This window comes from Ciconia boyciana, chromosome 1, assembly GCF_034638445.1.
Source record: "Ciconia boyciana chromosome 1, ASM3463844v1, whole genome shotgun sequence".
NCBI classification, from domain to species: Eukaryota; Metazoa; Chordata; class Aves; order Ciconiiformes; family Ciconiidae; genus Ciconia; species Ciconia boyciana.
In genome coordinates, this window is record NC_132934.1 from 48818246 (window position 1) to 49052042 (window position 233797).

At 37.8% G+C, this 233797-nt stretch overlaps 5 protein-coding genes and 1 long non-coding RNA gene across 18 annotated transcripts; 3 read left to right on the forward strand and 3 right to left on the reverse strand.

Annotated features, from left to right (window-relative positions):
- Positions 1–8301: 8301 nt before the first annotated feature.
- Positions 8302–17448, reverse strand: LOC140649284 (uncharacterized protein C12orf50 homolog). Its single transcript, XM_072856697.1, has 10 exons — positions 17264–17448; positions 14741–14905; positions 12965–13042; positions 12762–12875; positions 11896–11970; positions 10987–11106; positions 10597–10800; positions 9696–9785; positions 9517–9608; positions 8302–8544 (listed from the first exon to the last, which is right to left on the reverse strand). The coding sequence occupies exons 1-10, from the start codon at positions 17427–17429 to the stop codon at positions 8479–8481; spliced, it is 1170 nt and encodes a 389-aa protein (XP_072712798.1). The 5' UTR covers positions 17430–17448; the 3' UTR covers positions 8302–8478.
- A 4465-nt stretch (positions 17449–21913) lies between these two features.
- RLIG1 (RNA 5'-phosphate and 3'-OH ligase 1) lies at positions 21914–31931 on the forward strand. 2 transcript variants are annotated; one of them, XM_072864797.1, is made up of 7 exons: positions 21914–22037; positions 24110–24227; positions 24855–24950; positions 28364–28480; positions 28863–29057; positions 30194–30363; positions 30951–31931. In XM_072864797.1, exons 1-7 carry the CDS (start codon positions 21984–21986, stop codon positions 31137–31139), a joined length of 939 nt encoding a protein of 312 aa, XP_072720898.1. In that variant the 5' UTR covers positions 21914–21983; the 3' UTR covers positions 31140–31931. The 2 variants fall into 2 exon arrangements, with proteins under 2 accessions (XP_072720898.1, XP_072720888.1); XM_072864787.1 differs by having other exon boundaries at positions 21917–22073.
- CEP290 (centrosomal protein 290) lies at positions 31912–89216 on the reverse strand. 8 transcript variants are annotated; one of them, XM_072864733.1, is made up of 55 exons: positions 88908–89215; positions 86708–86764; positions 85974–86094; positions 85756–85833; positions 84918–84987; positions 84660–84706; positions 84141–84284; positions 83879–83932; positions 82775–82927; positions 82220–82402; positions 81767–81856; positions 81569–81691; positions 79613–79736; positions 78901–79073; positions 78207–78369; positions 77432–77532; positions 77252–77339; positions 76661–76773; positions 73892–73984; positions 73505–73589; positions 71966–72108; positions 71217–71381; positions 70087–70236; positions 68935–69050; positions 66232–66334; positions 63153–63383; positions 62419–62592; positions 60726–60837; positions 59678–59883; positions 57420–57571; positions 56325–56436; positions 55091–55546; positions 53816–53980; positions 53463–53570; positions 53241–53375; positions 52306–52572; positions 51074–51181; positions 50291–50490; positions 49400–49613; positions 49114–49200; positions 48751–48972; positions 48058–48174; positions 46494–46639; positions 45441–45596; positions 44685–44808; positions 42292–42426; positions 41933–42019; positions 40150–40314; positions 39685–39807; positions 39197–39360; positions 36028–36214; positions 34271–34344; positions 34018–34118; positions 33022–33128; positions 31912–32726 (listed from the first exon to the last, which is right to left on the reverse strand). In XM_072864733.1, exons 3-55 carry the CDS (start codon positions 86073–86075, stop codon positions 32538–32540), a joined length of 7485 nt encoding a protein of 2494 aa, XP_072720834.1. In that variant the 5' UTR covers positions 86076–86094; positions 86708–86764; positions 88908–89215; the 3' UTR covers positions 31912–32537. The 8 variants fall into 8 exon arrangements, 7 of the variants coding, with proteins under 7 accessions (XP_072720834.1, XP_072720824.1, XP_072720816.1 ...); XM_072864723.1 differs by having other exon boundaries at positions 36028–36169; positions 49063–49200; positions 88908–89214; XM_072864715.1 differs by having other exon boundaries at positions 49063–49200; positions 88908–89214.
- LOC140649053 (uncharacterized) lies at positions 43015–44140 on the reverse strand. The gene has a single exon (XM_072855715.1). It carries the CDS (start codon positions 44138–44140, stop codon positions 43466–43468), a length of 675 nt encoding a protein of 224 aa, XP_072711816.1. The 3' UTR covers positions 43015–43465.
- Positions 89217–89320: 104 nt separating the features above from the next.
- Positions 89321–125150, forward strand: TMTC3 (transmembrane O-mannosyltransferase targeting cadherins 3). Of its 4 annotated transcripts, none has more exons than XM_072864819.1 (16): positions 89321–89412; positions 97051–97156; positions 98002–98116; positions 98671–98907; positions 100557–100775; positions 105443–105542; positions 106244–106359; positions 107853–108025; positions 108874–109126; positions 114810–114958; positions 117336–117456; positions 118067–118178; positions 118921–119024; positions 120209–120378; positions 121179–121405; positions 122950–125150. In XM_072864819.1, the coding sequence occupies exons 4-16, from the start codon at positions 98719–98721 to the stop codon at positions 123762–123764; spliced, it is 2748 nt and encodes a 915-aa protein (XP_072720920.1). In that variant the 5' UTR covers positions 89321–89412; positions 97051–97156; positions 98002–98116; positions 98671–98718; the 3' UTR covers positions 123765–125150. The 4 variants fall into 4 exon arrangements, with proteins under 4 accessions (XP_072720920.1, XP_072720938.1, XP_072720912.1 ...); XM_072864837.1 differs by having other exon boundaries at positions 98006–98116; XM_072864811.1 differs by having other exon boundaries at positions 98691–98907; positions 122950–125148.
- A 6306-nt stretch (positions 125151–131456) lies between these two features.
- On the forward strand, positions 131457–220802 carry LOC140660987 (uncharacterized). Of its 2 annotated transcripts, XR_012045576.1 has the most exons (5): positions 131457–131534; positions 132696–132784; positions 133163–133210; positions 149730–149793; positions 220776–220802. It is a non-coding gene; the product is annotated as an uncharacterized lncRNA (long non-coding RNA). The 2 variants fall into 2 exon arrangements; XR_012045573.1 differs by lacking the exons at positions 149730–149793; positions 220776–220802 and adding an exon at positions 139697–139811.
- The last annotated feature ends 12995 nt before the right edge of the window (positions 220803–233797 follow it).

Below are 233797 nucleotides of genomic sequence, written 5' to 3' on the forward strand. Positions count from 1 at the left end.
GGGAGCGCCGGGTGGCCGGGGCGGCCCGGGGCCGGGCGGGAGGCGCCGGGGCCGGGGGGAGTCGCTGGGCCGCGGGTAGCGGCGCCGCACGGCGGGGCGGAGCGGAACAGAGCCGGGGGAGAGGCAGCAGCAGCGCCCGTGTCAGACCCGGCCGGCGCGGCCCGGCGGCGGGGAGGGGGACAGCCGAGTGGCGAGAGGTTTGGCTGGAGATGTTGGGCGAAATGCAGGGCAGAGGTTTGCCTGGGGCTCCCCCCTTAAATGCGGGCAAGAAAGGTGGTTTGGGAGCCGTTTGAGCTCTGTGCCGCTCTTGTCCTGCCCAGTGCACGCGGGTGTTCACCCTGATGTCGTGTTGGCTTTTTCTGAGTGTAGGGAACAGTCCTGGCGAGGAATGAGGCCACTCCAAGATGACCGCACGGGGAGCTTGTGTAAAACCATGCTGCCGCCCCCTCCTGTGAGCCTTGTGGGGAAGAAATGAGCTTGTCTCTCTGTTTTGTGTTTTTTTGGGCTTGGGTTTGTTGGGGGTTTTTTTGTGGTCAAAGGAATATCAGGCTTCTGACAGAAGAATTGATTGGAGGCTGTGAGACGTGGCATACTTACCAAGGTGAAAGTAATGGAGCCCAATCAAAGTTATTTCTTCCCGAGATGGAGAGGCAGTGTCAGGACAGCTTGAGGTGGCACTCACCTGTCTAGCTCTAGACCTCCAACTTGTGTTTCCCGATTGTAGCGGCAGCACCTACTGCTGCCTGTGGGCTGCATAGTGAACTGGAATCCATCTGGGTGAGTTTCTCCCGTTGGTGTTTGACTTCTGGATGGAAGAGCTGAAACGACTGCCGAAATGTCAGTAACTTAATTGTTCAACTCTCAGTACCAACACCATCTTGATAATGGTCATGTAGGGGTACCTCACTGCATCGTTGTTCCTGCATACGGAAAAAGCGACAGAGGATTAGTTCTGGCACAGGTATGTGCTATTTGTTTTGTTTTTCAAAGCGCAGGCCAGGATAATACAGGGGGTTATGAGTGCTAGGGGAGAAGGGGGGTGGTGGTGGGAAGGCCAACGGGAAGGCCACTACCCTGAAAATTTTCTTTTTCATGTAGTCTTCATAAAATCTTCATATCTGCTGTATATTATGGTTACAGATATGATTACAAAAATAGAAAACAGCCGTGTAATGTAACAAAAGCATGTAGAAGGTTCTCATTTTATGAATTCCAAGTTCTATTTTGAGATTGTTGCAAAACAAGGGCTTGCGTTGCGTTTTGGTAGCAGAAAGAGCCAGTGACCAGCTTACAAGTCACAACTGGCTATAGGGGGAGAGGAGGGAGGGTGATGACTCTAGAGAAAAATAGTTGAATCCAAACAGAACTGATGACATGTTTGCAGTGAAACTGTTCCAGAAGTCCTAGCTATAGAAGTCCTCCTAGAAACGTGGACTAGTTGTGGCTGGATATTTGTTTCAGACTGCCGGACCACTTCTTTCTTTGCCCTTTGTAAGCGGAAGAGTGTTTAGTTGACAGCACTGGTCCTAAGTATTGAACAGCAGGCTGCTCTTGCCGCCTTGCCTTCCGCTGGTCTGTGTGTTGCACTACCACGGTGCTATTGACTTTCAGCTCCACACAGCAGAGAGACCAGCTGCAAGGAGCAAGAATCCACATGAGCACAAGGCAGTAACATAGCCACGATGAGGGTTGAAAATGCCTGTCTTCTTTTCAGCCATTTAAAGTTTTGGCGGCTGCAACTCTAACTGGACAGGCGTTAGAGGCAGATATATACAGTGCAGTGCCTACTGCAAAGGTGGACGGACACTGCTGTTGTGTAACCGTTATCCCACAAGTGTGAGGTGGTTTACCCGGTGTGCGAGACGCCAATGTACACACAGGGCAGAGGTCTTTTATTTCGTGTCTGCGCAGAGATGGGTGCTAGGTGGTCATTCCACAAGGCTAGCACAACCTTTGGTCACGCAGGTACGATTTGTGTATGGTCTAGTTATACATATGCATAAGTAATTCCACAAAGCAGTTTTCTATTGGTCTACCTTTCTCTTATTTCAGCTTAAAGCTGGAGTGCTACTTGAATATTCTGCGCCTGCTGAAAGGTGAGGGGTCTCTGCTTGGGCCGGGGTCTCCAGCTCAAGGGGTGGGACTTTTAGTATCCTAATGAGGATAGTTCGCCTGAGGTGCTCACGCGATGGATTCTTCATCGTTATGGATTCTTCCATAACGTTCCAATCACGTTATGGATTCTTCCAAAGGATTGGATCAGTTTTAAGACTAGATTTCTGTTAAAAAAGTAAATGCTAGGTTAATCAATGTCACAGATACAATTTTCATTGTAACCATGCTAAATTAATAACACTTTCCGAGAGTGTCCTAGGGGTAACTTCAGTAGTAGTTTTCTCAAAGAAAAACCTTGATACAATTCATCGACAGTCCCTGGTTAGTGGGAGTTTCAGTTCTGCAGTTGGCATAGAGGTCCCCTTGTCCTGGTCTGGTGCCGCCTTTACTCTAGTATAATGAATCCAGGAGTCGATCCCATTCACCTTTACCGCTGCATAAGTTTTTAATAGCACTGTATAAGGTCCTTTCCACTTTTCTTTCAAGGGCTCATCTTTCCAAGTTCGCACGTAGACCGTGTGCCCTGGTTGGAATGGGTGTACTGGCGTGTCCCAGGAAATGGGAGTCTTCTGGTTTAGGTACCTATGCAGGGAGGATAGATTCTGCGAGAGAGAGATCAACTACTCTTAATTACAGCCTGTCCCTTTATACGCATTTGGTCTTGCTCCGGGGTTAAATGATTGATTCGATGTGGTTTCCCATACAGGATCTCAAATGGACTAACACCTTCCCTAACTCTGGGTGTAATTCGTGCTCTCATTAATGCTATGGGTAGAATATCTACCCCTTTTTATTTGAGTTTCCTGACACACTTTAGAAATCTGTCTTTTTAGAGTTTGATTCATTCTGTCTACTTTGCCGCTGGCCTGTGGCCTCCAAGGGGTATGCAAATCCCATTTAATGTCTAGAAATCTAGAAACTCCCTGCACTATTTCTGCAATACAGTGGGGTATGTTATCGGAGGATATACCTTCTGGAACACCAAGTCTGGGGATAGTTTCTTTCAGTAAAATTTTAATCCCTTGTTAGTGCAACTAGCCTTGTTAGTGCAACTAGGGAAAGCTTCGGGCCAACCAGAAAAGGTGCCTGCCATTACCAATAAATATTTATATAGATTACACCTTGGCAATTCCGTAAAACCTATTTGCCAGTATTCCCCGGGAGTTATTCCTCGTTTTACGACTCCTCCCGTCATTTTCTTTGCAATTTGGGGGTTATTGGCGCAACAGATAGCGCACTTTTTAACTATTATATCTGCTAGGCTTTGCATTCTTGGCCCAATGACGTGTCTTTTGGCAATAAGCACTAGCGCATCTGCTCCCGAGTGTGCTTCTTGGTGCAGTTTCTCGAGTAGAATTTCCATCATCTTTCAGCAAGTAATAATTGCTTCAGTGGTGTCACCCACCAACCCTGATCATTTCTGGAACAATCTAATTGCTCTGCCAATTGATTTCCTTCTCAGTATATTGTGGGGCGATAATTCCAAATGGGGTACTGGAATTAAAGCTCCTTCAAATTTTGATTTCTGTAATGCTGCTTCTTTTGCTAACTGGTCTGCTTTTCGATTTCCCTTTGTGATTTCACTGTTTGCCTTCCGATGCGCTTTACAATGCATTGTAGCAACCTCCTTCGGTTGAAGGACTGCCTGTAAGGGCTTCATTATGTCTGTCCCATATTTGATCAGAGTCCCGTGTGAACTTAAAGGTCCTCTTTCTTTCCAAATTGCCCCATGTGCATGCACTGCTCCGAATGCATACTTAGAGTCTGTGTAAATATTGCCTTTTTTTTCCCTGACTAAGCTCTAAAGCTCGTGTTAGTGCAACCAGTTCTGCCTTTTGAGCAGATGTATTACTAGGCAAAGATTTAGCTTCTAGGGCCTGAGTACGTGTTACCACTGCATATCCAGCTTTCCGTCTTCCTTCCAACACAGAGCTGCTCCCATCAGTAAATAACTCCAGTTCTGCATTCGGTAGGGGATTGTCTCGCAGATCAGGCCTACTAGAATACACTTGTTCGATGGTGGTTAAGCAGTCATGATGCAATTCACCGGATTCGGAAATCGGGAGCAGGGTAGCAGGAGTTAGAGCAGAGGTCAGGGAGATGACAACATCCTCTTGTTCCAGCAGCACAGCTTGATATTTAGCTAACCTGCCTGGGGAGATGCAAGGATGCCCTTTATTCTCAAGGAGAGAAGACACAGCATGAGGTGCAAACACAGTAATCGGTTGTCCTAATGTCAGTTTCTGAGACTCTTCCATCAAAGTTGCAGTAGCCGCTACTGCCCTCAAACAAGCGGGCCAACCTTTACCGACCTCCTCTAATTGCTTTGAAAAGTATCCCACCGGTCTTTTCCAGCTCCCCAATTTTTGTGTCAAAACTCCTAATACCACTTGCTGTCGTTCATGTACATATAATTGGAAGGGTTTCCTCAAATTTGGGAGTCACAAAGCAGGAGCCTCCATGAGTTTCCTTCTAATTTCATCAAAACTTCTCCTACGTTCAGGTGACCCTACGAGAACCCCCTCAGGTCCCTTCACAGCAGCATACAGTGGTTTGGCAACTAGCCCAAAATTGGGAATCCATAAGCCACACTATCCGGCCATTCCCAGGAATCCTCTTAATTGCTTCTTTGATGTAGGTAGCGCAATTCTACAAATCACCTCTTTTCTCTCAGTACTTAATTCTCTCTGTCCTTTGGTGAGTTCAACCCCCATATATTGGAGCTTTTTGTTTCCCAATCTGAGCCTTTTTCTTAGAAACCCGATAGCCTGCCAAGCCCAGAAGGTTGAGCAACCTGATGGTGGGTTCCAGACATGCCTCATAACTGTCAGAACCACTTAGCAGATCATCAACATCCTGCAACCATGTTACAGCATCATGATCATTTTGCCATCCTTCCAATTCTCTGGCTAGTATGTTACCACACAAGGTAGGGCTGTTCTTGAATCCTTGGGGAAGGACAGTCCAGCAGGGTTGTGTCCTTTGTCCTGTAGTTGGATTCTCCCATTCAGCGGGGAAGATGGTCTGGCTCTGCTCATCCACAGGTATACAGAAGAAGGTGTCCTTTAAATCTAACACTGTGAAGGGAGTATTCCTGTTCGCGATTGTCGTAAGGAGGGTGTATGGATTTGGAACCGCAGGGTGGACATCTACTGTCCTTGCATTAATTTCTCCTAAGTCCTGTACCAGTCTATATTCAGAAGAATGGGGCTTCTTTACAGGTGGGATGGGAGTATTAAATTCCAATGGACAGTCCCGTAACAATCCGTGTTCTAAAAAGAAGCTTATTATAGGTTCTAATCCTTTTGGGGCCTCCAGCTTAATGGGGTATTGTTTCTTTCTTACCGGTTGAGCTCCTGGTTTCAGTTCAGTCTTTACCGGGGTCGCATTCTTTGCTCGTCCGGGCATCTTTGATGCCCACACCAGAGGTATGACCGCATTCAGTACTTCCTCTGGAATATTCCTTTCTCCATCAGGATCTTTCTCGGTTAGCAAACATCTCTGGGCTTTCCGGGCAGGAATAGGCAACTGAACAGAGTCTTCAGAAGAATTTAGTTGTGCATTCAGTTTACAGAGTAAATCCCATCCAAGCAGTGGTAGGGGGCATTCTGGCATATAAGGGAATTCATGAGTTAATGTCGTATTTCCAAGTGAACATTGCATAGGTTGTCAAAACGGCCTTAAAATTGTTTTCCCTGTTGCACCAACAATGCTTATTTTAGTTCTACTTAAGGGTCCCCTACAACTAGTTACAGCAGAATGTGTGGCTGCACTATCAGTTAAAAAATCTATTCTTTCATTCCCCAGCTTGACTGGAACAGCTGGGGAAACTTTATACACCTGCTGTGGGATTGACAATAACTCAGATTGTCATGCCATCCGCACTGTCTACCTTTTGTAATTTCTTTCTTATATCTGCTGTCGCTTGACCAATAAACAGCATGTTAAATAACTTTGAATTGCTGTCATCTTCCGAATCCGCATCTGTCCATTTTCGAGCTACTTCACGCAATCTCTCATAGAAGGCTGATGGGGTTTCCTTCTCCCCCTGCCTTACTTCATCTAGTTTAGAGAAAGTCTTAGGCTTTTGCACTCCATGTTGAATCCCATACAAAATGAACTTTTGATATTCCTTTACCCTCTGTAATCCCTCACTTGTGTTTGGATCCCACTCCGGATCCTCTTTTGGGAGGTACATGTTGGTATTAGACACACCCTCCGCCGCCTCCCCCGTTGTTGGATCAGCCCCTCTGTAGCCTTCTCTAAAATCGTTCTCCTCTCCTCAGTGGTAAACAAATATTCGAGGAGAGCCTGTACGTCTCCCCAGTTGGGATTATGAGTCTTCATTACGGTTCTAACAGTACTATACATTCCTTCTGGATTGTTTCGACTCAATACAAGAAGATTGTTCCTTTTTCTCTTTTAGCGCATATATTCCAATCTGATGCTTAGAATGCATTAAGCCACATTTCTTCCTAATATTCCAGTCATTTCTTAATGCAGACAACATATCCACATAAGGTATTTCATCCCATTTTTCAGTTCTCCGACAAAACAACATTAATTGCAACATAGTGTCATGTTTCAAGGATCCATTCTCAGCCCATTTTTTACCATCTTCCAATTGGTATTGTGGCCACCATTGATTACCTTATCGTTTTAGCTTCTTTTTAGTCATGGGATCCCCCCGCAATTTATTCCAATTCTTCAGGATGCACCGTAGAGGAGAGCAAAGGGGTGCCTCCTGGGAAGCAGCAGCGCCCATGTCGCTCCCGAAAAAACCCAGCGTTTCATACACAAACCAAAACAAGGGACGTCTCCCTTCATTACTCAGCACAGAACAGCATGTAGAAACAAACAACATTATGCTACGGCTGCATATTGTTCCTGATGCGTTTATGCAGAGCCCAGAACAGAAGAAATGCTGCCTGCTTCCTGAGAGATCTTGCCCCTATCCCACTCTTCTCATATCCCCCCCGCCCAAATATACCTCATTTCAGTAGCATTGCACCGTTGCGTCGCTTACCACCCGACTGCAGGAGAGGAGCTGAAGGAGTCCCCCATCAACAGGTCGGTGCGCGCTGGAGTCCACGCAGGTCTCTTCTTCTCCCCGTAGGATGCGGCAAGACAAATCGGGCAAGGCTGACAGCGCAGTCCCATCTGGGTCACCAAAACTGCTATCCCACAAGTGTGAGGTGGTTTACCTGGTGTGCGAGACACCATTATACACACAGGGCAGAGGCATTTTCTTTCATGTCTGCGCAGAGATGGGTGCTAGGTGGTCATTCCACAAAGCTAGCACAAAGTTCGGTCGTGCAGGTACAATGTTTATATGTTCTAGTTATACATATGCATAATTAATTACACAAAGCAGTTTTCTATTGGTTTACATTTCTCTTATTTCAACTGAGAGCTGGAGTGCTACTTGAATATTCTGCGCCTGCTCAAAGGTGAGGGGTCTCTGCTTGGGCCGGGGTCTCAGGCTCAAGGGGTGTGATTTTTAGTATTCTAATGAGGATAGTTCATGAAAGGGTGCTTCTTATCACACTTCCGCTTGCAGTTTCAGATTGTCCAAAATCATCTTAATTAGCTTACATCTTTCTCCAGGATGTGCTTTACTCCCAGGGACAGTCATGCTTGATTAGACGTTCCACATTCCAGCATGAATCCCTCTTAGCAACTTCACGTAAGTCCCAGCCTTCCACCAGCTCCTGATTGACTACACTAGGGCTTGTTACCTGGGAGAAGAGACCGACCCCCACCTGGCTACCACCTCCTTGCAGGTAGTTGTAGAGAGCGGTAAGGTCTCCCCTCAGCCTCCTGTTCTCCAGGCTAAACAAGCCCCGTCCCCTCAGCCGCGGCACGGCACGGCACGGCACGGCACGGCACGGCACAGCCTGCGCCTGCTCAGGCTAGCTGTGTTGTGGATCACTCCCTCCTCCGTGCACAGGGCGCTGCCGGTGATGGAGTCGGGGTAGGAATCGGAGAGAGGAAGATGCTTTGTTGATTTGAGGTGCAGAGTTTTCTGCAAATAACTTGGAAGCTGAACGATGAGTTCAAACAAGGCATACTTTGGTGCTTGTCAATTCAAGGCAGTCAAAGCTCAGGGGAATTTCTTTTAACTAATCACAGTCCTGTTACAAGCAAGGCAAATAGTGTAGGTCAAACAAAATGCATCTTTATTTTTCTTAGCTACATTTATGAATATACAAACATTCTTCTTAAACACAAATTTCCATTTTTGTCAGTTTCTAAGTGTTACAGTGTACTTCCTACGTCTTCTTTTTGGAATTTGCATTGTTGTCATCTTTGGATCTCTAGCTGATAATTTCCTTACTTCAAGTTAGAATTGACGCACTCACTTCATCTCTTTCTCCTGTCCACATATCGTTCTCCTTTTTGATTCACTTCCATGTCTTCTTGGCTCTGCTGTCAAAATAGATGTACAGAACATTTTGGGCATCGTTTATTAGAGTCAAACTATATGCTCTTTCAGAAACATTTTAGGAAGTAAACTTTCCTCACTTCTAGAAGCAACAGAAATAAAAACTGTCATCCTAATCTAATTCACCCATGTTCCAAAAGGTACCCTTCAAGTCTTTTTCCTCTAAAACCTTCCCAAGCAGATGTTTGAGAACCATGTGGTACTTGCACAAAGAAACCAAATATGGTAGCAAGCCTGGTGAGGGGTTACAGAAGGTGGTTTTTGGTGCTTTGCATCTGTGTGGTACCTCTACAGAATTACATCTCAGAGTGGAATCAAAACGGCCTCGTGCTGAGTATGGAACTGCCCTGCTACGTCCGTGGGGGACACAGAGATGGGAGAGAAGCAGGAAATGTCACAACGAAGCAGAGAGTGCAGACCAAGGGTTTGGCCATTCATCCGAGGGACACGAGATAGAGGTTCTAATCTCTGCTTTCAAGGCAGCTGTAAAATGTATGAATGGTCCTTAGGGCATCTGGTGAATGTTTTGGAGCCTGCGTCCCCTTATGAAGTTGGACCTCGGCTGAGCATCGTTCCGCTATTGCAGACGCTTCACAAGCAATCAAAGAGAGAGACAAATAGATCACACTCATACAGCCTCTACTGCGCTTTGTCCAGTGCTACAAGCCAAAACCCACTTCTTGTAGCTCCTCGCTTTAAAGGCAGCTTCCTATTTTGCTTTCGTATCAGGAAGATTGTGGAAAATTAGAAATCACGGGTTAGTTCTACAGGCAAAATTACATGTCTGCAAACAAACGAAACTATGCTCCGCTCTTTCGGACTACTCAGCATTGCTTAGAATCTTGCGGGGTTTGGTTGGGGAAGTTTTAAGAGCAATCGTACATTTTCTAGGTGGGGAGAGACATGTCGCTTCTGCTCAAAAGACTGAACTGTCACAATTTCTATCAAGCAGTTACCTGACTGGTTGTTTTAAACTTGGAGAAGGTTTTTGCACGTGGATATCTGTTCCTCCAAGTTGGTGCGTTGTAAGATCCTGAAGTGTATTTGTCTATAGAAAAACATACACATTAATTCCAGTTAGTAATTGCACAAGACCCCTACAATTTTCAGTTTATTCCCAACATGTAAGTATTACCATAGTTTTCCATTTGGGTCCCAAATCTTCTCTTTGTGTCAAGCTGATTCTTTTGTCTGGAGCATTTCCCACCACGTGGCTCAGGTACTGCTGCAAAGAAAGGTAGCAAAAATGGTAATGGCTGTTCTTATGACAAGAATGCTGATCACCTTTTACTGAAATGCTCTATCCTTTTTGAACCTGGAAATTTGGTAAAATGTATTCTTCACATTAAGAATGTTCTCCCTGTAATCTCCATAGCCGTCTGCCCACATTGAATCAAAGCAAACGTTCAAAGAAAACAGAAAAAACCCACAACTACTCGTCCCCGAGAAGAAGCAGTGATGTTGGGATTCACTTCACTTAACTTTCTTCAACTGAAAGTAGGGGTTACTCTGTCTGAAGGAGGTTCCTTTTATTGGAAATTAAGACAGGGAGGCACCTCAAGATGGAGATTCAGCCCAGCTTAAGAGCAATGACTGAAACGGGCAAGATGACATCACTTTCTTAACTTATGAGTATTTAAATTTTTTACCAATAAATTATTAAATATTTCAAAAGAATGAGTCACATACAAGATGCTGTAAAAAGTGGGGATCGGTATATTTGTGCACATCAGCACATCATTGCATTCATGCCTCTTTGTTGGCAGAGAAATTAATTCCTGCTATGGAGGTGGCTCAATTAGTGTTGATGAATATTCTGTCTGACTAATTGTAGAGCTTCAGAAAGCTTTACATTTCTGTCTGTGGATACTGCTGCAATCTACGTGTGAAAATTATGCTGGGTCAAACGTACTCTTGCCCGTATTTAGGCCTAAATAACTTAATATTCACCTGCAGGGACAAAATCGAAAGCAGCACAATACAGACAGGCATATTTGCGGCATTTTAAGAGTCCTCCATTTTAAGCTGGAGCCCACCTGCAGATCCATTGAGCTTTGGTTCTTGAGTGGCGGTGACAGTACGGTAGACGACGTACGCTGATCTTCGAGGTTCTGAAGAACTGAAATAAGTCTTTCTTCCACTTTCTCTCACATAAGGAATGGAGGAAGCCGTTTCATCATCCTTACTTTGACCCCTTTGTTGGTAACCTTGTTTTACTTTGGGGTCTGAAGTGTGAATTCCTAAAAGTGAAAAAACAAGAAAAAATGTTGTGCTGTTACTCAAAATTTGACATAGTGCAGGAGACTGGAGGCTGGAAGACAAGATTAAAAACATGTTCTTTATGGATAGCCCAATCCAAATATATTCGGGTATTTTATTTATCGCTTGATGTTCAGCAACGCGAAGCTGATGCTAAAGTATATTACCTCCATTTCCAAAGGATCTACGATCTGGTCTGGGAATACTCTCTGTAGGTGCTCTCCTTTCCGAACTCCCTCCTTCTCCTTTTGCATTATTAATTTTTGTAGGAATTGTATTACCATCACCTGGAAAGGCAACAGAAAGAAAGTTGTAGCTGCTTGTGTGTAAGCACAGGGAATGGCACTGCCATTCTCTTCCTCCTACCTGATGAGCTAGTGATTAGTTTAGTGCAATTTCCTTTACCCTCTCCTTTTATGTTCTTCTTTCTCTGTTGTTAGTTTTTTGGATCCTGTCCTGTGTAACTGAGGTATGCCTCTCATGCTCTCTAAGAAAATACCATCATATGCAGGTTAAGGAAGACTATGGCCCCAAAGTAAAGAACCAGCTACAAATTACCTGCTTGTTCTTTAGCTGCTCACTTTTCATGACTGAAGTTTATGACTCCTACCTGACTGAATTTATGGTATTTTCAAGATGCATGTCTTCATAGTACCAAAAGCCTCAGAGAACTCAGTAGAAGAAATGCTTTGGGGAAACATCTCTATCCTTTTCTCTGAATTTATCTAATTCTAATTCAAGACATATATTAAAAGCTCTGTTCATATATTTGTTACTGATTTCCTTGTCTATAGTCTAAATACATCTAAAACATTTTAAATGTAGAAATGAGACGAAAATAATTTTGCCAAATGCAACTGAACAATTGAGGCTGGCATAAGCGTTGGTCAAAAAAGCATGACTTCACATGTCTGTAGTATTGGCAATGGAGACAATTTTTCCATTCCCATTTTTTTATTAGCACCTCATCCTACTCAAATCTGTTTTACCTAAAACAGTATCATCAAGAATTTATTCCTGAAATTTACACAAAACAAACAAGAATATTCTTTTTTATTAAAAGTAGCAGGTCATACTTCTGCCCAGCAATTTTTCATGACTCATCTCCTGATTCCTCTGGTGCGTTGTTACTGTAAGAACATAACTCTCGCCTACAATGCAATTATATATTAATTACTCAGTATAAAATCTACTACAGATTTTTTTTGGTCATGCCACTTGGTCAAGAATGAAGGAGACACATAATAAGGGAGGTAAATACTTATGAATTTGTATTCCTTTGACCTTAATTATGTTGGATAAAGACCAGTATTCAAAAAACGGAACTCTCTTCTTCTTACCTTTTATAAGAGACTTAGAGGTGGTATTTACTTCATCTAAATTTAGTTATACGAAAGTGTGATGTATCGTGACATTTCGTCACCTAGACACCCAAGACAGCCAGCAGAGAGCATGGAGCACCTCCGGGAAAGGGACTTGTCTCACCTTTCTTTGGCACTATCTTATGATGCAGTAAATAGCCCCCTGAGAGTGCCTGGCTCTCTCCATTTGCAACAGAGAGCCTAGGTGAGAAATTTAAACTACATTCCTAAGCTGAGGATGGTTAAAATTAGAGTACATAAATCTTGATGGTGAAGACAAATGATATGAAAGACCTATGTTGTGTATCTCAGGAAAGTACACGTAGGGTTAATAGCCCATTTCTACCTTTTCCATCTACAGTCGACGCAGGTAGTCACCACGTGTGTGACACTACATATATATCTCTATCTACCTCTGGGGAAAAATTACTGAAGTATTTTTATGCTCTTTCTCATATGCTCTCTTTTATTGTCACTAAATTAAACAAGCGGGGAGGAGGGGCACACTATGTAATAGTTTCTCCCTGTAACAGTAATTTTAAAAGCGGTAAGCATTGTCCAAGAAGATGACAAGTACTTGCCTTTCTGCAAGTCTCGCTCGGTAGCTTCCAAGGGTAATAGCTCATTGTTCCGAGGTGAAGGCACAGTTTTTGTCGACTGGTGTTCGTGAGGGTACTGAATCCCGTAATACTCTCCTAAACATACCCCAAGAAGGAAAAATAACCCGAGTTTACTATATTGGCAGCATTGCTGTTTAGGAAAGAGTGACTCATTACATATTTACCAGATTTATAGCATATTTCCTTTATTGCTCTTTCCTCTTCAATTTCTGCATCAGTCTTAGGCACCCAATCAGAAACGTCTGTAGGAAATAATTTTCAAAAGATTACTAGCTATCTATACAACCACCTTCAACAATTCTTAATAATCAAATATCATGGTGGGTTTCATTTTGGTCACGGGCTTTTTTTTTTCTGAGTGCAACCTCTGCTTCTGGACAGAAAAATGATTCCGTAATATGAGGTATTTCCAAGTGCAATGGAATTGCAGTTCCAACACATGTTAAGAAGCTACCGTGTGTTGATTTAAAACAACTCAAAAAGATCTTCAGTACTCATTTTCAAAATAATCTTTCACACTCAAGAGGAAATCTTGTGATTAAACACGTCTCCAGGGAGTGCTTGTCACAAAACCTCTGCCCACAGTTACTCTCCCGTAATGCCTGCTGGCAGAGCTGGTGATGTGAGTGCTTCTCATCAGTCTCAGTTAAGGCTACTAAGATCAGCAAAGCCCTACTTTTTAGACTGTTTAAATTCATGTGGCTTACTCAGACGGAAACCGAGTTAGGAAGCACTAACAGGCAGCCCTGCCAGACAACCTGAAGGGCAGGGGGAAGGTGAAAAGCAGCTTGGGGCTGCCTGAGAACGAGCACAGTAATTTGCGGAGTGCACGCGTGAGAGTAGGTTGTTCTCTCACTTTCACTCTCTGGGAATGTGCAATTCAGTCCTTCCCTATGAAGCTCTCATCTCTAAGTGAAATACAGTCAGCCGTTTAACTGAGGAGGAATTAGGCATAGCAGGAGTGGAAGGGTTAACAAGATTGAAGTACTGAGAGTTTGGGTTATGCCTGAGGGAAGGAGGCTGTGTGTCAGGAGTAGGAGCAGATAGCATTGGAGAGAGATAAGGCGAGCGGGTGATTTTTTGTTGTGAAGAAAGGAACTGCAAAGTTGCAAAAAGATAGCCAATTGTATTAGCTGAAGGAACGCATGAAGGACGCGTGAACAAGACATATAAACCAATAAGAGTTCTCTCAGTAGCGCATGTACAAACAATTAGAAAGTATATAAGCCATGTAATAGTTCAATAAAGGGTCTTCGATTTACCCCTCGATCGGAGTCCATGCATCAATCCGCTACATTTAACTACATTTAAAAAGCTAATATAGATATATATCTATATATAAAAATAGATACACATACACATTCATTTAAACTAGTGAAGAGTTTTGTATGGATTCTCTTTGCCGATTAAGGATTACTTTCTGTCATAAAATGAGACTGCCTACAGAGTTTAGGAAATCAGTCAAACAAGTGATTTAAGTCAAAGTCACACAACTGTCTTTTGTAACCAAACCTGTGACTTCGCCTTCAGTGATGAGTGTGTACAGCCCCTGTTCAAAAGTGTGTTTCCCAGAAAAGAACTACCTCCTAAACTTGTAATTTCATCCCCAAATTCTGAGATACTTGGAAGAGTATTTGATGGCCATCTGAAGCGTGGATCACATTTCCAACTCTATTTTGTGAAAAAGAGGTATGTGAATTATACCACAATTGAAATATACAGCTAGGCACTTCAGAGGACTTAGAACGTGTTGCCTCGCTCACATCTGGTAAGTACCAGTTCCAAGATTTTGGGGATTAGCTGGAAACTATGTCAAAAACCTGACAACAACTCTTCTCTAAACATGTAAGGGTTATTATCATAAATCAACTGTGAAGTACATTGTGAGGGTCAAAAAAACCCATTCTACTTCCTCATCAAAGAAAGAAAAAACTGTTTACAGTTCTCTTCCTCTTCATCGTCCTCTTCATCGTCCTCTTCATCGTTGAGGTTTATAATCAGTGGAGGGTGAATTGGTAGTAGAATATTCTCTTGCTTTCTGAGTGATTCTTGACGACGGGCTGGCTGCAGAATCCCTTCTTGGACACCCTGTTGCAATGGGGCATCTGCAGAAGAGAACATTACATTTATTTTATTGGGAGGGAACTAGAAGGTCAAATCCAGGTGCAGAGCAGCCGGTAGAGTTCTGAAATGATGATCAGACTGAAGGAATCATTCCATAGACAGATTGTGCCTTTTAGGCAAAATCTTCTGCGGAGGTTGGCAAAAGAGCATCTTCCAACTACAGAAAGTATGAAATAACAGGTAGATACTTACAACACAGGGAAACGTGTGCTTAGTAATAGCTGTGCTGAAGGGAGTCAATGAGTTTGGGACCCCACTGGTGAAAATAGTTTAAACATGCTGAAGAAGAGGCAGGCCTGTATCGCTCCCCATGGCATCAATTTTGAAGGATTTAGCAGTGCTAAGCACAGGATTACCCATTCTGAGCTTGTGGGCATTTTTTTTCTATCAACATTTTCTGAATCACAACTCTCTTTATGAAGCACAAAATGTAGATTTTGAGAAAGAATATGAAGTTCATGAAAATAATTGACACTTAATCAGAAGATCAGGAAAGCTATTCTTTTCCTTAGCAGTTTATATCTACCCATCATCTTTGCAGCAAAACTATTTCACTAGTGGGATAGCATTTTCTGAGAGCCAGGAAATGCAATGGGCTGAAAAGAAAAGTGATGAAAAATGGTGAGCCTATTGGTATTGTTCAAGCTGACCAAGCTGCAACTATAGATACAATCAGGATTCTGTGCATTATATGAAAAATATCGATGCTGGATATGTTTTCCAGTTTTAAAGGAGTAAGATCAAGCATGGGCATTTTCTTTTATGCCAGTTGTTGTTATTCTAGTGCATCTCTTGCTTGCCTATGACAGCACGTCTGTCATATTAAACCCAGTTTAAATAACACTCCTGTGGATCCGATTTGTTGTCTCTCATGCAAGAGAAAGTAAGCTACAGCACTTGAACTTGATAGAGCCTTTTTCAGTGTCCAGAACAGGGTATTATGAGCTCCGGGGAGTGTAAGCCAAATTAAACTTAAATTACTTGAACAAGATTTCTAAGTATTGACATGAATAAATGCAGTTTTAATGTTTGCAATGTTGCTGTGGAGCACACGGCCTTTCAATTGATCCATGCTGCAGTGAAAAGAAAAAGGGTTGGGTCCATTTTCTCCTTCTGATCGTTGGACGCTGCTCTTAAACAGGATGCCCTTGTCCATAGTGCCTCTTGGGCATCGTCTCTGACTCGCACCACACCCAACAGCGTGCCGACGTGGTGTTTACGACAGCACTAGCTGTCCCGGGCCGTTGCTGTGGATGTGGGAACTGCACTAAAAGCAGTATGGACACTCCTAGAAACAGCGCTCAAGTTCTTGCCTTGGTCCTCTGGGGTTAGTTAGGCTCAACACGCCCAGATATGACAGGCTGCCTTTTCCTAGGGGAATTCCAGGAACACAAGGTGTTTGCTTCTGACTAGAGCTCTTTCTGGCCTTCTCTGACGACACCTGTCCACAGCTCTGGAGATAAGGCCCAGGAACACCTAGAGTTTAGTCCACTTGCTCACGCATCTATGACAAGTCATGCTGACTTGCTCTCACTCCTGCTTCCCCCCCATTTCTGACATCTGTCTTGCTTCCCTGCCCTGGACTCTTACCCTGTTCCGGGTTCCAGCTGTCTACCAGGCCCCCTGGTAGACAAGAGCTCCCCTTAGAAAGGACTGAGGAAAAAAACCCAAATTGTAACGGTGGGTTTTTCCAGAAGTACTCTGATTTGCAGCTATTGTACTGCCTTACGCACTATTACTGGACTTCAGTGGCCTGCATCCAATGTTCAAGCCTGACAAATGTATTCAGAACGATGAACTGGAAATACATCTGCACACACAGCCCTGTAATCTCATGTTATCTGCACAAGGGCTGTCTCATCCATGTAACATGCTGTGCTCTGTCAACAGGTATTGCTACTACTGGCCCTGCCAACCTCCTTCCCCCACCACACACGCTACTCCTCATTTCTCTTAAATGATTGCCTGCCTACTAAGCGTTTTCACTCCTAGAGAGACTGAATCGAGCAAATACCCAAGTAAAGCAACATTTTTACTCCACGGATCTTAGCAACCTAAATTGCCATTTGTGACCGCATCTTTCACGTCACTGATACTTAGGAAGATCCGTAACAGGACAGCTAAAAATATTCACGTGGCAACCCTGTGCAAATGCCAATACAATTCCTTGCTTTGCCTTGAGCTTGCCGGGACAGCAGATCATACCTGACTGATTTGCCACGGTACATTTCTTCACCTTAATATATATCACGTAAGCACCGGAAGGAAGCACTGGAAGGACATTTTTGTGTATTTACTTACTCTAATGAAGAAATTGTTGAGAAAATATTTTTACTCACTGTTACTAGGTGGCAAAAACAGTCCATTTATATTACGAGGTTTGCTATGATGGAAGGCACAAGTGATCCTCAAACAGCCTGAGGGTTGTGTTTCCCAGAAACAGGAGATGTTGCAGTACTTTTTCTGCAGGAGAAAACAGTTTTCAGATACTGGAAGTATAACCATAAAAATGGAGTAAATGCATTAGTACATGGTGCACTGCTGTGACTAGTACATGTGACTCGGATTTTGGGGACCACGCTCTGCTATTTTAGAGCAGTGACAGTTATCTTTAAAGTTATCTGAAGCTCCGGACACCTCTAAAGTGATCTCGAGTCAGGTGAATGGAGCTTTCATGGTGCCAAACTGTTCCTGGATAAGAATAGGAGTAAAGCAGTCTACTTACTGTACTGCAGGCTCTTCATGAGATGCTGGGAAGAAAAAACATCTATTAGTCACTTAATTGACAGGGGCCTGAGTTTCCTTTCCTGCGCAATGGGATAATCGGGTCAATCTCAAATGAAATCTGCTGCACAAGCGCACATCTTGCACTAGTGCTCTCTTACTATTAAAGGACATGGGCCTATGGGAAAATAAGGAGTGAGAAACAGATCCCAGAAAGATTCCCAACAAAAACTGGAAAACTAAAAATTTGGGAATCGATGTTCTGAGACTACTGTCGTTACACTGCTCACACCATCTCCCCGCTGTTTTTATAGACGACAAACAAAAGCCTAATGGGACAAAAAGAAGAGCTACCTGGATTTGTTGAAATATTTGTGTAATTATTGCTGCTTCACTCATACATATTATCACAGCGCTGCTCTCCCTCTATTGATCAATACGTCGCCAGCTAAAAAGTCTGCACGATATTGCAGAGAGAGCACTTTCACAACGACAGTCACTTTGTTAGTCACACTTGAAATCATTTTTCTGTACCTCTGCCTTATTAAAGTTTACGGATTTTAGCATCCTCTCGGATTATGCAATTCACTTATCCTTATAACCGGAGGTATCTTCCTCACGCTCATGACAAACTCCTGCTTCCAAAGAGGCAAGTGCTCATGACCATTACCCTGAACACAGAAACTCAGGTTTATGTCCGGGATATGAACTACATGCCAGCTGAGAGCTGTAAATGCCAGGCTGCCGGTTATTTCTTAACAAGTTTCTGTGTAATTGTTTAAAGGCAAACAAAGTCAGGCTTGAAACTATTGGAATATTGGAAGGTAACTTTCACCCAGGTCCAGACATTGACACCTGGGTCTAGGAGCAGCATCTCCAAAACACGCCACTTTCGGACTGTCGTCAGTACAACTGGGCCATCCACTGAGACACGCTGGGGTCTGGAGCCAAAGCCCATCTCCCAGGCATTAACGCCTAAATCCCCGATGCTGGAACGCATGCAGCAACGACGAGCCCTACACCCACCCCTGGATTTTCACCCGGTGGAATATAAAGATTTCTTTCAAAGACCAACTCATTCTGAAGGACTTGGTTTTAAATAACTGATTGTGCAGAAATTCAGGTACTCGCTGGAAGCAGAAATTATAAACATGGCCGATTTATTCGGAATCAATATAATGTTGATTCAATAAGGAAGTGATGAGTGGTCTTTATGCACAGCTTTCAACTTGGCTGTTCCTTGAGTACCTGAGCCCAGTTCACAGGAGAAATTCTCCATTGTTTAGATGACCATTAGCTCTTCTCACCACTTCTGAAAATCAGATAGTTGCTCTCCAGATGCGGCCATGACCCAGACAGAGCGACAGATCAACTGCTAACTTTACATAATAAACCTCCCTTTCAACAGGGATATCTCAAGAAAATCAAGGATACCAACCACGCTCAAATCTACAGCATTTACCTGTGCGTAGGGGGAAGAACAGTGGAAATAGCGGTCACTCCCAGCTGCAGCCATTGTCACCTCTTGTGCTTCTCCTCCACTCTCTTAATACCGGCAGAACATTCATGAAAACGGTAAAGCTGTCAACAGTCAGGCAAACCCTAATCTTATCCTGAAACCAGTAGTGTTCTTTCAAAAACGGAACCTTCACCACCTTAGCTCTGCTGCTTTTTCGAAACAAAACTCCAACAGACAGCAAAATCCACTTGAACGAAGGCAGTGGTACCTTCTCCGGGCTGCTTGAACTGACGAAGGCAGTTGCCAGCCGGTATAGAATGTTACAGTTGCCACATTCCACAGTTGCCAATGGCTCCTCCAGCTCATGACATTAGCATGATGGCGCTATGTGACCTGTCCAGCTTGAACATCTTCCTTTGTCTCCATTGCTTCAGAGGAAAGTATGGAAAATCGGACCGTTTCAAAGAGTCTCCCATTGCGGTGTTTCTTGAACGTCAAATGGAACAAACCCATTGGGCAGGGCTTAAATAATACCCAGCTTCTTGCCGTAGGAGCTGTGGTCTTAGAAAGCAATCTTTGATACCACAAAGACAAACCTTATTCTTGACTCTTTTTAACCAAAAGCCTTGTGCCCAAGGTTTTTCTTACTGCGCCTCTTTCTTTGGATGGGCAAACTTGCTGCTTCCCGTTAGTACACTGTTAGCTGTTAACTGCTTACATTGTTGGGGTTCATTGCTTTTTCTTGCTTCCATGATGTCCACTGCCACAGCTGAAGCAGAACGAACAGCCTACACTGGTGTCCCTAATTAACACCTCTGTTCTCAGGCAGGTCCCAGGCTGCCTCTGAACAAAAAATGTCTAGGGGGCACATGAAGTTTCAGTCCTGGAAAATGGTAGGCCATGCTGTGATCCCCAGGACATGGGGTCAAATGTACAGCACTGAGTGACATCAGTGACTTGGAGATGAACACTTCAGAGCACGGTTAGATCAGAACCCGGGAACTGAGGAGTAAAACATGATGGGAAGTGCAGAAAGGGAAAGGAGCCGCGACCTCAAAGGAGAAGGATGCCATCGCTTGAAGAGTAATGAGGCTCCAGATGGAGCCAAAGAGAAGGGAGGTAGATACAAGGCAGAATTCAAGAACAAGGACTAGTGGATTGTAGGACCACCAGAAGTGCATGTGGCTGGTGGTTCCCTGGCAAAAAAAACCCCAAAAAACAAAAAACAAACCACCACCACTGGACTGGAGGGACTAATCACCAAAGCACAGCTGTACTGTACGCTGTTGGTCTGCCAGTGGGATGGGTGGCAGATGTGTAAATGAAAAGCAGGTGCCAGTGACTCCACGGGCACAAACGCTACAAGGCTGGCTCAGCGGTGGATGCACCCAAGCCAGGGGAGAAGTACGAAGTCACTTCAGGAAAAATTCAGGAAAGCAGAGGAGGGCCAGGAATAACAAACTGTCAGCGGGCAGGAGCAGCCAGAGGAAGAAACTGTTAACACCGCCAAGAGCTCTCCAAACAGGGGCTCTTTGTAGCCATATAGCCGTGCCTAAAGGAGGCACAGAAGAAGGTACGGTCAGAAGAATGAATTCTGTGTTGGGTTTGCGTGGCAAGGTTTGGATAGCAGGGGGGCTACAGGGGTGGCTTCTGTCAGAAGCTGCTGGAAGCTTCCCCCATGTTGGACAGAGCCAATGCCAGCCGGCTCCAAGACGGAGCAGGCTCCTGGTGGGACCTGTGGAGCCATGGGGAGAGGAGGCCACGCTGGAGCAGCTTTGCTGGCAGGACTTGTGACCCCCCATGCTGGAGCAGTCTGTTCCTGAAGGACTGTACCCCATGGAAAGGACCTACACTGGAGCAGTCTGTTCCTGAAGGACTGCTGCCCCTGGGAAGGACCCACGTTGGAGAAGTTGGTGGAGGACTGTCTCCTGTGGGAGGGACCCCACGCTGGAGCAGGGGAAGAGCGTGAGGAGGAAGGAGCTGCAGAGACAACGTGTGATGAACTGACCGCAACCCCCATTCCCCGTCCCCCTGCGCCTCTCGGGGCAGGAGGGAGAGGAAAACCAGGAGTGAAGTTGAGCCCGGGAAGAAGGGAGGGCTGGGGCAAAGGTGTTTTAAGATTTAGGTTTTATTTCTCGTTAATCTACTCAGATTTGATTGGTAATAAATTAAATCACTTCCCCGAGCCGAGTCTGTTTTGCCCGTGACGGTAATGGGTGAGGGATCTCTCCCTGTCCCTCTCTCGACGCACGAGCCTTTCGCTGTATTTCCTCTCCCTGTCCAGCTGAGGAGGGGAGTGACAGAGCGGCCTTGGCGGGCACCTGGCGTCCAGCCAGGCTCAACCCACCACACATGCCAAGGTTGTATGGCGAGGCAGAGAGGCTGGCGAACAACAGGAGGCAGCTGTCCCGACGGAGGCGAACCCAGAGCCGGCGAGGTGCCCACACCCCGGGGACAGGGCACCCATGCCCCAGGCCCGGGCGTGCGGCCCCCTGGCAAGCAGAAGAGACAGCCCGAGGAAAGGCTGCCCGCCCAGGGGAACGGCACCGCCAACGGCTACCGGCCGCGCGACCGGGCCCCCCCGCGGCCGCCTCAGCGCGGCGCCGAGCACGGCTGGGGCGGGGCGGCCCTGCCACGGCGGGAGCCGCCGCTGTGGACAGCGGAGCTGCCCCAGGCCCGCGGCCGGGCTGGGCGGCGGAGAGCGGCGGAGCCCCCGCCTCGCTGAGGGCCGCTGGAGAGAGGCGGCCGCGCCCCGCCCCGCCGTCCCCGGCGCACGGGTCCGTCGCGGGGCTCCTGGCGGGCGGGCGCGCGCGGGGCGGCGCAGGCGCAGTTGCGCCTGCGCCCTCGGCTGGCGGCGGGAGCGGACAGCCGGAGCCATGAGGCGGCGGGGCGCGGTGCAGCGGAAGGTGCCGTGTCTGTTCGTGACCGAGGTGAAGGAGGAGCCGTCGGCCAAGCGGGAGCGCCAGGTGGCCGGGGCGGCCCGGGGCCGGGCGGGAGGCGGCGGGGTCGCAGTCCCCGCGGCGGGGCCGGGCCCAGGCCCGGGCCTGGGCACAGGCCCAGGCCCAGGTGGAGTCGCTGGGCCGCGGGTAGCGGCGCCGCACGGCGGGGCGGAGCGGAACAGAGCCGGGGGAGAGGCAGCAGCAGCGCCCGTGTCAGACCCGGCCGGCGCGGCCCGGCGGCGGGGAGGGGGACAGCCGAGTGGCGAGAGGTTTGGCTGGAGATGTTGGGCGAAATGCAGGGCAGAGGTTTGCCTGGGGCTCCCCCCTTAAATGCGGGCAAGAAAGGTGGTTTGGGAGCCGTTTGAGCTCTGTGCCGCTCTTGTCCTGCCCAGTGCACGCGGGTGTTCACCCTGATGTCGTGTTGGCTTTTTCTGAGTGTAGGGAACAGTCCTGGCGAGGAATGAGGCCACTCCAAGATGACCGCACGGGGAGCTTGTGTAAAACCATGCTGCCGCCCCCTCCTGTGAGCCTTGTGGGGAAGAAATGAGCTTGTGTCTCTGTTGTCTTCCCCCCGCCCCCCCCTCTTCAAAGGAATATCAGGCTGACAGAAGAATTGATTGGAGGCTGTGAGACGTGGCATACTTACCAAGGTGAAAGTAATGGAGCCCAATCAAAGTTATTTCTTCCCGAGATGGAAGAGGCAGTGTCAGGACAGCTTGAGGTGGCACTCACCTGTCTAGCTCTAGACCTCCAACTTGTGTTTCCCGATTGTAGCGGCAGCACCTACTGCTGCCTGTGGGCTGCATAGTGAACTGGAATCCATCTGGGTGAGTTTCTCCCGTTGGTGTTTGACTTCTGGATGGAAGAGCTGAAACGACTGCCGAAATGTCAGTAACTTAATTGTTCAACTCTCAGTACCAACACCATCTTGATAATGGTCATGTAGGGGTATCTCACTGCATCGTTGTTCCTTCATACGGAAAAAGGCGACAGGGGATTAGATCTGGAATTGATGTGCGCTATTTTTTTTTGTTTTTCAGAGCGCAGGCCAGGATAATACAAGGGGTTATGAGTGCTAGGGAAGAAGGGAGGTGGTGGTGGGAAGGCCCACGGATATGTTTTTCCACTACCCTGAAAATTTTCTTTTTCATGTAGTCTTCATAAAATCTTCATATCTGCTGTATATTATGGTTACAGATATGATTACAAAAATAGAAAACAGCCGTGTAATGTAACAAAAGCATGTAGAAGGTTCTCATTTTATGAATTCCAAGTTCTATTTTGAGATTGTTGCAAGACAAGGACTTGCCTTGTGTTTTGGTAGCAGAAAGAGCCAGTGACCAGCTTACAAGTCACAACTGGCTATAGGGGGAGAGGAGGGAGGGTGATGACTCTAGAGAAAAATAGTTGAATCCAAACAGAACTGATGACATGTTTGCAGTGAAACTGTTCCAGAAGTCCTAGCTATAGAAGTCCTCCTAGAAACGTGGACTAGTTGTGGCTGGATATTTGTTTCAGACTGCCGGACCACTTCTTTCTTTGCCCTTTGTAAGCGGAAGAGTGTTTAGTTGACAGCACTGGTCCTAAGTATTGAACAGCAGGCTGCTCTTGCCGCCTTGCCTTCCGCTGGTCTGTGTGTTGCACTACCACGGTGCTATTGACTTTCAGCTCCACGCGGCAAGCTCGGAGCAGCTAGTCCTGATGGAATTTTATTGGCTTCGTAAGAGGGGAAGGCACGTCTTGACATTGTGCAGCGTTGGACTGGAACCCTTCTAGTTTATCTGCAGTATGTAAAGTGGAAGGCAAAGTCATCTCTAAATACTACTCAAGAATGGAAAAGAGGGAGAGAGTTTGCAACTAGATTGCCTTTGTTCTTTTGTCTTGGAGCATTTTGCAAACTGTTGTGTCTTGAAGAAACAAGGGTGTATTTCAATAGTATTAGAAATCGGCAATACAATGTGTAATAGTGGCCTTAGAGAGGCCAGCTGCAAGGAGCAAGAATCCGCATGAGAGGGCAGTACCATAGCCATGATGAGGGTTTAAAATGCCTGTCTTCTTTTCAGCCATTTAAAGTTTTGGCAACTGAAACTATAACTGGAAAGGCGTTAGAGGCAGATATATACAATGCAATTCCTACTGAAAAGGTGGACGGAACCTGCTGTTATGTAACTACCTATAAAGGTAATAAGGAGGATCCCTATACAGATTTCTCATGCAGACTAGAAGCCTTGTTTTACTTAGTTTTCACTTTTGTTGTGTGATTTATTGGATTACAGCTGCTGTGAATTCAACTCGTATTATATATCTTGACCACAAAGTAATAGTTACCATAAACATAGTAGGTGTTTATAAAGTTTTTATAGATTTTACTCTTTAAAATTCATGAAGTATGGTTTAGTTAAATATGCCAAGCAATTAAGTATTCCAGTTTTAAAATTTCTTGTGAGTAAGTCTTCCTTGCACACTAGAATTTATATAATGAAGACTGTTTCATTTCCTTGGCAAGGATTAAAAGAAGTATGGAGGTTGGGAGGAAATGAGAAGGCTGTGGTTCATGGCATCAGTGGGGTTCTTGCCTTTACCTGAAATTGTAAGGCAACTTTGTATTAAACAAGGCAAGATTTTACAAATAGATTTTTCGATTCATATACAGCAGTTCATTTCTGAATTTAAATAGTGTCTTTGGATATAAAATGTCTGTAGTGGCAAATGAGAATTCGTATCTTGCCTTTTATGTAGTTGATTTCAGTACTCTGCATGGTGTGGTTACGTCAGTAACTGCTGGTTTTATTCCTCTGGAAACTCTAGGGCAACCCTATCTATGGGCCAGGCTGGATCGAAAACCCAACAAACAAGCTGAAAAAAGGTTTAGACGATTCTTGTATTCATTGGAGGATTGCAAAGGTTAGTGAAGATTCTTTCCTTCTTTTTGGCAATCCAAGCTGTTATCCAGTTGGAAAAACATGTCTAGTCTAACACAGGAAACGTCACTGATCCTGCTCAAATTTTTTTCATGTCACCCTTAACTTTACTTCGAGAGACCTTAAACTAGAATTGATGGGGGAAGGGGATACCAAGAAGATTGTGGTAGGTAAGCCAAGGGTTGGCATGGCATTGCCTGAGGGTGGCAAAGCTAGTGGAACATTTACACTGCTCCTGGGCGCACCGAGGGCTCAGGAGCGTATCTGAAATGCATGTACACCAGTGTATGCAGTATGAGAAACAGACAGGATGAACTGGAACTGTTGGTCAGCTCCCAGAGCTATGATACCATTGGTACGAGTGAGACTTGGTGGAATGAGTCCCACGATTGGAGTGGTGGGATGGAGGGCTACAGGCTGTTCAGGAGGGATAGGCAGGGCGTGTGAGGTGGAGGTGTTGCACTATATGTTAGGGAGAGCTTTGATTGTACAGCCTTACAGTTTTATTGATTGTACAGCTTTACAGTTAGTGATGATGTGGTTGAGGATTAGGGGAATGGAAAACAAAGGAGATGTTGTAGTGGGTGTGTACTACAGATTGCCCAGCCAGGATGTAAGGACTGATGAGTTTTTCTATAGGCAATTAGGAGAAATTTCTGGATGGGTAGCCCTTGTCCTTATGGGAGATTTCAACTTCCCAGACATTGACTGGGAATATCATACTGCTGTGATGAGCAGGTCTTGGAAATTCTTGGAAGTTTGTAGGAGATAACTTCTTGTCACAGGTACTCAGTGAGCCAACTAGGAAGAATGCCCTCCTAGACTTGCTGTTCTAGGAGGAACTCGGGGGGGATGTGATGGTAGGTGGTTGTCTTGGCCACAGTCATCATGAAATGCTTGAGTTTAAGATTTTCAGTGTAATGAGAGAAAAAAGGGCAGCAGACTTGCTACCCTGGACTTCAGGAAAGCAAACTTCAAGCTATTCAGGGAGCTATTTAGCAGAGTACCCTGTCTGGTTTTGAGGGCTTTGGAGCCTACGAGTGCTGGCCAGTCTATAAGAACCACTCTTTAGAAGCACAGGAGCAGGCAATTCCACTGTGTTGTAAGTCAAGCAAGCAGGGCAGAAGACCAGCTTTGCTGAACAGGGAACTCCTCGTAGAGCTCAAGAAGAAAAACAAATTGCATGATCTCTGGAAGTGAGGTCAGGCTTTGCAGGAAGATTACAGAGCTGTGGTTTGTATATGCATGGAGAAGACACAAAAGGCCAAAGCTCAATGAGAGCTGAAACTGGCCAGTGTTGTTTCAGATAACAAGAAGGGCTTTTTTAAGTACATTAATAGCAAGAGGAGCTCTAAAGGAAACATTGGACCAGTACTTGTTGAAGATGGTGATCTTACTAATAGGGATGAAGAAAAAGCAGAGGCATTTGATGTATTTTTTGCCTCAGTCTTCAGTAATACTGACAGACCTTGGTCTGCCTAGTCCCCTGAGTTGGAGGACCACGAGCGTGGGAACAGTGACTTCCCATTTGTGGACAGTAAAATTGTAAGGGACCAGCTGTATTAGCTGAATGTTCACAAGTCCACGGGGCCTGATGGGATTCATCCCGGGGTACTGAAGGAGCTAGCGGATATTATGGCAGGACCCCTGTCGATCACCTACCAAAGGTCTTGGGAGTCGGGAGAGGTCCCCGCTGACTGGAAGCTAGCCAGTGTTATTCCAATCTACAAAAAGGGCATGAGGGAAGACCCAGGGAACTGCAGACCTGTTAGTCTAACCTCAGTTCCTGGAAAAATTATGGAGAAGATTATACGGGGTACTACTGAAAGGCATTTCAAGAATAATGCAGTAATCCGGCACAGTCAACATGGGTTCACAAAGGGAAAGTCCTGTTTAACTAATTTGATATCCTTCTACGACAAGGTCACCTGCCTAGTGGATGAAGGGAAGGCAGTGGATGTAGGTTTTCTAGATTTTAGTAAGGCTTTTGATACTGTGCCTCACAGCATCCTTCTGGACAAGTTGTCCAGCTGTGGGATGAGCGGGTTTACGGTGTGCTGTGTGAAGATCGGGCTGAACGGCAGAGCCCAAAGGGTTGTAGTGTATTGGGCTACATCTGGCTGGCAACCGGTCACCAGCAGTGTTCCTCAGGGTTCAATTCTTGGGCTAGTCCTGTTCAGTATATTTATCAATGATCTGGATGCAGGAGTTGAATGCACCATTAGTAAGTTTGCTGATGATACTGAACTGGGAGGTGCTGTTGAGTCTCTTGAGGAACAATAGGCTTTGCAGAGGGATCTAGATAGACTGGGCATTGGGCTATGATTAATGGGATGAAATTTAACAAGTCCGAATGGTGGATTCTGTACTTAGGATGACGTAATGCCAGGCACGAGTAGAAATTGGGAGAGGAGTGGCTGGAGAGCAGCCCTGCAGAAAGGGATCTGGGGGTGGTGGTTGACAGCAGGCTCTATATGAGTCAGCAGTGTGCCCTGGCAGCCAGGAGGGCAAACCACATCCTGGGGTACATCACACACAGCATAACCAGCCGCTCAAAAGAGGTGATTATCCCGCTGTACTCAGCGTTGGTGCGGCCTTACCTTGAGTGCTGCGTGCAGTTCTGGGCCTCACAATTTAAGAAGGGTGTGAAGGTCCTTGAATGCGTCCAGACGAGGGCAACAAAGCTGGTGAAAGGGCTGGAAGGAATGTCCTCTGAGGAGCGGCTAAGGACTTTGGACATGTCTAGTTTGGAGAGAAGGAAGCCAAGAGGTGACCTCATTGCTCTCTACAGCTTCCTGAGGAGGGGAAGTGGAGAGGGAGGTGCTGATCTCTTCTCCCTGGTATCCAGTGACGGGACGTGTGGGAACGGTTTAAAGCTGCACCAGGGGAGGTTCAGACTTGACATTAGGAAGCATTTCTTTACCGACAGGGTGGTGAAACACTGGAACAGGCTTCCTGGAGAGGTTGTCGATGCCCCAAGCCTGTCAGTGTTTAAGAGGCATTTGGACAATGCCCTTAATAACACGCTTTAACTTTTGGTCAGCCCTGAAGTGATCAGACAGTTGAACTAGATGATCACTGTAGGTCCCTTCCAACTGAAATCATCTATTCTATTCTACTTCTCTTGCTCTAGTTTAAATATAATGTTGGCTATTTGGGTGGCTATTTTTTAATCTTAGTTTTGAACTTTTAAACTACTTAAAGGCTACTATGTTTCTTTAAACCCTCCTAATTATGGAATGCTTGAGTGTGCCAGATGTTGGTGCTTGTACAAAGTAACCGGGACTACTGTCTGTAAAACGTTTAGCTCAATGGTATTTTAATACTTGCATTGAAAGACGATCAAAACATAAAATTGGCTAACCGTTTGCCAAAATCTCACATTTGTATGTCTAGAATTTGTTTGGAATGTTGAAGAGGATTTCAAGCCTGTTCCAGATACCTGGATTCCAGCAAAGGACATAGAGTTCTCTAATGGCAATCCTTTGCCCGATGAAAACGGACATATGCCAGGTACCTATGATGCAGCACAGGTAAAATGGTGGTGGTGGTGAGATCCATTTCTGAAGTGAATTAGAATTAATTCCAGAGTTGAAAGTAGTAGTTAACATATTCAGAAAACAATTGGAATGGCATTCATTCACTATCCAGAAAGGCTTTGTTCTTCTGACACATTGGAAATAATTGCAGTTTGCTGTACAGACTTCGAGGGCTTCAGCTAAAGGCATAGTTGTCATGTTTGCATTCCTCTGACATTTCTCTGTGATATGACGTAGTTTTTCTTGTTACTCTTTCTGTTTGTCGTTAACCGTGTTTTTTTAATGCATGTACAGTTCTAGAACGCATATGATAACTTCAGATATTTACTTTGATAAAATGCAATGCTTTCTCATAGGTTGGGTGCCTGTGGAGAAAAATAGTAAGCAGTATTGCTGGCACTCATCTGTTGTAAATTATGAGGCTGAAATAGCGCTGGTATTGAAACACCATGCTGACCCAGGGCTTCTGGAAATCAGTCCGGTGCCATTATCAGAAATTTTAGAACAAACATTGGAGCTTATTGGGACTAATATTAATGCAAATCCATATGGTAAGTCTGTGTGGTCTGCTCTTAAATACATAGTTTTAACTCAAAAATATCACTAAATAAAAAAGTATTTTCTTTGTGTAAGTTTTAAAAAAAGTTCTAAGGTAGCACTGTAACCTTTTTAGAAAGGAGAGAAAGGGCTAGCTCAAAGAATACTCATCTCAGAAAGCTGAGTTGTCATGAGACTATTTATGTCTATTAAACCTCTTTCCACCTGCATGTTTTTTAGGAGTTACTATAAAAATGCTTTGCTTTAGTCTTTCAAAAAATAATCTGACTGGAAAAGTTTTTTAAAATATTAGTATTAAAATATTTTTAAAAGATTTATTGGTGCCTTTTCTTGACTTTTTTTTACTTGCTCTTCTGATGCTGTTTGGCCCATTAAAGCAGAAAATTTTATTCAGCTACTTTTTTTTTTTTTTTTTTTTTTGAGTCCCTAGAGTTAGTCATAAGCTGCAATTTTTAAATTACAAAATATTATGAATATTTTTTTAAGGAAATTTAATTTAAGCTACATTTTGATTGTGGCTTCTCCCTTTAAAAGCCTTTTAACAAAAAACCAATTAGGTATGAGCACAAGTGAGTTCTAACTTCTGAGCTTTGCTGTTAGGATAACTTGCAAGGATGGACAGGAAAAATAGTAGTACCTGGTCTGAGAATGTAAAGGAACAAAAAATTCTAAATCTGTAGTCTTAGATGAAGATTTATGTTGAACAGTCAGTGAAGAGGCAATGCATTTTTTAACAGCCTGGCTTAAGTATTAATGCATATTCATAAGAAAATATGCCAGATTTTCAGGAACAAAGATATTTGTGCTATTGATCATGATCTGAAGCATGAAGAATTTAGCTAGTAGCTTTGTGGTTACTGAGGAGGTGACCACAAGGGCAAAGCAGATAACTGTATAAATCTCTGTGTCATGTTTATTTTATTTATATAAAAAGTTACATGAGGAAGAGACAGCTAGATTTGATACTTAAAAGTATATTTAACTGTTCTCTTAAAGGCAGGACAATGTTGTACTATCTAATAGAAATCTACCTTTATAGAATGCTTTTAAGATAGCCATAATAACAAAAGTGAGGAAAATCTTAAGTAACATGTAACTAGCAGGAAGATTTTTGTTTCTTTTAACATAGGATTAGGAAGCAAGAAGCAGCCTTTACATCTTCTTGTACCACACGGAGCATTTGAAATAAAGAATCCACCTAGTTTGAAACAAAATGACATACTGTCTTGGTTTGAAGGCTGCAGTGAGGGTAAAGTTGAAGGAATTGTGTGGCACTGCCATGATGGGTGTTTAATCAAGGTAAATATATAGATGGACATGTGGAAAGCACTATGATAATTCATAATATGTGAAGTATTGTGAGGTATTAACTTTTTGTCTTGTTTTCCAAATTCTTTAGTAGTAAATGTTCTCCTAGCAAATCAGGTGACAGTAGAATTAGTCAAGCCAGTGAATCAGGACAATTACAACTTACTAAACTTTTTCATTATCTACATTATGCTAATAACTTAAAGTAATTGAGAACATAATATTTTCTTGCCTCTCTGAATAGGAATCACTCAACATTTTAAAGCTTAATTCTTTTATTTAAAAAAATATTTTCTTGTAATGTTGACATAGAACAAGTATTGTTAATAAGAACGTGATTTTTTTTTTAATTAGCAAGTTTATATTATTTCTGAAGCTGTGGAGGACACTTTAGTTCTGGTTTGCCTTTTGTGCTTCATTGTTACTCATGTTATACAGATAACTGATTACTGGTTATAAGTGCCCTAATGCAGAGGATCCTAGAATTAAAGCACGCACACACACCTACACCCCCCAACTTGGGAACTTGGGCTAGTGTATCAAAATCTCTAAACTGATCTTATTTCTTTTTATTTTAGCTCCATCGCCATCATCTTGGTCTACGCTGGCCACTTGCAGAGACATATCTGAATTCTCAGCCTGTTGTAATTGCTTTTAATAGAACTAAATATGACTGTGACTTTGAACCAAAGAGTTTGTTTGACCAGTTTTCAAACTTGGATGGTCAAAGATTTGACAGACTCAAAGATATCAAGTTTGATGCTTGAAATGATTTTTCTCTTTGAAGTTAATTGTTGTATGTGCTGCATCCCTCTTGTGTCTACCACAACTCTTTACAAATAATCTTTTAGCTTAGGCAGCAGCCTAGGTACTGTACCATTTTAAGTTTTTCCTAAATGACTAATTTTATATAACGAGAGATCTGACATCCAGAGCAGAGATCTAGCTTTCAGCATGTTTATTTTCAGTTCTGAAAAATCCTTAACTTTTGAACCCATTTCTGGAACTGTTATAATTAAGTGTAAGTAGTATGTTGTCTAACACTGGCTGGTCCGAATAGCTTAGCTAATGAATGCAATCCACTGTAAAAGTTCCATAGGTTGCACTTCTATAAATACAATTATTATGACACTGTTATATGTAGGATTCAGATTTAGGATCTAGTTGTTTCTTAACAGTAAAGGACATATTTCAGGTGGGACCAGAATTAGTCCTGGAATTTGATAATTTTTTTTAGAGTTGTAACAATTTCTTTTTGGGGAAAACTTTTCACTGTATTATTTAACTGGTAAGCTGCAGCATTATGCTATTACTTGAAAACCTAATTAAACTGTATCCTGCAGGTACTTCCACTATTCTGGGACAAAAGGAGTAAATAATAGAAAGTATAATAGTTCTATTTTGGAGATCCTTGGTAATTAGACAGAGACATGACTTGGCTTAATAATACTCATTTTCAGACTGCATCTCAATTAGGAAACTTCATCAAGGGCATATTAAGTAAGATGGCATATAAATAATAAAGGTCAGACTGCATGATCGTTTGAGTTGGCTTTATTTTATCTGTGCTATAAAAGTATACATCCAGCTATCTAAAATATACAAAATGAAAAATCATTTATCTACAAAAATACCATTAGTTTGGCTGAAATACTGTAACTTTATTTTCAATTCTTTGTTCTTGGATTTTCTAAAGTTGAGGTAAAAATAACCAGGGATGTAAGAACAGACATCCTGCACACTGACCCTGAGTCCATAGTTAAGAAGTATGATAGCATGAGACAGCAAGAACAAATTGCATATTCTTATCGATCTGGAACTTAGCATACTTAGCGCATTTTAAGAGTTTCTCAACTTTTAGGATAAGTCCAAGGTTTCAGCTTCACCTGGCACCTGTGTATTACCCAAATTACTGTTCTGAATTAAAATATAATATTGCAAAGGAGTTGGGAGAGGTAAAACTCACTTTTATTGTGACTGGTGTATATAAATACTGACCATAATCTGTTGACTAATCCAATTCTGTACTCTTAGGTACGTGCCAGACTATTGTAACTTTAATAGACTTGTATGATTCCAAGACAAAAACAGACAAATAAATCAGTATTATGTAACTGCCCCGGAATTTATTTTCTCTATCAGTACTGCGGATACTAAACACTAGCCTAATCAGCAGAAACGTTGCCTGGACTATCCACTTGAATGCCAAACTCTTCAGAAAGCTGCTTTAATCTCTCTTCTAAGATAATATTTTTTTTTACTTCTTCATTGTAGTTATATTTCAGATCCTCAATTTCTTCAAAAAAGGAAGGGTCAAAGTTTTCTAGTTCTGTTCTCAGCTTTTTTGTTTCTTCCTATTAAAAAGAATGAAGGAGTACCATCTTTATCCAGAACTTAGGAAATACACATCAGCAACAGCTTTTTTTGCCTTTTTCTTAAGGGGCTAAATGATGAGAGAATAAGCATGTTCTCTAGAGACAAAAAAATCTACCCATGAACAGCACATTCACTAACAACAAAATAGGCTTCATAAACATAATGTTTAGAAACTGACTTTGTCATTAAATATTAGCTCAGATATTAAACAGCTCTTTCTAGCTAACCATAAGTTTGCTTATTATCTTGCCTAGGATTATCCTTGCAACTTACCTTTAATTGCTGTTTTTCCAGCTCTGAGGCTTTCAGCTGTGTCTGGAGGTCAGCTACTTCTGTCATTAACTTGTCATTTTTATCCTTCTCTATAATTTCATTATGTCCTGCAAAAATAATGATAATTTGTTATGAAATGTAAGGTAATGAAAATCAAGGACATGAATAATCTGACATGAAAAATGAGTGACATGAGTTACAGTAATTTTACACCTCCTGAAAGCAGAAACAGTTAAAGTGTGTAAACCCAACTGGGATCAACAACCACCAAAAATTCAAGTCATCTGGGCTTTCCTTTAGTTCTTGTACAAATTAGGTGGTGGAGTCTAGTTCCTGTGATTGAATGCAATACTCCAACAGCCAGTCTGTTAGCATACTTCTGAGAAATACGACATGTACAGTTTCTCTGAATTAAATGCAGGAAACTTGGAACTAATGTAGTATAAGGATCTTGTTAATTATATTAATAATGTCAAGCGAGTTAATTTTTCTTTTTTTCCCCAGTCATATGGCAATGTGCTGCTCTATAGTGCTCTGTTTTTCCCATGGGACTGATGTCTGCTAAGTCTTAAATCATTCACAGAGCTGGTATCTGGAAACAGATGTTCTCTGGCAGCTTGGAACCAAAGGCAAAAGTGGTAGGCAAGAGGGTTTCAATGAATGAGAGACATCTTACAAGCAGTCTTTTGAGGTTTATATAGCAGATGGTGGCATGAACTACACATCTTCTTGGAAAGGGAAGTCTTACAAAGGTTACAGCCTCTTGTTCAAGATAACTAATTATAGAGATTTTTACTAACACTTCTCTATAAAAAAACTTGTGTAAGTACTCAAAAATCCAAGACCTTAGTCTGCTCCGGTTTATGCTACTCTGCCATTAATATAATTCAAATAATTCTGTAGATTTATTATCTTTTTGCACACACATATTAAGTAAAAATATTTTTAGGCCCAAAATACAGGAAGATCTTTATTTTAGGTATTGAAAATGATTACCGGCTGCAGGACCTTCACTTGTATATGTGTGTATGTGCTTATAATCCTCCACGTGGCGAGCTAGTTCTGCTTTTTCTTTCTCTAATCGATTATTAGTTAATCTGGAATATAAAACAATTTTAGAATCATTTAAAAAAAAAAAAATTTTAGAATATAAAAGATGTAACTAAAAATCTCAATGGCCATTTCCTGATCATTCTTATTTCACGTATATTGGCTGAGTTATTTATTTAGTTACTTAAAAGTATGTTACCTTAAAAGCTGAAGCTCCTTGATGAGGCTTTGCTCTGTCCTTGCACCTTCAGGAAAGTGTTTGAGAAGCTCAATCTTGAAAGAAAAATTAAGAAAGTTTTACTCTTGAGAACAGTATCCAAGGATAATGCAGTTCAGATGGAGTTCTCTTTGATACAGGACTAAAAAATGAATGAAAATAATACTAAGGATGTAATCAAGTACTAGGTTATCAGAGAGAAAAAACCCCAAGCGTTCATCTACTGACAGCTTCCACAAAGCTAATTATCTACAGCCTTTTTGAAGTTAGTATAGATCATTGCTACATATTTCATGAAGGGTGAAGAAAAAAGTATTCAAAAGTTAGATTTACAAAGAAAGTTAGACACATAGCTACATTAGCATAATTTATACATATGCTTAAGGAAGTGATATGCCTAAATCATTTAAGTGCTTTAGAAATACTACTGATGTGCTTATTTATTTGCATACCTAGGTGTCCAAGTTCCTTTTTAAACATGATAGGAAAAGCCTGTGATTTTGCAATGAAAACTCAAATTAGTGTATATTGGCTAGAAATGAGCTGCAGTCCTATTAGAATAGGTCCCTGACAAGAGAGGGAGTTAGCCTCTAGAAGTGCCTTTCAGTAGAAGATGTGGGAGCAAAAAATTTGTGCTTTAGAAAGACTATATACAGTTTTTTAATGTAGTGACAATTTATGAACTCCTATAAGGCTACTGTTAGTGATAGGCTTTTCTTCTATTACTACCTAAAATGGAAAGGATTTGGTTTTTTTCAGAATCAATCTCTGTTTCTTTGAAATGTAGTTAACCTTGACCGCATCCCTTCATCAGTATTTGAGACACGAAAGAAACTGGACAGCGTGTTACTCCAGAGTAATATCACATAATGGAAGAATTTTATCTGTGTTAATTTTGGTGCTGGTATACGCTTCATGTTAATAATGCTGACTTTAGAAAAGGGAAAAGAAGCAAAAATTAACAAAATAATTGTTTTATAGGACTCGAGTCCAAGTTCTATTTATTGAACACACTTGCTTACATAATATATACGACTTCCTATATGAAAGTTGTGTATTCGATACCTTACTCTGAGAATGGCCAGTACAAGGTGTCTGGGGAAGAAAACCATGCACGTATTAATAAATAAGAAGATGGAAGCTAGTCTAAGTGGACAGTGCTAGGGCTACATCTCTGGAGTACTTGAAGGTCAAAATTTTATACATCTTTTCAAAGATACCCGAGTTTCAAATTCATCAACTCTTCCATGTGTGAAATAATATTTGTAAGACTTATTAGGTACTGCATGTAAGAGGCCATATTGGAAATAGGCATGAAGATCCCCTTTAGGATGGCAAAGTCAATCCCCCAAAAAAGACCTGGAAGGAAGAGGGAATTCCCTGCAGCAAACTCACTCTGCGGAACAAACTAGAAAGATTTTAACACCATTTGAAGCATGTGTACCTACAGGCTTTCATGTGATCAATGAAATGGTAACACAAAACCCTACAGAAGAACACAGTAGAAAAAAATTAATTTTCTCCTAAGGCTGCAAGTCAAGAGTATATATTGATAATATGTGGTAAACATAATTAATTAGCTAAAATATGTAGATGTACAATTACGGTAGCTAGGGCTGAAAAAACCTATAAAAGCATGGATTAGAGAAAAAACGTACTCTGCCAATATAGACATTAGACAGAAATTAATTAATATTAAGCAATCTAGTCTCATAGTAATCAGGCTAAATTTTACTCACTTGTTCTTTTAGATCTCGTAAGTTTTTATCAGCATTGTGTTCACGTTCTGTTGCTTCCTGAAGCAGCCGTTTAAGGTCAGTAATGCTTTGGGTTTTTTTAGCAATATCCATTTCCATTTCCTTCATCTTAGTTTCGTGCATCCTGGTAGTATTTTTATTTAGAAAAACATAAGAGCAAAAGCCAATACTTTTGCAGAAATAGAGATTAAAATATCTTTAGGAGATTAAATGCCATAAAAATACACCCTAAAATATGTTTGGTCTTGAAATAATCACTGGTCTTATAAATAAGTGAGCTGAAAGAAGCATAATGAAACATCCATTTTTAATCTTAGAATAAAGGCTTTTCCAAATGTTACACCTTTGTGGATCTTACTTTGTGTCTAGACTTTATTAAAGAGGGACTGGAATCTTTTTATGGTATTGCACATAAACCCCAAACTACCTCCTGCTAAAAACATGCACATCTGTTACTGATGCAGCATACACATTGGTCAGGTCTTACTTAAGTGTCATACCTTTGACAGTATTTTTCTTATGATTTAATAATTTATGGAAAATAATTTAACGTACTGAGAAAAAGTGCTAATACAGATACAGAAGATGAAGACTCCACAGGCAAAAATATTCTGCAAGAAATTATGTTTACCCTGGAGTAACAGCAGTCTGAGGATTCCATTTTGCTTTGAGCCATACGAGGCTACAAAAAGGTTTTTGTAGAATCATTGAAATGCTGGTTGGTTGGTAGGTATCCCTCGAGGTCATGTAGTCCAATCTCCCATCTGAAGTGGGTTTTCAGATAGCAATACAACCTCCAACATCTTGCTACCTGCTGAAGAGCCTTCCGAAGGATCATTTGGATGACACCTTTGTCTGCCCTATCGAATACTTTCTATTACCACATACATGCTTTGGAAGACGTGCTGGTGAGGTGGACTGCATGTTAAAGTGCCCCAGTGAGCTCCTCTAGGTTAGTAATATCTTATTGTTGTTTGCTTACTTTAAAATCATGTTAAATGCAAATAGAAGGTTTTATTCACACCAGCTGAAATAGGCAAGTACAATATAAGCACAACCATATATTTCATATCTATCCATCTATACACAACTACCTATCTATATCAACTAAATAGAACTAAGTAGAAATGTTTTTCAAAGAAGTGAAGAGCTAAAAGAAAAACTATATTGGAACTACTGAGCTGATATGCTAGCTGTTAAGGGCCTACTATCTTCCCTGCATGTTCCTGTCCTCCTCTTGTGGCTGGCAGCCAGTTTTGCCCTCCTTCCTTCCGCTAAATATGGCTGTCATCTGACCTTGCATAAAGACATTTTACCTCACTACGTAGTTAGGGGGAAGGTTAAAAAAAAGGAACGGCTTTCTGAAGTCTCAGTGAAGTGAAATGGCTCAGCAATACGTCAGAGAAGCACCAGAACTCCCTCAAGGGATCCTGTGGGAGTGCAAGACTGGGAAGTGAGTAAAATCTTGGACATCAGCAGATAGACTGTTCAACAGTGATCTGACCTAAGATGGAATCAGACAAGTCTCTCTCCTGTCCAGCTGATTTTCTGCCCTAATAAGGTTGCTGTCAGAGGTTGTTTTTGTAGATACCTTCCACCGCTGTTTACAACTATTAAAGTGTACTTTTGCAACACATCATCTTATTTCATCCTGTGGTCATCCAGGAGTCCAGGACTAAGTACTTCTTCCCAAAAATTTGCTCTCTTCCATCCTTATGCAGGACACAGGCTGTTTATTTCTCTTAATAGCATAAGCATTGTTTCATTTTCTTGTCCTTTTCTGAGATATGACAGTACAAGAGATGACACCCAATTAAAAACTCTTGCCTCAAGAGGGGTAAAAGTCTCCTTCCACGTCCATTTTGATGAATCACAGGCATGTTTCATGTGAATGTATCTTATATCAAACTTCATATTCTATATCAATCTGTTCATTATTAAACATGCTAATGTGACATGTAACTAGCATCTTGGTGCGTAGCTCATTATTGGAAATGGGTGTAATAGTAATGCTTTTTGGACTGGCAATGGTTTTGGAGTGACTGTTTGCCAAAATCCTTTCTGTAAGCAAACCACAAACTACAGAACTAAACAGCTTGCTTCTAGCAAAGAAATGAATGCAATTAAAGTTGTTCAGACTGTAGAGTTAAGATCTCCAGCCTGTATAAGTAGGTTGTCATAGAAAAAGCATCTGAACTAATTGTGGGAGTAGAGATAAATTAAAAATGTATGCCTAAGTTGCAAAGCAGAAATTGGTGTAAAACTGTTTTCTTCAGTCTGTTTCACATTGAGTGATGCAAGTGATACCTGAATTTTAAAACAACTGATAGGTAACTTTCAGATAACTTACTGGTAAACAGTTGTAGACATTTACTATTATTACCAAACCAAAAATCATTTTTGATGCTGATTTCAAAGTCTGAGTTTTATCTAAAAATCTAGGAAATGGAGATTCCCACACTTCATTTTACATATTGGAAAAGATAATCCAGTGCTAGTCTCTGAGTTTCTCTCCCTTCTTCTACAGATAACAGAATCAACTGGCCGACTGCAGATAGCTTTCAGGGCCTTCAGAACACACATGAAGGATCTTTAGCTATGCCTACATGTCCCAAGGAGTATAGAAATCCCAGTGGGCTTTCTAACACAACCTCTGCACATTCACATGGTTAAATGTAGATTCAAATGCAGCCAAGCTGGAAAACGCAGGTTGCTGGCTTCCAGTTTTTGTTTCAGATTGTCATCCATGTGGTAAGGTACTGAAATACTTTCTATGTTCACCAAAATGCTGACATTATTCCACAAAGCACAAATACAAAACATTTAAGCAGCAAGGAACGCTTCCTTTACCAGAACTATCCAGAAGTCTACTGCTGATCTGAAGAAGGGAAATAAGTGACTGGCGTCCGTATAGAAGCAGCTAACAAGGCCAGTACTTAAAGACACTAGATCTCTTCTGGATTTGTATCAGACACTTGTATACTGATTCTACATACTAATATAGAATGAGAAAATAAAATACGGATAATATAAAACTATCTTCAAAGGAGGAAAGAAAAATCATGAAAATGAAAGTCTAATTTGTTTGCTAATATTTGAAGAGGAATTAAACACTTGTGTTTATCTTCCTTACTTCATTCTCAATTCCTACCTTGTTACAACAACGGACTTCCAGCTTTTGCTGTCAGCTCTGTCAAACTGGCTCTCAGCCAAATTTAGCCTTTTAACGGTTTCCTCCAGCTGCACAGTTAACTTCTCATTTAGTATCTCCAAGTTATTCTTTGCGATTCGTAGCTTCTCTCCACTGTCAGCTTCCTATTGCTCAATAAAAACAAAGGTTTATGGAATACTTAACCTCACATGAAGCACAGGATTATCTAAAATGATGGTGAGATAGGGTCAGTGCTGATTTAGAGGAAAACAGTACATCCAAGATCACTAGCACTACAACTTCCAAATTCTGTCTTGGGCTGCTCCTTGGATGTCTCCTCTCCACATACAATTAAAAATTCTGTCATAGTAATATCAGTGCTTAGAAAAGTGTCCATTCCGTATCAACCATTTAACAACAACAACAAAAAGATACTTGCCACAACCAGCAACTAATAGAAATAAAGGGATGCATTACAATGATCATACCTTTTTCAGTTCTTTACGCAGCCTCTCGTTTTCAGTAATGACTTTTTCCATTCCTTTGGTTTTAGATTCATAACGCACACTCAGCTGGCCCCCCAGATGAAGCTTCATTTTTTCCATTTCAGACTAAATATCAAACAGTTTGTTAAAACACATATACATTGCTTAGTAGAAAATTTCAGATTTCCATTTTTAAAGCACAGCATAGTTACAGCTACCTAGCAGAGTGAACATAATATTTCATCACATATTTAAATATATCCTTAAGGTACAGAGTACCTTTACACAAATCATGCAGTATGTTATGCTAAAATGAAGTTTTGCTTTTGTTTTCTACACATTTCATATTTGGTATTTTTAAAACACTTTTGTGCCAATCAATGTCAACAACAGGCTTGCTGCTCCATTTTCCTACTAACTTGCATATAAACTGCTATCTAAATATAGTTATTGGAGATAAATCAGTACCTTAAGCCTCTCATTTTCCTGTTCAAGACTAAGTAATTTCTCATTAGAAACCACAGCTGGAGCTTTTTTCAGATCTTCATTTTCTCTTTGGACTCTCTCTACAACCTTTTTCATCAAACCAATTGTTTTTTCCAGTTCTGGGACTGTCTTTCCACTTCTACCAGCCTGTAGAGAGGGAAGAAAAAAAAAGTGAAAGGAAATAAACTGTTCATCTTAACATTCTGAGATACTCCAAATCTTACTTTATCGCTTATTTTCCCATTGCAATTTATATTTATAAAACAGATGTTATATTTTGGTGTGACTTGAACCCTAAAGTTTCTTGCACACTGAGCTCCCCAAAATGATATATTCAACCCCGAAGTCAACATATCAGCTCCTTAATTTTCTGTGTTACCCAAGAAAGCTGCAGTTAGTCTCAAAATCTGCTGTACTTTATGAACTAAACTGAAACATTAGGAAAATAAATCAAAGTACTACTATTTTTTTTTTTTTTTTTAGCTTTTCTTGTAGAGCAATTCCCTGATCCAACAGACCATGCAACTGCTTGAATGCTAATACTGTCGGGGGAAGCGGAGAAGGATGGCTGGGAGGCTTGAGGGAGGAAAAGAGGGCCCTTTTTTAGCAACCATACTTCTGCTGGATTAAAGTGACAGAAGAACTACATCTTAAAGCATGAGTAAATCTTCTCCCTTTCCCAAGGCATATATTCTCCTTGCAGAGTGATAAATAAATAAATAAATATGTGGAAAAAAGCTTGTAATTTTTCCATTTTTCTTCTTTCACTACATTCATTTATGAGGCAGAAAAGATGTTAAAGGGTGTTCAAATGCATTTATTTATTTTCTCATCATCTTTGTAGCGATTATTGCTGTTTTCCTCAGCAATAATAATTTAAAGATGCTGCTGTTTCTAGTTCTGGGCCCATGAAGTACCTCCTTTTCTTTCTACAGAGGTAAGGAGCATAGTACAGTGGAAAATGGGGAAGATTTTTCTCCCTGGAGCCCTACATAAACCTATATAGCAACCAAGTTTTGGAAGTAAAAACGACTTATTCTTTCTTCTTTAAAATAACTGGAGGGATTAGGAGGTTTGTGTTGGTACACAGCAGAGTTAAAGAAAAACCTCCGTCAGATCTTGGTGCCTGAAAAGTGAGAAAGATTCAGAATTTGCTGCCTCCTCAGAACCTTTGCATGAAACAGTTTTATAAACTGAATTTCCTTATCCAAAAACTACCACTGCATAAGAGAGAGGCAGATATATAAGCAGTCCGTGCAACGTACAAGTAAAAGAATCGGAAATATGCAATCTTTTCCAGGTACCCAGAAGCAGAACCCATTCTCCTTGTATACTGAAAGAGCTACGAAGGCACTTAAGAGCTTTATTAAATCAGCTTCCTTTATAAAAGGTCACACAAATAGTTTGACAAGTCAGTGGCAGGAGAGATACTGGGCACTGCTGAAGCCTTTTTTTCCTGTAACTTCTGAAATATTGCTCTATTATAGTATCTGACAGTAGCTAGGGTAAAATTGAACTGCGTCATGTTGCATAGTACAACAAACAAAAAACTTCACTAACAGTAACTTACACTTTCTAACATCTGCATCAAATCAAAATCCTATCTGTTAAATCATAAAACTGTAACTGTATTATGCATTTACAAAAATACATGAACGTAATTTTCATTTTTCATATAATTCATAATTTAGCTTTAATAAAATATTGCTTTTTTCATATTTTGGTTTCATTTAATTATGATGAAAAATGCTATTACAATACTCACCCCTCTAATGCTGCCCAGCTTTCGTTCAACATCTGCTTTCTCTTTTTTGAGAAGTTCACACATTTCTTTTAAGTCACCTACTTGGTCCTAAAAACCCAAAGTAATAAGCAACTTATTTAGATTTCAAATTGAGGTGAACAGTAACAACATTACAGATGGTTTACTTTGAAAAATGTAAAGAGAAAGCACCTTCCCATCACAAGGACATTTTTCATCATTTCTACCAGCCATTCAACCTTCTCATCTTCCATAAAAACATGAAAAAACTTACAGTATGTACAGAAAAGATATCCATTTATTTTTAAGCAATCCCCTAACCTGTGTCAGGGTAAAGGGGACTAAAGGTAAAAAGATGTTACCTTTAGTCTTGGCAAATCTTTATTGGCCTGCTCTAGCTGGAATCTTAGCTCAACGTTTTCAGATGACAATCTTAAATTTTCCTTTAAAACCTCTTGTTCTTTTCGATATTGATCATCTGATCCTATTCCTGATGTCTTGAGAAAACGGAGGGGAAAAAAGTCATTATTAAGTGGTAATGCACTATTCATTGTATCAGTTGTAGCTGATAAAGAGCAACAGAGAATTAGTATTTTTCACAGAAATAAAATGGATGACAATTGTATCACCAGTTTTGATCTAATCTGCTCTGACTTTAACTCCTTCTCTTACATTTTCTAAACTTGCTTAACCTTTAAGGGAAGTTTACAAATAACTATAAACCAGTAAAAATTTTGTCAAACAAAATTAGCTCTCAAACTATTGGGTAGAAATAAATCTCAAAGTCTAAAAGACAAAAAAGCTACTGAGTGTAGTAAGCTATGACAATGTACTCGGGAACAGCATCTAATTTTAAGGACATATTCTGATATATTTATTAAATAGTACATATGGTATAAGGAATTCCACTGAAGTCAGAGCAAGTCAGGAAGAGTAGTATATACCTTTAGTTCTTAGTCTGTTAGTTCCTACAATCTTAAGTCTTTATCCATGCAGGCTAGTAATTTCTATTACATAAAGAGTGCTTTGCATGCCTTATATTGCCAATTCCAATAATAAGTAAATGATAAATTATTATGCCTGATTAATAAAGAGTAAAACCTTTTGATGATACACTAATCAGCAGTTTTTACTTATGTAATTATGGAATTAACCATATGATCCATTAATTCATCACTAACAATGATAGGAATAAAGTATTTGCTTCAATAAAGCATATTTTTTCTTAGTGTAAGTAATAATACATCGTAAGTCTCTTAAAGAATGAAGGTCATCAACTAACTGCATGTACCATTGTGATTATTTGTAAACTTTCTGGATGAAAATTTTAGAATTGACAGTAGCTTACTTGTGAGCTGACATGCATGCCTATCATGAAAGTATAAGGTTTGCTTTATGGACCACTTCAATGACTACTATGGTGATTACTTCAATATCCCTGCAGACTATGCATAGGAAACCACTGCATTATCAAGGTCAAACTATTCTATTTCTACATCATTTATACAGAAGAAATGCTAGAGGACTGCTACAGTATCAAACCTCGGGCATTTCACAAAATTCTGGGGTTGTTTCAACCCCCTCTGTACCACTTCGGGAAGTTTCAGGTTTATCCTCTGCAGTGTGTTGATTCATTTCGTTATTGACATTTATTTTTTCTGCTTCATAGTCATTAGCTTGATTAGAAGGTTCCCCTGAATTAGACTGATTGCAGCTCATTCTGTCAGTATAAGGCTCTTCTACACTTTCTTCTTCATCAACATTTGATTGCTTGAGTATTTCTTGCCTCCTCTCCTCTTCTTCAAATTCCTCATTAAATTTTCCATTTTCAGTTTGGGTTATATTTTCTTTGTTTTCACTGCAGTTCTCTTCATCAGCTTCAGCTAGATTTTTGTTTTTCAATCCTTCCCTAGAAATATCTGTGTCCTTGCATTTCTCACTATCTTCAGGATGCTGTTCAGGAGACACTTCTGTGCTTGCATCCACAGTAGCCTCATGGCCTTCATTATGCATTATGCATGTTTGCATGTCTGCTTCCTCATCTATTTCATTGCCATCAGTAATGCTATGATTAGTCTGATGTTTGATTTCATCCCTATTTGAAATAGATTTCTTTTGAAGGGAATTCAAATACTTTTGTTTACTGATACTGATAGGAACAGACTTGGTCAGATCAGTTTGGTCACATGTACTCTGATTCAAGTTGAACATAGAATGAAGCATGAAAGAAAAGCAGAAGACAGTAAAACAAAACAGGAAATAAAGAAACCCAGAATGTACTGTTATATCAATTTCTTGAAAGAGAAGATAACCCAATAATGCAATATTTGCAATATAATTAACCTTGTAAAAATCAAAACACAACAAAACCACCTAATGTAACTGAAATGCAGCTCAGTATTTCCCCAAACTCTGTGTATCCCAAATTTTCAATCAATATGGAATAGAAAAGTAGTCTTCTAGTTGCAGACTCACATATTTAAAAATACATATCCCTTATTTCTCCACATATGCTAGGATGCTGAATATTTCAGCTTCTACCTGTAGAACACAGGAACTGTAAGTTTTGGGTTTTTGGGGTTTGTTTTGTTGTGTTTTTTAAAAACACTAAAAGCTGAGTATTTAATATGCTGTTCTAGAATACTATCATTTGAAATAAAACCAGCTAAATGACACAGAATACCAAATACATAACAAATATTTTTGTTCAGTAGGTGTGATTCCTCTAGGTAATATGGTTACATTATTAACTTACCGAGGGTCTAGAATATGTCTCTCTCGAACATTGCCTCTGCAATGCATGAAGCTTTTCCTGGAGATACTGATTTTTGAAATGTAATTCTTCTATAACAGAATCTCGTGGGATTGCTTGCTGTGTTCTACATCAAAAAATGAATCAAGCCAAAACAAAAAAATGGCTATTAATGCAGACAAACATCCCTTAAGGTAAAAAACCCCAGGAACTTCTGGATTAGTAGACTGGATTTTCTAGTATTACTGGGGTAGTTATTCTAAATCAATGTTAGCCATATACCATATACCATATACACTATTTCAACCAATCCCCGTGAATCGAAAGTACTTACTTTGGCAAAAGGAATCTGCTCTTTTGAGATGTGTACAGCTTCTATTACTCAGGTACACTATCCACTGTGATAGTGGATACACTGATTAAGAATACACTGCCTAACTGCAACTTAGCAGTTCCAGTCACTTTCACCAACTCTAAACTGTAATTATAATTTTACACAATAGAAGCCAGATGTTTTTCATATTATTTAGCTTTTTAGAATAATGAACCAATGCTGCATATTCTCTGCACATGCACAATTGCTCCCAAGTAGCTTTAAGTTTGCTCGTCACAGACTCAAAGAAGAATTTTTGAAATTCCCATCTGTTTTTTTCCTTATTGAATCAGTTGGTCTAACAGACACTACCTATCTCTTTCCACTGATTTTTTTTCTCATTTACGTTTTTTAGTTTTTATAGATTATTTTAAAATGCCTCTCACCTCATGTGAGCAACTTCATTTTCTAAATCTAGATTCCGTTTTCTTAGTTCTTCCAGTTCTTTTTCAGTCTCTGAGGCTCTTACTCCAACAACACGGTCAACAGTGACACCAGTAGTTTTCAGTTTCTTCTGTAGAGCAATTTTCTCTTTTTCAGTCCTGCAACATCCAGTAAATTTGCATTTAACATTTATTTGCTAACTTGCTTTCTTTAGGAGAAAATATTTTCTGTCTTAAAGAATCCACATTTGCAATTTATTTGCTCACTGAACCACACCCCCTTTTCTGTTTAATGAGGTTACTTTATAGACAATACAGCTTTACAAAAAAAAAAACAACCAACCAAAACCCAAAAACTAAACCTGGAAAAAACAATGAACATTAAGTCAGTATCAAGCATGTCATAAACCACTTGCTGGTCTTGCCTGTGTTTTATGTGAAACTCATGCATGACTTGCTAAGAATAAATGCCATTTTGAAGCAGTTTCAAACCACAATCTAACAACAGCTACAATTGCCATCACAGTTTCTTTTCTCTTCTGCATCTTTTATCAGTAAAACCCTGCCATTACTGTACTGAAGTAAACGTAGCATTTGCAGCGTGTTTGCGCATGTGGTTTTTTTTAAAGGCTTCCATGTCATAATCCTAGAACCATGAGTACTGTAGTAGCACTACATATAACAGTAGCAAAGTATTCAAGCCTAGCAATCTGACTAAATAACACAGCGGTGAGAAACAGCCTGTCTTCATAAAGCTGTTATTTGTTTCATGGGAATAACAGAATGCTGTATACAAGAAGCATAATAAAAGACTTAAATTAGTTTTATTCAGAGAGTCTCTTGTAATAAAGGTTGTTGGCTTCTACAAGGGAAAGGATACTACAGCAGTAGCCTGCTGCTTGAAAATTAGCTAATCCTTTTAATCTCAATAGCAATGTCAAATTCTAGACATCAATCTTATAAACATAACAAACTGTTATAATTATTATGTGGCAAACATATTTGGATTTCCCTTATGTCATCATTTTGTAGCTGAATCTATTAAAACCAACTCACTTGGTATAAATTTCCTTCAATGTATTCAGCTGTTTGGCTAAAGCATCTGCTTCTTTTTCCTTTTCCCTTAGTTTGTTCCGCAGTCCTTCCATTCTGATTTGCCATTTTTTACCTTCTTCCCATCTAATTATTTCCTCCTTGGAGATCTGTGAAGCACATAAACAAATTATGTGCTTATTTTTGAATTTTTTTCTTAAAGCAAAATAAGCAAACACGTTAGAAAACCCAGAATGATACATTCTTCAACTGTCAATTTAAAACATGAAGCCATAGCAGGCATATACTATTTACCTTATTTACCATAAGGTAAATAGCAGGCCCAGCTGGATACCTTAAGTATGCTGTAGTGACTGGTGCATAAAGCTGATGCAGTTTAATGCTATTACCAAGTTCTTCCTTAGCTTTTAATATTCATTTTACAAAAAAGGAGTGACACATTTTATGAAATTAGACGTGCTAGTGCAATGTATCCTTTTACTTTGAATTACACATTAGTAAAGACAGATTAAAGAAAAAGAAGTGTTTTTCTATGCCAATTTACAGCAGATCTGTCTTCTGTAGCTCACCAGGAGTTTATATGTCCCTGCTGCACAGCTGTATGATTGGTCATTTTAGTTTATTTTTTCCTATGAGAAATGGAATCTCTACTTAAAGTTACAATTCAGTAACTATAAATTATACAACAGTTAAAACCTGTACCTATGTGATCACAAATGGCTACTGAAAAATCAGTCAATATTCCTGTAAGCAATTTTTTTTTTTTTTTTAAATTGGACTTTTCCCTTCTCCAGTTAGCCCCTGTACCTTCTTTTCTGTCTTCATTCTAAACAGTTACTGCTACTAAGGGACAGACAGAAAGCAAAATCTTGGAAAAAGGAAAAAACATGCCAAGTTTTGAGAAAAATATTTCTAGACACTAAGCAACAGGTATTTAAAAAGCCTCAAATTAGTTGGAAGCATAAGTGCAGGCCTGGAATAATATTTAATATCATAAATAGTCTGAATGTCATCATACAAGCATGCTATAATATTCCAGTATACTTTATGATTACTATGACAAACCACTAGTTAGTTACTGAAGTAGTAAAATAACAAGCAAAACACCAAACAAAACAACTGGTAAAATGAACACATCTCCAATCGCTCAGAAACTCTTGTATGTGGAGATCACTATTGTGAAGAATAATCACGATACATCATCCCTTTTAGGATTCACACTTTTGCTCCTAAGTACTTCATGTTTTTATCATTGCATTGATGTCACAAATGCACATTTGACAGCACTTACCAAATCAATTTCATTGCTACCTATAAAAACTTAGTTTTCCAAGATTTGTAACGGATCTTTAATTCTACAAGAAGGGCAGGAAAACATTAATATACCAGTACTAAGCAACAAGAGCAGTGACAAAGAGGGAAACAGGAAGAAGTTACAGTAATGAAACTGCTTTTCTTATCAAGTTTGTTTGGTTGGTTGGTTTGTTTTAGATGCAATAGGGAGAGTTGAAATGCCTAGACCTAGGCTGATGATGCTTTTCAAAGCCATGATCTGAATATCACATACCTTGTCTTCTCTTACACCTTTTTTTTCTGTTTCTTCACACTTCCTCTCAAGTTCACTTTCCAACTTCTTAATTTTTTTCTGAAGTGCATCTATCAGGTTTTGTTCATCAGCTTTGCTCTGAAAAATTACAAACTTTTACAAACTTAAAGTTTAATGACTGCTACCTGAGTATTTTTGTCCACTCAAAAAATAAGAACTTGAATTCCAATTGGCAGAATTAGTTTACAACCTAAATGATCTTTTTAAAATTATCTTTAAATTATTGAAGTATTGGAATGTAACTTTGCATTCTAAACTGAATAATCAGCAGCAAGTAGCTGAATTAGAAAAAAATATTAGACAATTCTACTGCAAATCCTTTACTTTTCTTCTGAAATTGGAAATAAGGACAGCCAGGAAGATCACAAAATTCCATTTTTCAAAGAAGCTTTGAAAGTGGTAATTCAATTCCTCAGACTCTTTCAAACATATTTCAAGGAGCAAGTATTTTTCATCCTCTTGCTTTTATTTGAGGCATGCCTCCAACAGCAGAAGCTAATAGCTCACATGTAACCCAGCTGATGAGCAAACAAATTTTTAAATCAAGTATAAGTCTCAATGCCTGCCAAAAGTACTTAATCTTTCCCCCCAAAACCAGCACATCTATGCAGAAACTTGACCAAGATGGAACATATTTTTAAAAATCACTTCTACCTGAATGCTATTGCTTAGCCTCCTAATCCGTTTCTTCAGCTCTTCGTTTTCTTTTTCCATTTCATTTTTTTCTCTCAACATTTTAGCAAATGCTTTTTGTTTCCTCTGAAGTTCTTGGTTCAACTCATCCTTTTCATCAGACAAAGAACTTTCCCTGGTTTTACTTATTTTAAGGTTATCTGTAAGTTTTGTAATCTGATCATTTAATTCCTCTATCTGTGTCTAGAAGAAAACAAAGAAAACAGCAACCCCCCAAAATCAGGATTATCAACAATACAACAAGGCAATACAATGATATTACCTAGTACTCACTGTAAGCCCCTTTGTTTGTCTGTCGACAATCTCCTGGACATTCATACATGCCTCTTTTTGTGATGCAGCAGAAATAATCTGCTGTTCAGCATTAGCAGTCATTTCTGCTCGTAGTTCCAGAAGTGCTTTACTCAAAGCCTGAAAATAATAAATTCAAGTTCTTTTAAGTGAAGAAGCTGCTAATATGAACATTATAAAACAAGAAAAGGCAATTATATTTTACTATGTTATAGTATGCAATTATAGTCTACCTCCTGCTGTACTATACATAGAATTCTTAAGCATTAAGCAACATTAAGTATTTATGTGACACAGGGATTAAGTTTTGTTGACTAACTTTCTGCTGCTTCTCTTTTATGGCTAACTGGCTCTTCAGCTGTTCCACCAGGTTTTTCAGCGTTGCTGTGGGTGCTCTATTATTTGCTTCTTTTTGGACCTCTAGTTCAGCTTTCACATTTGCTAATTCCTTCTCCATCTGAGATAACATGTTCCTCAATTCATTTGCTTCATCTTTTAGTTGTTCCACATCAACTGTGTGCTTTTCCTGAAGCCTAATAAAAAAAAAAGCATTAATAGGGTACACTGCAATAATTAAGTTAGCAAACTCCAAATAAATAACAAGGGGCATGATGTTATATTTTTTGTTAAAGCAAATGACACATAGATTTGGAAACAGCAAAAAAAGACCGACTCAACAAAGGCGGCCTCCATTTAATAAGAAAATTACTCAAGAAGATCAGCAAAATGAGATTAGAGCATTGTTCATTCTAATTCCTGGCCCTAACAGGTAAAGAAAGCATCATACTTTTCTCCTTTTAAACAGGGGTTAAATTTTTGTGAGTTTAAACTTGTTACGCAGCAAGCCCAAATGGATGCATCGGGGGGAAAAAAATCCCAAAACACAAACCAGCAAGTATCACAGTAGCTTAAAGACAACTCTCATTCTAAGACTCCTTGAATACTTTCTTTTTCACTGAATGGCACAAAGCTAACAACTGAAAGGCATTTTTCCAAGCCACAGTTTTTCAGCATTATCTGCGATAAAGGGCTACAGAATAAAAATAATTTACAATTACCAACCATAGTAACTCTTTTGAGTTAGTTTTTTCAGCCACATCTTAAATTCAGCAAAAACATGTTCAATTTGATAGACCAGTCCTGTAGCAACAATACATAATTGCCTTGATTCAATCCAATTGTGACTTATGTTAACAGTCTAAAAACTTACTGGGCTCTGATAGTCTCAAACTCTTTGATTTTCATTAAAGTAATTTGTTTTTGTTTCTCCAAATCAGATGATGTTTTCTTTAATTTTCCAACAAGTGAAGCAAGAGAATTATCCTGTTCTGCTACAGTTTGCTCCATTTCAGCTAAGCGGAGAAAATGTTTGTTGTTGGAAAGTGATAAAGAAGTCTTTTCCACTAACTCCTGTAAAACAGAACAAATACATGTGATAAACATTTTAAGCTTTAAATCAAAGCATTAGTGATGCATTTTAAACTCAATCCTGAATACAACCAAGCATTAATATCTAACATGTTTATTTACTGAGATGTGATTCTTAGTCCACAGAGAAAGCAGTCACACTGCTTTGAAAAGAGCTCTGTGCATCTAATGATCTACAGAATAACCAGTTAAATACAGGTTTTGCCTTATTATAAACTGTCAAGCAAAAATTTGTATTGAAATGGGTTAGTTTAACATAACCACAGATCAAATGAAAAGAAGAGAAAACAAAATATACCTTTTTCTCCTAGAAGTCTCCATAAATAAGGATGATATGAAAAATGCTCATATGTACCGAGGTGGTAACTTTGTTTTTTTACACTTGAATTCTAATGCATCTCTTGCGAATTCTCTCAAGAATAACACAATAATTCTGTATCAACCACCCATTTATTTTTCCTGTCATCATTTATTACTTACTTTTGACTGCAAAACTGTCCTTTTGAGCAACAATTTTTAAAATTTGGGAACAACTTCACTAATCCCACAAATACACATAACTCACCAAAGCAGTCTGTTTGAATTTATTAAGGGAATTGTCAGTATGCAAATTTAACTTCTGGTGTAGAACTCTAAGGTCTTCTTCATGCTTCTTTGCTATTTCCTCTTGATCCTGTTAGTTCAAAATAAAAATATAACTCTACTCATGCACACTATTCCAGAAAGTCATGAAACTACAGTACCTTCATGTTGATTGCTCACTCATTGATCAGTATTGCTCCCCAAATTTTCCTCTAATTCTGGCAGTTTTAAAAATTCTTTTCTTCCTGCTATAATCAATTATTTTTTTTTCCTTTTTAACAATATTGGGAAAAAATCCACTATTGCAGTTTTAAGCTATGTACCAAGTAGTATGGTGCAACAGGACAGGAGCTGAAGAGCAAAACAGTTGGTGTTAGTCCTCACCAACTCTATCAATATGGACAGTGATATCCATACTACGTACTTTTCAGGTCTATTTACATTGGACTACAGTGGGATCCCATGGATTGAATGTCTGCTAGCAGACAGAGCACAGTAGGCTCATTTTTAGACTGCATCTTCTGGTTTAGTTCCAAACCAAAAAACTTGATTTCTCCCAGAAGAAGTAGCTACACGTGTTAACCCAAGCACACTAAGTGAAGAAGATAGGAAGTCTGCTTTAGAAGTGTGCTCTTGATCCAAACACACTAAAACTGATGCATGTTTAGTCTTGAAGTACCTCTTAGACATAAGGTTTATGCTTTAAAATATGCTTTAATGGTATAAAGAATAAAGAATATAAAGTATGCTTAAATAATATAAAGTATGCTTAGGTACACTGTTTATGCTTTAAAATATGCTTTAATTTAAAATATACTTTAAGCATATTTTCCATAAATGCATGTCTTTCCTGTACCTTCCAAATTCACTACCAGATGCCGTCCAGAGATCATTGTTGCAAGTACTGGAAAATCCCATATAAATATACAATATACTGAGACCACTTCTCACAGCAGAATTTTAATTTTCTTCCTGTCACACTAATTTAATTTCTAGACAGACATCATATACATAACCTCTTGACTGAGCAAGCCTCCTATTTTAAGAAGTTAAAAAATTCTATACGAACTTTCTACATAAAAATTTACTAATTGTCTCTGTTCTGTTGCCTCTGAGGTCAGAAACTTTTTAAGATTTCGCTAGCAATGAAATAAACAAAGAATCAACTAAAACAACTTAAAAATGGAAGAAATTTTGTGCAAAAAACTTAACTACCTCTCTTGCTTTAGCAAGCAAACGTTGGTATTTTTTTAACACTTCCTCCTTTTGATTTAATCGTGCTTGCATATTTGCAATGGTTTGATGAGCAATTTTTATGGCATGACGGTACTCTGGGTCATCTTCTTGTTTGCCTAATTCAGCCATTATTTTCTCTCTTTCTGATGTTGCAGGTAATTGAAGTCTTAGTTCATTTATAACTTTGTCTCTTGATAAAACATTTTGTTCAGCTTTCCACAGAGCAGTTTCCTTTTCTTTTAATTTCTACAACGAAAGGCAATTGTTGCATTTCCAGCATTCAAACACTGCAAAAAAAATATCTTACTTTTTAAAAAATGTACCAGAAAGATTTGTCTAAATGCACTTATAAACACAAAATGTTTTGCACTCAGTTCTGGCTGTATGGGATTACTATTAGGTGAAAAAAGTCTCAGAATATCATTACTGTGTCTTTATGTATTATTTGCTTGGCACAAGACACTTAGGCAACTCATTTTGTGCTACCAAATTAAGAAGCTGGTGTTTTTCATATTTCTTAAGAACCACAAAGTATCTTCTGTAAAAGAATTTCAATTTAGCAACCCAAGATAAAAGGATTTTGCTATGCTACTTGTTAAGTTTAATGTAACACTTGCTAAATTTAACTAGCTATAGTCAACTGAATTTTGTACAGCAAAAGCATCTTACCCTACTAAATGAATGTTCTAAAATATTCAAAAATTTTCCCCAATAATTTGTTCCAATGGAAAAAATATTTCATTTTAGTCATGGTGTGATTATATTATTTACATTTTCTCTGTGGTATATAACTCTAAGGGATTGAACACATTTAAGTGACATTATAAAAGGATATTTATTATATATAAAAAAAATTAAAGGGCATAGAAATACAAACTTTGTCCCGTTATATGATAATTTATACATTTAATTACCTCCTCCAGTAATTTGCAGGTTGCCCTAGTTTCCAGGATTGTTCGAATATGCTCCCGAATCTTTCTCAAAGCCAACTCAAGTTGTTTTGGGAGTGGCAAACTAGGGTCTGGAACTGATCCTGTAGCCTCTTCTAACTGCACAGAAAGATTCATATTCATGTAATCTGACCGCTCTGAAAACCGTGCTTATGAGTCTATTTTTAGTTAATTCAGTGCATGTACCTTTAGAGCTGTACTAAGTATTTCATTTTGTTGATGATCATACAGGTCTAATTGGCGCTGCAGTTCTACTTCCCTCTGGTCCCAAGCCATTTGCCTTTCTTCATGAAACTGTAACAAATGTTTGATAAGGGTATTTTATTTATTGAAGGCAATAGGAATTTTATAACCAACTTAAAGAGAAAAAAAAAAGAGATACCAAAATGTAAAATACTCAAATGTGCTACTAAAAAGAATTAGGGAACCAAGATACAAACATCTATGTTAAAATCTTACTACAAAGAATCTTCCTTTTTAAAATCAGGTAGTGAAATAAGGAATAGGCTGTTTTTCTAATAGCATGCAGAAATACATACCTTGTTCTGCTGTACAATTTCTTCTTCCAGATTATTGATTGTACGTTCATATTCAGAAATTATATTACGCAAATACTTCACCTCTTCCTTTTGCTTGACTAACTCTCGATTGAGTTTAAGTTCCTGCAGATGGAGCTCCTCCATCTTCATATGCCATTCAATTACCTAATAATGAATGATACACTATTATATTTACCAAACCCACAGGCCAACTAGATGAAGCTACACTCTTTGACTTTAAGGCAGTGTGGCACTTATCCAACCAACAGGAAGAAAGAGGTTCTGCCTTTTTAAGCTTCTTCACTTCTCTTGAGTGAGGAGGCATGGCAAGAGTATGAAACTGCAAGAGGAATGACTGAAAAGTGCAACAGACAATTGGAGTGGCAACAGGTTTCCCCTACACTGACAGAAATGCATTGCAAATAATTTTCAGATGACCTAACTAAGCTATACCCTATGCATCTGTCCAGGCTGAACAAAAAAAGTATGCAAGAAGTTTGGTTGACTTTTCTAAAAAGCAAAGATTTTAAAAACTATTAAAAACTGCATGTATTCAAAAATGCACACGTATTAAGAATAACAGATATATTTATGTCAAAATGCTCTAGAAAAATATTTGAAAACTGGCTTAAAACTAAAACATGCCAAGAGCCCTACAACCATTGCTTACATGCAGACATCTTTAGTCATGACAGATATAACCATACTATATAATACACAGTGATCTGGAAGAGAAGTGAGAAAGCCTTACGCAAATTTCAAGGCAACATTGTTTACAATAGCAAAATATGATTAAGTAGAATTATATGAGTATAATAACATTTCTGACCACGCTGCCTAAATTATTGCCCCTGGATTTATTTAAAAAGACATGCATTTGTAGTGAAGATTTCAATGCAAGCTCATGGAACAGAACTTCAGAATGCCACTCAGTGTTTAATTTAATTTCATTCATAATTTAATTCAATTCATAATTTAATTCAATTTAATATAACTGAATTCATAGTTAGCCTCTACTTCCTATGACACTTAATTGGGCACAAAAGAAAATTAGTAAATGTGACTGCGCTGACTTTTACAGGGCAAATAACTAATGATGTATTACTTTTTTAAAATAGGAAAACAAAAAATGATAGCTGTCATATTCTAACAAAGTGTAGTTTGAAATTATTAAGTTCTATATTAAAACAGATATTTAGGGAACAAGCTGAACTGAAATGTAATTTAAATGCAGATCAGATGAACAAAGCTATTCAAAGTTGTAAAATAGCAAACCTTTTGAGCTCCTCTTGCATCCTTCAATGCACTTATTAATTCTTCTAAACTTTTCAGTTTTAAGTCCATCTCTAATGCTCTGTTTTCTGCATTTCGACGCTCCTGCTGGGCATGCTGAACTTCTTCCAGAATCTTCAGTTTGTCATTCTGTAGCTGAATCATTGTTTTAGAGAATTTTTCTTGCTGTGCTAAAGGCAGAGCACCACTAAACTGTCGCCGCAAAGACTGAACTGTCTGTTGTAGATGTTTGGCTCTGTTTCTTCCTTCCAGTCGGGCAAAATATAAGGCTTGCTCTCTCTCATCAAGCTTCTGCTCTAAACGTAGATTATGGATCTCCATCTTCTGTAGTTTCAATTTAAGCGTTTCCAATTTGCCTATAGCAACAGATTCACTACCTTGAAGGGCTATGATATGTTGATGCAGTTTTGCAATAACTGCTTTTTCATCTGACTGTGCCTAAGAACAAAATATATAGAACAAATATATTTTTCATTTTGAATATGTATTAACATATTACACTGCATTAGCAGTGTATATGTAAATATAAACAAGCTATTATTTTTTTGTATTTTATATATTGCATGTATTTTATTCCATAGATAAGAGCAAGAATTAGCCTCTAAAATCAGCTTTTTATTTTTCCACTATTGTTTCTACAGCCACATTTTAAAGTACACCTTTTCAGATACTGATCTTAAAAATTGTATCTTTCCAAAACACCAGGAAATGAGGAAGAAATGTATACCTAAACTTAGATAATATGGTAACGTAAAAGCTGACAAAAGTGTTGTATTTAGGGATTCAAACCATTCTAGAACATGAAAACAAATTCCAAGAAATTGTTTCAGCTAATAACAAAGCAATATAAGTCTACTGCAAATCTTCAAGATGTACAAGTAATTGCTTGTCTTGTAAAAAACGATCAAACTTTCCTGATATTATATTTCAATATTGACCGTGACCTATTAATCATACAGGAATAAATATTACCTAAATAACATGGAAAAAAGCTCAGGATCTGTAATAGCTGTACAGCTAGAAATGGAAAAAATGGAGAAGGGAATAATAAATGTAATATAGAACTCTTGAAAGGGTATGGCCACTACAAAGACCAGCTTGCTAAGATCCTTCTGAAATGCTCTTGCAGTTTCTTAATTCACTGTAAAATTACTTCATTTCTTCTCACTCCAGGGAAAAAATCCAAATTGCAGTGTTAATAAAGGTTGAATTTTACCTGATAGTCTAAAATTTGCATTCTAAGAGATTCCACTTCTTTATCTCTGTATTGCTGGCGTGCCTCCAGAGCTTCAACTTGCATTTTTGCTACATCAGACAGTTCTCTTAACCTTGCAGGAAAAACAAGGGTATTGTGTCACTTGAAACCACTGAATAACCTATTAAGTTTTTCTACATAGAAAATGCTAAGAAAATATGTTTAGTATGGTTCCTCATATCAAAATATTTGAAGACTTTCTTCTTTTCAGCATACTCTTCTCTACCACTCAGAGTCCTTGTTATGAAAATTCTTCTGTATTGCCTCTCAACTTTTTCACAGGACATTTTCCTGTAAGTTATACAGAAGTTTGGTAGCAGTAACCTACTCCAGGAAAACAATGCCATTGTTTTTACCTGAACTAAGCATCTCTGTCCGCTATTTCTCTTCCACTTCAGGACATAAATGATCAAAAAGTTTCATTCTCAAATCCCTTCTCTGCTTCCCCAACTCTAATCATTCATTTTCAGTGTAAAAAATCACTGCAAATATCCCCACAGACTTTGCTGTTTTAGGAATATAACAGGATTACATTATTTACTCAAAGACAAATGTCCATATCAACGTATCTAAAAAGGTCAGTTTTTCAATTTATGCATACAAAGTTAATATCTTTTAAGTAAATGGCACCCCGCCCAAATGCAGTTTCATCTTTGAGATATCTATGACTCTTTGAAAGTAAAAATTGCTTTCCAATTTCTTTTATGAGATTTTCATACATTTAAGGGAGGTTGTGGCACAGAAACAAAATAAACCTTAATTAATTAGTTTAAAAGTACTATTAATAAGTATCTAAGTGCATACTTACCCATGTCTATCCAGGCCAGCACTTAATTCCTTGTTCAAATCAAAATGAAGCACATTACTTTCTTTATAGTAATGAATTAAATTAAGCATTTTCAATTCCAAATTTGGCATATATAAATGCCAAAAAATGAGGCACTCTAAATTATCTGTTAGTAATACGTGAGTAGTGTATTACATAAGCCTATATAGCCTAAATTTTTGCATGCTTCCGAACATACTGCATTCAAAATTTGTTACTTCAACACTTACTTTGATACTTCAATCTTGAGCTCCATCTCACGCTTCTCTAGGTCCATGATTTGTCGTCTATCTGCATCACTTACTGCCTTACTTACACTCTTTGACAGTTCATCTCTTAATTCCTGTTCCACTTTCTGTGCCTCAAGGTTGATTTTGGTGAGCTTAAAAAAAATACAAAACCAGAAACAAACAAAATGGCATCCTAAGCACACAACTGCTCCCAACCCTGCCAAGAAAAAGCAGTGCCAAAAATATCTTTTCTTTTTTAGTCATTACAAAACACTCTTCAGCTGTGTTAAAAAACCAATTCCTATCCTCTCTGCTTAAACGTATTTTTGTTTGCAGCATTGCATACACATAGGAACAGATACACAGGTCGGCACAGAACAGGATTCTAAAGTAAACACAATTTTTATTAGTGAATTTTCTTAAAACCATTACCGCAATAACTTGCTCTTAAACTAAACAAACAAACAAAAAAGACTGTAAACACTTTTGGAAATAAGAAGTCTTACTTATATATTTATATACTGTCTAGTATATTGGGATTGGTAACACAAATACAGGTTATAAGTGCCAAGATTCACGACCGTGTAGTTCTTTTGTTCTTTTTAAAAAGAATTTTCATAATTAAGTGATATACTTCCAAGCAGCCTGATTTTTCAAGTTGATTATTAAATACCGAGTAACCAATGTTTCAATTCAAACTAAAGAGCATTAAGAAAGGAAAGATATCTGAAAAGCATTAGGCAACATAGAGAAGCCTCAGGAATTAATTTAGTAAATACAGTTGTGGCAGATTAATCTGATACCACTCCTTAATGAAATAACTGATTTCCTAAACAAACAACAAAAGTGTGGTGTATCTTATTATCTGCACTTCACATATTTGAGGCACTACTATCTGGAAAACTAACAGTTGTGTTGAAGTAAACTTATGAGTTTAGAAGGAGATGTCTAGTAGACTTCTAGTTATCAGTTCTTAAACTGATATCACTAACAACTTTCATTAATTACCTTAGCAAAATCTTGTTTTATCTCTCTCTCTCTAAAAAAAAAGCAGTGATGCCAGATTAGGAGGCACTGACGACAGGATTAAATGCAACAGAAAACATATGTCCTGGAGCTACAGAAATGAGGAAAAAAGGGATGCACAGAGGAACTAATAAGAAAAAAATGTGGCATTAGGAGTTCATCGACTCAAAACGAAGGAAGACCAGAAGACCTAAATATATCACAAGACAGAAAATAATATATGCAAAAGAGAAAAATGCAAGTGTGATCCTAGGGTGCATCACCTGAGGTATTTCTTAATGAAATAAATTAAATCATGCCTTCAGAAAAGGCATTAACAATACTGCTGCTGAAAAGCTTTATACACTTTCAGTTACTCCATGTCCCAAATTAATTCAAATCAAAGCAGTGTAACAAACACTACTAAAACTATCAGAGAAATGGGGAGTCCAGATAACAGCAATCTAAAATAGCTAAAGTCTAGCAAAGCACAAGGATGGGGAAATGAATACAATCTATCAACATTCCTGTCAATGTAACTATTGTTTTTCTTCCCTTGTGTTTAAATTATAGGCCAATACTGGCATGAGAACAAATGTGTACAACGGCCTATAAATAAATTTAAACTGGAAATTATAATAAAGTCTCCTACTATTAAATAATGAATTTATGGAACAAACTTCAAATATGAATAGTGGGAACAAAAAAATCTAACAAGATTAAGACTGATATGACAGGAATACTAAGGATCATCAGCTTCAATGGCACATGACTTCTATTCCTGTATTATAGATAATGTTTGGCATGTGACAGAGGAACATAGCCAGTCTGTAACAGAATCATGACACTATCATTTGCAAAAGAGATGCAAAGGTCCAAGATTTTTTGAATCACTGGTAATTAAGAGAAAATTAGCAGAAAAGGGATCATATGAATTAGACACAAGAAATAGCAGGTCAAGAACAGACCTTTTTCTAGCAGTCTGCTGAAAAACCAGCAAACTATCTGTCAAGATGCTCATCATGCGTTTTACAGAGATTAACTAATGTTTGAAATAAACAACTGATAAATTAATTAGTTATATTTTTTACAAATGTCCTGTGCATGCAAAATTGCAGCTCTTAAAGGCAGCTATATTTTGCACCATAAGCTTATTTGCCAGTCGTGATACAAAATAGATTAATCCTTTTTGAAAAGGTGAAAAATATGCTTTTAAGATGTCAGATGATGTTGTTAAACCTCAACAGATTTACCTCAGCAAATTTTGTTTCCAATTCAAAATTACGTTCTTCTATTTGCTTTACAGTGTTCCTTAAATGTTCATACATGCGTTGTGAGTGTTCTGCTCTCTGTCTTTCATTTAGTTCCTTCATTTCCAACATTGTGATTTTCTTAGAAATGGACAAAATCTCACTGTTGGTTATTGCTTTTGTGGCCTTGTCCATGGCATTGTCATCCCCTACATTAAAAAATATTTAAATTAGGGAATACACAAGCTGATTCAACTATGAAAATTATTTGCACCGTGAAGCAGGACATGAGTTTTGCTTTATCTCTGTCAGATAAACTTTATCAAAACATCTGTATTATTTTTTTAAACTGCAGGCATAGTTATCTTGCCTGATTACGTGTTTCAAAGGTATCTAATTTGAATAAAAGATTATTATCAATTATAAATGGATATATCTGCAACCATGGTTATTAAGACTGATAACTATTTTCAATGTAGCCTTTCACTTTATCCTTAATTCAGCTGGTAAATCTTCAGGAAATTTAATTTAAAATCTGTAAAAGAAATATATGTGGATGAGTTATTCTTGAATAATGGGAATGTAAACTGTACACAAAGAAGCCCCAACTAACAAGAAAAAATACTTTGTTACAGAGCATGAAACCAGGAAAAAGAAGTAACTTTCCTGACAACCTATGAAGTACTTTGACTGACAATCAAGTTAGAACATATTGCACCTTATTAAAAAAAAAAAAAATTAGGTGATGCTGCTTTACAAGTTCCAGCTTTTAAACCCTTGACCCAGTAACCCAAGAAAAGTCAATGTGGAACAGTTTCCAGAGGAAGATACCAAACTTGGTTTTGGTCAAATAGGTAAGTAAAATGAAACAAACAAACAAACAAATTCACCAAAAAAAATTGAGACTGTTAATGAAAGATACAAAATAGTTTTGACTTTTTTCTTTTGTTGTTGTTTTAAGGTACATCAATTTTAAAACATTTTAAAATATTACTTTTACACAGGACATACCGCTTGATTTTTAATGTTACAATATAACTTTCATACTTGCCCAGTTTAGTCATCTGTTCCCAAGCCTGTTCTACAGTGTGAAGTTTCTCTTTTGTGATCTCCAGTTCCTTATTCAATAAATTTATCTGTGTTTTCAAGGATTCATTCTCACGCTGTATGACAAAAAAGTTGCAACATAACAGCAAACTATTTAACTGTAGCAGACTGATGTTTAGTGTCTATAAAATCTTTTAAATTAACAGATTTTACCTATGCACGACCCATAATCTACATATATGGCAACAGAAAAGCGTAAGTTACCTCCTAAGTGTAAAAATGCTAGTCTTTGCTCTCTCTATGTTGTATCTTACTGTCAAGTAGTATTACCGTGAATATTTATCATCAGTGACTGTGATTCCTACAGTGTCTAGAATTAGATGAAGATATCTATGTTTGTCATACTAAACACTCCATTAACATTGGGAAAGAAAGAAGTACTTCTGGAGGATATTTCTTCCTGCACAGGATATTTAATCTTGCACATAAATACATATTTGAGACAGATCATATGCTTCTTTTAGCTCTTTTAGGCATCTAATATGATGCCAAACATTAGTTTTGTAAATGTTCCTTCACTCCTCCAAACAGAAACACAAAGTTCCACATTAACCAGTAAAACAAATCGAATACTTCCTATTAATTTTCAATTTCTTGTTTTCTAAACAGATTTTTAGTTTGCTCTTGATAAATGATTCTCTACCTCTGTGAAATTGCTGAAATAGGCAATGCAAGTTTTCATACACACAAAACCTCATAAAATAGAGAAGGAATCATTCATTCTTCAGCTAACACAAATGCACTGACCTGTTCCCAAGCAGACAAGTTTAATAGTTCAGTGAGTTTACCCACCACATGTATTTAACCCTTGTCGACCACAGAAACCCAACAGACAAGAACATGACATGAGTTTTAACTACCAGTTAAACTGCTACTTTCTTGGACTATTATTTCTGACATGAATGAAAAGCGGGAGGTAGTAACGTATCTTTTAAGTCAGCTTCACAGTTCTTGAAAAGAAGCTCTCTTCTACTTGAGAATAAAAGTTCAAAGGAATAGTTACATATTTGCAGTCCCTACGACATTTTGCAAACACATTGTGAACAATCTTTGGTTATTTACTTTTTTTATGGAAGTAAAATTCCAAAGTTTTACTGCCTTTTGGAACTGAACATTTCATTCTTGTAAGTCAGGAATTAGTAACAGCACTTACTTTGAGAGAAAGCTTTGAAAGTGTTTACACTCATTCTACTTTCCTTATGACCTCCAAAACTGAAGATGATAGCAAATATTCCTTCTGCCAGCCTTGTTTTGGTAATCAAAGAACTAAAAAAAACTTTGTAAGGGAACATACCCAGAGCTTAATTTAAAAAGCAAACAAAGAAAAAAACCAAACAACCAAAACCACCATAACAACTAAACAAAATGCTTTTATATATGCCCACTGAAATAAAATCTGGGACTTTGTGTATGTTTCTTAATCCACCGAAAAATACCAGGTAAGCAAATTAAAATTTGATAGCAACAGTAAGACTGGCTCCAACATCTCATACCCACTATGGAACTGTTATAACCAGCAGTTCTAGCATTGGGACTTCCGTTCTATCTTTCTGTTAAGTGAGAAGAAAAAACAATGCAGAACAAATGTATAAAGAGGATTTTTTTCTCTTAGGGATCAAACATAACGCAAATATTACCTCCATGTGTTCCATGTTTGTTGTCCGTTGGACGAGCAAGTTATCTTTTTGTAACATATCTCTGTATTTAGCAGTTAACGCATTATACTGCTTATTAGCCAGTTCTAGCTCAGACAATGGCACACTACCATCCAACACTTTTTGCAGAGCTGCAATCTTAAAGCTAGCCATTTCCTATGAAAATAAACAACACAATGGGTTACTAAGGTCTGGTAGATCTTTAAATAGAAAAAATAAAATTACTCCATGGAAAAAGAATACCACTTAATACAATGCTTTAGAACATGACACTAATTTATTTTACTAAATTACTGTCCACCTTTATAAATTGTCTGCAATAAACATTGACAAAATTTCTCTGGTATTCCAACTCACTGGGTAATTTTATCAATAGTTGCCTCTCAATCATAAGGCACTGTCAAAAACATATTTTATAAAGATGAGTTAATACAGGCCCTAGCAACCTGAAAGGCCAAAAAGTAAGATTTGGTTTCATATTACACTTTCAATAAAAAGAACTTGTTGAAGTAACTTCAGAAGGGTAAAACTGGCAGGTTTCATATTATGATGCTTATTTAAATACAAATAATGTTTTGACAAAATTTATAACAGCATTTAACAACCATTTAGGTAATGCATTCAAGAAACTAGTACTGCCTCCATTTAAAAAAAAAGTGCATTTATTCCCAAATTGTAAAAATAAAAATGGGTACTATTACTACTATAAACTATACCTTGAATCGTTGCAAGTTTCCAATCTTCCCTACAACTGCAGTCTCCATATGTGTTATTTCACCCTTTAGTTTCTCATTTTCTTTTCTAAGGTGCCGTTCCGTTTCAAGTAAAGTGGTATACTGCCTTGTTAGTGACCTTTCATTAACGCGTAAAACGGTTATTTTTCTATTATTTTCTGCAAGTACTTTTTTTGTTTCATCAGGATCCAGCTGAAGTGCACTGAGTAAATTCTGTAAAATAATTTTTTTAACAAGAGCTTTGTACAGAACTATGGTAAAACTCAACTATGCAGACAAGCTTTCTTGTACATTTTTTAATCTAGGTGTAAAAATTCTGTTAATCTGTCTGAAATAATTTCTTTTTGCTAATAAAACATATACACACACTCAACACATGCGTAAGCATACAATATTCTATTATAGGAAAAGAAAAAAATTAGATCTTCAAAATCATTAGTTTCTGAGGAACAGAAGCTGAATACATCTGACTCACTAACTAGAATTTTACTTAATGCTGACATTTTCAAAAGTTAGAACAAAAATAATTATTTGCATACATTGTCATCAGTCTTACCTTCTTTTACTAGAATTAAAACAAATGTGTTGGAACAATTTTCTAAACCAAACAGAATTCCTGTGGTTCCTAACAAACACTAATAATGTCCTACATTGAGGACCAAACCAGTATTTATAAAGAAACCACAGGACCCTTCCTATGGAAACATTGTGTGTTTGTGTATGTGTGCACACACATGTGTTTGCATGCCTGTATAAATCCCATGGGGAGAGGGGCGGACAAGGAAGAGAGGGGACTACAGCAACTCAGGGCACAGAAGGCATGTGAGCTTTAGCTTTGCTGTTGCACACATCAGCTTACTAAGGGGACAGGGAGTAGAAACTGGAGCTGTAAAATCCCAGATTCCTATGAGCCTAATGAAGAAGATTGAGCAGGTAGCTAGAAAAAACTCCTGAGTCCCGGAAGCCTGAAGCCATGGAAAAAATCTAGTTCTGTGACAACTGGCAAAGATTTGTCTTTTCTGATCAAGAAGCCTGTTTTCCTTAAGATTTTAAGAGCAAGCAACACATTTTAATTGATCATTCACAGTGAATTAATTTCAGAGAAATGTTTAATCTGAAAATGTTCACCTAATTCTAATTAAAATTACATATTAACAAAAAAATAATACTAAATAATAGTACATATTTCTTATCTTTGGATAGGATGTGTTTCTGGAAACAAAAGCTATTGGGAAACAGTAATCTCTTAAAAGATCTCAGCAATACTTTAATAGCACCGCTAACGTCATAAAACTCCATTATGTTTTAAAGACATTTAAATAAACAAATCCCAGAAATATCTTAATCCTGCTACAATCTACTCCTGTGACTCTGGAAATGCAGAATAAGATACTGAACAAATTAAGTAAGATGGTGCTCCCCGCCCACCTCGGTTTTTTAAACATACAGTACAAACATCTGCAAAACAATTTCAATTTCACTTTTCTGGAAATATATTTAGACTTAATTGCCTCAGGATACAATTATTTTGCAAATCAATTACAGTTACAAAGATGATTACAAGTAGGACCACATACCACTACGGTCACCCCTCAGCAGAAGAAAAGGGTTAGAACTCAGCTGTCTAAACTTGGGCATCTACCGTCATTTACAACACCTTGTGATATCCTTGCACTGTGTCTGCTTCTCTAAAAGGACATGTGTGTCCCATATGTCTTCTGTGGTATTTCGCAGCTTTTGGTATCTGCCCAAAGACACCCGAAGCCATCTAAAATTGCACTATGTCTGTGATTAGGAACCTGCATCAATTCCAGGAACTTTTAAATATCACTTTCTTAAAAAGTTATTTTTCACTTTTCTTAATAGAATATTGAATTCAGTCTTGGTGGAAGTAAATCGAAATAGAAAGATGAATTCTGTTTCCTGTTTTTGTGAAATACATATACATTAACATGTGAAATACATAACACATAACGTGAAATACATTTACATTAACAGGTAATATAGGTAGATAAATAAGATGTAATTCAAAGTAATAACCTTAATTCTTAGTATAAATTAATGTGTTTTCCATGAGGGTGCCTGCACTGCTCCTCCTCCCAATCAAACAGCCTAGATAACAACTGCTGTTAAGAAAGCAGTGTGAGTGTAAATAGTGTGTGTGAACAGAATACCTGAGACTGTCTGAAGACGGCATGTGCTCAAAACTGATAATGTTAAAGAGAAAGATGACCATCAGCCAGATTGAATAGTAACCACAAAGTTAGAGACTTAAAATAAAGTAGTCAGCTTGAAAATTAGTATAAAAGCAGCGTGAAAACTTCTAACAGCGGGGGCAGAGAGACTTATAATGCAGTAAACATAACCTAGTTCAGCTTCAGAAGTTTCCCCCACTGTCCCTGCATCCTCTGGGCAGATGTGAGCGCTTCCTCCCTGCTGGACACCATGAGCCTCCGCACTCCAGCTAATGGACTGGCGGTACCAAGTTCAACAAGTAGGGACCCACATCTCGAGTGTGTGTATGTGACCTCCTGGGGTGATTTCTCACCAGCGCATGGATTAGCAGACGGCAGGGAGGCACACGGGTACACATAACACCAGAGCACCCCCCCAGGTACACAGCACCCCGGAGCACACACAAGAGGTTGTGTGTACACAGTGAACTTGCACTCTCAGGAAAGGGGGAGTGTGCTGGTAGCCTGAAGGGGCCAGGGAGTGAATATAACTGTGTGAATGTGGATGTGAGGGATGAGAAATATTTGGGATTAATTCCTGAATGGTGCTTAGAGATTTTTAGGTCTATAGTAACATTTACATGTGTCTTAATATTGTGATTTACCTTTTGTATTGTTGATACGGATTCTGAATGTATAGTTCACTGATTGCTAGTTATTTACATTCCACTAATAAATCAATACATCACTTCCCTTCTCATTTGATTTGAATTGAGCAGTTTTTCCCTGCAACATTTTCCCCATCTAACAAATTGCAGTATTGTATTAAAACCTCTGTTCTATGTATTAAAACCTTTTTGAAAAATGAAAGCAACAAAATTACTTACGGAATATGCCTTTATTTTTGTAGCATCCTGTTCTTTTTGCTCTTCTAGCTTTTTCTTTTCATCTTTCATATCTTCTGATTCTTTCTGCCACCTTTCTTTTTGACTAAAACAGTAATTAAATATTTTCATTTAGAAGGATGAAAGACTTGATGATTTTTAAAACTGTAACTAAAACAGCAACCCTGAAATATTGCAAACCAAGATACTTATTTTTAGCAGTAATGTAATTTGAAAAAGACATTATAAATTGTAGATGAATTACTGAAAAACTACCCCCTCTGTTTAGGCTGCAGCTGGTTTAATGATGAAAATGATTCTTAAGTTAAAGTGTCTTATCTCTTCTTCACATGTGTACGACAGTGCACAGATAGAGATGCCGTACTCCCCCAAAATATACACACATGGGGTTTAATCTGCTTTAAATTACACACTTGTTATTTCAAATTAATTACTTTCTTGCACATGTCTTTGTAAAAATAGGCAAAGTTTAAAACTTTGCAAATAAAAACATTTCCACTTTAAGTACTTCTCTGGAAACTCCAGGTCTCCATTTTAGAAGGGAGACAAAAATCATATAACTGGCACTTACCATGCTGTGAGCCTGGGAATGGGCCTTTTCTTTTTGAAGCAGACTAGGCCCAGAAGATTTCAGCAGGTATTCACAATTTTGCCCAGTAATTTGGCTGATAAGATTTACAGCTAGATAAAATGGTTTGGCAAATAATCAATGACTCTTTCCATAACTGTTTCCTTTGCAAGAAGCACTTGCACATTCATTAGCTAAGAGAGACAACTTGCAAGGGGAACAAGGCTTCTGCAGTTCTTGAGAGACAGTATACCTAAGTTGATTTTGAAGTATTTTTAATTAATCATACAGAATGGTACAGTATCATAAGGAGAAGATTACTCGCTCATCCTCTGAGAATTCCCCACAGCATAGTAGCTGGCTTTTTCTTTAAAAGATGTTGGTTCAAGTTTCCTTCATAAAGTGGACAGAATTAAACTTAGGTTTCCCATATCCAAATTCTGCATTAGAGGTCAGACTTCTAAACAAAAGGGCAGGCAATGGCTGTAATATTAGCGCAATTTTTTCAATGGTTTTGCAAATCTTTCCTTCTATTACATTCATTTTATTTCAGATGCATAAAGGACATAATTTCCCACCCTAGGTTTTCTATTTCGGTGAAAAACAAACAAAAACTTAAAAAGATTCAGCTTTGCTTTGGCCCAAACTACTCTCCTCTATCCACTTTTATTTATTTATTTGGAAACAAAAAAGACGATGAACTGTTTATACATGTCTAATAAGGAAGCTCCTATAGACTGCATAGGATAGTTTAGGCTTGTTTAAACAAATAATCAAGGGTATTTCAGAAGTAGTATCGTCTCTTCAAAGATCTCTTAGTTTCTTCCATAATGGAAGAAAATGGAGGAAAAGGAAAGAAAATGCTCTGAAAGTGAGTCTTCATGGGATGCCAAGTCAAATAATCTCCTCCCCTAACTTCAATCTGTAACATGTTTGGAGAAGGAGCCTTGAATCATCATCTTATCCCTGTCATTGGAGATCTCTAATCTAGTAGTAAATGAGGCAGTATATTATAGCCTTTAATATTTCCAAAAAGCTATAGCTTTAATGCCTCAAACAGAGATAATGTTATTGTCATGGTTTACCCCAGCCGGCAACTAAGCACCACGCAGCCGCTCGCCCACTCCAAATGTCCCCCCCTTCCTTCTTCTTCCCCAGCTTTATATACTGAGCATGTCGTCATATGGTATGGAATAGCCCTTTGGTCAGTTTGGATCAACTATCCTGGCTGCCTCCCCTCCCAGCTTCTTCTGCACCTGGCAGAGCACGGGAAGCTGAAAAGTCCTTGACCAGTGCAGCAACAACTAAAACATCAGTGTGTTATCAACACTGTTCTCAGCACAAATCCAAAACATAGCCCCACACCAGCCACTATAAAGAAAATTAACTCTATCTCAGCTGAAACCAGGACAGTTATCTGGGAAGTCTTAACTGATTCAAAGAATAAACAGAAGGTCCTAAAAGATAAAACATCCTTATTCTAAAGGCTGTCCAGTGACTGTTCATTCCAATCCAAAGATAGAGAGGACACAACTAACAGTCTGTTAATGGAAGAACCCAAATCACGATACTCATCCCTATGCTCCGAACACATTAAAATCCTTTTTTTTTGACCGTAAGAATAATTTTATAGAAATCAGATTCAACGAAGCATATAAAGGAACTAAAAGTCTGAAAGAAAACCAACTACGAAGTCCTGACGATCTGAAATTTTGAAACAGAGATCTCTGACTGTGTTTGGACAACAGCTTTCTTTTTTTTTTCCCTCAGAAAAACTGTTAGGACCCATACTTGAAAGCAAAAGAAAATGAGGCTGAAGAGTCCTCGAACCTCTATAATACCAGGTTCGAATAAAATACAAGATATCGGATACAGAAAGCACAATGCAATCCTCATTATAAAGTATGCAATATGAAAAGAGTCCAGCAGAAAATGTTTTTGTAAGAGTTTTCTGCACCTTTACAGGACTAAAGAAAATATACGGAGTCCACATCCGAGAGCAGCAGCATTTATGACATTAACCAAAGAACTACTTCAACACAGCAGCAAATCTTCTATTCAAAATTATTAAACATTTAGACAGTTGAACTTTTGTAATTCAGAAAAGAGAACAATACCTTTGATATTCTTTATACAGCAAGCCTTGCTGATGACGAATTACTGCAAATTTTCGCTTGTAGTCCTCTACTGCATCTTCTAATTGTTTAAGTAACTGTTCTTTGTTTTCCAGTTCCTAATGATTATTTTCCAAATAGAAATATTGAAGTGATTAATATAGATTTTAAACATGAAAGGACTAATCAAAATGCCCATTGTCCCTTGTGTTTTTCATGATAGATGCTTCTGTCATGAATTGTGTGAACTGCAGACATGAAATGTGTATTTTCTTTAGAAGCAACAGATGAAAAAAGTACAACAAACTTTGCATTCATATTAATAGGTGTGAAATAGTGCATAATTGCACTGTGGATTGCAGCCCTCAAAGTTCAAAACACCATGACATGTTGCTAGCCCACAAAGAATACTAATTGAACGTCTAACTGGAAAGCGATGTTTTCTTCTCATGTTCCCAAATACTCCTCTACTTTATAGTCACATACAGTTGAAAAATATTCTCTAATCAACAAAAGAAAAGTGACTAAAGACAGAATTAAATAATTTAATAATAATAAAAAGGCAAGTTCTTTTTACTACAGTTCTCAAAGAGTCAATTCTTCTTTACCATATGCTTGTCTGCTATGCTTCCCATGGGAATCACTGGCTTTGGTTTCAATGTATTTATGCCTCTTTTTACAAACGTTTTTGACAAATAATATTGACAAATATTTTTGACAAAAAATGGAATGAAAATTCATATGGTAAATAAATAGAGACCTTTGCTGTACAGAAAAAAACTGTTCAGAGTAGGATTTGCACATGCAGACTCAGGTGTGGAATCCAGACAGCAGTAAGAGAGAATTTCTCACAGAAAGAGTGCAACTGCAGAAGTAGAAGGAAGAGTGGGCAAATATTTAGATCAAAATTCAGATTAAAAAAAAATTTCTGAATTATTGTAAAAAATTGAATTAAGTATTACCTTCCAGGTTTACAACACAGCAAAATACTTACAGTTTTAAAAAAACTGAATAACCCAAACAGTTTACTGGATGTCAGGACTTCAAAAAATTTTTGGAGAGTTCTTCCATGTCCATACATGGCATGGTACTAGATTTTGGAGGAATTAGCTATATGTTACAAATATTCTTAATATCAAGGAGTAAATGAGTTACCTGTATAAGATGTATTAAACATTCATTCAGAGAATTAATCATATTAACACTTGAAGGAACAATTCCTTCTGGAAGATTCACTGTTTGGAAGACAATATTGGCACCTTCTGACTGACGTAATAAGCAAATTTCATTTTTCAGTTGTGCAATCTAAAGAATAGAAACAAAAACATAAAGAAGTAGCTCTTGCTATTCAATTAAAAAAAAAAAAATCACTGATGAAAAATATATTGTTTTCCTGTGCTACATCAGTTGTTATTAACAACCTAATTCACTTCCACTTATATTCTAAAGCATTCAAACAGTCTTTAAAGTAACCTTTTAAAAATGCTGTGATTCCATAAATCATTAAATGCATAATATCTTAAGCCAATTTTATCAAATGACTCCAGTAATCAGGGCAGCTTCACATACCTAAGGATTCACACAGTTTTATTCCAAATTGTTTAAAACACAGTGCATTTCTATCTCTCTTAAAAAGATGAAGTTTTGGACAGAATTATTGCAGTGGTTATTTGATGGTTTATCCTAAACAAATCTTTGCCTTTTCATTTACCTTCTTAAAAGCTCTGTGGTTCTCTACTCTAACAGTACATAAAACACTAGTCTAGAATATTAGTTACTGGCAAATCTTTTTGCATCACCAAAGCTGTTCTGAAAGGCAAATTTAAATTTGGCTTCTTGTAAGGTAAAATCCCATTCCTCATTCCTGCCCTGGAAGAAGCATTCCACAGAATCAACTGTACAACTTAAAACAAGATACAGGATTTTAGAGAACGATTCATCATTTTAGAACACTTAATCTCTGTTACTTATTTATAAATATCAAATGCAAGACTAGTAGCTTTCTGAAGAAATAAATCTGTGAGCTTTTTCGGGCACAGCTCTCCCCAAAAGATAGGCATGCTTGGTGTTTAACATGATAGGATATTCCAAGGATAAAATAACATTAAGAAGAGTAAGATTTGAACTTAAAATGAACTTAAAATGGTAGATCCAATACATAAATGTAATCGAGATTTGTATAATTACACTGTTCGCATAAGCTAAATTCAGTATCTTATAGACTGTGTGATTTTGTTCTAAATTATCAGAGCAGCCACTTTTCAAGTACAAAATAAATTGTATACCTTTTCATTTGCATTTGCCAGCTGATTAGAGAAATTCATTGCCTCCTTCTGAGTCTGTTTCAGTTCCTGTCTTAATTCTTCATTTCGACCTGTAAGCTGGTCAACCTGAGCTTTCAAGTGCGCACTAGCATCAAAGATTCCCTCTGAATTCTTTGACTCCATTGCCTAATGCAGTAAACATTTAATTAACAAAACAGAGAAAAAGTGCAGAAAAGCTTTGTTTTTTCATAATAAACTGGAGCCCGCAAGCTTAGACTACATGAAATTAGCAAAAAGCATGAAATTCTAACTTTTAAAAATCTACTTATCAGTTTTCTGATGGTATATTTGCCATAGACTGTGATTTAAATGGTTAAATTTTCCTGTAAAAACACTGATTTTTTTGGTAAGATGTTTGAATAAAGCTTTTTCTTAGACATTTCCTGCAGGTCCCAGACAGATAAAAGATGTGCAAATGAACTTTTACCTAAGCTTTATGACTGGGACAATAAACTTGCCAAAGACAGTTTTATACTATCCATCTGAAGATTTTTTTTTTTTTCATTTTTATTGGCAATCTCTTGTTGCTGTATATTTTTAATTTGCATTTTTAGAGAGGTAGCACATTATGTACTGCTACTTGTAACTAAGGAAGTATATGTATAAGGAAGCTACTATTTAATTATACAATAACCTAATAATTGAGGAGGAAAAAAAAAAAAGCCTGTAAATCCTATAAAGCTAAGTAATACTTTAGAAAGCAAGCTTACATTAACTAAACGATCCAGACTAGGGATTATTAAGGCTGTTTCTCCTCCCTTCACACTAGGATCCTTCTGCATTTCCTTGACAGCTTGCAATATTTCTTTCATTCCTTGTTCAAGTTGCTTATTCTCTTCTGATAATTCTTTTACTGTAATAAAAACTGTTAATGTGTCTAAAAGCACTGAAAAAAGGAGTTTAGGTTTCCTAGGACATTTCATCATAATACTTGTTGATTTGATATATAAAAACAATGTTAATATTATACACAGACATAATCAATTAGGAAGTTAAAAGTAGAGCTGCTAGGGACATCTGGAGAGTGTATTTTGCTGGAGAAATACCAGCAAAACAATAATGAAATGCTTCATGGGAGCACATTTGACTTTATTGAACCTTCCAGTCTTCTATGTTTCCTGCCACTTTTTTCACTTCTTTAGTAGCCTGTCTGACTGGCTTTCACAAATCCAGAAACATGGCTATCTTGGAAATGTTTGGGTGTAACAATGTAGTATATAGGAATTGCCTGAATTCCTGCTGCAGACTGGGAAAAAAGAACATTTAAATTATCTGGCTGTAATAAGGACTCGCAAGACATACAGTTTTCCTGCCACCCTTAGTTTCTCCGTGGAATTCCAGAGTTTCCAGCACACAGCAAGAAGTCTGGAAACTTTAAAAAAAACAACAAACCTGTCAGGACATTCTCTGCATCTTAACAATATGACTAACTGTCCTGAAGACCCAGGAGTGAACTGCAAAACTGGGAGCAGTTTGAGCAGTTTCGCCAAGTCTATTTTGAAAAATAAAAAAGAATTTTTAGAATTCACATTCTCTGGGAAAAAAATAAGATTCCTGTCTAGAGAAATTAGCATTATTTTTATTTCAGAGTTTGCAAGCAGTGCCCTTCAGCTACCATACATATATACGTAAGCAACAAGTGGGTTTAATTTCCCAACACTTCCTTGGAGCCAGAAAAGCACTATAATTACACAAGTAAATTGTATAATTGTTATACTTCGGATCACTCACAGACTTAAAGCCCTTATTAGGTCTGATTCAGGAAGGAAAAACATGAGAGATCCTATTTAATGTATTTAGTATGAATAAACTATGTTTCATGCACTATCATTAATTTAAGTTTTAAAATTAGCAACACTATATATGTATTTATACACACACACACACAAAGATATACACTAATATAAACACAAAATTTTAAAAAAAGTCATTAATGAGAATTCAAAGAAATTCCAATTCGATAAATGCCATTTACATTCATTGTTTTGTAATTATTGTGTTCACACCTAGACCAATTCACAACCATAATTTCCACAGTTCAGAAGTATATCAGAATGATTGTATAATAACATCCTATGTACACAGCAAATTCAATCATTGTGGAAGATACTAAAGTAAACTGCATTTAAAGCAGAAACTGTAAAGTCAGATATTTGTGGTCACAATCACAGAAACAGAACAACTAAATAAGCAAACTATCTGCAGGTACCTGATAATATTTCCTAGTTTTAAAACAGGTTGCAACTTACATTTAGATTGAAATTTGGCTATTAAAGTCCTGTTCTTCTCCAAATCTCTCTCTCTCATACTTAATTCATTTGCAAGATACTCATTCTAAAGAAAAGAACAAAGGAGACTCAAAAATGGTAATTTAGGAATTTTAGTATTAGGATTTTCCTGAAGATTCTGTGGTTAAATGAGAATAAATGCTTGAAAATATTGCTAATCCATATATATTCAACAGTGAAATTACATACTATGTAAACCAAAAAGAGGCATTATATAGAAGGCAACAATCAAAGAAATAGCCTCTTCTTCACAGCAACAAAATTATCAGGAAAAAATTATTCAAACCACAAATAAACTTTATATAAATATTTATCCTGATTTGTTTTTTTAAAAAAAACTTGTACTACCTGCACTGCCTGGCTTCTGCATCTTTCAAGATTTAATTCTGTATAACTATTTAGCATAGTCTTGATCAACAAATCTCCGGATATCTGCTCATTCTAAAAAAACCCCAACAGTAAGTTATTAGTATAGCATTCTATCTCCATTTATATACAAAAAATTATATTTTCAAGACTTATCTTCCAAAATATAAAAAACCCACTTCTACTGAAAATGCAATTAGTAGGCATTATTCATTCCACAGCTTGGCTAACACAGTATTTTACGAGAAATCACAACAGCAAAGCATACTCCTGCAGAATGGAAAAATTGTTGTATAATTGAAAAAAGCCTGATGCATACAGACTTATACTTTCCATTGATCAATTATGTAGCTCAACAGGCTCAACAGAAATGCCATCAGTTCCAAAACATTTCAGTTACAGATAGGAAAGACCTATTTTCTTATCTTATACATTGTAACCATGATGTTTCCTCATCACATTCTTAGATGGTTTGTCCCCATCAAAAAATACACAGATTCTAGTTTTAGCAATCTAACGTTCTAGTCCCAGCCTTTTTTCAAATTTGGAGTATGCCTTCATGAAAATTTCCCATATGAATCTCCTGCCTGAAATGCAACGGCAACAGAGATGGATTCACTGGAAGAATTACACAAGGTGTATCCCATATAACACTGTCTAGGGAAACGTGTTCTTGGGTCATGCAGCAGTTGGAGCAACAGTCTGGTACAGACCAAAAGTCTGTGAGACTCAGGGATTGGCTTGATCCATGCCCCAAATGTATCTCTAGCAACCAAAGCAATGTCCTCCACTATACAGAAAACTAACACAGCATTTCAAGGTACCAATTTAGGAAGCTACCAGTGAATAATTTTTTTGTATGATTGATCATGCGAATAAAAGAAACCACAGCAAGCATCCTGAAATCAACTTCTTCTTTCACTGAGTATAAAAAGTTTTTAAAAACCCCTTTGAGAACCTAAAAGATTTTATCATTAGAGATCATTTTAATAAACAATGGAATTTTTCATTGGAAATCTTTTTTTCTGAAAACAGGTACACATTATCTTTGTCAGTTGGCAGGGAAATGGATAAAAGGCTAGAAGAATCAACTCAGGAACTTCTTAGATGTTTCCCAGAAGTAAAGGCCTTTTTCATTCCAAAAGTCTAACTTTACACCACCTGTTCACTCTGGAGGTAGGAGACGTCCTCTAGTCAAATAACATCTGCGCCTTTTAACAGAAATCTCATCTTCTATCTTTCATACCAAAGGACCGATTCAGTCCCTCCTTCATTCAACTAACACTTGTAAATTACCATTTGTATTTCTCTGTATTTATTTAAAACAATTTTTAAAAATAATTCTCAAACTATGTTCTTTAAAATACAGTTGCAACAATTGGTTTATATGAGATGCAAGGCTGTACGCACTAATGAGAAAAGTGATGAATACTTTGTTTACACAGACGTGTGTAAGGTCTTAGAATAAAAACTGTTCTCTATTCATACCCATCTATGTGCATGTGCACGGGTGTTGTGCAAACTTTTTCCACTGACAGAATGAAAATACAGGCCTACATTTTTCAGTCCTGTGTCAACAAATAAAGTGCAAATTAATGACTTGGCACTTCTTTTTATTAGAAGAAAAAATGCCCAGTTCTATTAGAACTATCCTATAGCTTTAATTAATAAAGATGGAAGTAAACTAACACATCTTTATCATTTGAATTTATCTTCTCAATAACTGCAACAGATATAAACATACACATGCTATAAAGGTGTCTCACCTGTGATCTAAGAAGGGCTAATTCTCTCTTCAATTGTTCTACGAGACTTTCAACAGGATCTACCTGACCTAAGTGTTCCGATTGTCCATTTTCAAGTCCACTTTCTGAAGTTTTTACTTGTAACAATTCTGTTAGGCATTTATTTCCTTCTCTGTCTTCTTGAAAGGTAGTTAAATCAGAAAACTTTACTTGCGAATAGTCTTGCTTATGCTTCAATGTCATTATTCGTGTTTTGTGTGTTACTGGCTTTTCAAGAGCTGATGCGCAAGAAATCAGAGACATTTTGCTGAGAGAGAGTCCTGGGCAAAAATCTTCCTGACCTGTTTGGTCTGAATTAGAAGTTATGGACACTTGATTCTGAAAAGATGGTTTGTTTCTGTAATTTCGGTTATTTACCTCTGAGGTCTGACACACTTGCTGATAGGCAGAAAATGAACCTGAGTAGTCAGATTTTAAGTCTTTCAACATCTCTCTACTGTCTGTACAATCTGTTATCCCTGATGTCTGTGTAAATTGTAGCTCTGGTGATACGAAAAGCTCTTTTATACTAAGAGTTTCAGAATTACAGTTGTCATTAACTAGTTGCCACTCTGTCACATGTTTTGAACCTAAATGAACTGAAGAATTATTTCTATTTTTTTCCAAGTGATCTAAATTCTCAAGTATGCTGGAAGTTCTTCTAGGTAGATTTCCCACAGTCTTACTGTTTTCAGCTATGTATTTCTCTGACTTCAAAAGTCTAACTGGTGCTTCTCTATCTGCAAGTGTGTTTCTCCCTTCCATGTTACACGAGCTAGCCTATACTCACAAAAAATAGAATATTCATTAGTCTTCCAGAAGAATTCAAATTATTAATTTTTTGATTTTTTAAAAGCAGTTAATAAAAGCACCTAGAGAAATATTTGAACAGATTTTTACAAAACAACATCATTTTTATTTTGAAAGAAATACAATAAATGTTTATGAACTTGCTTTATGAACCTACCTTTGCTTTTACTTCAGCAATATCATGCCTGGTCAAGAAATCCAACTTCCTCTTATTCATTCCCTTCTCTTCAGTAAAGCTATCAGTTATCTGCACATCACCAGCATCCAATCCTAATTGCAAGTAAATACAAGTAATAAATTATTATGAATTTTTAATTGGTCTCCAAGCAAGGGAACATATGCCATTTAGTATATCTGAGTTCTAGTTTTCTACCTGCAAAGTAACGAGCTGTAAACCTCTCCATTTGAGCATATTATGCTTCCCTGGCTGGCACAGAATTAAAATTTTAAGATTTTTGAAACACATACATTATATAGATTTACTGGAAATCATGGTGAGATCATGCTGCACCTAAGAACTGCAAGCCAATGACACAACTCTCAATGCTGCATTACTAGCCATCACAAGTCAAAAAGCTACTGGGCTGTAAGACTATGGAAATACAAAACCACCCACCTCTTCCTACAGATTCAATGAAATGTGTTTAGCCTCGTAATTTAAACAAATGGGTAAATATAACATAGCAATACTAATAAGTATAGACAGCATGTTTTTGAAAGGACAGTTTATAATAAAAAAAATTCCTACCTATTGTTGCAACTCTTCTTCCTTTCTCCTGAGCCAACTTACGAACCTGTTTTTTCAGTTCAATTCTTTCCTCTTCTAGTCTTTCAATCTGCATATTATTATTCACAGATCAGTATTTCATTTTGTTCAAATACATTTTTATAATGAAGCTCTTACACAAAAATAGCATTTATCACTTGCCTCTTGCAAAAGAATCTGGTTTTCAGCTCTATGTTGCTGCTGCCTCAGTGCTTTGCTGTTTCTCAATTCATTTAAATCAATCATTGTCTTTGGCTCAAGACCTAAAACACAGTATATGCTTTATAATTATTCATTAAGGAGGAACATTAATGTTAGTAATCATTAGAATGCAGTTAATTTAAATCAGAACATGACTATTCAAGTAGAATTAAAAAAATAATATGTTGATAGTTGAATATATATAAGTATTTCTATATATGTACATACATCTTACGCTCCATTTAATAACCCCAGAAGAAAGCATAATTTTACTTCAGTTACTCAAAACCCAAAATGCAATAAAATGCCACCTAAAATTAACTATATTTATGTTTAGATTCTTCTATGTAAAACTAAGCCTGTCCAAAGTTTTCTCTGTGTTTTTCAATCTAGCATTACAACTTCAGTATGTTAGGGTTTCCAAATACCATATTATGAAATTAATTAAGCAGTGTACAGTCAAAGAGGAATCAAAGCCAAAAAAGCACTACAAAACCTATTCTCCTACTTGATTCAGTCAAAGCAACCAGTAAGCCAAGTTTAGTCATGCACATTCAAGTTTAGCCATGTACATTCATGCAGTTTGTCCTAACTAACTAAAACTACTTGCAAATAGTAGCAGAATATACAAAATGATTTCCAACTAGTTACTTGGTATCGTAAAAGATTTCCATGATATAATGTGATTTCAATTCTTACACAACAAATAATTGAAAATGTAATGGATTTAGCATACCTAAGCGCTCTCTGAGTTCTTCATTTTCATCAAGAAAATCATTTATTTTAAGTTCAAGTTTATTGACTTCCTTAATTAACGTTTCAATCTCATGATCTCGTATTTTGATTTGCTTTTTAAAATCTTTTATTTCAGCAACAGCTTCTTCCAAACCATATATTCCCTGTAAAAACCCAAATGGAAAGTAAAAACAAAATAACCAACAGAAGATATAAGAAAATAAGTTATGAATCTGTCTTTCATCATTACAGAGATAAGAAAAGACGTTTTTCAACCTGTATCACTCTTCTGCACTATGCTTAGTGAAAAAAGTTACTGAATATAAAGCAGATCCTATAAATCTGTCTTTTTACTACAGAGGAGTCTCTGCGTATTTCAAAATTGAGTCCTCTTACTACATGATCCTTCGAAGAATCCTATCTTAAGTGTTCAATTACTGTTCAATGGACTTCAGAAGCCCATATGAATATGTTAAAACTGACAACTTGTAAAAATTGTTAAGTGTGCCTAACAAATTGCATGCAGTCAGTAACCACTAAATGTTGTTATGAAAGAAAAGAAAAAAAACCAAAACAACAGCGCCAGAAGTCATTCATTTAATTTCTAATTAGAACACAGTCAATAAAAAATGGAAGGACAAAATGATCTCCTAAAATATGATGAAATACCCTGTCCACTCTGACAAATTGTTTACCAGTTCATAGTCTCTCATCCGTTTTAGAGCCTCAACAAGCTCTTTGTCCTTTTCTCTAGCATCTGCTTCTGCTAATTCTGCTGATTTCTCAGCCTCCTTAGTTCTCTCTTCTAGCATTTTTAACTTTGCTTGCATATCCCCAATACGATTCTGATGAGCAAGAGACGAGTGACCTGGAAAGAAAAACCTTGATCTGTTTACAATTCGACTAGGAATTCTTGCTATCAGCCATTAAGCAAGAAAGAAACATTTCAGATTATGTTATAAAGGAGATCTTCATTTTCTGCTCTTTTTAATTAAGTAATTACAAAAGACTACATATAAGAGCTTTTTTTTTTTACTAATTGTTCATTCAAACAATATTTATAAGAAGTAAGTGCACATAAGGGATATCAGAATTTATTTTGAATTGCATGCTACTACTCATTTGCAATTCCTGATAGAGCTGAGACCTTATATGTTATGCTCTAACCCTTACAGACCAGGTATACTTTTATTAGGCACCGTATTACCCATAAAGCCCACTGAAGTACTGTGAATAAATTTAAACTCTTCACAAATGTTTAATAAATGGAAATGAACAAAAAAATTAGAGACTAATATTACTCAAATACTACAAATATTTTTCTGTATTTGTAGAGAATAAAGAATGCACAATTTGTGGTTTCTTATTTTCCATTCTGTAGATATTAAAATAAAATGGTCATGTTACCTTTATCTTTTTGGAGATCATTTTTAAATTCCTCAATAACAAATGCATTTTGTTCCATTTCTTTGGTATACTGTTCGACTTGCTCAGTAAGCAATCTTATCTGAGCATCTCGCTCTTGCACACCCTACACACACAAAAAAATAAACTCCATTAAAGAATTTTTCTTTACTGACAGGCAAGCTACCAATATAGAACACCACACAGTAAATGAAGAAATTAAAAGTAGCTAATACAAAACAATTTATAGAACATCAAATATACTGTACTTACAACATAGAGTTCAGATATCTAGAAGTTGGGTATATAAAGGCAAAGCAGGAAAAATAAAAGGAAGAGTAAAAATAAAGCATACAAACACACAAAAAATAAAAGCACTATTTTAGTATATAAATTTTAAATGGAACAGTTCTCTAAGAATTAGCCAATATATGATGAAAAGTTTGAGACGATACAGGTTTCTTACAGCTTCCTCATAAACAATTGCCCGTGGGAACCGCGAGATACAAGCTCAAGGTTGGAAGGACTAACAATCCATTATACATGACACCTGTATTGCAGACTGCCTTTCAGCAAGTCATCCAACTTTTAAAAATTCCTATCACACCTTGTTTTGCATGCATATACATCCACAAGTACACACAGAGTGTGAAAGTGATTTCTATTATACTATTTCTGTACTTATACATGAACTTTAGAAATATCACAGAGAGATTAATGTTATTTTTTCTGTGATGAATGAAAAAAGAGGAAAAAGAGAAAAAAAAGAGACTTGGAAAAAAGTTACAGAAAGTAATTATAATGTAAAAATCTCAAGAGTTGCTGACGTTACTTTATACCAGTGTTATGAAAAACAAAAGCTCAGGCTTTCTTAGAGGACAAATATAACCACATTTCAAATGTAAAGGTAAAGTTGTAAGGAGCTAAACATAACCCTTTAGAATGTAAACATACACTGAACCATAACAAGCTCAGTCCATTTTGAGTTAAAACACAGTGCAGTAACTTGATTTAATTTTTAAGTGTCTGCTTTAAAAAGATGCTTATTTCCACAAAACTGTTCAAAATGTCATACTAATGGTCATCCAAAAAAGCAACCTCTACAGCCATCTAGTCAGCTAAAACCAGACTCTACAACTGCTTACCAAAGTTACTGTCAGCTGCCTTCCTCTTCTAATCATCAGAGGCTGATTTGTACTTAAGGTTTTTTTTCTCCTGAGAAGCTATCTGTTCCTACTTTTGGAAGACTGCATAAATATATCTCACCATACTGCTCAGTCTACAAGGGCCCAACATGTAACACAAATGTCGTGACACATTTATTTAAAAAACTTGAAGCAAGGCAGGAAATCATCCTGGTATCATACAGTATGCTTTCTATAATGTATATTTCAGTGTTCCTAATGGGCCGTGTTATTTATTTATTCTTTTTATGTTTTTCAAGAAAGTGGGGAAATTAAAAGTCATAAAGAACTATGTAATTTTGCATGAATATGAGAGATACTTAAATTCAGCCAGCTCTATCATGGGCTGAACCACAGACTTAATAGTATGGCAACAGGTGAGACAAAGGAACACAGAAAATTAAACACTAGGTAAGACTCTTCCTTGACTAACAAATTTAGAGGACAAAAACTAAGCTATAATTTAAAAACATTAAATTACGGATGCTTAGATGTTAAATCAATCACTCTACTAATAGTTAGAAAAGATAAAGATGAAAGTAACAGAACCAACTACCAAGAGCTCAATTCATACATACAGCAAGAGAAGTTTCCTTTGTGCATTGTCTATTAAGCTAACTTTGTAGTGGAATGAATCAACCTGTCTCATAATTCTCAAGTATAAGTAACACATATCCTGGTATTGCAAATTATGAAAGACTAAATAATTATTTGGTCACTAGCATATTTAGTGAATGGTAATCTCTATGTGTGTAATTTCTCACATAGACTGTACCTGCTGAAGGGCCATTATACTGTTTCTGTCTACATCAAGTTGGGCCATTTTCATTTTCTCTTTCAAGTTAAACAACATTTGCTGATACTCTAGGAGTTCATCATCTTTTGAAGCCAAGATTTGCTGAAAAGAAGATAAAATACCATCAGAACACTTGAAATAATTCCTAAAAATAATTTTTAAAGTATTAAAAAGTACCTTCCATTCTTCAACTTTTGCATTTACAGCTGCCATGAGTGGATCGTCTTCCTCATTCTTTGCCTTCAGCTGGTCTGAAAGCTCCTGAACCTAGAAATGCCATTTGGATGAACATCGTATCACAAAAATGTTTTGCTTAACCAATGTATATGTACAAACACATTACATCAAGCACATATAATTTAACAGATTAGCACTACAGCAGCAAGGGAAGGCCATGACTCTTAAGAACAGAGTATGACTAACATTTTGTACAAAAAAATCTTGTGACCTGCAGTCAAGTTTTAAAATTTGCACCAAATTTAAAGATCACGCTACTTTTAGAGAGTGTTATTTCAGTAGAGCGCGTGTTTTTAACTGGGTATGTTGAGTGTTTTTTAATTTAAGCTAAAATATGAAAATACAGTATAAACTTAAAAAAAATTACATTCAATAATATAAGTCAGTTCTTACTTGAAATTTGTACTGTTCTTTCTCTTTTCTTAACTGATCCATAACAATATCAGATTGTTGCACAATTCGTTTCATTTTGTTATATTCATTAGTCATCTTCTCCATTTCCTTCACTGATTCCTCAAGATTCTTCCTCATTTCTTGGTTTTGAATGTCTAACTTCTCATTAGCTTCAGTCAAATTCTGTAAAATTAAAGAAAAAGCTGCTTTTAAAAAGTGCACATCTTAATACCTGAATAAGCACTCAAGTGATAGCTACCTTAAATGTAAGACTTGAAAGTCTTACATGAAATTAGCACAGGAGACAGTATTTCACTGCTAGGTCATCAATTTCAATAAATCCTAACAGCAAATAAAGAGACACATCTCCCATTGCCAGTAACTTCATTACCTCTGCCAGATTCACAGATGCAGAGTATATGCATCACAGAACCCAACTGCATTACAAATTCCCTTACTCTACATGACTTGATCTGTAAATTGACATAGCTTTGTGCAAAACACTTATTGTCAGTAACAGTCTAATAAATACTCAGTAGCGTGCATAGATTTTACCTGAATTTCATCCAGATACTGGACAAGCTCAAAGTTCTTTTTGGACAACTGTGATCTGTAATCAGAATCCTCTCCTCTTCGTAATAGAATTGATTCTTTTTGAGAATCTATTTGCCTCTGATAGTCAACTACATCCTGACGCAATTGTTCGTTCTGCACAGAAAACAATCCAAACTTAAATCTATTTTGAAGAGTTGAAGACAAGTTGTTGCTTTTCTAGCAAGCTAACACAAAGAGCTAAGACAGTCAAAACCCATCCAAATTCCTACAGTCTGCTTTTAAAGAACTTAGAAGCCTCACCTTTCTCTTTATGCGTTTTTTCTTCAGATTAAAAAGGAGAGAACAAGACCAAGAGAACAAAGCATGAAAAACATTAGAAATTATCTTTGCTTTAGGAAGAAATAGGAATCAACATAGAAACAAAATAAAATAGTTTTCTGTATACCTGTGCATGCATGTACACACACACACAAGTAAAAGGGCATTTCGAGGAATAATTCTCAAGGTTTCCTCCCAGGACATTAATTTAACTTTTGCTGTCTGTTTTATTCTCTCAGAGGCCAAGATTACAGGTATTAAATGCTATAAAGCATGCATTTTTTTCTAAAAACAGCTAGAAAAAATGTTTCAAGAGAATGATTAAAAAAAAAAATTATAGTAATAATGTTAACCCTATCTTTGCATTTATTGTTATATTAACTATTGACTTTTTATAATTTTATTTTAACCGGTCAGACAATCTTAGCAAAAGCAGCAAGCATAAACTGAATCCTGTCTAATATCTACTAAATCTTTTTGTCAATAGTATTTAAGAAAAATACTAAAAATTCAAAACACAAAATCCAGACAAAATTAATGCACAGGAGGACTATGTAAATTCAAATGTAGACACCTCCTGACCTCAATTAACTAAGTTTCTTTGGAGCAGATGTACTATATATTTGCTAAATGTGATTAAAATTCCATGTTCTCTTTGTACCAGTAACCAGGAAATGTTCTAAACCAGAATTAAACATCATGCTGCACCAAAGATTATAAATACAGAAAGCTAATAATATCTTTATACATAAAAATACAATGAATCAGCAATAATTCTTTACTAACCTCTCTCCTTAATTTGATGTTTTCATTTTCGGCATCTTCATTTCGAAGAGCAAGCTAGAATGAGACGGAAAACCTTTATATGTATCACTAACACCACAAACTACGAAAACAAAGAATTCCAGAAACAAAACAGAAAATGAATGCATAGTGGTCCTATTTAATCAGTTTTTTTTTTAATTTCAGAGGCTCTTTTCAGAACACTGACTTTTCAAAAGATGTGTCAGAACACCTTTTAGAGATTTCAAGCTGAAGTCCTTCTTACCTGTTCATTCACTTTCTTCTCTTTTTCCATTTCTTTTTCTATATCTGTTAACTGTCTCTCTTTTTGTTCTAATTGTTTTTCCAGTTGGCGGATCTCATCACGCAAAAAACGAGTATCACGACCACCAGCAGATCTTTGTGCCATCTTAAGAGCATTAAAATAATGTTATAAATACAGTACAGTTCTTCAAAATAGAAAGAACTAAAAAACCAAAGCAGATGCTAAGACTAACATGCCTAATGTTCAGGAAAAGCAACAGGAAGGGCTCACTAGCTTCTTTCAATAAAACCCAGAAAGCTCTAAAAATAAATGGGATTTATTCCAAGTATAAAAAAATTCATTGTACATACAGCTCTTAGCAAACCTGAGGCTGGTGAATATTCAAAAGCCAATAAAAAGTATTAGCTAAAATGTAGGGCTATTACATCCCTTTACTAGATTAAATGCAAGTCTAAAAAACCTCATTAAAGAAAAACCATCAAACAGCACTCTATAAACTAACAAAATTTTAAAACATACCTCTAATTCATTCTGAAGTTTCATCACCTTTGTTTTAAATTGATTTTCTGTTAAAATAGAACAGATATAGTGAATTACCCAACAAGGTAAAATGTACATAAACCAACAATGGTTAACCTTGGTCTTTAAATATTTGGCTTCACTGAAGCACTTTACTTCACAGCAGCTGGTATTTTATTCCATTCCCTAAACTTGAAAGAAACCCTAAAAAATACATTTAACAAACCACTTAGGAACATCATAAAAAGGCTTGCTTACCACATTTGGCTTGCTCTTCCCCAGCTTTTTCAACTTCTTCTAGTGCCAGCTCTACCTCTTGAGCTTTCATCTGGGAAAAAATTATAGTAAACAAAGAGGAAATATTTACTACTAACGTAAATGAAAAGATTGTTCCATAGACCTCATGTTTAAAATGATGAAAATATTTACAAAAGAACATTGATTTTCTCTCTTTAAACAAATGAAACCACTCCCATTTTTCCCCATGCTCACAATGAAGAAGTTCAGGTTGTTGAAATATCTTCTTTAGGAATTTATTCTACAGGGCTACCTAAACATTCAAAAGCATACTGCTGAGAATTAAAAACAGTAAAAAAGCTTCTCTAAAACATGTGCTAACCTACGTTGCTGTTACTTCTTGCTTTCAGTACATCTATGAGTAAATACAAGAAAGTATGATAGATTTATAGGATCAGTTTTAGGCAGTGTTTCTTCATCCATGGTGACATTTTTATTTACTCTAAAACATCAACCTACCACAAAAACGTCTATTAAAGTTAAAGTCATTACCAGTAACTTACAACTTCTAACCAATTTTTGAGATATTTGTTTGTATTTTCCATCTATAAAACTAAGGTTCCTTAACTATCTAACTATGTTAGTCCTATTCACTTTAATTCCTACATGCCATAATCCCAACAGCAACAAGCTGATACTTTGGTGCAAGCACACATTTAGCATATAAATGCTCTCAGGAGTAACCAGTGTTCAGTGCAGGAAAAGAAAAAAAAGAAAAAGAGAGTAATGATGCTTTCATTTAAACAAAAAATAAACAAATGTATCTGCAGAATTGTAGAAAGTGAGGATTAATACAAACCTTCATTAGTGACTGAGTAATTTTAAAAAGGTGTATCAGGTGTTCCGGAGTTTCAGTTATTAAGTCTTTCCCATCAACCTATGGAAAGAGACAAGAGTGTCTTTATACAAATATCAATGAAATCCACAAAATAAATAATTTATGTATGTGAAGGATCAGAGACAGTTTAGGGAAGAATTCATAACAAAACTCTTATGTTCTGTTTTCCCCTTGAGTACCTTGGACATGGTCTCCAGCAACCTGTCCGCTAGTTCCTCTTGACGAGGCAGAGCATCTGGATCAACTTTCATAAGCTTCTTCCAATCTAAAATGGGTGCCATATTGAATTTATAATTTTTCCTGGAACAAAAATCAAAATAACAATTATCAGACATTATCTCAAATGATTTGTCAAATGATTTAAAGGAGGCTGGCCACTGAACCACACAAGATGATTCTAATAACTTTATCGATTTTGTAACATTGATTAGCATTGCATTCACATTTTGCTCTGCAAACAAGGACACTACAGTAAAACCTTTTTTTTTTTTAAGTTAAAAATTACATCATGCATACTCAATGAATTTGTGACACTAACAGTGACGATCAGGACACACATGAAACCTCTATTTTAACTTTAATATCCTTCTTTTCGTCCCCACCTCTCAATGCAGCATTTTTATGTTAAGGAACAAACACAACTGGATGCCATTTGAACCAGCCCTTGTAGGATAAACATCTCCTTACAGTCACAAAATCATTATTTCTAATATTTAAAACACAACCAACACCTGCTTTAGTTTGATACCATGAGCATCCATTTCTTGACATTCATTTCTAAGATATTAAACTCTTGTATTAAATATCCTTTCCTTTTGACTAGAATACTTGAATTGATAAAGGACAGTAAACAACCTGGAAACTGACAAAAAAACCATCAGAAAGTGGTGCAAAGTTTTGTTCTACTGCTTACCTACTGGTTGCTGTGGGCCACAGTGACTTCTCATATAGCTGAAAGTCAATGCAGTATCTGAAAAAGCCAGAAGGGATTGGAAGTCTTGGATTATTCTATTCTCTGGAGCTGTCTCTAGCCTTTATAGTCAATATTTCAAAAATTAGATTCTGCCAAGTTTAAAATGGAACATTTTTTTAATCTACTTATTGCCCTAAATTATGTATATGACATAAATGGTTAAGAAAATTAAGAAAGAAATAAAACTAACTAGAATATTAAAATAATTATTATTCAAAAAACTAATGACACAGCAGGGATATATAATTTATAGAAAAAAATTAAGCTCAATCAATAACTGTAACAATGCTCTGTGCTGAGCATATTTTGAGATCTGTTCTATCGTGCACCCTGTTCATCATTCAGCAGTTTAAAGACTCAACAACTGAAACTTCCTTCCTTAATGAAAGGCTGAACTGGTATTACTTTCCCAAAAAATATGCCTAAGCAGTCTGAAAGAAGAGCTGTAAGACTTTGAAATCCAGCTGTATCCTTAAGGGAAGATAAAAATCAACCTTTCCTCATCTTTTCTGAATACATGAACTACTTGAGCGCTCCCCTATATTTACCATTTTTTCAGTGTTTGCTAAATATTTTAGAAAACATGCATTCCATATAATCCATGACTTTGTAAGGATGACATGATATATACATTTTTGCTTTTCTGCTTTGTCGTGGACGGCAAAGGAAAAATAAGGAAATCACATGCAGGTGCACACTGATCTTGGCACTCCTTCAGTTAATTGAATACTACTTGATTTAATTAACATACTTCTTTAAGGGTGTTTTTTTAAAGTATATTAATTTTTTCTTAAACAATGAGATGTAGGAATTATGGGTATGAAATGCCCAACAATCAAAACTATTCTGAAAGCAAATACACAACCTTACTACTGTTAATCTTTTCCTACCTTCCATCTTTCAAATCTCTTTTTCTCTTAACTTACAAAATAACATCTTAAGAAAGTATCAGTCCTAAAATTTTACCCGAAAGGAGAGATATCTGTACATAAACAAAATAATCCAACCTGGGAGGAGACCAGCTATAGTAAGGTGTGGGGGGCACAACCTAAGCATACAGTATGTTCCACAGTATGTACATACTTAAGGACAATAAGAGAGAACTTATTTAATTGAAAAGTTTTCCATCATAAAGTTTAGCTGATCCCTTGCCCTCAACTAGACCCTGTGCTTTTAGTTGAAAGATGATCTGTGTGGTGAGACACGGAGATCACGGTTCTACAAAAAGCGTGAAACAGACGTGCATTTGACACCAGTTATCACAAGATTTTCTTGACTTACTCAAGGAATCAAACATATATAAAATGGCCAGATGTTACAAAGTTCAGCAAGGGCAGATAGAAAAGGAGGTCTGGTGGGCATGTTTAAATACTGTCAGAATAACAATAATGTCCTGTGCTGCCTACAGGAAACCATGTAAAGAGGCAGCTAAGCTACCATGCAGATACCTTATCATCACAGTGAAATTAAGCACCAGTAGGAATGACTGTTCTTTTTCCATAAAGGTCTGTACAATGTGTAGCGCAGCCACGTATACTTGAGCAAGACTGAATACCAAGAAGTAGCATAGTCATGCGGGAAATGTGTTTTGCTAACTCCATATTATTTTACCAGGACTAACCCAGCTTAACCTACTTCTGATTTTCAAATCACATTACCCAGCTTGCTCTCATCTACTGGCTCTACAGGCACTAGATCTTAAATGAAAAGGCACAACCACAATGGGATCTTGTGCCGGGTTCCCATTTTCTTCCAATTTGTACATCCCAACACCGGGAATGATGCAGTGACAGACCACGATCCCTCCAGGATGCTGCCGAGAGACAATTTTGCCTCCATTTCATCTGACTCCGCTGAATTAACAAATCGCCTTATCTGCGTCCACCTTCATCGCGGGGCACAGCTGAGGCATCAGTCGAGAGCAGACCCAGCGGGTCTGGCACCGCGCCGCGACGATGCCTGCCCCGGGACGCTTCTGCCTGGGACCCGCGGCCCCGCTCCGCCCCCGGCCCCACTGCCCGCGGCGCTCCCGGGGGAGCGCGGGCCGCCCGGCCGGTGGCAGCGCAGAGCGCAGCGATCTTGGCCTCCTTCCTCCGAGCAGCGCCGCGCCCGCCGCGCACCCCCCGCCCCTTGACCTCACCGCTCCCCGAGGACGGCGGTGGCGGCAGAGGCCGCTGCTAGGCGACGCCATCAACTCTCCCGCCGGCTCCGCTCCCGGGGACCCGGATACCCGTGGGCGCGGGGAAGGTCAACGCTCCCGCGGCGCGACAGGCCCCGCGGTGCCAGCCGGGCACTCCCAATCCCGAGGTTCTGCACGGCCACACAGCGGGCAGACGGGCGGGGCAGGGCGCGATCCCGCTCGGGCGAACCGTTTCACCAGGGCAACGGCGCTGGGCCGCACCCCCACGCCGCCGGCGGCGGACTGCGTGTCCCAGCGTGCCGCGCGGCTCCTCCGGGACCACAGCTCCCGGCATGCCTCGGGGTCTGCCGGCCCGGGGGGCGGTTTCCCGACAGCCTTTGCTGGCCGGAGGGGAGGGGGGGTGGGGGGTGCTGTGCGCGTGCGCAGTGTGTGGCGGCGGCGGCGGCGGAGTGAGCTGCGGGAGGCGGCGCCGGCGCCGGTGAGGCCGCATCCTTCGCGGCCTCAGGTAGGGCGGGCAGCGGCGGGCTGGGGGCTGTTCCCCCACAGACGGGATTTGGGGGGCGGGAGGGCTGGGTCCGGCATAGCTGCTGCCCGCGGCAGTTTCTCTGCGGCGGCAGTTTCTCTGCGGCGGCGGGTGGTACTCTCTCCCCCGGCCCTGCCTGCCGGGCCTCATCCGTGAGCCCTCTGCGCCTGCTGAGCGCCGGCCAGCGGTGCGGCCTCGGTCCCTGGCGACGCTTCCGCGCCGCTTGAGCGGGGCATGGGCCCGCGCCCTGGCTCGGCCCGCTCCCTTCCTGGTGGCGGCCGCTTGCCCGGCCCCCTCCGCCCCCCACCCTGGCCTCACGTTTCCTGCCTCGCCGCAGGGCTGCGGGCAACATGCTCTTTCCCGCATGACCGGCTGACTGGAGGGCTGCAACACTGCCCAGATACGCATGTGCTTTATGTGTAAGCATGTAATAGTCGGGGCCCAGAAGATAGCTTGCAGAGCAGTAGAAGAAAAGATCACATCTATAAACTACTCGGATCCCTTGAGTGCTGGTGGGCAGCGAGGAAGTCTGAGCGTTGGTAGTAATCTGATGGCCCAAAAAGTTTGGGATCCTGTGTCTTAGCTAAATGCGTGTGGGCACATCTTTTCAAGTAAAAAAGGAAAACCAGCAACCACTTGAGGCGTGTGTATATCTGTATTCATTCGACAGCTGTGGAGAGCTGAAGATGATTTGTTTTTTATTTCTTAATGGAAAGAGAAAGGTGATCCTAATGGCATCTTTGGACTCTTGCCTTTTTCTGGATTATTCATTGTTTTCTTTCTCTTTGCTATCTCTTGATTAGTGTTGATACTTAACAAAGGCTGACAAGATGCAAGATGCTTGCATTCCTTATAGTTATGTGACTTGGTCCAGTCATGGCATAACTCTTAATTCTTGATTGAAAGTAAAGGCTTTTATACCTCAGAGATTGGTTAATTACAGCTCTATATTGGGTAAGAAAAGCAAACTTTTTATTTAGGGAAGGAAAAGAGACTGGATTATATTTCATGAGTGGGAAATGTTACTAAAAGTAAAATTCATTATAGTTAAATGTAAAACAATGATTTCTTAGCAGGTGGTACTTTTATAGGTGGAGCAGGTGATCCACAGAGCAGAATGCTGCCTCGCTACAAGATAAGCTTTCAGGAAATGGATCCTCCTGTGATACAGAAAATAAAATAATCCATTGATATTAGGATGCTTCTGAATAGGAACTCTTTTTATTTTTTTATTTATTTATTTTTTAATCCTCTTCATCAGGTTAACAAGCTGTTAAGGCCAGTATAGGTATTTAATGTGCTTCAGCATTTTTTGAGTGTTGTTCTGTTACAGAATCAACAGAAAATATGCCATTACATATACTGGTAGTGAAACCACATCTAGGTTATAATAGTGTAGTGCAGCCAGTGAAGAAGATTGATGCAGAACTAAAGGGGATTTTGAGGTGTACATGAAAACTTCCAAAACTGAAAAAAGAGTGAAAAGAATGGAAGTATTAACCCCACACAGAATGAGTAAAGGTTTAAAATACAGAATGGCTTAGAGCAAGTGAATTAGTTTTTCTTTTGTTCTGTGTCACATCTAATTGCGTGACAAACTTTGTATAAGTGGATCTTCTTTTGGTGGGAATACACACTTGTAGTTCTGGAGCCAAAGAGCATTTCAGCTCCATAGTACACAGCTTGACCTACCCTGATAGAAGAGTTAGGCATCCATGTTAAACCACAGTTTTAATAACAGTATGCCATTTCAAAGACCTAATACAAAAACTGCAATATGAAAGATCTAATGGAATGTTATTAAAAATACCGCAAGAAGTCATATACAGACCAAGCATACTAAATAAGGACATGCATAGCAGAGTCTAAAGGCTGTCTTTTCAGCTTATGCCACCCACATAGCTTTTTTTTGTTTATTCTTTGGAGTTAACAAACATGCAGTTTCTGCTCTTGTATTTCTAGAACACCGAGTGTTGATCTGTTTGATCAGCATTATTTTAGAGACACTGTTTTTGCATCAGTGTCCTACAAGGACAAAAAAAAAAACCAACCCCAACAAAAAAACCCCTAGAGGTTTGACTTTGAAGTGTGAGATTCTGTTAATTATTTTAAGGTATAGCATACCTTAAAATACAAACCATACCTATGTGGTTTGTATTTCAAATGACTGTTGCACCAGTTGCATTGAACAAATTGAAGCTAAACTGCTAGCTAAACCATTATCTTAATCTTGTCCATTTTTAAATGGTTTTATGTTTGAGCCTTGTTTGTACCAGAGTACCCTAAAATGTCCCGAGTGTTAGTTCGGCTGCTTGGTTGCCAGCAAGCTCTTCACAGTCTTCCCCCTGGGAAATCTTTCTTCTGGCCTGCAACACGTGTTCCAACTCCATGTCAGAGCTGCCATTCCTCATAGTTGATCCTTCAGAACTGTATGAAGAGAAGGCTGGGGAGTGAAGAGTGGTTCAGATTAGTCCCATTCCTCTTGATTCTGTAGTATTTGCAGAGGAAGGTTGCCACATTAAAACATTTCTTGTTATATTTGTTCTGCTCTAGGATCTCAGCAAGATGAAAGGGGAACCCAGGCATGTTTTGCATTCTTCCTCCTCCTGTCTTCCCAAATACTGCTTGCCTTCTATATGAGATTCAAGCCAAATAATTTAAATCTCGGCTGTGCATCTGAGTTGTTTCATACTGGAGTTGTACCTTGGAGTGACATTTTTAAGAGAAGACAAATTTAAAGGCTATGTTGGAAAGGGACAACAGAAACAAAACTATGGTATCTTTCTGTCATTAAACACTCCTATCAAGTTAGCAGAAAGAATATTCAAGTGAGCCAAAAATAAAAATACAGAAAGGGTGGCAAGTAGGCAAGATAAATTAGGACATTAGCAGAGAGCCTCAGAAGCTGAACTAAAATGCCATTTTTAAGTTACTATACTACTGAGTTTGGTAACCCATTGTGTATATCTCTGCTGATATTCATCAATTCAGCCACCAGCTCTTAGATGAACTTGTTGCTGACCTGTTTGAAAATAAAAATAAATTTAGGAGTGTTTTTAACAGGTCTTTGTTTTGTTCCACCTTTGATAATTTGATGGTTTTCTGTGTGAACTGAGAATGTTTTAAACAATTCAGGACCTCAGTGGTTATCAAAGTACGTCTCCAGAGTAAATGAGATGCATGGCTATTTTTTGGCAGCTCCTTTGTGTATGTCTATCCCTTCCCTGGCTTTAGAACTCCAAACAGGAGAGGGGGAAGCCCACATTTTATGATTAGGTATGTGCATAAATGCTCATTAGTTTGTTTTCAAAGCTTTTCAAGAACCTGCCTGATCCATGTGCAAATTGCCTGTTTTTTGTTTCCAGCAACCTGGAAATATAACACAAAATTAAGTTCCTTGAGATTTACATAGTAATTATGCTTCATATTGCACATGCAAAACGCTATTTGTCAAAGTGACTCTGTGGAGTTGCAGTCTCTGCTGCCTCACTGATGCTTACATTGTCATCTCCAGAGAACAGTTGCAGTTTGATTATGGTTGAAAATGTTAACATCTTGGTATGACTGAAAAGCATCAGGTGTATTTTTAATATCTATGAATGTTTAATAAAGTGTGAATTAAAATATTCTCCAAATATGAGATTTAAAAAAATCAGTCTTTAGATTGTAGTAACTAATGTTCTGTAACAGACAGTGAATAAGATGAATTTTAAAAAAAGTTTTCTGACAGCTTGAACTGACTTTCAAAATACTGACTGTATCAAAAGCTGCAAATATCAATAATATGTCAATTATGCTGAGTATTTTCAGGAGTAGTAAGAACTTTCATACAAAAGCTGGAACAGATTGAAACTTTGCAACTGGGACATCTGTTTGAGATGAATTTTAATGATCATGTTTTTTCCTGTCAGTTTCTGTGGAAATCCTGAGCAGGATTAGTTTTGGATGGATTATATGGATTGTACAAGCTTTTTCCCATACAGAAGTGCCATGGTTTTCAAATTCTCTATTACTGCCATTACCCATGTCTTCTGTTCTAAAGAAGAAAAAAGTGACTTGCGTAGAACATTTTCTTTGAAGCAGGCTTCATTGGAACAAGAGGTTATTATCAGAGGCCTTCAGGGTATAAAAGAGGCAAGTGCCATTACCCAGTAGAAGAAAAATTTTAAATGTATGTTTAAGTTACTACAAGTTAGGTAGTAAGATGTGTCTAATCAACACAAATATATTTGCTTCTGCAAGGGTCTGTTGATGTAAGGTGGCAGATAGCATGTTTGTTAGGTGATCCTAACTATGGAGTGCTAAATAGCCATTGCATATTTAGGGATTGCAGCTGTATTCCTTCCTAAATACATACTTCCTAATTTTTCCTAAATTCATGTGGGCAGAAAATGGCTTCCACACTCCCAAATCTCCCAACCGAGGATACTCTTAGAGGATCATTATGCATTTTTTATTTGTGTTGAATTTTTTTGTGCAAACTACTGTTATTTTGCAGTATGCAGTGCTGAACTGTCTGTAGTGTCATGGATTTGGTAGTGATTGTAGATAAATATTTTGTTTTCCTACTTTTTGAAAAGTTTTGGGGTTGGTGGTTTGGGTTTTTTTGTTTTGTTGTTTTTGTTATGTCTTACTCTTGTCTGTAATTCTTGAAGAAGACTGGATGAATTCATAGAGAGTTCTCAGCAAGTTTGAAGAGGAAGACTACATACCTTACAAGCCAAACCTGCTTGAGAGTTCTGGTTCTTGTCTGTCCTTTCCACTTAATGTCTCTGTACGCGCATGAAAACAGTACAGTGCAAAACGCAGATTTCTGTGCCAAACATCTTGAGAAAATTAGACTAACAATCAGGTGTTTTGCACAGCTTGGGTATTCCATTTTTCACAATCGGCTCTCATGATCATGCAGTTTCTGTATTGTAAGGCTTATCTTGGTGCTTATTGTTTTCATCTGTATATTCTTCATGACATGTTCAGATATTGTTGCAAATTAAAACATCCAACAGAGATCTTGGTAATAAAGTATGTGTCTGTCCTGATTTCATCCATTCAAATGGGGGCGCTGTGGCTGTTCCATAGGCCACGAACTGGCAGTCATACAGCCCAAAGGGTGATTAAGGTATCTGATGGGCAGTCTTACAAGCTGTGAAAGTAGCGGGTAGGTGAGATGAAAAAAAATAACTTGAGGGACAGTCGATCTGTTTACATGTGTTGGAGCAGTCAGTGATGTGGTTCTCCATCACAGCAAGCCTGTATTAACAAACAAGTTGTTAGGCAGTGTGTTTTACAGGTATTTATCAATACACCCATCACTGGGAGTGGTGAAGTACTAGCACTTTCAAGACCATACTTGGGTTGATAGCAAATTTCAACATGTCTGTTGGGCAAGAAGGGGAATGTATCCACTCACCATGACTCACTTGCGGAGCCCAGTCATACCAAGGCTTCAGCAGGCTTTTGTACATGAGGTTCTTGGTCTTGCATACTATGCAAGAGCATACTTGCTATGAGGTTCTTGGTCTTGCATACTCCTTGTGTGGCTTCTTACTTTCCAACATCAAACTGATAAAAGATTAGTTGGTGTGAAAAGAGTGTTGGCTGCTAAATATCAATTGCTGTTTTCCACTGAGATTAATGGCAGACATACTTTTGCCTGGCTTACAGAGTACAGATGAGCTTTTATAAGCCTCCCTCTGTTTTAGTCTGGCGTTCTCAATGCATTGATGATCATTCCAGGTTTGAAGCTTGGATTTTGGTGGTGGACCCAGCTGTAGTAGCAGATAGGAAGTAGTAGTTCTGATGGTGAGCCTTCCTCAAAATCTGCCTTGTTGTACTAACATAAAGGACTGCAAAAACATCTTTTCCATATTTATGCTTTAATTCAGCAAGAACATTAAACTACCCTGTAATCAGACCAGGTGGAAAATGTAATTTTCCTAAATTTATGTATCTTTACAGTATATTTCAGGAAAATAAGACCTTAGAATGCCAGAATGCAAGTCAGAAGTAGTAAAGTATCTGTGGTACAGTTTTGTGTGATCTACAGATTGTACGTGGCCTTGAATTTCCTGTTTTTCTCTTTGTGCTTGCCCTGGAAGCAGATTGCTGGAAAATGGGGGCTCTTGCGGATTTCCATTATACCCATCTGTTGCCAAGGCCTACTAGTGCTTTTGCACACAACAAAAATTCGAGAGGGATATGGTATGATGCATTTGAGGTTACCAAGCTTGGCACAGTTCAGGCAGCATGTTGTGTGACTTGCTGCTAAAACCAGAACAATGCATTTTGTTGCATATGTTCATTCCTTACAGTAAATTTAGTAAACTGTTCAGAATTGCCTGGAGTGTCTGTGGCTCAAATATTTGTCTGGAAAGACCAAATTATAGCCATGTATTTGCATATATTTGTGATCATATCTGTGATTGAAATGTGCATGTAAAGGAGAGGGCAAATTGCAAATTAAAAAATTGTGATGTTAAAGGTGGATTTTTTTCTGGAGTTCTCAAACAGGTTTCTCTGATGGTGGGCTAGCCACTTAAACCTGACTTTGGATGTAGCTAAAATCTTAACTTCTTTATACCCAAGAGTTCCCTTTCATTCAAATGAAAACAATATTTTTGCTACAGTTGACAGAGCTACATTTACCTACATGCCAGGAAACAGCATGGTCAGTAGTGGTGTGAAATTAGAGTTCTGGGTGGAAGAAATACTAGAAATTCAGAGCAAAAAGAAAGGCTTGTGAAAGCATCAGAATTGCCTAGGAATAAAGGATAAGTAAAGTAGCTGTCTTGACATATATTCTGTGTAGGGAAAAGTAAAAGCCTACAAAAAATAGTTGAGGAGCTAGCAATTAAGGCTGGTTAAGCTTTTCCTTTTGATAGGAGACTATATTTAGGAATCTAACCCTTTTTTTCCTAGTTGGGTAGCAGTAGCTGTTTGTGAAATAGGATTGTTAAAGAATTACCTCAGAGTTACTCTTCGATACGCAAAGTAGTATCTGCAAGGGCTTGCTGCTTCAACCAATACAGGAAACTTATACTGTTAATAAAGAAGTCTCAAGTCACCAAAAACCTACTCATGTTGCAATGCTTTTTCTTAAAGGGCAAGTTTAAATAAACCTTATGGTTGGTTCTGCATGGCAATATTATCTTGTCCCATTAATTTTGGGAACACTATTTAAAAAATGTAGGCTTGTATGTTAGAAAATCATTACATGTTTGTTGTAGGTCCTTTTTAGATGTCACTGCTTTTCAGTAGAACTAGTGAACTTCAAGAAGTAGGAAGTGCACTGTTCAGAAGCTGTTGCAAACAAGGAATTTCAAACTCTGTTTCTAGCAGTGTGAGAAACAGCTGTTTCTTCTCCTCCACATTCGGGGGGGGGAACTAAAAAACTTTGGTGAGTTGAAGTTCAAAAGTGGACCTTTTCATGTATTCCTGTAGTACGCTTTGTTTTCTTTTTTTAAATAAGATTTCTGTGGCTGCGAAGAAGACCAGAAATATGTTCAGACTTAATCTTGGCTTAGTGTTTTAAAGTACTCTGATCCAGCCTGGCAAAAAGATCTAGCAGCATCTTTTAGCATTTAACATTGTTTGGGTTTTTTTTCTTTTTTTATTACAAAGGTGGTGGCAGCAGCTTTGAAAAAAGGTTCTTTCTTGGTTGAAGTAACACCAATAGTCAGTGCTCCAAGTACTATGAAAGAAAAAAAACAACTTTCACTGCCATTATGTGAGTAACACTGAATGGATTGGTTTGATTCCTTTTAAATGGTCTTTGTCCTGGTTTTTAGTTTAACTGCACCTACATCTTGTTGCACATGTATTCCTTCCTGTACCACTGCTCCTTTACCACTAGTTGTGATAGGTGATTGTTGTGCTCCTAGACCCAGGCTGCAAATCACAACTGAGATTGCTTATCTGGATGAGATATCGCTATGGCCTGTTTTTAGAGGATAGTATACTTAAATCTGAACACAATTAAAAATCCCCAACAAACCAAAACAAAACAAAAAAAATCACCAGCATTTCAGAGCTTAGGACAATAAAACAGATTATAGCTTCCAAATAACTCATCAGCTTTAATGTGTGAACCCTGATAGTCATAAGGCTGGTATTTTTATGTATTTATGGATCCACATTATCCGGCTAATATTAGCTGTTCTGTGTCCTTACAGATGTTACCTCTCTCTAGTTTTGGGGAAAATGCTATATATTTTTGTTCAGTCATCTCTCCTGTTTTCTCAAAACTAAGTCAGTGTTCAATTGTCTGTAGCTTTTCAATATCTTTGGTCCCAACAATTGGCAGTAATCCATGCTGTGTCAAACAGTGGTCGAAAAGAATGCCTTTGACCTGTAGTTACCTTCTTATTCTTCCAAGGCAGAACAGTGTTTTCAAACAATCCAATACATAGTAATTTCACCTTTTGATCAGGTCACCCATATATTATTTTTTAAATAATCATAAAACTGCTGTTTAATAATTTCTAGGGTTTAGGAAGTTTATGCAAGTTGAGAGAAAATAATGTAAGATAACATTCATTTGTAGTGTCTTTTTTGCATGCTATTTTTCTTTAGACAGGACTCTTATGAACATTCAGTGACATTGGAACAATTGGCAAAGTTGAGAAAAAAATGACCTTTTCATGAACTTCTATGAAGAATGCAAATGAGCAAAGTGTGAGCTTCAATGGTAAATTTAACTTTTTATTATTACTGATGTCTGTCTTTACCTGTTCTTGAACACCGATATTTATGAAGTTCTTCAAGTTTCCTGTTTGTTCTTCAGAATGTTTGAAATTTGTTTTTTTAATTGCTTTTGAAATATTTTGAGAAACACCTTTAAACCTAAAAAACACGAATAATTAACACACTGTCTGCCTTTTTAATAACTTAGTATTCTCTGTCAGTATGTTAAATTACTCAGGGTTCTAGAGAACTTAATTTTCATAGTTCTTCAGTTTGCAGCATTCACTTGACTGCATAGCTGTCTGCTAATAACTACATCACAATTTATCATCAATCTTTTTTTTTTTTTAGTAAAACATGAAAGGTAGCAGTGTATCTAGCTCATGTGAGGGCTTTTTAGGGGTGAGACTTTTTAATGAGAGTATTTCATGAGACTTGAGGAAACCTTCCTATCTTACTGATTTTTAGATATGTAGCGTCATTAACTTCTAAAATATTGCATGTCTTAATTTGACTTTATTTATCAAGTTTAGTTTTTAATCAGTAAAACTACTCCAGTTTCTGTCCATATATTTCAGCTTTTGTCCATGAAAACTCTTAGAGAAGATGGCTGATGTAAGCCTGAAGGAAGCAGCACTAATAGTTGGTGTGGTGGCAGCCTGCTATTGGAACAGTCTCTTTTGTGGCTTTGTTTTTGATGATGTCTCAGCGATTTTGGACAATAAAGATTTGCATCCTTCTACTCCGCTAAAAAATCTGTTTCAGAATGACTTCTGGGGTACTCCAATGTCTGAGGTAAGCTGTTTGTGAAACACTTTGAGGCATTTAGGAAATGGAAAAAAACCTTGCAGAGAGTTTTTACACTGTTTTTCCCTAATGTGGTTTTAAGAGAATAGTTTGTTTCTGATGCTATTTGGTGGTGCTAGTGTTTTGTACTATAAGATCAGGAACAGATGTTGCTTATATTCTTTCCCTTTGTTCAGTAAAAGAACTTGTAAGAAAATGAAGCATCATATATCACACTTCAAGATGCTGTGTTACCTAATTCCAATATTGAAATCTGACAACTCTGACCATTTTCCCTTCTCCTCCTTCAAAAGCTAGGCATTGACATACAAGGGTATTTATTTCTAATTGCAGTCTGGAAGGAAAGATAACACTCTTAAACAACAAAGCTAGGAGTTAGAGAATGGGTATTGAATCCATTAAATTTATTTGAGTAAGTATGTTTATGTGAATTCAAGAGTTTTTGGTTTATAGCTCGTGTAGAGTAGCTATGTTTTTATCTGAAAAGCTGCATTGGCATTAAAGTTGTTGATAAACATTGTTAAATAGCAGCGGCTAAAAGATTTACATACGCTTTATAAAGTTACACATGGTTGCCATTGCTGGGCAAATGAATAAAAATTCTCTGACAGTCATAGATTTTTTGTATATTAAGGCATTCCACCTTCTAAATCTTCTCTTTTCTTATGTCCATAACATACAGGGTTAGTTCCTTGTGAGATACTAATTGCTAGCTCTACAAATAGACTTTGATACATAATTTTCATATAACCCGGTTATATGAAAGCTTCCAGATTCTCTTTCGGATGTCATCTAGTCTTGTAGTCATTGAGAGTAAGTGGGTTCCTAAACTCCTCTCACTAAAATTTTAAGTAGTATTTTTCAATATGTTTTTACTCAAAAAAAACCCTAACCATGTGGAGCGGGATAAAGCCGTCTCATTCAGTGTTGATTTTGCACTTAAAGCCAACTGAAAGTCAGGTTAATTTTAAGTAAATGAAGTCAGATTAATTTGATCGTTCATGGCTTTTAAAATATTTTTTGCTGTCTTGTGTTTTTGTCTGTCTGTATGTGCAGTTTGGTTCCCTGTCCCCGCCCCCCCAATTTTTTCTTACATTTTCTTCCTTTGTTTTACGGACATATTCAGCAAAATATCAACAGGCCATGGGTTGACAAATGCATTTTGGAACAGGAAGATGGTGTTAAGTGTAGTTTTTTAAAAGAGTTTGTGGGTGGAGTAGCTGGCAACATGGATGTATTGACTGGTAGATGTACTGAAAATATGTAGATAATACATTTAGCTGAGCGTACCAAATTTTTATTCTAGAAAATACTGATGTAAAACATGAAATGGAAGAGTAATCAAAATACTTGAATAATACATTAAAACTATGTGGAAGTAGTTTTAGTAGGAAAAATAGTCAGAATTAACTTCTCTGTTTAACGTTTTAATTTTAAATTGAGTTTTCATTTAATTCACTATATCTATTTTTTTTTGTTTTGTTTTAGTATTACCGATTTTCAGGTCTTTATTGTGAAGGTAGATGCCTGAGAATAGAGGGGGAATCATGTATGCATATATTTTTAGACAGATATTTTGGAGTAAAAGTCCCTTTATAAGTTGGTGGTGACTGATTGATTTATTCTTTTTCTTTTAGGAGAGGAGTCATAAATCTTACCGTCCCCTTACAGTTCTTACATTTCGCTTAAACTACTTGTTCAGCGAGTTAAATGCAGTTTCTTACCACTTCCTAAATCTGGTCTTTCACGTGGTGGTTTGCGTAGTCTTCCTCAAGGTCTGTAAGCTTTTTCTGGACAACAGGAGCAGCGTAGTTGCGTCCTTGCTCTTTGCAGTGCACCCAATACATACTGAAGCGGTAGGTATAGCTGTGATGTGCTTAATTTGTTCAAGCTGTATTAATTAACCTTACTCTTTTTTTTTTTGTATCTGTTTATATATTGTAACTCCAGCAAGTGTATGGTTTTACTAGTACTTACTCTGCCTTTCGCAATGAGTGGTGGAGGTGACAAATTTTAATGCTCAGAGTTGTTTGGTATTCCATGCAGCTACCGAAAAACAGTTAAAGAAACATAATTTAGTTATTAAATAACTTAGGTCTTTGCTATGAACATTGGCTTTTATGATGATGGCTACTTTAGCTTACTGTTGCGGTTTAACCCCAGCCAGCAACTAAGTACCACACAGCCGCTTGCTCACTCCCCCCGGTGGGATGGGGGAGAGAATCGGAAGAGTAAAAGTGAGAAAACTCGTGGGCTGAGATAAAGACAGTTTAATAGGTAAAGCAAAAGCTGCGCACACAAGCAAAGCAAAACAAGGAATTCATTCACTACTTCCCATTGGCAGGCAGGTGTTCAGCCATCTCCAGGAAAGCAGGGATCCATCACGCGGAACAGTTACTTGGGAAGACAAACACCAACACTCTGAACGTCCCCCCCCTTCCTTCTTCTTCCCCCAGCTTTATATTCTGAGCATGATGTCATATGCTATGGGATATCCCTTTGGGCAGCTGAGGTCAGCTGTCCCAGCTGTGTCCCCTCCCAACTTCTTGTGCACCTCCAGCCTACTTGCTGGTGGGATGGTGCGAGAAGCAGAAAAGGCCTTGACTCTGTGTAAGCACTGCTCAGCAGTAACAAAAACATCTACCCCAGCCGAAACCAGCACACTTACGTAGATATTTGTGTTCTGTGATGATTCATTCAGTATCATACTTTGCAAATACTATGAATACCTCTTAATTGATTTCCAGAATTACTAAGCACTCTCCTCTAGCTAATCACCAAGGCTGTTCTGTCCACTTTCTTTTATGTCAATATATCTATATCAGCAGGGCTTTTTCTAGGATTGTGGTTGCTATGCTACATCCAGCTTAGGGCCATTCTGTTTGAACCTTCCATTTTTTAATGTATCCGATATGAGAAAGAGGAAGTACATTTCTTGCCTTTCGTATTTACCTTCCTTTGATTCTGAAGGAGTTTTTCACTGCTATGAGAAGCATTATTTACACAAGCTGTCTGATCATATACTTTTTAATGGTCAACCAGGCTTCCAATATTGTGGAGTAAATAGAGTCTTGTGATTGCCATTCCTTAGATTTGTTTCTGTCAGAAACACTGATAAAGCAGATCTGTGGAATTCTCTGCTGTTATTTTTGCACCACTTAGACTGGCTTTTCTAGATTCCAGTTCACACATGTTGCAAAGCCCATTCTCAGTCTCTTTTTTTCTTATAGTATTAGCTGATTTTCAGAAAATTGAAAAATGTTTAAGCCTTTTGCTGCTTTGGAGGTGTTATCCCACTTTTTTTTTGGTTTGTTTTTTAATGTGGTTTTTTGAGGGGGAGTGGGGATGTCTTTTGATACTAAGGAAATGAGAAGGATTTGCTCTTACCTTATGTTGTTATTTTTTTGGTCCTGATTGTTTGGGTAAAGAGATCGCATCTCTCTTGTTCTAAAGACACAAATCCCTGTCAGGAGCAATTGAGTAGCCTACATCTGTGTCTTTTGAGCAAATCTTTATAGGAATTAAATTCGTGGGGTTTATAATTGGCTGCTATTTGAGCTACTAATATGTCCTTGCTAGAAGTTAGTGATACATTTAAAAATGCAAAAGTTAAACACCTAAAAATTTTTGCTTGCTTCTGTGCTTGAAAGCACAAACCCCCGTGAAATCTTGGGTAAAAAATGGGTTAAAAAAATAATTTGTTGATTTCATTTGGTTTTCTGTTTCTTTGAAAATGCATGCTTTAAATTTCAAAGTCTGGCTTTGCCTCTTAGTAGTAAATGTGATAGTATCTTTACAGGAACATTAGCAAGTTGCTAGTGACTTACATTAGTGGTTCATGGCTTAGATAATCCTATGTAATTTCAAAGCCTGTGTAACTTTCATTCCAAATATGATGATTCTTTATCATGCTTGAACTGTTAGATGTTGTATGAGATAATAGTAACACAGTTGCTTTTAGTATTATGCAACAGAGTTAGCAAAAAGTATTGTACAAATCCTACAAAACATTGTGTAATGAAAACTTATTGTGTAAGGCAATGTATTCCAAAGTTACGAAGTAGTTATGAAGCAATTTGGTAATAAGTGTGTAATCCCTGATATTAGCCACATGAGGGCACTTTAAGACTATGTGATTGGTAGATCTTGGTGCTATACTTAAAACACTGAAGAGACTCTGAGATTTAAGTGCAATTGTAGTTGAATTCCCCTGCTGTTGTACTTAGGTACTCAGTGAAGAATAATTGATGAGGTTTTCTTCCTCCTCCCTGCACCTTTTTCAATTTAAGTTTTCTGCTTTTGAAAAATAGTGCATTTTATCCTTTCAAGTGTTTGCACGGAGAATTCTGCCTAACATGCAACCAAGAAAGGATTCTTAGAGTTGGCAGTTGAGACTTGTGCACATGTATAAAAGGCAAAATAACTGGAATTTTCCATACATGGAAAAGAGGAGGTAATAATGAGCTGTATTTTAGAACTGGGGACTTGGGTGCCAACTAATTTATTCAGACTTTAGTGAAAACACCAAAACAGATCTCATTCATAGTTTTTATATCATTTGATGGTACCTTTTGTATCTTTTATAATTGAAATGTATCTAATTTAATTTCTTCAAATTAGGCTCCTACTTATTACTCCCCTGCACAAGAGTTTGAAAGAGCAGATGCAATACATAAACATTTCAAATCTTTACCTATCTTATGATAAATGGATTTTTTCTGGAGAAGTTAGCAGAGCAGGATAAATAGAAAAGAATTTTCGGCTTGACTTCAGAGACAAGCTGGGCTCTTGCGGTGGTAATATATCATTTTCTGAGGAAGAATTTTTGAGGAAATGGGTTGAATAACAGCATCATAGTTTCATTTGTCCTTGTCTTTAGAATTCCAGTTCAGTCTTTGTAGCTACTTTGTTACTGTTCTGGCCAGAGGCATGTTGATCACCTTTACAGCTACAGGATGTCAACTAACCTTGTGAATGCTGGAATCTTCTGTCATAAGTCACCTTTGCATCCAGAAATAGTATCTCTCTTTTGTTGGCAGGGGACTGTGAGGGCACACCAGCACACTTGCTTTACTAATGATCTCTTTCAACTGATCTACAGACAAAGTTCTCTTCAATTTCTGTCTTAATGCTGGACAATTTTGAGATCCAGACCAGGAATCCTTGAAACATCTTAAGACATTTTGGAAACAAACACCTGTATACTATCCAAAATGTTAGCACAAGCTCTGATGTCCTATCAGTTGTGAAACATGCTTTATCTGTGCATGATTTACGGAGTTCTGTGGTAAACGTGTGCTACTCCCAATGAATGCACCAGAGCATGATTTCAAATTCAGATCTGAATACTTTTCTTTCCACTGTGACCTCGGATATTGAGTTACTTTCTCTTTTTATGCTGTGCTGGATCAATTGTGCTTGACCAAGAATGTACCAAGCAATAAAAACTTCTAGCTGGGTCCGGATGGCTGAAAGTCAGTTTTCAGCGTAATTGGAATTAAATGGTGAGCTATGAGGTTTTCTTAGCTAAATTACCATCTACCTTGGGATAGCATGTCATTTTTCAACCAGCTTACTTGCAAAAATTTGAACGTAATCAGAGGCGTTACAGAAGACGACAAATGAGGAAGAAAAGCGGTCTGAAATGGTACTGTGGTCAGCACAGTGGCTACTGCAGTAACCATTAACATAGTGGCCTGTCTTCCATCTCTGGTTGTCGGTTGCACTTTAGCGTTTTTTGAAAACAGCTCCTGAAATGGAAATTAATCCGTATTTCATTGGGGATTCTGAAACAACCTTCTACCCTATGGATTTTAGCACTTCTCCAAATTTTCATAAAATCCATTCCTCTCTGTCTCATTACCAAAGGGGGCACTACCTGCAATTTTAATATTGCCAACCAAATTGTCATTCAGTAAATGGCCAGACCTGTAGTAAAGCCTGAGTGATTCTTTAATTCCATTGCACAGAGCTTGCCATCAATTTATTTGTAACTCTTGAGTGCTTACCCAAGAGCTGCCATAGCACGAGCCAAGGGAATGCTTCTTTCAGATTCAGATCTGTTCAGTCAGTCAGAAAAGGTATGAACAAAAATAACAATCATAGTTTCTGTATGCCACTGTCTGCAGGATGTATATGTACAACAGTCCTTGTCAGGCTTCACTTAAAGCTCCTATTGATGAAAGCTAGTTTCTTCCAAGTATTATGAAGAAAGCAGTTGTTATCCTGCCCAAATTCTGCCTCAAATGCTATCTGTAGCTGGTGTTACTAGAGGTAAAAGAAAGTACAGCATTTCTCAGTTGTCTTGTTAATGGTGATACTTAGGGGCACATCAGCCACCTGTATCATCCTGTTCTTGAATTCAGTAGTGATTGAACTGAAAGCAGCCTTACTCTTCTTAGCCTTTTTTGCTTGGTTTACAGATCTTGTTTATGCATATCCTGATAGTATATGTCATGCAGTATTCTAGTAGTAGAATAGTCACTAGAAGAATAATCTTGTTTTTTCTTCTTTTTTGTTTCAGGTAACTGGAGTTGTGGGCAGAGCAGAGCTTTTATCGTCTATCTTTTTTCTAGCTGCTTTTTTGTCATATACAAAATCTAAAGGGCCAGATAATACCATAGGTAAATGATTGGCAAATATATATGTAACTTAATTTCTGTATCACTGATAATAGAGCTCTTAAAATGGTAATATGGGTGTATTGGTTATTCAGCAAGTGTGTACAAAAAACCCTTCAGCTCCAAGATACCCATGTAATAGTACTTTCCATTATAAATTGCCCCCTTTTTTTTTCTTCAAGACTTAAGCACTTTTTCAGTTGTTTTGTAACACCTAGAGTAGGGGACTCTTCCACTGACTTCTATTAATGCAAGTAAGTGGAAGTATGCTGAGATGCCTCAGATAGTCACAAGTAAGCTGCAGAGTTTCAGAGGAGATGTAGGAGGCTTGCCTCTTTTCCAAAGTCAGGTTGACCTTGTGAAAATTCATGACTCCCTATAAAACATTCAGTTTGAAAAAATGTTCCGGTGAATTAGGAAAGATTAGGTTTTTTTGTTTTCCTATCATAGATTAGTCTTTTGCCTTTCATTTAGTTCTTTCAATTTAAGGGAGGCAATTTTAAAACTTGTACATGTATATTATTTCCTGTAGAGTAAAACTGCTAATCTTCCCTTTAATAACAAATGGCATACTGAATAAGTGTATAGAACTTGGCATGTTCAAACATGAAGAGCCAAAGTCTTCACTTTTTAGGCTAATTTACTTTATAAGTGTTTGGTTTTGTTGTAAGATGGGACGTTTTCAATAATGTCTTTATTTGCAGTGTGGACTCCAATTGCAGTGACTGTGTTTCTAGTAGCTGTTGCAACACTGTGTAAAGAACAAGGAATAACAGTGGTGGGGATATGCTGTGTGTATGAAGTATTTATTGCTCAAGGGGTAAGCTGTTGAAAAATAAATTGGATTTCTTCTCAGGAATTCTGTAATGAGACATTGAGTACTTTGAAGGGTCATATTTCAGCACTGATTTTTATCAGTTCAGGCTAACTCTATAGTTCTGTTACATTTTTCAGATTTTTTTGGACTTAACTAATGTTTAACATACGTGGTTCATGGTGAGGGAATCCAGTGACTTCTAAGTTGTCCTTTACATGCCATACAGAGATGTTACCAAATATACTCAATTAAGAATTGACGTGTCTTAATGGAAACCTAAGGTTTTAGTTGACTGAGGTTTGCAAAGACTAGCATGTAACAGTCTTGAATAAAGTCTGAGGTGCATAAAGATGGGGATTATTTGTTTTTAATTCCTGTAGTAAAAATAGAGAACATACTATATATAAATGCATTTCATCACATTCTAATGAATAACCAGATGTTTGGAGTAGTCTTATTTGGATCAGTAATATTCTTGGGAAATTTGTTGTTCTAAGAATACCTTTAAATTTAATTTCTAATCTGATGAGTTTCAAAAGATTGTCTGTCTTGGGGATACATATTCAAGGCCAAAATACCAAAATAGCATTTTTTTTGTGCTTACAGAAATACGTGTGTTTCTAACTATTGCCTTTGCAAGTCTAGTAAATAAGCATATAATTTACAAACTGGATTTCTGTGGAAATCACCAGTATGTGACCGTACCTTTCAATCCACTCTTCCTTTCTTATAGTAACTTTTGATCTGATCCTCAATTTCATAAAAGTTTAACAAGTTTGTGTAAGTTAACTGAGTAGAAAAGATAAAATCCAAACCAAGGCTTCATCTGAGGGCACAAGTGTGGCATGAACTAAGAGTTTGACCAGTTCTTAAAAACCTGTCAATATCTGTAGTTCAGCCAACCAGTATGTGCGAAGCAATAAATTGTCTTCAGTACAAGACATGAAGACATAGGGAAACAGGTACACAGGGAAGAAATTAGGGTATGTAATGGGGAACTGTGCAGTGTCATAATGTTCATGAGGCAGGGAGAGACGGGTTACTGCAGTAGAGGCATAAAATAGAAATCCAGGGCTAATAAGGAAGTGAATAGTATTTCTACTGTTCCTAAGGAATTTTGTTTATAGGAGAAGTTTTCAGAGGGGCTGATAATTCTAAAAATAGTGATTTCTCTTCTTCAAAAGTTATTTCATGGTCATACTTGATTTATTGAAGTCTCTGAAGATGGTACAATTTTTTTATCTGTCAGTGCAAAATACAGAACTACAGGCATACAACTTCAGCTATGATAGTGTTAACAAGAATACTTTAGTTATTTTTATTAGAATAGCGGACTTCTTTTTGGGGGTTGTCATGAAAGCTCTAAGAAGGTGACTTAAGTAACTTTTGGGAGGAGGCATTTAGAGAAAATAAAGAAAAAAAAAGATTAGGTAGCTCATATTTATCTAAGGGATTAATGAGTACACTGTGTGATTATAGACTTTTTTCCTTTGCAGTACACCTTGCCAGTGTTGTTGGACACAGCTGTACAGATTCTTCGAGGGAAGGGCAGTATTCCCTTCTCTATGCTCCAAACACTGTTGAAGCTCATAGTCCTAATGTTCAGTACACTGCTGCTGGTAGTTGTCAGAGTCCAGGTTATCCAGTCTCAACTTCCAGTGTTTACAAGGTAATAGTAAAATGTCTTTTATTTACAGACACTGATAAATAAGATGTGACTTAATGAGGTGTGAATTAAATGGCCAAAACCACATCAACTTAAGTGTTTATAAGCAATGACTGTACGATATTACATTTTTTGTGAAATTGATAAATGGTATATTTCAGTACCTGTTGACAAGAATGTCCAAAATATAGAGGTATCTTAGCAGGCATTAATTTTTAAAAACTTAATGGTTGTTAGTTTGTCTTAGTAATTTAGATATTAAATGTTTTATTACTAAAGTATTTTTTTATTGGCTATATGTTTGAACCTTGGCTGAATACTCCAAACCTTTTAATAAGTTTTTCCTCTTCTACACACAAAATATTTTTTTGGTTTTAGGTATGTACTAGGCAGAAAGCATGGTTGACTTCAGATACAGTGCTTGAAGATAAGTGTATATGAATAAGGTTAGAACTAAAAAACTGTAATTTATCTTAAAAGTGTATGAGCAATGTAGAAATAGAAGAATCTAATATTTTCTCTGAAAAATAAGGCAAAGTATTAGAAACATGAACAAGGACCTCTGAACCCAACTTTGGGTGTAAATCATTCTGTTTCTTCAAACTTAGGTTGATTATATCCCAAACCAGTTTCTTAAACTTGGAGGAGGCTCTATCCTGTGCTAAGATGAATCATCGTGCATGATTCCCAAGTTACACACCTGACTAATGCAGGAAGATTAGGATATTGTACATGTCTGTAATTGGTCATTCTAGCTATGAATCTAAAGTTTGCTGGTTTCTGAGCACAAAGTGGATCAAGACCGTATCTTTTTTCATTAAAAGCTTATTTTCTCCTTTCTTTTGCTTTAGGTTTGATAACCCAGCTGCTGTTAGTCCATCCCCAGCAAGACAGCTGACTTTCAACTATCTCCTCCCTGTAAATGCTTGGCTTCTTCTCAACCCCTCAGAATTATGCTGTGACTGGACAATGGGAACTATTCCTCTCGTGGAGTCTGTGTTAGATGTTAGAAATGTTGCCACCCTTACCTTCTTTTGCTTTCTGGGATCTTTGATTGTCTTCAGTCTCCGATATCCTGGGGATTCCTCCAAGACTGTATTGATGGTATGAATGATGCATTGTTTTTGTCCTTTTTTTAAGAGTGTAAGTGGCTGAGGTTGTTTGGTCATGTCTAATCTGCTGCGACCTGGAGATATTGCATGCATCTCCTTTTGGGCTAAAATGAGGAGCTAAACATGAGAAAAGAGGAAAATTGTGGTAGCAACAAGACTGTTAAATTGCAGTTAAGTGTGTGAGTCTGTTAGGGATGATGTGGAGAAGAATAGACAAGAGATGAGAATAAATGTGCCCCTTGTTATGTATTTGCAAACTGTATTGCGGCCTTTCTTAGGTATTCAGAACTCAACTAGCAAATGGGGGTTTTCAGTAGAACTTAAATATATTTTAAGGATCGGAATGCATTTCCATCCTGCAAACTGTCTACCTTATTTAAATGTCAGTAGTCATGCTGTGTATTTAGCAAGTGACTTGATTTTCTTTCTCATAGGTATAAAAGAAAAGCACATATTTTGGCATTTAGGAATATAAGTTTTCTTCTTTTGTTATTGTTCTTTTAACAAATGCACTCTTCTGTAGTCTTTTCCATATTCTAAGGAAAAACTAATTTTGTCAACCTGTAAGATCAGTTCCTGTTTTCCAGTATTATATGACCTTAAAACTGAAATGGATTAACAGGAAAGAATGTTTTGGAGGAAATGGAAAGGAGCAAATAAGCTAGTATTGTCTTCATCCAAACCCAGTCATATTTTCGATTGCTTCCATTGCAATTTTTCACAAGATTAATGATTACCTGATACCATGTTTTTTATTAAATCAGTGGTGTGATTATGTGAACAACAAACCTGCATGCATAGATCTTAGTCTGCTTCAGAAATAATGTACTTTTTAATATGTAACTCAGCCAACAAAAGTTTCAGATGGGTGGGAATATTTATGCACAATTTAAGACTAAGGATTTCTTTGCTAATCAGCTGACAAACTTTGATTCACTTCAAAGAGACCTAACGTTATAGTTCTGACTCATATGGTTTTTCTTGTCTTGTCACTGGAGTGAGGCAGTCTGTTTCACTAGAAAATCTGTGAAAATGATTTGTAGTATTGCTGATGAAGCCTCTTGTTCTGAATTTGGAAACTGTGTATGAAGAAAAGAAACTTAGATAGCTTATTGATATAATAAATGTGCACGGTGACATACCCAGAAAAGATGTTATAGTTTTACAGCACTTAAAAAACGTAAAGGAGTAGTTTAATCTTCCTTCTTACATAAGCTGAAACAATTTTTCTCCAGTGCACTGATAGCAGTAGAAGTGTGTGTGAGGAGTGGTTCACTTTTTTTCATAGGACAGCTCTTGAACTTTAAGGCTCTTTATTTCTGTTTACTCCCTACCGAGTAAAGCTCCGAAGAGGAAAGGGTTAATGGAATTATCAGCATACATTGTTGTAAGTCAGCTAGTTTTTGTTTGAGGGTGGTTTTTTTATATTTGTTTTTATTATTCCAAGTGGTTTTTATTGGAAGGGTCTTCTGAGATCATTCACTCCAGCATGCAAGCCTCAATGTCACTTAACACAGTATAATCCTTATTTAATTAAAATTGTTTTCCTTTAATGTATACCTTTGTTGTGTATATAACCTTCAGTATGATGCTGATTTTTTTCAAACTTAATATCTAAGTGCCTGGAAGCTAATTTCTTAGGAAATGAGAATGCAATATTTTATATTAAAAATTATGTACTATAACGTGCAACAACTCTGTAGGCCAAAGCCTATTTCTGCCTTCCAGTAAGCCATTAATGTCTTGATGTAGACTGGATAGTCTGCCAAGGGAGAGAGGGGGAGAGGACAATTTCTTTCTGATGGCTTCTCAATCTGACTTACTAGAGAAATCATAGTACCATCTTTAAAGTGAAGAAAGTGAATCTTTATTTAGTGATACCAATTTACACCAATTACAAAAAAAAGTTTTAAAAAACTTTTTTCCACACTTGGTTCTCAGTTCTGCCTCTCAAAGCCTGAATTTGTGCTGGTCAAAATAAACTACTACCCTGGCAGGTATGAATTCTATTTGCTACCTGTCACATGGTATTAGTATAGTGGTGGCTTCATCACAGTTGGTACCGTGATTGACTGCACTGTTTGATGTTTCACACTCATTAGAATGTCACTCTAAAGGAATAATAAAGGGCTTTGTAAAGAGCTTCTGCCATTATAAATATCTAGCATGTTTTGGCTCTTCCACTAGCTCAATGAGACCCTAAGGTGTCATGCTGAAGCCTGATCTGAACGAAAAGTCTCAAGTTGCTTTTGTTTATGAGATCAGAAAAGGTACAACTGTAGACCTGCTGCAGAATTGAAGATGTTTATTTGGACTTTGAAAAAAAAAAAAAAGGCAAAAGAGAGGGATCCAAAAAGCAAAAGAGAAGGGAGGTTGCAAGTATGTCTGAACATGTCTTTCTGTATTTGCTGATGTGGATATGGATTTGGTGCTGTACTGCTTGAGGGACAAGACAGAAGAAGGGATTCCTTCTCCCACTGCCTCAAGTGCTAGTGGACATTCAACAGTTCTCCCCAAGTACAGTCTCACAGGGTGAACTCATTACTGGGAGATGCAACAGTTGAAGGACTCATTTTCAGTCAGTTTTCATCTGTTTGATACCAGTCATCTTCAGGAAAAATAACTCCGGTAAGTATGTACGTTGTGTTTCATTTTGTCTTATTTTAATTTTTGCCATAGGTTCTAAAATTGTCTTTTCAGAATAACAGAACTAGGATAGGACAAAACAGATAAATTGCACTTTTTTTTTTTTTTAACCAACTGACAATACTAAACTAACACAAAATGGGCCTGCATATCATAAATTGGAACACATGCTTTGGCAGGTTGATGTCATTATGCTGCTTGAAGTAATCAATTATTCTTACATTAGTAAAGGACATGCCCTGGAAACAATGTATGAGCAGTTAAATTCTCTTATATTTTCTGTTTACTTTATCCCTGTGAACAGTCAGATAACTTGACTGTCACACTAAGTGACCTTTATAAATAGGTTACACTATACATACTGAAAATGTTGAGTACTAAGAATAGTACTGATCTAGAATTACTCTGGGGGCTTTTCAGTAGGTTTCAGAATCAAGCTGTGATCATGGCCCTTGTTTGTTCATGGAATTTCTTGGGTGTAGACATTCCTTTGTTGGCTGGTGAAATTTAATAAAACCTTTTTAGTATCTTTTGATATTTGCTAAGTGTCAAAAACAGGGGAGCTTTACCTCACTTCTGATAAGATAGCACTCCATGCTACTCAGCCACAAACTTTGGTGGCTTGTTACTATGCAAATGTCAGGAACAGGTATCCTTATGCTTCTCGGAGTAGTTTTTAACACTTTTGTCATGCCAAGACATCAGTACCTCTAAATTTACCATTATTTATTTCTCTACTCCCTATGCTCACACCTCACTCAGGCTTTGAAACGTTTCCTTGTGAACTTTTGACTGTTTACTTAGCAGTTCAGATACTCTTCATAGCTTATGGTCATATTTTAGAGTTTTGTCATAGGCTTTTTTCTTCCTGCATACTTTAATGGTTTCTGTCTTTTTTGTTTGTTTGTTTTTGTTTTTCAGTTGCCTTGACCAAGATATTTTTTGAACGGAGCCTCTGCATCTGATGAAAGACTATGATAAAAAGAAAGAATAAATGAACAGAAGAGAATGCATTTTTATCTGCACTAGGGCTTTGAGTCTGTTGTCCAAGAAACTGTATTTGAAGAGCAGTGTACTAAGGAGAGGCAAAAGGATCTAAAGAGAAGTTCGACAAAACATTGTGTAACATTTGTTGTCAGAGGAGTTGCACAGAGCAGAACATGCAAAACCCTTTTTATTAGATGCCTAGATCATAAGTGCTCAGTGGAGACAAAGCACTTGCTATACCAGCTGCAGAATCCTTTCCACTCAAACCTGTTGGAAAGAATTGGCTTTCACTATACATTTGTTGACCTTAAGGGGCTGTGGGACCGATGTCCTTACTGTATTAAAAAAACAAAACTAAACTAAACAACCTGCATTTTTTGAGCAATAATGTAAAACAGTTTTTTAAAATCTTAAGAGGTGACTTCTTCAAATTGGTTTATCAGAACATTTCATAAATAAGTCGTTTAAGCCTATGTACAAGCCTTACATACATTTTAAAGCTAAATACAGTTTATTCACATTGCAGTAAAAACAATTGCAAAACAGCACATTGTTTGCTAAAGCACACTTTGTGCTTTTGTACATTTGCTTTTGTACTCACAAATGCGTTTGGCTGCTCAAAACAGAATGAAATACAGAATGATACCCACACTTCCCATAATCCACCCCCAAAAGTGTGAAGGCATTTGCTATAACTAAATTAGAAACTGATACAGAGGACTCGCTTGGGGACAATGTGGTGAATCCTGCATTTCAAAGTGGATTACAAAAATCTGTAATAGAGTTCTGTGTTGAGGCTTTTACAGATTGGTAGGTGCTCTATAAGGAGCACATACTATAAAAGGAGAAAGGGAGAGGAATGTGAAATGGCATTAAATTAAATTTTGTCCCTAAGTAATCAACTTATTCTCTATATTGCGCTTGTGATTTCTTCAAAGTTCATTTATGTATTTATTTTCATGTAGCTTAATGAATGGCTGTGGATCAGCTGAGCTGTGTTAATGATCCATGTGCATATCCTTGGCCCTTGAAATATGAGCTAAAACCTTACTTGAAGTTTTAAATTAGTGTTGCATTTTTATATGGGAAATCCTAGATTGACTTTCAAACTGGATGTGTTAACTATTTAAGCATGGAAAAGGCAATTAAAGTTATGCTTAAATCTAGACAAAAGGTGACAGCCAGTTGTATTGAAAATGTCTATAAAATTCCTCTTTCTTTTTTCAAAGAAACATTCCATATCTGTAGGGATTTTGGTTTTTGTAACTTGAAGGCCAGATATTTTGAAATAATTATTTGAGTCTTTTCTGGTAGCACAGATTGTAAAGCTGCTATTTAACAGTCACCCAGGACTTAAAGCAAATGGTCATGTCCACTTCCTTTGCAGCAGATGGATTTCTCTGTTTTTTAGTAAACACACCTTTTGTTAAGATACCTGTCACCAGCCTAAGAGCTGCAATTTTGCAGTTCTTAAGTTCATTGTCATTTCAGATATTTCAGGGTGCCCTTAGTGCACTGTCTAAACACTGATGTTTATTCAGTGGTTGATTACGATTTTTATGTTATTTCTGCACATTTTTTACAGAAACTAAAAATTGACTTTATTGTATTGTAACAATAACTACTTTATGCATCATATAAGCTGGTACAAATTTTTAATTGTTGTAAAAGATAATGTCCAAGGTTCTCAGACTGTCATGTTTTTGTATGTGGAACTCTTATTAAAACATTGTTTTCAATTTGATCCTTTGATCCTAGTGTTTTGTCATACAGCTGCTCTCTTCTGTAGTATAGAAAAGCAAATACACTTGTAGGCCTTTAAGTAAGGAATAGTGTCATTTGCAGGTTAAAACTTGCCGTGTTCAGAGTGGTCTCAATGTAAAACAGATCTTTATGTTTAAAAGAAAAACAAAACTCCAAAGATCTGCTATGTATGTCTGTTTTTCTGGGATTTTTTTTGTAATTGCTTTGTAATCTGTTGCTTGGGTACAGTTTGTCACTGCCTAATCTTGATTACTAATTAATTTGCATTTCTTTTCTAGGCGCTCTGCTTAATAGTGCTACCATTTATTCCTGCATCAAACCTCTTTTTTCCTGTTGGATTCGTAGTAGCAGAACGAGTGTTGTATGTTCCTAGCATGGGATTCTGCATTTTAGTAGCACATGGATGGAAGAAATTATCAAATAAAAGGTAAGGTAGTGTTACTTATGACTGGTTTAACTCATCTCTCTTAATTTCATAAAAGATGACCATATTTATAATTGCAAGCTTTCCCAGTAGAGCTTTTACCAGTATGAATTTATGATGGTATAGCTCTTATTCTGTTTCAGGTTCTTAATGAACACAGAGTAATGACCAAGAAACTGTTTGGCAGTCATGTGAACAAATGACAACAAGGAAGTTCTTAGGAGACTAGTGGATTATTCTGAGGGTGTTATAACGCTTATTTGAAATATATATACATATATATACACACACACACACATATGTATACACATGTATTTTATATATTTTTTATTTTTTTAATATATAAGAATACATATATATAAAAGAAGCCTCAGACTGCACCAAACATTTTTAGAATGTGGTGTAACTTACATTACACATTGCTACAAAATGGACTTTACCTATGAGCCTAGTAGTATAACACATCTCTCTTCTGTAAAGAAACACAAATATTTTCTGTTTAAATCATAGACATTTTAAAAGATTAGGCAAAAAACTGTCTTGGCCAGATCTGATTTGTACTTTATTTAAAGGTGATTACTGACTGACATTTATATAATGCACGTGTATCAGTCTGCAGCATATTAAAATATCTTTTGCTGATTAAATTTGCAGACATGCCATGCTAAGAATGGACATCACAAGCTATTCAGTGTTTGTTAAACTAAAGAATTTTTTGGATAACAATTTCTCCTTAGGAAATTCTGCTCTAAAAGCATGTTTTGCACGCACCTTTGTTTTTTTTGTGCTATCTTCTACACTGATCTGCACATACCTCTCTCTGGATGCTTTACTCTTGTTACACCAATGGCATCCTAATGCTAGTTCAGACAAATGGAAAGGCAGCAATTCCCAGTCTATGTGGTCTGCTATCATTAGAGGTGAGGCCTTGCAGTATAACTTATGCTAACTGGTGCTGCCAAAGCTGACAGCACTGGGTAATGAGAAAGTAGTGATACCTTGTGGGAGTGAGGAGAAAGTATTATCACAAATCCCACTACGAGACAGTAAAAATAGAAGTGATGTGAAAGAAAGCAAGGAACCAGGAGAGGATGGCTGGGGAGAAAAATTAGGCAGCAGTGTTGTTTACTACAAAAATATTGGGAATCAGCACTCTAAAAAGTCTTATGGGCGAGAGAAAGCTGCTTGCTTTAGAAATATGTGGAAAGAAAAACATTTCTCATAAGGCTGGTGGGGGTACAGATTACTGTATATGCCAGTTCTCACTGGTTGCTTTGCTGATGTTTTAGAATTTCTCTCAATTCTGCTGTTCTACTTTTTATTTTTTAATATTTTTTTAAAACCAAGCACACTAGTCTTAAGTCTGCACAGCATTTTGTGTATCTTAAAAACAGAGGGAGAAAAAACCCTTTCAGTTTTTAGCAAACCCCTGTGAAGTACATAGCAGTGTGAACAGCTGTTGCATAAGCGTAAGAAATAGCTGGCAATGGTGACAGCTGTATGTCTGCTCAGGAATGAGATTTTTAAAAACAAAATTATATTCATAATTCTAGGAAAGCTACTGGGTGTTTAATGTTTTTTTTCATCATTAAATGAGAATTCAGAGACCAAATGACCAGCATGTTAAAGTGTATGTTTTATATCTGTTGTGGTTAAAGTCAGTCATGTTTAAATTCCAGAAAAATAAACTGCACGATATCTAGAAAATTATTGTTCCTGACAAGCTTGTCGCAGAGTGACTTCTGCCCCAGTTTGCAGCTTTGAAAATAAAAATGCTACAAAGACACTAAACCTTTCTCCTATTTAGATATTACAGTAGCACTAGGATTTTATTTGCTTATGGAAGATTGAGTAGTCTCCACAGCAGACCTCTCTATTAAGATATGTTCTACAGTGTGGGAAAGACTGGTGATGGGTGCAGTAAAGAATTTGTGTGGAATTGTCTAATATGAAACAAAAGGATGGGGTGACATTTTAGTTGCTTTTTTGATTTTTAACATTTTGTACAGTGTTTTGAAGAACCTCACTGTTTGATATCATGACCATGTTCATTGCCTTAAATTACAGATAAGCTCTAACAGAAGTATAATTTTCATATATTTTTTGTTTATATTATGTGGATTGCATTTGTTCTTATTAAGTGAATTACGTAGTGATAACAAAAAAATCAGGTAAATAACAAAATTAACTTGAAATTGGACATTATTTCCTTTCAGATTTTGGAGCGTGCCATTTGGTGATGAGGCAAATAAATTGGAATATACCATTTACAAATATGGTCCTCAGTTTATTTGCCTCCTAGCATATGAGATACTTATTCTAGTATAAATTAGAATTGTTTGTGTGCTTATAACAAATCTTTGTTTGTTTTATTTAATAGTGTGCTAAGAAAAATTTCTTGGGTTTGTTTGGCTGCAGTACTATTCACTCATGCCTTAAAAACACTGCACAGAAACTGGGATTGGGAGTCAGAGTACACGTTGTTTATGTCAGCTTTAAAGGTACTGTATTCTATTTGAAAACGTTAATGGAAAGTTTGTGTTGCTGTTCTCAAAAAGCTGCAGTAGAGCATGATAAAAATGAAGACAAATCATGCTTGTTTTGCCACTTTTATTTGTACATTGACAATATTAACATCTAATTAGTTGCTTTTGGGAATGCTTTAAAAGCAGTGTGATGCACACATGGGAATTCATGTGCAAGAAATGGATGATAATTTTTTCTTGTGTTAAAGCAGTTGAATATATTCTTTTATCTGGATGAAGGCGTGATATATTTCAGTACAAAAATCTACAAAAAGTTTGATGCACAGAGTAATTTCTTCATTCTGCATATGGCGTAAGATTGTACAACATCCCATAACAATTACAGTGAATTTTAAAACGTTTGGTATTTCTAGGGGCAAATAACTAAAATAAATGGATGTTGAGCAACAAGTTGAATGTAAGAATTCTCTATGCAGTGTTTTGTTATTCTTTACATATAGCAGCTTGATGAAATCTGTCATTTGCTGTGCATTTTTACATCTTTAAGACATAGTTAAAAGAAAATAAGTTGTTCCGTAATTTCAGCTTAATACCTCATGCATTGGTATCTTTTTTCTGGTTTTAGGTAAATAAGAACAATGCCAAACTATGGAACAATGTGGGGCATGCGTTAGAAAATGAAAAGAATTTTGAAAGAGCTCTGCAATTCTTCATACAAGCCACACAAGTGCAACCAGGTAAAAGCTTTGACTAGTTGCCATTGAATGGCGTCTCCGCACTCCTAGTATTTCAGTATGCTTAGCTTATTTAACAAAATCTTCAGAATGATCTGTTTTTCTCCAATTGAACATCAAACAGTGCCATAGATGAAGTTAATTGATCCATAGTCTTTGGAAATAAACTCAAAAAAAGTCCTCCAGAAAAGTTTCTATCTATAAAAAGATGCAAGGACTTTCAATTTAAAGCTATTATTTGGATGACATTCTTTCTGAATTAACTTAAACAGTAATTTCTTATGAAACATAATTATTATTTAATTTTCTTATTCAAAACTAAGGAGGTGTATAAAAAAATTTAAAAACCTAGATAGTATCACATTTACTCTAAGTGCACATTTACTCTGTTTTACATATTGTTGCAAAAGAAGTTCTAGGTAGTACTAGACAAACTTTCCTTTTTCCTTTTAGAAGCCTAATAAATAACCTTCAAGTTATGTGCCTTTACCATAGCCAGAGATTAAAGATTGATACGTGGAAGTATGACCTCAAATTTTTTTACCATTTCCCAAGTAACTTTATAACCTGTCTTTGGTTCATGGTTAAATTAAAGATGAAAAAAATACAGAATTGCTTTTTTTTGTTGTTGTTGTTGGTCTTTATGCAGTACCTGTACTTTACACTACTCTGAAGGCATACGTATTTATTTTCATGATACTCAGTGCATGGAAGTACCTGAAATTTCATTCTTTTCTTTATTAAGATGATATTGGTGCCCACATGAACGTAGGAAGAACTTACAAAAACTTAAACAAAACTAAAGAAGCCGAAGAATCATATATGATTGCTAAATCATTGATGCCACAGGTAATTAGTAACTTTATCTACCACCACAGGAGGGAACTCTTTCAGACCTATATTCATGATAGGTTTTTCATGTTTTTCCTGAAGCTCTGTGTTGCAGTGTACTTTTAAAGTTGTTAGGGTTTTTTTTAAAACCTGTCTATTAAAAGAGTAGGTTGTATACAATCATGGCTGTTAAAACATGTTAACTTGGAACTTCTTTGTTAAAACTACTTTAAGTTACTTTTTATACTGCTGTGGATTTTTTTTTTTTCTGAAATTGAGGATATAAAAGAAAGCAGCAGTTAAAAATGTACACCTACAGTCACAGTGGGTTTATTTTCACTTACAGCTAATACATTGATGATGACTGAGTTTCTGAGCCCTCAAGAGAAGGCTTAAATGCAGCATTGGAGGTGGGAAGAAGGTAGCCCCAGCAGCAACAAAAAAATCTTTGCCTGAGCATACTTTTAAAAACATGTGCTTTGTTATCTTTACCATTTGTTAAGTTAAATTTACACCTAGCAAATATTACTTATTCTAGTTCTTTAGGAGAAGAAGAGAGGAATATTTTGGAGAACCTATGAAGGTAACAAAAGCTGTGGGTAAACTGAGACTGACAACAAAAATCATCAGTCTCTTGAGTAGAAGTATGGCATTAAAAAGTTTGTATTGTGAAGCAGCATGAAGATTCTAGGCAGATATACAGTACAGCAGTTGCAATGTCATAGCATTTTCATCTTTCATGACTACTTTTTATCTGCTGTATCAGTGGCTGGTAAAATCTTATTTACACTTACCTTAGGCTGGAGAGTTAAAAAAAGAAATTAAAATGTCTGATAGAATGTCAGTTTAGGCTTTAGGAAATATTCTTTGTCTGAATGGGGAAAATTTTGCAAGGTCTGGTTGGTTTCTAATGGCTATCTGCATAAGCCCAATCAGATAGTAGCAGAGCTTAGTTAACTGATGTCTTAAATATGATCTTAGTCATCTATGTCTTCATAGATTTAAAGAAGAAAAGATACTCCATTTATATTTTGGTATGATTTTCTGGGAAAGAAGAATTGCTATTTGTAGTCATTAAGAGCCCGCACACTAATATCCAGTGATACCCTAAAACAAATGTATCAGAGTGAAGAGGAGATCTATACTGATTGTCTTTCATATTTTTACTCATCTGTGTCTGGTACATATATTCTTTTTGACAGATTATTCCAGGTAAAAAGTATGCAGCAAGAGTTGCTCCTAACCATCTGAATGTTTATATCAATCTTGCAAACTTAATTCGAGCAAATGAATCTCGCCTTGAAGAAGCGGATCAATTATATCGACAAGCAATTAGTATGAGGCCAGATTTCAAGCAGGCTTACATCAGCAGGTATCTCTTCTAATTTTAGAGATACGTATTCTTGAATAAACATTTATGTGTTTGCAGTGCTATGAACAGTATTTAGTTCATACAGTTGAATTAGCTGCTGGAATTAATTCATTTCCAAATGAGAAGATGAAGATTTGGGGCAATAATCAATTATTCATTATAAGCTCTGTTCTTTTAAATTCCTGCTTCAAAGGGTGTGTTTCCACATAGGCTGTGTATTCAAACATCATATAGCAAGATGCTTCCATTAGATTTCTTTATGAATTTCAAATTTCTGATCTCCTAGTTTAGTTTTGAACTAAAAAGCTTTTGGCTAGTCTGAATCATGGAGTTTTCTTTATCCTTCTTTGTTAAAGGTCATCCAGAAAATGCAAGACATAACTAAAAAGCACATAAATGTCAGCTAGATAGATAAGAGTAATGTGGCTGTGGGTATTGAGGCTTCTGTTCACTATTTTGTTAGTTGTGATTCCCATTGGGACTTAGGGAGGTGCAAAGTTGCCTAAACTATAGCTGTTGCAGTGTAATTACAGAGCTAATATCGGGAACCCTTGATCACTTCTTTTTTGTTTTTTGTCCTGCATATACGTTTGTTGTATACAGACTTTTGAGAGCTGAAAGCTTTGGGAATGGTATGTAAAGAAGGTTCTGTATTGTTTTGTGTTTAAAACAAACAAACAAAACCAAAAAATGCTGTTATCTCACATCTACTGTCTATAGGAAGGCAAACTTTTAAAAAAGCTGATTATTTTCATATTAGTATGAATAAAAGTTGAAGGTTAAATCTGATTCTTCAACAGGGGAGAATTACTTTTAAAAATGAACAAACCTCTGAAAGCTAAGGAAGCTTACCTTAGAGCTCTAGAACTAGACAGAACCAATGCAGATCTGTGGTACAACTTGGCAATTGTTTACATTGAACTGAAAGATCCAACAGAAGCCCTGAAGAATTTCAACCGAGCGCTAGAACTCAACCCAACACATAAACTGGCATTATTCAACTCAGCACTGCTAATGCAGGAATCTGGTATGTTGTTAGTTGACCCTTATATAAATACTGTATATATGCATTTATAGGATCCATACCATTTAATTTTTTTCAGTGAACTGTTTTATTTTTGGAAAACAGATGTTTGTAGCATCATTGAAGAAGAAACTGTTTATTGTAATAGTCAGCTTTGTAATTAATTGGTAGTGTATGGAATTTGTGCAAAGTGTACATATACCTTGGCTGATCAGCATCTTTAATACAATATATTTTACAATATAACATCTTACGCGTATAAAGAAGTGTTACACAAACATCTTCAAAATTTTGCCTATATAATTTTTAAAAAATTGTATTTAGTAAAATACGTGTAATATCCATGTTTTGCATTTATATTGATTGATTTCATTCTTCATTGACTAAAAAATATAGCTGACTTCTGTGGACTTTAAATCTAGCCCTAGGAAATGTGAATGTTTTCATAGGTTCCTCTGTAATACTGCTAATTAGGATGAATTAAGCCGGATTTTCATGAGTTTATTTTTTTCATATTTAGCTGTATGGGTAAGCATAAGCCTTTTGTGAATTCAGGCTGTTGCAAAAAGTATTTGGCAAGTGACTAGTAAGGTTTGTTTCCCTTTTGTTGGGATGGTAAACTACCCCTAAGAAAGAGATAATACAGAGTTGATTGGAGCTGATACAAATGGATTATTCTCCATCTCTTTTCACATAGTAAGTTAGGTAATACAAGAAATGCCTTGTTTCTTGTCTGTAGAAGCACAAGGGGCTTCAAACAAGCAGAAGCATTAGGTGTCTAGTATTCAGTTATTCATACTGGAAGGTGCAGCACTGTTTCAGGAGGTGAAAGAAGGCAACGAAAATCAGCTCCCTGCTCCCCCATCCTTCAGTAAGTCTGTGCCTGGAATTCTTTACTAAAATACGTTCACTGAAGTATTCAGAAAAATAGCACAGACTACAAGCTCGTCTAGCTACTCGTGGTGTTGTCAGATGAGATTATTTTACTGTATCTTTTTCAAACTTGGATGCAAATTAAAATATGGGAGTTCTAGATTATACTGTTTTGGTGTTAAAAGATATTTTAGCCTGGCTATATCTGAAGTCACCCTATGTGATCTTTGTCTTTAAACACTTTCAATCTATTTTTAACAAAATGAGATCTTCCACTCCAAGTTTGCCTTTGTAAGAGCTGGTTTGTCAGAACTGACATCTTCTCTGCATTCCACTTGCTCAACCATATGTGAAAATAACTTCTCTTAAACTTGTAGAGACATGTTTTGTATCTGTTATACCACACCTAAATATAATTCAACAGATAATAGAATAATGATGCTGACTTTGGCTACAAGTCAACTGTAAGTAGTTTCATTCTGTAAGGAAGGTAGATGTCATTTGCTTTTGCTGTTACACAGCAATGATAAAAAGTAGCATTTTAAACCCTTTCCCTTTGGACAGTTGTGTTAAAAATGTTACATTTTAATTTGTATAAAAATTAGCATTTTACAGGCCTGGTCTAAAAATCCTTCAGAATAAATCTGGAATTAAATGCATTTTCTGTCATTTAGGTGATGCTCGGCTTAGACCTGAAGCTAAACAAAGACTGTTACATTATGTGAAAGAAGAACCACAGGATGCAAATGGGTACTTCAATTTGGGTATGCTGGCAATGGATGACAAAAAAGATATGGAAGCAGAGGCATGGATGAAGAAAGCCATAAGGTTACAGCCAAACTTCCGAAGTGCTTTGTTCAATTTAGCACTGCTTTATTCTCAGACAGGAAAAGAATTGATGGCTTTGCCCGTCCTGGAAGACCTACTGCGATACTACCCTGATCATACCAAAGGTCTGATTTTGAAAGGAGATATCCTTATGAACCAAAAGAAGGATATTGTTGGAGCAAAAATGTGTTTTGAAAAAATTTTGGAACTGGATCCCAACAATGTACAAGGAAAACATAATCTTTGTGTGGTTTACTTCGAAGAACGAGACTTAATAAAAGCGGAAAAATGTTTGGTTGAAACACTAGCACTGGCACCTCATGAAGAGTATATTCAGCGTCATCTAAACATAGTTAGAAGTAAAATTGCATCACTCAGTGCTACTGAACAGTCATCACTTCCAGCAGATGGGACTGCAGTGGCAGAAGAAAAAAAAAGTTCATTTCAAAATTTGAAAGAAGTAAAAAATGAGCAGAAAAGCACCCAAACAACAGTTGATAACAATAAAGAGCACTCAGAAAATAAGAAACGAACAGAGAAAAACAATATGGACAAAGAGACTCCCAAAAAATCTACAAAAGAAATCAAAGACATTGAGAAAAAGAGAGTTGCTGCTTTGAAAAGACTAGAAGAGATTGAACGTATATTAAATGGTGAATAGTCTTTATCATGTCACCAATAGAATAAGGGGAGAATACTATTTTTAATTATTGATTAATATGTGTTCCAACTGGAAAGCAGTTTCAGTGCTTTGAAAATAGAAATAATGTTGGCTGCGTATCACTTAGCAAGCAGCAGAAGGCATTACAATGCTTTATGTGAGAAAGCATGATGTGGGGGATGGGTGGGAATCGAAGGATAAAGGGTTGAGAATAATCTTAATCTTAAATGCAGAATCCTAATAGTGAGAAAATAGCACTCAAAAATCATTGGCAGTCAGGGTTATTCAGTAACGCTACTTTCAAAGAACCAGTGAAAGAACTAAATGGAGAATTAATGGGATAAGCCAGACAGTGCTGCTTTCCCCCATATAAATCTGTATTACCATTATCTACATTTCAGTTTACACATCATCAGTTTGAATCTTTCTAGACCTCTGCTATACATGAAAAAGAGTTTTTCTTGCATTATTTGTTTCCAGAACTTAACAAAAAATCATCAAAATGCCACTGGTTGTAGTATAGGAGGATGCAACAACACACTAAAATTTTCAGTTGTGTTCTAAATATGGAATGATACAATAACCTTTTAATTGTTCTTTACTTACAATGCTAATGGTTTGTACTGTTTTACCTGATAGAAATCTTATGGTGCTTTCAAGGTCTTTAGACTATGCTTTTACTTTTAAAGGAAATATGTGGGGTTTTTTCAACTGTCAATCATCTGGTTGTTTTTAAAAATGATATAAAAAAAGGTGGTTTTCTCACTTTTTCCCCAGTTCTTTGAATGCTGATAAATGCACTTTTGGTACAGTAACCAGTATGCTATGCAGTAGTCCTTGTTGACTTTCTATCGATGGCTGTGGATTGACTCCTTGGTGTAGTAAATTATTCCTTGTTTATAGCAAACTGGCTTTACTATTTCTGTCATTGGAACAGTATTTCTATTCTCATGACTTTTTATAACACTAATACAAGCAATGATTGCCGAAGGCAGTGTGATAATAATTAAGCCACTGAATTTAGCAATGTTTAACGCAACAAAATGTAGATAGTATCCTTCCAAATACTATGTTCTGTTGTTTTGATACTTTGTCATGGGTGTGTGGGTTTTATTAAATATTTATTTTGACTACCAAAATATTCCCATTTACACTTTTCCACTAATGCATCATTTTAATTTCTTAGATTAAATGAAAATCTTTGCCATTTCAGTGTTGCTTTTATCCTTGTGCAATGCATATATTTTTGTTTAAATATACTACCACTTACCTAAACCCAGTTTTCCTTAGTTATGAGAAAGAAAAGAAGTGTAAGATCTGGGTTCAGTAATAATTTAATTAATCATTAAATCTAACTCTTACTCTTCATGTTTTGTCTTATTTCATGATGTAGACGTATTCTTTAGCAACTCTACTGTTTAAACGTAATCCTTTCCGTAACTGCTGAACTTTCTGCCTGAGTATCCAGCTGTAAGATGTAATATTTATCTCTGTGGGAGGGGATCTTAAATGGTTGAAGGCCTTGCACGGACCTTTTCTTTATTATATATTATTTGTAATGTTACCACAACAATTGCTTGCATGGTAATAACTAGGGGGAAAAAAAAGTGGGTTCTTAAAAACATGATTTAAAAGCTGCAGACAGGAAGAGGTACATGGTGTGTAGCCTTTCTTCATACAAAAGTTTTAAGTCCTGCCTGTAGTGCAGTGTAGTGAAGTGCTCCCAGGAATCTATTGACCACACCTTGAAAATTGCTGTTTTATCTTGTCTGTGAATAACTCGGTTACTTGTAGCTAAAATAGCTAGTGTGTTGACCTTTATAGAAACGCTAACTTGCATATTAAGTCTTCCCTCCAAACGTTTGTTTTATGAAAGAATTAGTCATTGTTCTGGGTGATACAAAGGAACATTCATTTGAAAATGGAAGGAACTAAGTAGTAAGAAAAGGTACTTTCTCTCTGGTGGAGCAGGCCAGGATTCTCCTCTTTTATATCAAGAGCTCCCAGAATCGCATTGCCACACTGCTTTCATTTGGTCTGTAAATTGAAGAGGGCAGGAAAGGCAGATTCTTGATTTCTGCAGTTGAGCCTCTGTCATGCTGCTCTCATCTTGACCAGCCAAGTCGCTGCTCTTTAGGGACTAGCAAGAATTGTTAGATTTATTGATGCTAAGTGGTGCCATCAGGTTTAACTAACTAAAATCATCAGACTAATGTGAACTGAAGGATGCTGGAGGTAGGTCTTTCAGTCTTTTAGCAGGTACTATGCCCCCTTTGTCTTTTTTAAAGAAATTTTAGTAAAAACAAGTATTTTGACTAATGTCAGTGTGCTGAGTTGTATTTAGCCTCTTAGGATGCGCCAACCATTTTAAAATTAAACTGTAATGAGAAAAACGATTCAGTAAATTGAAGTGGCATAACTTCTGAAAAACAATCAAAATAGCATTTGCTCATAGGAAAACTGTCAAAGAGAGAATAATTTTGGCTTTGTCTGCTTGCAAATAGAACAGAATAATCAACAGGAGTTTTTCCCTTTCAATTCAACCTATCTTTTCTCCTCTCCCTGCCATCCTCATGTGCAAGAACACCATAAATGTCATCCCTTTTCAGAACTCCCAGTTTCACTAATATGCAAGAACTGGGAATTTCCAAGCATGGGACAGGCATGCTAAAATAATTTGTAGCCCTGTTCTTGTACAATGCAGTTGCTGTGGTTGCTGAAGAAACCTGAAGAGGTGTCTTATATCATCTTTGCATACATACATAAATTGTTCAAACTTATATGTACAGCTGCAATAAGCATATTAAGTATTATACACATTTGTGCATATAATTTCAGTGCAAAATCCTGCATTTGTCAGATTAATTTTTGGATCTTTTGCAGGTGAGTGTATGCATAAAGAGTTAGAGGTGAATACATGTAAACATAAGGATTAATTGGATATGCATGCATATAGTTGAGACAACTGGATGCTTATGGGTAGTGCAGTTGCAGAAGGATGGCGAGTGCAATTGTAAGTTAATCTTTGAGTATAGAATTTTTTTTTTCTTTTGCACATGAAACATCCTAGGACTTCATTTTCTAAGTATTGCAAGTATTCTTTATTTTCTAAGTATTATTCTTTGCATTACAGTTAAAAACATTATAGTTCAGATCTGATTTCTTTTAGTCTATTGTTTTTTATCAGCTCTGTCATAGAAATAGGTATTGTGAAGAATGGGAAACACTTTCCTACAAATGGACATGTACAAAGTGTTGGAGATTGGAGTCACAAAGGATTAAGTGAGACAAATTCTTTTCAATGTGCAGTGCAGTTTGCACCTGGAATAGTGGAAGAGAGAAAGTTAAGCTAGGAGTAAACATACAGGAAGATTGCTGTGGGTGGAGGGTTTCACATAAAAGAAAGCAAGAAAACATGCAACACGTGTGCTGCCAGAGCCTTTAACTGAAGGAAGTAGGAGATTTCTGCTCAGTTGTGGAGACTTACTGAACTGCACCTTATTTTGGAACATAACAGCAATTTCAGTATATTTAAAAGGAAAACTACATGCTGAATGGTAAGTGCATCTTGGCTTCAACCTGTGAAATAATGCCTGTGTAGCTGTAAAACCTACAGGGACTTCTCATCCAGCTCCTCATTCCCCACTGGGTCTCTGGTGTGAAGCAGACAGGCTCAGAAGATCGTCCTACTCTGAAGGAGACAGTTCTGTGCCCATGGGATGCAAAAGATGCACATGTTCTTTGTTTTCCGGGAGGTATGACAGTATGGGTACTGAGTTTCCCCTAAACAGATTTAAATTGCCATCAACAGTATGTTTTATTACTTGGCCTTCATTCGCCACACCTAGCTGTACCATAGGCCTGTGGGATAGGCAACCTCATGTTTAATGGGACTTCAGAGCAAAGCACTGACCTGCAAGAAATGTTGATTTTTCTGGTAGAGGAGTAAGCACTCTGCTTTTGCCCAAAGCAAAAGCTGCTGAAACATTTTGGCACTGTGCATGTAGGTTGTCCAGCACAACATCTCAGGAGCTTTCCCTTTCTCACAGCTGTCAGGCGTTGCAACACAAAGGGGCAGAGAGAGCAGCTCTTCAGGCGCAGTAGTTCAGCAATATGCCCCCTCATTGTCAGATGAGTTTATTGCAAGATCAGGCTGCGCCTTGTAGCAGCAAAGCTGCTCACATACCTGCTTTCAGGATATGGAGCTTTGGGCTGAACATGCAGGCATTTATTCCTTCCTGAAGTTTCCTTCGGAAAGACTCAATGAAGATCAAAACAACTGGGAAGTTAGCAGCCCGCCCCAGGCTCTTGCAAACTTTGCATCCCACAAAAGCACCAGGAAGAGTCCCAGTTTGGGTGAGTGTATGTGGCTGGGCTTTTCCTTGCAGAGGCTCTATAATCCACCTCTGCCTGGCAAAATGTCTGGAACTGCAGCAGAACCTGCTACTCCTGTAAAGCCGTGCTTCAGCCACTGCCATGTATGCCACGCATAACAAAATTATGCTTCTCTGACTTTCAGCCTAGGAATCCTGCTTTGCTTAGAAAGCTTGAGAATGGAAAGGCTGGAAGACACCTCGCCTTCCACTTGTCCTTCACCTCACTTCCTCTCTGTACAAAACTGTAATGCTCTTCGTACAGTGTTTCAACTGATCAAGAAGAATCTGTTCCCCAGACCTCCAACATAGCTTACAAAAAGGTAAGACATTCCTGCCTGGAATCAAAATAACGTAGCTTACTATGTTACATACATTACTATGCTATGTATTTTTTTTTTTTTAATAATCCTAGATAGATATGTTATTTTTATAGCATTCAGTGAGCGGTAGTGCAGCTAGTATTCTTTGTAAGCTTAAAAACTGCTTTCTGCAGTCTAATATTTAGTGCCTGTCTACAAACCAGTTGTCCTGCATGCAGCGTATATGTCTCTTTTGCAAAGAGCCAGAAGAAATTTTGTTTACACACATCAGTCTCTCTCAAACTAAAAGCAATGATGCGAAAGAAAAAATCAAACCCAAAACAAAACACCCCAAAACCAAACGAAACCATCACAGAACCTTCTGCATAATTATCCTGGGTTGGGAACAACATAATAAGCTGTATAAATTTCTTGGGCCAGGAAACAGTTCCAGGAAAACATGTTTAACCTTCCCTGGCACAGTGTCATACTTTCAAAGATTGCTAGAAAGAGAATTGGACTTTATAGATACCATATACTCTGAACTAAGGAATTCTGTTTAAAACAAAATGTTAATATAATGTTAACAGACTCCATCATAACACAAACTGTTAGCTGCTACATCTTTACCAGTATAAGAAATATACTATCAAAAAAAAGTGAGTAAAAAGTCCCTGTTCAGCTGGTGTCTTCATCAGTGCTTACAGAACTGTAAATGTCTTTTGTTAAAAGTCCATGCAGAGGCACAAACATTCTTTACAGCAGGTTTAGAGGTTACATGCTTGCTTGGGTGAGCTTGGCCTTTTTCAGATGTGGACAGAAACAGAAGAAAAATAAATGCTTGGGTTTGTGGGGCTTTGCATGCCGGACTACACCTTGGCAGTATGAAAAAATGCATACGTACTTGCCAAAATTTTAGTTACTGGTAGGTCAACATAGCAGACAAATCGGTGCATTTGATACAGTTTTGGGGCGTGATATGGCTTGCAAGCTTTATATGAGTTATGAATTCTCTGTGTCTTTTCTACACTGCAACTGTTATGAATGTGAAGTCTGAAAGATTCCAGGTAGAATAGAAGTGAGCATTAAAAGAAAGCAAGTTGTTCAGATTTCCTACACCATTCAGCATATATGTTTGTTCCTTACGTGTAATTATCAGGGTATTGTCTTTTTAAATACACATAGCAAGGTATTTTTAATTATATATGTATTCATCCATGCACAATGAGAGTAGGTGGAGGAGGAAAATACAACAATTACAGGATGTCTTACCAAAAGTAGAAGTTGTAAATCTTGATTTTTAAAATACCATCTTGAACATGCACTCACCTTTATTTAATTTGCAATTGTTAACGCTTTTGTTGTACGTGATCGTCATTAGAGCGTGATGCTGTAGTGCTAACTCCCCAGGGCTGAGAGCTCAAACAAGATTCAGACAACTGGTGCTTACAGAATGGAGGATTAGTTGTTACCTCTCCTCAGGCTTAAGCTGAATAATTGCTTATTTGTTTGGGCACACTGCTCGTTCCATCTACAGGAATATCAGACATTATGGATGACTATCTCAGTTTGCAAGATATAATAATTTCTCTGCAAATGTGTGCCTTCTTATTAGCAGACAAAGACAGCATGATGATATTGGGCACACGTGAAAGCTGTAGATGGTACAAGTGAGGGAAGTCAAATTATAAGAAATGTTAATTGTTATTGAAATTCAGATAAAAGGTATGTAATAACTGCTGTGCTGTGAAGTTATGCAAAAATATGTTAAGTCTTACTCAGTTAAAAAAACAAAGACAACAATTGATAAAAGAAGTTTAAAAGGAGCTTCTGAACACCCTTTCTACCCTCTTGAACAAGTTTTAAGCAGGTCTGGAATGCTGGGTTTTCTTCAGCTCTGTACATAAACTTTTATCACTTTTCCAGTATAAATAGCTACAAACAAACAAACAGAGACAATGAAAGGTATGTGAAAGCTTAAAACTTGTGAAATTCAAATACTGTGCAGAAACATAAAAGAAGCTGAATGGGTAGTATTTCTTTAGATGTCTCTATATGAGTGGGTTTGCATGAAGTTAAAGTATGAGCTGTATTGATGAGTATCATTTGGATGAGTCGTACTATATTTCTGCCCCTTACCTGGGTGAATATAGTCAAGGTTTTAGTGCAAATATTTAGGTTTAAATTTACCTTTCCAGGGATATCCCTTCAGCTGTTTTTTACAGATATTGCAAAAGAACTAATTTGCTAGAATATTCATGAAAAGCAAAAATAAGAAGCATAATTAAGTTTTGGGAGTAATTTCCTTCTGATTAATATACATGAAAAAGTATATATTTGAACAAAAATATATACATTGCACAAGGATAAAAGCAACACTGAAATTACAAAGACTAAGAAATTAAAATTATGCATAAGGATTTTCCAATTATTTGCACTGGTTTATCTTGTGATAAAAATAACAAAAGGAACCCTCTTTCCATTGACTTCCTTTACCTTTTGATTATCTTACTGTCTATAAGACCTTTTCCCCGAAAGAACAGCTTTTTTTTTTTTTTAAGTTATGAGTACAAAATTGGCAGATGATCCTTCAGCTTACAAACACAAAACATATTGTGACTGTAGAAAAAGAAAAAACATAAAACAGAAAGCAACTGAAATGCAAGAAGACATCTAAGGTTTTTTTTGTTTTAAAAATTAATAACAAAATTATAAACATGCTTATCTTAGACTGTCTGGTGTCTGGGTGTCCTAAGAGCCTTCTGGCTGATGAGGAAATACAGCAAACTTTAACTCATCAATTAGTGACCATCTCAACTTCAGAGTTTAAAAACCATTTCACATGGTTGTTTTTGCTAGTATACTGTTCCTTCTTCAGCTCTAGATAAAATGGTATAAAGGGATTGAAGGTGAGACTGAATTTCAGTAGCACAGTCTCTGTATTTCTGGAATACTGTAATGTATTTCTGGGTTCTCTTTCCTTTGTTCTCTTGTGTTCTTTTGTTTCTGTGGCAGAAGTGCTTTCTCACACTGCCAGTGTTCCAGAACAGAAGGCTGTAAAGAGGGAAAAGAAAAAGCAGAGGAGCTAACTAAAGGTTTTTAAGTCTTTATGTATATATTACTAATAAGCATCTTCAGTGTTCTGCTTTTTGCTTCTGATTTAAATATATATTTATAACATATATATGTATATAAATCACATATGTAAGTCTTTGCTAAAAAACTGGAATACAATTATTTCAACATTTGCTAGGAAGAGTGCTTATTTCACTTTATCATTGAAAAGTGTTATTGCTATTTGGAACAGCAATGCAGAAAAATACCTACAGGCAGTGATGACCAAGTTACTGCTTCAAGTTATTACTTAGTATGGAGCAGTTGCATAAATCATGCAAATGACAAGCTAAGTGCAGAGACTTACATAAATGAATCTATAGAGTTGTATAATATGTAGAGCATAACACCATGTAACTGAATTTTGCTGTTACATCTAGTGATTGGGTTTATTTACTACTTGGGATCTGGCAGGGTTTTGAGAAGGTAGTAGTTGCTGCTTCCAGGGGCAGCAACTGTTCAGACTTGTTCATCTGCTGTCCATTATCACTTCAGAGGTGAAGGCTGTTATCTTTGTACTTGGCCTCTTCGTAAGTACCTTGTTAAAAGGAGGAGCAGAGGGGTAGAGTCAACAAGCTAAACTAGAACAAGATTTCAAGCAGATCATTATTATATCAAAACCAGCTGATCTACGGATAAGGATGAAATTAGCTAGCATTGTTCTATGTTTCTGTCCTGCATTTAGCTATTTGCAGATAGTCTTCCTTGTAGTCCTAGTAGCAACTTTGGTACAGTTTAGGCCAACAATATAAATCTTAAGCAGCAATCCAACCCATGTTCTCCATGTGACAGGATAAATTGCAATGCTCTGAATAACACCACTGGAAGATGTGCCCTCTGACCTGAGAAGCTTATAATTGTGGAAGTATGTGATGATCTAAACTAGGAAATAAATAAAAATGGCCTTTCCATTATATATTGGGGACTAGCAATAAAGCATCTAGGGTCTTACAAAGCTTCTTAATTCTACTGAAATATGACAATCTTCATGATATTGCTTGTTAACACCCCTCCAGGCCTGTAGTTTTCTTCTTAAGAATTTATTGCTTTTCTGAGACTGCACAATTAGAGGAAAAAATAGTAATTTGCTTTTAAATGTTACTGTCAAATCCCATACTCACACATTTTTAATTTTCATTCAGGGTGATTATACGTACATCATGAAGAGCGTGTATGTAGAATTGCACTGAACAGTGAAAGTGCTGTGAAGGCCACGTTTGGAATATTGCAGGTACAGCATGACTGGAAAGGGTTATGAGGGGGAAAAAAAAATCATCCAAGATTTTTGAATGTAAAGATACAACTAGTGTGTTAAGACACGTTTACTCCACAGATGACTGGGTGCTTGAGTACACACTAGAGAAATATCACTTCCAACTTGCTTTTCACTTCTTTTTCTAAGCGTTTGCTTTCAGAAACTGAAAGTGGGTTACATAGACTATGGTCTAATTTGGTGTGGTTGCTTTTAGAAGGAATTCTGCTGTGTACCCAAGGTGGTTGGGGGCTGTAGCGTATGATGTGTGAAGTGAGGCTGAAGAAGCTGATTTTGTTTTGCCTAAAGAAGACAAGACTATAGGGGTTTCTTACTGCAATCTTCAAATTTCTGTAGGTATTTGCACAGAAGCTGGAGCCAGATTCTGGTGACACACGGCGAAAGGTAATGGACACAAGTTGCAGCAGGGGAAATTGTAATTAAATGCAAGAAAATAATTATTCTCAGCGTTCCCATTTGCAGATGATCATGCTATTCAGAGGCACATCACCCCTTCGGCATATTGCCTGCTTCAGACTCTTCAGGAGTCATGTCCATGTGAGAACAGGACTGTACTGGCCAACCACTTCAGCAGAGCTGTAGCGAGTCATTTTGCTGTGCCAGGTACCGTCTGGGCTAACTCCAGGCATACAGAGTAGAATTCAAACCAGTACAGAGAAGGATAACAGCAACTAAATTGGTGCAAAGGCATCGCAAAGATCATGCATTACTTATGCAAGGGTTTTCCAGGGTAGAAGAAATCCAGGGAAGAATCATGCAATTTAAAGTAAAAGTGAACAGGAAATGACTTTTCTTTATTTTTTTAATACCAGGCTCGGGGACTTAAATGAATGAAGACTTTGTTGGTAAAAAGAATGTCTTCACAGAATATGGAATTAAATTTTATAGTTCATTGCAAGATGTTGTGGTTGCTGAGGTATAAAAGATACCAAGAACCAAACAGCTACATTGATGAAAGTGAAGATCTGTGAAATACCATTAGACACAAGGAAATAGATGCAAATTATGGTTTAGAAAGATCCTTGTCTGCAAAATCCCAAAACCTGGTAGGATATATACCAAGGGAGAAAAAGACCTTATACTTGCCCTATTCCTAAGCTTGTTCCTAAACTCTTCCCCTAGGCATTTGGCAGTAGACACAGTCAGAGACCCTGTAGCAAGCTAAATGGACTTTTGGTCTGACCTATGCCATAAGAAATACTATTCTTAACTTCAAAATCATTAGAGAAAAAAGTAGAAAAGTTCTGATTGGAGTAACATAGAATAAACAGTTATATATTGTAACCCCAGTTTTGGATATATAAATATAGATGAAGATCTTGTCTGTAATGTTTTTGGACAGGTAAATGTTATAGGATCTTCAGCTTTGCAGATACAGACTAGAGAACAAAAGCTAAGAATATGGTAAGGCCTGGATATTGTGTGCGTGCTGGCCAGCAAATTGTTAGTTAGGCTGTGAAACCTATCAAAAGGTCAACCTGGAAAAGGTGACATTAATTAAAATTAGTTTTGATAAGTAGTGGGGTATGTGAGAGGATCTGGCTATAAAAGAATAGCTTTGTGTAGAAAAAAGGTACAAACTGATTTATTTTAAATAGAAAAAATAAGTAGGCATGTTATTCAAATCTGGTTTTGCAAAGGGCAGATTTTTATACACAGATGTACTAAGACAATTAAAAGGATAAATTAAATATAGAGAAAGGTGGAAATAAAATACCATTAAGTTCTCTATATAGACTGAGGCGCTATTTTATAGTTGGTTTAACAGATGAAGAAAACACTTGATACCATCTTTCTGAAATTCAGCTCTGGAGAAACTAATAGTTAAACTACAGATGATAAGAGTTAATGGAGTTACTAGGGGGATAAAAGCTACCCAAAAGGGAAGGAGCAATAGGCAGCCCTGCAATATCCAGTAGCACAGTAGTTACTAGCAATGTTCGTAAAAGAACTTGGCACTGAAATTCTTTAATGTTGTTGTTAATGGTCCTGGTAGAAATACAGTAAAAATGTGGATTGTATCTGTTGACCACATAAATCTTTAAGCAAGCATTGTCAGTACAGGGTAGGGTATTGTATAAAAATCATTTGTTAGGACTGGATTAGTAGAAATGGGATGAAATTCAATAATAGATAATATAAAGTGATGCACCCTGGTACCGGTATCAAACTTCTGTTGAAAGCTGGAATTTTGCAAAGAAATAAGGTGGAAATGCACTTGGTTGTTCTACGTAACAGCAGGATTATAAATTGCTGCAGTAGTTTAGCCAGAAAATGAGGTGACTGTGTTGGAAAGGTAACTGCAGTAGAAATAGAGACGTTTCTACTACAAGATACTGGTGATGCTGATCTGGAATACTCAGTTTTGATTACCAGTGTTCAAGATCAATAAATTCAAACTAAAACAAATACACAAAATCTCTGCTGGGTGACTAAGGAAAGCAGGGGGCTTACCTTCTGCAAAGAGCTAGAGCTTGTTATCTGAGGCTAAACAAGTCAAAAGGGCATGTGGTTATCAAGATATTCAGTAGGAGGATGAAAACTGGAGGAAAAATTACCATTTAGGCTAAAAGCCAATGTTTGTACAAGAACAAAAAGGGAGTAAACAATTATAAATAAACTTGGGCTGGAAATGAGGCAAAAGTCCCATACTACTGGAACAATTTATTTTGGGACTAGTTTTCAAGGAGAAGGGGGTGTGTGGGGGAGTTATTTTAAGCTAAGGCCATGAACGTTTTTGAAAGTGAATGCATTAAATGCTACCTGTAATAATAAAGAAGTAGACTTTGTAATCCAGGAGGTTCATTCTAATTTTGTGCTTCCTTAAAGCACTCTGAGTTAAGAAATGATAGGAATTTCCACCCCATCTTCTGTTTATTTTACAGTGTATGTTTAAACTGGAGGTACTCTTGTGAAAGTAGCAATGCTTATTGCAAACTGATGTGTGTTGCATATGAAATCTTTCTGCACACAACAATGCAAAATTAGATTGTATTGAAATTTCCTGGGTTTAGTGGTTATAATCTTACTGAAATGCTAATGCAACAGTGAAAATAAGTTGTCTAAACTTGCGCATTTATTTTCTTCCTGAATTATTTTGCCATCTTACTCCTTTGAATTAAGAAAGTCCCCCTATAGGTTAAATGAAGGAACAGTGAAACTTTTAAAGAGCCAGCTCAATGATGGTAAGACAAATCCTTTGATGTACAAAGTATCACATAGTCGCAGGTGTTGAGTTACTGGTGCAGTTCATGGAGGAGTATATGAAGCAACTGAAAGTTTGCAATAGAATTCAATTTTTATGAAGATGCAAATATTGCTTTTTGTCCTGGTTTCAGTTTTATATTTGTTGGAGATGGTAGCGAAAGCCTTATAAAACATTGGAGTGAACCAGTATTGTGGGTAATATGAAGTTAGAAAAGAATATGCAGATCTCTCCCTTTCGTGTTTCCATGCCCTCTAGTTTGTAGGCCAAGATGACAGTTTGCTACAACCATATGTATAATAAACTCTATTTATTATACATTATAACAACAGTCAAATGAAAAACTGGTTATAAATAAAAAAAAATGGAAAGTGCATTATTTTGTACTGGATTATATTATTTTCTTTAATATGATTTATAGTTCTGACTTTATGTGAAAAATAAATCATTGTCACAGGGTTGTCTCCTAGAAACATTTTAACCATTTGAGGTAATAAGGAAATACAGAACAAAAGTAGAACCTACTTTATTCTCTTATTTAGGAAATATGGAAAAATTGGTTGCAGAAACAATTTATTAAATTTAAAGCAAAAGAAAAATTATTTCAGATTCATCTTTTATGTGTTAAAAAAGAAAAAAGACAGGTGCAGGCAGCCCTGACCACTTCCACCTCTGCTCTGAGATGGCTGAATATGATAACAGGATAACTCACTGCAGGGTTGTACCTAATTTAAGACATAATTCTTTCTGAGCAGCAGAGGTTTAATCCAAAATCTCGGAGAGTGTCCTAATCCTCATCCCTCAGTGCTTTCCCAGTGTTGAAACACCTCTTTTCCAGAGCTTACTTCCCACTGGCTACAGATAGACACCTTGTGCCTCTACCCACTGCGCTGGTAGCCCAACCCTCGCCTTCTGTTTTCGAAAGCAAGGATACAGGCAGTTTGTCATCCATCCCTATTCAACAAACTGTTAAGAGTAGATAGAGCTCTATCTCAGATTTACCTTAAACAAAGCCAGTTTACCAGATGGTTAATTTACAAATCAAAGCAGAATGAAAGCTTTTTCTATTTGCTACGATATTACAGCTTTTCCCACTTTTTTCCTCCCGCTCCCAGCTTAAAGAGCATGAGATTTTTTTCTCTCGCTTGCAGTCTTTCTGGAAAGACTTGATTGCCTTCAAAACTTTTGCTTCCTAGAAGATGTCTAGTTTCACCTATTTCTGAACTGTATGTGCTAGACCTGTAAGGTTTTTAAATGCCTGGCTGCCGTGTGAGGGATGCAAGGCTGAAATGCAGGTCCTCAGTAACCCTGCTGAGCTGTCATCTCATGCTGAGGCTTTCCTCTGGTACACAGGACTTGCTTCCACAGCACCCTAAGCTTTTGCTTGTTGAGATCTCATGGGGCTTAAGTTTCTGTCACTACATGCACGTGCTGTCCCAAGTCATTAAGGCACCAAAGTGCTCAGTTCTCAGCCTTCAGGAGACGGGCACACTTGAGCTTGTGTTCCTATGGAGGCTTACTCCTTTTCTCATTCCTAAAATGCATTGGGAGGATCCAGCCTTGCACAAAACATAAATCGAGAAAATGAGATTTAATCTTTTTTTGGTGTTTTGTTTTGGGTTTTTTTGCCTAACAATCTGTTATTACAGGTTTGCTTTGTGTGCAGAAGTTTTGGGTCTAAAGCTAGCCTCTTGATTTGAGACTGGCCTCAGACTGCACAGGGGCTACATTTTAAGGCATGCTTCTCATACTCTCCTTGAGAATATTCTGTTGAGAACAATAGGGATTTAGTTTAGATCTTCATTAGGACCCAAGCTGTTAGAATTCCCCTGACACGGGACCTATTCACATTACATCTAAGAACTTGCATTGTCTTTCATGCTGCTTTATCTCATCTGTATTGAAAATGATGGTTTTGTTGTTTTTGTTTAATTGTCTCCTGTGTTCACAGAGATCTTGTTTGTGTGGAACATTCTTTTTTTCTGGCTGGACTGATTTATTTTGTAAAGAAAAAAAAATCATTTTTTAAACAATCTAACAGATGACCATAAGGATTTTGCTTTTAAATATCTCAGAGTTCTGAGCTACAACAGTTAAGTGCTTAATTATTCAGTTTTGAACTCAGACCCCAGATATGTCTCATATGAGGAAAGGAACTTGATTAGATTTATCCCAAGTGTGGGACAGATGAGGCTAGATGTGGAAAAAATGTTTTCCTCCTCCTCTTGTCACTAGTATTCTAGAGCAGGTTTTTTGTTTGTTTGTGGGTTTTTTTTGTTCTGTAATATGAATCTAGTGAAGAAAGCTGTTTTGTTTTAATTTTATTTTAGGGAAAAATGTCTGTTCAAATAAATGCTTATAAGTTATCTCTTAATGTAGAAGACATGCACACTCAAACAATTAATCCAGGAAAAGATTATCAGATTTATGAAAAATATCTTACATTCTTCTATAATTATAGAAAAAAAGTATGAAATAATTGGCTACGGGCAGCCGTAGTCATGGAAAATATTTTATTAAGATCTTAGCAGCAATGTAACTTAAAGGTGATACAACGTGCAATGATGATGATGGGGCAAATAAGTAACAGGCAAAAGCAACTCTCATAAATCTGTTGAGTCATTTTCGCTCCCAAAATATTGTTGGAGTGAAATTCAAAATTAACATGATGAAAATACCCATGGAGGGAGGGTAAGGAGGAGGGGAAATTATACATATATACACATGTATATTATATATGTATATGCACACATATTATATATTAATATATAATATTGTCTAGTAGATATTATATATATGTTATATAATGTATATGGGTATAAAAGTTTTCTGGCTGTCTTACCACATTGTTATTCATACATTTTAATGATTTTATTAGGAGAGTCTGTGCCTCTGTGTGTTATTTTTTCATAGCACTATTAAATTATCTTTTTCTCCCTTTTCTGCATTCTTTTCTTTTAAGGCAAAAAGCACATTGGACCAGATCCTGTAGCAGGAGGTTTTTGAAATTTTCAGAAAGATTTCTCATAACCACATGGATAAGCTAGTATATGATTAAAGTAGAAAATTAAGTGTGAGTAAAGTTACAGATTTTTTTGCAATGTACTAGCTGCACGCCAATAATTGCTTGTGCCCATGTTTTCATTTGACAGTAAATGAAAGGAATCTAACACTGTGCTGAGGGCGGCAGTTTCCAATCAAATAATGCATTGCAGATTCATAACCTGCCTCTTTCTCACAATGAGAAAATGAGAGCCATGTAACCTGTCCTAAGTTTTGTTACAGTATTTCTCAACCTGCCATGTTACTCAAATTAGTAATAAAATAAACTACAAAAAATATAATTGTAATATTTGAGTAGAGTAAGTATTGTGCAAGAGGTGACTTTGATTAAGAAGACTTTAAGTGGATTTTTGTACAGCTGATGTAGATTTTTCATTGTATTCCCTATTCAAATAGCATTTCCAAAAAAGATTTCTTAAGCCATAGTCACAGCTATTCTCACAGATACTAGGTAAACAAATTGAAAACATTCGAAACGGAAATTGTGTTTCTACTTACACGTTGGTGGCCCTTTTCTTCCTCTTGAGTAATTACAATTGGAAATAATAATATCCAAATAGAAGCACTCCTTTAACGATAGGAATTTTCACATATATTTTCAGGTAACTTGTGTAAGCATATCACACAGAAAGATAAGTGAAATCAGATGAGGAAGCAAACTGTGGAATCTGGAGCAAGAGGACTTGAAAGGAGAGTAGGTCCTGGGGTTAAATCTCTTTCATAACTCTCACATGCGTATAAACTGTTCTGCTGTTATATCACAGTGTTTGTTTGGATTTTTTAATCACTAATGAGTTATACACATGAAAACGCATTATTCCCAGAGAAGCTCATGTGAGTTTATAACAATCTGACTATGCAAATGCTTGTAAGTTAGAGTCAGCAATGAATTCATTTAACATTGAAATAAAATCCTGCTTGAAGATTAAATTTGGCATAAGATTTTAAAAATATTTGTATTTTTAATATATATGGAAGATAAAGCGATGGAGGGAATATAATTTTGACAAGCCTAATCACAAATTCTGTACACCTGAGCTTCAGTGGGTGTGATCTTTGACAGCAAAATATATGATAATTTGTACATTTTTGTAATATTTGTAAAACCTTTAATACTATTATACATGTTTTTTTGTGTATGTAGAGGTATATCTCAGAAATGAATCCTTCTAGTAGACTGAGAATCTGAGGAATACTTTCCAAAGAGACCTGAAAGAGAACTCCTGAAAATATGTTGATTCATAATTTGTTACAGTTAGCCTGTTTAATAGTTAATGCTGCTAATACTATATATTTCAGAACAGTATGCAAAAAGTTAAACTCTTCAGAGTATCTTTATAATCTCTATGTTTATTTGACCTTACTGGAGATTCAACTTTTATTCTGCATTTGTAGGGGTCAGCACTTCTGATTGTATACCAGACCACTTTTATAGTAAGTCTATAACATCTCAGGTTGTTAGAATAAATACTAGACTTCTTTTGGATTATCAGAAGCAAACACTGAAGATGTGGCCTTTGTTTTTCTTCCTGACTGCCCTTTTACAAGACCAAAATAAACATTCTTAGCTTTTAAGGTCAAATATGTTAAAAAGTTAGTATGAAATACTGCACTCCATGAAAATTTTTGGTGGAATCTTTTCCAGTAGACTTATCCTTGATATGCTGACTAGTGAACTAAATGAAGCCCAAATTATCTTTTTATGCTGAGCAAAACTGAATTCCATGTACATATTGTCTATGTTACTTGTATTGAAGACTTTAATACTTATACAAAAATTGCAGTAGTTATGACTTTTGCCTTCAATGAATTTTAGGAGATAGAATTTTTCTACTCACAGTGGACTTAGAAATCTCTGCTTTCTCTCTATTGGTGTCAGTAACCATGGATCAAAGGTTAGCTTGTGACACTTCTAAGCCTTCAAATATTTTGGCTACATCCATGTTTTGTTTTTTTTTTCTTTCATTTCCCCATATTCCATAATTATTTTATGTTAAGTTTAGAAAAGGGTATGTATTCTTGTCTACTTATAGACAAGACCTCTGATATACTCATAGTATCTTACTGCCTGCTAGTATTGCTTTAAACAATCTGACAAACAATAGTTATGTCCTTTATCCTTTCCTTTTCAGGACAAGCGACACAGTCAAGAAGCTTGCTATGGAAGTACTGCTCTTCATTTTTCATGTCAAACAACATGGCATTTAGAAAAAAAAAAAGGAAAACAAAAATAATTTTGATATATAAGTGAGTCATGTCTTCAGATCAGCTCTTACCTCCTAGAGGAATTTACCCCAGAATTCAGGTCAGCTGACCTGAAAGTATATTCCCTTATTTGAGTAGACTGAGAACCCTATGAAAATTCCCTTGTGCCACAGGAGCAGAGTTACTTGTCCTGGATGTTAGGCAGTGTTAGGTGTTCTGCCCCTATAGACTATAGAAAAAGAATGATGAACCCCTGAATGTTGCTGACTTTTTTTTAATGGGAAGCTGGCATGGGAGGTAGATGGTAGATCTGATCTGTGTTGAACCTGTGAAGCAATGTGCTGGTGAGATGTGTCTAAGCAATGAAATTTTCTAGTGTAACTGTATCAGACAGGTGTCATTTGAGAAGTGATCAAAGCCTGCAGTCCACCTGAATGAGGCTAAATTAGGTGACTAAACATTACTGCCAGTGAGTCTGAGATTTAGACAACAACAGTTGTCTAAATTTCTCTTTAAGAAAGGTCTTTTTGCTCAACCTTCTGTACAAAGAAAGGACATACACCTGCATGTGCAGCTGCCATGCTTGTAACCTGTGCAGTCATGCCATGAGGTATCGAACAGTTGGACATGTTCAGGCACGAGTCCCTTCATGCATCCAAGGGGGCATGCTCAAGTCTGAGCTTGCATGTGCATTTTACCATCTTTATGTGCCTGTCTGATTTGTAAGAATGGGACTGCACTGTTAACTAAAACATATTAAAATGGCAATGGGAACCTTTCAAAATTATCTCCTTTGCTAACTATGTTGCTGCTTTACTGCAAGTTGGTCCAGTTTTAGGCCGATGTTTTTCATTTCTTCACTAACCTTATCAGGTCAGCACATTTTCTTTCTTGCTGGTAGTGATGTAGGCGTATATCACAGAGAACAGGAGCTATGCATGTCCTCTAAAGGCAGATTGTAAAATATTCTGTTTGGAACCCAAGGCACTGACGTTCTTACTGGACAACTGCTGTCATACAAGTGGTAGATGATGCACTTAGGGAAATCAATGAATAAAAATAAGTTATCTCAATTATAACAAATATTCCCATCGTACAAGACAAAATTGTATATCGATTGTTTAAAAATGACTCCCCTGCTTCAGAAAATTGATGTTTAAAATGAGAGTTAATTATATCAAAGAACATAAGAAAATTATTTATGATATTCCTAAGAGGCACATTTGGAGTGATTTGACAGTAGAATGGGTAATAAGTATTCTTAAGTAAAGCATTGTTGAAAAAGCCATTTTAGAGAGCTTTGTTGTGTTTTGTTCAAATGAACTTTTGATGATTCAGTTAATTTTGGGGGATGTCAACACAGAAGTCTCACTGGGATAGGGAAAATCTGCCAGGATTTTTGGTGGATGCGCAGCAGGTTCAGAAAAGCTGCATTGCTGGAAGCAGTGTGGCCACTAATCTTGTAATGACCTGGTAACTGACCTGTAAATAACCTTGTAAATGATCTTGTTAATGTGATTTTGGGAGATTTGCTAATTCTCTTAGCAGTGAAGTAGCCAAGAACATACAGTGAGGAGAGTCAGGGCCAAAATCTTCCAATTTACTGGAAAGTACTTTCAAAAAGTAAACAAATTATGTCAAAGCAGAATCCTCATTTTCAGTCAGATGGGGTTTTATATCTTTATGAGAAACACCATGTGCAACTATTTTTTACCTTCACTGAAAGATAGCATTTAGTCATAAATCTGAATTCTAGAGGTGCTTTAACTGAAACATAGTTTAAAGGCACACTTGTTAGGTTCTCAGTGCTATTCAGTAAAACACCATTACAGTATTTCAAATATCTTGGTAATTTCAACCCCATCTTCTGCTTGCAGATGAAAATACTTGTTGTCTTTGTAACAGGTTCAGTAATTTGGGTTACATTCTTCTTCTAAAGCCTGTTAGCCCTGAAGAAACCCAAAAGTGGAAAGTTGGAGTCTCAAAGTTACACTGATTTGGGCCATTGACAAGATTTACTTAATCAATTTTAAGTATGCCATGAAAATATATATGCATTAAAATACAGTGATGCATTATCATGCAAATCTTAAAAAAAAAAAAAAAGAGAGCCAGTGGTGTAACTGGTAAGAGTTAAGAAATATTTGGTAAAAATTTCCATTTCAGCAACTAGGGTTAAATGGATAAACAAGTTCCTATCTGTGAATATAGGTAACAGACTGATGCATCACTTCTCTTCTTGTTCTGTTCTGTGCTTATGCTGTTTTGATTTTAGTAGTCACATGAAATCATGGCTCAGTTTCTTCTGAGGTAAACCCCTGATATCCTGCAATACTTTCAAAGTAGCAAGTCAGAGAGAAAGATAGTGGCATTTACCAGTATTTAATTATCCCTTTCTTCCTTCTCTGAAAATCAATGTTATTATGTTTATTTACAAGTATTTAAATGTAAGCCTTTGTGTAATACAAGCCTGATACGTCTTTTATGTGAAAATTAGTGTTTTATGTGCAAATATAGCAAGGTACTAAGGTACTATAATTGATTACCTAAAAAAACCAACCAAACAAACAAACCCCAAACCAAAACAAAAAAAAAATCCAAATCAAAGAAAGACTGAAAGACTTCCTGATTTTTTACATTTAAAAATATATTTATTATTTGGTCCAAACAAAGTTTTAATTACTATCACAGCCTAACAGAATTAAAAGAATACCCCAGAAAAACAGCTGAATGAAACAAAAAATAGCTAAAACATTAACATTAAGGAAGATTTATTAATTCCCATTGCAAAAAAGCAAATCAGTATTTTCTGCAGTAGAGGATTTTGTATTTAAAAAATGAAGTTAAGATTACAGTAAAGCTAATTCCCATTACAGTCTTGAAAACAGAAAAATAGTGGAGGGTATTATCTATGTATAACTAAGTCCCAGAAGGACCTTCCATCTTTGATAAGACCATGGAAAAAGAATAACAAATCTCTGGTTTTGCTTTCTGATTTCTAATTACTGTACTGCACAATCTTAGCTCATGCACTTTCAGCACTGAAATCAGTTTTCATTAGCAAGCTATAAGCAATAGCAAAACAACTGAAAGGAAGAAAGAAGCCACGATACAGTACCAAAAATCAGCCTTTAGTTTAATGGAGCATCTGGAACATACTAACTTTACGGAGTCTTACTTATTAGTGATACGGAGTTCAACTAATAGCTGTTAAGGGTGTATAACTTTAATTTTTCTATTAATTTTTAAATGAGACTGAAGTTACCTTTTAATGCTACAAGCTTTTAAATTGCTGCACTTAGGCAAGACCTGGTTTAGCTTATGAGAAATAAACTTTGGTCTTCTCTTATTTGCAGATTGGATTAATTCTTGTTCTGATGTCCTGAAACAGTAATCTTTGTTGGAAGATCTCTGTGAACTGGACATTCGTAAAGTGTCATAGAAGTAATAACTAAGACTTTGGGGGGTTTTTTGTGTGCGTTCAAATTTATTTGGATTTTTTTAGACTTTTTTTCTTTTTTTTTAATAGTAAAGTAGCTATTTCTAAGAGATGTGTGTAGCATACTTGTCTTTGTGTTGCACCCCTGAAAGCTGTGTAGGTGAGGAGTGAATGCTCCCTGCCCTGCTCCCAGTAGTCCCAACTTCCAAACTATTTTCCAGAAATATTTTTAGCAGACCAGCTGGCACTGCTTTTTTTGGCACGGCCTGCCTTTTTTTTTTTCTCTTTTTTTAATTTAGGCTATATTTTTGTACTAATTTGGGGGACAAAATTACCTGGTGCTTACCATCAAAATGCCTCTTTCTATGCCACTGTCTGATAACTGGTAACAGACCCTGAGAGCAGGGTGTAGCCATACATAGTGCATATAGATGTCATTTGTAAGAAAGAACCTGGCTCATACTGCACTTTTACAGGAAACACTCATTGCATGACAGGATTTGTTTTGATTCAGTTCCCAACAGATGTGAAATTCCAAGTTTTGCAGATGAGGGTCTTTTCTTTTTTGATAAATATTTATCTTCTGAGTCACTACCTACTAGGTATATCTGCTGTCTGAGTAGAAATTCAGAAATGATAGAGCATTAGTTTTATTTTTCAAAAGGTTTTGCTGTATGAATTTGAAAAATATCCACTTCTTTGCCTGTTTTCATCCTATTTCAACTTTTGGGTAGAGAAACCTTTTATTTTAAGTAACTATAATTTCATTACATTTTTTGTAAATGGATCCAAATCTTACTTAAGCAAATACACCACTTTGTTTTCAGATGTTGCTTTTTCTACGGATTCTGCATGTGGTATCCTTCACTTAGTTCTGCCTCTGTCTTAAATGTTCTGTTCTGATTTTTCTTCCAGAAGTACTTTTAAAAGTTTTTGAACTCTTACTTATTATAATGTATTTGGTTGTTGGGCATTGAAGAAGTTAAGTATATGAAACACCAAAAGTCATCCATCTGGATTTCTACTCTGTTCTCTGTATTCTGGACAGTTTTAAAACTTTTGCATCAGGTGTAAAGTCTATTGATTATTGTTGACTCAAGCTAATAATTTCCACTTAAAATAGACAGTGAATTTGGTAGACTTTTGAGATAAGGTGAACTTCCTGCACAGATCATTAAATCAGTGTACTGGATATTGATATTAAATGGAATCAGAACATAGTATTTACATTTATTATAAAGCATTTCCTAATGTTCTGCTAACAGAATCTGTGCACTGATTGAAATATTGATCAGAAGATTTAACTGAAAAGCAACCCTGAAATTAATACCGGTAGCAGTAACTGTGCATTTCATCTGCTTAGTTTTTGTGGAAGGTACATATGTCAAGTCTGTCTTACTGATCTAAAAAGTGCAGAGAGAGTTTAGGCAACTTTCTCAATGCCATCCACTGTATACCTAGTCTTGCTAGGAATCTAAATTGCCTGATTTTTCCTGGCATTGTTCCATCATGCTTTTAACCCTGACAGATATTCTATACAAGTTAGTTATTCTTCTTAGAGAAATGAAATACATTCTTTGTAAAATCTTAATTAATGAAGAGGGGCCAGAAGGCATAATTTTCTGATATCAGAAGATAATGTCCAAAACAAAAAAGTTGAAATGGGTTGATGGATTCAGCGTTCCACATTCATCTGGCGTGAAGCATACAAACACAAATCCTCACTCAAGTACCAAATGATGTTAAATATTGCTCAGATACTAGTTTGAGTCACTAACTTTGAGGTCATGTTCCAAGGATTGTGTCTGTCTACAAGGTATAAAGAAGAGCAAATCTCTAATTTCCACCAATCTCAGCTGGCTTCAGAGCCAGGCTCTTTCGATGAGTTGCTCTGCTCTAGTGCTATAGCCAACACGTGGACATTCTTGCTCAAGCTATTCTCTAACCTGTCATGGCCTTTTTCCCTTTCACCCACAAACTTAAATTTCAGCCCTGCAGGATTTAAAACGTTAGGACCTGCAAACAGAAGGAACAGAAGGGATAGGAAAAAAATGTCTACCTTTCTTGCCAGCATTGTTCTACTTACTCTGCAAGAAAGTATTAGTTGAATTGTGGTGAGTCGGTTGGTTAGTACATTCACTTACCACAAAGTAGACCAATGCTTGCTTCCAAGGAGGTTTCAATATTTCATATTAAGCAATCATTGGAGTAGGGGTTAGAAATCACATTTGACTCATATCTCTCAATGAGGAATCCATTAATGCAGTGCATTAATAGCAAATTGTGTTAACACTGGTAGGATAAATTAGTTTCTAAGAACTTTCAAGGGAAAATGGTATTACAAATACTACCCGATTTCTCTAAACTTTATATTCTGAAGGACTCAGGACTTTATCTGATTATTAGAAGGGTCATTGGGGAGTGTGTATTTTAGTGAATGATGAATTAGGCCTGCAATAAACACAAAAATAGGAGTCTGCAAATAGTTCTAATGAGAGATACTTCTTATAGGCTACAATTTAAGAAGGTATGTAGGAACCCTCATTAACTAAGCATGTAAACAGTTATATTAACTTCAGGAAGTTTACAAATGTGGTCAATACAGGGAAACTACTGAGCTTGGACATCCAAGAAACATGATACAAAATTGTAGGCAGGCTGAAAATTATAATTTCAAGTTCTTGTTTCTAGGATTCTAATTTGCTTTCTATGTTTTTATTGAAATTTTGAAGTGAAACTGTCTGAAATTCCAAAACATTTACTGCAACTCTAGAAGGAAGTTTCAGATGACATTCACTTCAGGATGATAATTTGAATTCAATTAATTTTGTTTTGTTTGTCAAAAGCTTTTTGATTGTCTCAAAATAATGGCTGGTACTCTGCAAACATAATCTATAGTTTGCCAACTAAAAGAATGTCAATTCCAATTACATCACTACGTCAGTGCTACCTTTTATTTTTTCTGAACACAGTTGGTCATCTCTATGAATTTAATTATTAAAATCACTGAAAAAGCAGATGTCCATATCTATTTTCACATATTTGATTGTCTTATTTGCATATCTTAGGTATATCTGTTTTACCATAAGTACGGTAAATTAAAAAAAAATAATTAAAAAAAAAAAACCACCAAAAAATTTGGTTGGAACTCTTTATTCAGTGTGACTTCTCAAATGAACAGGAGTTTTCAGGAATACTTAAATAGTCATGTTTGAAATCATTAAGGATATGTGGGTTACACAGAGTTATAGAAAATATAAGACTTCTGAGACAGTAACTAGTGTAGTCCTTTTTCCAGAGGCAGAACCAATAATATCTAAACTGTTGACAGCAGTTTTTCCAATCCATGCTTAAAAATGCACAGTAGTTGGGTTATACAGCCTCCCTTGGTTATCCATTGTGGTGCTTAATTGCCTTTGCAGACGGGTCAATCATAAGGAAAGCTGCCTGTCGCTCTTGCAGCAGTTTAGCTTATTGCTCCACTTCAGGGTAGTTTGGAGTGGACATAGAGAGCGGATGAGTCTCCTTCACTTCCTTGGTGTCTGAAGGAAAGGAGGAAGGTGCCTCCAGATGGGAAGCGGATGGCTGTTACGGGCACACCTGCAGGAGGCTGGAGGTGAGGAGCTGAGCCCTGGGCTCCCTGGCTGTGCCAGAGAGCCGAGCACTGCGCCCGGTGTGGTTTGAAATGGCAGCCGGTGCTGTCTCTGCAGGTGGGTCTCAGCTCCTCTGGGGATATAGCCACAACTGCAGCGCAAGTCACCTAGGCCAGTGGCTGGCACTGTGGCTGTGTAATGATACTTTAGATTACATTTCCTTTACTAAGAAAATGTGTGGAGTTTAGTACTTCCAGTATGTTGAGTCTCTAAATTCTTACAGGGCAATGTATTGTGCTTGCATATAATGACCTTCCAGAGATGAGCAGATTGACAACAGACCTGAGACTGTTTTGCATTACATTTTAATTATGCTGTAGATGGTGGTTTCTTTTTTTAGTGAATGAAAGATAAATTTTGCTTTTCCAAGTTTTGAAATAAAAATGGGTTTCAAATTTCTGGTCTTAAAAATTATACTTTACCAAATACATCTACAAAAATTCTTATTTTGGGGTGCTGGGATTTTATTTTTCCTTTTATTTTCTATGTATTTCACCTTCTTACTTGGTGCTCCAACTTGTAAATGTTGATGACTGGATATGTTGGGAAAAGAAGTAATCACATGAAATAGGAGGGATTTCACAAGAATTGTATCTGAAGATCTTGTTCAAAAAAAAATCCTATGCTGTAAGTTGTTAATACTTTTAAAAGCGGAGAATATATGTTTTTCTGAAAAGTATTTCAATCTAATTTAAAATACTAGAACTGCGTATTGCATGGACTCCATTCTCTTGGACATATAAGATATATGATGTTTATGAGAAGAGCTGCACTCTGACATAATCGTTTTTAGTTAGCAAAATGACACAAGAGGAATTATAGATACCAGCGCAGATGAGGGGAACAGAAAGACTTTAAATCATCTTTTTACATTCAAATGCTGGCTTACTGAATATCATGAGACAGAATAAAAGAAGATGGGATGGAAATATGGAGGAAGAGATATAAGGAAAACTCTGTTCAGGATTTTGACTAATTATTACCAAAACAAAATAATTTAAAAATAATTAAAAAACCCAAAACAACTTTACTTATTATTGGTTCATTTTGCAAGGAAGGACATCAATTATTCTTGACATTGCTGAATTCTTATCTCTTGCATTCACTGGTCTTTATTAAGCTTTGTGGCAAAACATGACATTTCCTTTATTATAATAAATGTTTCAGAATGAAGAAACCTTACAGTTCTTTTGTTTCTTTGTTTTCCAAGAGAAGAAAATTTAATTAAGATTTTTTTTTTTAAAAAGCACTTAAGGATTATTGAAGACCAAAGGCAATATGATTATAGGAAGCGAAGAATTTTTAAGCTGAAAGATTCTTCTTTGTTTTTTCATTTAGGTGTTACTGTGAGAGATTATACAGAATAGATGGATGAAGTCACCTAGGCAATGCTGAGTCAAAGGTAGATTGCAAAGCCGTATTTCTATGCTAATGAATGCTTTATCTTTTCTCCTTCAAAAATATTTCATTTTTTAAAGACCATTACCTAAGCATTACAATTTGAGCCTCTTCTTACAAAACCTTAATTAAATTTAATTAATATTTAAATATTGAACAATTTAATACCTTTTTATTAACCTGTAGTTAGTTGCTATACTGGTTTATAATTTGGTTATTGAGTCTGGCTGTAAGTGACACTAAGGCTCTGTTTCACTCAGAAAAAATAAAAAACTTAACAGCCCAGCCATTTTTTAGTATGATACTATTAGTAAGTGGTAGTACTATTATTTCAAATAAAACAGTAATTTCTTTCAGAAGGTTGTCTAGAAGCTGTCAATGTGAGAGGACAGACATTTTTAGAGAATGGGGAATAGAGTCATTGCAGAAATTGAAGAATGTCTAATGATTTCCCCTTTAAAGAACAAATTTCTTCATATGGGATAACATGCAGAATGTAGTAGGAGTACATGGAGAACTGAAATGAAGGATAACTTTCATTTGGAAATTAATCCAAATCATTTAGGTGGTATGACTTACATTTTGAAAATACATACAGACATGCCACAGCTACATTGCTTATGCACAAAGCAGGTTATATAGACAAGTGTATGTATGTGACTATATTTGTTAAGTGTAATAGCATGTCAACAGGCAAATTAAAAATGCCTAAATGAAACAGGTTTCATTATTTGCAGAAGTTAATTAAAATCTTGGCAAGATCTTTTTCTTTCATGTTCTATACCCAATTGTTTTAAAAAACAGATACTTTTGATAAACTTCCTAGAATTGTGTCTGGCATCTTTAAAGACGCAGTTAGTTTAGTCGGTACCTTGTTCTCTGTTCTAAAAGTTAACATTGCCTTTGTTGTTAAAACACAAAGCATGTCCCTATTGTCGCTACCAATTTCAATTTTAGCTGGTCTGAGAATTAAAACATTTTCAATTCTGGGACAAGTAGGACTTTCGTATCTGGCTCCATCAAAGGCTATCATCTTTACCTTGTATTTTATCCACCTATACGCACCTCTGTTCATATATCATTATTAGGTTGCAAAGGAATGCTCTTAAAACTTAGGAAATATCAGAAAAGAACTTGCCTTTGCAATATTATGCCAGCCCCCTTGTGTACTTTTCAGGTTTTAGTTATATTTTTAACCTTTAATCCAAAGATGTGCTTACAATTAACTTTACAAGTATTTCTTTACACTTTCCATGATCATTCACTCAGGCACAAAAAGATGGAGCTGAAACACAAGGTGTAATAGAAGGTGTAATTGACTGAGTTAGAATTTGTCTGGGACGTTCAATTTAACGCATATTTCATATTTCAATTTAACACTTATTTCATACTTTAACCATATACTTTTACTATTCCTCTAGAACATTATTGCTTCTCTAAAGACCTTGAGGCTAAACAAGGACTAATTCAAGAAAGAAAACCTATGTAGGTTTTCCTAAGCCTTCTCTTGAGTGAAAGCTCTTCTCCTAATGAAGTGTAATCCAGTTATATATATATATATATATGTATATGTGTGCATATTTATGTGTGTGTGTGTATGTGTGTGCTTGTGAACTGCAAAAATAGATACAGAAACTTTTTAAGAACAGAGAGGGGAGTAGTTTATATGAATCATGGCACATTAAGACCTAACTTAAACATTGGCACTGGTTTTATTGGAAGTTGTAAGAGATGGCCAACAGATCATGGCTGGCCAATTGAAAGGAAAAAGGCAGGGCAGCTTTATTTTTGACTGTCATGTATCTTGAAACACTTACTGAGTTCACAAAGTTTCAGTTAACTCGGGCAGAAGAAGCTAATATGTTTGAATATGATAGATTTGGCAAACACAGAGTAATGACCAAGGCTTACAGAAGAAAAAATTGACTTCGATCTGACCAAGTACAGACATTTTCAAAGTGGAACCCTCTGTTTGTGAATTAACAGGGCATACGCTAGCTGAAATCTGAAGTGACTGTCTAGACATGTAGGTCCTGGCTTGTGCTCAAATCTATTGCATTTACATGGCAAGGTTTTGGTAGCTGGGGGGGCTGCAAGTGTGGTTTCTGTGAGAAGACACCAAGAGCTGCTCCCGTGTTGGACGGAGCCAATGCCAGCTGGCTCCAAGATGGACCTGCTGCTGGCCAAAGCTGAGCCAGTCAGTGACAGTGGTAGTGCCTCTGTGATAACATATTTAAGAAAGGGTAAAAAAAGCTGCACAACAGCAGCCAGGAGAGAGGCGTGAGAATATGTGAGAAAAACAACTCTGCAGACACCAAGGTCAGTGAAGAAGGAGAAGGTGGAGGTGCTTCAGGCACTGGAGCAGAGATTCCCCTGCAGCCTGTGGTGAAGACCATGGTGAGGCAGGCTGTCCCCCTGCAGCCCACGGAGGTCCCCGGTGGAGCAGATATCAACCCACTACATCTTTATATACAGTCTCTCTCAGAGAGGCTTCCTTTCTCCTTGTTTTTTCTTGACACTTGGCACTGTAGACAAGTTTAGAGAAGGGTGGATTACTTGAAGATTTGGAATTAATCTCTAAACTTAAAAAGAATTAGAAGTTTTCAAACCGTGGAAAGCATAATGAATGAATGAATGCAGGAGAGCAGCTTGATCTATTGATATATTCAAAAATTAAAACAAAAGAAGCAGGAGGATGCACATTCCTCCTAAAGGAGCATGTGAAATGGGTACATAGGTGAATAACAAATTTAAAGTGATATATTGTAATGCAAAGGAAAAGAGCTGCTGTTACTAGACTGGCCATGCACCAAAATTTGTGCTATTGTCAGGAGGATATCCTCATTGAGGGGTCAGAGGTCCAGAACAATTAAGCAGTTTAAAAATGTTTCCCAGCGAACAGAGAAACCCTTAATAGAGAAAAATAGGGAGCTGGAAGAAATTAACACAGGATGTGTATACATAGATCACAGCACAGCTGAGATCACCACCAAGGTGTCTGCCCTAACTGGTGAGAAGAGTGTCCATGGGAATGATGGATTACACTTGGAAATTTTTATTCGGTTTTGTTGCTTAACCCAGCATTTTGTGAATGCTGTTGAGCAGTGTTTCCCTGTGGATGTGCAATGCAGACAGAGACTCTGAGAAAATGAAAACTTACAAAAGTTCAAATTCTCAGTCAGATTGAAGTACAAAATTTAATTCTCCACAGGTACTTCCAGGGAAGGATACAGTTCTAATCTAAAGAAGTAAAATCAAATTTAGAGATTTAGCTATTTTGAGCACTAATGAAAATTGAAAGTATAATTCATCCCAAGATATTTATTATTGTACTTTGACACTTGCACTGCAAATGGCTGTATCTATGTTGGACAACCTGGCCTGTGAGAAAATGGAGAACAGGCCTGATTCATCTGCTTTACTTCTTGCTTGTTGGGATATGTGTATTTGATTTGGTCATATTACTCCTATACTGTTTGAGTACCTCCAAATACATCAAGATGTATATAATCAGTTTGAACAGATAATTTGATGCATATAAGAAAGTTTCCTGTCTTTATAAAGACTGGATGAAACTGGTTATAAACCACTTGCTGCTGTTGTTTAAAATGGCCTAGAAACCTCTCCATTTACTTCATGAGAGTTGCTTTTTTTTGTCTGTTATGAATGTAGGTTGCAGACACAATCTTTAGAAAATTTACAAGAAGTGCAATTAAGCAAAATACAAAGTTAATTTTTACAGCAGCATGTTTTAACCCAAAGCAAACAAATAATATAGCCAGTATCAGGTGAAATAGGACATTAACTGCCCAATCTACTGCTCAGTTTAAGATACTCTGGAGAATGACTGAAACTACCACAACAGGTTGAATAGGATGGCATGCTTCCAGCCCCTAACACCAAATAATCACAGAATAACAGAATGGCAGAATGGTTGAGGTTGGAAAGGACTTCTTGAGGTCATCTAGTACACCCACACTGGTTCAAAGAAATGTCAGCTAAAGCAGGTTGCTCAGGGCTGTGTCCAGTTGGGTTTTGAACATTTCCAAAGATGGAACTCCACAACCTGCCTGGGCAACCTAGTCCAGTGTTTGACCACCCTCAGTGGAAAAAGTCTTCTTTTGAAGTGGAAATTCCAGTATCTCCCTTTGTGCCCTTTAACTGAGCACCATGGCTAAAAGTATGGCTTCATCGTCCCCTTGCCACCATCAGATATTTGTACACATTGGTAAGATCCACCTGAGCCTTCTCTTCCCCAGGCTGAACAGTCACAGCTCTCTCCAACTCTCTTTGTATGTCAGATTCTCCAATCCCTAATTACCTTCATGGCCTGCACAGGACTCACTCCAACAAGTCCATGCCTCTTGTACTGGGGAACCCAGAACTGGACACAACACTCCAGGTATGGCCTCACCAGTGCTGAGTAGAGGGGAAGGATCACCTCCCTTGACCTGCTGGCAATACTTTGCCTAATGGAGCCCAGGAGGCTTTTGGCATCTTTTCCTGCAAGGGTGCATTGCTGGGTCATGTTCAATTTCTTGTCCCTCAGGACCCCCTCAGCCTTCTCTTCAAAGCTACTTCTTAGCTAGTTGGCAACCAGCTTGTACTGGTGTCTGGGATTATTCCTTCCCAGGTGCAGGATTTAGCATTTGCTTTTGTTGAACTTCATGAGATTCCTGTTAGCCCGTTTCTCCAGCCTGTCCAGGATGGCAGCACAACATGCTGGTGTATCAGCCACTGCTCTCAGATTTTGTATCATCAGCAAACTTGCTGAGGGTACGCTCTGCCCTGTTGTCCAGGTCATTAATGAAGATGGTAAACAGAATTTGTCCCAGTATTGGCTCCTGGGGTGAACCACTAGTGACTTGCTTCTGACTGTACTTCAGCTGCTGATCCCAAAGCTTTGAGCCCAGCAGTTCAGCTAGTTTTCAGTCCACCTCGCTGTACATTTGCCTAGCCCATACTTCATCAGTTTGTCATTAATGATACTATAGGAGAGTGTTGAAAGCTTTACTGACATCATGATAAACAACATCCACTGCTCTCTCCACATCTACCAAGTCAGTCATCTTGTTGTAGAAGGCTACCAGGTAGGTAAGGCATGATTTCCACTTTGTAAATCTCCACTGGATACTCCCCATCCTCTTCTTGTCCTTCATGTGCCTGGAAATGGTTTCCAGGACAATTTACCTCCATCATGCTCCTAGGCAGGGATTGAGGTGAGGCTGACCAGCCTACAGTTTGCTGAATCTCCCTTCTTGCCCTTCCTGAAATAACATTTGCTTTCTTCCAGTCTTCAGGAGCCTCTCCCAGTTGCCATGACTTTTCAAAGATAATTGAGAGTGACATCTGCCTGCTCCCAGAGAACTCATGGGTGCACCCCATCAGGCCCCATTGACTTAAGCATGTGCAGTTTGTTTAAGTGCTCCCTAAACTGTTACTCCTCCACCAAGGGTACGTTGTCTTTGCTCCCGATTTTCTCACTTGTCTCAGGGAGCTGGGATTACTGAAGGCTGGTCTAAGCAGTAGACACCGAGCCAAAGAAGGCATTGCATACCTCAGCCTTTCCTATGTCCTTTGTCACTGGGTCTCCCACTCCTTTTAGCAGTGGGCCTGTGTTTTCCCTTGTCTTACTTTTGCTGCTTGTCTATCTGTAGAAGCCTTTTGTGTTGCCCTTCGTGTCCCTTTATCAGATTCAATTCCTGGTGGGTATTTCCTAACACCATCCGTGCACCATTGGACAGTGTCTTTATATTCCTTCTACGTGAGCTGACCTTGCTTCCACTTCTTGCATGTTTCCTTTTTAAGTTTGGTTTTTTCAGGAGTTCCTTGCTTATCTATGAAGGCCTCCTGCCACCCTTGCTTGATTTCTTACTCATCAGGATGGACCGTTCTTGACCTTGTAGGAGGTGATCCTTGAAAATCACCTAGCTCTTCTGGAACCCTCTTCTCTGCAAGACCATATCCCATAGGAGTCTTCCAAGCAGATCTCTGTGTAGGCCAGAAGAATGCAAAAGTTCTCTGGAGTGGTTTGCTTGACAGCCTCCAGACAGCAATCCCTAAATTATTTGAGAAAAAACTGTCCTTAACAGTTTTTCAGTCCTTAACTGCACCCCAGTTAATACCATACAGCACTAAGCATTCTTTGTTCGTGGTGGAGAGAGGTTGCAAGCTTGTACAGTCTCTCTGCATGCCATGTCCCTATTTCTATCCCAGCCACCCTCCCAGTACTATACTCATCCCTAAAAACAGCAATGTTGAGGAAACTTTGTGCTTTATATATACACCAAATGGTGGGTAAATAAAGCAAATATGTTTAAACGGTTTTGTGTTCACCAGACAAATTATTCATTTACATTAGATTATTTTTTTTCTATTGGATAAACAGTAGATAATGTGTTCTGTGGTTTTTTTCAGCCATGGTATATTCACAGGGGTCTATTTGTCGAGGGATGTGGACATGATTTAGGCAGTTTACAGTGAAATATGGATTTAGATATGTAACTGTTAGTCCTTATAACCCAGTGACATTGGCTTGTGGGAAAAAAAATAATCAGCCTAATAAAATGTGTACTGAAAAAGAATGCAGCCAGACAGTGATCCATATTTAGCATGGTTGCTATGGAATAGTACAGATTAACATGCTATCAACTGCTGACAGGTTATTCAAGAACCAGGAATTAAAAAAAAATAGAAATGGACAGATAAGACTTCAAAAATCCTATATAAGTATTGTATTTCAGAAGAATGGTGCAGGTGATACATATGGTAGGAGTCAAAGATTGCTAGATACTGTGAAACAGTAAGGGAGTTGTTACACATCCACCCTAGTTGGACACATAATGGAAAGGAGTCATTGACATGTTTTCTATGTTCAATTGATGAGGATAAGGAACATTTATTCTGCACTTTTTCCTGGGAAAAAACATCAATTTAAGACATGTAAGCCCCAGGACATGGTACTGTTAGAACAAATGACCTTGCCGTCTCTCAGCAATACTCGTAACCAAAGGAGTTTTTCAAGTCCAAATGGCAGAATAAGTTATCTCAAAGGGTAACTGAACAATTTTAGAAGTATTTAAAGCTTTGTATTACATAAGTGCTCGCTGTTGTGGGTGCTATGCTAGCCTGGCAAGCAAAGATATACATACTATTGGAATCTATCTTTAAAGCAGCTTAGCTTTGGAGATAGGATGTCTGGGACAAGGTTGCAGACATTGGTGTTTTGTTAAAAAGTTGCAATTGTCAGAGAGTAAATGAAGCAGAACTTTGTCAAATTTAACTAGGCCAGACAGCTGCTCCTTCCCATGCGATAGATCTTTGGGCTTGGTTGCAGGTGTTTTACAGTGGGACAGCCCTGCCTTTCAAACAATCGCTGGTACAAGCACTGTGAGACCTTCTCAGCAATGTGTTTTTGTGGATAAATATGCACTTCTGTATTGTCTGTGTTAAAATTGAAATCCTGCTATGAAAAATTAATGGTGTATGTTGTATTATTCATTAGGAAAAAGAATTGTCTGACAATTGTTGCTTTTTAAGTAGGTGATCCATAATGTAAATAAAATGTCATAAGAATATCGTGATTGCACAATCTGAGCATACATTGTTTGCTGTCTTGGTCATATGTTGCTTTTTCATAATATATTGCCTATTACTTGCAAAATTTAAATAAGCTGTATTTTATGTGATTACTTGGAGGGAAGAGGCCAACTTTTATACTGTTAGATCTTTATATGATATTCTTTTCTCTTTTGGCTTAAATTATGTATGTACAACATGCATAAACCAGAAACTTTTAAACTCCTTGGACATCTCAGGCACATCACTAGGGCTTACACATTAGAAGTATTATGTCCCCTCCCTAAAACTGCTTACAGTCACCTGAATTTGTGTCTCATTAATCTGTATAAAAAACATTATAGGAAAAAGACTGTAATTATGTAATTTTGCAAAGGAGAGCAAAGAGGAGCGCTTTTATAAATGTTCATTGCAAACTGGTTTTGTTATGATGCTGCTTCTCTTATCTCTTCACTTACACAGAAGCAGGAAAAGACTTCTGGTGCATTCACATCAGGAAACAATGGATAAAGGCAGTGTTCATTAACAGGTTTATTTTAGGTCAGAAAAGTCAGCCGTAACAGTAAGATATGCATGTATATGACACTCTAGAAAGTATTTCTAACTATGTAATATTTTTCTTTCTGTATATGCCCTCAGGGATCATCTGTCAGAGTGACTACTCACTCTGGCTTACTTTTTAGGCAGAAGTAACTATTTTCATTTCCCATAATAATATTTTCTGTCCACATGAGCTCTTCTGCTGTGTTAGAGATCATGGATAAATGGATATTTGGATATGGATGGGCATGGATATGGATATCCGTATGGATAATGGATATGGATAAATTGTAGACTGGTAATCTGAAATGTCAAAATGATTGGAGTAGCTACTTTGAAATAATGGATGCTAAAATTTAGTTAGCAAAACTTGTGACAAACATTTTTTAGTAGTAAACAGAAAAACTATTCCAAAGGTAGAGGATATATTATTCCGATAGTGGAATATTATTTCATTGCTTCTGTCTTAAATTTATACTTTTGGTATTCACTTTGAATTTGTTTGCATTTCTTTGAAATATTTGTAAATTTTGTTGAATAAACGCTGTTGTTTGACAGGGTACGTAAGTGTAAATGTTATATTGACAACACAATTTTCAGTCAATCTAGATTGTCTAAATGTACCTAGGCAACCTCTTGTCAAACTTGGCATCTCACAGTGGTTTCAAAAGACTTTAATAGTGTGAGGTTTAGAAAACATTAGCAGTAATGAGCTTTTCCATACTAATTCTAACTTACGAAAGGAGTTCACTGGGTCTATGGGACCTGACGAGATGCATCCCAGAGTCCTGAGGGAATTGGCTGATGTAGTTGCCAAGCCACTCTCCATGATATTTGAAAAGTCATGGCAGTCAGGTGAAGTCCTGGTCACTGGAAAAAGGGAAACATTGTGCCCATCTTTAAAAAGGGTAGAAAGGAGGACCCTGGGAACTACCGACCTGTCAGCCTCACCTCTGTACCTGGGAAGATCATGGAACAGATCCTTCTAGAAGCTATGCTAGAGCACATGGAGGACAGGGAGGTGATTCCAGACAGCCAACATGGCTTCAGCAAGGGCAAGTCCTGCCTGACCAACCTAGTGGCTTTCTACGAGGGAGTTACCACATCAGTGGACAAGGGAAAAGCAATGGATGACATCTATATGGACTTCTGTAAAGCCTTTGACACAGTCCCCCACAACATCCTTCTCTCTAAATTGGAGAGATATGGATTTTATGGGTGGACTGTTCAGTGGATAAGGAATTGGTTGGATGGTTGCATCCAGAGGGTAGCGGTCAATGGCTCAATGTCCAGATGGAGATCAGTGACAAGTGGTGTCCCTCAGGGGTCCGTACTGGGACCGGTACTGTTCAATATTTTCATCAATGACAATGGCAGCGAGACCAAGTGCACCCTCAGCAAGTTTGCAGATGACACCAAGCTAAGTGGTGCAGTTGACATGCCAGAAGGACAGGATGCCATCCAGAGGGACCTGGACAAGTTGGAGAAGTGGGCCTGTGTGAACCCCATGAGGTTCAACAAGGCCAAGGGCAGGGTCCTACACCTGGGTTGGGGCAATCCTCAGTTTCAATGCAGGCTGGGGGATGATGTGATCGAGAGCAGCCCTGCGAAAATGGACTTGGGGGTACTGATGGATGAAAAGCTGGACATGAGCTGGCAATGTGCGCTCGCAGCCCGGAAGGCCAACTGTATCCTGGGCTGCATCAAAAGAAGCATGGCCAGCAGGTCGAGGGAGGTGATTCTGCCACTCTGCTCTGGTGAGACCTCACCTGGAGTACTGCCTCCAGCTCTGGAGCCCTCAGCACAAGGAGGACATGGAGCTGTTGGAGCGGGTCCAGAGAAGGGCCACGAAAATGATCAGAGGGCTGGAGCACCTCTCCTACAAGGACAGGCTGAGAGAGTTGGAGTTGTTCAGCCTGGAGAAGAGAAGGCTGTGGGGAGACCTTATAGCAGCCTTCCTGTACTTAAAGGGGGCCTATAGGAAAGACGGGGACAGACTTTTTAGCAAGGCCTGTTGTGACAGGCCAAGGAGCAATGGTTTTAAACTAAGGGAGGGCAGATTTAGACTGGATTTAAGAAAGAAATTTTTTACAATGAGGGTGCTGAGGCACTGGAACAGGTTGCCCAGGAGGTACTGGAGGCCCCATCCCTGGAAACATTCAAGGTCAGGTTGGATGGGGCTCTGAGCAACCTGATGTAGTTAAAGATGTCCCTGCTCTTGCAGGGGGTTGGACTAGATGACCTGTAAAGGTCCCTTCCAATCCAAAGCATGCTATGATTCACTGCCCCCCATCCCCCCTGAGTTTTTTGGAATTAAACTAATAAATCTGAAAGTTATAACCATTTATTTCTGGCAGGAAAACAAGTCAGTGCTAAATAAGTGCTACTAGTTTTTTATTTAGCTTGAAAGTTTGCAGACTAGCTAGTCCTTCAGTGCTTTTCAGTAAATCAAGGGAACCCCGTGGCAGAAAGGATAGATTATTTTATTTGCAAGATTCCTGGCAAAGTGAAAAAGGGAAAAGTCAGTGCACTATAGACATTACATATCTCTCTATATTAAAAATACATAAAATTTTTATATATGTATATATTATTTATATGTGTCTACTTACAATATTCCTACACATACAAATATATATATCTGCAATGCCCATAATGCATTGACTGTATATTGACTATGTATAGATACATATACATACATGCATACATACATATAAATAAAAATATATAAAATGGATTCTTTTGAAATAAATAAATCCAAAAGCATTTCTGCTTTTGGATAAAAATGAAGATGTTATTTGAAAACAACTGGATGTGTGCAGAGCCACAGAAACTCAGTAAGCTGTAGTTCACTTAGCAAGTGTGGAGGGTAAGGGAAATGACAGCAACAGGGTGCTTCCCAGTACAGCAGTTCCAATAGCAACTCCAGGTTATGCAGTTCCTTCCTCTCCCTATCTTAGGCCATTTATTTCTGCTCCTGCAGCACAGTTCGATTCCTCTTCCACCTCCTAAGCCTCTAATCTGCTTTGTACTTAACTGAGGAAAAGCAATTGTCCAGAAATGAGGTAAATTATGAATATCAATGTGCTACTCATACCTGGCTGCCTTTTCATACATGTTAGGGAGATCTGTCTCCAGAAATCCCAGGGTTTCATATCACTGTAGATTCCTGACCATATAAGCAAGAATAAAGACTAATGAAAACACAGCTATTGCCCGTGTTTCAGACACTGGAAAAGTCCACTGATATTCATGGTGATGTCTCTTGTAGTCTGCAGTTCAATACTTTGTATTTCAGCATATCTTTCTGAGTCTAAATGATAGGAGCTGGGTGCCTTATGCAGCCTGTAGCAGTGTGTTTGGTTCTATACTCTGTCAGCACATTACCTGACAGCATACTCCGCTTGGTTTTTCTGTAAATCTTTTATCTCCTGTCCGTACCCTGTGTTGTTATCTTTGGAAAGGAGTAACTGGGGCATGTCTGACTGTGGCCAACATACTGAATGCTTTTTTAGTCTAGAGAGTGCACATAATAGAAAGGCAAGAGAATATATTTAGAGGGATACCAGATTAGCTAATAGGCCTGACTCAATAGTAGAGAAAACAGACTGACAAACTGTTTTAACTGCCAGCATTTACAAACACAGTAAGTCAGCTGTGGGCCTTTAACTACATGGGCGTTTAATCCTTGCCTAAAAAATGGAAGAGCCACAGACTACATTTGCAAAAACAGCTCTATGTGTCTGAGAGCTGCTTTAGTTCATAACAAATGATTATTACAATTCTGTATTCAGAATTCAAGGCCCGATTGGATGGGCCTTTGAGCAACCTGGTCTAGTGGAAGGTGTCCCTGACCGTGGCAGGGGGCTTGGAACTAGATGATCTTTAAGGTCCCTTCCAATCCAAACCATTCTATGACTATGATTCTAATGTTCTGCTCTGGGGCCAAGAATCAAAAGAATATAATGTTTGTATGCCATGGTTACGTTAAGCTAGAACAAATCTATTCAACAATTTACATAGAAAAAGAGCAGAAAAAAAGGGGAAAAGACACAAGCCATTAAAAGTGTTTTCATTGCCCTCAGATTTGTTGCACCTTTACTTCTCAACCCAAGGGGGCAGGCTGTATTTTGAGATTCTCAGTTCCAAGGAAATGAGCATCTCACACCCATCTATGCATACTCTCAACTTGCATTTCTCAGTTGTGTTGTTTTTTGGCTTATGGTCATCTGTGTTGGACCCATATATCCAGTTCGCTGTCCTCCTCTGCCATCTCCAATGATAAACCCCCAACTTTTCATCAGCTCCTAAATCAGTGTTTGCACTGCATACTGTCAAATGTCATTTTATATTTGATTTAGTCTACAATTTGATAATAATTGGTCAAGCTCATTGATATGATACATCCAAATATACTCACATCCTGGCTGCATCTTCACTGAATATCAAGGCACACTTTCCCGACCAATATTTCCTTCCTGTCTTTGACACATTTCTTCAAGTAATAATATTCCTGAATATATTTTTTCTATTGTGAATGAGATTCTAATTAAAAAGTAGAGCCTCGTCTGGTGTTGGTTCAATATTTGGACTGTGCAACATTGCAAATTCTGTTTTTCCCATTATATTAAGACATCTTCACTATGGACAGCTTCTAAATTTTTCAAAGTTGCTTTTAATTTTTGTGCTCTCCTTAAAGTAGGAGAATTTTCTCAATTTTTATAAAGATGGTGTCACAGAGAGAATGCTTTCTAAAAGAGTACTTACGAAAGCTTCATTTTTGTTTTTCCTAAAGTATCTTTTCTAGCAAAGAGGAAAAAACTTGATTTTGTATTCTGTTTTTACAGATATTATTTAATCTGTTCAGTTTACAAACTACAAAGTACAGATGTCAAAGGTACACTCAGTATAGAAGACAAACATTGAACAAAAGTTTTGTTTCATTCTGATGTAGTTTTTTCTGTTTACATATTGATCACCTTTGATAAGAGACCTACACTTGAGTGTATCTTTCTGATTTGATCTTAAATTTTGTTTTTCTAAAATGAAAATAAAGGTCTTATTTGCTTTACTATTTTATGTTATTTACTCTTCTTGAAACCTTTATCAATGGTGTAAAAAAGGGAAAAATCAGTGCTGTTTTAAATGCAAATGCTTAAATGACAAGCCTCTTGTGAAATATCCAGGGTCAATTCATCTCACTTCATGTTCGACTCCTACATTGTAGACTTCTGCATCCGAGCTAGTTATCCCAGTCCCCTCCTATAGCCAGTGGAGGGAAGCAAACATTTCTTGTCTGATCTATTTCCATTAGGATGAGATAAATTGGCACCAAGAAAAAAATCTATTTTCCTTCAATGTGTATCTGTCTGATCTATTTTTCTTACTACTTCACCTCCCTGATTATTACATTTTCTAGAATTTTTTTTTTAAGTTACAGTGTTTCTCAACAGTAGTTCAGGAGATCCAGGCTATTTGAATCGGACACAAAGTAGATGATTGCCATCACAAACGTTCTCCACCAAGAGCCAGTGAAGAGCTACATGGCTTAACACTAATCACACATTTGTGTGAAGGGTATTCTTCATATTAGATATTGTAATAAATAATAAATTTCAATGGATGTAGGCATTTTATACTGAATTGTAGATGGCTATAGACTAGAGGGTGAAGTTGTACTCCTAACTCAAGGAAATGTTAGTAGGTGAGTCAAGTGCAAAGGCACTGGAATCTTCATACAGGTGACACTGACCCTTATTTAGCAGAAAAATACTGCCAGAATGACCTCCAGGAAAAGTTAAAGGTGGACAGCCAGCTGTGTTTAAGTGGAGGGAAAGAAACAATGAACATTTATTTTTATGACAGCAGGTTGAATATGACATTACTTTTTATATTCACATGGGTCTTTTATAAACATACATAACTGCCATCTTTATTTTGTCTGTTATAAAAACAAAACAAAAATCCCAAAATTACATTCTAGTGTCAAGGGATAAATAGCTAAGAAAACTGTCTTGTTGTGAGGCAAGAGCATGCCTCATGCTCAACAAAGGTACTGAGAAACTATAGAATTTGTCCTAACATAGAAGTCTTACTAACCTTACTGCTTCCTTAACAAACCTAATTTAAGCTCTAAATAGTGTTTTAGATATGTGAACTGGTGATAGAGCCTGAAAGGAAGAAGTCAGATCCCTTGGAGATTCCAAAACAATAAACAAAGGTGAGGAACTGCTTCAAAAAACTACTTCTTTTTATGTGTGCATGTAATTAGTGGTTATAGATATTAATTATTTTGTTTCATCAAAGCCCTGAAGTGTGCCAGCACAGCAGATGTAGAAAGAAGAACCTAAATCCAGAATTCTCATTAGGCAGGTACAATATCTGTGATCCCACCAAATGCCGTTGATGCTGTGCTGGCAATTTGATCACCACGGAAGAGAGATGAGGTACAGCATGTGAAGTGGAAAGGCTGGTGTGCTAGAGGGCTTTACAGTGGATCATGGAGAGGTGGGTTTGAAGCTAAGCATTAGTGGCTTTGGAGCCACTAATAGATTTTAGGGCAGACGAACTGAAAGGCAGAACTTGCAGTGCATCTTTTTCAGTAAATATGATACTTTTTTTGTTATTTGAGAAACTCTCTGATTATGAGACACATTGCATTCACATTCAAGACTTGGACACATCAAGCTGCCATAATTCAAGTGAACATAAAAAGGTCTAATTCCAGCACTATATATGGCAACTAATCTTTATTGTTTTCCAATCTGTTTGATTTTAGGTGAAGTCAAGCTTTCTTCCACTGAATTTTTATGTTTTTCTGGGTTGTCTATCTGATGAATCAGGTAAACTGACAGGAGATATGAATTTTAGCTATAATAATCATAGGCCTACAATATTTGTGAAGGAATTAAAAATTTGTACGTGGCAGGTGTTCAGAATTGCAAATAATGAATGCATGTACTTGTACCATACTTCAGGAAAGGAAAAGTTCAGTGAGGGTATAGTATGATAAAGCACTGGAAAATATCCGTGGTTTCCCTCTCTCTGCCCTTGGCTGCATGCTCTCTCTTCCCCTCTTGTGTTGCCTCAAGCCGCTATGCAGCCACATGGTGTTCCCCTTTCCTGGTGATTGGTGGTGGGGCTCTGCTGGTGTGGAGGTTTTCTAAATTCCAAGTGAATAGAAAGGAGATAGCTATTAGTAATGCATAAACTTGGAAACTGCATGCACAGTGTAACACTCCAAATCTTATTATGGCCAGAAGGACACTCATTCTATATGTGTGGAGCTATGATTTTTTTGTAAGTCTAATTTGATAGTCTAATCAAAACAAAGCAAAGAGTTATAATAATACTAACACAATACTACCATTTAATAACAGTACTACCATTCACAGTCCAAATTAATATGGGAAAGTCTCTGTAATACAGCTAATTACACAGAAAAAAATTATTAGTCTCTACTTATTTTCTCTGGTGTTATGCTCACTTTCCAGTGTCCCTCCAGGTTCTTAAGGTTGTTGGCCAGTCTTTCTCAAGCAGAGGAGACAGGAAAGGGTACCAGTGAGTTGTCTATGTCCTCACTTCTTATACCAGCAGGAGTTTGATGCTTCTGGGGGAAAGGGACGGGGTTTCTTCCTCCTTGTCTTGGGGTCCACTTGTGTTTATGTTTATCCATTCTCTTAATTTGTTCATAGTTATTTTCACATGATTTCAGTTTCTTAGTTTTCTGTTCTCTTTCTACATCTAAACTGGTTTAACAAGATTGTATTCCTGTAGTGACCACTGACTGACCATTGTGATTTTGTTTAGTTCAGGATCTCTCGTACCACTCTGTGTTTACACTCTTGCAAGCCATGTTTTATTTTATGATCATAGATAGTTTAATCTACAAAGAATAATTACTTTTTCTCACTATAAACTAAAGCTAACTTAATCCAAACCTGACTGCTAGGTAATAGCTATTGTAGCTAAAACAAGTTAAAATCAGCTTAGGCCATTGGCTAGCCCAGGCAAGTCTGGAGCTCCTACACTGCCAGGTTAACACCAAGCCTGTGGACTGTTAGTCATAATGGTAAAATACCATACTTACTGGACTAAAACAGCTCTACCACGCTCACAGCTTCTCCCCCCAGGTCTGTCCAGCTCAGGAAGCTCCTAGTCCTTCTGGGCTCTGCATAGCATGCAGTGCATGTCTTCTGATCCTCATCCCTGAGAAAATGTTCATGACCTCATAGGGACTGGAAGATTGACTACCACCCTGGAACTTATCTCCTGAAGCGCCTATAGCACTTGTCTGTCCCAGTGCTCAGAGAGCACCAATAGAAGCCGTGTCAGGACTCGATGAGTATGGCGGGGCTGAAGAGACCATGAGCAAGTGTCATGCCTACAATTTACTTTCTGCCTGAAACCTCCTAAGCTTTATCTCTGCCAGTGCAATTCTACCTGTCAGGTGCTTTTGCAATTAGAGAGGCCCATGTCCTCCCACAGAAGTGGGTGTTATCAATCCTGTTAAGCAGATGTTGGAACACTGCGTAAAATTTTTGGTTCATGGGGATAAATAGAGCTATGAATTCTGCTGTGGATATAGAAAACAAGAACTACTTTCTAATTCATGCTTTTTCTTTCCTAAGCTACTTTTTTTTGTAAAAGGTTAAGCCTCTTGGCCCAGTGGCATTTCCTTGCTTCTTTCCACTTTCTTTGTAGATACAGCATATCGACACAGTCACATCCAGCCATACCTTATGCCCACAGCAGTCACCTTCCTTTGATTCTGTGGTTCCTTTTTTGAAAGAACACGTGGCAGGGACTTCTGCTCAAGTTAGGAATAATCATCTACAGTGGACTCATAAAACACAGCAAAAACTTGAACACTTCTGGTTTTCCTGTGGTATTTACCTAACATAGAAAGAATTATCTTTTAAAATGTCTTTTAAAATGATGTTTTACACCCACATCTGTAGTCATGTCTGTTAGGGAAAACAACCCATATAAAGATCTAGTGATTTCAAGGGATTGACATATGGCTTCTGCAAATCAAAAAGTAAGCCTGTTTTCATTGACTATTCAATCTTATAACTCTTTGCATTTAAGTTTAGGAAAATTAAAAAGAAAAACAGAGGAAATCCTACTGAGTTTTGAGAACACACTAAGTTCACATAAAGCTCAGAACTTACAACAGCTCAGAACTTGCAACAGCCTCTGTATTTAATCTTGTGCAGTTAATTATTCATTTTATGAGGAAAATAAATGACTAATAGAGGAACCATCACTCTGAGTGATGAGTAGAAAGTGATTACTTCCTATGCAATAATTTGACATACCTTGTTCAGGTTGTAGGTGAAAGGTATTTTCATGTAAGAAAAGTAAGCTAGTATTTGCCAGCAGTTACTCATATGACTGCTTCTCCCTTTACTGAGAGACAAACAAAGTGAAAGCTATAATTAATCTTCTCTATACTTTCATTCTTGGTGGATCTGCAAAAAACCCCTGTAAAAATCAGTATGATGCATGACTTGTAGACATGGCCCATGCCACTTAAGGTAGTCATTTAATTTTGAGAAGGATGTCAAGCAGTAAAATTCAAAGAAAGATTTGTCTTTTCTGTCTGTAATGCCATCAGTATCCAGCTCTGCTGGATTTCTAAGAGAAATTCAGATAGTCAGAGAGCAGAAAAGGATACTATTGTTTGTATTAGGGTGGCATCCTGGGGACAGCCAAGAACAGAGCTCCGTTGTGCTAAGCAGTATAGAAATGGAGTAACTGACATCATCTGCCCTGACAGGGATGCCAGGAATTCCTCAAAGATGGGAATTCAGAGGGGATAGCTAAAACTGTACAGGGCTCAACAGAGCACCAGATCAGACCTTAGAGTTGCTCAAAGCTGTAAGGGATGTCCTCCTGATAAAGGGAGGCACTCTGCAGAACTACTAGCTCAAGCACCAAAAGTGGTAGAGCTGCACTTGTGGGTAGCAGGATTACCTATGGGAAAAATCTGAATCTTGATCTGTGGCTCAGTAAATGTTTCAGCCCATTGTTGGAGCAGGATTCAGGGTAAAAAATTATACCAAGTTGTATGGTTTTGACAGCAGAACACAAAGTAGAGATTCATGGTTTATGAAATAACATTAAGATTAAATATTTAAAATAAGATGCAGGAAAAAAAATACTATAAATCCCACTGAAATGCTTTTTCATATGAGAGCAAGAGAACAAAGTCAATCCATGACAGTAGACTTCCCTAAGCTAAGGAGAGAATTCTATTGTCTCAGGATTCTTTCTATGAAGCCGTTTTTATGAATCACAATACGTTGTTCTTGCCAAGTTCTGCCCCTTGTGTTCTTCAGTTCTAGGATACAGTTAAGAGCCATTTCAGCTATCTGTAAGTAAGAAACATCTGCTATAGCAGTGTGCCAGCGTTGCCAGGGATTGGCTCTCAAACTGAATTTTTTATTAGGCACTACCTTAGCAAACATACTGTGCTTGTCAGCATTATGTAAAAAGAGAGTCATGTCAGGTCTTCCTGTAATGGATAAATCTTTTATTTTGGGAAAAAATTGAAAAACCCATTCTCCTAAGTGACCATTCTTGCAAAAACAATCAATCATATGCTCTTTACAAACATTTCTAATAGTAGGTAGTAAATAGTAAAAAGGTGTGCTGCTTGTTACTTATTCTATGAGAAGCCTACTTGGTCTTTCATCTCTCTTTTTTAATCTTGCTATTATTGATTCATCAATTATATTTCCTAGTACAAATTTTTAAAAACTGAAAAATGATTCCAAGATTTTTTTCCCCAATACAGCCTATTTTTTCCCCAATACGTTCAATTTGGCAGATATAATTTCAATTAATATTCATGAAATCAAAGTAATTTTTTAAAAAAGCCCTCAGAATATTGGGCTAAAAATGATGGAGATGGCATGTTTATCCCTTACTAACACTTTCTCAATAGTTGAGAGGGGCAGAGATATCAAAATTATACCAGGTTCCTATAAGCTTTGTAGAAATTTAAAGCTGAGTAGATGAGAGATTTATTTTTCTTTCCTTTTTAGGAAAGGTTTCTGAAGGAGAGCCAAGGAAGGGTTTTACTGTGCTCTGATGTGCTCTGGCACATGAGACAAAAGAGATCGCTGCAGCACACCAGCGTTCATACAGCAACCAGCCTAACTGGATGTGTGTCAACAGTGATAGCAAGTGGTAATTCAAAGCATAAGAGGGAAACACAGCAGAGTTGGGTGTCCTGCAGAATGGCTCACGTGCAGAGCTGGTTACTTCTTGTGGTGGGGCAACACTGACATATACATCATAAATCATAGGGGAATAAGGCTTTGTAGGTCATTAATAGACCCACTGGAGCAGAGTTCAGTTACAAATTCTTGTTTCCTACTTCAGTTCCTCATTTCTATATTTGTTAATGTAAGATAACCGCAAAAGGGAGAATTTACTACTACTGCTAGTGCTACTACTGCTACTACAAAAATAAGTGAGTAAATAAATAAAAACTGTAGACTTCCCACAGAAAGCAGTATAACAAATCTAATGATACTTTATTTCTGAAGTGGTAATACTAGTTAACTGCAATATGATCTAAAGCTCTGCTATTACTGTAACAAGTGGATCCTACTCTTTAATTGCCTGTATTTGCTATGCTGCCTGTCATTAAAACTGCAGGATCAATCCATATTGGAAGTAACTGTTAGTTACCATCTATAACTGTCAAATCCTTACATTTAAAGCAGAAATCTTACATTTCAATGATATCCACTTTACTTTTTAAATTTAAGTCAAAGCCAGTAACTTGTAACAATGAGAGCAAGAGAAAAAAAAAATCTAGTAACCCTCTTGAGTCCAGGATAAGGATTGACCCTTAACTTTTATATTTTAATTAGCTTTGGTTTTTGGCTGCATAGCACTGAACCAAAAATGGTATGATCTCAGTTGTTTTTAACCAGGGGATCTTATGCAGAAGTTGATTTACTTTATTTACTTTTACTAGCAAACACTTTAGAGTAAATTTCCTCTAAACTTCTTCTCCTGGAATTTCTTATGATGCGTTTCATAGTGTATCTGTCTTTCTCTCTAGGTTTTCCTTCTGACTTGGAATTCTTTTAATAAATAGTTTATACAGAGATGTATCGCATAGTTCTGTGATTTTTGGATGCATTATTTTCATTAAAGGTTCTGCATATTGTTCCTATACTTTTTTTCTTATGCAGTAAAAATCCTTTCAGCTGTACTTTAGAAATATTTGCTGCAAGTTAAAGATGCAGAGTTTTCTCAGATGATCATGTTTATTTTCATGGGATTTTAAAATCAACTCACTCTGTGAAAGACCAGAAAGTTAAAATCAAACAAACACCTTTTTATTTAGATAAATAAGAAAAGCTCCTTGAAGCCCCTGAAAAAAAAGACTGAATTTACAGCAGGGTCAGACATCAGTACTTCATTTTTTTTTTTTTTTTTTCCCAGGATAAGGTAGGAGAAATCCTATTCTTTAATTTAAAGGCATTGTCTGAAAACATTGCTAACAATGTTTTCAAAGATCTTTTATTTGCAGAGCCCATTTTGAAAAAATCTCTGCTGAATTCAGTCACAATAGGATTGCACAAAGAAAATGGAAATTGTATCCCAGATTTTTCTTTTTGTTAAAATGACAAGTTTTTGTCTTTGTACATTTTCAGTTGCTAGTTTATATGGGGTTTTGCTTATGATACAGTAGGGTTTGCATTATTAGTTACAGTCAGTGTTTCTCAACTGTAGCTTTTTGCAAACAGACTTATAAATATCACAGGCAGTTCTCTCTCATCAAAGAATCTTCTAGTTCTCCAAGCTCAAAGATAACATTTAGATTTAATTTCTATTATATAATGATTTATTGTGGCCACCTGGATGATAATGAAGAACTGATGGCTTTCATAAATGTTGTATTTGAGACGGAACAATTTAACTACATGGAGTCTCCTTCCGTGACATTTGCATAAAATGATGGCATTAAGCTCCCAGTGGTGCTCTTCCCATCATATACAAGATCAAAGAGCTATTATGCTCTGAGCCTGTCTGCAGCTGTTAAATGCTTTCAAGGACTGTTTTCGCTCTCTCAGTTTTTCAAGAGTATTTGCCATAGGGGAGTGTCAGAGTTTCCACTGTACTTGAGCTGTAATTTCCACAAAACAGTGTTGTGTTCAGGTGACTGCCATGTTGTTTAACTTCTTAGGATTCAGCAGCTGAGTTATGTAGCACATAGCATACCACAGTCATGAAAAATGTGGTCTCTTGTTCTCAGGCACTGGAGCTCTCCGGGGAGCTGCCGGTTGTCTCCGGCTGACTCACTAGGGAAGAAGTGGCTGCTACCACCTTCCTCAAATGTGCTGCATGTGGAAATAATGACCCGGGCAGCTGGAACAGGAAGGAAACAGGACACAGACATGCATGTATGTGTGTAAATTTAAGGGAGAGGTACAAAGATGAGGAAGAGGCACAAGGATGAGACAAATTTAAATTTTCTTCAGTCTTACTGTTATGGTACCAGAAACTGAACTCTCAGTGCAAGGGTCGTTACGCGTTGAAACACCATGCTGCAGTTATAGACTTCTGCTAGGGTATGGTGAAGACTTTGGTGGCTTAAAGCAGGCCCTGGTGGGAACTGGTCCTACAAAACACTGGTAGGACATTACTTAGGTACTCACCTTTGCTGATCTTCATACATCGTTTAGCTTTGGAAATCACAGAATGGTTGAGGTTGGAAAGGACCTCTGGAGATCATCTAGTCCAATCCCCCTGCTCAAGCAGGGTCAGCTGGAGCAGGTTGCCCAGGACAGTGTCCAGTCCAGTTTTGAGTATCTCCAAGGATGGAGACTCCATAGCCTGTCTGGGACACCTGGTCCAACGTTTGACCACCTGCACAGTAAATAAGTGTTTTCTTGTGTTCAGATGGAATTTCACATATTTTAATCTGTGCCCATTGTCTTGTGTCCTGTCAGTGGGCACCACTGAGAGAAGTCAGTGGCTCCCCTTTTCTTCATTCCCTCCTTTCATATTTCTACACATGGATAAGATCCCCCTGAGCCTTCTTTTCCCCAGGCTGACCATGCCCAGCAATCTTAGTCTCTCCTCCTATGTCAGATGCTCCAATCCCTTAGTCATCTTCATGGACCTACATTCAGCTCACTCTACTAAGTCCCTGTCTTTCTTGTACTGAGGAGCCCAGAACTGGACCCAGCACTTAGGGTGTACATTTCATTAACACATTCTAATAGGGTTTTGCAACAGTATTTTATCACCCCAAATACAATAGTGGCTAAATACCCTGGCACTAATGAGATCAAAAAGAAGGGATTGGATGCTCACATGCTGTAAGTAGTATTTATGTTATAATAAACACTATATTTTTCTTGTTTCTCAGTATTTACAATATTGGAATTTATCTAAGATGTCCTTCTCTCTATTTTGCATAATTACATCTCATCACATGAAGAAGCATTAATTTTATTTTCCAGAAGATGAACACTTTATTTTTTGCCTCCACAAGAGAAGTATTAAAAAAGAAAATTAAAATATGCTTGTCAGATTTTTTTTGTAATATTAACTAGAAATTAAACTAGCACTATCTACTTAAATAGATGAAGATAAATCACTTTGTCATTATTTAGATATAAAACAAGAGCCCTCTTTTTTTACTGTGGCTTTCTGCAGGTGTCTCTTAGTACTAGTTTCCAACTTTTTCAAAACATCTTAGTGTTTAGATATATTATAGGGCTGTAGGAGGTATGCAAACAAAGTAACTCATAATCCTTGCTTTGAAGAATTTGCAACCTAAGGCTATGTCTACAATATCTTTTTATTTGTTTGCAAGAAAAACTGTTATGGAGGGTATTTTCTTGTATTTTTATGCTGACCAAAGCTCAAAACAGACATTTATGTGGCCATTCAGTGATTCAAATGGAACTACTCATTGACTAGAAAATAACATGATGTATAAGTTAGTGTTAGGTGCTAAAACTCTAGGCAAAAAGTGGTCTTAATGAACCTAGTGTGGAGGAGAAAAGAGAGGTAAAAAAAGGACACAAAGCTCCAGGTGATACCATTTACCATCTGCAGCAAGAGACTGAGGCTTACTACTTGAATCTTATAAACCACTTATATTATGCATATTTGCAGTTGGTTTCATTAAGAATCTCAAACTGGGAACAAAAGTAATAATTAAGAAGATATTTATCTAAAATCACTGCTGTTAAGACAATACCATCATGACTGTGATTTCATTTATAAATATCTTAAAAACTTTTAAACTCACTCCTTGACCTCAAAAGTGTGAGCACTATGGAAAAACAATCCATTTTCACACTACTGAACAAGTCTAGTAAGGAATGCCACCCTCTTTGTGCATTCTTAATTAAGAAAGTGACATGAAGATAATTAAGTACCCAAAGGACAGAGGTGTCCAGGCCTACCAAATAAAAGCCCTTGGTGACAAAAGATGACCTTTTTTTAACATGCGACTGTTTTGAAGATAGTAAAGGGCTTCCTAGTCATATTAATACTTCTTTGGCTTTAATTTCATCATGGAAGACTTGCTGCTAGGCTTTGTTTCATAGGAACAAGGGCTGCATTCAGATTTTAGGGTCACTAATAAACAATCTCAAGTCCTATCTAGTCATCAGGGAAAAAGAAAGGAGATGGCCTAACACCTATTGAATTAACGTGTCCTGCTCAGGAGTACAAATAGGCTTAAAAGACAGCACTTTTTTTAAGGGGAAAAGAACAACAGAACATAAATAGATTAACCCATACTGGCTGCCCCACAGCATGATGATTTGCAGTCCTCTGGTTTCCTGGAGAGACAATTGTTCATCTTACAGGCACCAGACGCTAAGTTTGCCATTTTCATAATTTGCCACACAAGATCAGGTTGCTAAATCCACAAATTACAGTCTCTAATAAAACTCATCACTTTGCAAATAGCTAATTACACTAAAGGTTTACAGATGAATTATCAAATATTTATTTTCTTATGAATTGCAAAAGTAATTACTAGAGAAGAGTACCTTAAATTATACAAAATCTTGCTTGGTATTTTAGAATGTGTTTAATGCTAAAGCCTTTAGTGTAATTACCAAGTAATCCCAGAGCGCTTGTCATGGACCACTCTTGAAGCAGATTCCTATTATACAAAGAAAAGTTTGGTCTGGGCAGATCTGCAAGTGATATATGGTAGGGTTACATAATAGAGATAAATTAGCACCGCATATTCATGCCAACACTTCCATTTGTAAGCTTGTTTTTTAAATACAACTGTCAGGCAAACAAACTTGCACTGTCTTACAGAAATGTAATAGAAAATCACCTGTTAAAGTTTAAGTCAAACATAGTGGCAGGGGTAGTTCATATGCACTGCAAGCTGCAGCTGATGCCTCTATAATATTGCGTATCTTTTTTTCCTGCGTTTCTGCTTATGCCACAGAAGTATTTTCTTAAATGTGACTACAGGAATACTAGCAGGTATACTAAACCCTTGTAGCAATGAGAGTCAAAAACAGTCTGCTCAAGGGAAGACTACATATCCAGCCTCAGCATTGGCCAGATCCATCAGAAATGTCATGAGCTCTTTTTTTAAACTTAGTTTTGATCCAGAACAGATTGACAAAAGTCCTCACAAATGCTCAGTGTCAAAAAAAAAAAAAATTGGTAAAACTATTTTTGAAGATATTTTTCCAAAATCATTGCTGGCCCAGAATCTGGAACTGCTGATGTCCCCAACTTGTTTAATGGCACGGCAGAGGAACTGCCCAAGGATCCCTCCTCGGGGAACACTCCCCTGAGGAACTGCTCTGAACACCAGCGCTGGAGCTGGGCATCTGACACCCTGGCAGCACAGGCACTGCGGACCTAAACTCACACTAGTAAATAAAACATGCCTGGTTTGTTAGGGAGCAGCACAGGCCAGCTGCTCCCTCTGAGATGAGGGCTGGGAGTGACAGGGGCTCCTGTGGGGCAGCCAGGGAGCAGGTCAGACTCATAGGTGGCAGCCAGGTCCAACCATCAATCCAGATCTATAGTGCAGTGATGAGGTAGTTCCAAAATCAAGCCTGGAAGCCAACCTGCAGGTCAGGATCACGGCCAGCAATCATTTGGCAGACCCACGGTGATGAGGCAGGGCCAAGGTAAAACCAGGGAGTCAGCCTGCAGGTTGGTGTCTGGATCAACAAGGTCCACCACCAGCCATAACCATGGCTGAGCTAGAGACCAGCATTCCACTAACTCAGGGCCAGGTCTGAGCTTAAATAGAACTTCTGGGCCCATGGCTGTGGGTGGAGGCCCCAGGTGAGGTTGATCAGGGCCATTAATGCCCTCAGGGCCCTGACGGGGGTGTTTTCTTTTTCCTGGAGAATAAGTATCATGAAAGGGTTCATATCCATCTCCTCCTGCAAAATAGTTTGCCCTCATATGTGCTGCCAGCTGAGACCAGTACCTGAACCATGGAGTGCTAGTTAGTATGGGACCAAGTATGCCAGGAGGTGTCCTCCATGGTTGATTTCCACCTGGGCTAGAGACCATGGCTTGGTGCTGTTGTGACACAGATGTGGCCTAAGAGCCTCTGCTGGGAGCCAGGAGTTAACGACTCTGTTAGAGCTGACATACAGATTCTTGTCTCACTGACAGCAACTTTGAACTGAATCATCCTGGAGTAGTAACAGCAAGTTAGTCTCAAGTTTTTCTCCCCTGATGACAGCTCTTTTAATTATAAGCATACTAGAATTGTTTGTCCTGATAAGCATAGTCTCAAACCTGCTACTTCTGATAGCATCATGGGTAATGCTGACATATGGAGTGCCAGAGAATGTAGATAACCCCATTATGATCTTCCTCAAGGAAGATTTCTACATTGGTGTAGTTATTTTCACAGTGGGATCATGTCCAACAATGATACAGAGATCTCAACTTTCAAGTCACTGTGAGATTGTGAGATCTCTTTTTCCATCTAAAAAAGGATTGCTTCCGCTCTGCCTCATATTAGATCTGGAGAAAAATTATGAAAGCCTCTATGTATTGAACCTGACCATAGTTCTCTGACCTTTACTATAAAAAAACCCAAACAGTTTAAAAATAGTAGACACAGTGAAGAGGAAATGACTTATTGTTTACCTTCCTGTCATAGACTTTCCTTGTTGTCCACCATTCCACTAGTTTTTTGATCCTTTTCCCTTAGAGACATTCTAACCTACCTCACATGAGAAACCATGGAGCTCTGGTCCATTCAGAGCAACAGCAGCTTCAATAGGGATGGACTGTAACAGCAACTTTTCTGTACAGAAAGTATGCAGTTAAAAATACCAGCAGAAGTGCAGCACTTCTGATTTCTGTTCTGTATATAAATCTTCATATTAGATAAATCTATTTTATCATTGTCATCTAATGAACACAGAACCCTACCAGGCCATCTTGTAGGATGCTGTGCAGGATAGTTCAATAGGTTGTTGGGCTTGTGTGATTTCTTTAGAAAATGTCCTTTCTACCTCTAACAGCTTTGGAAGAAAAGCTCATCTGCAAGAATTGAGGGTGGGATCCTGTCCAGATTTAAGATACCTACATTTACACATCTGGGTGTGCACTACTCTCCTAAATTCCAATTACAGTGACTGGAGATCTTGGCATACAGCCAGTGAAGCTTATACAGTGAAACAGGTGATAGTTGCTTCATGTTTCCTTTGGGGTGAGTAGCTCTCCACTGGCAAGAAGAGCTCAGATCAGTAGTATCCTAACAGTCACATACATACACACATAAATGTAGATGTCTTAACCTCTACACTGAATCCTACCCTGCACATCCAGCACCAGCAAATGAGAATGTTGAGTGTGATCCCTGGATCCAGAGGATACAGTGATGCCTGTCGTCTAGGTTCTGCACTGAAGCTTTTCCAGTGGGGGAGGAGAACACCTGGCACAGATCCAGTAGCTCCAAAGGCAGCAGTAGGGAAGCCCAGTCTAGCCCAGTTCATATACAACTCATCCAAGGACTTAGGGAAAGGGGTCCACTCATGGCTTTCTCTTGTTGGAGTACTGGCATCAGGAACGTTTTTAGGGCAGCCTCAGCGTTCTGGCTTTTCTGAGCAGAACAGAGGCCAGTCCTGCACCAGAAAGAGAAAGCCACCTTGCTGGGGAAAGAGAGGGGAAGAACCAGGGAACAAGCCTCGCTTTCCCTAAAACCTCATAAATTCAAGCCCACCGTACTGAGAAGCTAGTTTGTTTTCTAGCCAGCCATGCCCTCACAGGTTGTTTTATTCTGTCATTCTTGCTGCAGACTGACATGTTTCCTTCTGCCTTGGTAGCAGTTGAACTCATGGCAGGTTAAGGTGTACTGGTAGTTCTAGTCCCCCTGTGTCTGGCAGGGTAGGAGTCACAGCGTACTCCAGGAGGAGCCCCTCGCATCAACACTGTGGGTGCAGCATGGGGCACAGCAGCCCACAGTGCAGGCAGTCTTCATAAACCCACAGACTGAGAACACCCTTCGTACTCTCCGGAAATAACCTACTTCCATAGAACAATCGTTGCCTTGTTGGTGTATAGCACTCCCTAAGACAACAGAATAGTTTAAAATATCACCTCTCCTTCATGAATGTACAGTTGGGGTGATCAAGTGCAAATGGATCGGTTTGCCTGGACACTGTAATCATTGTTTTTGCCCCATCTTTATAATTTCTCTCACACAGTGATTGTAGGCAATTATGTTCATAGCATCCATTACCTTACTGGCTGTTGCCCCCCGAAGATCAATATGGGCTTTAAGAGAAGCAAGACTTCTGATTTGAATAATTCCTGTCTGGGGTGTTTGTGTTAAGCTGTCTGCTTTCTTTTAAAGGATACCAGAAATACACTTTTCACACCTACACTTTTAGAATACATCTGTTGCATGAAGCAGTTTGTAGGGACTTTGGCTGTTGAAAGCTTTAGCCCTTGTTCCCAGCTCCATCTCAGCTAACTGCCTTTCAGGAGAAGAATTAGTAGTTTATTTAGTTGTGTTACACTTAAACCTTGAAGCCCAGTGTACCTGGGTGTAGCCTACCTGTGGGCACTGCCCAGAAAAATTATTACATTTGCCAAACTCAGAGTAATGGGATTAATTTGATATAAACTGGACATTTTCTTTCCTTTTTTTTTTTTTTTCTTCTTTTTTTTGTGTGGATGTACTTCTGAAAGTTACTGTTAGATGTTAATGTTAGATATATCTGCTGGCAGCTAAGTATGACAAACAGGTACCCAGCGATGGAGTCTGCAGTGAACATTAGATGCCTGAGGACTCCTATAAAATCTACTAGATAGTTATCTGCATTGGCCACATGACAATACTTCCATAAAATAGATCCTAAATTACTACTGGCATTAAAAGTATCATTTTTTAACTCACCAGAACAATTTCAGTTCTACATGAAGTACTCAGAAGTTACTTAATTTTAGGATTACAAAGAGAATTCGCCCCAAGCTAGCGAAAGATAATGATCACTGCCTTATTCCTCTTTATTTCATAGTTAAACTATGAAAAATGAAACAGATTAACATTGTGAATGCTCAGTATATATTTCCCTTTTGTTCTGTCTTAATTAGAAACAAAAATGTTGGATAAGTCCAATTTACTTTTCACATAAACTGAAGTAAGTTAATCCTAAAGCGCTAGTCTAGTCTTTTCATATTCCAGTAAGTTTTAATGGCCTCCATCATTACCTGAGAAATTCAGTGTCTAGAGAGAACTTTTGGTCACATGATGAATACAAAACTAGTGTTTGACTCCCTGACACTACAAAGTCATTTGAACTCCTAAAATCCACCCTAAGTCCTAGCCCTCCAGTGCCAGTTATATAAATGTTCTGTTTTATTCTCAGGTAGATGACAGCTTTGGGCAATTTACAGGTAGAGCTGGTAGATGAAAGCAGAACTGTTACAAATTATGGTATATGTATTGCTCTGCAGTTTCTCTCTCTGAAGAACTGCTACAAATGTATTTTTGTTCCCTTCCCTTTAGATTACACAGTAATGCAATATGTTTTGGAATTTCAGTACTGCCTTTCTACCACTGCTGCTACTAAAAATGTTATTCAAGAAAAACAAAATTGCCTCTCCCTTCTCTGTTATTCCACTGTGTCTGCATATCAGTCTTGTTTCTGGAGACATCTAAAGTCATGTGGATGTTGTTTTGTAGTCATGGCTGCTCTTACACGTTGACCTTGTCTTTCTATGATTAATTTATCTTATTACATTGAATTAGTAACTACAATAAAAAGAATAGTAAGTAATTGTTCCTTTGGATTAGCATTGGAAAGTCCATAAAATTGTAGACTGAAACTAGATTATCAGTAAAGCTCTGGCATTTCAGTGTATTTTCTCATGATATCTCAAGCAATTTAAGTTTTCCTGGTGCATCTATTGCCAAAGTTTAAGAATTACAGATTAGGGGGGAAGGTAATCCCAATTTTTAATTTGAATTTTTAGATTTCTTCTGATATTAAATCTAAAAAAATAGGACTTTGACAGTTAAAATTATAGAGATGTTCATTAGATGTGCTGTATTAACTAATATCTAATTCAGATGATGTGCGGTTAACTTGGAACTTGCATGGAGCGAAAATAATACACCAATTCTTCTAAATTAGGAACAAAATAGTTCTTATGGAATCATAGGAAAATTCAGGTTGGAAGGGACCTCCAGAGGTCCTTCTCAAAGCAGGGTTAGATCACATTGTTCAGGGCTTTATTCAGTCTAGGTTGAAAATCTCCAATAATGGGACTGCACAAACCTCTGTGGAAAATTTGTTCCAATGATTGACTTTCCTCATGGTGAAAAGGTTTGTCCTTATACCCATTTGGAGCCTTTTTTGTTTCAAGATTTGATAGAAAACTGATTTTAGCCTTTGGATAGATGGCAGCATTACACATAAACTATCACACTGTTATTTATTCATACTAAGGGACTTAAGGTACTACCTCAACATAAGTAATCAAGCTGTGACAGATGTCATCAAGTTTTATTATAAAATGTGGGTTTCCAGTTCTAAACTGAATAACTTAGCAGAAACAGCAGCTTCCAAAAATCTGTAAGTAGCTATAAGCATACCCTACAGTTCTACAGAGCACATCTGCCGTAACAAACCTGCCAAAAATTCAGGAAATCAATGGATCTGTCAAGAGTGGAGAACTGCTTTTTGAATCCTTTATTTATAACCAAATTAAGCATTTGACTATAGCGTCCTCCCTGCTGGGATCTTCTTCTGTCAGTAGAAAAAGACATGCAGCAGACCTTTAATAAGGCTCTGTCTGATGAGAAGACTGTATTATGGCTTAGTGATGTACTAACAGAGCAGCCTAGTGAAAAATGCTTGAGCTGAAGGAAGTCTCTGTTTTTTGAGAGCTATCATAGAACAGAATGAGGAATTTTCATCTGAGATACAGACTTGTTATGCTATTCAATCAAACATTTCTTTCCCACTTAACAATGTGGGTAGATATGGTCAAATACAGAATATTTTGCAGAACTATTGAACACGACCTCCCTAAATCATTATGCAGCCAGGCTGAAACACAAAAATGGAAACTTGAAGACTTAGAAGTTTTCCCATATTCTGAAAAACAGCATTTTGGGATATGTACAATGAAAGGGCAAACTTGTATTTGATCTGAGTACAAATGTTACTTGCAGCAAAGATCAACATTGCTAATCCCTACTTATTTTTGTCAGTTCATTTAGCCTGAGAGAAATTGTGGGAACATCTGTGAAAACATGCTCTTTTTTATTCTATCAGAGTAAGGATAAAAGGATATGGTACAGAATTTACATTTAGAGCATCTTTCAACTATCCATAAAGAAAGGTGAAATCTGACTGTGGTCTAGTAATTGCAAAATTTTTAGCGGGAAATAAAGAAAGCATAAGAGAACTAGCTGAAGATGAAGTGAGGACATAGTTAAATAGTAAGTCTAAATGAATAACATACAAATCAAATAAAATGAAAGCACAGTCATCCAGATATTTTGTAAGTTTCTAATGCAAATAGGAAGTCTGGAAAATGGCCAAAGACAGGATAGATGTCCATGGTCCCTGATGGTTGCTTTGTTCCCTGTAAAAGTTACTATGTAAACACATTATCGACACCGTTGCAAAATATTTTTATGGATTGTCTTTTTGAGGATTGCATTCAAGGCAGAAAACCTCTGACTGGTGAAGCAGCACTATTTAGATCCAGAAAAGTTTATAAAAACAAGTATTTACTATTCATGCCTTATGTAAGAGTTGGTCAAAATCATACAAGGCTAAAATAAGATTAACTGGTTTGACCCGAAGATAGGGATTAGAGTCCCATAGGATGACCAAATCCTTTTTATTTGTAGCCTAGAAGACCTCACAAGAACCAGCACTGATAGAAACCTATGGGATGGAATTTGCATAGGGAGAGACAAAAGAAATAGAGATATATATACTTTGAGGTATTGAATGTTTTGGGTTCTTGCAACAAGATGTGGAGAACTTGAGGAAGAACAGCAGGAAAAACAAACAAGTTAGGTCTAAAGCTACACAATGTCAAAAGTTGTTTCTGACATCTGAAGTACTGGAACATTTTCTTGCCATTTCTGCCCTAGCCCAAAGAGACAACTGAGAATTCAAATCAGTGAGTAAAATATTGCACAGAATAATTTAATTTACATGCAACTTAGCAATTTAATAGACAGTTAGACTTCTCAATAGTGTAAAAAATGAATCTGTTTTAGTTTCATGTGAAATGTTTTACCGTTCGCATGTGAAACTTGCATATTGAAAAAAACGAGATACTAAGAAGCCATTGTTTTCATATTGAAATATTGTGAGAGACTACCACGATAGCCATGTCTTAGATATGACTAATGAGAAGAAAAATGCCCACATTTGTCATAACAGGAGTTAAGCCTGATAAAATCAGAGCAGATAAAGAAAACTTGAGTTTGTGGAACTTGTGGATCAGATGGGACAGATTGTGAAGATATGCAGGGAATGATGCCCGCTGCCAGAGGTTAGGGAACATGTGGTGGCTGTGGTTTGGTAATGGCTGATGGATGTGGTAGCATGCATTTTACCAGGCTATGCGACAACTGTAAAAAATGCAGGAAGGTTTGCAGCATGCGGTTTCCTTGAGTTGTATTCACCATCCATTGTGATGTAATTCCAGTGTACTTTTGCAATCCAATGCAAATGTTTAATAGTTTAAGATAGTTTAAGTAATACAATATAAGTTTTGTTTTATATATATATGTACATTACTTTGTAATGAGACACTGTGTGTGTTCATCAAGATTTTAATTTGTTTCCTATATCAGGATATGTGACTCTTCCAGAAGCCTGAAATCTGACCTACATTTTAAGGATTTCATCATAAATCTGCCTTTTGTGTTTTTTTCAGACAGATGGATATTTCCTAAAACCATCTTAGAAAAAGTACCATTAGTTATCCTGTTGCCTGTGTAACTGGTCCAACTTTGGGATGTTAAGCTTTTGTGGATATACCCATATTAGTTTAATAGCTTGTCTATGTGGATAATATGCAGTTAAACACCATAGACGTGTCATGCATTAAATTACACAGGCTTTATATACTAATAGGCTCCCTGTAAGCATTCACAGTTTGAAAAACTTGAGAATTTATTTTACTGGGATTGCCAGCAAGAAAGGATACATGTATTTTATCGCCAGTCCTTTTAAGAATTATGGGAAAAATTAATCCACTGTTGCCCGCTAGTCCTCGAACAGGATGATGATTTCAGACCCTGGTTTCAGCTGTCAGGACTAGAGGAAATGCACTTCTGCTAGGGATTATAGGGTCCTCTTGAGGGCTGGATGTTGATTTGGGAATAGCAGTTGCCACAGATTGATCAGCAGATTTATTGAACCATTTTGCATGTGAGAAAATTTTGATGTCTCTTAGCCTTAAAAAAATAAAGAAATAAAAAGTAAATAGCTGAAATTAAAAAATTACCTAATCTGGGGAAGAAGGAACTGGCATTTTGCTTGAGGTGACCTTATGCTGTATTTTTCATTCTGTGCACTTAAACATGGTTGCAGATATATGTGTTGGTTCTCATGTATGGAAATTAGCTTTTACAGCCCTTTAAATCAGAGGTCTGTTGCAAAACACAGTAAATTTGAACCATGCCAGATTTGGTTTTACATTTGGACAAGCAACACTCAAATAAATATTTCTCAGAGCTAGGACTGCCCCCCCTGTCCCCCACCAACAGAAGACAGTAGCATGTTTTTCCTTCAGTTTTAAGGATTTATGGCTAAAATAGTCTTCTGGAAGTAAATTTTGAATGCCCTTCAAATTATACAGGGGTGTACTGGTTCTGGCTGGGACGGAGTTAACTTTCCCCATAACAGCCCTCATAGTGCTGTGCTTTGTATTGGTAGCTAGAAAGGTGTTGATAAACAGACCTGTGTTTTGGCTACGGCTGAGCAGTGCTTGCAGAGCATCAAGTCTGTCTCTTCAAACCACACCCCCTCCAAAGGCCAGTAGGCTGGTGGTGGGCAAGAGGTTGGGAGGGCACATAGCCAGAACAGCTGACCCAAACTGACCAAAGGGATATTCCATACCATATGATTTCGTGCTCAGCAATAAAAGCTGCATTTGTCTTCTGGAGCAACCGCCACGCATACTGAAGCCGTACTTCCCAGGATGTGGCTGTACATCGCCTGCTGATGGGAAGTAGAGAATGAAATCTTTCTGTTTACCTTTGCTTCTGTGCATGGCCTTTGCTTTTTCTTTATTAAACTGCCTTTATCTCAACCCACAAGTTCTTTTTCATCTTATTTTCTCCCTCCTGTCCTCCTGAGGAGGGGGAGTGATAGAGCAGCTTGGTGGGCACCTGGTGGCCAGCCAAGGTCAACTCACCACAAGGGTTAAAGGAGGATCTAGTAAGTGCAGGCTGAAAAGACAGACAATGATGTCCTCAACATCATATCTCATTACAATCAGGATATTAGAGAAAGTGAACTGAAAAGAGGACACTCTTTTCCTTTCTTGGCCCCCTAAAACTTATTTTCTTTTGAGAATAACAGAAAGCAGAACGTTATATTTTTCAAGTTACCTACTAGCCAAAACTATTTCCTAAAACATAACTTCTTCTCCTCCCCACCCCCAAGGCAGAATCCCAAGCCAAAACACATTTTCTCTCTTAGCAGCTTGGTTAGATAGATAGGATAAATGAACTTCTCCCTAGTCCTGGATTTTCTTGTGAGATCCTCTTTATCCACACCTCAATCTTTGCAGTTCTTTAGGGCTTCTACACATCTTGTGCATTTTTGAGTCCTTTAAATCACTGCTAAGAGGAAATGTGTTTAAGCCATATCTCTACATAAAGTTGGGGTTTAGAAGCCGTTATAAATGATTTCTCTTATCTGGTTTTGCATTCATATACTTTTAGTTAAGAAAGAAAACTGCAGTGATTCTTAAAGCATACCACAAGCCTCATGTAAAAATTGACCCTTGTAGTCATTCTAGGACACTTTTCACCCTCACTAGATATCTGAGTAGTTCAGTAAGCATCCTTTAGAGGGAGGAGAGCCCTTATGTAAAACAAATCCATGACACGTCAACCGTTTGGTAAGGATTAGCATTTGTCATCTGCCTTTGAATTGTGTAAGCACCTAATTTCTCCTCTGTTCAAATGCAGCTAGACCAACTAAAGGAAATAAACCTTTCACTCAGCTTTTTATCTTGCCATATTAATCATCTCTTAATCCCATGATAGAGGCTCTTAAATTCATCTGCACAGTTCTATTTAGTTTCTCATACTAGATACGCAGGATTGTTCAGAAAAGATCCCAAAACTATTGCCACAAAATCCCTCTGGCATCCTCATCCTCTTTGTGACCTTAGGGCTGTCAAGTTCTTCATTTTCAGAGCTGCATAATTAGAGTCCTTGCTAGTTCATGTAAGCGCTGTCAATTGTCATGTCCTGTGAAAAGTCAAACAGTGGACCAAACCTCCAAAATTCGTCTTATGTGTCAGTCTGTAGACTGCAAAGCAGAACATCACAGAGATATCCAGGCTAGTGCAGAGCCATCTCATTCAGACAGTGCTAGAGAGTTGCGTATATCTCTATGGAATTGCAACCAAGGAAATTAGTTTGGCTGAGAAATGACATGTCATGGCCAATGACAGAATATCACATTAAATGACTATGCCATTTCCTCTTAGTGACAATGTGTTTTTAGAGTTATCTTAGTTGTCTTCATATAGTTCTGTCTTGCAGTACTTAAACATATCCTCTAATTAACAGCTTCACAAATAATATCTTTGCTTTGTGTAACTATTTTTCAGGTGCTAACGTGCCATCTTTGGATATCCTACATTTTAGTAGTAGCATCTGCAAAGCTATGAGATTGTGAATGTAAATATTAACACTTGTGATGATTCAGGTGTTAGATTTCTTAAAAGTTTCATGCAAGTGGTAGCCTGTGTTGAGCTACTTTGTGCAGTAAGGCATGGATGATGGATTGGCTAAAAATATCTCTGTATTATAAAATGTAGACATCTGTGGGGTTTGCACAAGTATACAGGGAACATGCTGTAGTAAGGTTTTCATGAGGAGAAAAAACTTGCAACTGTTTTCTTGTTATTCTTGTGATTTTCAGTTATTCCGTTGAAAATAGTACCTTTAGTACTATTAGTACTAATAGTACCTTTGAAAAGTAGAACCCTGAATTCTCCCTGTCACTTTGGAAATATAGTAGATTTTGAAGAACATTGCACCAAAATTAGTCCTCTAGGCAAGAGTGACAGTGTCACTTTTAGACCCCGTATTTACATGGTGCACAACAGCTGCATATTGGTGGTATTTTAGAATCCAATAGCTGTTTTGTAGTGAATTGCACTGCATATGAAAACAAGTAGAAATAGATATTAAAGAAACAATTTCACTGAGGTCCAGGTACAAATCCCATTGAAATAAATGAAACATCAATACCTGCTGTACGTATTATTTTATTGTACTCATATGTGTGTCTCGAGCAAAATCTAATACAGAAATATCTCACCTTTAATTTATTTTGGATGTCATGGACCTCTTGGCAACATGGACTGTATATTCAGGAAACAAGAAAACAAGTACAGCTGTCAGTATGAAAATGCTACAAAAGAAAACAGAATCTCTTCTACTTCGTTGTAGTCTATACTCAAAAAGTTAAACTACCTTATTAGTTTTTATTTGTGCCATGTCCTTTTTCCTCACCTCTGAATACTACTCCAGCTTTAAATCTTTACAGGGCTTGCTCTGAAGATACAATTTTGTCACTAGCAGTGCTCTTTGTGCACATCCTACTAACAAAGAAATGCTTTGAGCCACACAGATCACACAGCCACATAGACAACAGGCTTTATTCTTCTCTTCCGTAAATCCAATAAATTCCAAGTCTGCAAGTAGTCATAAATTAAATGCACATTTTAGTGTTTATATAGGGAAGCTGTTGTGTTTAGAGAATGAGATTACCCAGAGTGGTCACAGAAAACTCTGAATAACAAATCCCTAGTAAAGGCCTAGATCTTTATGACATGAAAATAGTGGTCTGCCAAAAGCAGGGCTGTATTTCGTAGAAGGTAAGGAATAATATTGCACTTTTTTTTGGTAAAATATCAGACATCTATCAACGGCAAATTACCCTAGTGGCTATTCAGTAGATTCTCCCTCTTAAAGTTCACATTTTCCTTTGCACGGAGTACTCAAAATTTATAAATGCAAAAGGTAATCCAAATATTTTATTGTAAAAAGAAAGAACATGTCAATGCAGGGTTCTACTAAATGGAACTATTTAGTAAATCAGACCTGTATTTATATGCAAAGGCAATATTTAAAAAGATGAAACTTCCCTGTAAAAGTGAGAATACATTAAAAGGGAACTTATGGTTTACATTGCCAGGATTTTATTCTTAAGAATTAGATATGAAATAAGATTTACAGGACCCCTACTCTACTGAAAGAAAGATAATTTATTGCAAAATTGTTTATTTAACAGATTTCAGGAGCACAGAAGATCACACTGATTTAAGAATAATTTTTGGAGGATATTAGATTAAAACCAATATCTAACATCCTGTCTCTGGAAGCAGAGGATACAGGATCTGGATCTGAAAGGGAGTAAAGCTTTGCTTGTTTTATTATCTCTTCCATGTTGAATCAAGCTAATTCAATGCTTCCAATGGTGTGGATTTCACACCCTTAGGCTACGGAATCATTGCAGACACCTCTCGGATCTCACTACAAGAAGTGGTAGTACAACACAAGCAGGTCACAGTAGCATTTGTTTGTGTATTTGCCATAAAGGCTTCTTATTTAGTGTGCCTTGAACATGGCATACAAGCATGACTGCTTGTTGCAGCACCAAGGTGAACGTTCAGAGTAGATATGTGTACATACTTAAAGGCCCACTCTTCCTCTTCTGTCCTTTTTAAAGGCTATATAACAAGTTCTGTTAAATTAATTTGGAATACCTTATGGTATTTAAGAAGTCTTCTGATTATCACTTCTTCACTTCTTGTGGTAAGAAAATTCTCATTTTTTAAATTGTAACACTAACAACAAAACTGGATTTTTTCTCTTCTTTAGCAGATGTTCCTAATTCATTAGTTATGGTTAGTTGTCAGCTGGGATATTCTGGCCAGAAGTTCTTTATAATAAGTCCAAAATAATTTTTCTTCTGGTAGACCTGGTTTAAATGATTGTTCCTAGTTTTGAACATGCCCACTTTGCCTGCTGGTCGTGTAGAAAATTTGTGTACAAAAGCACAGATAGATTAATTTGAATTGTTGAACTTAATTATAACTAAATTATTTGATTAATGAAGGAATCATTCTATGATCATTTTCAGAAGTAATGGTAAAAAGTTAAATGGTAAATAGGCAATATGCTAATTAAATATCTCCTATTCCTAAGAAGAACTTTTTTTATTTTTATTTTTTCCTTGCCTAAAATTGTTTATCTGTCAGGATATGATCATGTTCTGTCTGGGACAGAAGTGGACAACAATATATCTTGGTAACAATGGTGGATAATCACCTGTGCTAGTGATATCAAGCCTAGAGGAAGGATTTTTTTCAGTAGGAAGGGAATTAGTTAGGAAAAAAAAAGTTTCAGTGCTGGGTTACCCTGATCCCAGACAAATAACAATTGAAACGTGTAAAATTGCATAGTGCTGAGCCATAGGAGAAGCCAAGTGAAGGTGGTATTAATCTGAGTTTGCTTTCAGTTTTTCAAACAAATATGACCCCCCTCAAAAGATGTAAGCTTGGGTTATTTCTAGCATATGTATTCTACATTTCTTAGCAATTAGAAAAAATCTGCTCCTTACAGGATCTTAAAGGGTCTGACACTGGTTCCTGGTTCCACAGTTAGCTTGATTGCACTTCTGGTAACCTGACATAGTCAAGTGCAAACAGATGTTCCACGGCAGTGGGATGCAGTTCAAAACTGCTTGGAAACATCAGTGCAAGGTTCTGCCCAACCTAATTAGCTGTGATGAGAAAAATTCAGTATTTTATTAAAGTCACATCTTGTTCATTACTATATCAAGACTGTCTTTGAAAGAATAAATTGATAGTCATCACAAACAAACAAGGTATAGAAAAGAGCTTTATGAGAATCTGATCCATAAAATTTCACTGACTGGAATGGCAAATGCTGTGGGTCAGATATGCAGCCACAGCTAAATACTCTTTGTGTTAAGTGTACTTTTCTGTGTTTAGCTTCTGAGCCCTCCTGTAAGACAAAACCCATGTGGAGCATAACATGAGGATGTTCTCAGCAACCATTAGATCATAAATTAACCTGTAAATAAGTTGCTGTAATTTCTTTCTATTTAATTTTGTTTTCTAATAATTGAGAAATAAAACAATTCTAAGTGTGTATGAAAGAGATATTTTGATTGCATGAACACAATTGTTTTCCTTTTTTGGTATATTTTAACTGTAAGTAAACTAAGACATTTGATGTTTATGGGACTGCTTGTATGCAGCTCTACTTCAGGGTATAAATCTTGGCAGGCTCTACCCCTTACTGTCTTGGATAATAGCACTCATAAATAACAGAAATAATAGGCTAGAAGGAAATAGCACTCTTGTAGCAATTTCTGATTGTCACCAACCTCTTCAGCCATATTTGTTGTTCCCTCCACTGGATATTATAATACATCAAGTTTAGGTCGTCTTCTCTCAGCTGCGCACCATCAGCTTGCTCAAATCCTCAAATCCTGTCAAACATTGAGATGATTTTTTAATCACTGAGATGATTAAAAATGGCATTATTCACCTGATTGTATCCTCTGGGTGTATGTCCCTGAATTCCTTGGGGTCATTTCCTAAGTTCCTACTAACATCTCCGGAAATATTCTGCCTGATACTGCTTCTCAAAAAAAAGAGTTTCTCTAGGGCAGTGTTGGCTTAATCATGTTTCTTCTAGAGCTCCTCTAAGTAAACCATCTGATCACAGGATTAACCCTACAAAGGCATATGAATGTAAAAGGAAATTGATAGAGTTTTAAAAGACTTTAAATATAACTTCTTACTTTAGGCAACATATACAAGTATTTCTCTCTATATATATCTGTCTTGGTAGATATAAAAATATAGGAAAGATAAAAAGCACTTTCATACCTCAGTTTTCTAAACAATACTGAACATGCTTTAGTCAGGCTATCCTCAAAACAGAATTTCATACAAAATATGAGACTTCCTAAGTAGAAACTTCCACTTCTACCTACAAGCTTACATCCCAGTGGCTTTAACAACAGGATCTTTGCAGCAGTATTCTTAGTTTCCCAATCCACTTTGAGATATGCAATACATTTTGTATACCAAACATTTTATTTTGTATATCAAATATTTTATATTGTCATCAAATATTACAGAGAAATCTCCTCAGATTAGTCACTAATTTCACTTTTTCCATAACTCAGTCAGCCTTCTTGTCTTCCGAACAAGGCTTCATGTTGTTGGTGGGAGAAGTCAATGTTTTTGGAGTTTTATTTTGTTCTATGGGGAAGACTTCCTAAGAAAATAGGATGTCATGTGGGACACCTTCCACAAACCATTTTCTGAACCACTTTTTTTTTTAGTATGAATGTTAAGGCCATTACATCTCTCAGATATAGTAAAAGTCAAATCACCCACCCACTAAAAGTATCAAAATTCACAATAGCCTGTATCTCACTGGGTAATTTTCCAGCCAGCAGCAGGATCTTAGAGGTTGAAGCAATATTTTGTCTTTCCTCTAGAGATGTGCTGTATGTGACTTGAAGTAATACATTGAACTTACTCAAATAGTAGGCAGGTACTTCAAATGCTGAGACTGGGAAAGAGAAACTTCAATTTCCATTTGACTGGTTCTTCTGAAAAGCCACCTTCCCACAGTCATTGAAGAAGAAAGAACAGTTACTTTTCCATACCTAGCTCAGTGGATTGAGGTGCATCCTGTAACTTACTTCTATCTCTACTTTGGAAAAAGACTAAGAGAAAACTCAGCATCACCCCATAATTTTTACTGCAGGATAGGAGTGGCTAATGGCATAAACACTGTCATGATGGGCATTGCTATTAAAAAACCCTTATTATATACATCAGCTCAGCTGAAGAGTGGTTTGTATTGACATATACTACCTGTTGATGACAGGAACCAGTATTGATGATTGATTTAAGTAATAAATCTCACATTTAGCCAAATCAGTTCTGTTTTCTATATTGGAACTAACTAGTTTTGTTCACAAGAGAATTTACATTACATTTTCTTGATGCTAGAAAGTCCACTCTTTAATCTGATCAACAGGTGTCTGGGCTTCCCCCAGACTTGGTTTACATCTTTCTAAATACTTGTAGCCCCTCCTGGCATCAGTGGAGTTGCAGGTTGTAAAATAGCTTTAATATATTTTCCACTCATTGTCTATTTGCTTCTTTCATTTTTTGAAAGGGGAGTGTTTCTGGCACAACTTATGTGGACCTACTGCAACAAGTGTATGCATATGACAAGTACATGATCAAAGGCATTCTGTTATCAGATGTCACCACAGGGATATTGCTAGAGATATCCATCAGTCAGAATGAATAATTATCATTCTTTAAGGTATTTCAAAAGGTCAAAATCTAACAACCAGGTGATTTGCATTTGGTATTAGAACCTGCTGGAGAGAAAGATAATTAAATGCTAGAAATCCCATTTGTTAATTTTGTGTTTCCACTATTTTCTTGTTGATCTTTTATTCTATACTGTGTTCTAATGTTCCTACCTTGTCAGAAATAAATATGGAGATAAAAATGATATCCAAAGACACTTATGCAACATCAACTTGAATACAGTGAACTCTTTCAAAGATGTTAGATGTTCTAATGCCTGGTTCTTAAGCAATTACTATGATGAGACTCTGCGTTAATGAGACTTATTTGACAGATTAATTAAAAAAAAAAAGTATTTCTTTGTTATTTAATCCCCATTTCATCAGAGCTTGAATGCTGACAGAAATTTAACCTTGCAAAGTACTATGAAGACTGAATATGAAAAAGGATTACTGGTAAACATTACATTTTGATAAGGATAATAATTTGGTTGAAATCCGTGTGCAAATTTCAGTTATCATGTCTTTTCTTGTATATTGTTATGAAATTGAAAACCTTCTTGCACATTTTTCCACACACCCTTAAAGCAAAAAAGGGAAACTCCCAGAAGAGAGTAGTTTAACTCTGAGCTTCATTTAGCACTGTTAGCTGCCACAGTGGCCACATTTAAGTACTTTTTCCCTGATACTTAAATTTTCCCTAATGTTGCTTTTCAGCTGAAAACAATAGCTAGATTGCTTTAAAAATCACTTGATCAGCAGTTAGTCAATGTTTGTTTGTTTCCTATAGATCTGTCATTTCAACTTTTGGCTAAATTGAACAGAATGAAAGCGTGATTTTGTAGAATTCAGGACAAAACCAGCCCAATTCAACCAAATTTCAAGGCTTTGAGACTGCTTGGATACTAGATCTTGGTATAATGAGTCAAGTTTCATTGTTCTAAGTTGTTCTAAACAAATAATAGCTTTAGTTTCTGCATTGAGAAGAGGATAGGAGTTATATGTACTTAAGGTATACAGAAGACAAAAAGAATTAAAAGCAGGGAGAATGTGCACCACTGCTACATGGGGGCAGGGGACCTGGTGGCAAAAGACATGGAAAAAGCTGATGTACACAATGTCTTCTTTGCCTCAGTCTTCACTGGTTAGGCTTGTCTTCAGCAGTCCCAGGTCCCTGAGACTCATAGGAAAATCTGGAGCAAGGAAGACATACCCTTTGTAGAGGAGGTTCAGATTAGGGAACATATAACAAACTGGACATACACAAGTCTGTGTCACCTGATGGCATGTACCCATAAGTGCTGAGGGAACTGGCCAATGTCACTGCGATGTTGTTCTTGATCATTTTAGATCAATTCTATCTTTAGAAAGGGCAAGAAGGAAGATTCAGGGAACCACAGGCTGGTCAGTCTTACCTACCTAGGAAGGTAATGGAGATAAATCCTCCTGGAAACCACTTCCAAACATGAAGGACAGAAAGGTAATGGGGACTAGCCATTATACAATTATGAAGGGGAAATCATGCCTAACCAATCTGATAGGCTTCTGCGATGAGCTGACTGGCTTGGTGGATGAGGGGAGGGCAGTGGATGTTTATCTCAACTTTAGTAAGGCTTTTGACACTCTCTCCATTAACATCCTTATAGAAAAACTGATAAAATACAGGCTAGCCAAATGGTCAGTGAGGTGGGCTGACTGAACTGACTGAACTGCTGGGATCATAGGATTGTTATCAGCAGCACAATGTCCAGTTGGAAGACAGTCACTAATGGTGTAACCCAGGGACCAACACTGGGACAAATTGTGTTTAACACCTTCATGTATGACCTGGATGATGGAATAGTGTACCCACAGCAGATTTGCAGATGGCACAAAACCCGGAGCAGTGGCTAATACAGCAGTGGGTCGTGCTGCCACGTAGAGGGACCTGGGCAGGCTGGAGAAATGGGCCAACAGGAACCCCACGCAGTTCAACAAGGGCAAGTGCAAAGTCGTGCACCTTGGGAGGGATAACCCTAGGCACCAGTACAAACTGGGGCGGATGAGCTGGAAGGCAGCTCTACAGAGAAGCAATTTGGTGTCCTTGTGTACAACAAGCAAACCATGAGCCAGCAATGCACCCTTGCAGGAAAGAATGTCAAAAGCTTCGTGGGCTGCATTAGGATGAGTGTTGCCAGCAGGTCAAGGGAGGTGATCCTTCCCCTCTACTCAGCACTGGTAAGGCCACATATGGAGAGCTGGGTCCAGTTCTGGGCTCCCTGGTACAAGAAAGATATGAACTTACTAGAATGAGTCTGGTGCAGGGCCATGAAGATGACTAAGGGATTGGAGCATCTGACATAGGAGGAGAGACTAAGATTGCTGGGCATGGTCAGCCTGGGGGAAAAGAAGGCTCAGGGGGATCTTATCCATGTGTAGAAATATGAAAGGAGGGAATGAAGAAAAGGGAGCCGCTGACTTCTCTCAGTGGTGCCCACTGACAGGACACAAGACAATGGGCACAGGTTAAAATATGTGAAATTCCATCTGAACACAAGAAAACACTTATTTACTGTGCAGGTGGTCAAACGTTGGACCAGGTGTCCCAGACAGGCTATGGAGTCTCCATCCTTGGAGATACTCAAAACTGGACTGGACACTGTCCTGGGCAACCTGCTCCAGCTGACCCTGCTTGAGCAGGGGGATTGGACTAGATGATCTCCAGAGGTCCTTTCCAACCTCAACCATTCTGTGATTCTGTGATTCTCTGTTTCTATATGTCAAAAATATCTTAATCTTTGAGTTTTTTTCAACAGCATTTAAAATTCTTTGAAAAATGTCTTCTGGCATTACGACTGGCGTGGGAGGAAGTTTAAAACAGGAAAAATGTTGTTCTGGCAGCAGACTTCATTTGCTTGTTTATACTAGCTAGTATTTTGTTTATTTTCTCCCTTTCTCTATAATTTCTAGCTTGGGAGACAAAAAAGATTGCAAGTTGGTGTATTTAGATTGCAAAAGTTTAGTAAGATTTCCTTTGACCCTGGTATGCCTATAGGAATATTGGAAAAAGTGGTTAAAATACGTCTATTAGGACTACATTAATAGGTTTTAAACACTAAAGATATAGCCATATCTTTACCTAAGGTTGCTTATGATTTCTTGTTTTCCAGGGAGCATTTGTTCAATCTGTGCTAGAAATATTGTGGATATGCACAACATTTATTCAAACCGTGTAACAGCATGTTCTCTAGATGTATGGTGAATTCAAGTATAGAGAGTTGAAAAACAAAGTCTGTTCATATTTGTGTATATATCTATCTGTGTGTTCATATGTGTGCTTCACAAAAAAAAAGAGAAACTGAATATCCTGTATTTTAATGACTATAAATATTTAAGGTTACATTTTGCAACACAACAGGAAGTTGCATCTAGGCCAGTGACAAGGAGAGGTTCATCTTTTCATTTAAAAGAAGCAGTAAGAAAGTTGAAATATGACTTTTTTCAGATGAGAAAAAATAAAAATAAGATACAGGGGAAAATATGATGATAGCAGTACTTGAAAGGTTAGTTTATGGTTTGAGCAATCTGCAAATACCTGCATGATACCAACAAGTTGATAACTCATTACTGCTGGAATTGTATAACACAACTATAAAAACAAATAGCATGATTAGTGATTTTTGTTGTTTGGTGAACACACAAAAAAATCATTAATCTTGTAATCAATGACAAAAAACCTACAGTAATACCACTGCCTAATAATCAAAGTAGGTTTTTGCTTGAGATCAAAAAGGTCCTATTCCTAATATATATTAAAAAGGTAACTTCTTCAAAGGAGCAGTAACATATGTGCTCTACCAATAACTTTAGTCTAGTAATAGCATTCTAAGTTTTTCCCTTGGTAAAATACTGTGGAACAGGAGAGTCTAGGCTGTTACAGCAGAAAAGATGCAAAGCTATTCAGAAGTGGGAGGTATTTTTTGATGCTTTAATTAAGTTTATTTTTGTAAAATGTGACGATATGAATCATTTGTTTGTAAGATGCTTACCTTGATGGGTAAACTGCAGCTGAAGTCCCAACTGCTTCCAAAGCTGATTGACCTTTGGGTAGAGATTTTCCAATGGGTCTTTCTTTCTATTATCATCTGTTTTCATACGTTTCTGTAAGAACACACAAATTATAGAGAAGATGCTCAATTATATGGCTTTCAGCAAATAACTCCTTAAATTAAGGAGTTCACTGAATTAAAGGCTAAAAGGAAAACATTCATAATCTAACTTGAATGTCATATGCAGTTACATTTTACTTAGTTATCCCCCTTTTGATGCAGTAATTTGTATTTCACTAAGCCATACCAGTGTACAGTAAAACTGATTTTTCAGAAAGTCATGCAAACACCTCTTGGATAAGTTTTGAAGACACCTCTTGGATAAGTTTTACTGAAACTGCTGAAAACATGTGTCTTGTTTCTCATCTGGATTTCTGACTTGAGCTTTCAAACACTGGCTTTTGTTCTGTCTTCTTCATTAAAATAAAAAGCACTGTAGTAGTTGTTTGTTTTTCTCTCTCTAAAGGTATTTGTATGCAGTAATCTCTTAATCTTCTTTTGAAAAACTGGACAGACTGAGCTTTAATTACCCTTCCCATTATGCTTTTTTTCAGTACTTGGATTGTTTTTATGTCTGCATCTTCCCTAAAAGAGATGTTTTAACAACTCTTTAAAAAGTACAGACTAAAGCTAGAAAGAGTATCTCAGCACCTCAACAAGGATATATACAGATGTAAATGACACTTTATTTATGCTATGGTGGAGTCCATGATAAAGACATATTTTCCATGAAAGTGTACTGACTGACTTTCAGGAATTAGAGGGCAGAATATAATCATTATAATCCCAAATCTGATCTGGTATACCCTGTTTCATTACTGATATCACATGAACTCTGGGTTTGTCTACTACCAAACTACCTCTAAAGAACTCACAACTTGTTGTTTAATTTTCCTTCAAGACAATTTAATCTGCAAATTCTCTTACCTTTGGGAAATTAACCTTTTTGAAGAACTAAGTATATGCATTACTTGTTGAGATGCTTCTGTTTTGCTGTATCAAAGGCAATCAATTTGTGATGACTTTTTCTTACAGCACAAGCCGCAGTTCAAGAATTAGTCCTTAACCATCACAAGGAGTTCATAACAGTGTGAAGGATGTACCAATGATGGTTCAGAGATGAACAGCAAGAATCAGTCAAAGCCTGTCTGTCACACAGAACTGGCAGAATAATCACTTCTGTTGCATGGGCTCCACCTGCTTTCTGAAATTCAATCATAATAAATCTAGAAGTCCAGCGTAGGTAACCTAAATACTGTACAGTATGAAAAATGACAATTGGATAAAGAAGTGAGGCCCAGAAAAGATACCTGTTGGGACTGAGACAGGAGGTGTAACAGCAGAGTCCTTACAGAGCTAAAGCTCACAGGGAACGCTGTAGAACCCTGATGCCTGACGCCTGACATCTGGATGGAATTGGCTGGGGAAGGGGGACTCTCAAAAGCAAGATATTTTCTTGACCGCCAACAGACTTGAAACCACCAGTGAAAACAAAAAATCTTGAAAATGAGATTCACAATTTTGCAGGAAGCTATGTTTCCAAGAGTGAACAGATACAATTGAGACTAGCAGGTGGGTGGGTCACTTAGAACAGCTCTGATTAATCTTAAGCTTATAGTTGGAAAAGTAACTGTGATACGTTGGTTGATTTTTTTTACAAAAGGTCCAATAGTTATTTGAATCAGTTTCTCCAGGCAACAGAAAAGATTACTGTAATATGTAGCTTTTTCTAGGTCTAAACCTGGCAGAGGTGTATCAACTGACAAGAACTCACCCACCACCCCTTCCCCAAACATTGCTCCTCAGAAGCTGTGAAATACAGGCAAAGCTGTTTATGTAGCATCCCAACCCATCCCATAGAAATATGGCTGAGTGTTCCACCTAACAGGAAACTTCTTTCTCACCAATGATGAAACTGCTGGCTCATCTCCAGTGCTTTCTGCTTTTTACATTTCATCTGGTGGAGAGAATAGGGGGAACTCCAGAAAAATTTTGTTGATTTTTTCTTTCAAGTTGACCTTTATACTTGGATAATTTCATATAATATTTGTTCTAATGTATGTCATCATTAATGGAGACAAGCCAAAGGATTTCATAATGATGCCTAATCTGACTTTTCCTTCTTTGTTCTGGAGAAACACCACCTGATGCGGGGTCACAGACAATAAATGGAGGAACTTGCTTGATAGCCAGTTCTTCTCCCTGCAGTTCTTTGTTCCATTGCTTGAGAGATTATTTGCTTGGCAGTTCATTGGTTTAGAGACACTTATGATTGTAGTTCATCTGCGGGAACTAAGGGACTGACTCAGCAGCACTTCGACTCCAATGTTGTTTTGTGGCTGTCTGACTCCTAAGTTGTACCTGGAGGTTTTCTAGTTTCCTTTTAGTGCAAATAGAGCACCAAAATATGTCTCAAGTCTTTGATGATTCCTCCCTTTCCTTCCCTCTTTACTGCTTGTTTAGGAGAACTTACTGTCTTGTGGCTTTAATCAGCTCTAGGAGCCTGCAAGAATTCAGATGATGAATCCTTATACTTTTTTTTTTTTGGACTTGGTCCCCCCATATGGTATGGGAAAATACTAAATTTGCCAAAACTTTGAGGTAGAATTGTCTAGCCCTTTTCCTTACACAAGGACAGAAAAAAAATATAACCAGTGTCTTAAGTTCAATTTACTATAACACAAAATACGAAACTCCACAAGGTAGTTATTTACAAAGGAAAACCCCAAATCTCCTGGGCAAAGGAGAGTGAAATTAGAAGTTTGAAACAAACCAGTACCCTGCCAGTTGTGCCCTTGCAAGGACACATCCTTTTCTTCAGCCTTGCTGTCCATTCCAGCAACTTTCAGTAGCTTCCCGGGTTTCCACAAACTCCACACAGTGCCTTCTGGGTCTCCTGCTTTCTTTTGCTTCTGTGTCTTAACTTTGGACCTACTTCTTGCTTCAGGAAGGCCCCTTGCTCCTTTCAGGAGGAAAACTCCTGATTAGCTCAATGCTCCATGCTCCCATTCTACTCTCTGTCCTTGGCTGCTTGCCCTATGCTGCTGTCCAAAGGCTTCCATGCACTTGGATATGCTCAGCTGCTCTCAGGGGAAGAACAAACTCCTCTTCCCTCTTCCTTTCTAGAGGAGCTGCCACCAAAACCATGGCAGCTGGGTAAGGAAGCCTCTCTGTTGCCCAGACACAGTCTTGTTACAAAACACACAATTTACTTTTATGTAGTGTAGGGTTGCATCCGTTGTCACACACAGGTTGAAAGATCATTGTGGTTGGATCAGGTTTCAGTCACCCTGAAAACAAGAAGGGAGATCACAGAAAGTAGATTCTAACTGGTATTGCTAAATATTAATATAAAATGGTAGCACAGACATAAAGGGACATGGTCAAAAAGTCCAAGGTGCAAAATGAACAAGAGATGTAAGGGTTAATATTGACTCAGAGAAGAAACTTTGTTCCTGAGACAGGACAGGGACCTATTATCTTGATTAGACCGTGTGCTTCATGTTCTCTTTTTTTCACTTAAAAAGTCAACTGTAGTCAGCCAATTGGTACAGGTGCAGCAGAGAAAAAAGTGTTTATACTGCTTCAGTAAGTGAAGAATGCGTTATAGAATAGCTGGATGAGTTGCAAATACTTTGAAGGCCTAACAGAGTCATCCAAATGTATCTAATAAAAACAAGGAACTACTGATCTGTAGGCTAGTCTGTTTAATTTCAGTTTCAAAACAAATAAACAAACCTGCTGAAACAAAAAAAAGCGAATATTTTCTCAGCAAATAGAACATAACAAGGAGATAAGTAACAATCAGGATGGACTTCTCCAAATATGCTACTTCTTAAAAAAATTACTCCTTCACCTTGACTAGGTAGCAAACTGTTTTGGAAGGGGAGAATTGGCAGATATTATCTGTCTTGTCCTGTACTACTTAAAAGGCACTCTCATGAGGAAGCTAGGGAAGTGATGACTGGATGAAGCAGTTGCACAACTGATGGGAAACATATATCCAGAGGAACAGTCATTCATGTTTCACTGTCAGACTAGCAGCTAAATAAAGTTGGTTTCTATGGGAATCTCTCTTGAACCTATAAGTGTTCAACACATTTGTTAGTGACTTGGATGAATGGCTGCATGCATTTTTAAGGCAAATTTAGAATTCAAGATCAACTTCACAAATTGAGGAAAAGGTCTGATAAAAATATGCTGCAATTCAGTAGGATAAATGCAAAAATCTATCTTTACATAGAAATATTTGGCTGTACAAATATAGCTTGAGGGAGGATGCACAAATACTTCAGAACAGCATGTACAGTTAGAGTAAATTACATGCTGAAAATTAGGTAAATCTCTCATATTGTTATAAAAAAGACAAAAGTCATACTTTAATAAATAAATCAAATGCATGAAGTAGGTCTGTGCTATCTGGTGCTGTATGATTGAAGTTTTGAAAAATGATCTGCAGTGACTTCTTGAAAGAATATGGTATATTTAATCCAGAGAAAAATATGTAGAAGGAAGCAGTAAAAAATAAATAAAATAAAAAGATTTTTTGTTTAAACGTAAACTACAATAAGAGTAGACACCAAGAAGAAGTCTCCAATTAAAAAAAAAAAAAAGAGAGTGAGGTGCGGGAAAGTTCACCTTGGGTTGTTAATTGTCCATGGCTGGAAGATATTAGTGAAAGGTTGGACAAGTGTTTGACATAGCTGATTTTTATCTTTGGCTGGGGAAGAAGACTAACATGAAAGTGAGGAATAATTAGAGAACTGCACTGCTTTCTTTTCCCACTCCCTCTGTCAATAAAAAGTTGGGTTGAAAAAATGTTTGTAAATATTGTGGATTCCCACTAATCGAATCCATTTTGTGCAATAGTATTGCAGGTCTTCCCCGCCTCTGCCCCAAGAGCTTATTTTGAAATACTGTGCAAACACTTAATCTGAAGATTGAAAGGGGAAGTAGTTCTCTAAGTATAGAGTATCACCTACTGTCTGGAGGGATTTATACACACAATACACTGTAATGCCTAATCACAAATTTGTGATAGTTGATACTTGATCTCAGAGCTCTGATTTGACTACTTAAAGGATGTTTCTTCCATAAACATGGAATAAATGGGAAATCTGTCTCAAAGGAGACTTTCTGAAGTCGCTGGGCTCCAGCTAACCACTCTAGCAAATAGCACTGCTGAACAAGCAGGCAATTTTATAACAATTTGAATTTTGAGATAGTTTTTTGGGTTCTGGCTGTAATAACCCCAGTTCCCTTTAACATAAATTAGATGCAGTTAATTAAATTAACTTGATAAGCAGATTTCCAAACAGTTAGGCCAGCTGGAACTTGCCAACCAAAAAATGCAAGTTACCATTTCTGATTTGATTCAAAATCTCATGTGCTGTAAGCCAGCTAAAGCTGGACAAAAAAAATATCTAGCAATGAAAAGGATTGTTGTGGTTTAACCCAGCAGGCAGCTAAACAACACACAGCCATTCGCTCACTCTCCCCCTCCAGTGGGGTGGGGGAGAGAATCAGGAAAAAAAAAGTAAAATTCGTGGGTTGAGATACAGACAGTTTAATAGGACAGAAAAGGAAGGGAAAATAATAATAATCATGATAAAAGAATATACAAAATAAATGAAGCACAATGCACTTGTTCACCACCCACTGACCGATGCCCAGCCAGTTCCTGAGCAGTGATTGCCGCCCCCTGGCCAACTCCCCCCAGTTTATGTACTGAGCATGGCATCATATGGTATGGAATAGCTCTTTGGCCAGTTTGGGTCAGCTGTCCTGGCTGTGCTCCCTCCCAGCTTCTTGCTGGCATGGCATGAGAAGTTGAAAAGTCCTTGTCTAGTATAAGTACTACTTAGCAACAACTAAAACATCAGTGTGTGATCAACATTATTCTCATCCTAAATCCAAATCACAGCACTATACTAGCTACTAGGAAGAAAATTAACTCTATCCCAGCTGAAACGAGGACAAGGATGTAATAATTTTATGGGGAAAAATAATGAACATATATGAAAAAGACTGGATTTTAGAAAACAAGGTTTTTTAACTTAACAGGGGAATCAGGAATGTATTGTTATTGGTCATACATTCAGGCCTGGTTCTGCTGTCTTCCATTTTATTAGTTTTGGCCATGCTAATAAATGCCTTTGTAATAAAAAATATTTTCTGTTGAACAGTGACTCATATTCCAGGAAGTTTTCAATTTTATAATAACACATTGAAGGCTTTCACAGCCTAGTAATTTGTTATTAATATTTATTTTTGTAAATAATTTTACTGGAAAATATAATTAATGAAGCCAATATGGCGTAAGTGTAATTGTTTTATTGCTAATTATATCATACATGTCTCTAGTGCATATCTTTTGATCTAATCTTTCCCTAAAAACAAGATTCAGTTTAATTCTAAAAATTCCCTAATGTATTAATGATTAAACATTAACCTCTCTAGGGTGCAATAAGAACTGAAAAAGTATTATTTAACATAAAATTTATACAAGAGCTTCTTGTAATATCAAGGAGGCAATAAAAGAACACTACTTACAAAGCAATCTATGTACCATACTTTTACTTAAAAGCACACATGGGGATTGTTAAATAACGATATATTACTAAGCATTCATCATACTGGATTCCCAGTAGAGACAATTACCCTTCTGTTTCCATCAGAAAGCAAATTATTTTTTCTGGAGAAGAGTCTTATGCCTTAGTTATGTTCCCATGTCTGATACAATTTTGGAATAATTCAGTTTGCAGCAGAAGTTAGGAAGAGTATGAGTGGCTTTGGCATGACACTACAGTCACAGATTGGGAAGCAAAGGCTTCCTGACCTGTTTCACTGAGAGTAGTCAAAATCACTAACATGAACAGTTTTATAACATCTCATACCTTAGTTTTCTGTTCTATCTCTTCATCTTGTTTTTCATACTAATATTTTTGATCAATCCCTACATTCTGTTTCTTGAAAATAAAAATAGTTGGGGATTTTATTTGACAGTGTCATCGAAAACCAGGATATCCTGCAACCAGGATACCTTGGAAACCAAAGGTGAGAGACAAATTCTTCTGACCTACTGTCATTCCCTTAGAACCTGGAGCTCTGTATAGTCTCTTTTACTGTTATGTGGGTTTTGGTCTTGTGGTATGTACACTCACAGTCACAAAAGGGAAGAAGAGTAGGGCAAAAGAAACAACTGCTCATTTCCTACATAGAAGTGACATGGCATACCTTGGCTGAATGGTTTCTCATCTTTGCTAGGAAGTACTCTTGGCTGTGATTTTCTCAAACACATCTGAGGGAGCTCTTCAGCTTTGCAGGGAAATATTCACTGAACCAGAGAAAATTTAAGAAAAAAAAATTAAAATATTAATTGGAGCAGACATTGGAGTCCAGTTCTTCTCCTTCCCAGATGAATGCCCTCAGGATCTCACTCTTTCTTACATTCTCTTGTCGCATGAATATTTAATTCTACTATGTAAAGTGGAGCAGCTGAAATGGGTGATAATGAGAAACCTAATTCCTGAACATATAACAACCACAATTTTCACCCAAGATGGTAGACACAATCCAAGCAAATGAGTTCTCTCTGAAATGGGTGTTCTGAAAGTGCAGAAGATGAAAATGTAAATTTTAATAGTTAAATCTACAGAGCAGTGAGGGAAAGGAGTAGGAAGCAGCCCTGGGCAGGGTACAGGAAAGTAAGAAAGCAGAGATAGCCACCCTGGGATGACAGTGGATGGAGCATAGAGCAACACCAGTTTCCTCATGTGATGCTTGACTACAAAAGGCTTGAGAATTGCTTGTTTGGTGATCTCTCCAGGAGATAGTGATTGACATGTAACAGAGAAAAGAGCAGACCTTTAATCTCTTGCATCCCAAGCAATACTGAAGCTACTGGGTGTACTTTCTCCCATTGGATCTATTGGGGTGCAGTGAGACTGCCTATAGGATGCACAAGGGAGAAGACAAATGTCCAGTCTCTGAATTATTACTAGGCTTAGACATGAGACAGATGTCTAGCAGAAGGTGAGATACATCACTCCTGGTCATATCCAGAGGCTGAACTTCAGGTTTCTTATTTGCAAAAACTATGTGTCCGCTGTACTTTAGTGCCTTGAGAATTGGGCAATAACTGAAAATTATTTAGAGGGTTTTGACCTGGATGTTTACTTCCAACTTTTGCCATGTACATCTTTTGTGGATATAATCCTGGGGCTATGCTGTAAGTGTGTTTTCCTTTGCTCCAGCTCATGAGAACCAACAGCTCTGTCTATATGCCTGTAATATATTTTCAAGAGGAGCACCAAATGTGAACTACTTTGAAACACCCTGCTCATAAGGGCTTTTATTAAATGGCATTTAATTAAACCATTTGTAAGGCAAAAGTACAATGAAAACAAGAAACATATCTGGCTTGTTATATAATTATTTTGTTGCTATATTTATAGGGTAGAAAATTCAGAAACTTGAAAATCTTTCAAAAAACATCATTGTTATACCAAAAAGGGACACATCACTTGCTTTGACACAGTTGTGTTCTGACATGTGCTGATCATACTGAATATCGTTAACAACCATAATATTTTGCATAGCTTTGATAAGACACACACCATTATTCCATAAAGAAACTTTTTTTTTTTCCAAAATACTTCTATTATAAAGTGAAAGTACAAGGAAAAAAATATAAAGATAAAAAAGTTTCTTATTAACTTGAGGGGCAGTTGGCAACAATTTTCATTTGTAACAATTTAGAAATAGCAGTAATGTGAAATGATTTGCCCAAATCTCTCTTTCCTTCTAGGCCTGCCTTTCATCACCTACTTTGGGAAAAGGGCCAGTGAGGACTGGAAGCACATCTGATCCTTGTTTTGCATAAGAGAAAATGCAGTAGAGGTTTCAGAGCATCAGAGCCCACAGTTTTAAGTTGCTTGGTGAAAGTCAGGCTGTGTCATGTTTAAATGTGGCTTAAGGGAATTTGGTTGTATTCTGTATAGCTGAAACTGATGTTTCTGAAATTTCTCACACCTCCGCAAGAAGGGAAACCACTGAGTAGCCAAACTATTCATATAAACTGTGTTATGGCCAAGTTTAATTCCCATCTCTGTATAATTTAGAAGTAGAAATTGAAGCTGGGTCTCCCACAGACTGAAGGAGTGGCCTTGCCACTAGTTAATGAAACTTTTTGTTTTGTGTATATGAAACAACCAGTCATGAAAGTGGAGCAGATCCAATTATCAGTTTTAATTTGTAGAAAATGCAGATAGAACAAATGACTAAATGTAGAAGCTGCTAGAGTCCATACAGTTTCATAGCTATATGCTGAGCTGCTATAGTCCCTATAGGACTGCTACAGGCCTGATCCATTCTAGTTGGACTAGTTGTCATCAGCTATCTCATCCCAGAACTGAGTAACTTCAAAAAAATTTTGGCTTCAGTCAATCAGCATCTTTCAACAAAAGTTATTTTACAGGAAAATTCCTGTATCAATTTTAATTATGACATATTAAATCTGCTAAGATGTGATACTTGTTTGGTTGACTAGGTGACTAGGTAAAATAAGTCAGTATGTTTGGTAGAGTTTCAAATTCTGCCCCTGATTATCTGTAGGATAATAAGCTACAGGATGTTTATTCAAGTTTGGGCAAAGTTACATGACAGTCCAAGACACAGAAGGAAGGGAAGAAGGGAGGGGGGGAAGAAAAAGAAAGTGAGAAAGAGAGAAAAAGAGAGAGAAAGAAAGAAAGGAAGATATATAGAAAGAAAGAAAGAAGAAAGAAAAACAAAAAAGAAAGAAAAGGGAGATAGAAGAAACAAAGAAAAAGAAAACAAGGAACAAAAGAAAGGAAGGAAAAAGAAAGAAAGTTGAAAGAAGGAAAGAAAGAAAGAGAAATATGATGCAAAAGTTTGTATCACCGGCATTAGTTCTAGAAGAAGTATAGATTGGTGTAAGTATGGGTATGGAAGAGGGGTGACTAGGGAAGAATGTACATTCACTGTGAATGGTTTTTTTTCAAGGGAGAAAGGGAGTAGGCCCAAAGACTAATGATATTTTTGTGGATTCTCCCTACAGCAAATAGGAGGTTCTTAGAAACAGGAATAGAGAGAGGTTAATAGGAAGAGGTTATTTCAGATGACAATTCAGAAACTCTAAGATGTTCCGAACTGCCCCCTGGAGTAGCTCATTTCTTTCCATTAACCAGAGAAAGAATGTAGCGAGACTTGTCTGAAACTAACCTCTGTGTACACTCAGCACTGCTGTGCAGTGCAGTAATGCATACATTTGTACACAGTCTCTCTGACTTCTGGAACCCATCACACATTCAAAATGATCCAAGTTTTTATAGGAAGACGATGGGATTTACTTTATATTCACTTTCTAGGCCAAAAAGATCAGAAAAAAAAGTATTCTACAGAAATATTCAGACTCTCCTTCAAAAAATGCTGCCCTTCCAAACTATAATCAGAGTTGCTTACAGATTGCCAAAATTGCAAATGCAGTCTCAGCCTGCTGTAGGGTCCCATGTGGGAAACATGCACAGTTTTGCAACCTTTCTGTTGGAGCTCTGTAGGGCCAACTGACCAGAAGCTAGTGGGCTGATGTGGGAAGCTGGCAGGTAAATGTCTCCCTCTGGCAATACTCTTCCTTCTGGGGTGGGCTCAGGGCTGCTGAAGTGAAGGGATAGGTTCCTTGGGTTAATGTGGTCACCTATTGAGCCAGCAAAAGCAAACTTAGATTTATCAAAGAAGTACTAATGGAAATATAGCATCGCTGGTAGCATAGTATAACATAACATCTATTCTTTGTCACATTATGGGCATGAATGGGGTTATCATTGATGCACTGCTATTATCTCTTCCTCTTAACTTAGGAAGAATACTCATTTGGAAGCCTGGCATGTCTAGGGAGCAGTGTCTGAGAAGACAAAGTTGTATTCCTACAGAATACAACCCAGGAGACAAATCTCATCCAGTTGCTTAAGGCTGAAGCCCAGCAGCACATCCTTTCTACAAATACAGTATCTAGTTAGTCTCAGCCATAAGTAGGATGCTATGACTTGAGACTGGTCCACCTGTTACATCAATTGGACCATTGACACAGCCTGCACTCACCACAGCCTAAAATACAGGCTTTCCCAATTTCAACAGTCTTGGCTTCAGTAGTTGTCTTCTTTGTGAGCTCCTGGGAACTATTCTTCACAGGACTCAAAATAGCAGGAAGGCGTCAGGCACTCTGAAGTCTTTCAAAATATTATGGAAGCCCTGAGTGCAGGCGTTTCAAAGAAATAATGGGGATAATGGCTTTCCTAGCTGTGGACTTAAGTCTGGTTTTTTTAAGATGGTCTCATATTTGTGGCATTGTTCATTGGTCCACACTCATCTGGTGTAAATCAGCTATATGCTTTTGAAATCAGTGGAACTGTGCCAAGTTATAGCAACAAAGAATCAGGCCCTTCACTTCGTAAATACATTTACGAAACTCATTTGTTAAAAAAAAGGCACCTTAGGATTCTGAGAATTCCCCACCGGATTTGGCAGAAATATAACAATTTAGATTGTCTGATATTAATCTGATTCACAGTCCAGTTAAGAGAGTGTGCCAAAGGAATCCCCAAACATAAACACTGTTTGGCTTTTCTCTCACAGCTAAAGGTGTGTTCCTCCCACCTGCTTCTTCTCAAATGGATGGGGCATTCATCCCTGTCCCATCAAGTTTATTCCCCATATTGTAAAATGTGTACCTTTACTATTATATTTTAAAATTACCCAGTGTATTGACACACCATTTCAGGACTGTAGCATTTCAGGAAGTAGCAAAATCATGAGGCAGATCAACTAAAAGTCATCGGTGCCCAAATCCCAAATTATAATCTGAAATGCTCAGCAACAACCCAACCATGAAAGTACCTAAATAGGTGCTCTCTCTCTCCCATTTTGACCTGACAATTCCCTAGGCATATTTAACAGAATTGTGTTGTGAACGTACTGTATTGTCTTTACCAAGACAACTGAGCAGATGCTTCCTGGAATGGATTTCCAAAAACTGGGTAGAAGGAATACAGTGATGGGCCAACCTAGTAGGTGTGTGCGACTAATGTGCTTTGGTAATCTTGGATTCTTCTCAAAATTAGTTTATTGATTTTTTATTTCCTTTTTTTTTTTCCCCTCTAGAAATACAATGGTAGGAAAGAGTTTGTTTCTGATGTGATTAAAATACTTGCAGAGGAATTGAGAAGTCATGGTTTAATTCTCTCTTCCACTTGAGGGAGGTCACTTCTCTCGGTTTCCAGGAGAAGCATCTTCCTCCATTCTCCAAGCGTAAATTCATTGTTAGATCCAGTCACAGGTCTGTGCTTAAAAAGATGGCACATATTTGCCAGGGAATTTAGGTTTTTTGGTTTTCCACAAAGAGTTTTCTTCCTAGGTGAATCATATGCACTACAAGGAAATAATCTTATTAACATTTCTAGTAAAAGTTTTAACTCTTACATTTCTAACTAACTACAAAGTAATCAGACAAGATTATTAACAAGTTACTTACTCTAATCAGATTAAAAGTCCTACTGTTATCTTCTTTACTCTAAGAAGGCCATTAAAAAAATGAATTACCAGCATTATCATTCTCTGTTAAACACCTTTGACCCAAAATTTCCCTTACTTTTGTCTTCAGTTTCAATTTAAGTCACTGGAAATTCTTTCTAACTCTTCTGATCAGTGTGACTACTGTGAATTTCACGTCAGCTGATATATTCTCCATAATTACCATTGACAACTCTTTGGTTGGTACCTAACATCATTGGAAATGTAAGCAAATATTTTGTCTTTTAGCCCAGATAATTGGGTACTGGAAAGTCTTGAAATACATTTAGACAAAATTTTACCATATACTGTAAGTGAGTATTTTATTATTTTGGATAGCTTTTGTAAATATTAGCTACATAACTGTTGCTTCCCATTATAACCAGTTTTTCTCAATAGGACATCTGATAGTTGTATTATGTATTGTTCTGGATATGACCTGACACACTCAAGCTGTCAGTTATCCATAAGATTATTCGCATACCCGGTCTATTGTGAAATAAAATACTATATGATATTTTAATGACTTGGCTACTCTCTACAGAAGCAAAGTAGATGATTTTTTTCTCTAACACATTTTGGAAAGGAACATACTTTAATGGTGTTTTAGAAGATTAGCCGTATTCATTTGGAGCTAAGCTTATTACTAAGTTAATCTTTAAAGTCCTGGCTTCTATGCATCTGATTGATAACAACATAGACATAGCCCTTCAGTATAAACAGTGCTCCTGTTTAGACATACTGATGCACTGAAAGACATATAGGTCTTTCAACTTCTCTTCACAATGTCTTACCCCATTAGAAGTATATGGATTGACCTTATATATAAATAATTTCTTTAATCTTCAAATTAAACAACACAGTCATCTTATTTACCTCCCTTGATTTCAACAGTTAGACATAAAGCACTGGATTGCATCCAGAATCTATATGCAGCTTTTTGTAATGTATTATTCAAGAACTCCACCATTAGCTACAGTATATATTGCAGTACCAGCTGCTGTTGCAACATAAATAGGGAACTGCCACTTCTCCACTCTGTGATCAGGAGTATGTGCTGGATCAGCTTATGTAATAAAGGAAGGATCTGGCACTGAGCTTTGCTCAGGTCTCTTCTAGCAGGGCTGTTATAAGCTCAGAAATTCACTATGTGATACCGTCTTCATCTGAAGTGCAAGGCCTTGATTTCTCCTGTGTATCATAGTCCTGCAGATCAAACTGCCTGGCTCATGGAAGTGACAGAGTAGCTGCAAATGTGTGTGAGAGAGAGATACATGCTACCAGCCTGACAATGGTGCCACAGCATGAATGTTGTCAGGTTAATAAGTAGCACAAATGGGAAGGCTGCAGATTTCTAAACTGTTGACATTAGCATCATATTTATATACTCCATTTTACAAAATCAGCCAGGCACAAGTGACTTGTGCTACACTGTTTTCTACAGTGGCAGCATGGTCATCCTAAAGGCTAAATTCCTTGACCATCCCCACTTCCTACTGCTTGGAACATCTTTTGTAATAAATTAAGGGCTAAAATATCACTAAAGGTAAAATACTAGGACCACTTAGCTATCATGCTCTCCACAGTATTTTTAGAAACAGTTTAGATGATGGATACATAGTCTTGAATGACCCCACTTAAATCTAATAGCACTTGTCTCAAATGGACACATTGCATGTTCTGAGTCTTCAAGGAGGCACATATGTTCCTTTCCATGGAAGAGGAAGGATATAAATGGCTGAAAGGTTCTTTACAGCTATTTACATCTCTGATCAGATGGTGAGCTGTGTTATATGAGGGTAGAAGATCAGCAGTGGGTGAAAGTGAAAGCACTTTTGCAGCAAGATCAAAGACTGGAACAACTGCTTGGAGGTGAGAGAGAGCAGAGACAGAGGAAGAACAGAGAAGAAACTCTTCTGTCTCAAACAGGACCAGGTCAAGTAGACCAATAGCAGGAGTCCTGAGGGTAAAAGGTCCATAGAAGGGAGGTCTGTGGCAATGCATTTATGCTCCTCAGACGTTTGGGAAGAGAAAACAAAGTCCATCCCATTGCAAAGAAGAAAGGATGAGGCAAGAGGAGAACACTTAAGGATATGACTCTGATGTGGAAAAGGACAATATGTGTAGGTCTCACATTTTTGTGACACCAAACCAACTGGAACGTCCACTAGCCTGAGTAGGACCATCTTCTTATAACACCAAGATGCCTCCTTCCAAAGGCATGTAACATGGCATCGTCTCAACAGCATTTCTTGGGACCAGGGCATGCCACAGGACTTGGTGAAAGGATGACAGCCGTGTCTCACATTGTCAAAGGGAGCTAGGGCTGGGATTTAGAGGGCTTCAGGACTCCATAGGTTCTAAATATTTGGCAATCTAGCCAGACCAGAGCAGTTCTCCCTACTCCTAATATACAGGAGGCATTCTCACAGATCCACTAAATGGGTAACTCCATAGATGCCCATGTGAGCCTTGGCCTGCAGTCAGAATGGCAGTGATGCTGGCAGAGGCTTCCTGACCTGAAGAAATGGCTTTTGTAGCAGGCAGGAAGAGACAAGGGAATGTTTGGGAATGATGCCTGGCAGGATGGGTCTACAGGACAGTAAAGGTCCATCAGGTTTTTCTGTCCTCTCCCAATGGACAATTTTTCTTGATGGCTTTCATAGAGACCTCACTTCCCACTTATTAAAACTCATAATTATGATTCATTACTATGAAGGCAGAGGAGAAACAACTCTTATTTTTATTAACTACTCTTTGGCCACAGGTTACTGTTGTAGGTGAAACTTTATTCCTTAGCTGCCTTGAAAGGCCAAGCAGGAGCGTTGCCCCTGTGTGTATGCCATGACTTCCTCTGTGCAATCTCCCCAGACCATAGCCTGATGAGGGCCTCTGGGCACATAAATCTCAAAGGCTTTGAGAGAGTCCAGATGGCCTCAGTAGGAAAGGGTGGCTTTTCTTGATGTATTCTCATTGCACTTTGACTAATGTGTCCTGGCCAGTAAGAAGGCCTAGCCTAGATGTAAATATTCTCTCTGTTGTTTTCTGTTAGTTTTCCACGAGGTCAGTCCTTGAAGTTCTGTTAAGGATGGACTGGTTTTCAGGGCCAATGCAGTTTGTACTTGCCAAAAGAAAAATATTTTCATGTTTGACAATAAGAAAATATTTCTACACTTTAAAACATCATGACTGTTCTCTTGAATTCAGAGAGCTTTTAGCCCCCTACCTTCCACATCTCCTCCCCACTCTTGGTGGAGTGCAAGAGTCACTGACCTGTGCCTTGATCTGGGCAAGGAGGAGCTCTGCTCCAGCTGAGGAGCATTTCATATGACCCTCACGTCATGTACTTAGGAGAACAAAGACAGTGCAGAGATATGTGAGTCTGGGCAGCGTGCACCAAGGGACAGAAGGCTAGCCAGCCCCCACAAGCCTTCAGTACCATGGCAACCAAATAGTAAAAAATTCAGAAGAAAGTAGGTGGGATGCTATATTTTAGTCACTTAGTTACAAACAAGAGATGTTTTTTGATAAAAGAGAACAGGGAAGACCTGCGTGGGCTGAGCAGCCTTAAAAAATTGTGATGGCAACAGAGGGAAAGCCTCCATAGGCAAATGAGGCAGAGAAGGGAAAGGAAAAACTGTGTCAGAACGAGAAAGCAGAGTTATTTGGAAGGGGTGTGGAGGATTATGGGGTGTGCATGGTGCGCACACACAGAGGAGGGTCTGGGATGAGTGCTGGATGCTACCATACTCATAGGAGCCCCAAGGAGAGCATGGGGTGAGCAAGACCATAGCAGGCTGGAAGGAGCTTGCAGGTCTGCTGGACTGCAGTGAGGGAGCAGCAGCTCCTGTAGTGGTCAAACAGAACAGCTCAGGTGTGGACGTGCTGGGGGAGGGACACACTTAATTATGCACATTGGGTAAAGTGCAAAACCTTATTTCAAATTTCTTTTTTTTTTTGTATACTTTTGGTTGCTAACCTGAGAAAGTAACTGAATATGTCACATGAAAGCTGTGTTATTTCATGATTACAAACACTGTCTTATGTTAGCATTGGAAGCACTTTAATGTGAAGGAGGGTGGATATTTGCTTCAGAGCTATTTAGTTATCTGTATCTAGGATCTTTTTACATTGCCTGGGGTTAATAGCAAGGATGATATAAAAATGTTACATTAAACTTTTTTAACCAAGTTTTAAATTTGAAGATGTTATTTTTGCATGTATTTATTTAAATGTATTTATTGCATTGACTCTTGAAATAAGTTGTTCATTTTTGTGACACTTGTGGCATCTGTTTTTTCAGCCACAATGCTTTGTAAGTCTTTTTAAAAAGTTATGTTTGGGACAAACTTCTTCAGATTAGGGATGGAGGTCTTTGGTGTGTGATTATTTCATTGCTGTTCTGTGCCAGTCTTTGCTTGTCTTTCCTGTTTGATCAAAACCAAAATTATTTTGTTTTTAAAAAAACCCATACATGCAGGTGTCATGTGTGTCCTATTCTTACAAGCTCTTTAAACAAATTTCTAAAGCACTGTTTTTATCTCAGTTTCAAAGTACACTATGTTTGTTGGGCAGCAGGGATGATAACTAGAGTCGCTTTCATAGGACCATTGTCACCGAAGAGCATTCCCAAAGTGGTTTTGCAATAACGTATATGAATTCAGAAAGCAGCTTCCTAAACTTACTATATTATCTTGACCATATATCTGCAAAATGAGAAGTAATAGGTTGTTTCTGATTATGACAATTCCAGTAATACCAACTGGGGCTTTCTTCAGCCATGTATAATGGAAGTAAAATGTATGGGGTTTTTTTATTAATTCTGTTTATAGTAATAAAAATATGGGATAGTAAAGTATGCAAGTGATAAAGGGAAATTAAATTAAATATAATGCAAGTACCATTGATGGTACTTTTATTATATTGCATTGACGGACTAACTTACATTGATAGACTAACACTGCACTCAATAATATTTGTGTTCATCACAATAAAGCTGAGGTGTAATTCATGAAAGAAATTATCTTTCGGTAGAAATCAAATTATATTAGTACCTCACCAGTAGAGTCTCTTTTTCTCAGACATCTGCATTAGCATCTTTAAAATCAGCTTGTTCAGCTTAAATGGAGGCATGCTCTTACTACTCTTGGATCCTTTAATGAAATGCACTGGGGAACTGAATGTTGTCAGCCTGGACAGCGGGACCTTAAAAGCAGGATCTGCTTTTAAGCATTCTGTGTCAGTAAGCATGGAATGCTGTGAGGTCAGGCAATGCACTTAAATCAGCTTTTATCTCAAATCAGGCTACATAAGAACAAACAACAGAAGTATTTATTTACCATATATAAATAGATGACACTGTTTGCAAACATTCAGAAATAAAAAGAAGTAACATATATTTACCTAGCATTTTAGCTTTCAAGATCCATTCAACCCTGCAGAGGTCAGCTAGGAAGCTGACAGATGCTTCACAGCCTTCCTGTCTGAAGCCTGTTTTGTAAGCAACCCGACTTTGTCCAACTGCATTCATGGAAGTAGATCCTGGATTTGCTGTTCCTGCTTCACAAATATCATAATTCTCCTGCTGAGGCTTAACAGAATGAAAGTTCCCTCTGCAAGACTCAGGATTTTGGGCAAAGTTTCAACTTTCCTGCCACCAGAAAAGTGTCTGCTTTATCTAACCTGGAAAAGTTAATGTCTCTTGGGTATGATCCAGGGCTAACCTTATTTTTCCATACAGCAAATGAAGGATTATTTTCAAGGTGAACTGAGCGAGTAGCTAAGTCATTCACTGTAGGGCAAAAGCATTTCCTACTTCCTAAGTCAATGAATGGTATCTCTTCACATTGACCCTGATATCTTCTAGAAACGTATAACTGGACAACCACATGTTATACTGATATATGCATTGTACTAAATCTAGAGCTTTTTTCTGACTTTTGATTGAAAGGCAGTTTCAACGGACATGACATTAATGGATCATGTTAGATGGTTGTGGATTTCAGATGTGTTTCTTTGAGCAATAGTGTAACACCAGAATAAACTACACACGGTGACAAGTTATATTCATAAAGTGAGTTTCTCTGAGAAATAATTTGTGCCTCATTCTTCATTTCTGGTTATCTATATAGAACTTTTTAAAGTTATGGCTCAGTTGTCTTTGCAGGCTATGGGAGACACTTTCTGTAACATTGTCAGTGAATTTTTGAAAGTGGTGTCAATAAAATATGTGGACTACAGCCCTGGATTTTCATAGCAAACAACATTAGCCTACTTTAGACTATGCCTCTGTGAAAAAGAAAGGACCATAACATATGAGCAGGTAATATTTGTAAACATTTTGGTTATGCACAAAAAGGTGACATAATTTATTTAAGTTGAAAGTATCAGCTTGGGTTAGAACCCTTTCTGCCTTCACAAACAATTGATCTCCACATTCATCACAGTGTGCCTGAATACTTGGCTACAACCCTGGGCTTAGCAGCTTATGCATAAATATGTTGCATAAAAATGAGAAGTGGCAACCTATGCAAAACTTGCATCTACTTTTCCATCTGCTTTTCTTCTATTTTGTGTCTTTTTCCTTCCTTACAAAGTCCTAGCAGATTCTGCAGAACTTCAGGCAGAAAGCAATTTGCATACGCAAATGCAAACAGAATGACATTGGAGAGAGAGAGCTGCAATTCGATTCTCTCTCTTAGTTAAATGCTGAGAAAATCTGTGATCTGCAGGGATTACTCAGAATGTCTTAGGAGGCTGCAAAAACCTTACCCTGATAAAAGTCACTTTGAATATATCATCTAACCTTCCTTTGTGAAAAGATGTTTTTCCCTCCCATCCCCCTGTGAAATTCTGGCAAGCTCTTTGTATTATCTAAAGCCACTAGCATTTCTGCAGCTTCAGGAGACGATCTACAGAATCCCAAGGAATCTACATTAGCATCTCCGGGGTTTGGCTAGGTTTTGTGTTCCTTGCAGACTGCTCTGGGGATTGTATACACTTCGTGCCAGTGTGTTGATGGATGTCTTGTGATGCTATATAAATATTTTCTTACTTTTTGCATTATATTAAACATTACAGGTGGAGAATAGGTATTCCATGTCTCAGCTAGGGTGATTGTGACAGACCTTATCAGAAAGGCCAAGTCGAAACGACTGCTTACATTTTAAAATTCACTTCCATTTAGGACACAAAAAAAATGCTGCGAATGCCACATCTACTTATTCTTTGTTTATACACTTTGCGGCTGTGCCACTTTCCCTAAATATTCTATTATGAAAGCCTATGTACGTATTGAGAGAAATTAGTATCGCACTACAGGACACAGCTTTGTTCTAGCTCATTTGCAGTAGGGTGCCTGGTGTAATAATTTTCAAGTTAAAAAAGGCACTATGTTCTATTTCTGTAGGGCCACAAGAACGGGATTTTATAGAGAGCTATTCCCAAGGGCAGGCCTGTGGGAAAAGTTGTAATAAACTGGCTCCCACCATTGTATTGTCCAGCACACCAAAAAAAGCAAACAAATAAGTCTTTTCCTTTCTTTTTAAAGAAACATGTATCATTGTAATTCTGTTGTTTAATCTCTATGTATTATGAGTAACGTACATGAATAAAAAAAATCCAAATCTTATTGCAGGCAGTTGCAGCATGGCCAAAAATGAGACTGCTTTCTCCAAAGAGAAATGATACAACACTGTCCCAATTCATTGTAAAGAGGCCAACAACCTCTGTCCCTTTAAAAATCTTTTTGAGTAGCCTTCTAGTACTTCTTTTAGTCTCAGCCCTGTTTAATAAAGCAGTTCCATTTCAAGATGCCCACTTAATAACACATCATTCAAAGCTAATGACATTTTGTATTGCAGTAGAATTTTTCATGTCAGGATTTTTGAATCAGCTTACAAGTACTTGCTAAAGAAGACTGAGAGATTGTATATTAAATAGATGTGGATGGAAGAAAAAGGAACTTTGAGAGAGATCCTCCACCTCATGCCTTTCTCTAACTTCTGGTTGTGATTTATCAGGGCTGGTGAGAAGAAATTTTTTTTCTAAAGATGTTAGATTCTTTCAGGATACATACACAAGGTCTTTCAAAATGCAGATTGTCTCATTTACTAGAAAATCATGCAGAAGAAGAAAGACAAAGAAAAAATATTGCATTTTTTTCCACAGACCACATTCTTTGTATCTTTTTCTTTATTCACTTTTTAAAATAAATGCATAAAACCACCACCACCAGAGCCCATTGCAGCTATCAAACCTAGGAAGACTTAAAGCTGCTCCTTGAGAAGGATTGCCTGCACTAGGAGAAATGCCAACTTATTAAAAAGGCATCAAAACCACAGTCTATGCTGGGGAAAACAATGACAGAAAACATGCCTCAAAGAGAGGCAAGGCTGATCCCCTAGGCACAAACCCCATTTCATTCCTGTGGAGCAGGCACAGACCTTGGCAGAGGTGGGGCGTGGGTCAGAGGGACATGATTTACCTGGCCAAGAGCTCTGGAGACTGAGCAGGAGCTGGCCTTGTATGCCTTTTACCACATAGTCTAAGAGATCGTGCAAATAGGAAAGATTCTGCCTAGCTGCAAATGCTGACAATCTAAGCATTTACAAGAAGGACTAAGCTGAGATCAAAGGAAATTTAGGGGATTTCAGGGGCCTGGGCACAGCATCACCCCTGCTTTATGCAAGAACTGAGATAAGAAATCTAGGTCCAGGAACAGGAGTTAGGGTCACGAGCTATGAACAATGCCAGTGCTTTCCTGAAAGCCAGGTGGCTTGGGAGCCCTTGGCTCATCCACAGAAGTCTTCTGAAGGTACCGAGCCAGGCTGTGGTATGGATGATGGTGGCTTTTTTCATCCCCTTTTTGCCCAAATCCTCTTGGATAGTTTTTACTCCCTTGCTAGGGAGTAAAAATCATAGCTAAATAAGACTATACCAAGTTGAAAAAAACCACCTTTTTCATTATCCAAGCCTGCCCAATAATTGTTCATTAAAACCAGTTTTCCTTCTGAAAGGGAAAACTGTTCTTCGTATTCTCTTTGGGCAATCTCAGAAGACTACTCTTTAAGAAAAGTTCCCTCAAGCAAAGCAAAACAGTAGACAACAGAAGCCTTTCAGCAAAGCTTGTTTTTTATATATAAATATAATGTTAAAAGTGGAAACATAAACAGGAATTGTGGCAAATTATGCAGACTGTGGTATGCAATGCCAGGTTTTGGCAAGGTGAGAGAGAGGTTCACAAATCCTCTTTGGAATTTGGACACATTACCTTCAGCTCAGAACAGGCAGACAGACATCAGGGAAGACAAGCTGACAGTAACTTCACCTTCTGGTTTCTCCTCAGGTCCCGTCTTCTTTAGCACATAATAAATATGTTAGTTCTCTCCTAAGCTCTTGTTTGGAACAAACTAGTCAGTTCTCCCTCTGTGATGCTCAGGAAGTGCTTTGCTCCAGTAATGATTTCTCAAAGTCACTCTGGACAAGGTTTGAGTCTCCCTGCTCTTCACTGCCTTTAACAGTGCCCCACCATGTTCGGAGTCCTCAGCTAACTCTCCTCACCCTTACTCCATATCTTAACATATGCAATGTCTACCACCAACATCTTACTGTAGAAACACCACCCTGTTGGGCTCTGCAGCATTTTCTGTATTATTTTAGGTACTTTCAACAGAAAAATCACAACAAAATGATCCATCTTTCACGGTTCAGATGGGTACCATGTGAGATTCAGAGGACATTCAGAGCAGGGCTTTGGGCCAAGTGTTATATAGTGTGCACACAACTTGTGTGCTTCAAAGAGCATCACCATCTGCAGTGAGAACGTGACCCATGCTGCGCAACTTGGCCTGCACTTCAGGGAATGCTCCCAGGGGACAATGTCACTGGCAGTGCAGACGTAGTTACAATCTAGTAGAGTAATGCATGCTCTCAATTAAAACTACTCCTTAAAAAGTTGGGTCCTGTTTCGTGGGCAGCTTCGGGTTAATATGAGTTGGGGCTACGTGCATACTATAGCACAGCTCAAAATGTCAAAGTCACAGGTTACAGAAGCTGGTTGCTGCAATGGAGAACAACCCCTATGCCTCAAACATGAACATAGATATTTGAAGACTGAGCCTAGGACGGCTAACTTTTATGACCACCTAACCTCTAGTAAGCACAAACCCTGTATTAAGTATGGCTGGATTAATTGAGGCAAAGCAGAAAATTCTCAAAAAAAGCCCATGTTTTTTTACAAATTTGATTAATCTCTTGCTCTCACACAAAGGAGAGACGGACAGACAGAAAGAGGAGGAAGTGTTAAATCTGATTTAACTAAATAAAGGCATGAGAGAGACAATTTTGTTCTGTGAAACACATCCCGTAGGCTAAGGTGAATAATTGCATTTAATACTCCCTTCCCCAGGCATTAATGACATGGACTTGGGCCAGCCTATTCTTTCTCTCTTTCTCTCTCATTTTCAGTACCACTCATGTGAAATTTAATCTTACAAAACTTCTATGGATGTCTATTTCTTAGATGTAACTCACTGTGTATGTGAATACCCAATGGGAGTTATAAGTTTTCCTAAGATTATGAGGGAATTATTTCCATCTGGAATCCTCAAAATAATAGCCAATATACTTTAACAGGAAGCACATTTCACACTTCCAATGCAGAATTACTCAAGCCATGAGTGAAACGCTGCTAACTTCGTAGGCTGAGTCCATATCAAATGGTACTTCTGTATGTTTCTGCTAAGTTTCATTTAGTGAAAGAGGGTGTCATCTTTGATTAGTATGACGTGGAGATTTTTTTTTAATCAGATAAGATCCTTTGAAAATCAAGAGCTTCAACACAACTCTTGTAATCCTTCTGATGAAAATGATCTGATCTAGCTTGTTAGCAAGTAATGCTTGAATAAAAAAAGTTACTTCTATTTGAGAACTATCTAGTTATTTTTAGTCTGCCTGCACTCTAGTCTAAGTTTATACAGCTTCATTCACTCAAGAGAAGTTCTTAAAGGTTTTTCTGAGGGGGATGGGAACAGGAGGGTGGGAACAGTGTAGTAGTAATTCCTTAGTCTTTTCCAGGTTTCCTTTCCTACTGAGTAAGATATTTATACACTCTATCTGTAGCTGTCAGTTTAACACATTATGGATATGGGTTCATAGAACAATTTTGTTCATTTAAAAAGGATATGATTATGAAAACTGGCAAAATCTCAGTTTTATAAATAAAAATACTTTTATTGTGTTGACATACCTAATCCTTGAGTTAAGCAAGGGAAAAAAGAGTTAACAAGCTATATCTGAAGTGGCTAGTGTTGGCTGTTCCTCATGGTATTCCAGAAATGTTCCATATGGAAGGAAGCACATTTTTTCAAGAGGCAACTAAAAAATAAGAGGATGAAAATAGACAGAGAATCTTCTGTCGTAATTGGAAGCATTTGGTCCCTCAGGTCTGAGAACTAAATTTTGCCAAGAGAAAAAGAGTAAGTTTCCTAGGGAGGGACAGTAGGGAGGAAATAGAGATGACTGTAATACTATCAGCCTCAGATATGAGAAAAGGTTGTCAGTCAGAATAATAAAAAATGTGAAATCAGTCTTTGACACTAAGATTTTTGAAGAATAAATACGACTGTGTTTTTTTATTTGCCTTCGTCATGTTTTTTTAAAATTTATTTTGTAGTATTCTCCACTGGGAGGACAGAGATTTAACATTTATATACAGAGTTTATAAATAACTGAGTAATTCCATATATCAATGGTCTCCTACAAATAATTGTCATCATTTGCATTAATACCATATTTTAATCCAATTTCAAATCCATTGCAAAAAATTTTGGTTTTGAATTTGAACAGAAGGCTGTGTGTCAGTCTCAGTTAATGGACCTGGGTATTCCTCTTCCACCTAGCCTATCACGGCTCTTTTTCTCTATTTTTTTTTACCCGCTGACCTTTTGATGTCACACACGTCTTGCAGTCTATAGGAAGTCTTGTAAAAACCTACACTCAGACCTTATACCTGCATCCCCCTAGTCTGAAGCTGTATGTCTGCAAGCAGCTGAGAGGACTTAGCAGCCTGCCAGAGCAGATGGAACCCAGCCCTCCTCCTTCCCAGCTCCTCGCACCCAGCCCTGCCTGGGAAGGGCCCTTGTGCTGCTGCCTCTGGGGCTTGCTGGGTCCTCCTAGCACCCTTCCACTTACTGGCCTGGCTCCTCCTCCGCTGTGGAGAGGAGAAACTTTCTGGGGGCTAGAAACAGTGGAAGGACATAATGGAGGCATTGGATGTTGAACAGCTTGGTGGAGATAGGAAAGGCAAAGGAGAGGAGGGCAAGGGGAGGAGTGGAAACGTGCAGGACCGTGCAGTTAGGGGCAGTGGGAGATAGGGGTGAGGGGTGAGGGCTGGGCACACCACCACCGAGGATGGGGCAGAGGATGGTCACTGAAAGCCTGCCAGAAACTTTCTGAGACTCTTTCAGTATTGCTTGTGGAGACTGTCAGTATTGCTTGTGGAAGGAACAGTGCTGGGAGCCCCGGGCACACTGTGGTGCTGCCTGGTGTCCCCACCAGCCAAGAGCTGTGCCAGCTCTCTTCTATCCACTCTTATGACCTGGTTGCTAGGGAAAGGTTTCATTTTCTCCCAGCTTTCACTGAGATCCATGAAAGCCTGAGCATCAGCTGAATGGGTATTTCTTCTCTCTTTCTGTTTGAAGTCTGCTGGCTGTTAGCTGCCCTGAAATGTACCTTTGATGCTGTAAGCTTAGTGAAGGCAGGAGATAGGGCAGGATCACAGAAAGGCCTTGATTTTCTCTTGGTACTTGGGTGTTACCTCACTAAGTAGATCGCCAATTTGTAATTTCCCTAGTCTACAATCTATCTCACCTATAAATGTACTGCCATTTCAGAGTTTGCCCTACAGTGCTTGTTGTGGCTTCTAGCAATAGGCAATCCGTACATATTTTTTATTTCAATCAACATACACTTCTTGCCTGAACAGTTTCAAACTTTAAGTGGCAGATGACTTATATGCTTACAAATACATTGAAATGTGAATAGGAGTTAAGGTACACAACTCAAAATCTTTAACCTCTGCTTTGTTTCAGGGTCTGCTTTTCAGAAGTGATGGAGAAGAACGCTATCCATGGTTGTCAGTGGGTGTTTTTGATGCTCAGTAACTAGGTGAGGTTTTAAGTATCTAAAGGATGGGTCTTGCAATCAAGTTTGGCAGTTAGGATGCGGCAAGTTTATCACCTTTTAGCCCAGCCATTGTAATTTCCTATGTCTGTATCTGTAGATAAACTCTATCTCTAAATGTGCTTCTAGTTCACTTCAGTACAAAATAAAACAGGTTAATTAAATCTTTTGTGAAATAACATTGCACCTGAAATTTTGCTGAAATTCTGATACTAATAACAAGTTAATGTTTTTTAAATATGTTTACAGTATTAAAGCCCAAAATAGGGCCTTGCTATTTTGTTTCAATTAGGATGAAAAGTTTATTACATGAAACAGCTATGTTTTCAGTAAAATCTTTATTCACAATATAAACACAGTGTCTTGCTTGCCTAATCAGAGAAATAAAAAACCAGCAAGCAAGTATTTTTCTTGCTCAGAAACACTCAGGTATGCCACCTGAGTAAGCTTCTTGCTGAAAAAGCTTTGGCTTCTTTCCTTCTTCCTAGAGTCATGCTTTAACTCCATCTGCCATTTTGCCCTCTCAGAAACCCACAGCTGGTGCTGATACCATCACCCCTACACTGGCTCCTAGATTAGATTTGGAGAAAGCTCATGATTAGATGCTTGAACAGTAGGCCTTTTTATCTGTGGCTTATTTTATTCTGGGCTTGTTGTGCAGTCATGATACCAAACTAAATGGAGACTTATGAAAATCCTCATCTGAGTGTTAGTGTCTAACATCTCAGTACCCTGGCATTTCCTTCCAAATTAGTTGTTGTTTTAATATCTGAAAGAGCTTAGTTGGTCTTTTGATGAGCCTGATGACGTGTGGCTGGGAAACTCACTGGCCATATGAGTTCTTCCTTTGAGTTCAAGACTCGTGTCATACTTCAGCTGTTTGTTCCCTTCTGCAAAACAAGATGTAAATAAACATAGACTTAGAAATACTACTCTGAATCTTGTGTAACATAGGAAGATTGATCAGAATATAAACTTTGGTATGAGCTGTTCCATGGTGGCTGTCCTAAAGTGACTTTCTATACAGACTCTCTCTTCAAATACTGGAAACACCAATAGTTTCCACTGAGGAGGCAGGATATTCACTTTTATATAGAATATATAGAATTGCTGGTATAGAAAAGATAATTTTCCAGTGATTATTCTAGGAATATTCCACATCACATAAGCTATACATTTTCTCATTTTTTTCTTCATTAGGGATCAATCAGCCTGGGCAATTTTAGTCTTTCTTGCTACTTGGAAACCAGTAAATGATTTCACTTAGGTCCTCCTTTTCCTTCCACATCGCCTATCATAGTATTTGTTTTCAATTTTCATGTGTTTCTGTGTTGTTTTTTTTCATTTTCCAGTAACTAATATGGAATGGAAAACAAGGTCCACAGAGATTAAACTCAAACATTGAAAGCATAGTATATGAGTAGTTTTGGAGTAAGGCAGAAAAAATATTTTTGTTGTAAGGATACAGAGTTAAACTTTTCTGTGCTTTCTACACTGTGATGGGTGAGAAAGGAATGTTTGTTCCTTGGCAAAATTAAGGTAATATCTGGAGATAAATACAGGCTTTCCAGGCTCAGGTTTCTGATTCATTGCCTGTCTGCTCACTGGTCATACACACAGCATAACTCTGCCACAATGCCACATTAACTGACTGTCTTAAAAGAATGAGACCCCTTTCTTTTCTCAGTTTCCATAGTAAATTACAGAAAATTGTTTTATGACTCAGTCCCTATCCAAAAGCAAAAACCCAAACCCCACAGAAAACTGACTTAAGGGTAAAACAGATGTGCATTGGCTCTGAGCCTCCCAGCCATTCTTCTGAATGGTGAAGCAAAGGTATTTATTTAGTGCATCATATTCCAACGAATTTCCTGTTACGCTGGAGGAATGTAATTACTGAGTGTATTTCATTACCCCGTATTTAATGAAGGGCACAGGGCCACACAGTATGAGGCAGAGAGCAACACGTCCTAAAGAAAAGACATAGTGTGGGTATGATACCCTTGAGAAAGTATGAATATTGTTCTGTATTTTTTCCTACATCTCATTCCATTTCCAGCTTCCTTTCTCCACTATTTTTTTCATTTGTTCTTCACATCATCTAGGTGTGCCTTCTCCTTGTAGTTATCCTGTCTATATAAATCACGTGCTACACTTTGAACTGCTTCCCACACCAAAAAGTACTCTAACCTTCTCTGAAAGGTTAGAATACCTTCTATCACTTTGGTGTCAGAGCTGCTAAATGTTGACGGGGGTTGGATCGGACAATCTCCAGGCATCCCTTCCAACCTACATTCTTATCCTATGGTTTTGATTTGGTTCTGTGGTTTAAGCATGGACAGGGGAGCATGTACCTGCCAGTTCTCCCACTTTGGGAACTGAACTGCACCTTTTATGGGTCAACTACTGGCTCTGGGTTTACTTGTGGTAACACATGCCTGAGAAAACAAATGTTCACTTGCTTCCCTGCTAATCTTTTAGCTTTCCTAATGTGCTATAGGAAAAAAATCAAAAGCAAAATAATCCACATCCCCCAAGCATTCTGCAGTGTCTCTTGCAACAATGGAGAGCTTGTTCTTTCATCCTCCCCTAAAACCCTTTACATGAGACACTTAGCTCTGCTTTTGCTCGCCTTCAGTTGAGACCAGTCCGTTGTGTCCAGCCATTGCAAGCTGGCATCTGCACAAGAATGTTTTATGGGGCTATGCATGTGCAGATGAAATATGCTCCAGTGTGCTCTGCTGTGCTTGTGTGTCTGTGTGAGTGTATGCCGGGGCAGAAGGAGAGGAGCAGGCCACTTCACAAAGGGCAAGCTGTCACTTACTTAATACTATGTGAATTTTGAATACCGGGAGGTACGCACATGTGGCTGTGGATACAACTTTAAGCTTGAGTTTGACTTTGCATAGACTGGCAACCTACATACTACAGATTAATGATGGATACCGAACACCTCCCTCCTTCCTGTGTTGTCATTCAACCCTGCACTTGCTTGCTCCATATCTCCTCTCTGCACTGGAGCTAACAACAGTTTCCCAAATTATCTCTGCTGCAATAGGAGAAAGCCCTAAGGTTTGAGGGATTGTATTGCTGGAAAAAAAGTGAAAAATAAGGAAGTCAGAAAGGTGTGTTCTGAATCAAACTACAATCCTAAGAGACAGTCTCATTAACGGTGCTTGCTGCCAAACGCTGTTTCGCTTGCCTTCAGAACTGTCTGCATTAATGACTACCTCCACTTGGAATGTATTTACATAAAGTATTGTTCTCATGTCACTGCTACAGATAGCAGCTCCTTGCTAGGTGAGATGAAAAAGAAACAGATAGAGCAGGTTGCAAATGAATTCAGAGAAAGCTGGGTTTAATGGGGTGGTGGGAAGGATGAAGTATTCCTCCCATGATGTCCCCACCATGGAGAAGGGCAAATACGTCACCACTGGGGATGCCCTTACATGAGACCCTCACAGGTAGGTCTTCACAGTGAAGGTGCTGATCTGTGCTAAGGTAGTCTGTGCTTCACTAGTTCCCATCATTTGATGTGTTTACTTGTTTCCCAACCTTTCCTGGCAAACATGCATCTATGGAGAAAAAAAAGAGGAGATCCAGATTCTTGTGGAGATGTCATAGGAAAGAGGAAATTGCAGACCTGCTCAGTGTCTGGGCTGGACAGCACTTTTGCATACCCTTGTGACTGGCATTGAAGAACTTCATACGGCTAGAGAGGTCACCTGCCCATCTGCCAAGTCTGCTGTTGCCACACTGCTCTCGCCCGTCTTGAATCAGCTTCAGGCGCCTGGTGGCAGATAGGCAAATACAAAATAGTCTGAAACATTGCACCCCCCGCTTTGAACTTAAATGGCTTTCCAGAGAAAAGGAGATCATTCAAATATGTAATGATACTTAGGTGTGATTTAAATTCTGCTCAAAAGGAGCTTCTTTTGTACTTTTGGCCTGTGACACAGAGTTGGCTAGAGAGATTTCACCTGAAAAGCAAACCTTATCGTATGCAAGTCCATTCGTAATATAAGCCATGTATTTTACAGACAGTTCTAATATACTTTGAATAGGCTAGTGCTCCAAAGGGTGCTAGACTCTGATGCTATCATTTGGAGTGACTCTTCATCTAAGCAAGAGAGAAACCTAGTGTAAAGCCTATGTCTAAAAACACAGGTTTCACTGCAGTTGTCTGCTGAAATGCCAGGGCTTACTGATATCATTCCAATATGACTCACACACGTCTTTATTGCTTTGATTTTTTTGCCCTAAAATATAAAACTTGATGACTTAGAATGGCTGTAATGACTGGAGCCCAAAAGTTAATAGCATTTTTACTTAAATGAACAGATATTAGAAACATAATTGCCGTATAACTTATATAATGTGCATTTATTGAAGGTAGTGGAATAATGTATACTAATATTTTGAGAAAGTCCTGTAATAATCAAATATATTAAAAAGCTGGATGAAGAATTAGTTCTCAGATAAAGTACATTTTCCAGCTTTGTACAACCCATTTGTCTAATGGGTTTTGACCCTTTTCCATTTGCTGGCCTTTATATTGCACCAGAAATATGGTTGGGCTGGTGACTTGTTTATCAGCAAAATTAATTTCTATTAAAGCAAGGTTTAAATTAAAGCAAAAACCCCTTTTCCTCTTTATCTACATTACGCAGTTAATTTGTACATGGTGTTGGACATCCTGGCTGAAAATGAGACTGTTTGTACCAAATGAACTTAATCCCTTTTCAAAATGGGTTAACTTATTTGGAAGCAGACACTATTAGCTCAGATTTAGAAGGCCCATTCCTGTATTTAATCAGAAGTAGCTATTCTGTAACAACTCCCATGTAGGCAAACTTTTACCTTCCTTTAGATACAGAGCTGGAATTTCCTTCTTTAGGAAATGCTGTACTGTCTGAAAAATGCTCATGTTTTAAAGTCACATACAATTACCTTTTTTTAGATAGTCTGAGGAAAATGTCTTGTGAACATTTCTGTTCAATATGTATGATGGGTTCTTAACAGAAAACTTCAGTAGCACATAAACTATTCAATATTTGGAGAAGCTGCAGTATTGCTGCTGAGGCTCACAGTGACTTCCTAGCTGACAAACAAATCTGAAATGGCTATATCTAATTTCATCATAAGACATTCAGAAAAGAGAGCCTCTCGATATACAACATAATTTTGTTGATCGAAGCCACTAAATGGCTGAACTCACTTGTTGACTATTGATTTAGTTTCAGTATTTTCTTGTTTGCAAAGATCCCAACTTGTTTTGTTCTGGACCACTGCTAGTTGTAAGATGAAAATCTTTCAATATTTTGGATAACAGTACTTTAAATAATAAAAATAAACAGGCACACCTACTGCTGTGTTCTTCAAAAGATGATAGAGCTCACAGAAAGTATTCTGACCCAGAAAATACATAAGCAACAGGAGCTAACTTATATCTATGTTGTATCAGAGAAAAGTAAAATTTTGAGGGATTCTGTTCTAGTGTTTCAGCATCTACTGATCAAGTCCAGAGAAGTAAGTAAATGCTTTCATCCTATTTAAAATTGCAGTCACTTCAAGACTGTACTGCTAATTTATAGACAACACTTTTTGGATATATTTGAATAAGTTGGAGAGTCCAAAGGACAGCAGCAAGTAGACCTTTGCTGCAAACATGGCCTGTGAATAAGGACTGAAGTAAGCGGGATTGTTTCATCTGGAAAAGGATGAAAAGACACAAGTTAATAGACTTCAATGTAGAGAAGGCTTCTGAAGAGAGACAGGGAATAGTCTGTTCTCCATTCTTTAGGGAAGTAAGTAACACAGTGCAGCAAGGAAGCTATAAGTGAGACACTAAAGGACATTATTTTAGGAGTAAAGACTGATGTTCAGGTGAGTAGATCCAGGGAGACCATAGGCTCTTTCTTACTGGCAGGGAAAAACGGCTTGCTTCAGGACTGACAAAGATACCACTGACGCTGTACTGGACAGCAGGATGGGCTCTTATTCTAGACTTTTCCTAAAATACCAAAGTAAGAAACGGATCAATTTTAAAGCTTTATAACCTAGTAGGAACTTCTGATAAAACATTTCAGATCATATTTCTAGACACATGGGAGAGGAGAACTTACAGATAGTTGTAAGTAGGGGGAAGAAAACAGGTGATCTCTCACAAGCTGAACTGCCTGTCTTTTATTACTATGAGGCTTATTCATCTTTTGTATCTTTGTTATGCTACCTACTTAATATAATGAGGTTTAGCTAGACACACCTTAACATGCTAAACCTGAGTTAGATCCACATAAGATTAAATAGTAGGTCTTTCAAAAAATTGGTTAACAGTTTTTTTGCTGAAAACATTTTATTATTTTTGTAAAGCTTCCATTTGACAAAATATTATAGTTTGCTATTTCTAGAGGTAGGCAGAAAAGGTCAAACAAGAGTTGAAGAGAGAAACAACCAGAAGTGGTTTAAGTTTAAGAAAAAAAGATTGCAAAAGATTGTGAAGAAAAAAGAAAAAGAAAAAGTACAATAGTCCTTGGAATAAACAATGCAGATACTACACTTGGCTGAACTCTAATGGAAAATTTTTGTAGACACTAATAAATTTTGTACACGGTAAAGTAAATATTCCCAATAGATAGATAAAATGTAACTGGTGTTATTTTTCTAGGGCAGAAACTTGAATCTGTGTCCTCAAGGTTACAGCTGGAAGTAAATTCTGTATATCAGTACTTGCAGCAAACCGACTGACTCAAAAGCTTTTTTTGAACCCAGAGAGGTAATGTTTTAGAAAAAACACTTTAAAAATCCTTTCTCCTCCATATCTGTTTCCAGCTGCAACAGCCAGTGGATTTGGTTATTTTTGCCCCACTAGTGTTCTGAGGTCCTGGCTGTCATTGAGAAACACTGCCTGGAAACAGTGTGCCTCATAAAACTGGAAATTAGGCAAGCAGGGAGGGTTTCATCTTCCTGATTATCGTACATTTAGTTTCTAGGGAATAACTTCAAAACTGGAGGTTGTGCTTTGATGTTTCTGAAGATCATATGGTATGACCAAGCATCAGCTTTTGTATTGCTATGCTCAGTCAACATGCTTGTTCTTTGGATGAGTGATTTGCCAGCTCACTCTGTTGGCATGTTTGCTTGTTTATTCTCAGTAGCAGAGTGCAGTCAGATGGTTGCCACAGGCTATGATGTGATTTTTCACATATTCAGGTGTCCATTAGCAGTCCTTTGCTGGACGTTGTCTCTCCCTCCAGAACTGGCAGAATGTATGATGAGAGAGGTCCTCAACCCTTGCAGTCCTGTATCACCTACCTCAGCTTCCTTTATTAAATGCCAGTGGTTTTTAAAGTGTTTCAAGTTGGCCTGGTTGACTTTGTATCAAAACAGGCAAGAAATGCTTACCTGAGCTGTTCTGCCAGCTTTTCTCTGAAGCAGTAATCTCGGGCAGAGGAGCTGTGTTAAATGGTGGGAAACTGTATCACACACAGCCTCTAGAGACTTCTCTGAAGATAATTTTTTACTAGAGCTGTAACTTTGGTTGATTTCCAGAAATACTAAGCTTCAAAACATATGTTGAAACAGAAAGAAACTTGAAATGAGGCTGGAAGCAATTCATGAAGAATCAGTCATGAATTAAGCTCAGTTCAGAAATGTATTCAGTGGCTTTGAAAGCAAGTTAAATACCTTACTGATACAGCAGAGAAGTATTTAAGGTCAGAAAAATGGTTGTGAACAGAAAGGATATCTTACACTCTTCAAAGAACAAACCCCGTGTTTTCTTGTTTTGCTGCTTCCTCCTTGAACAGATCTGTACATTTCCAAGAAGAGTAACATCTTATCAAGTAGATGGCATGTTTTGATATTTCAAATGCTTTATTTAATTGCCAAAATCGTATGATGGCTGCCTCTGTCTCCTGAAGTTGAACTCTGCCCTTATTAAAGCACTGTTACCACTTTATAGAACCATTCAGAAAAGTCTGAAGTGGAAATGAAATTAATTATTTTACATAATGGCAGTTAATAGTTTTCTGCATTGTAAATTTGCTTTCATATCTCTTTCAGTTCAGATTAAATGGATATTTGCAATGTACAAGGTCTATTATAAATTAGTAGATTAAATTCAGGAATCCCTGTGTGAAATTCTATGGTTTATATGCAAGAGTTTCATATAATTAACCAGTTAATATGAATTAATAATTTGCTACTTTCTCCTTTTCTTTTACTATTCTGTCCTTCCAAAGAAGTCACAGAATTCCAGGACCTGTAAATAAGTACTTCTTAATTACATCATTTACAAGACTGCATGCATCTAATAAATAAATTACCTGCAAACCTCCAAAACCTGATCTCTTCAGTGCAGAGCTGCTGTACAACATGGCTTGTTTCTTTGATGTTGCTTTCTTAATTTTTTGGTTTGCTCGCTGTCACTATATACAGAGCTAGGCAGATTTAGTAGAATTTAAAACATTACCATTTTTGTCAAGGCTATTTCATTTTTTTTGCTGCTGTACAGTTTCTCAGTTATTACATTATTCTAATCTTAAAAATGTAGAAAAGTCAAATTTTTGTAGAAAATTTAGAAAAGTTTATTTTTAAGTCACTGTCATGATATTTAGACATGGCATTTACAAAACCATCAGGAAATTTGACAGCAATCTCGGGCTGCGTTCAGTCGGACTGACTTCCTGCATTGTTGCTTATCTTTACATTTTCTTTAGAAATGTTGCTTTTTTTTTTTTGCTTCTTTTTTTTTTAACATTGGGGATCAGGCACCCACCTCCCTATCACTGCACACAAGGAGAATGACGGATATTCCTCCTGTTACTCAGTAGCTTAATCATTAAAGCGTTTGCCCGGGAAGGAGGAAAAATTAAAGGGCTTCTCAACCTCCTGCTTGCCACGTTGGGAGCAAGGCTGTGCTCCTCTCTCCTTTTGAATCAGGGTTGCTGTGCAAAATATACTGCAAGCTTTCTGAGACCAGGGCAGACGGAAGCTAAAGACAGGCACAGCATGGCTTCCCATAGTGCTGCTGGTGCAGGGTGAAGAGGCAGTGGACACTGTTTGCCCTCTGAGGCCATATGCTTCCCTCTTGCTGTCTGACTGGTCAGAGCATGCAAGCCTGGCTACTGAACGGCTTTAAGAAGGTGCAGATGGTGCTGGGCCAGGTGCACTGCATGTCTCGGGTCAGGAAAGACACGCTGCTCCTCAGCCTTGGTCAACACAGCAAGGTTTGGTAACGGACTCGGAGTAAGGGGTGGGAAGAACTTGGGGGTTGAGTCGACTCACGGCTGGAGAGGCAAGGGTCACAGGAGGTGGTGGGGTTGCAGCAAGGATAAACCCAGCAAAATGGGGTCAGGCTATAATCGGTCTGAGCAAGACCAACAAGAGGTTCACCAGAGGAGAGCTTAGACTTCAGTCAGTCTGATCAGGCAGTTTTATCAACAGGAACGCTGTGAGAACCAATCGCACAAACAAGCAGCTGATTAACTTGATCAGCTGTTGCTATCTGAAATCTGATGGGCAGATATTTTTAGGGGAAAATGGGGTTAACATATCTATGCAGCATAACCATTTTTTTTTTTTTTCTCTGAGGAAACTCTTGCAGGGAGTTTCAGTGCTTGCAGCCTGCATGTATACAGCTGTGCAGTATACTTTGCAGTCAGACTAGCAGTACCCCAGTTATAGCTATACCATGTCCACATCTGGTGGTTGTGGTGACCTCACCCTTCATCCGAGTTACAAATACAGCAACTTTTGAGATTAAGCCATCTGGGACAACTTCAGAAGTCTAATCTTTTGCTAAACAATTTGAAGTGTTTTCTTCCTAAATACTAACTTAAATGTTTACTGCCTACATAACAACTGCTAATGGTAGGGCTGTTAAGTGCAACTGGGATACATGAGGCTTTAATTGCAGAGTATGACTCAACAGGAGAGCACGGGGAGTCGGGGTGGGGGCTGAAGGAGGGACTGGATAGTGACAAGGCAGAAAGGTTTATGTGTGCAAGAGAGGAAACCTGGGGCTTTGGGGAGTTTCCAGTTATGGTCCAGGTTGAAATGCAGAAGACCTGTTTGAGTCATGCAACCCGGAGCCAGATTTTGACTCTCAGTGAAATAAGCTTGGTAGCCTATATGGAAATATAGATGGATTCATTATAGGTGCCCCCAGGGATGTGGTAGGTGCATGTGGTTCTGGCACATGCAGCCACAGAGCAGGAAGGGTGATGGTGCAGAGCTGCCAATGGCTGGGGAGCGCAGCGCAGGTTAAGGCACCCGGCAGGCCTTTTGATCAGCGCATGGGACTTGGCAATCCTGAGGCTCACTCTTGCCAAGGGTTGGATTTGTGAAGAGATTCTGTAACATGCAACCATTCCTTCAGGGTGTATGATTGAAGTTCATGGTAGTTACCTGTAAAGTTTGCTAAATCCAAACACCGCCTCCTCCTCCACCCCTCCCCCCCCCCCAGCACCTTCCATCCCACACACATGCACACACTACATTACAGGTACACTAGTATTCCTGCTTAAAACTTGGCTGTGTATCAGTGATTCTGTTTGAAATGTAGTGAGTACGCAATTATAGCACATAACAGCATCATTCATTTGCACAACTCTTTGTTTGATCCAAAGGTTAAGGCATTTAAAACAAAATGAAGAACACACAGTGGTTACTGACTGAGGCAATTGGATTCCTCTGGAACAGTATGAAACAAGACTTAACAACAAAATGCTGAGCAGTACCACCGTGTCGATGGGATACTTTCTTCTCAACTTCCGGCAAAGGAGTAATTGCCCCAAAGAACTCATTGCATTATTCTCGGGGATGCGATTCAAAAGATTTAGATGTTATGTCTCTGCCTTCACTGATGCTATTAATTGGTTTTGAGACACATCCCCATTTTGTCATTTCTAAAGGTGAAGGCTGTTCTGTGTTTTGTTAATGATGACAGCATTGCCGAGAAAAAGGAAGGTCTAAAATATTTAACTTTAAGAACATGACAGATTAAATAACCTGTGGGGTCCTAATAATCATCAATCACAATGTAGGAGATGACAAGGTGAAATTTCTAAGATGACATTTTGTCACTTGGGGTAGTCACTTAAACTGACAAAAGCTATACATTCTGCTCTGCAGCTTCTTTACTCTAATTGGGCCAATTTTACTATCATGCTATTATCCTGCACAGCAGAACTGGTGACAAACAAAGAGGCTTTTGTGATCTCTGTCGAATATTTTTCCATGAGCTCAATAAAATATCTTCTTTGCCAAAAAAGAATGAAAATTGTCCCTGTATTTTGTGACTGGCCAGAAGCCCAAGGCTCACGTCTGGAAAAAGTCTAATCTGTATTTTTAGTTCCTGCTTACTTATCGTGGGATCTTGCAGAAAGAGCCACAAATCAGGGAAACTGTAATCGCATTTGGGATTTTTCCTGTTACGTCCTGAAATAACTTTCCTCAGGGTTTGGTGGAGGAAAAAGAGGGCTAAACTTCCATTCCCTCACTCGTCACAATTTTGGCAGCCTGCTTTAATTTAGCCTTATTTTCTACTACGCACCAGCACATAATAATTATCTTTAAGCGTATAACAACATGAAACTTGATTGTGTTAGCACATGCTTCAGTGTAGTTATTGGGAAACAATCCCTTTTAGAAAAGTTTGAACTTTGGAAGAAAATTTATCATTAACGGCTACATGAAGAGTAGTAAGGAAGTGGTTCTATAAGTTGTTAATGTAGTGTGAAATCCTGAAGTAACCCATCTCATTAAAACAAAAAAAATCTTATGTATTACCATTCAGAAATTTTGGGCAAAAATACATTTAGTAATGCAGATTTGTTAACATGGAATAAAATTACACTGGAGTGTAACGTGGAGTGTATGTGGAGTGGGCACATATCCAGCTGATCTAAAATACTGTCATTTCACAGAAGTGTTAGGCTGTTCAAATGTATTGCTATCAAGAAACAGTAAGTTATTATAATAAGCGTTGTTCTTCTGCTTGACAGAAGTAGGAAAATGCCTTTATTAATGCTCTCCATGCCTTGGACAAAGACTGTCTTTGTTGTTGTCCACTGAAGGAGATGTTTATATTAATTGTTTTGGAGACACTGGAATTGGAAAACTGAACGTAAATGTTTCTCTCGATCCTTTAGCACATCTAAGTCTCCAGGGTTTCAGATTAAGTGGTGGTGGTGATGGGGAGTAGTTAGTCAGCATTGCATAAGGCACCAAAAATTTTAAGTCAGACTACCAAAAACATTATGTTGGTGTCTCTTTGGCTGAAGAGTTACATCTGTTTTCCCAGACTTTCGCTCTTACCCTTTACTCCATCTATGTATGTTACAATTAGCAGCTCCTGACTTCAGCGAGAGCTGTTTTGTTAGCTGAGAGCTCTCCCATCTCATTCCCGGGTACCCTGCTGTTAAGTCTGCTGTCCTGAACTTCCAGGTCAAGTCTGCCTCCTTTGCGTTATGTTAATGCTGCTTTCCACATGAGGTATGCTCATCTCCAGTCTCTGCAGCTACATGGTGCTGACCTAGGCCTAGCAGGACCAAGTGCCCATCATACCTCAGACCCACTGGAGCCACCAGTGCTGCTCCTCAGGCCATGACTTCGGCTACACCATCACTGCAGAGCCCTGCTGCTCCATGGCCTTCTTCAAGCCCATCAGCTCTGCACTTCTTGCCGTATCCAGACCAACAGCCACAGCTCTCATTCTTGTCCATGCCCTAAATTCTGCTGTCCCCAAATCCTGTTCCCCTGTCTCCCAGCCCATTAACTTCACTCTGCTCCTTCTCGTCAGTCCTGTCTGTACCTCACTCCTATTTGTAAACCCCCTATATCTGCCTACTGCAGCTTCACCTCTCTCTCTTCCAAGGTTCCTTACCTCTCTCTGAGGTAGGCTGAAAACCTCAGCAGGTTTATCTCC

Coding starts and splice junctions, on each gene's coding strand:
- LOC140649284 (XM_072856697.1), bottom strand. CDS start 17,429: ATGGTTATACTTCCAGTATCTGAAAACTGTTTTCTCCTGCAGAAAAAG. Junction 14,906..17,263: donor GTTTTTGCCACCTAGTAACA/GTGAGTAAAAAT, acceptor TCTCTTCTGCAG/ATGCCCCATTGCAACAGGGT. Junction 10,801..10,986: donor TAGATCCTTTGGAAATGGAG/GTAATATACTTT, acceptor TTTCACTTTTAG/GAATTCACACTTCAGACCCC.
- LOC140649053 (XM_072855715.1), bottom strand. CDS start 44,140: ATGTTCAACTTGAATCAGAGTACATGTGACCAAACTGATCTGACCAAG.
- RLIG1 (XM_072864787.1), top strand. CDS start 21,984: ATGAGGCGGCGGGGCGCGGTGCAGCGGAAGGTGCCGTGTCTGTTCGTG. Junction 24,228..24,854: donor TTATGTAACTACCTATAAAG/GTAATAAGGAGG, acceptor TGGAAACTCTAG/GGCAACCCTATCTATGGGCC. Junction 28,481..28,862: donor TGAAAACGGACATATGCCAG/GTACCTATGATG, acceptor GCTTTCTCATAG/GTTGGGTGCCTGTGGAGAAA.
- CEP290 (XM_072864715.1), bottom strand. CDS start 86,075: ATGGCACCCATTTTAGATTGGAAGAAGCTTATGAAAGTTGATCCAGAT. Junction 77,533..78,206: donor AGAACTCAGAGAGCGCTTAG/GTATGCTAAATC, acceptor ACTGTGTTTTAG/GTCTTGAGCCAAAGACAATG. Junction 77,340..77,431: donor ACCAGATTCTTTTGCAAGAG/GCAAGTGATAAA, acceptor AATAATATGCAG/ATTGAAAGACTAGAAGAGGA.
- TMTC3 (XM_072864819.1), top strand. CDS start 98,719: ATGGCTGATGTAAGCCTGAAGGAAGCAGCACTAATAGTTGGTGTGGTG. Junction 100,776..105,442: donor ACCCAATACATACTGAAGCG/GTAGGTATAGCT, acceptor TTTTTGTTTCAG/GTAACTGGAGTTGTGGGCAG. Junction 106,360..107,852: donor AAGTATTTATTGCTCAAGGG/GTAAGCTGTTGA, acceptor TTTCCTTTGCAG/TACACCTTGCCAGTGTTGTT.